The following is a 225,247-nucleotide window of genomic DNA, read 5'->3' on the forward strand; positions in this document are numbered from 1 at the left end:
ATGGTTGTTAGAACACAAAGAAGCTGGCAGAACAAATTTCCACTGTAGCTAAATCAAATGTATTCCTAACATTGTGATATAATTGTAAATAAGGCATTTGTGGTAAACATTAATTTATTGTGGAAATAATGTGATACATTCCCAATGTTACATATACGTAATAAGGGGCATTACAGGGTTCATTTAGTTTTAAAATAATAATAATAATAATAATAATAATAATTACTATTATTAATAATAATAATTATTATTATTATTATGACAATGTTGCAGAAACTAAGGAAACAGAAATAGGCCATACCCTCTAAATCTGCCACTATGGTAAAAGAGTTTTGGTGAACCCCTTGAAATATTTTGTGAATCCCTGAAGGTTCACAAACCGCAGGTCATGAAATGATGCTCTGTCAATATCCAGTGGCAAGAGAAGCAAAGAGGGGGGGGGGGGGGGGAATAACTAATGAGACTACATGAAAACTTTGCCAACTAATTAAAGTTTTGCTGAGCATTTTCTGTTGGTGACACAACTCACAGCCAAGATTTTACTAGTGTACTATGAAACATAAACAGTGGGTATTCTTTCACTCCATACAAATTGAAGCTTCACTTCACCGACACCTGTATTCCTACCCTACACAAATGATGAATGGCTCCCCTACAAAGTGTTGGCTTCTTATCTCTCTGTTCTCCACTCACTTTCACAGTCTCCCTTCATCCACTTTTATATTTACAATCTGCAGTCTACATTTCTCTCTGAGTTTTTCCCCTCTAATTTTTAACTGTCAGTTAATACAGTTCACTATAAAGAAGTAAGTAGTCTGGAATTCAGTTTCAGTTGTAAATCCAGTCCTCCAGATTTATTTCCAGCACAGTTCTGTTCCTGATTCAGAATTATGAATAACCTTATGTTAAAAATTCGCTTCCATTTCAGACACAGTTGTATATTATATTTTCAAACTTTCAAATGGAACTAAATTTGTTAACTGAAATTATTTTAAATTCCATTTAGTCTATGTATTCTGACATATACATTCTGATATTCCAGGCCTACATTAATACAAACCGTACAATGAGGACAAATTATCACACACAACAGAAAAGGAGGTAATACATAAATACGAAAGTACTGCTGTTATTTAAGTAACTAATATTTTTAACTACTGTGGGGAAAATAAAAGACGTGTCTAAGGCAAATATTACGGTGAAAACCATACTTCATATGCCAGTAGAGAACTTGGAACAATCATCTACTTGTCTGCACATAGCACAAATAAATAATCACTACATAATATTTTATATGAGAATACTATGCCATCCATTAGAGAGACAAACAATTATAGCACAGAGACGACATTTATATTTCAAAATGCCATCCTTACTGAACAGCTGTAAATACAGAAATGCATCACAGAGGAAAGTGGACAGCATTGTCGAAGAGTTTTCTTTCATAGGTGATACAAACATGAATGTGTTGCTATTGGAATGAAATAAAAAACTTTGGTTAAATATAAAACATGTTCTCTGTACTTCGCTGTGTTCCATACACCCTGTTGTAGATGAGAACCTTCTAGGGTGTGAAATTAGACAAATTATACATTAAGAGATATCAAACTTATTCTAATTAGGAACAGTTGTTTCATATTACGAATGTAAAAACTAAAGTATGCAATAGATCACATAAAGGTGAAACACTTTGGCAGAAGAATCACAAGAGGTTACCAAACAAACCAATTTGTCTTTACAACTAAACCTTTTAAATTTCAAGAACTTATAACAAAGGGCTAAATCAGTTCTTATGCGATGAAGCAGCTGTTAACAGTCCCTTTTAAGATGGCAACAATTAAATTTTGCCCACCTTCACAGAAGGCCATGTCAGGCAGAGGGGTAATTATGTTATGCAGCTAAGATTACAAACCACGTAAATGAGAACAGATAACAGTGCAAGAATATTTGCTGACTGTGGTGGACGATTTCTATCTATATACTTGTGCAAGCAGATCTGAAATTTGCATTAGAGCCTCATTTATGATACTGGTGGGTTTTCAAATCAAAAGTACCAGTAATTAACAGACTTTGATGTCCAGAATTTAGCTAAGACAAGAGATTAACTTTGATAGAATCTCAGTAAGACAGTTCTGAGTTCCAAAAATCTAACTAAGTCATTCACTGCACTGAAAATGAATAGCTCCAGATGTGTAATTTACAGTACACAGATATTTATGAACAGAAATATGACAGCAGTGAAAATCAAAATACTACAAAAACTACTGTGAGTTTACAAAGATCTAATTCACATAATGCAGAGATTGATAAATTTCTCAATGACTTCTAATGAATGGCAAAGAGTTTCTTCTCTGAACTACTAACTAAATATCAACAACAAATAACTGGAAGTTCTAAATCAATATCTTGAAGGAAAGGGAACTATCATGATGACTTCTTGTTAGATAACTACTTCATACATAATCACAAATAAAAATCTATAATATAAACAAACCATACACACACACACACACACACACACACACACACACACACACTATCTTGCAACAAAAGCTTATACATCTTTTTCATTCATGTATAATGGTCACAGAATTGTGCTATAAGAATGTTACACAAAGTAGATCTGTTACACAATTCTACATACTTGAATATAAAATTTTTCTTTTGTTACATATCAATACATATATATGTGGTGATTCGAACTACATCCATAAAAAGAAACTGTAGGTTTATTAAATGAAACACATGACATGCAAAGATTTGCTGTAAATGCTGTGAAAAATAATAAAAAATGTGTCTATGATAGAATAGTGTCCATACTGTGGTAGTTCAATATAATTACAACACACACTTAACATTTAGATAATAGTAACAGTTCATTAAATGCACCAATTATTTTATTTTGCATCACAGTTATTAAGTTGGCTTCTGATGAAAACTGATTCCATCACAAATATTTATTTAAAAAAATACCAGTCATCATCTTTATTGTGTACAGAAAGGATTTTTTTGTAAACTACAGGTGGCATAGCTTATATATTTTGAAATATTTTACTCACAAAATGTTTTAGTTAACTGTTAAAAATATAACACTTCACAAGATTTTAAAACAAACTGCCACCTATTGTACTTCTTTGGCTCAAAATTCATTATAGACAAGTTGGAAGGAAAATACAGACATCACTGCACAAAAAGAGATAGTAATTCAGTAGGGAATAGTTGCATCCCTGATGTAATCTGAACAATGTGTTCAGACAAAGAAGAAAGAAGGTGTGACAAAAAAATGCTGTGAAATACACACACCATCATGAAAATCTCAACTTAGCTTCATTCTAATATCAATGTAAAGGTAACATAGTCTTAAAAGTATGACATGGATATAAAGAACAAATAGCTATACACTGGCTTACAAAAATGTAATGTAAATAAAACATGACAGAATTTACATTCTGTTATGGAACTCAACAAATTTAAACATACACAATATGTGAACATATCCATATCCAGCTGATGCAGCTTCAAAAGTCATTTCCATCAGGAAAGTTTGATTACTGTGTAATGGCATTAAGAGTGCCACTCTTTTTTTGTCATATGACTTCCCAGTCCTCATCTGGTGCCACCTGAGAGTCCTGACTCTTTGATTCTTGTGGCTGTAATGACAGTTTTACAGTCTTTGGTCGATGCCTCAAAAGAGACCCCTTCTTCTCAATGGCCCACAGATCGTCATTCACAGAAGCTGCAAATTCAATTGTATTAACATATTTCTCTCACTAACAGTTCATGCACAACCTTATCACATATTTTTAAAGATAAATATCACTAAAACTCATCAATTTTCAGGATCAATGTAAATTCTAAAATTTGTTCTGACATAAATTGTCTTTTTGTTGTTGTTGTTTATGTCAGAGAATCCAAGAGACCCGTGATTGCTACAATAAATCAGACTGCCAAAAAAATTATACTCATTATACACAAAAAGAAATGTTTTATATGAACCTTGTGAACAGTTGTGTGATGAAATATGAAATAATAATGAAGCTGGAAATTGGTAAAAAACAGAGGAAATGTTGTGAAAGGATTGAGAGGTAATTGATGTTTGTTTGCTTTAGGGTCACTGAAAATAGATGAAATGGCTGAAACTAAGAGAAAAAAATAGACTAACATCTGTGATAAACTTCACGAATATTTCCCAAATTTCTTAATTTTTTTAACAATAACAAAATATATGTGACAATATGTTCTGATAAAAAGTTGTTTATAGACAAATTACATAAGGGCACCATCATCTTTCAGCTAGTTTCAAACACATATAATTTCTATGAGAATAAAGCTACATATTGCTGTATCCATTTTATAAATTAACAAGCCGTTTATCTTGCTGTAGTATAATATTTTCATTCCATAAATGTTTTGTGTTTATTTTACAGCTATTATTGATTTATTTATAATTCTGTCGCACCAATATCTGCATTTTCTCTCATCTGGTTGTAAGTACAAGGAGACACTTTCATTTCACTTACAAAAATGGGCACATATCCACATCAAAATCTTTTTGTTTTCACATTTTGTTTTTCATTACACTTCACTGCTTGATCTGGCAATTTGTCAGTTAATGAATCTTGGTAAGTTGAATGCTGTGTCAATATTAATTAAAGAGTGTTAAGCCAATAGTTAAGAATAGCTCTATTTCTAAAAGGTATGTGTGTCCTCTCTTATGTGTCGTCATTATTTTTTTTTTTAACATTTGGGAAAGAAATTGTATAAAATACCCTGCACAAGTTAAAGAAAAGAAAAGAAAAGAAAATTAAAGGCACTGTGGACAGTGCTAGTCAGCCACTTTAAGAAGTTACTGTCTGTTCCAGTGAGGGACAAGCAATACTCTAATAACCTTGAACATTCATAGCCAGTCTTTGCTAAGCATTTTCAAAGTTGGTTTCATCTCATTAGTCATTACTGAACAATTTGTATTAATACCACCCCTTGTAAAAATAAGTTAAGACTCCATGGAGTCTACACAGCTTCATGACATATTTTATGAAAAGTAATGGGCTATGTGAACTGCAAACTAAATCAATGAGTGTGTAGTTACAAAAATAAATATGCATTCATTGAAATTAAAATATCAGTAGCACTGTTTTGTTTATTCACAAATTTTACTAATATCTCTTTGCTCACCAAATTAACTACAGAGAAGACATGCAATAAACTTGACCAACAAAACATCTTCCCCAAAATGTGAGATACAACACCAGAAGAATTCTTTGACATGTTGATTGATTACTGAGATAACCAAAGAGATCCTAAAAGTCAACCCTAGAAATCAGAAACATGATCACAGTCAGCAGAGTTATCAGCTTTTAACAACATAATGGGTTTTATGATTTCTTATGAGATGTGCTTTTGAAACTAATGTCTGTCAAAAGGATAAACACCCTCTGTTTGAGTAAACCTAGTGCATCTTTATTTAGTTATTTACTAGAACATGCAATGTTTGTTGCCAAAGCCAGTAAGTAATACTGAAATTGGTGGCCAGTGATATAAATGTGTCATATCTTTTGCTGCAGCTATGTTACAGTAACCCAATTTTGCTTTCATCTCTGCATTTGTATGTTTGCTGCTTTGTAATGCCCTAGACAGTTTTTGGTTTATTGTTAGGGTATTTTATTTTTCATGTGTATTTCATATTTTGCTTTTATGATAACACCGTATGATACCGTATGATGGAAGGAGTATATGGAGGGTCTGTACAAGGGTGATGTACTCTAGGGCAATATTATGGAAATGGAATAGGATGTAGGTGAATATGAAATGGGAGATATGATACTGCATGAAGAATTTGTCACAGTACTGAAAGACCTAAGTCGAAACAAGGCTCCAGGAGTAGACAGCATTCCATTAGAACTACTGATAGCCTTGGGAGAGCCAGCCCTGACAAAGCTCTACCATCTGTTGAGCAAGATGTATGAGATGGGTGAAATACCCTCAGACTTCAAGAAGAATATAATAATTCCAATCCCAAAGAAAGCAGGTGTTGACAGGTGTGAAAATTACCGAGCTATCAGTTTAATAAGTCAGGGCTGCAAAATACTAACATGAATTCTTTACAGATGAATGGAAAAATGGGTAGACACCGACCTTGGTGTAGATCATTTTGGATTCTGTAGAAATGTTGAAACTGTGAGGCAATACTGGCCGTACAACTTACCTTAGATTCAGGAAACACAAACCCGCATTTCTAGCATTTGTAGACTTAGAGAAAGCTTTTGACAATTTTGACCAGAATACTCTCTTTCAAATTCTGAAGGTGGCTGTGGGTCAAATACAGGGAGTGAACGGCTATTTACAATTGGTATAGAAACCAGATGGCAGTTATAAGAGTCGAGGGGCATGAAAGGGAAGCAGTGGTTGGGAAGGGAGTGAGATAGGGTTGTAGCCTATCCCCGATGTTATTCAATCTATATTTTGAGCAAGCAGTAAAGGAAACAAAAGAAAAATTTGGAGTAGGAATTAAAATCCATGAAGAAGAAATAAAAACTTTGAGGTTTGCCAATGACATTGTAATTCTGTCAAAGACAGTAAAGCAGGTGATGCTGAGGGAATCAGATTATGAAATGAGGCACTTAAAGTAGTAGATGAGTTTTGCTATTTAGGGAGCAAAATAACTGATGATGGTTGAAGTAGAGAGGATATAAAATATAGACTAGCAATGGCAAGAAAAACATTTCTGAAGAAGAGAAATCTGTTAACATCGAGTATAGATTTAAGTGTCAGGAAGTCTTTTCTAAAAGTATTTGTATGGAGTGTAGCCATGTATGGATGTAAAACATGGATTATAAATAGTTTAGACAAGAGGAGAATAGTAGCTTTTGAAATGTGGTCCTACAGAAGAATGCTAAAGATTAGATGGGTAGATCAGGTAACTAATGAGGAGGTACTGAACAGAATTGATGAGAAGAGGAATGTGTACAATTTGACTAGAAGAAGGTATCAGTTGGTAGAACATGTTCTGAGACATCAAGGGATCACCAAGTTAGTTTTGGAGGGCAGCGTCGAGGAAAAAATCGTAGAGGGAGACCAAGAGATGAATACACTGGGCAGATCCAGAAGGATGTAGGGTGCAGCAGTTGCTTGGAGCTGAAGAAGCTTGCACAGGATAGAGTACCATGGAGAGCTACATCAAACCAGTCTCTGGACTGAAGACCACAACAGCAGCAGCAGCAGCAGCAACAACAAGTGTATGATTTTAGACTTCTAATAGATTTTTAACTCACGGTTACAACTTGTTTCCTGAATTATGTAGAGATTTCTCCTTTGGGCACAAAATACTTTCATCCCATGTATTTTCTACCCCTTGCTTCAATTTCTGTTTAATTTTAAGGGAAAATAGGATTCAAATTATGGCTTTCTGGATGATAACTAAACTGAAAAGACCATATATACATTTACTCACAATATGAAAGTCTTTTAATAACAAAATATCATCAACTGATATATTTATTCAAAGCATTTGACTGCATGCATCCGATACCCTTTTAGAAGATTAAAATTTATTGCACAATTTGACAGCCAGCTATGTGGAGATTCACAATGACGCCCCTTTCAAACTCTCTCAGTTGCTAATAACACTGTCTTAAGTGAGTATGCAGCAACTCTATATTCTCCACACTCATTACTTAACACCAGACACTGTTCACATCACTCAACACTAGACTCTGTTCACATCCCCCCACCCCAGGAGTTATTCCAAGTAAATAGGGCTTTGTGAGTGTAATGAAGTACTTGTGTAAATTAGTTTTACTTATTTAAAAAAAATGGGATGTTGGCCATTATAAATTAAATCCTCTCTTGGCCTAAGATATTATTTTATTTTTATGTAAACCACTGTAAATGTACCTGTACATGTTTCATAAATGTGAACTGACAAAGTGTGCATGAAATCCTTTGATTTTTCTGGAGTATCCAAGACAAACAAGATTTGTACCTCAGCTAAAGAAAGGTGACACAGAAAACCAGGTAATTACTGACAAAGTCTCGTTGCTTTCATCTTTCTGCAAAATAAGAGGATCTATTATGAAAGATGACACATCGGATTACTTGAATAAACATAACATCCTCAATGAAGTAGTTTTTTCCGAAGCAGCAGAAAGTCAGACTCAGCCATTGCACAGTTTACAACAGTATCCTTGTTGCACTTGGTTATGATGAATTTGCCACAGGCACATTTTCAGATATCTTCACAGCCTTTGATGATGTTGACCATAACATTCAACTATGAAAGCTAGAATCATTTGGAATAATGAAGGGTTCCAATAGTATTTGGAAAATTGTACAGAGGACAGAAAATCATTTCTCATATAAACTGATTTTTTTGTGAAATGTTTATAAGAAGCAAAATACATCAAAATAGCATTTCCTCAGCACACCATCTTAGGACCAATGCTGTCCTTGACATAGATCAATAACTTTCCCCATAATATTAGACTTTGGGGTGGGAATCTGTTTGCTGATTGTTATAAAGCTCAAGGATTTCTACAATTGTCAACTTGCAATAAACTAACATTGAAGACACGGTAAACAAACAGCAATAATTTCTGCTTAAAGTGGGAAAATAATATTGTAATATTAAATAACAAACACAAAATCTTTATGATAAAGACTGACTGCAAACTATAGTGGATAAACACACAAAGACACTAACAAAGAGAATGTTGCTACCATGTTATTTCCTTAACCATTTCGCGGGTGCATTTTTGTAGTAACTCAGCGAAGACAATTTTTTTGCTGCCCTATTGGAAATGTGATCAATTGACTATTTTTTGACAATTTTATTTTTGTGATTTAGGACCAAAAACTATTGTGGAACACGGATTTCCCACTTCCCTTTTGTGTGCTTTTAGGTGTTGCCATTACACGTAAAAAAAGGGCGGGGGGGGAGGGGGGGCAATCCTTGAAACGTTATCACACAATAAAGGTATTAGCTGATACAGGTCACAATAATGTATATTGCAGAAGCGAAGAAATGTGTTCTAACAAGAATGTGTTCTAACATACAGAAACTGATTGTTGCAGCAGTTTTAATACATCTGTGCAGTGTACTACCACAAGATGCCAGGCATAGATAGAGGGGGTAAAACGTATTCCCAAAAGCTTTGGGCTACCCCTAAATTGGTGGTAAGTGTGCTTCCCAAGGGCCACAAATGACAGATTTATTTTGTGGTAAGTATACTTCCCAAGCCCCTTCCAGATACCACATCGGTAGTAACCATACTTCCCAATAATCATTAAAACACTGTTGTTTCATGGGACACATACTTCCCACAGTCCTGAAGGCTATATTTCCCAACAAACAGAAACAACAGCTGGTGCAGTAGAAGGCCATGCAAAGGAGCCCGGGTTCAATTCCCAGCTAGATCAAGATATTTTCTCTGCTCAGGGACTGGGTGTAGTGTTGTATTCATCATCATCTCATCCCCCTTAACACGCAAGTCGCTGAAGTAGCGTCAACTCAAAAGACTTGCACCAGGCGACCAGTCTACCCGACAAGAGGCCCTAGCCACACTACATTTCATTTCATGGGCAAGTATATCCCCCACAGCACGCAGAAGGGTTAAAGAGTAGTGTCACCAATTTGTAACAGATATGGCCTTGTAACAACATAATATTCTTACATACATTCTGTCAATTCTTGGCTACAAATTTTATCTTTTCTAATTTTTTTTTTTTTTTTTTTTTTGTGATCCAATACCCAGAATGTAGATAAAATTTTCCCACTACAGAAAAAGACCATGAGAATTGGAACCTAAGATCATATGCAAGCACACTGTGAACAAACAAACAACTACTTCACGTTCTAACTGCACCATGTAAGTACATCAACTAATCTGGTATGGACATTAAGAGCAGCATCAGTACTTGTTACACCAACAGCAGCATTCATCATAATGGAACAAGTGTCAGGTTTAACTTACATTTACCAAAAAAGCTAAACAAAGCACAATTCTCTATTTGAGAATAAAATTGTGCAAGGGCGTGCTGAAAAGTAATACGTCCAAATTTTTTATGTTAGAATGCTTTTAGCTCATTAAAATAAAACACATATTATGAACATTTTACATTTTTATTCTTCATGTCTATGTATTTGCAGCCCTCTGCCGAACTGGTCTCCTAACTGTAGCATGCAACATGGTTGTGTGCGATGTAAATATGGCGATGCGTGAGAAGCAGTATGTTGTAAGCCACTTTCGAGTTCAAAAAGTTCCACACATGGAGCACCCTCTCTTTGAGCATGACAATGCCAGACCACATACCTGTGCTACAACACCTGCAACACTCCAATGCCTTGGGTTCATTGTCATCAATTATCCTCCATACAGTCCTGACTTGGCCCCATCTGATTTTCACATGTTTCCAAAACTTAAAGAACACCTTTGAAGACTTCACTTTGATACTCATGAAATGGTGGAAGGAGAGGTGAGGTTACGGTTCCATCAACAATGTCATACATTCTACAGTGATGGTAGGTACAGACTGGTATCTAATTGGTAAAAATGGGTTTGTCAACAAGGGAGACTATGTTGAGAAAGAAATATGTAGATATGAATAATAAAGATGTTGAATGTTAATGATGTTTGGTTTAATTGGAAAGCTTTATGAATGTTAAAAGCTTTATGAATGTTCACATAAAAAATCTGGAGGCATTACTGTTCAGCTTGCCCTCAAACAATAAATTAAAGTCAGTCAAACTTCAGGTATTTAAAAAGTCAAAAAGCATACCATTAAATATTTCACTATTGAGAATTATTTTAAAAAACACAGGAGTACACATTGATAAAAAATACTAACATATGCTACAGCTGGTTCAGTATAACAAAGTGATTGTTAGCTAGCTAGGGGAGTCAACCATTGCAACCATGAGTTTGATCACTACTCCTGTTCTGTTCAATGTTTCATACCACTGACGGCTCAGCTTGCTACCGGTTAAAGAAAGAAAAAATTAATCCTACGTTTAAGGTATTTTGTTTTTTTCTCTGGGAGGAACTTACAAATTTTGAAAGTCAGCATTAGTATTTTTCTTCTTTTAAGTACTTCTATTGATAGTATAGGAATCCTGTTCCTGGAGGTAAATATTAACCAAAAATTCTATCTCCATGTAATGTAAAATCAAATGGTATTACTATATGATATTCCACCAATCAATCAGATTCACATTTTAAGCACAAAAGCCTGATCACAATGTCAGTCTGACTACAGACTGTAACACAGTAATTTTAAATGCTGAAAATGGTATTCCATTGATTAAATGTTACCTTTTGTGAAAATCTTTACAGATAGTAAATGGCAGCATGTAAATCGGAGAATACAATGGAGATGCATCTAAAACACCTGTACGACATAATGCATTCATTAATTTAGACAGTAGTAAAAATATCTTACCTGTAAGAGCACTCACAGCTCCAGGTATCCTTTTCCAGTAATCACCAACATAATTGGAAGGTGATATGCCATACCGCCTGTACACACTGCCTCCTGGATCCAGTGCCCAAACAGCAGTCCCACTGTCACCAACATGGAAAAATTTGAGATAAATTGTGTGTAGGTGATTTTTACATAACTTCTGAAAGATAAAACTCAAATTTCTAGACTGAAGAATTTTAAAGTCAAATCTCTAAGACAAAGCATGCAAATATATTGGAAATGCCAAGCCACTAAGTTTGAGCAACAACAAGTGCCACCAACATTCTCTTTTCAAGTTAATTTGATTAGAAACATTCTCAGAAACGAATGGAGCATAGTGACAATAAAATTTTAAGAAAGTCCTGAAATGTTATTGCAATTAAATCATTTTATTACTGACACAGAAAATCCATTCCTAAAACGAATTTATCTCTAGACAGATTAAAATATACCACTGTGAAACAACTTTATGGAAAGAAGACAGGAAATATATAATCAAATTTTCACTCTGCAGCTGAGTGTGAGCTGATACGAAATTTCCTGGCAGATTCGAACTATATATTGGACAGAGACTCGAACTCAGGACCTCTGCCTTTCATGAGCAAGTGCTCTACCACCTGAGAGGATAGCTTCTGATGAAGTTTGGAAGGTAGGAGATGAGGATGTGGCAGGAGTAAAGCTACAGAGATGGGTTGTGAATTGTGCTTGTGCAGCTCAATTGGTAGAGCACTTGCCCACAAAAGACAGAAGGTCCCAAGTTTGAGTCTAATAATTATTGTTCAGTTTTCTATGGACTGTTTTTCCAAAGCATATGATAAAATAATGCACTCAATATCCATCAAGAAAGCAAGCCTTCAATGATGTGGATGAGTCGAAAGTATATTTTAACAAAGTGAAGCAGTTGTTAGAAACCGCATTAATAATGAACTATTCTTAAATTGCTATAAACTATTTGCAGTGAATCATTCTAAATTATGCTAGTAAGATTAATAGGAAATCTGCTAATTTGGAAAAGAAGTTGCTGCTTCCTCAGTTGTATTAAATAGCTGACATTTATCTCCTATCGTAAGACTAATATATACTTGATCACATGGGGCTTACAATAGAAAAAAAAAAAAAAGTCACGTGAATGAAGTAAGAGCAAAGGCATATCTGACATAATCATTGTTACTTATCATGCAGCTAACAGGCATTTTTAAAATCTTGAAGCTAATTAAGGAGAAAGTATGTTTTTTTTGTTGTTTTTTTTTTTAATTTATACGGATCCTCATATTCTTGCTTTATGTTTGCTAAGATTTTGTTAAATACCTTTGCAGCAGAATACAGACACCCATTATGGACATTAGACAGTGAGGCAAAGTGTACCTGAATATTTCTATCTACACCCAAAAACTGCACAAATTGTTGGTGGTGGTATATTTCTTGTGCAGGACTGAATGTATAGTGTTCATCTGAAATTATCTCCAATGTTACTGGCAGTTTCTTATGTAACTGTTTCTCAAATGGCATTAGTTATTGCACTCACAAAATCTGCTAAAATAGGGGCATCTTCAAACTAAATCTAATCCCCATATGCACCACGGGATGCTGAGTTTCAAGCAATTGCTTCCCAAGGTGAACCCTGCACTAATAAGTTGTTTATCGACCACACAATTGTGAATCAAAATGTCCACTTTCAGATGTACACTGGAGCTACTGTTTTCTTGGTGAACTGGCAAACATATGCTTCTCTGGGTTCCCCCAAGATCACCCTCCCATTTACACAGGTCGCGTATGGTGACAGTACATTCCCCTTCAGGTTCAATTCCGTCACCACCGTGTACAAAAATCTTTTCAGCTGGTGATGCTGTTTGTTGTCGATAGTCACTCAGCAGGAAACTTTTCTGTCTGGATGCCTTTTACTTGTTTGGATTCTCCATCGCCAGGTTTCCCTTCCAGAAACTCTAACACCTTTATGCTGCCTTATAACCCATCTGCGAACCTGGCTTGGGATGTGCCATCTATTTCCAGGCTCTTATCTCCTTGCATCTAGATGCAATGTCCCTTTTTTGCTCAGCCCATTTCAGTCTCTTTAAGGAGGGTTGTTAAGCAGAAATACGGACACCTCCATGAGGAAGCTATTAATTGCTGTTTAGACCACATTCCTGGTAATGGTCATAAAAACTAATGGCTCCCTCGAGCTGTGTGGAGATTTAAAATCAACAATCAATGCCTGGGCACAAGTGGAATCTACCCCATGCCACATCTAGAGGACCTCCTCACAAAGCTGGTCACAGGTGATTATTATTCTAAGACCTACCTTGCCGATGGGTATTTGCAGATCTTGATGGATGAGGAGTTGCCAAACATCATAGTTATCAATACTTCCTTTGGCCCTTTGTTATCTCTTCCACTCCAGCAACCCTCCAGAGGTACCTGGGACAATTACCCAAGTCCATACCTGCTTGCACTAACTACATCGATGACTTAACTGTCATGGTGACGATGCATCAGGACCACCCACTGTGCCCTATTTACTTCATTGTGTGACACAGGGGACTAGTGTCGCTTATACAAATGCCAGTTTGTAGAAGCAAGTGGAATACCTCGGACACTTGTTCAACAAACAAGGGATCTAGCCCACTGACCACAACTTCGCACTCTGAACCACTACTCTGCCCATAAAACTTACAGGAGCTGCAGACCTTTTTTGTTAAAGGTTATTTATTATTCGAAGTTCCTCTCACAAGTGGCTTACATTAAGCATCTGCTAAACCAGTTGTGGAAGAAGAGTATTCAGTACAGGTGGACGGCTGCCTGTGAACACACTTACAAGAGTTTAAGCATATGCTGCACTCGGTACCCAGCCTTGCACCCTTTTACCCATCATGTCCACTAGTTTTGGCCATGTTTGCCTCTTTGTATAACATTGGTGCAGTGCTGGTGCATGGGAATGATGATGACACTGAGCAACTATGAGTAGAGACGTTGACACCTGCTCAAAAGAATTACTCACAGATAGAAAAGGAAGCTTTAGCTATTACATTTTCAATTAAGAAGTTCTGAGTTTGTTTACTCTAGACTAAATTGACACTCATTATGGACCATAAAGCACTGGTTGTGCTATTTGGGCCATGGTCCCATCTTGCAGAGATGACAGCACAACATCTCCAATATTGGACACTTTTCCTCAGCTACAAGCCCACTGCACAACACGCAAATGCGGACACTTTATCTTGCCTCCCCACAGCAACAGATCTGGTCTTTGAACAGCGGGAAAGCTACTGTTTTCAAATAAATCTGGTGCAGCAGCACACCTTGGACAGGTTTCCTGTTACAGCCACTCAAATAGCTGCACACACACACACACACACACACACACACACACACACACACACACACACTAGGACCCTATCTTATAATATGTGGTCCATGGGTGCCACACACATTTTTCAAAGAGCACCAACACAGAGCTCCGGGTCCGGGATTGCCTCTCCTGCCATCTGTCAATCACCACCAATGTTCTCCTGCTTAATGCTGATATGATTACTCACTGTGTCATCATCCCGAATCTCCTGCCGAAAGTTTTACAACTCCTCACCAAGGGCATTGGGTATGTCATGAATGAAAGCCCTCATGAGGCAACATGTCTACCGGCCGGGACTGAACAACGACATGGAGGCCATAATGCATGGCTGTTCTGCATGCACCCGGCACCAGGCTGTTCTGCCCCAAACTTTTGCCCTCTGACCAGCCCGTCATCTCAGGTACCACATTCATTTGGACTGGCCCCTTTCTGGGTTCTAAGTCGCTAATTGTTACGAATGCTTACTGTAACAACCATTATGTAATCAGCATGAACTCCACCACAATTGACACTACAATTGACACACTCACCCAGATTCTTGGCACAAAGGGCTTCCCCAACTACTGCATTATACAATGGGCCCAAATTCACGGCAAACGCTTCTGAACAATTCTGCATCTCAAATAGCATCAAACACTTTACCCATCCTCCAAGAGCCAAGTACAATATATGGTGCAGATGTTAAAACAGAAAATGTTAAAAGGCGGTGAGAAACACCACCAACACAGTTGTTCCTGAGTACATACAGAGCCATTCCTGTCCACAACCATAACCCAGTGCAGCTTCACCATGGGCGGCAACTGTTTACTCTCTGTCATCTCAGCTGTTTGGGGCCAATGACACATGGATGCCGACTGCGTTGGTTATCATGCATGGGCAGTGCTTGATGATGGTTAACAGCCTGACGGGTTTGGAGTACCGTCATACTGACCAATTCCATCCACGCCTCCTGACTGAACCACCACTGCTTGCTCAATCGGACCTGCAAAGCCAACTTTTGATGGTCTCATGACTGCACATGTACATTTTGCACTACCAAGCACTAGCGGTGGTTCCAGTGGAAGCAGGCATGGTGTAAAAGTTTTACCACATCCTCTGCACCATCAGCCGACATCACCTGTGCCACCGCATCCCAGCTCATTGCCGAACACCCTCAGTTCCTCCCAGCAGCCAGTGGGCTTTAATGCCAGGACACCAGCTGTTCAACAAATTCACCTTCCAAAACATTTTTCATGTCGCTTCTGGTCCTATGCACACGTTCCTGTAGGAAGGGATCTGGTTGGCAGATAAAGAACTCAATGAAAACCTCTAGGTGGCACTGCTATATCTGCAAGTTATAGAATCATTGTTGCCGTGTTGGCTACAGAGCCACGTGCAGCTTGCCAGGCAATGAGTGCCCACTGCTGCCCCTTAAAGCTACCAGCACAGCAGCTCTGTCCTCAGCCATGATTGCGGTGCTCTCATGTATTATTCTCACTACAAATCACTGTTTGGTTTTGGAATTTGTTATGCCTTAGGTTGTCAATTTGTATTGTTCATTTGAACTTGATATTCCAGTGTCAGTCTTCCTCAGATGGTGGTGGTGGTGGTGGTGGTGGTGGTGGTGGTGGTTTGTTCGCACTCGACAGCTCACTGTTAATGGCCTTGGATGGTTTTCCAGTTCTGCAAGTTATTGAGTCATTCCAGGTCTTGTCAGATTCAAATTACATTACTATACCCACTTCATATCTGCATTTGCGATCCAAGAACAAGTAATGGATTCTTAGCAACATTTTGTGTCATCCTGCATCGCTGGTCGGAGACTAGCAGCAGTCATACTAGGGAATTACTAATCCAGTCACAGGCTGGTTTGTACCATATAAGAAAAGGTTGTTTTGGAGTAGTGCCATGACCAGGAAGCATGGACTGCTGACAGATGGTGCTACACTGTGTTCAGCAATGAATCACAGTTCTGCACTATCCTAGATGACCATCATTATCAGGTATGGCTGTGACCTGGGGAAAGGTCTCATTATTCCAATTTTTTGGAGAGGCACAGTAGTATTACTCCTGGTATCATGGTGGGGGTAGCCATCATGTATGACGTCAGGTCTTGGCTGGTAGTGACTGAGGGAATGGTACGCCACAGACACCATGTGTCTTCATGTGTGACCTCTAAACTGACACTATTGTGCTGCAATTTTTCAACAGGTCAATGAATGGTCACACACGGCACATGACTCCATGAGCCATCTGCAATGATGTTGAGATACTCCTGTGGCCAGCAGGATCCCTAGATCTGTCCCCAATAAAACATGAGATCAGCTAACACTTCAACTCCATCCTCAAGTTAGTAAAAAGGACCAGTTACAACAGTTCTGGGCCAGCTGGCCACAGAAGAAGATACAACAGCATTATGACGCCGTTCCCAACCAAATCAGTGCATGCATCCAGGCCAGAGGGGATGCTATGTCATACAAATAAGTGGTCTCATACTGTCAAGTTCTTAGTTAATTTTGATTTGATTGTGTAATCTCTGAAACAACAACAACACACTCCCTCTCACACCATGAAGTATTATTCTGTTTTCTTTTCCTCTTCTCTGTGCTTCACTTTTTTGTCAGGCAGTGTATTTGTAACCAGAAGGTCAATTATGGATGCTAAGTTATTAGCATCTCTTGATGTACATCTGACCAATAATGGCACATCAAAAGTGTAAAGGACATTTATGAGGTTGTTATTGATTTCATCTGTGTCATTTATGATTGTATTCATATCTTCACATAATATAATCTTATTTTTGGGAGCTCGTACTTTGTCAAGTACTTCGGATAATTTATTAAGAACTGGTGTCTACACTAGTATAGGTGACTATCGTAAACAAAGAATGGTTAATTTTTTTTTGTAAATGCCAATCCATGTAAGTTCAGTATCTGACATTTCAACGTGTTTTATTGCCAGTATCTGTGGCCCTTGTCATGTCTGACTTTAAACCCGCATTTAGTTTTTGTTAATGGCATACATGTATGACCCTTTGCCCTTTATACAAGTTCTTAAATAACAGCTTGTTCTTTCATACAATTAATAGTTCTATGTGTTGTATTTCTGTTGTCTACACCAGTGTTGTGATACGTACTATGGTATAACGTTTAAAACAGCAGACTTTGTATCAGTCCTAGAAATAGCAATGGAGCGCATTTAATACTAAGTATAGAACGCTGCATAAAGCTCAAAACTGATTGCAGTCACTTTTTTGGGGTAAATCTAACTATATACTTAAAGCAAAGGCTAATGGGAAATGGAGGCGGTGTATTTGTCACAGTAAACAAAAAACTCAAATCTACAGAGATAAAAACTTAGCCACATAAAAACTTAAGCCACTAGCAGAATCGTCTGGGAAAGACTCAGTATCAAAGATGGGCATAAGCCTGTAATTAGACCTTTCTATCGACAACCAGACTCACCCAAGATGTAGGGAAAAGTATGAAGTAGGGAAAAGTATGAAGTAGGGAAAAGTATGAAGTAGGGAAAAGTATGAAGTAGGGATACGTATGAAGTAGGGATACGTATGAAGTAGGGAAACGTATGAAGTAGGGAAACGTATGAAGTAGGGAAACGTATGAAGTAGGGAAACGTATGAAGTAGGGAAACGTATGAAGTAGGGAAACGTATGAAGTAGGGAAACGTATGAAGTAGGGAAACGTATGAAGTAGGGAAACGTATGAAGTAGGGAAACGTACGAAGTAGGGAAACGTATGAAGTAGGGAAACGTACGAATTAGGGAAACGTATGAAGTAGGGAAACGTATGAAGTAGGGAAACGTATGAAGTAGGGAAACTTATGAAGTAGAGAAAAGTATGAATGCTCCCCAATATTACTGTCACCAATTAAGGAGACTTTAATCATGCAGTAATCAAGTGGGATAGTTACAGCTTTGTAAGAGGCAGACATGACAAGGCACCCTCAAAACTTTATTAAATGTGTTCTAGAAAACTAGCTGAAACAGATAGTTTGAGAAACCATTCATGATGAAAATATGTTATACTTGGTAGCAACAAACAGATCAGACCTCTTTCAGGATGTCCATATTGAAACTGGTGTTCATGAACATTTAGCAGCTCTTGTAAAAAATGATTATTAAAGTACAAAGGGCAGTTAAAACAAATAGGAATAGTTACTATTTAGTAAGTTGGATAAAGAGGCAGTCATGATACATCTCAAAGAGGAAGTCAAAGCATTTTCCTTTGGGCAGGAGCATGTAGAGGAACTGTGGCTCAAGTTTAAATGACTAGTTGACCATACACTGGATATGATACGTACCTAATAGAACAGTTCATGGTGGGAGAGACCCTCCATGGGTCAATGTCAGGAAAGTTCTAAAGAAGCAGCAAATCTTCCTTGATAGGTGTAAAATGCAGCTTAGGGCTCTATACAGAGAATTACTGGATTAAATGCATATGGCTATCAAGAGGTCAATGCGAGAAGCCTTCAACAACTGCTACAACAGAATACTGTCAAAAGATCTCTCACAAAAACCAAAGAGATTCTTGTTATATGTAAAGGTTGTCTGTAGCATCAAAATTATAGTCTAAACACCCAGATGACACAACAATTATAAAATTAAACATGGCTTCAGGCCCCAGAATTTGAAGCTGAGTTAGCACACAATTTAACCATAATATATTATAGATGTTTCTGTCGAACAAATAGCTGTGCCCGATGGTCAGAAAAAAGACACAGGTCACACTTACCTAGAAGTTTGACATCCATTAGTTGCAGAATCCTAGAACATATTCTGAGCTCAAACATAAAGAATGAGCTACTCCATGCCAACCAACAAGGACTATGGAAATATCAAATGTGTGAAACCCAGCTTGCGCTTTTCTCACACAACATTCTGAAAGACTTCTGAAAAGCATTTAACTTAGAACACCACCTACTTTTATTCACAAAAGTATGGTTGTACGGAGTATCAAACAAAATTTGTGAGGAGAGCTCAGGCATTTCTTCTCAGTCGGAATACAGCATGTTATACTCAATGGAGAATCATTGATAGAATAAAAGTAATGTCAGATCTGCACCATCAGAGGTGTACTGGAGTCCTTGCCATTTGTGTTATATATTAACGACTTGCCAGACAATACTAATAGCACACTTAGTTTTTTTGCAGATGGTGTAGTTATAGATAATGAAGTACTGTTTGAAAAAAAAATCTGCAGAAATCTGCATAAATATTCAATCAGATCTTGACAAAATTTCAAAGTGATTCAAAAACTGGCAACTTGCTTTAGGTGTACAGAAACAAAAATTATGCACTTCATGAAATAATAAAAAAATGCACTAGCCTACGGCTACAGTGCCAGTGGTTCACAGTTAGAATCCGTCAACTCATGCAAATACGTGGCTTAATAATTTGCAGGGATGTGAAATACACTGAAGCGCCAAAGAAACTGGTACGGGCATGCGTATTCAAATACAGAGATATATAAATAGGAAAAATACAGTGCTGTGGTCAGCAATGCATGCATAAGCCAAACGTGTTTGGCACAGTCATTAGATCGGTTACTGCTGCTACACTGGCAGGTTATCAAGATTTAAGTGAGATTGAATGTGGTGTTTAGTTGGCACATGAGTGATGCGACACAGCATATCTGAGGTAGTAATGAAGTGGGGATTTTCCAGTACAACCATTTCACAAATGTACTGTGAATATCAGGAATCCGGTAAAACATCACATCTCCAACTCTGCGGCCGGAAAAAGATCCTGCAAGAATGGGACCAACGACGACTCACGAGAATCGTTCAATGTGAGAGAAGTACAACCCTTCCACAAATTACTGCAGATTTCAATGCTCGGCCACCAACACCTGTCAGCGTACAAACCATTCAACGAAACATCATCAATATGGGCTTTTGGAGCTGAAGGCCCACTGATGTACCCTTGATTACTGCATCATGCTTTACGCCTTGTCTAGGCCCGTCAACATCGACATTGGATTGTTGATGACTGGAAACATGTTGCCTGATCGGACGAGGTATCGTTTCAGATTGTATCGAGCAGACAGAGGTGTACGGGTATGGAGACAACCTCATGAATCCACGGACTTGCATGTCAGCAGGTGACTGTTCAAGCTCGTGGAGGCAATGTAATGGTGTGGAGCGTGTGCAGTTGGAGTGATACGAGACCCCTGATACGCCTAGATACTACTCTGACAGATGACACATATGTAAACATCCTGCCTGATCACCTGCATCCATTCATGTCCACTGTGCATTCCAACGGACTTGGGCAATTCCAGCAGGACAATGCGACACCCCATATGTCCAGAATTGCTAAAGAGTGGCTCCAGGAAAACCCTTCTGAGTTTAAAGACTTCCGCTGGCCACCAAATTCCCCAGACATGAACATTATTAAGAACACCTGGGATACCTTGCAACGTTTTGTTCAGAAGAGATCTCCACCCCTTCGTACTCTTACTGCTTTATGGACAGCCCTACAGGACTCATGGTGTCAATTCCCTTCAACACTACTTCAGACATTAGTTGAGTCCATGCCATGTTGTGTTGTGGGACTTCTGCGTGCTCAGGGGGGCCCTACACGATATTAGGCAGGTGTACCAGTTTCTTTGGCTCTTCAGTGTAGAATACCAACATCGGCATACTCATATAGCAGTGGCAAAATTTGTTGACAGGACACTGGAAAAATGCAGTCAGGACACGGTTTACGAATCACTCATGAGTCTCACTGTAGTATACTGCTCGAGTATTTGATACCTGTACTGAATAAGACTAGCAGGCAATATTGAACGTACACATAGAAGAGCGGCACAAATAGTGACATGTTTCTTTCACTCACAGAATTTGGAGTACTGATATTGTGCTTGTGCATGTTTTGTTTTGCATTTCACTATGACCAATATGTCAGTGGACAAAATTATTCAATCCCTTGTTGAACAGCAGCTAGCTATCACCCGCCAGCACCAGGCTCTCTCCATGGCACTAGACAGTTTGGCAGCATCATCGACATGCCAGTGTTCACCACTGTTGACGCAACCCCCCAGTGTTTCCTCCATACGATGATCCTGCAGAAGATTGGGATGCATATGAAAATCACCTCCATCAACATTTCCAAGCTTTTGGTGTCGCCGAACTCACTGTGTGTACAGTTTTCTTTCTGTCATGGATTTCTCTCCGTGTTTATCACCTTCTGTGTCACTTACATCCTCTTCAGGAACCTGGTACTCTCCCTTTTGATGAAATGTGTCAGTTGCTCTCTACTTATAACTTCAAGTGCACTCACGTTATTGCTGCTCACATTGATTCTACCGTTTTCAAAATCAGGCACAACAGTCATACAGAGCCTGGGGAGTGAACTTCATGGGCTGATCCATCATTGCAAGTTTGTTACTGAACTTCCCTGGGGCCTCATATGTTGATTTGATGGTATGTGATGCTATAATATGCTTGGCCCCCTATATAGCACATCGTGAACAGGCTTTACAATGTAAAAATCCCTCTCTTGCAGAGCTTTTGAATATTGCCCAGTCTTTTGAAGTATCTAGGGAGGAAAGAATTCAGACAGAAGCTTGGTGTGAAGTAGCCACTGTTGGCTCTCCTCCTCAGCCTCATGGGGAGGGCGGAGGGGGCAAGATGATGATGTGACCATGCAACTACCATCTCCATGAAGCATGAGGCAGCGTCACACTAAACAGCAACAGCAGTCAGCATCACAACAGCGGGCGCATGCCCCTCTCCTGGTGTGCCCTCCTTCATCAGACATGAACATGGTTGTGAACATTGTTCCCCAACTGATGGTAGCCCCAAATAAACTTTACATTGAAACACATGTCATGGGCAACATGTTAAAAATACACAAGTAGACAAGGGTGTGACAGTGATTTTGTTAAATTCTTAAACCTATGTGGATCTTTGATCACTGCCATGTTCCCTGTCTCTCACTGCTTGGTCAGTTGCAACAACTAAAAATATGGATCAAGTTCTGTACCAACAATCGGATGCGCCCCGCTCAGAATTTTCCTCACTGTTTTTGGAAAGTTTAGGGTGTGCTACCGATTTCAAAACTCACATCACAATGAAACCAATGGTGTGCCCCAGTTTGTTTGTTTGTTTGTTTGTTTTTTGTGCCCAGTCAATCCCAATAGCTTTATGAGAGCAATCAAATCAAAACTCGATTACCTTACACCCTTGGGTGTTGTCACACTTGCCTCATTTAGTGAATGTCTATTTGGGTGGTAATCGTCAATAAACCAAACAGTAACCTCTGGCTTTCTGGTGATTTTAAAAATTTTGTAATCTGACAGTATATTATTGATACATTTTCCTTATTCCATCAGGGTGAACTCTTAGCACAACTTTCTGGGACCAAATATTGTTTCAAGGTAGACTTGCCAGAAGTCTACTTGCAACTGCCCCTGGCTGATGATTCTAAACATATCCTTGTGGTGAGTACCCACTTTGAGTTATACCAATATCAGCATCTGCCATTCGATGTAGCTAGTGTGCCTATTTTCCAACAAGTTCTGTTGCAACTCATGGTCTCCTTGCTGGGATGCATTAGGTATCTGGATGATATTGCGGTTTCTGGTTTCTTAGCAGATGAACATTTATGGAACTTTTGTGCATTGCTTGTGGTGCTGCAGGCCTCTGGGTTGACATGTAACTTGAACAAATCACAAATTTTTCAGCCATCTATTGCCTATCTTGGTTTTTAAGTCTCGTAGCCTTTATACCAGCATGTCGATGCCATTGCAGCTTTGCCATGTCCAACCAGTGTCAAAGAGCTGCAGGCCTTTCTCAGGACGACTGCGTACTATCATAAATTTCCACCTGATGTGCCCTTCATGCTCTCTTATGTAAAAGTGTTTCTTTTCACTAGTCACCTGCCTGCGAGTAGGCTTTTGCTTCATGATGAAGTCAAAATTACATTTGGCACCTTGCTTGGTTACATTGCAACCATGTCAACATCTTGTTTTGGCCACAGATGCCTCCCAGTATTCTCATACACAAACACGCAGTTCCGAACATCCTATAGCATATGCCTCCAAAACCCCAAATCAGGTGCAATAGCACTACTCACAAAGAGAAAAAGAAGCCATTGCTATTGTGTATGTACTAAAAATTTCATGTTTCCCTATAGGGGATCTAAATTTCATTTTATTACAGATCACGAACCTCTGGTTTCTCTTTTACATCCTTCAGCATCTGTACCAGACAAATTGGTCCATTGCCTGCAATACTCAGCTCTAATTTTTGTTGCACTATAATTACCAGATTCATTTACGCCCTACAGCACAACATGCAAATGCAGATGCTCTTTCTCTGTTGTTGATTGACCATGATCCAGCATTTGATCAGGATGAACTGTTGTGTTTTAATTTAGACACCAAAGCCCAAAACACCATGGATCATTTTCCCATTAGTAGTACTATGATTTTGGTGGCTATTGCGGCTGATGCTGTCTTATGTCAGGTTGTTCCCTTTTTCCACCACAGCTGGCCAGATAAACCACCAGGCCAGGTGTCTGATCCCTTGCATACTTATTTTGCTCTCTGCTACCACCTCTCCATTCTTCATTGTGTGTTACTGTTGGCTACTGAAGAGCCAGCATCCAGTGTTGTGATCCCAAACGCACCTTCTCCATCTGGACAATTGGCATGTTTCTCATACCGTACAAAATTGCTGGTCTGCTGCCACGTGTTGTGGCCTGTTATTGACAGTGATATTATGCATGGCAGTGCGCCACTCATCAACTGGCAGCATGAGCCTCTCTTTGTCTGTGACTCGACCCAACCTAAACGGACCCGACCCGACCCCCACCCCCACTCCCCTCCCCAGTGCCCATGGGAGCAAATTCGTGCCGATTTTGTGGGTCCCTTCTGTAACTACTTTTGGCTTGTAGTAGCTGACTTTTTCTCAAAAAATTTCCTTACGTGCTTGGTTGCCCTTTGGCAATTACTGTCACAGCCCTCACAAAGATTTTTTCCTTGGAAGGATTGCCATATACACTTGCAAAGGTCAACAGCCAACAATTTGTGTCTCATGTTTTCGAAGATTTTTGTAAAATGAGTGGCAATCAGCACATTACAGCCACTCCATTTCATCCTCAGTCCAGTGGCTGGTCCGTACTTCCAAAACTCGGATGAAAAAACATATCACGCAATCTTCTCCTGAGGAAGCCTTCGATAGGTTCTTCCGCTTGTACAGGTTCACTCCAGTTGACAACTGCAGACTGGCAGAGCTGCTCCATGGCCACCAGCACATAAAACTACTTCATCTGCGCTGGCTGACAACCAGCCACCCACCAATGCCCACCTCGCAGTGGTTACCTCTGTGCTCCACCGTCTGGGCTCGTACCTTTGGCCAGTACCTTAAGTAGATACTAGCAGTCGTCCATCACTGCCCAGGCTGCCGCCTATGCATCATGTGTATTTCCGATGGCTTGGTGTCACAACACTACAACCAGCTTCATCTACCTGTAACCAACCACACGCTGGAGATCCTGCCAGCCCTGTTGCCACCTCTACCATCTGCACTGGTCACCGCCGTATGGTCCGTGTCCCCTCCGGCTCCTGTACTGCCTTCATTTCGAGTGCTGGGTGGAGTATTTAGTGCCATGCTGCCTGTGTCTACACTGCCGCTGCCTCTGTCTACACTGCCGCTGCCTCTGTCTACACTGCCACCTCCGTCACTGAATGCTTCTCTTGATGTGAACATGAATGCAGTGCCTCTATCACCAGAGCTCCCTTACAGTCTCTCGTGGGCACCTCATCTGTCCACACTCATGCAATTTCAGACTGTATTCTCCTGTTATGGAGCAACATCTGCTCCAGCAATCATCCCCTTCCAATGAAGACATGGACATCTTCACAGTGAACATTTATCCTCACGAAGGAGGGGGGTTGTAATTCTATGGAGGAGCACACATAATTAAACAGTGTGTGCCCACACAGTTGGCCTAAAGGGGCCATCTCGCATTGGCACAGACAGCACAGCAAACACTGCACCATGTGAGAAACAGCCTTATATAAGCCAGTGTGTCGAGCCCTCGGAAGACACTAATGTTTGTGTGGCAAATGTGTACTTCACTGTTAGACTGTGCCTTAATGTACTCCTTGGTTACATGTGTTTGTACCAATTAATACATCATTCAATATCTTAGTATATTCCTTAATGTGGAAGTGGAATAAAAGTTGGCGAGAATTCTGATATTGTGTTTGTGCAGCGTTACAAGAACAACCATTAATGTAAATCTTTATCTCTCAAAAATTCTACATCTACATCTATTCTCCACAAACTGCCATGAGGTGCATGGCAGAGTGTACATCCCATTGTGCCAGTTATTATGGTTTCATTCTGTTCTATTCACGTACAGAGTGTGGGAAGATTGATTGATTGAATGAATGTGTCTGTACATACAATAATTAATCTTATCCTCACAATCCCTATTTGAGCGATACATTGGGAGTTTGTAGTATATCCCTAGAGCAATCATTTAAAACTGGTTCTTGGAACTTTGTTAATACACTTTCCCAAGACAATTTAAGTCTGTATTCAAGAGTCTGCCAGTTCAGTTCCTCCATATCTCTGTGATACTCTCCCACAGATTAAAAAAACCTGCGAGCATTCGAGCTGTCCTCCTCTGTATATCCCCTGTTAGTCCTATCTGGTGTGAGTCCCACACACTTGAGCAATATTCTAGAACTTGTCACACAAATGATTTGCAGGCAATCTCTTTTGTAGACTGATTGCACTCCCCCAGTATTCTACCAATAAACTAAAGTCTACCACCTGCTTTACTCACAGCAGAACCCAAGTGGTCATTCCACATCATATCCCTGCGAAGTGTTACACCCAGGTATTTGTATGAGATGGCCGATTCCAACAGTGACTCCTTGATATTATAGTCATAGCATACTACATTTTTGTCAAATTTTACACTTCTGAACATTTAGAGCAAGTTGCCAATCTGTGCACCACGTTGCAATCTTATTAAGATCTCAATGAATATTTATGCAGCTTCTCTCAGATAGTACCTCATCATAGATAACTGCATCATCTGCAAAAAGCCTGATTTTACTATTAATATTGTCTGCAAGATCATTAATATACAGCATGAACAGCAAGGGTCTCAACTCACTTCTCTGGGTCACACCCGAAGTTACTTCTACATCTGATGATGACCCTCCATTCAAGATAACACAACATGTCCTCTATAACAAAAAGTCCTCAATCCAGTCAAAAATTTCACCTGTATCACATATGATCATACTTTTGACAATAAGAGTAGGTGTGGTACCGAGTCTAATGCTTTTAGGGAATCAAGATATATTGCATCTACCTGTTTGCCTTGATCCAAAGCTTTCAGTATGTCATGTGAGGAAAGTGCGAGCTGGGTTTAACATGATGAATGTTTTCAAAATTCATGCTGGTTGGCATTGGGGAGGTCATTCTGTTCAAGATACTTCATTATATTTGGGCTCAGAATATGTTCTAAGATTCTAAAAAAAACTGATGTCAAAGATATTAGATGGTAGTTTTGTGGATCACTTGTACTCTCCTTTTTGTAGATGAGTGTGACCTGTGCCTTCTTCCAAGAACTGGGCATGGTCTTTTAACTCTGTACAGTTTTAATCATTTCAGCTGTTTCTCAACACCACTGAAACTAATACGAGGATGGTCCCATCAGTACCTGGCCTGACCGAGACGTGGCAGTCGTCATTGAAAAATATCTCTGGATTAGAAAGTATACAATCTATGAAGTATGTGTTTCAAGTCTGAAGACGCCACATTGTTTAGTATTTGTTTGGCAGCCATCAATAGTGAACACTGTAAGTGAATATTTGTGAAAATGGAGAAAATTGGTCATCGGTATGTGATACTACTCCCCCTCCTCTGCCCCCCCCCCCCCCCCCTCCGGGCTCTGACTACTTATCAGAATGCTCAGAAATGAGAAACATCCTACTCGCAATCCTTCTAAAACCTGTCATCCACTCTATGCATGAGATGTCCTAGTCCACCGTTATGCCACACCTGCTCCCAACCTCTTGCCACATTTGTAATACCCCTATGCGAGACCCAGGTGCAACACCTGTCTGAAAGACCCACTTAGCACATCCTATTCCAGTCCCATCACAGACATATCCAAGTTTATCAAAGGCAGTCATATCATATACCAGCTCTGCAGTAATTTCTGCTCACCCTTTTATGTGAGCATGATTTTCATCCAACTGTCCACCTGAATGAATGACAACTACCAAAGTTCATGCAAGATCAAAGTTCACCAATCAATGGCAGAACACACTTCTGAGCACAACATGCTTTGTTTCACTGGCTGATCACATCCCTTGCCATCTGTCTTTCGCCTTGACACCAACTTCCCTAAATTAAATAGAGGGAAACTGACCTTTGTGACACATTTTTCAACCCTGTAATCCCTAATCTCTGTTAGCCTTTGCCCTGCACCCATCCCCACCACTGCCAGAGGACCCTAATTTCATTTAACCTGCACTCACAACCTCACATAGAGACCCCCTTTCTCTGTTTTATACTCCCCTCCTTTCCAGGTTTCCATGTCATTTTCCACTGTGGCCAGAACAAGAACACCTATACCACATTCCTATCCTATGGAGCCTGTTGCAACTTCATCCCAGCCATCTGCCACCCTTTCCCAACCCTCCCTCCTGCTCCCTCCTCATTTCTCCACTCTGTCACTCCACCCCACACAATGCTGCATCCAAATCGAGCTGCAGCGCAGATGGAATGTAGTGTGAGCTGTGACAATGTAGCCACATAGGTGTATGTGTGTGCCAAGTGACCCAAGGCACTGTAGTGAGTAGTTGCCTTTACTCCCGCCATTACTTATATTCCACCACGGACTTTCTTTCAATGAATGAGGCATCCCATGCATCTTCAAAACAATTATAATTTCCACAGCTCAATGTTAGAAGACATAATGAATACAAGTGCTCATCATTAAAGCTGTCTATAAGGCCAGACAGGTATTCAACATTTGGCCATAAAAGTCTTTGCTTTGCTCTCTGCCAGACTCTTGGGTAAATGATGAGAGTTTCGATCTAAACTGAAATAATGTCTTATTGGCAGCTCTTTTTATTCTATATATGGGTTTTTGACTACACACTGGTGTCTTACAGAAGACAAAGATGTTTACATTGGTGAATTTTGTTTTGTGGGCGTTAGACCTTGGTCCAAGATGTATTTCTGTGTCTAACATTTAGTCTCCTAATACTGAGCATGTTCTAAGTTAGGAACTTTTATCAGGATCTATAACTTCTGATGATGTTTCCAGCACCACAAGATGAAACCAGGGTTGCCACACGCCTTCCCAAGTGAAATTCCCTGATATTTCCCTGATTTCAGACAAGTTTTAGCATTTTTCCTTGACAAATTTTGAGATCTCAAGGGTAAGTAACGACATAAGCTGAGGAAAAAATTTGAGGACTTCTGTATTTCTCCCCCTGTGAGCAAAAATCCTAACTATTAACATCAACATCTTTTGTAATGAACTGTTTTTAGGTGGAGAAAGCAAGCCAAATGGTATATGTGTTTCATTAAGACCACTGTTGTTATTTTATTTCAATAAAACGAAACACATCTGGTGACAAAAGTACACATTTCCTTGGTGTCACAAGACAGATTTAAAATATCTTCACTGATTTCGGAAATAACCTCAGAAAAAGTAGGCCTCTTGAAAGAAGTGTATAAAGCAGGGAAGAGTTGTGTAAACCAGCACTGTAGGTGACTGCCAATAAAATATTGGTTCTACTATTTTCATTATTGTCGGTTATTACCCACTGTGTTATGTCTATTATTTTACAGGTATTGTGTGACTTTTCTTTTGAGAAGTATATGAATACATAGTGTACAAACTGCCAGTGACTGCCATAATTTTCTTCTAATATATAAACTACTTTCAAAGTGTCAAAATGTACAACAGTAAATAACATGTCTATAAAATGCTGCACTGTATAATGTACTTGCGGTGAGACAGTTGCAATTCCTAAAATCCAACACCCGTGGCCTCTGGCCTGCCGAGGAGCACCTCAACCCTGGGTCTATGGATAAACCATGAAAATCTGCCACATTATGTCACATACAAACAGACCTGGCCTGCAGGCAGATTGGTGAGGCTAGATCTGGTGGGCAGGGCTTGCATATTAGTGGGAAACAATGGGCTTCAGATCGGCAGAACCAATCCGTGAGAGATACCCGCAGAAATGGCTTGTGGTTTTGGCCCATCATGGGAATCCACTCATGTGGCCAGCAGTTTACTAGTCACAGACAGCAATTTCAGCAGTGATATATCCATGCAACATATAACTTGTGCAAATACTCTGAGAATCAATACTAATGAGGATAGGTAGCAACTCACTGTATATTTGATCGCTGAGCTGCAGACAGGCATATAGAAAAGACAATAACACTCTCACAACTAAATTTTCAGCCATAGATTTTGTCAGTAAGCGAGAGCGCACGCGCACGCACGCACGCACGCACACTCACACACACGCACGCGCACACACACACACACACACACACACACACACACACACACACACACACACACAACTTGTGCACACAACTGCCGTCTCCGGCAACTGCATCAACAATCTCAAAGAATCAGATCCAAACAAACCAATCTTCACGTCTTCCTGCCTCTCATCGGCAGGTGTTAGGCTAGCAGCAAGAAGTGGTTGCAGCACTGACTGTAAGCTTAGGGGAGTGGTAGAAGGGGAGAAGCAGAAAGAAAGAGGGAGTAGGGAAGAAGCGCACATTCTCAGCTGCACCCAGCCAGCAACGATGCATGACATCTCGGTAAACACACCATTTCATCTACTGAAACGAAAATGAGATTTTTCCAGTGTTTTTTCACATTTCCCTGATTTCCCTGACATGTTTGAAATTCCCTGATATCCCCTTATTTCCAGAACTTGTGGCAGCCCTGTGACATGTAATGGACAGAAATAGGCCTCACACCATGGGCTAATGCCCATAAAACAAACTTCACCAAGGACACATAAGACTAAGATGTTGATTTATGTTACAGTTAAGGCACAGTGCCACTGAGTAATCTATTAATTGCCAGAACATAGTCACAAACAAACACAAATTACGTTTGCCACACAGTGATTCTGTATTTATTAGCAAAAACATCTGACATTGTCAGAATAGGAGAAAGCAGTCATAAGCAGATAATCATACATAAAATTTAAAAAATTTAAAAACTTTTCAAAATTTTCTGTATATTTTCTTAACCACATTTAACTTCCCCCTCCCCCAAAGTGGTAACCAGTTTCGGTAGCAACTACCACCTCAGATCTGAAGATGATAGTTAAACTTGAGCATACTGCATTCCATGTATGAACATTATGATGTTCCTTGTAGTAAATAAGTTTCTTTCGGTGAGTCAATGAGGGTTCATGGGAAATACAGCTTTTTTCACACAAATTATTTTGGAGATAGAAAATGCTAGTGAACAGGTAGGGTTTAACTTTCAACGTTTTGGAAAGCTGCATAATAGTTGAAAGCCGTATAACAGTTCCAAATAGTCATCTGATAATGAAGATAACCCTTCAGGGGACATCCCGGCCAATAAATGCCATACAATTATTTCATTTCACCGAGATATGATCCTACAAAACATATTTACATACAAGTAATTTCATTAATTTTTTTGTGAGTACCACAGGTGTTGAATACATAGGTGATTTTTTTTAAACAAAATGGCACTATTTTCTATTCCTCCAATTTTTTTAACTCCTCTAACAAAACACAATTTTTCAAGTTCTGCAAAATATGAATTTGTTTCTGCTATAACACCTTTACTCAACATTAATTTCTTCCACCAGTAGCAGGCTGTATCATAATTCCACAAATTTTGCTATGGCAGTGACAGATGTATAGTTGAGTCCATAGTAGTCCTGGTGACAGAGAACCTTTCTCTTCACCAAATAGGTTCACATCTTATCCAAGTGTTTTGTGGAACTGATCCAGCGATGAAGCATAATATGTACCTATGATCATTTTACCCTTTAGTCGGCAGTCTATAAATACCATGCCCTGGGAATTCCAAAAGACAAATGCGATGATTTTTTCCACTGACAAAGTGGTTTTCACTTTCATCCACTTGTCAACAACCGTAGCATTCACAGCACTCTTCTTGCTGACATTTCTCATAGCTCAGTTCCCATGCAGAATATTATTTACCCCTTCACTTGAGATATTTGCAGTCTTGGCTTTCTTGCAGAGCCAATAGCTTTCTGGCCCAAGTTACAGGACTTGGGGGTCATGTGTGCATAAGGTGTGCTTGCTTGTGTGAATGAATGGTATGTTTTTCTCTTTTTCTGATGAAGGCTGGGGCCAAAAGCTTATGTGTAAGTGTCTTTTAATTGTGCCTGTCTATGCAACTTAATGTGTCATCTTTACGGTAAGTAGCAATCTACCTTATCCAACACTGTTGATATTCCTAGCTGGAATTTCCATTGTTTAAAATGTAATTGAGACACTCATGGAACTTTAATGGCAATCTTAATAAATAAGGCTACGTGTTTCACACAAAATATGTGAGTACCAAGAAACAATGTGCAATAATTCCACTGCCTCCACCATGTATCTCCAGCAGGGGACATGAGAATAAGATAAGAGAGGTGAGGTCTCAAAAACTAATGTATGTAAAGAGTCATTCTCCCTTCGGACCATAAGTGATTAAGATAGGGAGTGCCTAATACTGCTACAAATGATACTCAACCATGCATTGTTAAGTGGCTTGCATAGCATTACTGAAAAAAAGATGCAGATCACATTTGTGGATCTCACAATAACAGATCATGTGTCAATTGCTACATGCATATGATACATTTTTTCAGTGAAAATATGGCTACATGCTGGTTATTCATCTGATTTGTTTTCACGCTGATCGTAATCTAATTAAGTAGCACAACAAAACTCATGTTATCTATTCAGTAATTCTATTACAGCGTAGAAAAAATTATGAAGCTAAAATCATTTCAATTTTTTGAAAGCTGTTAGCGCCTTTGTTACATATGTAAAATGATAAAATATTTTCATAACTGCATATTTTATATGCAAAAGTAAGACAAAGTTGTGAATAACAAAAGCTATTTTTGTGTTGTTTTTATGATTACTAATACTATTTTCAAATTATAAGACATTCTTAGCAACACACTTCATGTACCACATAGCTGTAATTAGTATATTTGGTTTTTTAAACAATAGTTCAAGGATGTACACCCAATATTATACTTACAGCATATTGCTGTGCAATGACTACTTTGTGTTTCAATACAGAATTCCCTCAAAATATTACTTCATATAATATTAATGACTGGAAGTATGAGATGTAATCTAACTTTCTTATGCATTCGTCATCAAAATGTTGATCATAAACAAAGACAATGTTGTACTTCTTGAAGTTTTCTCAGCAGAGAGAATATTCCATCATATTTTGGATATGTATCCTAGATATTATAAAAAAAATACTATTCTGGATGTTAGCTTTCAAGAGATCTAATTATTTTCCTAATTTCCTCAGGAGAAGCTGGAGTAGCATCAAATTAATTTAATGCTTGTGTTACTGTTGTGCTGCTACTTCTAAACTGCCTGTACAGAGTTTCTAACTAATGTTTAAAAACAATATAACATTTAGGAAGTCATAATTTTATATAACATTGTTGGAGAAGAGTGATATTTATTGTCATAAAATTATTTAAAAAAACAGTCTCAATCGCTGTCGATGTTATCTCTGGCTGATTTTGGTCTTTTTATTACGGGCCATCATCAGACTTTGCACCAACTGGATGAATGGCACCATCGCTGCCATCTAGATGATGGAAACTCCAATGATGGTTTGTCATTAAAAGGCCAAAACTGGTCAGAAGTAAACATCGGCTGCGATCAAGGCTGTTTTTTAAATAATTTTCTGTTTAGGAAGTGATTAAGACACTGAATTACCAGAGATATGCAAAAAAAGTTATAAAGTCATATTTACTGATTTTAATTAGGTAACATGTATTATGAGCAAAATAATCTCAGTTCACATGATGCACCACAATGGAACAGCAAACAAGACAGGAGTACACAAATAGACAACGGACAAATGTATAAAACCTGATTCATGATTATGATACATTAAACATTCAATACTATGCAAAATATGTTAAAACCATGTAGAAGTGATATGCTACCTGATACTCAGTGCAACAGCATCAATTCCAGAGACCAGCACCCAACCACTGCCAAGAGGAAAATCTGGTAGTATGTCTTTTCTAATGTATACTTTCCTCCTGACATCAATTGCCCATACCATGTCTGCTACAGGTCCAACGTATACCTTATCGGAGAACAGAAATGTAGTTACAGATTAATGAGAAAGAAAAACCAAATACACTATGTTATCAAAAGTATCCGGACACCCCCAAAACTCGCGGACTTCGAAAGTGGTCAGGTGATTGGTTGTCACTTGTGTCATATGTCTGTACACAAGATTTCCACACTCCTAAACATCCCTAGGCCCACTGTTTCCAATGTGATAGTGAAGTGGAAACATGAAGGAACACATACAGCACAAAAGCATACAGGGCGATCTCATCTGTTGACTGACAGAGACCAAGCCACCATCAGGTGGCTTGCGGAGTATGGATGTAGATGTAGAATGTGTAATAGGCAGACATCTATTCAGACCATCACACAGGCATTCCAAACTGCGTCAGGATCCACTGCAAGTACTATGACAGTTAGGCGGAGGTGAGAAAACTTTGAATTCGTAGTCAAGCAGTTGCTCATAAGCCACACATCACACCGGTAAATGCCAAACGATGCCTCGCTTGGTGTAAGGAGAGTAAACATTGGACAATTGAACAGTGGAATGACGTTTTGTCGAGTAGCGAATCACGTACACAATGTGACAATCTGACGGCAGGGTGTGGATATGGCGAATGCCCGGTGAACATAATCTATCAGCACATGTAGTGCCAACAGTAAAATTCGGAGGCGGTGCTCTTATAGTGTGGTCATGTTTTTCATGGAGGAGGCTTGCACCCCTTGTTGTTTTGAGTGGCACTATCACAGCACAGGCCTACATTGATGTTTTAAGTGCCTTCTTGCTTCCAACTGTTGAAGAGTAATTTGGGGATGGTGACTGCAACTTCCAACACGATCAAGCACCTGTTCATAATGCACGGCCTGTGGCAGAGTGGTTACATGACAATAACAGCCCTGTAATGGACTGGCCTGCACAGAGTTCTGACATGAATCCTATAGAATACCTTTGGGATGTTTCGGAATGCCGACTTCACACCAGGCCTCACCGACAGACATCGATACCTCTTCTCAGTGCAGCACTTCGTCAAAAATGGGTACCATTCCCCAAGAAATCTTCCAGCACCTGATTGAATGTACGCTTGCAAGAGTGGAAGCTGTCATCAAGACTAAGGGTGGGCCAACACCATATTGAATTCCAGCATTACCAATAGAGGGTGCCACAAACTTGTAAGTCATTTTCAGCCAGGTATCCGGATACTTTTGATCACAAAGTGCATATGTTGATATTGCAACACTTGCCACAATACAGTACCACATGCCACAATTTGATAAATAAAAAGACCAATTTAAAGTTCTAACTCATTGGTATCATCACAGCAAAACTGTAGAATATATGGAACTTTTAGTTGTGGCACATAAGTACGGTATGCAACTGCTTTTCTACCTTCAGTATTCTCCTCCTTGGTCTGGGCTGAAATGGATCCTACTTTCCAAGCTACCACCAGTAATTGACCACATTTAGTATATACACACACTTGTACCATCACTCTCATTTTGTTTATAACAAACTTTGTATACAATATTTTCGACTGTAGTGCAAAATCTTGTCTGCAGCAAATTGCTTGTCCACTGCCACTGAACTGATTTATGCTGTTGAAATTTGTCACAAATTCCTTAACACGAACACTGTACAACAGGAAGGGATGTGACTGATACCTGTGATTGTTGGCATGGAATAGAAAGAAGGAAACAGAAAGCGTTATCTACATCAAGGGGTAGTGCTTGGTACCAGATATATATTACTGATTGGCTAACTCGGTTCATGGCACATGGTCCCAGCTGCAGGTTGCCTATCTAACAAAGAAAAATTTTCAATATTTCATATAATTACTGACAAAATTAAAATATTTAAAGTGCTGTCATAATCAACTCATTAAGAGGTATAAATTTATGTTAAAGGTTTAACACAGCAGCACCAGTATCACAGTTAGAAACTGTATATACAAAGAGTCAATAATTAAAGACCCAGTTTCAAAATGCCACTGTTTAAAATGATGTCAAATTTGAACAGCATATTTTTAATGCAGGAGGAAACATCATGGGAAAAAAAAGGAAAAAAATGAAGATTTGACCACATATGGCACTGAAAGTGCCAGAATATGCATACCAACAAATGTGCGGCACAAGTCTGTTCCTCAGTTTCCATCCGAGATGCCCATCATGACTGTCTCCATGAAAGATCATGCACTGCCGATACAGCTCTTTTACATGAATGGGGACTGTGCACCAGTAGCCCTGCAGAAGTTCCACACACTCAAGGGTATGGAAAAAGGCACTGATCCATCTGCTAATTGTCTAGGTAATTACAAAATTTGGAAAGACAGGTTCTTTCGAAGTGCAGTGTGACAGAGGGAGGATAGTATTTGATCCAATGTCAGCAATGAGTTGGCCACAGCACTGCAGGAGGGGTTGAGTGGTGGTATGCAGACATGCAGTGCAGGTGGAATTGCCTGAACTTTGGACATGCCTGCGAGCATGGTGCATAAAATCCAACGAAACATTCTGCATTACTATCCATACAAAACCACCCATCTTTAGTAACTGCTTCCTGCTGACCTGCCAGCAAGACAAATGATCACTTTGGAATTTCTTGGTCACATAGAAGTGGACAGTGAATGGCATGGAACATTCTGTGGACAGACGAAGCCTATTTCCATCTCTAAGGACATGTTGATACGCAGAATTGCAGAATATGGACAACAGAAAATACACACACACACACACACACACACACACACACACACACACCAACCAGAACCACTTCATTCTACAAAGGTGACTGTGTGGTGCAGGTTGACGGCATCACTTATCATAGTGCTGTATTTTTTCGAAGAGACGAGTCCTGCGGGTCCTCTTACCTGCACCATCACTGGTAAACGCTACGAGTGTCTTTTGCACGCCAACATCATTCCAACCATTCAACAACATGGATGTGTGGGCATGATCATTTTTGTGCAAGATGGTGCTCCTCCGCACACAGCCAGTGTAGTGGCTGCTTCAGAGGCATTTCAGAAATGCTAGAATTATCAGCTCTGTCATTACCCTACAGCCTGGCTGTTCGGATCACCTGAGCTTAATCCGTGTGACTTCCAGCTGTGGGATTATTTGAAAGATGTTGTGTTCAGTGCTCCAGTTATCAATTTAGCTGAATTAAAGGCAAGCGAGACACTCCGATCTGTTGCGGAACATGTTTCTTGATTTCAACTTTTAGCAGAAAATGGTGGACAGTATACTGAAAATGTTTTGCACTAGCCTGATGACAACTAGAAACCAACATTGTTTTGATTTTTTTAAGTGATTTTTGGCACCAGGACAATTAAAAACTGATGTCACTTGCTTTTCATGCAGTTTTGGGCCTGAGGACAATTAAAATCTGATTTTTCCCATCTGATGTAGCACTTTGTGGGATCTCATTGTGGTGGATGGACTTACCTAACTAATGCTGCCACAACTGTTGACTGCTAAACTTCAGCAGTCATGCACACTGAACAGTACAGATGGTGTAATGTGCTATTTACATTAAGGCACAGCACCATCTTTTGGTAAAATTTTCATTAAATTTTTTTGTTCCATGACGTCCCACCTCCCACACACACCTCCACTGCCCCATCTCCAACCCCACCCTCTGTGTCAATAATATGCTATTCAAATTTGACATCATTCTGAGCAGTGGTTCCCTTTCTACAGCATTTTAAAACTGGAACTTTCATAATGGACACCCTGTGTGTCTTGAGGCAGTGTAACTCACAGTGTGCAAATTACGAAGGCTATACTTATTCAGTATTTGAGAAAGAGCGTGCTTAGCAACTTCCAAGAAGAGTTACACATAATTTTAAACCGTTATGGAACATTTTCTTGCTGATACCTCCACAAAATGATGAACAAAAAATAGTTTATCACTTACCACATTTTCACTGTTCATGCAATAAAACTTCAGCAACAGGCATGACACTTTAAATTATTACTTTTAGTGCTATTTGCAACACATTTTGCTCACAGTATCCACACATGCCACTGAATGTACCTACGGAATTATAACACTGTACAAAACACAATTTAGTAGATATGATGTCATGAACACTGAGATGCATGAAAAATTAGCTTCTGCTTGAAACAGAGTGCAAATTACCAAGACTGTACTCATCCAGTGTTTGATAATCAGAGCAGATAGTCACTTCCAATTACCTGTAAACATGATATCTAACTAGTTCACTTTTTCTTAGTTATATGCTTAATGTCAAATATTTAACATGTTAACTCATCTGTAAAGTAATCAGGTGATTGGAGCTGTTTTATCATTTGTGGGAGTTTACTAATATTCATCTATCAAATCAACACCTTCTGTTTATCAGCATCTTCTATATTCTTTTAATTTTCATTCGCAGTAAGCTTACTGCTGTTTGTAGTTGACACTATCAAATGTTGTGGCAAGGCAAACATCAACACAAAAAAGTTTCATATTAGAGGTTGTGGCAGTCTTTCACTGCAGGCACACTTATCGTTAAGTTTGAGACACATCACTGCGGCGCCACCTCTGTGCAGTCGGCCATATAATTCCGTGTTTCACACCAAATCTTTGCAACTGCGCTCAGTGTTGTTATTTCTAACGCGCTACACCTTTCTCTAATGCTGCCACATTGGTGAGTGATTCTTTTCAGCATTTGTGAATTTTGAGACAGTTTCACATATTGTAGTAGTGCAGTCATTGAATAAATGTTTTTCTTGACCACATGTGGATATTGTTCCCTGTGCAGTGCCCACTACGCCTTGTTGCACTATTTCAAATGTGTAAGTTAGGTGAGGAAACATTCCTACACTGCTGACCAAAAAGTGATGTTCTATTTTGGCATTTTGTTGGCGACCTTGTACTGTTAGCACTCGTTTTGGCTCGGGCACACGTACAACCGACCAGCAAGTTCTGTTTTCTTGCTACAGGTAATACCATGCTTCGAATCACAAGCTGTTTCTCTTGCATATGTTCTGCCGTCTCTTGTGCAACCCAGCAACCACAGCTTCCACCAAAGGACCAACCGATGTGTTGCTACATGCAGCTGCTGCTCCAGCACCTCATGACTTCACTGCTGAGCTGATTGTGCACCTCACTGAACTGGAATGCTGCAAATGCCACCCTGTGCAAGTAACTCACAGTGATACAATCACCAGCAGCCCAACCCCCGGCACCAGACAACCTCACCGGCCCCTGCTTCTGCCACCACTGCTGCCATCTCTCCTGGTCTCGACATGCCGCTGCCGCCACTCCCCCTTATGCCGCCACTGTTCCATCTGGCTGTTCTGCGGCTCACATGCTGCCCTTCAATCTGCGGTACATGTACCTGTGGTTTTCCTCAGAAGCCGCCATCTTTTCCAGCTGCAGCACCACCCAGGCTACCGCCAAGTTCGCTATGGTGATCTGCCGGCACTAGCTGACATATGCGATGGAGGTCCATGACATCATCTCTCTGCCCATACCCACTGACGGCTACAAGACACTCTGGTGTTGTCTCACGACACAATTCATACCACCAAAAAGGTAGGGCATCCGGGCCCTGCTTTGCCTCGAGCACAATTCCTGTACCACCTCCGAAGCCTAACAGAGCCACATATGGTCTGCAACGGTTTACAACATCTGGCTGGTTGTGGTGTCGCACACTGATCTGTGCCTCACTGATGCTACTAGCCTCGCTCATAGGGTGCATGAGATGCTGGCCTCCCTGCCTGTTACCACAGCTGCCAAACGCCAGTCTCACCCCCAGCCAGCACAGGCGGCTGGCAGTCACTCTATCAGCCACCCCTCCACAAGTTCCACCTCCCCATTTAACTTGTCACTAATGATGTCAACGCCAATTCACCTCTCCACATCACAGAGCCCAGCAGCCGACTGTATATGACATGCTCGCCAGCTTTATCACTGACATGGCAAAGCAGGAGGCAACCAATTCCTACCACCACCCTCCATGCACCACTAGCCGCCAGTGCGACAGCTACAGCTGCTGCAACTCTTGCCACCCTGTCAACATTTCTCACAACACAACTGACCCCTCCTGGTACCACAAATTCTTCAGCCCCAGACGACGCAAACTGTAGGAAATCATGCTCTTGCACCTAACACCAACAGCTGCTGGGATAGGTACATCCAGCTGTTGCTCGATCTACCTACTCTTGTCTGTCTGTGACATTCACTCCACCACATCTTTCCTGACCGACAAAAGCTGCAAGTTGTCCATCTTCCCATGTTGGCTTGTATGGGACACCGGCACCACCTCAGCCATCCTACTGATGGAAGCAGATAACTCTAGCATTACAACCTACAGCATACAACATTGTGTCATCTTCAGCCTGAAACAGGGCCTCCCCTGGGCCTTCACTGTCAACAATGTCACTGAAGCGATTATCAGAGCGGACATCCCTGAGCACTACTGCCTGCTTCCTGACATAGCTAGCCGTTGACAGCAATACACGGAGATCAATGAAGTACACCACTCTTATCGCTGTTTTCTTTGATGAGAAGCAGCTGGCATATCCCGGCCCATATGCTGACCTTCTGGCACTATTTCCTGATCTCACACATGTCAAGTGCACCACAGGAGGTCCGCAATTCAACTGTCCATTACAACAACATTACCCCTAGACAAACTAAAAATTACCAAATCAAGAGTGATGCATGACCTGGTGCACCCAGGGGTGCGTGCCTCCTTACCCTCGTGATGCAGCATTTTATTTGGCCAGATATTCAAACAGATTGCAGAATGTGGGTCCACACTTGCCTCACCTGTCAGCGCACCAACATCGGCTCTCACGTGATGCCTGTGTGCTGTGCCCTTCAAAGAGACTGTGGTTGTCCACCCATCACCTTGCCAAGAAGAAGGATGGCTCCTAGCATTCATGCAATAAGTACCAGAAGCTAAATTCGTGTACCATCCCTGACTGGTACCTGGTGCCAGAATCTAAATGCATGTACCATTCCTGTGTGGTACCCGGTGTCACTCCTACAATGCACTGGCTGTGGCTACAATTTTCAACACAATTGACTGTGCCAAGGCTTTCACCCAGACACCTGAGAACATCCAGAAGAAGCCATCATCATGCCATTTTGGTTCTGTGAGAGCGCCTTCATGACGTTTGTCTTCCGAAATGGTGCCCAAACATGGCAGCATTTCTTGGACAGATATACTCATTTTTTTCCACGTTGCCCAAGGAACACAGCATCCACAGTATTGAATGCCTCCAGGATGCCACCATCATCATCAACACAGCACAATGCATTCTCGGTGCCAATGAGGTGGTATTCCTGAGAAGTGTCATCTCTGTCGCTGGGTCATATCACCTGCCCCATAAGGTGCAAGCTATTCTCGAATTCCTGCATCCAGACACATTCTAGAACCTCCAGCACTTCCTTAGCCAAAACAAATGGTAACAATCCAGTACTATGGATGCCACAAAATGGAAAACAGCTTCTTTGCCAGCAAGTGAGACTCGTCAGATGTTACCCTGCTTGCCCAATCCCACCCCACTGCCTGCCTGCCACCTTGGTTGACGCCAGCCAGTGAGCAACTGTCATTGACCTGCCGCAGCATGCAGAAAACATCTGGCAACCGCTGCCCTTTTCCCAGCAAGCTCTCTGCCACTCAGTGGTGCTGCAGCAATACAACAGAGAGCTCCTTGCCATCTACAAAGCAGTCAAATACTTTCAGCCACCAGCAGAGGCCCGTCACTTCACGGTCTTCACCGCCCACTAGCCTATAACATTTTCCCTAGCCAGAGACTTTGACAAGTGTTCGCCACATCAGTATGGCATCTGTCATTTGTCTCTGAACTTTCTACTGACATAAATCACATAGTTGAAATTGATAACATCATTGCTGACTGCCTCAGCCATACCTGTGCCATTGTTTCCTCCCTGGATTATGAGGCACTTAGCAGTAAACAGAAGTACAACCCAAAACTTTCCCACCTATGTCTTAAACATACAACAGCTCTAAGCTCAAACAGAAGTATCTTGTGTGACATTTCCACCAGCTCACTGCACCCGTTCCTGTCTGCTCACTGCACCCATTCCTGTCCGCTCACTGCCTCAAAGCCACATTCAACCAATTGCACGACCCGGTGCACCAAGGTATGTGTGCCTCCTTACCCTGGTGATGCAGCATTTGATTTGGCCAGGTATTCAAACAGACTGCAGATTGTGGGCCCACACTCGCCTCACCTGTCAGCGCACCAACATCGGCTCTCACGTATGTGACCCCGCCGCCATTTTCCCAGATGTCAGGCATTGTTTCATCCAAGTTCACATGGACATCACAGGTCCTCTACTGGCCTCTGACAGCTGTTGCTACCTCCACATCTTCGTGGACAGGTTCACCCGCTAGCCTGCGTCAATGCCAATATCGGATGTCACCGTCGCCATGGTAGCTGCCACCTTTCTCTTCAGTGGATTCCCCGTTTAAGCTGCCCAAGCCATGTCACTATGGACGCCAATTTACATCTTCCCTTTCTCATGCACTGAAGACCTCTGTAGGACTGACTTGCCCTGTCAGCAAGATACCATACCACCAACAGCAAGCTGGAAAGGCTCCGCTGTACCTTGAAGACTCCCTTCGCCTGCCACGACAACAAGCAGACTGCTATCCTGCCCACCCACACAATTCCGATCCCAGCCAGGTTCTAAATTGGGACACTAAGACATTTACTCTGCACCTCCAGGCACCCCTACCAGTGTTTTGATTGATAGGCTGAAACCTGCCTATACACTGCCCAACCTCACAACACCCAGCCCGACTACCATTCTCATCAAAGCCCACAGACACAGGCCGCTGCCACCGCCACAGTCATCAGTGGCTCAAACGGTGTCACCACAGATGAAGTTGCTGCAGACACAGCACCAAGCAGCTCTGTCACCGAAGCCACCAATACTCTGGCCTACCAAACTATGACAGAGGACAGCATAGGAAAACCATCATGCTGCATCAGTGCCAGCCTCCAACCCACCAGTTGTCAACAGCACAGGCTCAGCATCCCCGACTCACAGGATGCTCATGCCTCTGCCACTCTACCAATCCTGCAGCCAATGCCTGATGCAGGGATGTCACCTCTGTACCTGTCAACAGCCCAGTGCAGCTCTGACATCACATTGCAACCTCCACAGCTTCCACAACAGTGTTAGTTCTTGCATTCCAAGTTCCCAACACCAGAGCTGCCACCACCCATCCTCAGGCCGGAGGTGTTGGCAATTAACGCTCACAGTGTCTGCCATGTGCACTTTCAGCTGTCAAACGTGGCCACCAAGCCATCAACCCCTCTTCGCAGCCAGCAGGCAACATTGCTGTAGCCTTTCCTCCAGAGCTCTGCAATGGCAACCAAACCCAGCACATGCCCACTCTTGTGCTTGCATCACTGGACACAGGCTCAGGCCGACCTGACTCGGCACCCCTCACCTCTCGCACTGCTAGCTTATTCATTGCTTACACTCACTGTTAGTACCGTAACTGCCACTTGCTTTCATGCAGTGGACCAGCACTTCCATCAGCCGGCTGCTCCTTCCAGCTCACACTCTGTGTCCGCCTCAATCACTAAACTGGCAACCGCCGTGTCCAAGCCACTGCCCACATCGTCACTGCTGGTACAACATGTCCCTTCACGGGTTCCAGCCTTCACCATTGACACATTGAAAGGGAGGGGGCATTGTGTGAAGGCCTTTTGCTGCACAGCTTTCTTAGCAGTTCTGTACGTACCTAGCTCAATATGGCTGTATGCTAAGACAGTGGGTTTCTTCCATTGTGTGTTTACTTCCATCTAAAACTATTCACCCTACTGTAATCATCATCACCACCACCACCACCACCACCACCACCACCACCAACACCACCACCGTCTGCTTTGCATTGTGATGGATATGCCACCTGGCAATGCTTATCCCGAAGTTAGAGACAAACCCGCACCGCACTGTCTCTATATCTGCTATGCAGCCAGGTGTGTAAATTGATGTTTCACATGCCGTGTGTTCCGCCACATGTGATTAACCCCACTTCTCACATCGAAAATTACTTGTGTTGCGCTGGTGATACTCAGGGATGAGTTTTCGAGTTCACTCAGTGTTGTTATTTCTGCCGCATAGTGCTTTTGTCTGGTGCCACATTGGTGAGCAACTTTTTTCAGTGTCTGTAAATTTTGAGACAGTTTCAAGTTTTGCAGTAGTGTAGTCATTTAGTAAATGTGTTTATTAACACACCCACACCTTGTTTCACTATTTCAAACTTTCCTACAAGATATATCATTAGGAAGTGAAACCAAAAAAAGTTAACTTTCTAGAAAATTTAAAACATGCCAGAACAGAAAACACAAGAGGGAGACAATGAAAAATGAACTGTAGCAGTTATTTCCAAAGAAGTTTAATGTATCATCAGCACTATATTCTTTCTTATGAATTAAATAAGTATCATACTGCCTGTGAAACATGCTAAAATCATTACTGTATAGATCATATGTGACATGAACAGCTAGTGTTGAATTTTTGTATTAGACTAACGCTTGTCTAGAAATGTGAGAAATAATAAGGGGGAATATGAAAAATGAACAGAATTTACTGCTTCAATATCAACTGTGGAGTTAACCCAAATAAGGCATACATCTTTTTAATATCTGAGAATCATCAAGCCTAACATGAGCAGTTGACATCATGTGCAAAAAAGGAGAGAAGATACAATAACCAGTTGTTGTTAAGGTATCAGACTCTTCTCCTCAGTACAGTAACCAATAGAACTGGAGATGAAAGCAAAACTTGACATAGACCGTCATAGTACAGGGTGGGCACAGTAGTACATTTGTAGATTCTATTTTGTAATTATTTTTATGCTTCTCAAAAGATGACAATTAGTGATATTTTCAGTTCACTCCAAAATTCAAATGGAACATATGTAAGTCAAAATGGATGACATAAATGATATTGTTCAATAATAACTTCTTAAAACTTCAGAATTTTTGTGGTTCAGTCTTGGCTTCTTTTAAGTTAGCGAACATCAAGCATTTTACAACCTGAGTCTATTTGTGTGTGCTAAGTGGGTTCAGAACTAAACTACTGACTCCAATTTAAATGCATTATCTTGACACACAAATACCAAATGAGCACTACCATGGAACAACCACTCTAATATGCTATAAATGCATGAATTTACATGTTTACATTGCAGTGCTAGCTACAACTAAATTTTCTACTGTCTTAATATGGCACGTCTGCATAACTGGAATCACTGTAAATTGTTCACATTACGTGTAACTTAACTTTTTCAGTAAGGGTTGGAAATAAATGGCAATGGTACAATGCACCTTTCTCCTTTATGCAAGGATCATTTTGGACACCATATGCTTCAAATTTGGTGACTGGTTGCCACATTCTTTATAATTTTATATTTCACATTCACTGCACAGAAAGGGAACCTTATGATTCTCTAGTTCTCTAAGTACAAACTATTGGGCCCTGAGGAAAAATGAATAGCATCTTTTTTTGTATGTGATTTCATGTAGTTTAGTTTTGTACTGGGATATGTTTTTGCTAGAGACCAAAGTTTTCATGTTATTCAAGATAAAGTGTACAAAAGTGGCCCTCAAAGCACTCACTGCTCACCAGACAAGAATTTTAGTATGCTGTTCATAACACTAATTCTTATCTGTGTACAAAAAATTTGTGGCTATACGAATTATTTCCCTTATCTGATCTCTTTTGGTCTTCATTGGCTTGGTCATTACACTACTAGCTTTGTAGGCTATTTCATTAACATTATTAATTTCAACTTCCCTGTGACAGTATTGAAAGGAAAAAGAATTTTCTCAGTATTATGCATAAACTGATTACATGTATTAAGAAGGTCAGACAAATGAAATAGTTTAAGTGTTAATTTTATCTTGTTAATTTTATCTTGTTAAAAATGCACATATTTGTGAGGTAAATTTATAAATACATTAACTTTATAATTTTCAAGAGCATGACTAAAATAGTGGCATAACAGCCCAGCCAATGAAGACCCAAAATGGGCAAATGTGGGAAGTAATTTGTGTAGTTGCAAATTTTTGTGCAATGGTAGGACGGAGTGCCACGAACACACTAAAAATCTTGACCAGTGGGAGGCTGGCTATGGGGTCAGGGTGTATTGGAAGGCCACTTTTATATGTTTTTCTTGCATAACTCAAAAGTGGCAGCCTCTTGCAGAAAACATACCTCAGTACAAAATTAAACTATATTAAATTACATGCAAGAAAGGTCCTATTCACTTTTTCTCTACGACCAATAGTTTGTGTGCAGAGAGTGAAAGAACACAGAAAATCTTGCACATCATGCATGCACTGTAGCTTAAATAGTTTTTATAGAGCAATGTGTGGCAGTTTCCCCTGCAGGATGTTAATTTATATTTGCTCATTTTAAGTTTCAATTTGTAACTATTCATCAACCGAAACAAATCTCTCATACTATGAACAAAAGAGAAAATGTTCACACCATGGTTAGTAACATGAAAACTTGATATTACTCATCATGTATTCTTTTATAAAATGACCAATAAGGATTTTCTATTAAACCACAATGAAACTAACATCATAATATTTGACATCAATACTAAAGCTTTCAGTTCTGGAAACTGTTTAATACAAAATAAACCTTTGGTTAAATAAATCTGCACAAATACTGTTTTCCTCTCCCATGTTTTGTACTCACTTATAAACTTACCAAACTTTAAGCACATATTCTGAGGTTGTTCTGATTCTTATTGCCAAACATACATTAGCGAAAAAGGGAACCATTGTAGAAGTACATCATTTAAGAATCATTTGAAACTAGACAACACCCATATCTAAAGAGTGTCCTGTTGCCACCTCCACCTCCTTCTCCACCACCACCACCACCACTACCTCCTCCTCCTCACATTCCATGGAGTCACACCTGTGTAACTGAGTTACAACTCAAGGATTTATATTTACTTAAAGACATGGTTCCATTTCCAAAAAGCTGATGGAGAACCATAAGAAGAATATACACTGCTTCAATTTGTCGGAATAATTCCTCTTCTTCTTCTTCTTCTTCTACTACTACTACTACTACTACTACTACTACTACTGTTAGTTTGCAGGTGTGGTAGAGGATTTATTAGTATCATTGTTGTTGTTATTATCATGTTTCAGGGTTTGTAGCCACATTAACGTTGTTGTTTTCCCTCCAAGGTATTTTGACAACTTCTCTCATTATCTTCGTCAAATATCAAACATAGATTTCATTAGAAATCATTTCCAATAATAAATCAGTCTCACAGAAACTTAAGATGAACTAAAAGGCTGCACCAAACCATTTAAAAATTACAAGTACAGAAAATGGTATAAAATATTCATTGGAGTTCAAACAGCAAGCTCCAAAATCTGCACTAGACACCTGAAGACAATAACTAAGGTCATTGTGAAAATACTGCATAAATAAAATGACAACATTAACTCAACTGAAAAGCCAGGAACTTTTAAATCATCAATTTCACTAAGAAACCCTGAAAGATCTAATAAAAATAATAAATTGTGTTCTGCTTATCTGAAGTACAACATAAAAGAATCGATGTAAAGACTGACAAATAATCTCCATACCTTTAATGCTGCATACTTTATTACGTTATTTTAGATAACTAATGGCCCTTATAGTCTACAATACATAGCCATAGCTTCATAAACTATCCATTTTGCCCCTGCCTGTTTTTGAAGAGTACCACCCATACTTTTACTTCTTCACTTCAGTATTTATATGTATTATAAATTACATTATGAAAATGAAATGATTATTGGAAAGCAAAAGAAACCACTAAGCCCACAATCATCCATACAGGGTGTCCCAGGAGCAATGGTCAATATGAATGGATATGACAGGAATGATCATTCGAAACAAAGAAACTATCTGCCCGAGAGATGGTAGTATGGGCGGAAAAATCGTTCTGTAAACATGGACTCTGAACTGCATATCTCAAGAGCTATGATCACTTGTTCACCTTTGCTATTGTGAAACATCTCTCTTCTAATGAAGTAGTACTCATAGCTCTTAAGGTCTGCATTTTAGAGCCCGTTTTCACTAGAATTTTTCTTGTTGTGATCCATATTACCTTCTCCCAAAAATTGGAAAGCAAAGGACTTACAGTAGAAGAGTTTCACTTCACAGTTTCAAACCTTTAAAGTCCACATCTTATGTGTACTTTTTCATTTTCACTACTGTGAAACACATCCCTTCTACTGAAGAAGTGCCCACAGCTAGACTTTTTTGCTTCAAATGATCATTCCTGTCACATCCAAGAGTATTGACCATTCCTCCTGGGACATCCTGTACAGTACCTAAGCATTTGTGTTGTGATGTACCATATTATTTCTATGGCCTTACGTTAATTGTAAATGGCTTTTTACAATTTTTTTGCTATTTCTATTATTTTTAATGAAAATTCTAAATTTATATTTTTTTCAATATCTCAGACAGGAGAAAATAAAAAGTAATTTGAGTTCACATCCAAATGCTCACTTTGACAAAATGAATCTTGGTATGAGTTCTTTCATCCGTTGGTATCCACGCAGGAGAGAACGTGGAACTTGAAACAGATTGAGGAATTCCAAATGCCATATAAATATCTCCTTGTGCATCACACGCCCAGATGACATCTCGCCCACAAGACACATGAGTGAACCGAACATTATCTGGAACAGTCAAAGTCAGTGTTTTCAGGAAAAAAGAGATAGAGCAGTCTCACGTTCCAGGTAAAACAATAACTGAAATGAAAATCTAAAATAATAAAATGACAGATTTTTCCAAATGGACCCACATGTAACAGGAAACTACTATGGCTACAAGTTACTCTAGGATTGGAGAAATCAACTCGAAAGTGCAGGGAGATTTTTGATTGTAGTTCAAAATATATAAATTAAATCAATAATTTTATGTAGCTCAAGCTTTCAAAATCACTAACTAAATTTTACGTAATCATTAACTTTTTACCCACGGCTACACCCGCGTGTGTATATATCACATGTTGCACAAATTTTTGCTCCTCTCTCTCTCTCTCTCTCTCTCTCTCTCTCTCTCTCGCTCTCTCTGACCAACTCCTCCTCCCCATCTCTCTGTCCATCTCCTCTTCTCCCTCTATCTGTCCAACTCCTCCTCCTCCTCCTCCTCCCACCCCTCCCTCCAGTATTCGTATCCTACTGTATCTCTCCACGCGCTGTCTCCAGCCCCTCCCCTTGCTTCCTACTTCTTTCTCCCTCTACCCACCCAATCTGACACAACTCCTCACCCCACTGCAGCTGCCAACAACATTTTCATTCTATTTTGTGCACCTGTTTTAACTCCAAGCTTGGCTTTTTGGTAAATGGTTTTTTTACTACTAACGTATTTGCATTCTGCCAGAAACATCTTTAATATATTCATCAGAGCAAAATATATTCTGAAAAAATTATTGCACGAGTTAATGGTTCAGATATGGATAAATGTGATTAATTAAAAATCTGGTATTTTTGTTTCAACTGATTTGATTATACCAAGAGCTTTGCTACAAATTTCATTCATGAAAGGAAATGATTATTACATATAATAAAAGTGTAACAGTAATACGATAAATCAGATACACAAGTCATGTTGTGGTAAGCCCTTGGTGGAACAGAAATACTTCCTTGATCATACAGTAAGTTGTTACATTTACTCTTTCTGTTATTTACATACATCAGTAGATTATGTTACAAGCCATTTCCATAAACAAACAAAAATATAATAAACCTAATGAAAAATATTAATACTACAAAAATTGTTATTTTTTTTTTTACTAATTATTAAATCAAAAGGCAAATTCACTTCAGAAAACTATAAAATTATGAGGCAGGATTGTTGGCCACTAGTTACAATCAGGAGCCAAAAATTTTAGTACTGTCAACACATACACATGTGTTGTGGTCTTCAGTCCAGAGATTGGCTTGATGCAGCTCTCCATGCTACTCTATCCTGTGCATGCTTCTTCACCTCAGAGTACCTACTGCAACCTATATCCTTCTGAATCTGTTTAGTGTATTCATCTCTTGGTCTCCCTCTACGATTTTTACCCTCCACGCTGCCCTCCAGTACTAAATTGGTGATCCCTTGATGCTTCAGAATATTCCCTACCAACCAAACCCTTCTTCTAGTCAAGTTGTGCCACAAATTTCTCTTCTCCCCAATTCTATTCAGTACCTCCTCATTAGTTATGTGATCTACCCATCTAATCTTCAGCATTCTTCTGAAGCACCACATTTCAAAAGCTTCTATTCTCTTCTCATCTAAACTATTTACCGTCCAAATTCACTTCCATACATGGCTACACTCCATACGAATACTTTCAGAAACGACTTCCTGACACTATACTCGATGTTAACAAATATCTCTTCTTCAGCAATGCTTTCCTTGCCATTGCCAGTCTACATTTTATATCCTATCTACTTTGACCATCATCAGTTATTTTGCTCCCCAAATAGCAAAACTCCTTTACTACTTTAAAAAGAATCTCATTTCCTAATCTAATTTCCTCAGCATCACCCGATTTAATTCGACTGCATTCCATTATCCTCGTTTTACTTCTGTTGATGTTCACCTTATATCCCCCTTTCAAGACACTGCTCATTCCGTTCAGCTGTTCTTCCAGGTCCTTTGCTGTCTCCGACAGAATTACAATGTAATCGGTGAACCTCATAAAGTTTTTATTTCTTCTCCATGGATTTTAATACCTACTCCAAATTTTTCTTTTGTTTCCTTTACTGTTTGCTCACTATACAGATTGAATAACATCCGGGATAGACTACAACCCTGTCTCACTCCCTTACCAACCACTGTTTCCCTTTCATGCCCCTTGACTCTTACAACTGCCATCTGGTTTCTGTACAAATAGTAAATAGCCTTTCACTCCCTGTGTTTTACCACTGCCACTTTCAGAATTTGAAAGAGAGTACTCCAGTCGACATTGTCAAAAGCCTTCTCTAAGTCTACAAATGGTAGAAACATAGGTTTGCCTTTCTTTAAACTATTTTCTAAAATAAGTCGTAGGGTCAGTATTACCTCCCGTGTTACAACATTTCTACGGAATCCAAACTGATTTTCCCTGAGGTCAGCTTCTACCAGTTTTTCAATTCATTTGTAAAGAATTTGTGTTAGTATTTTGCAGCCGTGGCCTATTAAACTGATATTTCGGTAATTTTCACATCTGTCAACACCTGCTCTCTTTGGGATTGGAATAATTATATTCTTCTTGAACTCTGAGGGTATTTCGCCTGTCTAATACATCTTGCTCACCAGGTGGTAGAGTTTTGCCAGGGCTGGCTCTCCCAAGACTATCAGCAGTTCTAATGGAATTGATATACACATAGTAAGATAAAAAATCCTAGCTTTTGTACCTATTAGTTCCTTCATTGGGGAGAAGAGAGAGATGGGTTGGAGATGGCTAAAAAGAAAGGACAGATCATGCAGACCCAAGAATGAAAGGGACTCTCATATTATAAGAAATGCAGGGGACAAATATTCTCTGCTGGTTCTGTCATTGGAGCATAATAAAGTTATTTTACATTGAAATATACAAAGAAATTTTTTTAAAACACATTTCTTCACTTATTGGATACATAATGTTGTTTTAGTGATTATTCTGTTGATTGTCATGATGGAGGTGCCAATTTCCTCTTGACTGCAAGTCCGGTCTCTTGCATGGCACGGCATCACGTAGGCGACGATGGGCATCCCTGAAGTACTCTTTGGTGAGTGTTTGACCCTGTGGTTCATACTCAAGGTGTAATACACCACAGGAGTCACAGAAAGCAGTCAGCATCACTTTGACTTAGCTGTGCACCCTTGGCGAGCCTTCTTTAGTCTTGGTGACAAGGGATGCTTCCACTGTAATGAGCGGAATTTGGGTTCTGGGTCATACTTGTACATCCAGTACTCGTCACCAGTTATTATGGTGTTCATGAAGTCAGGATCACTGATTGTGGTATGCAGCATGTCCTGAGAGACTTCAATGCGAAGTTTCTTTTGCTCTGCCATCAGCAGTGTCAGCACAAATTTTGCTGACACTGTCTTCATGGCCAAATCTTGTCACATGGCCAAATCTTGTCACATTTTAATGTGCTGAAAAAGTGCTGATGCTAAACTCTTCTGCGATTTCTCTGATAGTTGTACGATGGTCCCGCATTACCACAGTGCTCACTTTGGCAGTGACCTAGTCATTTCGGCATGTTGACGGTCAATCGTAGAGTGGCTTGCTCTCCACCGATGTGTAGCCATCTCCAAACCAGTTGTAGCATTCTTTAATCAGTGTGATTCCTATAGCATTGTCACCAAAAGCCATCTTACTCTTCCAAATGGTTCCCACTTGGCTGTCTCCCAGTTTATGGCAAAATTTCATGCAGTAGCGCTGCTCCAGTCATTCTGTCATTTCCCTTGCAATGAAAAACTGATGCAAGCACTACACACTACCTCACTCAATTGCTACTTGCCTGCAACTAATGCTATTGCCCTCAACTTCTTCACTTTTGAAGCCCAGACATACCAACAATTAAAGGGAACAGCCATGGGTACCAGGATGGCCCCCTCGTACGCCAACCTATTCATGGGTCGCTTAGAGGAAGCCTTCTTGGTTACCCAGGCCTGCCAACCCAAAGTTCGGTACAGATTTATTGATGATACCTTCATGATCTGGACTCACAGTGAAGAAGAACTCCAGAATTTCCTCTCCAACCTCAACTCCTTTGGTTCCATCAGATTCACCTGGTCCTACTCCAAATCCCATGCCACTTTCCTTGACGTTGACCTCCACCTGTCCAATGGCCAGCTTCACACGTCCGTCCACATCAAACCCACCAACAAGCAACAGTACCTCCATTATGACAGCTGCCACCCATTCCACATCAAACGGTCCCTTCCCTACAGCCGAGGTCTTCGTGGCAAACGAATCTGCTTCAGTCCGGAATCCCTGAACCATTACACCAACAATCTGAAAACAGCTTTCGCATCCCACAACTACCCTCCCGACCTTGTACAGAAGCAAATAACCAGAGCCACTTCCTCATCCCCTCAAGCCCAGAACCTCCCACAGAAGAACCACAAAAGTGCCCCACTTGTGACAGGATACTTTCCGGGACTGGATCAGACTCTGAATGTGGCTCTCCAGCAGGGATACGACTTCCTCAAATCCTGCCCTGAAATGAGATCCACCCATCATGAAAACCTCCCCACTCCACCAAGAGTGTCTTTCCGCCGTCCATCTAACCATCGTAACCTCTTAGTTCATCCCTATGAAATCCCCAAACCACCTTCCCTACCCTCCGGCTCCTACCCTTGTAACCAACCCCGGTGTAAAACCTCCACAGCTTTGGCGAAGAAGGATGCTGCCACTGGCGTTACTAGTGCTTGGTCTCAAGTGTAAAGTGGTATGCTCAGGTTTCGTCACCCGTGACAATTGAGTCCAGAAAGTTGTCCTGTTCGGCTGCAAAGTGGTGAAGAAATGCACGGGAAGCATCAACTCGTTGCCACATGTGGTCCTCAGTCAGCATGTGTAGCACCCATCTTGCGCACACCTTCTGGTAGTTCAATGTTTCCATTAAAATTCTGTGAGTGGTGATTCGGGAAACCTCAAGAACCAACATGCAGAGATCATCCAGGGTGATCCACCAATCTTCACGCATGCTTTGCTCAACCTGCAACACTGTCTCCTCAGAAATTGATGGTCTCCCGCTCCTTTGTTCATCATGAATTTCAGTCCGATCAGCTGCAAACTCTCTACACCAATTACGAACATTTTTGACATCCATGCACGACTCACCATACACTTCCATCAATTGGCGATGGATTTCAATTGGCGCAGTGCCCTTTGCATTCAAAAGCCGAATAACTGCGCACAATTCACACTTGGCGGTAGCATCCAACGGACGCTCCATTCTCAACGGCTGCCAAGCCAAGACTGAGCACATCAGCAAGGCGTAGGCATGTTTACACACAGCGCGTGAAGCACTCTTCATAACAGTGTGACCAACTGCCACACAAGCAGAGTTCTGTACTTATAAAAATAATAGGAGACATTACTTTTGGGATTACCCTCGTATATGAAGAAATGTTTGCAACTTTCACAAATGTGTCAAACAAAATTCAGTTCCATTTTTACTGTGCACAAAATACACAAAAACATGCTGACAAAATATACTGTTATAAAACTACACAGAACTGATCATTCTACATCCCCTACAATGTACCCAATGACACATTTTGTAATGTAATCAATAAGTAAGACAACAGATAAAAAACTTATACAGGGTGTCCCACTCAAACCTCCCTGATTTCAAGGACCCGGGAGACAAAAACCACAGCAGATATGGCAATGAAAAATGCATCACATTGTAGAGCATCTAAACGAATTTATATTCCCATGTCAGAAGTGTCATCTTTGCATGAAGTGAAAATAGAGACTCCACAGCAGCATGTGCAAGACATGGTGTGGTTTGTAGAAACAAAATCGCCGATTACTGTGCAAAGAAATTATCATTGTGTGTATGAATGTGATTCACCTGATGTGAAAACAATTAAGGATGGTATAGGAAGTTTCTGGCAATAGGAAGTGTTCTGAAACATTCTGGCAGTGCACGTTACAGAGTTTCAGAAGAGACAATGGACGACATCAGACAAATGTTTCTCAGAAGTCCACATAAGTCAATTCGTCAAGCATCAAGGCAACTTGATGTACCTCGATCAACATTACATCATGTAGTTCACCAGCAACTTCGTATGTGTGCTTAGAAAGTGCAAATTCTGCAACATCTGATGCTGAACGACAAACCACGCCGACAACAATTTGTTGCAGATATGCTACAGCGTATTTATATGGATGCCAGCTTCCTGGAAAGATGTTCATTCTCAGACGAGGCAACCTTTCATCTATCAAGAAGGGTTAATAGGCATAATGTTCAGATTTGGGGATCGCAAAATCCGCATGTTGTCATTGAACATGTTCGTGATAGCCCTAAAGTGAACACCTGGTGTGGGCTGATGCACAACAGGATTGTTAGACCGTTCTTCTTTGCGGGACAAACAGTGAATGGGTCAGTGTATCTGGACATGTAGGAGCAGTTTGTGTACCCTCAGATACAAAACTTGCAAACCAACATCATTTTTCAACAAGATGGAGCTCTGCCGCATTGGTCAACGGCTGTTCGCAAGTTTCTGGATAGGAAATTTCCTAATCATTGGATTGGACGTGGAGGACCCATTGCCTGGCCAACACATTCACCCGACATTATGCCACTTGATTTCTTCATGCGGGGATTCGTGAAGGACCGCATGTATGTGACCAAAATGGACGATATTCCTGCATTGCAACATTGTATCACTAATGTGATTGCAACAATAACAGAGGAAATGTTATAAAGAACTTGGCAAGAAATTGAATATAGACTCCATATTCTTCATGCTACAAATGGTTCACATGTAAGGGTGTGTTGATGATAAATAAATAAATTCTTTGAGAAGCTCTACAATGTGGTCCATTTTTCATTGTCATATCTACTGTGTTTTTTTTTCCCCTGTGTCTTTGAAATCAGGGAGATTTGAGTGGGACACCCATATTTTGGTCTACTTTATTGGGCCAGAATCAAACAATGGAAAATGCAGGCTGGAATAGCAACAATATTATGAAAGGATAGATTGCTAACCACCACATACAGGGGTAACTGAGTTGTATAAAGACACAACTAAAAGGCTGTTATACATTCGAGCCTTCAGCCAAAAGGCCTTTTTCTAAAGCAGAAAACACACACACACACACACACACACACAAGATCACTGTCTTCAACTAGTGAGGCTGGACTGCATACAGCAACTGTGTCTGATGGGAGAAGCAATCTGTGCATGGTGGGAGTAAGGAGGAGGCTGCGGCAAGGGGGGAGAGGGACAGCAAGGTGGGAATGGGGGACGGTTTGGTTTAGCGCTGCCTGTGGGAGAATGTGGGGATGGGTGGGGACAGGATAGGGCTGTTGGATGCAATAAAGTTTGTGGAGGGGGACAGGAGGGGGAGGGGGCAAACACCAGCTTTTCTGACTTGCGCAGGCGAGAACTCTATCTGCAGCATATCTTACATTTTCGTAGCCATCCCCCTGGTCTTAACCTTCAGCAGTCCTTGTCCTTCACCCATCTGTTCCCTTCCCTGCTCCCACTCTAGCACTGAACAGCCTTCTATTCCAACCCAATAGCCTTTTCCTCCTCCCACAGTTCTCTTCTTTTCTGCTCCCCTTTCCCCAGTCAAACTTCACCACTGCACCTAGCAGCGCTATTCTGTCCCACCATGTCTCTGCATGCATGCTCCCACAAGTAGCACTACACATTTCCCCCACCCCTACCCTGCTATCCCTTCCCTGCCCCAGCCTCCTGCTTACCCCCACCACCCACAGATTGCTTCTCACATTAGACATTTCCTGTACGCAGTCCGGCCTCAGTGGAAAGAAACAGTGGTCATGTCTGGGTTAGTTGTGGTTGTGTGAAAATGCTTTAGAAGAAGGTCTTTTGGCTGAAAGCTCAAACATATAGCTCTTCCTGTGCCGGGCTCTGACTCACTATCTCTTCTATACAGTAAGTAGCAATCTACCCTTTTCATATTATTGCACTGGAATATTACACAGAATTAAGTAAAAATGTAATACAAGTTCAGGGTGTGTATGCGGACAAGAAAAAAAACATTCCGAGATTTTCCCCAGATTTTCTGTTCAAAAATACACTTTACCTAGGTGAAACTACACTTTAACCAGGTGAAAATAAATACAGACCAGGTGAAAGTACATTTTTCCTGTGTTAAGTGACAATATACTTTCCCTCTGAGCTGTAAAACTTCTCAATCCTTTGAACTGTAAAGGTTTTTATACACTAGCGTACAACTCCCAGGCACTTTGGGTAGGAGGGCATTACAGAAGTACAAATACTGACTCGTGCCACATGATCTAGTGAGCCAATGACAACAATATTCAGAGCACAGGATGCAATGCAGTGCAAACACATAAATATCAGATGCAAAGAAGCCAGTGAAACAGAGAGGAAAAAGCAGCAAATCGACCCATGGCACTTAATGTATAACCACCAAATAGCTTCAACTAGTCTTACGTCACGGAAGAGCTTTATCTAACGGACAGTACTGCTAGAAGGCTGACCTCAGACCCCACCGCCTATCTTCGTGGTTGGACACACTGTGAAATACAACCCTGCACCCCGAACAGGGAATCAAACAAAAGCAATTACTACTGTACAGTACATGGAGAGCATTTAATAGATTAAGAACATGAGTTGCAAAATCCAAAGTAAACATGGTCAAGTGGGGGCTACTCTGAAAATGACTAGTGTGAATGTGGAGAAACACAGGTGATTGAACATCTGCTCATGTACTGACAGATGAATTTTGTTTGTACAGCGGAAGGTTTATTTTTATGCAATTGCAAAGTCACTAAAGGAGCAGAGTTTTGGGAGAAGAGAATTTAGATAGTCTTGCCTGGACATGGAAAGTAAAGTAAGTTGACACACAAATAGGAAAAGTTAATGGTTTAAATTAATATAGATACAGTATAGTTACAACAACAACCTATGCTTTAATATATAATATTGGTAACCAAATTGTTTTGCTGTTTTTCCCGAGGGTTGGTTAGGCAGGTTCCTATGAGCACAGCTTAAATTGGAGCAGTTGAATATTTCTGATAACTGCGATCATAAATGTAACTGCTGCGCACCGTAAATTTCGTGGGTCACATGGCCGAATAAATGTTTCACTGAGCACTTCGACTTTTCCACAGGAAAGCCAATTACTTGTGAAACTGCTCAAGAACACACCTCACACTTTTTTCTGAAGGATACTTATACTTTTTGCCATTGTTATTGCACAATATGAAATCTAAGAAAGAACTAAAATAAATATGAAAAACTAATCTTGAAGCTTGGCCTTTTTAATGTATGTTGCCATTAACAATCCATCACATACAAATCCGCCAGTGAAATTTTTAACAATGGCATAAATAGTTGGTCTTCTGGGCCCAAAATTTTTCTAAGTGATTGTTCCTCAAATTGTCAAGTTTTGAATGAGATTTAATGTTCAGTGGTTTAAGAAATTTATTGCACATTTTCACAATTAACATAATTCACCTTGCGTAAAAGGAAATTTGCTTTGAAAATAATGCTTCTCAAATTATCATTTGCAATATTTTCCGACCATCTTTTAGAAATGTAAACTGTTGCGACATCAAAATCCAGTTTGTTGTTGCAAAGTATAGCACACTCTTCATCCTGAAGCCTTTGACACATTTTACTGTCAGCACACACTTGGGTCTGCACTGTGTTTAGCTGCTGTAAATGGCGCATTTTCTTTGCAACTAAAGTTTTATTTTGATGTTATATTCTCATTTGTGTTTTATTACTGCAGTGTTATTGTGCAGTGGCAGGCTGAAGTAAAATTCTTTGTCAGAGTCATTTAATTGAAAACTAAAACAATGAAAAATTCCTAGAATTTTAAAATATTCTTAGGTTTTCCCTGCATTTTTCCCAGATGAAAAAATTCCCGAAATTTTAAGGAAATTCCCAAGGATTTGCCTAAAATTTAGGGAAACATGGGACAATTACATATGGCTGATCAGATGGGGACCTCAAACCCATGTGTCTTAACAATGGCACCAATTACACATAAATTCCACTGTCTTAACCACAGCACCAACAGCTTAACAAGTTCATAAAAATATTGCAATAATATCATTTATAACCACAAACAACTTATTATCAATACATATTTTCCATAGCTGGAGTAACCTTTACATAATTTTCATCAAACTCAACTAGTCGCCCAAAAGATACACAAGAAAATAAAAATTTTAACGTGAAAGAAAGTTACCTATTTGTGATAAATCAAGTCGTTTCCAATTATATCCATTATGGCAAGTATCACTGAGCCCCTGTCGAATAAAGACTTCCCCTTGAGCAGTAAGTAGCCAGGCTGCCCGCAGTGTGGCAGCAAGGCACACCACTTGAGAAGTACTTGGCAACTCCACAGGCTACCAGTGTGGGAAAAAATTGCCAACATCAGATCTTTCTTACATTTGGAGCATGCAAACAAACACACAGAATTTTTGGCATTCACAAAGGAAAATTGTGATAACATGACAGCACTTAATTTACTGCTATTCACTGATGATTTCCACTTTGGTCAGTAGCCTCATACTGCTAAAAATGCAATGATCAACTTCAAAACAGGTGTTCTGTAACACAATAAAGAGTTCACCACATGGCAAACTGTTGTTATCAATACTTTACACATAAAAAATATAACAACTGAAATATGGTTAGCTTATTACAACTGATTATGGCATGAGCTCCAGTCATATCATAACAAGAAATTCTTAGGTAGGTTGAATTCACAATTACATGATGATAGACATCATGAAAGATTTTTGGAATACTAATTACAAACGACATTCTTCATTTATATAGACAGTTATATGAAACAGGGTGTCGGGACAACACTGTTAAGAAACTTTTGAGGGAAGTCAGTCTAAGTATAAAATAAAATGGCTGTCATACGTTAATATAATACAATGTAAAGAATCTCTGGACTCTGGGTGCTGAGGTCCCACTGGGTTGAGTAGCAATCTTGGCTGGGGTGAATGGTGGGAGTTCAGAAGAGGTGTAATGTAGGGCAGGCTAGGAGAAGGATAGCAGGTCATGCTGGGAGAAGATGCTGTAATACTGCCTTTGGAGTGTGCAGGGAAGTGGTAGGGATAGGGTGGTTGGCTGCTAGGTACATCATGCGGAAAGGGGGGGAGAGGAGAGAAAATGCAAGGGTCTCACTGAAGCCTTTGCAGACCAAAATTACTCTTACCACCTTGTCCAAAAATATACCTACCACACCTTAACTCCACAGACAACAACATAAAGTAACCGACTGAGACAATAATAGTATATAACACGATCCATACTTTTAGTGCATTACCCTATATCAATTGCTGAATACTTTACAGTCTTCTAACTTCTGTTTATATTTTGTCACTCATTGGTTAATGCAGTATGTGCTTACAAATGTTGCCAAAAGTATTTTGCAACCCAACTATATTGAATAAAATTAACAACAGGATAACATCACATCAGCTTAAAAGTAGTTACTATAAAGTGGTGGAAAAGATAGCTATACTAGATTATTTAGCCTTTGTACAAGATCATGTAAAAATGTTAAGAGCAAAAATAATTATGTAATTAAAATATAACTCAAAGTTTTCAGAAGTCATTGTTTACAGAATTAAAATTTCATATAGAAAATGCATCTCTCAAAATATGTTTATGTCAAACACATTTGTATATTTTGTAAAGCTAATGTTGCACCTGTTGTGAACTGATAATTTTCCATTATAAGTCAATTACTGTAAAGGTTTCTATAATCAATTTATACATTCCCAGTGTTAAGGTATTATTTACAGCACAGCAGATGTGTTCATGAAATTAGCGTCTGTTTACTTTACAGTTAGCACAGCAACTGTGTTCATGAAGTTAGCATCTGTTTAGTTTACTGTTAGTTTCAAGTTAGTAGCAGTTAATCAGGGTTGCAGTTTTTGTAAAAAGATATTTGGAGTTTATTAAATCAAAGTCATGACTAGGAAATTTAAGTATGTCAATTTGAATATTGACATTTTTCCCACATATAAAAATCTGGGAAACAATAGCAAGCAGGTACTGAAACACATTGTCAATGAGAACTGGACAGAACAAATACTCCCATATACCCACTGACTAGACACAAAGGAGCACCCCCATGTGACTCAGTACCTCCCAGCACTAGAGCGACTGAATCACATTCTCCACCAGGGTTTTGATTACCTCTTGCCATACAATGAAACAAGAAATATTCTCCCCCCTACTCTCACAGTGATATTCCTGTGCCCACCTTATCTATGTAATATCCTTATTCATCCATGTTCAAGCCCTGCTCCCAACACTGCACCCCAAGGCTCATATCCCTGAAAACAATTATATGCACCAAAAGAAAGGATAAGTTGTAGGAGTGATGCTTCCCACACATTATAAAGGTTCAGGTAAACTACCTTCATCAAGGTGAAGCATCATTGCACTAACACAAGAATGCTGCAAAATTTTCTATATTACTACGATTTAAGGTGCAGAGTGTGTGTCACAGTAGTTAGCATTGGTGGCTGTCACACTGCAGACAGTTGAAACCTGGCCACCAACAAATATTTGTTATTTATTATTTTTCCTTTTTTAAACATTCTTGTAATATCTTATTCTTGTCTTGTTTTTATATTCTGGAACATTCAATGTTTTATATAAATACTAGGAATATTCAATGTTTGTATAAGTAGCTGCACTCTCCATACTGGAAGACAGTTCTGCTCCAACTGTATATCGATGTCAGTAATAAAAGTGTTTTCAGTTCTAAATGTTGTGGTTCATTGACAAGCACCTTCAGATTTGGAATCAATTATGGTTTTGATGGTACACTATCTCAGTGTGGGGTAATTGAGATGACGTGAGACCTAGTGCTGCACTCTTGGCTGCTAAAACTTCCCAACACAACAGCCAGCAATCATTTTCTTGAAAAAGTGGATGGGTTATTTAAGAGAACAAGTTCTCATTCAGCTTTAACAATAGACTTTGATGAGCTGGCCACACTGAACATATGGAATATTGTTAAAGTAACTAAGACATACTTATAATAAATATTTAGTAATTTCTTGCATTGTTGCAAGTGTACTGAGTTAGAAATATAACTGCATTGTTGCAAATACTGAGATGTCTACATCAACTAAACTAAATTGTTTATTTAGTTCACTGATCACAGTTAGCAAGACAAACATGGCTCAGCAAAGTCAAAAACCCATGTGATCATATTTTAATATGACTAAGTGTCGAACAATAAATGACCTTTGTATTCCTTAAAACATAAGGCAGCATAGCAAAGTGTGACCTCATCCGTAGGAATAAGTTTCTGCAGGATTGAAGAACTGAATTTCATAAGAGATAAACAAAATGAAATATAAAGTGGGAATGTAGTACTCTCATGGAGAAATTACTGTACTGGTGTCCATACGAACTCAAAATATTTCATAGATTTTGTTCTAAACAATTCCTTTTGTTTTGTTTCAGGTGCTAATTAATTATCAGAAATGACTACAAATCCAGAGAGAGCCCAACACATAGTTTGGTATGCTGAAATGAAATCAACATTCGTGTCCAAAGATATTTCTGATATGAATTTGAAATTCAGCCAAAAGACATCAAGACAATTAAGGCTTCGTATGACAAGTTTGTAGCCAATGGAAGTGTAAATAGACAGGTCCAGCGTAAAACAAGTGTGGTACAGGAGAAAAGAAAGATTTCCAAAAGAAGCACTTGAAGGTCAGTTCGTCAACTATCAAGAGCACTAAGTATTTCTCAATCAACAGGTCACCAGCTACTGCGCAACAGTTCACCAGCTACTGTGTAGACTTCAGTTGCATTCTTACAAGTTCAAATTGTGCAAACACTGAAGTGAAATTGACATGCAGCTTCACCAACAAATTTGCTGTTGAGATGCTGGACCAGTCTGGGCAAATCATCAACTATCTAGGAAATGTTTTCCCTGAAAAAGCAAGTTTCCAACACGTGTGATGGTTAGTTGGCACAACATTCTCATCTGGGGTTCAGACACCCCGACCCCACCTCCAGTTTTTGGGAATATGACAGAGATGGAGGCCACAATATCTGACCTTCTGGCGTTACTCATTTTTGCACATGCCACAGCAATCCACTCATTAAATACAAAACCACTGCTAGCTGGATAACCAAGATTTCATGATTGTCAAATCACTGAGCCTACCAAATCATGAAAGCATCCAAATTTTGTTGAAATTACTCCCAAAAAGACCAATAAGTTTTTTTAACTCAATGAGAAGTAATGCACTTGGTGAAGAGGAACATTTGCACAAAATATTAGGAGATTTTTTCCTTAGTAATGTTGAATAAGTTTATGTACAATTATCTGTTATTAAACCTTAAATACACAAACATAACAAATAATTAAAAGCATTCTCATTGTACACCAGTTATAAGCTGCATCTACACCATTTAAATTTGAGACCAACTTCATTAGAAACTTTGCTGATATATGAATGGTACAGGCTTCCATACCAGTGAGAAGAATTAGATATCATAAATATAATGTCCCCTTAGGAGTCAAAACACAAGCACTCATTATTTTGATCTTTTGTGCTACACACTTCTTATATACAGAGTGAATGCTATTATTTTTGCCTCATTTTGTTTTTATTATTAGGACTTCTCTGTTGAGAGAAAATAGTCCAATATTAAATCATTATTTTGATATTTTGTGCTACACACCTCTTATATACAGAGTGAATGCTATTATTTTTGCTTCGTTTTGTTTTAATTATTATGACTTCTCTGTTGAGAGAAAGTAGCCCAATATTTAAAAAATACTCTTACTTCAGAGTAGATCATCATCACACAAATTTATCAGAGAATATTAATTTTGCTTTGCTCAAAATAATTTAAATGACTGTTTTTGTTTTTCATGCACACTTGCTACAAAACTGTAAATATTAGTAAAATTACTTTTTGTGCTCTATGCACAATGATCACAAAATTTTATAACACATAAACTTACCTGCAAGTTATGCAGATCTGGTGATGAGCAATAAAGATTGCCATCCCGTGAGAACAACCACAACTGGCCTTTATCCTCATGTATGCCTTCAGCACTCACCATCTGCCATTTAATAGCTGGGTACAATAACCTCACATTCACTCCATTCCACTGATGACCTATAAGAAAAATAGTGGTTAAATGTTGTTGACTCATTTAATACCAGCAGACACACCTGTCATGCTGTTCTTTACAGTTATCTAATGCTCTGCTTTTTACAACCACCACCACCACCACCACCACCACCACCACCATCATCATCCACATCTATATCCATACTTCACACGCTACCTAGCAATGTGTGGCGGATGGTACTTTGCACACCCTGTCACTTCCTCCCTTTCCTCCTCCAGACATAAATGGTTCGCAGGAAGAACAACTGACAGTAAGTCTCCATTTGTGCTCAAATCTGTCTAATTTTGCCTTCATGGTCTTTCATGAAATATATGTAGGAGGAAGCAATATATTTATTGACTCTTCTAGGAACATACACTCTCAGAACCTTAACAGTAAATCACACTTTGACGCAGATTGCCTCTCTTGCCTAGTCTGCCACGGGAATTAGTTGATCCTCTCCATGATGCTTTTCTGCTTTTTAAATGAACCTATAACAAAAGATGCTGCCCTTCTTCAGATATTCTCTACTTTCTCTGGCAACCCTATCTCATACAGATCCCATACTGACAAGGAATATTCAAGTATTGGTTGAACGAGGGTTTTGTAAGCTACCTTCTTTGTTGATGAACTAGATTTCTTGAGGATTTTTCCAATGAATCTAAGTTTGGCATCTGTTTTTCGTGTGATTAGTAGTATGTGGTGGTTCCTCATTAAATCACTCTGTACATATACTCCTAGGTATCTTATTCGAAGTAATTGCTTCCACTGATTGTTCTGCAATCATGTAATCATACTAGCCTCACTCCTCCACAGAATCAACACTTTCTCTCCTATCTGTTTCACCTGGTTTTCCTCAGTCCAGCATCCCACCTTCCTGTACCTGGGCCTGCATCTTTCAATAGCTCCACAAAACCTCTGTCCATATCTATCCTATTAACCATCAATTCCATAGCTGCCATACATTCCACATTAAAAAGCTGCTCTCTCCTTCAGTCTGGTCACCCACGGACACCGCATCTGCAGTGACCAGCAATGCCTCGCCCAGCTTGCTGAGCGTCTTTCTAAGTCCTTTACAGACAGTCATTGTTCTTCAAACCTAGCCCACAAACAGAACTCCCATGCTACACCCACACATGCCCTTAATCCTCTGAGCACACCACGAACTTGCTGCAACAGAGCATGACCCTAATTACTCAATATCACTGTGGACTGGGACAACTAGTTATTCTTCTCTAGGACTTCAACAACTTACTATTGTACCCAGGAGTGAAGAAGATCCCACCCACAATCCTTGCACTCCTCTCAAAATAGAATTCTGCCACCCACCTAACCTACAAATGATCTTGGTCCATCCTTATGCCACAACCACTTCCTACCCCTTGTCACGTGGCTCATACCCATGTGGAAGATGCAGGTATTCACCCACTCATATGTACAGTTCCATCAGAGGCACTCTCTACTGCAATTGCTGCACAGCCTTTTATATGGGTACAACCACCAACACGCTGTGCATCCAAATGAATGGCCATGATCAAACTTTGCCCAAAAATGGGATTGACCATCAACGGCAGAACATGTTGCTAAGCACAATATGCTTGACTTCAACAGATGCTGCATAACCCATGCCATCTGGATCCCTCTCATACCAGCTTCTCTGAACTACGCAGATGGAAACTGTTGTTCCAATCCTACAATCCCTCTGGCTTCAACAATGTCCACTAGACCCTGTCACACCCATCTCCATCTGTGTCCTCATTCTCTCTAGTTCACTCAGTCTACACTCACACCCAGCTCTGTAAAGTCTCCCTCACTCTCTATTCCATTCTTCCCACCAACGACCCCCCCCCCCCCTCCCCAGCCATCCCTCCTTTATTCTGTACTAGTTATGCCTGGAGGAGGACATTAACCAGTGGCTAACAATACTTTCTGTCTTGTTTATGTGTCTACCACTCTTGCAACATCTCATCTTTATGGGGAGACGTTGCCTTTACTCATTCCATTATTCACAAAACCATTACGAGTTGTGTTATTTGAGTTTGTGGACACCACTTTCTGCCATGGAGAAGCTAGGGAACTACTCATATGTGTTCTGACATACATGACAATGAGTTGTACCTGGTGCCTGTTATTCAGTGGTTCACCTCAAGACATCCAGTCATCAGCATGTAGCACAGCTTGAAATGAAGATTACGGCTTAACATCCCACTGACAATGAGGTCATTAGAGAAGAAGCACAACACGAGTGGTGAAGGAAATTGGCTGTGTCCTTTTCAAATGAAACATCTTGGCATCTGCTTACAGTATTCGGGGAAATCACAGAACACCTAGGTGTATATAGCCAGGTAGGGATTTCATCCACCATTCTTGTGAATGAGAGTCCACTGACTTTGTCACTGTGCCACCCTGTTTGGTAAAACATCTTGAGTATGAGGTTCTTCTTATGTAGCTTTCTGTCATCCTCGTGACACAGGAGTGTACAAGAGTCTCAGTTAGTGTACAACATACCATAGCAACTGAACTAAATGACTGATAATTCACAAGCTGCAAGTACTTTTATGTCATTCTACAAAACTTTCTAAGTGTAGCAGCAAAAATAGGATTAAATGGTTCAGTTGTGGAAGCAACAGGATATATGCAAAATGTCATTCTACAAAACTTTAAACAACCAAAAGAAGCACCAACAACCTTCAGTGAAATTAATTGAATTTTAAGAATTGTAAATGACAAAAGCTCTCTTGGTGTTGATGGAATTTCAAACTTCTTCCAAAATATTTAAAAAAGTACTATACTCAAGGGTAGTGGAAACAAGTTACTTAGCATATTACGAGTTTGGATTCCAGAAGTGTTGCTCGACTGAGATTACTGTTTATACATTCACTCCTCAAAATGTACAACCCTTAAATAATAAAATATTGCCCATTGGTCATTTTTGTGATTTTTCCAAGGCATTTGTTTGGTAGATCATGTTACTCTCATAGAAAAACTCAAGTTTTATGGAAATGATGGCTTTACACACAGCTAGTTTGAATCATATTTAACAAACATAATGCAAAAGGTCATACTGAATAAATCAACTATGTCAGAAGTATAGAAAATTTTAGTGACTGGGGATAAATCACAAAGGGGATCTCACAGATGTAAATTTGGGTCTACTCCTATTCCTTAAATATGTGAATGACCTTCCACTTAACATTCAACAAGCACAATTTGTACTTTTGCAGATGACACTAAAGTAATAATAAATCCCATTAAACAGCAAGCAACAGAAGAGACGGTAAATGATATTTTACAAAGAATTATAATGTGGTTCTCAGAAAATGGACTCTCCCTAAATTTTGAAGAAACACACTATATTCAGTTCTGTACAACAAATAGAGTCGTGCCTACAAATGTACACTGCTCCAAATTTTTGGATCTATATATTGGTGAAAATCTGAACTGGAAGAAGCATATTACTGAGCTTCTCCAATAATTAAGTTCAGCTACTTTTGCTCTTCGTGTAATTGCTAATATTGGAAACAAACAAATCAGCCTCCTGACACATTTTACACATTTCCACGCAATAGTGTCTTACGGAATAATTTTCTGGGGTAACCCATCACTTAAGAAGAAAGTATTGATTGCAAAAAAGCAAGCAGTAAGAATAACATGTGGTGTTCACTCACGAATGTGATGTAGGTACCTCTTCAAGAAGCTAGACATTTTAATTGTGTTGTCCCATCATATATATTTACTAATGGAGCTTGTCATAAATAATTCATCACAATTTGAGAAGAAAACTACAGAAGACAACACTAGAGAGGAAAATGACCTTTGTTACCCATTATTGAAGGTATCAGTGGCTCATAAATATGCAGCAACAAAAATCTTTGATCGTTCACCCAGTAACATAAAATGTCCGACAGGTAGCAAATCAAGTTTTAAATCTAACTTAAAATCATTTCTCCTGGACATCTCCTCCTGTTCCATTGATAAATTTCTACTTGAAAACCGGTAGCCAGTAAAAACAAATAAATTTGTTGTTTAATTGTAACTGCATGGGAGGGACTAAAATGATCATGTGTTCATTGATGTTAAACTAATCAAGTATACATTTTCCGTTAACTGACTGATTCTGCATCATTTAGATATAAGAATCATTCAAACAATGTAGGGAACATGTGACTAACTAAGAGGTTAAGCCAAGATCCACATTCTATTTAATATACCCTCACTGGAGCATGTACAAAGCACACTATTATAGACGACTGTTGTGGTGACCAGCTTAAAAAACCTTGATGTGCCAAACCTGAACCCAGTGATAGCAGAGAGAGTTTGATGGGATGCTTGTCATTTAGTACCATCCAGAAGGCATGGCTAGTTTATGAGTGCTGCAGATGCAGCAAGTGATATGATGGTCACCCTCCTCAGCTCTAATATTAACATACATCTCAATCAATGGTATATATTACATACACTTACTTAATGACCACATACAGTACAGGGAAAAAAATTAAAACACTGAAATCAAGACGTGTATCACAAAAAGGGCTCTGTGGTGCAGTGTGGCCTGCGAAGTTTAAAAATTTTCTGACAGGTATGGAGACAAGTGACATTCCTGCATAACTGTCAGGAGCAAAAACCAGTGCAAGGAATGACACTGAGTGTTGTGCTACAACCAACATGAAGGACAATGCCTGTCATTTTTGGTAATGCAGTAACTACCACTCCAAGTACAAAATATTTGAGTATAGGACACTGATCTTGAAGCTTAGCCATTTGGCAGTGATACTATGTGTAGAATGGAGAGCAGAGAAGTTTATCAAGTCAAAACATTCACAAGACAATGCAAGTCTTACATCTTCAGCCTACATATCTCCAATATTTTATTACTTTGGAGAATGGATAAAAGCAAAATGACGACCACTGGTCAGAGGTGGTCTAACAACACAGGACATAAAGTGAAAGCTATGGTTAGAAACAAAAGGATGGAAAAAACAAAAGGTGTTTCTAAGTACTGGTTTTTGGGAGTAATTAAGAGCTGTTAATTAACTCTCTGCGTGTTGGTTACCAGGTAAATAATTGACACCCATACATAGGCAGCATCATTTGCAATGGTGTCAAGAGCACAGGCACTGGACCTATAAGGAGTGGGGGGTCACATGCTCTTCTCGGATGAGATCAGATTCAGCCTGAGTAGTGATTCTTAACACACACTCTCAAATGGTGAGAGGTTGGAACACATGACGCACCAAGGAACATTGTCAAACATGATTGTTTTTGGTTGTCCATGTGTTTTGGTGTCAGAAGGCATAATACTGCAAGTGTACTGACCTCCAAATCTTTGAAGATGGCACACTCACCAGTTGATATCATAGGGACTCAGTACTCCTTGCCCCTTGTGCATCCTTTCATTTTTACAGATGACAATGCATGACCTCATCAAACAGAGCACGTGGAAAAACTCTTGGAATGAGAAGATGTTTTGAGAATGGACTGGCTTGTCTGTTCCCCCAACCCTCGACTTAAATCCAATAAAGCATGTGTGGGATGCATGGGACATGTAATGCAGCATGTTCACATGCACCAAAGACTGTCCAGCAGTTGTCAGCTGCACTGGTGGAAGAATGAAATGCCTTACCACATGAACTCCATGCCAACCTTGTGGCCAGAATGGGAGAACATTGCAGAATATGCATTGCTGTCCTTGGTGATCACATGTCCTGCCTTTTTGCAATATCCAGAGGACTGTCATAAACAGCAGTGACTTCAGTGTAATTATTGTCTCTAAATTAAAGTATCATTTCTGTTCATCTCATTGTGTATTCATATCAGTTACTTTCTGTACTACAATGTAGCAGTTATTGCTATGTACAGGCCAAATTTCATTGAACTATGTTACTTGGCAGTGGCTTTGTGCAAAAGTTAACTTCATCTTTAAGTTTTGTAACTCAATTTATATTACAGCTGAAAAGTCTTTTACTAAAAGAATATCACGGCTGCTCAGGAAATGCTGTTAATTTTGTGGAACATTCATATAAAATTTCTTCCCTCAAAACATAATAAGCTTCATTAATAAAAAGGATGCACTTCTAATAAAAAATATAAACGTGAAACTGCAAATAAAATGACAGCAGATATGTTGCATTAATAGTAAATCACTTTTACATCATTGGAATTCAGTACAGACAGCTAGATGGGCACACATTAATATCATACTACTCTGGGATCGATAACAGGAGAGGAATAGCCACACATGTATGTAAAATTCAAAGTTAAGTCCCTGTTCATGCTGTTTGTAAATGAAAACACACAAGCTGGTAGTACTGGCAGTTTACAAGTTATCAGGGGGCTTCACCAAACTATTAGAAAGAGTATAAATAAGATTATGCAGAATTAAATGCAAACTCATTGTTAGTGGAGACTTAAATATAAATTCATTGTGGGGCTCTTAATGTTGATTTTCTACCGAAAGTACTTACCTAAGACACATAAAATTGTTGATGTACAGCTTTTGATTATTTTTCAGTGCAAAATTCTCATGAGAAATGAAGGTCACCGAGTAACAACCACTGGCAGATTGATTTTACAGCTAACTACCTCTAGTGACTTAAACAAAAAAAGGGACTGGTAATGACGCTTCTAGGCATTACAGACAACTATTGACAACAAAAGAAGAAGATGAATTACATTCAGATTATAAAAGAAATTGTTTTTTTATAAAACAATCATAACCAATGACTTGATCATTATGGTTCTCTAATTTATTAGATACTGGGAATAGATTAACAATGGAGAGAGAAAGGATGAAAGACTTTATTAAACATTTTCCAACAACATTTTGACTCCTTTTTCCATCTAAATCAAATGAGAGTAAAATTAAACAGAAGTAGTGCCAGGGATGGTAGATGTATGGGATTAAAGTAGTCTGTGCTAAGAAGAGAGAGTACTATTTAAACCACAAGGCAAGCAGTAGTCAAGAGTTCCAACTCCATTACCAAGAGTATTGTGAAATCATACAGTCTGTTACCAAAGAAGTGAAACTAACAAAAAATTAAGTCTTTTCATCTACACAGTAGAGATAATCTGGACTACTATGAAATTAAAAATAAAAAAGTAAATAATACACAAATTTAAAAAAATACAAATGGTGACACAATTTACATTCATTCTCAGTTAACATCTGTGACAGAAATAATGACAAACAGAAATCATTGGGCACCAATTTAAATCACTGATAGTGGCTGCAAACATTACAGCCAAGCACATACACACCAGAGACTCATTTCAAAAATACAACCCCTAAAGAGATAACAAGAATGATTAGGACACTACAAACTGTTAAAAGTTTAAGCACAGTTTAAACAGAGTTTGAAAGACTTTTTGATAGGCAACTTCTCCTACTACTGAGACTAATATCTTAACAGGGACTGTTAAACCAGCTTAAGTAAAAATGTCTATTAGATTTCAGTTCTGACAGCACTTGGCCACAATATTCAAGATTAGATATTTTGTGTATGATAAATTTATTAATAGTGCATAACAATGTTTCATTCCCACAGCGTGTTAACCCTTTTAGTGCCAAATACGATCTGATCGTGAACCAGATTTTCAGAGAAAAATGCCAGTAATGATCTGATCGTGATGCCCTTCTCGTTCATTTTTTCTGTGCTTGAAGGCAAAGATGTTAGTATTTTCTAGCCAAGATGCAGAAGAAAGGTTGAACGCACTGTATATTGATCTTCTTTTCGATTGTCAGTGCAATTTGTCTATTAACATAAATTTCTCTGATGTTGTTTATTTACCAAATATTTTGCGGCAGCAGTGTGTTGTCAAGTAAGAAGTTGCCGTTCGATACGAGTAATATGGAAAGTAGTGAAAGTGAAGATGAATTTGCAGAAAGTGAATCGGATTATGAGATGTTTGGTGGAGAAGAGGACTCGTCGTTTTCTTCTTCAAGTGACGATTGTGCATCAGCAAATGATGATGATGACGACGACGACCAAACACAACTGAATTGTAGTGCAAATACTTTTCTTGAAATAATGGATGAGGCATCTGACAATCCGCCCCTCCACACTTTGTTTATGCAGAATTAAAAGGCCCTAAACATATACTAGCAAACACCACACCAATTTTTTTTTCCCAATTTGTTCTTTTCGCAACAGCTTCTTACGATTATGGTGACTGAGGCTAACAGATACACTCACCAGGTGATTCAGTCAAAGCATTTATCACCAAATTCATGAATCAAACAGTGGTAACCAACAACTGTAGCAGAAATGAGGGCTTTCGTAGCAGTGATTTTGAATATGGGACTGATAAAAAAGCCGACGATTTTTAGTTATTGTTCAACTGATGCAAACCAGTTGACACCGCGGTTTTCGCAAATGTTTTCATGCAACAGGTTTCAGTTGTTGCTGCGGTTCTTACATTTTGTAGACAATTCGAAATTTCACCCTCCTGGTCACCCATTATATGCTCCAACAGCCAAATTTCAAGTGTTGGTGGATATTGCCAACAGTGCTTTGTGTCGCCACTACACTCCACACCAGCAACTGAGTGTTGATAAAAGTCTTGTTCGGACTCGCAGCTAATCCAGTACCTCCCCAATAAACATCATCACAGGTGGGGAGTCAAATTTTGGATGCTGTGTGATCCAGTAGTAAATTACTGCCTAGGGTTTTATGTCTACCATGGTGCAAAAAGTGATGATGATAAAAACAAAATAAAAAAGAATGGCATGGGATATGTAGTCGTCATGAAACTACTCGCTCTTGGGAGCTATGTGCAAAAAGGTTACCATGTGTTTTGTGATAACTTTTTTACATCTATTCCTCTGGCAGAAAAGCTGTATTCAGTTGGCACTTATCTAACGGGAACAATTAGAAGAAACAGAAAATTCCTGCCATGTGGTCTTCTGTCAAATTATGCCGTAGGTCAGCTAAAGTTTTTCAGTAAATCTTTTATACTTCTCTGTGGCTTCAGACAGAAGAAATCACAGAGAAACCCAGTCCTCCTTGTTATTACATCATCCTCTGCTACATCATCAGAAAAAAACAATTTGCAATAGGCAGTCGGTCAAGAAACCAGATGTAATTTTTGCATATACCGTATTTACTCGAATCTAAGCCGCACTTTTTTTCCGGTTTTTGTAATCCAAAAAACTGCCTGCGGCTTAGAATCGAGTGCAAAGCAAGCGGAAGTTCTTAAAAATGTCGGTGGGTGCCGCCACAACTTAATTCTGCCGCCGAATATATGTAGCGCTACAGAGGCATGCTTTGTAGGCACAAAGATAAATACTGGCGCCAAAACCTCTGTGTCAGTAAATAAATAAAAAAAAAAAAAGGTGGAAGACAAGCTTTTTTTCTCCGCGCCGAGTTTCAACCACTGCAGTTTCATACATTATCCAACGAAGTAAATACAAATTCCGTATTGTTCATCTTCGAATGTAGTAGCATTTCAATGTACTACGAAAACCCGACTGGCAAGAATGTTTAGGATGTTTGTCAATATGGCCAACTCTACGTTCTGAATTTTTTCCTATCTGTGAGAAGAGACGGTTGCTAATAGGAACTTTTATAAATTGTGAATCACATGCAGTATTCTCGTCACCATAAGAATAATACGAACATAAACATTTTGCCTTGTTCTGTTTCGTGTTTGCTGCTATCTCATTTAAATCCTGTCTGCGTAATAAACCACAAAACTAGAGTGAGACAACAGCAAACGCGGAAGAATATACATATCATGTCATGTTTATATTCGTATTATTCTTATGCTAAACAGTGATACAGTCAGAAATGAAGCGAGCAATTGACTAGATTTTTAAATCTAAGATGACTCTAATTTCTGTGCAGAATGTAATGTACTAAAGAGGCGCCTGCAAAGATTTTCAAACGGAGAAAAATTTTCGCTAAACTCTCGTTCAGAATATCTTCTATCGTACGCAGTCTATTATTTGGTTCTTGTTGATCATCATCAAAGAAAGCAGCAGTGTAAGTAACAACAAGTAGCAGTCTCTTGCCATTGTTTCGCTAATGAGACGATTCCTCTCTCTCTTTTTTTTTTATTTGTAAAAGCGGCGGTAGCGCGCACAAAAGCAAGCCATGGCGCGATCGGCGACAGGCCGTAAACACGCAGTATCGGAGTACGACAAACAAAGCATGACACAGTACAGTAATGCATATTCAGCGTAGAGTGACGTAAACACCTATAACAAAGAAAACTGCGCTTATCAGATCAAAGAAAAATAAGCAATCAATTCAAAACAGACGAAGCACGTGAAAAAGGAAGGGTACTCGTATAAATATGGACGGAGCGCCTGACGCATAGCAATGGCTACCTGGTAAAGCTTAACTGCTAAGCTTACGACTCGAACCAAACTACTGTAGCTGTATCGTCATTCATTCGACCTAAATTGTCTCATATTACAGTGGACCAACTCTGTTTCGATTTGGAGATGCGGCCTAAAACTTTTCTCTCCCCTTGAATTTCGAGTCTCAAATTTCAGGTGCGGCTTAGATTCGGGAAATTTTTTTTCCCTTGATTTCGAGTCTCATTTTTCAGGTGCGGCTTAGACTCGAGTGCGGCTTAGACTCGAGTAAATACGGTAGTAAGTACATGGGTGGCATTGACTCATCTGATATGATGACATACTGCTATTTAGATGAGAGGAGGACTGTCAAGATGCGGAAGAAGGTAGTGTTCAGCATAATTGCTAGGATGTTGCTGAATGCATATGTTTAGTATAAGGAAACCCTAAACCCCAATGACAAACCATGGACACGACTGAAGTTTAACACCATGGTCATTTGCAAACTTTCTCAACAGTGGTTTCAGGCAAGGGCTGCAACCACAAATACAATTGATATAAATGTACCTGCTCCAACAGCATATGGTGTAAAGACTCTTACAGGGAGAAAGGAATGCTACTGCAGTGTTTGTTCTATGAAGGGTAAGAAGCAGCGTTCACAAACAGTATGCATTTGTTGCAAGAAAGGACTGCATCCTTCATGTTTTGGTCAGTAGGTGTGCAAGTAGTTGTCATAACTGCAACCTCACATTTGTCAGTGATTTGTGACTGAAGAACTGAGAACATGTTCAGAACAAAACAATTTTTTTGTTATGTTATTTTTGATTTTTTCATTGGTGTAATAAACAATTTTATATTCCTTTATGATGTTTTTGTTAAGAAAACTACAGAGATTCCACATATACCTGAAATTTTTGAGTATATCATCATTTGATGGGTCTCAAGAGTGAAGTGAAATCAGTTTTAATTTTTTCCGATAAACCCCATTATGAAAATAATTTTTTTCTCTGAAAATATGTTCTTTGACAATGTGTATTGCACATATTACTGTAGCCAGCAGCATTCCCTAACAATAAAAAAATTACATTCCTTTATGCAACAGTTTCAATTTTATTGCAAGTATGGCAGAGGTTTGCATTTTACTGTACAATCGCATCATCTTTTGAGAAAACATCTGGCACTAAAAGGGTTAATTTTGTAAATATTAGCTGTTCCAGTTTACCACATTGTATGCACCATTTCAATAATCTCCTGACAAATGATCAGGGTAGTAATATTATATTCAAATGTTTTATGTTATACTTTTTGACTTGTTCCACACCCATGAGAACCATCTCATTTTCTTGGATCTATGGAACGAAAACTGAATAAATATGGCAGAAAGCAAACATCCATAAGAAGATAGATAAAAAATCAACTCACCAAGTGGTGGCTGGAGAACACACATATAAAAAGCTATTACAGTTTACCAGCTTTTGGAGCCAGTGGCTCCTTCTTCTGGCAGAAGGAAGAAAGTGGAAGTAAGAGGGATGAAGGAAAAGGACTGGTGAGGTTTAGGAAAAGGGAATGAGTTCAGAAAAGTCGCTCAGAATCCCAAGTCAGGGGAGACTTACCTTCACAACCCTTCTGCCAGAAGAAGGAGCCACTGGTTCCAAAAGCTTTCAAACTAAAATACCTTTTTATATGTGTGTTCTCCTGTCACTGCTTGGCGAGTAGATTTTTTTGTCTATCCAATTATTTACATTTTCTAAAACAGATTTTTTCATTGATACATCTATAACAGGAGATAAACGATCACATCTGTGAGATAATTCATTCCTATCAATACTTCCAACATATTTTGTAAATGTGATGTAATAGAAATATTGAACATATTCCTTAGAAAAGCTAATCAGCTGCTTCAGTTTCGCTTTCATGATTAACCACAGACACAGCCAAAGTCTAACAAAAGATTTTGTGCTAAAGCCGAACAAATAAAATTATTCTGTTGGTGTATTTTGTTACCCTCACAATGTCTTTTTGACTGTGTGAACAATAAAATTTTACTTCTTAAACTAAAATATGACATTTTCAGCAGCTCTTTTACATGGGTGTAATATTATCTTCATAATAGAAAGCAGAGGGGCACAATGACAAACTGCACCACAGGATTAACAATAAACTCAGAAAGCAGTAGGACAAAGTATGGTGTCCTACAGGGTTTGGTAGCTGTCCAACTTTTGTTCTTAACCTACATAAATGAATGGCCAATAACTTTAAAACAGTGTCCACGTGCTGCAATGTCTGTTGGTGACACAAGGATATCAACCAAGGACCAAATCGTGACCAAATTCCAGACAGCATAAATGATAACTGAAAATGCCTACCACTGGTTCAAAGTAAACAGCATAAATGTTCATATTCTGAAATTTAAAACATATAAATTGCATATAGAAATTTAAATTAATGACTATATTATGAATATGTGTAAAAATCCTTGTGGTTCAGCTAAAAAGAAATAGTTTATATACTTGTACTCCCTGTTGTCTTCTGAAATTCTCTTTTGGGGCAGTTGAGATTAATTAAATGACTTATTCAGCAAAAGTAAGCAGTAAAAAGATTGTTTAAAGCAAATAACCACAAATTGTGGAGAGTCATTTCCAGAAATCCTCAAATTTTAACACTCATTTCTCAATACATTTAGTCCTAAATAGAATTTATTGCCAATAAAAATATCAGTTTTGGGTGAATATTAGTTTATCCAACCAACATACAAGACAAAAATAATTTCCATGTACAGTGAATTTTTCTCTAGGGTTTAGAGCAGGGTTGCGTAATTTGATGCAAAGGCAAGCTCCACCAAATAGAAAATTCAGAGCAGATCTTACTAACATTTTAGGTTAAGCTTTACCATGACTGTTAAGGACATTAAATGAAATAACAAGTTTACTGTTACCAGTCACTGTTTATTTATATCCACAATCTTAGTGCTATACCTCCAAAAATTTTCTGATTCTTTAGATTCACAGATAGCATTCTTGTTAACTGTTTGACACACAACAGCGTTAGATGATAACACATCTCCACCGCTACAGATGGAGGTAATATTCTTTGATAAATATCAAATCATCATCATCATTAAACTACCATGAACATCCATTTGATATGCACTGCTGGATAAAAGCCTCTTTTAGAGATTTTCCAAGCATTTAAGACTTTAATGATACACATTCATTCTGCTCCTGCATGTTTCCTGTAATCTATCCAACTTCTGTTAGGACATCATATTGGGTTTTCCTTATGTCTTGGAATAAAGCAAAGAACTTTGTTGTACATCTATCATCCATTCACTTTGCTGCATTTTACACCAACCTCCTTTTCAATTCCATTACAATCACAATAACAGCTTCCATGCCAGCTTGTTCCCTGATTTTTTTTTTAATTCCTGTTACTCCTAGCTATTCCCAACACTGTTCTCTAAACAAATCTCAGTTTTTGAATGGTTTTTGCAACAGAAGTTCACACATCACTCTTGTGAGACAAACCTAGTAATACACACAAACTGTAAACTTTCTATTTCAGGTACGTTGGAAGATCAGTTTTGAAAATTCTATTTAGTTTACCAAAGCATTGGCTTGAGGGGAAAAAAAGGACAGGTATACACAGCACACCTGTCCTTTTTCCCCCCTAAGGTAAGTCTTTCCGCTCCCGGGATTGAAATGACTCCTTACCCTCTCCCTTAAAACACACATCCTTTCGTCTTTTCCTCTCCTTCCCTCTTCCCTGACGAAGCAACCTTGGGTTGTGAAAGCTTGAAATTTGCTTTCGTTTGGTAAGTTACAGCTCCTTTGTTGATATATATATATATATATATGGTTGTGCCTATCTGCGCCTCAGCATCTCAGCTATATGGTGAGTAGCAACTTTCCTTCTCATGATATTGTTACATTCCATCCTGGATTTTCCATTGTTCAATGAAGAAGAAAACTTGTTAGCTTTCAGAATAAATTGTTTTTTGATCTAAAATACACACAGTCAGCACAATGTAAGGACGGGTGTGTGTGTGTGTGGGGGGGGGGGGGGGGGGGGGGGGGGGGTGTAACAAGTTTTCTCTTTCATGTATGCCTGGCAACAACTAAACGCTTCTGCTGTTCAGTGAGATGTCTTCTTAACTCTTATATTATCTTCATTTTTTTGCAAACTGGTAGATAACTTATGCTGAAAATCTTATCTTTTTCTGACAATTTCATCAAATTTACATAAATTGAAGTTGATGTGTCAGGGTTGATTCTCAGTAAATTCTTAGTGATTATACTCCAATATGTCTTACTTCATCTTTTGGTATGATCCAGAGACCATTTGCTGGATTTTAACCATTCTCATTTTCTCTTAATATTACAGTTCATAAATTATCATTAAACTACAAAATTGCGACATGTAATCAGTGCACTGATGAGCAGATTGTTAGTGTGTAAAAATAATGGAAGAATTATAAAGTAATAACAGTTAAAAAGAATATATATTGCATTATACACTGAAGAACCAAAGAAACTGGTACACCTACATAATATCGTGTAGGGGCCCCGCAAGCATGCAGAAGTGCTGCAACATAATGTGGCATGGACTTGACTAATGGTTGGTTGGTTTGTGGGATTAAAGGGACCAGACTGCTACAGTCATCGGTCCCTTGACTAATGTCTGAAGTAGTGTTGGAGAGAATTGACACCATGAATCCTGCAGGGCTGTCCATAAATCCGTAAGAGTACGAGGGGGTGGAGATCTCTTCTGAATGTAACATATCTCTTCTGAACAGCACATGCAAGGCATCCCAGATATGCTCAATAATGTTTGTGTCTGGGGACTTGTTGGCCACCAGAAGTTTTGGAACTCAGAAGTGTGATCCTGGAGTCACTCTGTAGCAATTCTGGATGTGTGGGGTGTCACATTGTCCCCACTTCATTGCTACCTTGGATAGGCTGTGTCCCTTCGTTCGTGTGCCGACTGTAACACCATGTTCAATCTCACATAAATCTTGATAACTTGCCATTATAACAGCAGTAACCAAACTAACAACTGTGCCACAGACTTGTTGTCTTATATAGGCACTTCCGACTGTAGTGTCATATTCTGCCTGTTCACGTATCTCTGTCTATACCAGTTTCTTTGGCACTTCAGTGTAATACAGACAAGGCAAAAGAAATGCATCTTTTTAGATGTGCATCACACTGAAAAAAGAAGTGTGATGGGGTTGCCATTTTTAGCCAAAGATCACAGTGTAAAATCAATGATCAGTGATGAAGTACAATTCTACCTGAATGTTACAGTGTACAATGAGTACTGTAGGCGAAACTCAACAAATAGTTCACAAAAGTTGTTCCATTGGCTTCGCCACAGCTCCAGTATCACAGGTAAAGATCAACAGCAGGTATTATTTTTACTTTTAAAGAGGAGAATGCCAGTCACATCTGTGTATTACAATGAAGTGTTAAATGACTCCATTGATCCTGAGCAAATAAAGAAGGAACTTATCACAAAATCAGGTTTTTCAGAGAGTGATGCAATAATCCACATGATTAGACCATGAATGACCATAGTAAAACACATCCTCCTCCAAAAGACAATCTTTCAACCCTACGATATTGCATGGGTCACACAACCATTTGTGATTTATTCTTGTGGAAGAACTTGATAGCCAATTTGTATACAAAAAAAAATGACACTCAGTAGATGATTTAAAAATGTCACTCGTCGAAGAACTATAGCTAAGCTACATAAATGTTAGGGGGACAATTTTATCTAGGACATGAACGAAATCACACAAATTGAAGGACAAAGTGTTTCCATTGCCCATTCGTGCTTTTGTTCTAGTTGAGACAACAACAATTTTCAAAGAATCTGTAATTTACAGTGCCAAATTTCAAAGCAGTTTCAGTTTAACCAGGTAAACAGAAAGAGGAGCAATATACCTGTGAATTCTGTCTTGTTCATATACACATAAGTAGCCATTTTTTCCGATATCCATAATGTGTCTTCACCACATGCCACAATTACAGTACACTGAGGCCGAAGATTGCAAAGATAATTATCAGTCAATTTGTTTCGGAACTGTTCCAGTGGTGTCGTCTCTTGGAAAACATAGTCACTCACTAAAACCTATTAACCAGAAGACACACCATCAGTGTAAGTTATCATCATGTGACACTGAAAAATTTCATTATCAAGACAGCTACCACTAACCTGCCACCATGAAGGTTTTGGTTCAGTGAAGTCATCTGAAAATAGTATTGTATTTTTTGAGTCTATGAGCCAACCAGTCTCATGGCACCCAAGAGCTATGTCTACAACATTATGTACTTCAACTTTATTCCATTTTCTTCCCTCAGGGGTTTTCTCACAAATATGAGATCTCCAGAGAACTTCTCCTGTTGTGGTAAGAATCCATACTCTCTCTCTGAAGCAACATATACGAGTTGCCATGTACACACAAGGAACCTGCTCTGGTGTACTGAAAGGCCTTTCTCTTGTTACATATTTATGGATGTACACTCTGCCATCAAGAGAGACAGTCCATGCTGCTGACTCACTCACAGCTATACACTGCACATCTTTAGCAGCTTCTAACCACTGAGTACCAAAGGGACCTTTATAAGATGGCTGTTGGAGAGCATAAGCTGTATTTTTGTACAGTTTCCACACCAAGTCTCCATTCTGTGACATGACAACCTGTCTAGCTTTATTATCAAGCTTCTGCCACTTCAATCCCAAACGACTAAAATTGCTGAAGAATACAAAATCTCTTGAATCAATACAACAAACATAATGAGAACAGACGGACAGTGAGGTGATGGGGCAGGGAGTTTTGAACTGAACCCACTTGTCCCCACGTTCAATTGGTGATATTTCAGTTACTACAGTATCACTTTGTTGGCCAGGTGAATAAGTATCCAGTGAAGTGTGGACACTAGGTGGTGCACTGCTGCCTGAAGGTGGTCCATAACTGAGTACACTATTGTAAGATGAAAGTTTCTCATCAGAAACTTCTACTGAATTTGAATATTCACAGTCTTTAGTGGAATTACTAGTGTAATCTGTAGGGCACTTATAATCTGCAATCACATCATGGCAAGCATCTTCTTGTGGCTTAGGACTTTCTAAATCCTTGCTTGAGTTTTCATTTGTCACACACTCAGAAAGCTCACCATTTGCTACAGGACCTTCTGGATCAGCTGAAGCATCTTTGTATAAAGTATCTAAGTTAAGAAATTTTGCAAGACGCTTTTCTTTATCTGCAACATCTCGTTCTATTGAACCAGGACTTCTCAAGTCAGGCTTAATGTGGGGTATTATGCAGTCTTTCTCTTCTGAATTACAGCTTAAAGTGATTTCCCCAAGTTTCCTGCTACTCTCAGAGATCAAACCATTTACATTCACAACTTCTGTCTTTTCACTTACAACACAATCACTGAGTCTCACAAGAGTATCTTCCGAGGAACTAGGGTCAATACACCTGGTTGGTGTACTGGCGCAGTCAGTACTGCCACTAACTTGTTCACTACTACCAGCCTCTTCACTGTCAGAATTAACTGAACGGATGCTGTTAGTACTTGTGCTCATAGAGTCAGATCCAGATTCCAGTCCTAAAATGAAAGTGTTGATTATAAATTATGCACCCTATAATTTTGTGTAATTGTATAAAAAATAAAAGCACTGAAAATTATCAGTTTTAATGAATACATAAATTTAAGATTACAGAATGATTTCATTAATTAGAAAATTAAGTTAGAAATTATACTACAATCAGATAGCTAAGAAAACAATGGAGAAAAACTATGCAGAAGAACTTTCTCACTAACAAGAAAGCCATTTGGTGTTCATAAATGCAAACAAGACATTTCTGTAACAACAAATGAACTGTATTTGAAAAAGAAATTGTTCAGTGGAAGATGGTGTACTGCCAGGGAAGGTTGTATTTTTAGTTATCAATACATGTATTATAATTAAATGCAGTGATGACAATGACGGAGTACTACTAATGTGTGTGTCTCTGTAGACAGTTCCCACACTCCATCTGTTTTACTGTATGGGCTTTTGTTGGCTTCCAATCCACAGAAACCAAAACACTTTAGACTGCAATGAATATATGAACACTGCCACTGACAACATAAGCAGCAAACTGTAGCATTTTTGTGTAGGTCCCTCTTCAACCTGCTATAAACTGACGGTTGCCTATATATGTTACATACTATCAAGGCTATCACTACATGGTCACATGCCTTGAATCAGCACAGGAGACAAGTAACAACTATGATGATTTGTGGTGCTACTGGATACAACATGGAGCCTTGATTTCATATATTGGTGGTAATCTGAAACACACACATTCCGTCAGAGAGGTTGCAGCACCCAGAGTGCAACCTCTCCTTCATGCATTTTCACATGCCATATTTCATCTGGACATGTCTGTCAGCTAGAGAAAGTGCACAAGTTTTTCACGTGTATCATTCTTGGTAATTCTTGCACTTTTCAATTTTTGCAAACATCTGTGTACATAGTAATGAAGTCTGGCAGGTAGGTAGGTGTGTGTGTGTGTGTGTGTGTGTGTGTGTGTGTGTGTGTGTGTGTGTGAGAGAGAGAGAGAGAGAGAGAGAGAGAGAGAGAGAGAGAGAGAGACATTACATGAAATCGACATAAATTAAAAGAACAGAAAGTGACCTGTTAGGTGTTTATTTTTGGCCACTTTTCTTGATTTGTTCTTTCCATGTTTCGGTTTGAAAAGGATGTCTTCAAACTGTTGTTCCCCAATTTTTTCAAGTATCTCAGCTCTTGAGCTGTCTAACGAAACATTTGATCCTCTGTGATTGTTCAGACTTCCTCTCTGAGCCCTGTTGAAATATTCCTTGTAAATTTTGTTCTCGTCAATTTTTGAACTTTCTGAATGTAAAGGTTTTCTCTCCACATTAAGTTCCACCTGAAAAATGAAAGGCTCAGAATAACAGTTGAAATATGAAAGTTTTTTGCAATTCAAACCACAAGATGTCAAATATGTTGTGGGAAAAAAAACTCTCTGCTCCCATCTTCTGCAGACTGACACTGATAGAATCCCAAACAGATTTAACTGCACTGACATGCTGCTAAAACCTTCATCTGCACTATTTCTAACTGAAAACATAACAGGAAGTTTCTGTATTGTACAAAATTTTCTCTTAATGTAAAATGAAGTTGCTAATAGTTTCAATAATGAACTTTAACTCTGCAACAGAGTGTGCACTGATCTGAAACTTCCTGGTAGCAAGAACTGTCTCGGACTGGGCTCAGTTTGAGTCCCTGTCCAGCACACAGTTTTAACCCGTCAGAAAGTTTTAAAGTTGCTAATAATTACCCCAATTTCATCACAAGTGTATAGCTAAGATTTCAGATCAATATCATAGTGAGGCATATAATACCATGTTATTAGTATTAATACTTGTCGTGTTCATGTAACCAGCCATGGTATATTTGTGAAGAAATTCAGATGGAAAAAGAGCATTACAAAATATAACCACAAATTTTAAGCCATATGGATTGCATAATTCATTATGAATTATTTTTCAGCCAGCACTTCTTTAATTAGATGACGGAAAGAATTGCCCAGAAGTCACCTGCAGCTGTTAGCAGAAAAAACAATGACATTAAATAATGACTTCACATCTACATTTTTAAATGCAGAAATCTCACAGTAATGTCATTTTAAATGATAATATATGATACGCCTGGATGCTAAACTAATTGTTAAGAAAATCTATCAGGCCTACTTGATAATCCATAGCTTCCATGCCAGGATCGTCAAATAAAATGAGTTTCGATTAGTCTGGTGGCTTCAGATATTTTTACTCAATGCCTTATTTGTCCATGGGCGGTGAAAGTGGAAATTTTTATAGCTTGCAGATCACTGTCTGAGTTATATGTGTGTGTTGGTATGGAATTAGTGACACATTCTGAACTGCATATGTCTCTAAGATTCACAGTATGCCAAGACAAAGCAGGTTTTGAACCATGCACACTTCTGCAACTGAACTTGTTAGCAGAGTTGTTTTATTATGAGTTAGATAATATGCTCTATGCATTATACTAATGGACTAACCAGAAATTTTCCTTGTTAACTTTCAACTCGAAGTATGTTCTTACCAAGTCATCAGTTGGCATAGCAATGATGGGAGGAAGTTCCATGGCCTCGTCTGCTGTAATAATAGGGTTAATGTCTTCATGCTCAATGGGCTCATTACTTCCATCAAATCTGTTGAATAATCCAAATTTATTGAATGGTATAGCCGGAACAATTGTGCTTCCTTTGAATTTTGAAGTGAATCCACGCAATGTCAGTGTTACAGTGTTGTCTGTCAGTGATACAGGTATAGACATAAATGTGGGATCCTGCTGATTTTCCTGTCTGTATCCTATCACACAAAGAAAACATAAAATTTACAAAATTTTCAGCATAAACAGGACTTTACATATTATACAAATACCCAACAATCACATCTACACCAGAAGAAACTACACAATATAAACATGATAATACATGTAATATAAGAATTAAGAGACACACACATTCAGATGAACAGCAGTAAACCCTGTGCCATAAGAACAGAAAAAAACACATTTCATGTTATAAATGAAATTTTTGTAACTCCAGAAGCCACTGATATATAAGAAATAGTGCTTAGAATCAATGGGGTGCAGAAATTGATACAATATGCAAATGTAAAACTTTAAATCAGCATTGAAAGTAATGTAAAAGTGATCATACATTTTTGTCAACTGATTGAATTTGTTCAAATTACGCGTACAGTTGGAGTAACTCTTGTTGTATGTAGGTGTTACTTTTTTCACATAAATAATTGATTGAAACTGAAGTGGTTTTTTGAGTCCTCAGCAAAGGAAGGGTACAAGCAAACAGACATCCACCAAATGACACAGGTTGTGTAAGGAGAGAACACTGACAAGAGTAATATTTACAGGTGTTTGAAGAAGATTAAAAATGGGGAAACCACCATTAAAGACAAACAGTGCAGTAAACCTCAAACTGTAAAACAGTAAAAACTCAAACTGTGACCACTGACATGAATCATCAGAAGGTGAACGAGTTGGTTCACATGACTCAATGATAGCATAACACATTGTTTTTGATGGAATCTATGTTGATGGTGAAATGCTGTTTAAAATAATAAGACAGAGAGAATACAATCTTCTGAAATTGTTTCACTGTGAAAGTTCATAATGCAGTTCATCCTTTCTATCACCGTATGAATATCAAAATGGTAGATATTGTGATAAGTGACAGCATAAAAGGAAATCAACTAAAATTGCCCAGCAATGGAAGCTGCCTGGACATGATGAGATAGCTGTAAGATTATGTGAAATAACTTGCTCCTCTTCTTGTAGGATTTTATCGTAAGGTGCTGGAGCAATGAAGGGTACCATGCAATTGGTAAAAACCTCAAGTCAATCCCATTTTTAAGAAAGGAAAATAAATGTCCTTTATAGAAATCTATGTGGGTTCTGTAAAGAGTGAGCTTATGAAATTCAGCTTGCTCTTTCTAGCCATGAGATCCAGAGCACCTTCGAGAACAGCAGCCCCAGTGATACGGTTTTTCTTGACTTTCAGAAAGCATCAACACAATTCTGATCAGTTGCTTAGTGAACAAAATATGAGTGTACATACTATTTGTGACTGGACTCAGGACTTCCTAGCAGATGGAACTCAGTATGGGGCACTTTTTTCTTTTCTTTTTTCGAGTTCTTAATTATTTTCAAGTTTTATTCAGACAGCAATGTTCTTTTTGACACCCAATTTCCCTTACTAGTGTCCTCTGTTGTCAACATGTCATGAATTCAATACTTCATTTTTTATGAACAGTACAGCTATACCTTGAAGAGATGAAGTTCTACACACTTCAGTTATACAGCTAGCTGCAGCTACCCTGAAATATTTCAGTTTTCCATCAAATCACGAATTAAGTTTCCGTTAATTACTCTCTTTACTTGAAAGCAATTCCAGAAATTTTTGTAAAACCATACCTCAAGCTGGTCAATTTGGTACCTCATTTGTCCATTTCTCGCACAACATTTGGCTATGAAAATTTGAACAAAAACCATTGTGTAACACACACACACACACACACACACACACACACACACACACACACACACACACACCTACCCAATATACTCATCCATCCCTACACAAACCCTGCTCCCAACACCTTACCTCATGGTTCATATCCCTGTAATAGACCGAGATGCAAGACCTGTCCCGTACATCCTCCCACTACCACCTACTCCATTCTAGTCACAAACATCACCTATCCTATCAAAGGCAGGGCTACCTGTGATACCAGTCATGTGAGCTACAAGCTAAGCTGCAACGTCTGTGCTGCATTCTATGTGGGCATGACAACCAACAAGCTGTTTCAATTACTGCTTCACAGCTGTGCCATACAGATCCTTTCCATCAACACCAGCTTTTCTGAATTGCGCAGGTGGGAAGCTTCCCTGCGATACCTCTTACATTCCTGTAGCCCTCCTGGCCTCAACATTCATTAGTTACTGTCCTCACCCATCCAGCCCCTCTCTGTTCCCATTCCAGCACTAAACAGCCCTCATTCCACCATCACAGCGTCTTTTTACTTCTCTCCTTTTCTGCTACCTCCCCTCCCCACCTCTCCTCTGTCTTCTGTCTAATCTGCAGCACTTTACTGTCTGCCACTCTTACTCCTCCCCACCCCAACCTCCTCCTTACTCCAGACCCAGTCGCCACTCCCATCATGAACTGGTGTTGCTGCTCGCAGTGTGGCTAAAGTTGTGCCTGAGACTGCAGTCGTGTGTGAGTTGCATTTGCGCGTGTGCACGCGCGCCCTTTGTGTGTGTGTGTGGGGGGGGGGGGGTCTATTTTTGATGGAGGCTTTACTGGCTGAAAGCTTTATTTGTGACAGTTTTTTTTGTTGTGCCTATCTGCGACTCAGTATCTCCATTATATGGTGAGTAGCATAATATTGTTACATTCCATCTTGGATTTTCTGTTGTTGATTATAGTGTGTGTAGTTTTTGCTCCACTCAAAACACATGACTAAAAAGAGCAAAGTGAAAACATACTCATGTTGTTCAACATTACTTGAATAGGCTGGAAGTGTAGTAATAGTGTTAAACAGCTGCAGTACTTTTGGTTCAAGTGTGGCTATTAAGCAGATAATTTTCATCCATAATTATACATGGGCTTTGTGAAAAGTAATGCACAATGGATATGCAGAAATGGCTAGAGGACAAACATAAGGATTTTGAAGCATATTTCGAAAAGGGAAAGATGGATGCCACCTGCAGTAAAATTGAGGAGGGCTTTGGAGAGAAGAGAAGCAGCTATCTGAATATCAAGACCTCAAATGGAAAACCAGTACTAAGCAAAGAAGGGAAAGGTGGAAGGAGTATATAGAGGGACTGTACAAAGGAGATGAACTTGAAGGCAATATTATAGAAAGGGAAGAAGACTTAGATGAGGATGGTATGGGAGATATGACACTGAGAGAATAATTAGACAAAGCACTGAAAGACCTAAGTTGAAACAAGGCTCCTGGAGTAGATGACATTCTGTCAGAGCTACTGATATCCTTGGTATAGCCAGTCAAGACAAAACTATCCCATCTGGTGTGCAAGAGGCATGAGACAGGTGAAAACCCTCAAACTTCATGAAGAATTTAGTGTTTCTACTTCCAAAGAAAGAAGGTGCTGACAGATATGGATGTGAATATTACCGAATTACAGTTGAATAAGTCATAATTGTAGATACTAACACAAATTCTGTATGTAAGAAAGGAAAAACTGGTAGAACTTGACCTCTGGGAAGATCAGTTTGGATTCCAGAGGAATGTAGGAACACATGAGGCAGTACTGGCCGTATGACTTTTCCTAGAGGATCAATTAAGGAAAGGCAAACTTAACCTTTATAGCATTTGTAGACTTAGCAAAAGCTTTTGACAATGACGACAGGAATTCTGTTGTTGGATATCTGAAGATAACACGGTGACGTACAGAGCATAAGGATATTTACAACTTTTGCAGTAACTAGTTGGCTGGTATGAGTCAGTGGGCATGAAAGGGAAACAGTGGTTGAGAAGGGAGTGACACAGGGTTGTAGTTTATCCCCAGTGTTATTGAATCTGTACACTGAGCAAGCATGAAAGGAAACAAAAAAAAAATATGAAGTAGGAATTAATGTTCATGGTGAAGAAATAACTACTTTGAAGTTTGCCGGTGACACTGTAATTCTGTCAGAGGGGGGAAAGGACTTGGAAGAGCAGCTGAACAGAATGGATAGGTCTTAAAAGGAGGATTAAGATAAACACCAACAAAAGAAAAACAAGAGTAATGGATGTACTTGAATTAAATCAGGTGATGTGGAGGGAATTAGATTAGGAAATGAGACACACAAAGTAGTAGATGAGTTTTGTTATTTCGGCAGCAAAATAACTGATGATGGCCAAAGAAGAGAAGATATAAAATGTAGACTGGAAATGGCAAGAAGAGCATTTTTGAAGAAGAGAAATTTGCTAACATCGAAAATGGATTTATTTGTTAGGAAGTCTTTTTCAAAGGAATTTGTATGAAGTGTAGTCTTGTATGGAACTGAAACATGAAATTCTGAACGATTTAGACAAGAAGATAGATGCTTTTGAAATGTGGCAATACAGAACAATGCTGAATATTAGATGGGTAGATCGCGTAACTAATGAGGAGAATCAGGAGGTACTGAATTGAATTGGGAGACAAGAAATCTGACCAAAAGAAGGTGCAATTGATAGGACACATTCTAAGACATCGATGGATCACCAACCCTGGTATTGGAGGGATGGATGTGTGTGTTTGGGAGGGGGGGGGGGGGGGGGGAGTAAAAATCATAGAGGAAGACCAAGAGATGAATACAATAAACAAGTTCAGAAGGGTGTAGGTTGCAGTAATTATTTGGAGATGAAGAAACTTGCATAGGATAGAGTAGCTTGGAGAGCTACATTAAACCAGTCTTCAGACTGAAAACCAAGACCACCACCACCACCACCACCACCACCACCAACAACAACAACAACAACAACAACACAGAAATAGTCAAAGATTGCTCAAATTACAGATGTAGAAAGGAATGCCTTTTCTTCATCTACATCTACATCCACATCTGTATCTGTACTCTGCAACCCATATTATGGTATGTAGCAAAGGGTACTACTGGTACAACTGTTATCCCCCCCCCCCCTTTCCTTCCTTTTTTTTCATATGGTGTGGGGAAGAACAACCCATTTGTAATGCTCAGCGAACTCTTGGTTTCTCTGATTTGTCTCATCGTGTTCTTTTTGTGAGACATACATGAATGAAATAATATGGTGCTTGAATCTTCTTGAAACTTAATGCACTAAGCATTTTAACAGTAAATTTCTCTTTGGGACACGTTACCTTTCTTGTAGAATATGCCACAGGAATTAATTTTTTGAACAGTTTAGTTTAACATTCTTGTACTTATTAAATAGACATGCGACAAAATACTCATTCATTGGAAGCCGCCCCCCCCCCCCCCCCCCCTCTCCCCCAATATCTCTCTCTTCCTTGAAACCAACCTGGTGAGACTCCCAGGCTAATGAGCAACACTCAAGAATTGGTCAGCAGAGTATTTTGTAAGCCACTTCTCTTTGTATGAATTACAATTTTTAAGGTTTTTCCAGTGAACCTCAGTCTGGCATCTGCTTTTCCTACTGTTTGTTTTATGTGGTGGTTCCAATTTAGATCACTCCAGACGATATTGTTGAGTATTTTAGAGCTGTTACTGTTTCCAGTGATTTGTTGTTGGCAGTAGTGTAATTAAACAGTAATTGACCTCTTCACATTTTTATTCACAGTATGTTAGATTTATTTATGTCGAGACCAAGCAGTCCATTACTGCACCAATCACTGATCCTCTGCTGTTCTTCCTTTATTTCGATAGTCTCCTGTTTTTGTAAACTTTCTACAGACATCAACATTTTCCAAGAACAGATTTACAGAACTTCCAATGTAATCCAAAAGATCATATGTTGTAAACAGTAACGGCCTCATAACAGTCCATTGTCCATTGTGGTACTCCTAAAGTTACTTTTAAATGTCTTGTTTTGCCCCATCTAGCTGAAGACATACATGACAGCCCAAAATAATAAAACATAGCTTGGTTTAAAAAGTATTCGTGGCTAGTTGCATTCTCCTTCAAGAATTAAACAGTAATCACTGATCCTTACAGGCTTCCATTTTAGGTTCTTCGGCTGATGTTCGTGTAACGATTTTTCTGACATTTCATCAGCATGAATACCTGGCATTGTCAAAGATTCACCCCTTCATTGCTGGTAGCACACTAGTGTCAAGCCTGAGGCCAGAGGCTATATGTATTTGCTGCACTAATGTTGAGGGCCTTTCCCTAATCGTTATCACTGTGGTTCATTGTTCCCCACAATGGTCATTTGCTACAGCACAGGAATTCAGGATCATTTTATCTTGAGACTTTCTGCTTTCTTAAAACTACTGTCATGCTTATGACTTTCAAAGACATCCCTGAACAAACAGGTGTAATAGCACTTCTCCGCAGATAGAACCTGCCTGTCAGCAAATTTTATTCTGTGGTCGGTCTCAAACAGTATGTGCTCTGTCATGGTTAATTTCTCCACCTCTACCAATCTGCAACATTGATGTGTTACATGATTCTGGTATTCCTGTATTGTCTGATCAATTCAACATGGACTTTTCTATATATATATATACACAGTTAGTGGTACACTCCTCACACCACAAATGGGTCCCTTTTGTTATATGCCAATCTGAGACAATTTCCTATTATTCCAGATGTACCCATGTAAGTGGACAAGGTAAGTCAGAACTCCCTATCTTTGAGAACTATCATTCAGTCTGTGATGGAACCCGTCTAGGTTAGTTATGAACTGTTCCAGGAGATTGTGTCGAAATTTTACTTGACATTCCTTTGTGGAAGCAGAACAGTTTTCATGGGTTGCATAGTTCTGCTCCTTCTGCACATAACATTTTTCCTCAATATATCTCTTCAGAGTTTGTTTAGTCATTCAGGAGTACAAAAATTGCAGACTGAAAAATCTCCATTTTTTATCACAAATTTTTCCTTGCTTTAATGGAAAACTGATTCCCTAACACTAGAAAGAGAAAAACTAGAACTGAGCTCAAAGAGTTCGGTCAAGCCATAAAGGTAAGTAATAAGTTTTTTCTGTATCCTAATGAGATGATTCATGAAACAATATGACTGACACTAATAGAATCTTGGTGAAGTTCATACTAGTAGGTATAATTTTTATTTTTGTTTTGACTGTCAACTATCATCATCATCATCATCATCATCATCATTTAAGACTGATTATGCCTTTCAGCGTTCAGTCTGGAGCATAGCCCCCCTTATACAGTTCCTCCGTGATCCCCTATTCAGTGCTAACATTGGTGCCTCTTCTGATATTAAACCTATTACTTCAAAATCATTCTTAACCGAATCCAGGTACCTTCTCCTCGGTCTGCTCCGACTCCTCCTATCCTCTACTGCTGAATCCATGAGTCTCTTGGGTAACCTTGCTTCTCCCATGCGTGTAACATGACCCCACCATCTAAGCCTGTTCGCCCTGACTGCTACATCTATAGAGTTCATTCCCAGTTTTTCTTTGATTTCCTCATTGTGGACACCCTCCTGCCATTGTTCCCATCTACTAGTACCTGCAATCATCCTAGCTACTTTCATATCCGTAACCTCAACCTTGTTGATAAGGTAACCTGAATCCACCCAGCTTTCGCTCCCATACAACAAAGTTGGTCAAAAGATTGAACGGTGCACAGATAACTTAGTCTTGGTACTGACTTCCTTCTTGCAGAAGAGAGTAGATCGTAGCTGAGCGCTCACTGCATTAGCTTTGCTACACCTCGCTTCCAGTTCTTTCACTATGTTGCCATCCTGTGAGAATATGCATCCTAAGTACTTGAAAGCGTCCACCTGTTCCAACTTTGTTCCTCCTATTTGGCACTCAATCCGTTTATATTTCTTTCCCACTGACATTACTTTCGTTTTGGAGATGCTAATCTTCATACCATAGTCCTTACATTTCTGATCTAGCTCTGAAATATTACTTTGCAAACTTTCAATCGAATCTGCCATCACAACTAAGTCATCCGCATACGCAAGACTGCTTATTTTGTGTTCACATATCTTAATCTCACCCAGCCAGTCTATTGTTTTCAACATATGATCCATAAATAATATGAACAACAGTGGAGACAGGTTGCAGCCTTGTCTTACCCCTGAAACTACTCTGAACCATGAACTCAATTTACTGTCAACTCTAACTGCTGCCTGACTATCCATGTAAAGACCTTTAATTGCTTGCAAAAGTTTGCCTCCTATTCCATAATCTTGTAGAACAGACAATAACTTCCTCCTACGAACCCGGTCATATGCCTTTTCTAGATCTATAAAGCATAGATACAATTCCCTGTTCCACTCATAACACTTCTCCATTATTTGCCGTAAGCTAAAGATCTGGTCCTGACAACCTCTAAGAGGCCTAAACCCACACTGATTTTCATCCAATTGGTCCTCAACTAATACTCGCACTTTCCTTTCAACAATACCTGAGAAGATTTTACCCACAACGCTGATTAAAGAGATACCTCTGTAGTTGTTACAATCTTTTCTGTTTCCATGTTTAAAGATTGGTGTGATTACTGCTTTTGTCCAGTCTGATGGAACCTGTCCCAACTCCCAGGCCATTTCAATTATCCTGTGTAGCCATTTAAGACCTGACATTCCACTGTATTTGATGAGTTCCGACTTAATTTCATCCACCCCAGCCGCTTTATTGCACTGCAATCTATTGACCATTTTTTCCACTTCCTCAAATGTGATCCTATTTCCATCATCATTCCTATACCATTCTACCTCGATATCTGAAACATTACTGATCGCATTTTCACCTACATTGAGCAACTCTTCAAAATATTCCCTCCATCTGCCCAAGGCATCCACAGGATTCACCAGCAGTTTTCCTGACCTGTCCAAAATACTTGTCATTTCCTTCTTACCTCCCTTTCGAAGACTGCTAATTACACTCCAGAATGGTTTTCCAGCAGCTTGACCCATAGTCTCCAACCTGTTTCCAAAGTCTTCCCACGATTTCTTCTTGGATGCTGCAATTATCTGTTTGGCTTTGTTTCTTTCTTCAACATAACTTTCTCTGTCTACCTGGGTTGTGGTATGTAGCCATTTTTGATACGCCTTCTTTTTCCTTTCACAGGCTGCCTTGACTGTATCATTCCACCAAGCTGTTTGCTTCATCCTACTTTTACACACTACTGTTCCAAGACATTCTTTAGCCACTTCTAGTACTGTGTCCCTGTACCTTGTCCATTCCTTTTCCAATGATTGTAATTGACTACATTCAACTAACTGGTACCTTTCTGAGATCGCTGTTATGTACTTGTGCCTGATTTCCTTATCCTGAAGTTTCTCCACTCTTATCCTCCTACATATGGACCTGACCTCGTGCACTTTCGGCCTCACAATCCCAATTTCACTGCAGATTAAATTATGATCAGTGTCATCAAAGAATCCCCTGAATACACGTGTGTCCCTCACAGCCTTCCTGAATTCCTGATCTGTTATTATATAGTCAATGACAGATCTGGTTCCCCTGCCTTCCCAAGTATACCGGTGAATGTTCTTATGTTTAAAAAAGGAGTTTGTGATTACTAAGCCCATACTGGCACAGAAATCCAAGAGTTGTTTCCCGTTCCTGTTGGCCTCCATATCCTCTCCAAATTTACCCATAACCTTTTCATACCCTTCTGTTCGATTTCCAATCCTGGCGTTAAAATCACCCATGAGCAGAACACTGTCCTTGTCCTTTACTCTAACAACTACATCACTGAGTGCCTCATAAAAACTATCCATCTTATCTTGATCTGTCCCTTCACAATGCGAATATACTGACACAATCCTAATTTTCTTGCTAGACACTGTCAAATCTATTCACATCAGTCATTCGTTTACATACCTTATTGCAACTACGCTGGGTTCCATGTCTTTCCTGATGTAAAGCCCTACACGCCATTGTGCTATTCCTGCTTTGACTCCTGACAGGTAGACCTTGTATTCTCCCACTTCCTCTTCTTTCTCACCCCTTACCCGAATGTCACTAACAGCTAAAACGTCCAGCCCCATCTTACTTGCAGCCTCTGCCAGCTCTACTTTCTTCCCAGAGTAGCCCCCATTGATATTAATAGCTCCCCATCTCATTACCATTTGTTTGCCAAGTCGTATCTTAGGAGTCCCTGGTTTGACAGTTAGAGGTGGGACTCCGTCACCTCCAAAGGTCCGAGGCATTTTGCTCTGATTGTTGCCAGCACCATATTTAAAGTACCAGGGAAGCAGGTTGCTAGCCTTACTTGCCCCGAGTCCCATTGGGTATTACCCTTAACGGCTGAGGGACTAACCGGTGGATTTGGTAGTCTTTGCCGTATGAGCACAAAGGTGACCACGACTCAGAATATGTCCGAGATGCCCAGCCTTATTCCAAAGTAACTGGTATCCCGACTGTCGGGACCACTTACTTGGCCACTCGTACGTTGCCCGTGGTTCATGAACTAGGACATGACTACAGGAACCCACACCATGAACCACGACTGTCAACTGTCAACTATAGCATCCCAAAATCCCTGAGAAGGAAACAAATATTAATTTTGCTCACAAACTGGATGCTAGTCTCATAAGAGTTATGATCTGCCAAAAGATATCACTGCTTGGCTGTGGTCACTTTTTTCTGTCTAAGAATTATTGGTAGTGGAACTCAGGGTTGCAAAGAAGGCATACAGGTGGACTGATGTGACAACTTGTAAATTGTTGTAGTAGCACCTATCAGAAGAATACAAACATTCAGTTTAAACAAGTTTTAAAAATTTTATTTTAATAAGAGAGGAGAATATTGTACATATTTAGTTTGGCAATTTTAAGTAGATGGACAATGATGAAAAGTCACACAAAAATATAGCAAAACTTGGAAAATACAAATTCAGAAAATGACACATTATAATTTGAACTTTCAAAATAGATTGGAAATTAATATCAACTTGTAAAATTTGGCAGTTATGAAATTTCCACAGCAACCTACAAATAAAGTTATATTTTAAAGGCAGCACACAAGTGGAATCATATTTAAGATTTGCACAAAGTCTTTAGCCTGAATAAAATGCCTGCAAATAGTGGATAAAATCAACTGCCTATTAGGAACCAATTTTTAAGTGACAACTTTGATATCCTTCATTTAATATATTTATCTACAACCTAAGAAAACATGACAAAGACTATTCTACTACAGCAGATTTACAGAGAAAGTCACCTTAAGTTTAACAGCAAAGGGCCAACTAGATTTGAAGAAGTATAAAAATTTCAAAACAACTACATCAGAACACAGTTTTCTTCAAACAATAGAATAATGGGGTGTGTCAAGCTTTTTGTTGTTCTGTATGGGATGGGTTAACTTCAGTTAAAAAGTTATGAACATCTTTTATAATAGCAGTCAGAAGAGATTGGTTTGCACAAAACAGTTTAAAAGGTTTTTGTTAATTTAACTGAGAACATACTTTCACTAAAGCTTTGCTATATTTGTGAATCTGATGGTTTCTGATTGACTGACTGATCGGGCCGAGTGGGTAAGGATCAAATGACAAGGTCCTCAGTCCCTCAAGATAACAGTGGTGCATTCGGAAGCAGGAAGCAGAGATGTCGACTGAGAATGAGTCTAATCAGGAGATTCATAATAATAAAAGCGAGAAGACTAAAAATTTTATGGATGTCTTCTGTGCCATCAATAATAAAAGCAAGGTAAAGGAAATAGGGAAACCACCAGATGGGCGTCCCTGGGGCTCTGCATGCGACAGGGCACATCCCACTCGCACCTGTCCCACCCCTCGTCACTAGTCAACAACACCCACTACTCAACAAAGTGCAACACATAGAATTGAAATTTGGGTACAGCAGAAAGAAGACAAATAAAATCTAATAATGATTAAAACAGGGAAAAGAGGGATGAAAGAACAGCCTGGTCAAGTAGGTAGGGTCCAGGAACCCCAGACCTAGCATACAGCAGGAGATGCCCCATCCCCAACCAACATGCACCTGGTCCAGAGGTAGGTTAAAACCTTACTCATAACTGAGAATAAAAATCACCTTCACAGAGAAAACTGACAACCATTTCAACCACATGTCATTGTACCAATATTAGTGGCAGTAAGTCCAGAAGTCCATGCTTGGCATAGAGGGCCAACAGGAGGGGGCATTCCACCAAGATATGCACTCCACAACCACAATGTGGGGGTGGCTCGTTGAGTGTGGCATGTAGTAAGCCAACATGTGCCCGTATGTAGTCAGTAGTAATAATGAAGTTCGATTATTATGGGTGAGCTCTGTCCACTGCTGGTGCAAAGCTCTTTAATCCGAATGATTCACAACAAAACAACATTTTAAAGAGCTGACCCCTACCTTAGTTGTTCTGGTTGAGTCGTGTTGGTACAAGTTGTTAGATAATGTGCCTTTACTCACTGCTGCCACACTTTAACGATGTAAGCATATAACAGTCTGTGGCACAGAATGAATACACCACTGTAGTTTGCGAGTGTATGTTGGCAGCATTGCATGAAATTTAAACTGTTTTTATGTCCCTGCCCTCGTTCAACCTGGGGTGAGCACTTCAAAAAGTTATTGCACTCAATATAAAAATGTTTCTAAGAATTTTATCTTCCATTTATCTATAGAAGAGTGATGGTACCCATGTAACTGTTTATTATTTGAACCAATATCAATCACATTGCATTTACTCAGTAGAATGTTAATTTATTTATTGCATTTTATTCTCAAAATTGTATATCAGGTGTCAGTAACTTCTTCACCATCATCAGTTCTAAAATAAACACTAATGATGGTAAACAACTTAGCGAAACCTAGTATGCAATATGAAGAATAAAATCCTATATTTATAAATTAATTCCCAAGTGAGAAACTGCAGCATGACTTATAAACTGGTTCAGAAACATTTCTTTTACAATTGTTGCTTTAGCTGGGCATGCTCTACTTAGCCACTAAGCATTTTATTTTTGTATTACTTTTTACGTATTTAATTTCTTGAGGTATTTTACTATTTTTACTGTGTTGTCATCATAGTTTTTTTTTACATCAGCCAAAGATGCTGAAGAACAACTTACATTGCAGTAAAGTCTGCAAGTAAATGATAATTGGGATTTCTCACACCTAAAGTCTCAACAAATTGATCGTGTGATCAGTGAAATGATTGCCCTCAAAAACTTATCATTTTATTTTGTTGAGGGTACCGGCTGCTTTTCCAAAGAATAAGCTGAAAGGTTGTGATATTTTTACTTTGTATTTGTGTGATAACTTGCACAATAAGCTGGCAAGAAAAATCAAAAATTTACTTGAAGAATTTGAAAAATGTCTTTCACAAATGACATATGGTCTGACCTACATTCTGGAACTTCATTATTTAGTTTGCTCCTCACAGTATTTCTAAGGATTTTCACAAGATATCTATAATTTTGAAATGTGGAGTCATGACTGGGCATCATACAGGTGATGTAATACCGACAAGATTTGAAACGATATTGCAAAAATGAGACATAAATCACCAAGCAGTGCATTGTATTGTTGGTGATCGTCATGGATGTAAAATGATTAAAACATTGCAGTTTTCTGGCTCTGATGCTGTGAATTGTTCAATACATCAGACACAACTTTGTTTTCAAGTTGCTGTGGAATCACAGGAGTGGCTCCTACAACTTACTGCTAAACTGGAAAATCCAATCACGATGATGTCCACTGAAGACTGGATAAATGTTCAAAAATTTGTAGAAGCAATGAAACCATTCAAAGAAATTACCAGAAACTTAAGTAGTTCCCAAGCGAGCATTCTGTAAGTCATACTGCTAATTCAATTTCTTGTGACCACTTTACAGCAAGAAGGAACAAAACCTGATACTTCAGGACAACTCCAAAATTTTACAAGAAAGTTATGTGATTAAGTGAATTCAAGCACGGGATTTGGAGAACTCACGAAAAATGAAAAGTACACAACTGCGATGTATTTAGATCTGTGATACAAGTCAAATTTTCAGTGGCATCATCACAGAGCTAGTTGAGCACCAAATACTTAATTTGATGGTGATGAAAGCCAGAGATCCAAACTCATCTCAGACGACTGGGTACCTACTAGCTCTAAAAGGTGCAGCCTTCAACAAGTTGTGGCTTAATCACAACATCTCAATTTGAAACATTGTTACAAACATTAAAATTCATGTTAAATATGAATGAAGATAAGCAATACCTGACTATAAGTAAGGAAAATGACAATCATCTTTTGATGCTACAATCAAACCTACTGGAGTACATAAAAGAAAACAAGACTTCTTCTAAAAGATGATCAGCTAATGTAATGAAAATCAAATGGACGTAATTAACGCTGTCTATTGCCGCTATCTCACCAGTATTTCTCAGCTCCTCCCAGTAGCGTAGTCATGAACAATTATTCACTGGAGCTGGTCTGATATATGAAGAACATCGAAAAAGGTTGCAAGGTGAAAAAGTGACAGAATTACTTTTTGTTAAATATAATCTGACATTGATAAATTTTGAGTATTAGAATAACAACAAAATAGCTCATCGTTCAATACTTCGCACGATATTTCAACTGGGCACCTACCAGTCATCTTCAGGTGAGCCGTTGCAGACTGGCGAAAACGTCATCCGTTCCGCAATATATAGCATACTGTAACTATTCTGCGCATGTGTCGAAAACTTGATAGTTGAACCACACTGCCCGTCGGCAGTGCCCTCGCTGGTGGAATAGCGGAACTCATTTGCCCTCTGCATTGCTGTTTGCCATGGCGGTTGACGCAATCTGTCGTCTTCTATTTGAGCAAATCGTGAAGATGATGGGATTCCATGCACTGTCCAGCTGGTAGCCACTGTCACAGTTTAACAGATTTTCCACCAGTCGTATTTCTACGGATTCTTTAATAATGGAGTCCCAGAAAGACGTTGCTGTGGACAAAATCATTGTTTTCTCATACTCCATTGAATGTCCAGTAGAAATACAATGTTCAGCAATAGCGGACTTGCTTGGCTGCAAAAGGCGGGTGTAACGTTGATGTTCAGTGCAGCGTTCTTTCACGGTGCGTGTGGTTTGACCTATGTAAGCCATACCACATTGGCATGGTATCTTGTAAATTCCGGCCTTTCATAGTAACAGATTGTCCTTAACTGATCCCACAAGGTCCACAATCTTCGATGGTGGGCGGAAAACCACTTTTACCTGAAATTTTCGGAGGATTCTTGCTATTTTAAACGGAAGTGTTGCCAACGAAAGGAAGAAAAGCTAAAGATTGTTCCGGCATGTTCTCCTCTTTATTCACTTCCTGCTTCCTAGTTTTAACTGTTAGTGCCCTGTTAATCTGCCGGATGGAATACCCATTTTCGCTGAATACTGTCTTTAGATGGGCGAGTTCTTGAGGTAAGCTATCTAGATCTGAGACAGTATGAGCTCTATGAAAAAGTGTTTTAAGCAAACTCATGGTTTTGCGATGGGTGATGGCAACTCGATGCTTGCAGGTACAAATCAGTATGAGTGGGTTTCTGGTAAACTGAATGCCCTAGAGAACCATCATTCTTCCTTCGAACCAGGACATCCAAGAAAGGCAAACAACCATCTTTCTCTACTTCCATGGTGAACAGGATGTTGCTATGAATGGAGTTGAGGTGATGTAGAAACTCCATTAATTTATCTTTTCCATGAGGCCACACTATGAAAGTGTCATCCACATACCGCCAAACAACTGTTGGCTTCAGGGCAGCTGATTCAAGTGCTCTCTCTTCAAAATCCTCCATAAAAAGGTTGGCCACCAAAGGAGACAGGGGACTACCCATGGCGACACCATCAGTCTGTTCAAAATATTCTTGATTAAACATAAAATAAGTTGAGGAAAGAGCGTGCCTGAACAAAGCAGTGATATCAACAGGAAACATGTTACCAATCAGTGTCAAAGAATCTGCAAGAGGAACTTTTGTAAAAAGTGAGACCATATCAAAACTTACTAGAAGGTCTACACTGCTAAGACGAAGAGCCCCCAGTCGATTGATAAAATGAGCTGAGTTTCGTATGTGATGTGAGCACTTGTCTACGAAAGGTCTCAGTAAGGAAGTGAGATGTTTAGCTAAATCATATGTAGGAGCTCCAATGTTGCTCACTACTGGACGCAGAGGAAGACCCTCTTTATGAATCTTTCGAAGGCCATACAGTCTTGGAGGTACACAACCATGTGGTCTTAATCTCTTGATGGTCTCTTGCGGTAAGGAGGAGGAATTTAATAGTGCTGAAGTTTTTCGTTGCACACGTCCTGTAGGATCGTAATCAATCTTCCTATAGGTAGAGTCACTTAGCAGACCATACATCTTATCTTTATACACACCACGAGGTACCAAAACAGTTACATTACCTTTGTCAGCTTTCAATACCACTACGTCAGGGTCCTCACTCAGATTTCGTAATGCAGCCCTTTCTGCAGATGTTAATTTGCTGTGTTGAGTAGGAGCCTTCAACAGAGCACGGCAAGTTTCCCGTCTTATTTCGTCTGCAGCATCCAAAGGAAGACGTCGTACAGCTTCTTCAACACCACTCAAAATACTTATTAATGGCGGTGCAGTAGGTGTAGGTGCAAAATTGAGTTCCTTGCTTAATACAGACAGCGCAGCGTCGTCCAAATTCTTCTCCGTGAGATTGACAACGGAACATCGTACCATTAACCCTTCTGGCGAACAGTCAATTCGCCGGGAAAAATTTTAAAATTCACAACAAAATAGTGTTTGATAAAGGCTTGTTGCTTTTTTCTTAATATGTACACTTCTGCTAAAATTGTCTTTTGACATCTGTTTCCATTTCTGCTTCTGTTATCACACTTCCGTCGAACACCAGTTGTAGGGGGGTAAGTAAAGTGTGATGACATCAAGAAGTATTGTACACCTTATTCAGGTCACAAAAGACTGCAATAATATGTTGGCATTTACAAGCTTTTGGATTGCTGCTTTCAACCTAAACAGATGGTCGGTTGTGGATTGTTCCTGCCAAAAACCAAAATGATAGGGGAACAAAAGGCACTGAGATTCGAGAAGCAAGCATAATCTGTGGGCAACCATCCTTTCAAGAAGCTTATGGAGTATATTGGTCACGCTAATCAGCCGGTAGCTGCTTAGAGATGTTGGGTTCTTGCCTGGTTTAGAATAGGAGTGACTATGCTATCTCACCACCTTGGAGCCAAGTACAACTGAAGACCCTGAGGGGATGTTGCCTTTGGGGAACATTCAGATGTTGCATTTTCTGACTGTGAACTAAATCAAAGCCTGCATCTCTACTGTGGGATGAGGCAAAGCCTGAATTAGTTCCCAATCAGTGGAGGTTTCATTATAAGATTCAGCTTGGCGGGGAGCGAAATATAGGGGGACATCTTCATTTTAACGATTCTGCAGTATAAAGATAGCTGGATAGGAAAAGGATATTGATGCTGTCACAAAGTGGGTTGCAAGGTGTTCTGCAAAAACTGATGAATCACCATGTAAAATGAGACCTGGAACAGTTGTTGAACTTTAGCAGCACATGAGACACACAACTTGGTCCACACTTGAGATGAAGACGCATATGTACCCAGGGAAGAGACACAGCACTCTCAGGGTTCCTTCTTACTGCTTTTGATTAGACAGCAAGTCTTAGTATGAAGTTGCTTGAAAGTGATAAGATTGGTCTGTAAAGGATGTCATTTAAATCATTGCAGGGCTCATTAGCAATCCTGAATAGCTTTTGCAATGTCTTCAGTCCACTATGGTACCGGCTGATTGGAGGGGGGGGGGGGAGGGGGGGGGGGACTGTAGAAAGGGGAATAGCAGTTCCAGCGGTGTGGATGTTCGCATCTGAGACAACTTGCACAATGTCATCAATTCAACCTGGCAGCGAGGCAGCAAATGTGAGAGCGGAAGCATACAAAGTCCAGTTGGGTCTATGGTAGTATGGCCTACCTAGCGATGGCAAGGAAATGACAGGATCAGCATAAAGTGGTCAGTGTAACTAAGGTCATCATGTAGTGACCAATGTATCAAGGTCACAAGATTAGGAGAAAAGATAATTAGATTGATAGTAGAGAAGGTGACATGGGCAGCACTGAAATGGCTAGGAGAACTATTATTGAGGAGGCACAAATTGTGGTCTGTGAGAAGTTGGTCAATTAGAAGGCCCCTACCAAACAAAGTGGTACTCCCCCCACAAGGGGTGATGTGCACTGAAGTCCCCAAGTAAGAGGGAAAGTGTCGAAGGTTGTTGGATTTATGTGGTCAGTTCAACATGAGTGACCTGCATGGAGATACGTAAATGTTGCAAATGGTAATTGCCAAGGTTGTTTGCACCTGCACAGCTATTGCCTACAATGAGGTATGAAGCGGAATCCATTCACCGACAACATTTGTGCAAACCACAGTACAGATCTCTCCAGATGTCATCTCAGGACCAGCACACGGTTCCAACAGAATGCACAATACCCATGATACTGTGTCCAGACTAAGCGCCTGCAACTCTCGCTTCCTGCGAAGCAGACCGGTACAGCGGGCCCCGGACCGAGAAGGGGTCAGCCTAGCCGGTTGTCCCGGAAACACGGACGCTTCCCAGAGACCACCAGGAGGCGTCCACGGCACCGCAAGAGGTCACTACAGCCGCGGACCTCTTTCCTTCCACTCGACACATGACTGCAAATAGAGCCAGCCATATCCATGAGCCTAGCAGTATTTAGGCTGGCGCAGGAGCCTGGAGAGGCAGTTCACGCCGAGCGAGCCCACTGGTGTCATCGTAGCCGCCGCATCATCGTCCACTGCCGCCAGTGTACCAGAGTCATCCTCGCAGGGCCTCTACTCGTCCTCGGACTCAGGTGACGGTAACATGGACTCCGCACTGCTCTTCACAGGATGCCCGGGGCTCGGTTTGGTGAAGTTGTATGGCTACCTCAGACAGTTTATGTTTGGAAGAATCTCTGATTTAGTTATTGGTAGACTTGGAGCATCAGTCCTACCTCACGAATATTTTTCCATGAATTTTGAAAAAAGACTTTAGTTTAAATAAAAACGCTATAACTCACACTATGAGATTTTCCTATCCGCAGACGGCGGATATATTTCATGGAGTGTTGGAAAGTGGTCATCAGTGAAGTGAGTTTCTTTGAGAGTGATGCGAACTGCAGAAGAAGAGGAAATAAGGTGCTGCAGTTCTGGCAGATGACAGCAGTACCCATTACAATACCATTGAATGATCACATTCTAGGAGGCCAGGTTATGCGTGAAGGGTCCATGAGGACCGGTCACACCACTGGATCACCACTTATCACCAGTGGGGGTAGAGTCACACAACAAACATTGGCAGATAATCTGACTGCGTGGAAAGGGGGGGGGGGGGGGGGGGGGGAGATCTGGCACCTCCAGGGACACAAGAGGAATCTTGTTCAGATTCTTATCCTCCTCATCCTTTTCCTTCATAACCTATGGTGGGCAAGGTACATTCACGGGGCTATCCACATTGAGCACAGGGACAGATAAAAAGCGGACAGCCCTGGGACCTGCAGGCTCTGGCTCCTTCAGCCATTATTTGGTGTTGGCCTCTAGTCCAGGGGTTGCTGGGCAGAGGGATCCCAAGAGAGACCCCTGTCACTGGTAGACACTGAAGGAGAATTCTTCTCTGGCCAGATGTGGGAAGTGTTAGCCAAAGAAGGTACTGCACAAACCACAAGAGAGGAGGGTGGTGAGAGATCTTCTTTGGGAAAGGTTGGGAGTGGGGGGGGGGGGGGATGCAATGGTCATAATATTAGCATAATTGATGATCACAGGATGTAGGCATTCATATTTCTTCCATGCCTTGGTGTACGACAGGTGGACACCAGATTTGTATTCCTGGATCTTCTGTTCTTTCTTGAAAACTGTACAAACTTGTGAGTTGAGGTGGACGTTCACAAGTACTACATTCGTGGAGTGATCACCCACAGATGCAGAATTTTGGGTCAACCATGCAGCAGGATGACATAGACCCATAGCGTAAGCATCTGAAGGACCTCATAGATGGAGGGACATATGGTTTTACATCACACCTGCAGACCATGGCCTTAACTTCCTCCAGGAAGACGTTCCCTTCAAAAGCTAAGATGCAAGTCTGATAACATATACGCCTCACTGCTGGAGATTAGTCCAGAGCCATTTATCTGTTTGAAGCATAAGATCTCTGTGAAAGATGATTCCTGGGACCATGTTCAAAGTTTTGTGTGGGGCAATGGTCACAAGTATGTCACCTCCCACCACACACCTTAACAGCTGTAGATTGGGCAGCAGAGAAAGTTTTAATTAATACGGAATAATTTCATATTTTTCGCAGAGACTCAACTTCTCCAAATTTGTCTACATTGTTTTTGACAACAAAAATAATGATTTCATTGCAGTAAAAGTATCCACATCAGTCTTGGTACATACCAAGTATTTGGTGAACTGTTTTGCACACAGATGTCTGGGTTGGCGCTCTCCGCATAGCATAACCAAGAATCGTGGGATCATATCTACCTGCATTATAATAATCTTCCTCATCTGAAGAGACTGCTGGGGCCTTGCAGTCACCAGCAGAAGAAAGTTTAATTCACTTCACGTGCGAATCTCCCACTGTGGTACCACCTACACCGAACGGAGATCTTCCCACAGGCACCACCCAGCCACACCACAGTTATCTGGCCAGAAAACCATTGCCCAGGGTCCATGTGCCCCAGCTATTACGGGCACATACTATTTGACTTCCATGGAGAGTTTCCATATGAGACATCAACAGTGTGGTCCCCGTGTGGTCAGGGGGCTATCATTGTGCTGGTACTTTACAACCGCCCACTACAACGAAATGACTTAACTATGCAGGATGTTTTGGTGTAGTGCATTTACAAGAAAGGAAGTCAAACCCAACAAGGGGACCATATAGATAAGTATGAAAAGTTATGGAATGCCAGAAGGAAAAAAAATGAGTGTCCAAAATCACAAACCAGATCCAAGCACAAGGAAGACTATACAGTGGAAATGCAGAGAGGAAAGAAGAACAGTAGAAGATAGACTTGCAATATGGAAGAAGTGTTGCAAGGGCTGGGGTTCTACAGTGGTCAAGCATGTACTCACAAGAGAAATGTGAACCCTCCAGGGAGCCGATGGTTTTTGAACTCCAAAATGGACAAATTAGAAAAATCCTGGGGCCAGACATAAGAACTCTTAATGTAGCCACTGAGTGAATTCATATGCAGCCAGTATACCACAACTGGTTCTCTCTAATGTAGTGATGGAAGAGAGAGAAAAATGAAGCCCTTTTGTAATACTGTAATATTTAACTCCCATCATTTTGTAGTCAATGTAGTACACTCATTGCCTTGAGTCACAAAATAATAGTACTATTTTATAGACATATTTGGTATTCCAAAAGGAAATAATACAGAAGAGTTTGTTAAAAAAAAGTGGAATGCTATATTTAAATACTCCAAAGAGGACACACTTTCCCAGGAAGTAAGAGATACAAATTGTAATAATTTCAGCAGGGCAAGGAAACACTTTAACAATCTTTCAGCAAGCAGAATCAAATGCAATTAATATGTACTTAAAGATAATTATTTATTCTGTACAGCTGCAAGACGATGAATCTATATGGCAGCAGAAAACTCCAGCCCCTCCTCCCCCTTTCAATTCATCATTTAAAATTAGTTTAATTCCCATAAAACCATTTATTAATGTGACTCTACTTTCAGTTTTTAAAATATGATCTCCTCCAAGAACACAAACAAAGGCCTTATAAAGATCAATTCCAGTGAGTTAACTGTTCTTTGTTTACCCCCACCAGAATTGAGTACATGAGATCATACACTATATAAGAAAAAGTATCCAGACACCCCTACATAATGCAGAACTGACCTGTAGATGTCACAAAAGGCAGATCTGCCAATACAAAAGGTGTCAAGAGAATTGTGTTGTCAGTAAGAAGCAGTAACAGCAGAATGAGTCAGTCAGAAGAGTTCAGTGACTTTTGTAAGACGTCATGGTCTCCTGACCTTCATTGCTTACATATTCCGCCCTCACAATCATATTCCCCACATCAAGACGCTTCATTCGAACCCAAACTCGATAAGATAAAGTCAATGTTGTATGAATTCATGTAAACGATATGCAAATAACAAGTAAGCGCACTGTGGTTGAAATACTCGAGGCTGGCATACACACATACATTCCAGACACGATGGTCACATGAACTTTTAGTTCAAGAGAGGCAGACCGCAGGCCGGGAGGCTGGTCCCTTCAGAGGACGGGTCAACCTTGGCCGCCCGTGAAGCGGACAGCGTTTGCCCGAGTGAAAGGAAGAACGACCCCGTGTTAGGCTTAAAAGCAAATTCTGCTACATTGTGTGGGAGCACCCAGCCTACGCATTCTTTACAAAATTGGCACGCAGATTCAGAGATTTTCACAGGAAGACAGCAAACGACAAACGCTGATGCTACAGATTTCTGGATTGGTCACCTTAAACGAAACGTCATTCTCCCGTTTTAGAAGAGCAATGCTGATTGGCAGACGATATTCCTGACGCCTTGAGCTGAAGGAGTAAGCATTGTTCACTGTGTTGGCTGCCACGCTTATTGTGCGGTGTGAACTGACAGAGTTATAGTTAAATGCCTGCGAGAGAATTTTTGAGTGGCATCACGGTGGACTCATTATCTGAACAGTGTACCACACCAATAGTTAGACTAGGGGCGAACAGGAGTCCTTGACTTCATCAAGGCGTAGGGAGAGTTTGATTGGCGAAGGTCAATCCAGATAGAACGAGAGTTATCTTATTTGTCAGCAGTGAGCGGCGCAGACAGCAGTCGTCGTAGCTTACAATATTGTGCGCTACAGCTCTTGCGAGCCCCATATTTCCTCCACAACAGTACACTTCACTGCATTTCACACACGACAGCCTCGACCGTACCTAGCAACATTCTAATGGATAATTATTCAAGTTGAGTTGGCGCAGCTCTCAGCCATTCTGCCAAGTCAATAACTATCTTAAACTTTGTATAGAAATTTCATTAGCAAATCCTATCCTTGAGAGGTAACTTCACATTCAAAAAAGAACACAGAAATAACTTGTTCAGTTCATAACTAAAGGTGCCATTGTGATTTCTCAGAATTTTAGCAAAATAAACAATAATTTTTGTTATGAAGTTTTTCTTACACTAACTAGCACTACTTCAGTACCCAAGTATCCCACTAGTTACGTAAGAAATTTTGTGAATTTTTGTGTCATTTCCTTACAGCAGATGACTTCAGAAGATATTTATTGCTGAAAGTTTTTCAGGCATTCCTCTTTAGAACGTCAGGAGCGTCTGTCTGACTTCTGTAGTAGTGTGGGGGGTGGAAATTGCATCTTGCAGGAGCCACAGGGTAAAGGGTACATCTCAGATTAATCCATTGTGCAGAATGACAAAGTAGCACCCACAGTACACCACAGACTTTGAATGTGGACCAGTCACTGGAAGTCACCTGAGTAACAAATCCATCAGGGTCATTTATGTCCTTTGAAAGCTACCCATGTCAACTTTTAGTAATGTGACTGAAATGGAAACATGAAGGAACAACTTCAGCTAAACCAACACCAGTCGGACCTGGTGAAGTGACAGGCAAGGACAGTCAAGCATTGAGGAGGATAGTTATAAAAAATCGCATGAAATTAGTAGACAGAATCACTCGTGCATTCCAAAGCACTACCAACAGTCGAGCTAACACAATGACTACCGTATTTACTCGAATCTAAGCCGCACTTTTTTTCAATCCAAAAAACTGCCTGCGGCTTAGAATCGAGTGCAAAGTAAGCGGAAGTTCTGAAAAATGTTGGTAGGTGCCGCCACAACTAACTTCTGCCGTCGAATAAATGTAGTGCTACACAGGCATGCTTTGCAGGCACAAAGATAAATACTGGCGCCAAAACCTCTGCATCAGTAAATAAATTTAAAACAAAAGGTGGAAGACAGGCTTTTTTTTCTCCACCCCAAGTTTCGACCACAGAATTTTCCTACATTATCCAACGAAGTAAAAACAAATTCCGTATTGTTCATCTTCGAATGTAGCAGCATTTCAATGTACTACGAAAATCCGACTGGCAAGACTGTTTGGGATGTTTGTCAATATGGCCAACTCTACGTTCTGAATTTTTTCCTACCTGTGAAAAGAGATGGTTGCTAATAGGAACTTTTATGAATTGTGAATCACGTGCAGTATTCTCATCACCATAAAAATAATACGAATATAAACATTTTGCCATGTATTCTTTCGTGTTTGCTGCTATCTCATTTAAATCCCGTCTGCATAATAAACTACGAAACTAGAGTGAGACAATAGCAAATGCGGAAGAATATACATATCATGTCATGTTTATATTCATATTATTCTTATGCCTAATAGTGATACAGTCAGAAATGAAGCATGGCAATTGACTAGATTTTTAAATCTAAGATGACTCTAATTTCTGTGCAGAATGTAATGTACTAAACAGGCGTCTGCAAATATTTTCAAACGGAGAAAAATGTTTGCTAAACTCTCATTCAGAACGTCTTCTATCATACGCAGTCTATTATTTGGTTCTTGTTGATCATTATCAAAGAAAGCAGCAGTGTAAGTAACAACAAATAGCAGTCTCTTGCCATTGTTTCGCTAATGAGACGATTCCTCTCTTTTTTTTTAAATTGTAAGCGGCGGTAGCGTGCACAAAAGCAAGCCACGCCATGAGCGACGAGAGGCCGTAAACCCTCATTATCAGAATGACACAAACAATGCATGACACAGTACAATAATTCATTTTCAACTTAGAGTGACTAAACACCTATAACAAAGAGAACGGCACTTATGAGATCAAAGAAATATAACCAATCAATTCAAACTAGACGAAGCACGTGAAACAGGAAGGGTACCCGTATAAATACGGACGGAGCGCCTGACGCATAGCAATGGCTACCTGGTAAAGCTTAACTGCTAAGCTTACAACTCAAATCAAACTACTATAGCTGTATCGTCATTCATTCAACCTGAATTGTGTCTCATATTACAATGGACCAACTTTGTTTCAATTTGGAGGTGCGGCCTAAAACTTTTCTCTACCCTTGAATTTCGAGTCTCATATTTCAGGGGGGGCTTGGATTCGGGAAAATTTTTTTTTCGCTTGATTTCGAGTCTCATTTTTTAGGTGCGGCTTAGATTCGAGTAAATACGGTATGTCTAGGGAGTTAAAAAGAATGTGCTTCAACTGTCAAGCAGCTCCCCATAAGCCACACATTTCTGTAGTCAATGCCAAGCGAAGCTTGAGGCTGCTGAAACATTACTGTTAGAAAAAAGGTGGGATCTATATATAGATGTGATTTACTTATCTCCACTTTCATAAAAGGCTATTATTACTTTCTTGGAAATACAGCTTGACTCATCAACTGATTAAAAGGTAAATCAAGGGCAGCCCTATTAAGTCAGTACAAGATCTCAGTATTTTGACTGAAATACCGCATTAGCAAGAAAAGTTACTGCTTTTCAGTGACCTAATGATATTTATGATCTCTGTAGTAGTTCAATTGGCAATCTTGACATGGCCTAGTGGATTATGCAATGTTTGTTTAAATAAATCTAATGAATTTGTTTTTGAGTGTCTATTTTTTGTCACTTATATGTAAAATAAGTTATTTTACTTATGTATTACACAAGCCAATTTTGTTAGCCTTCTGTTAATACTTTCCAAAATGGTACTGCTCTTACAGTGGGATATCCATTTGAAGACTGCCTTAAATAAGCTACTTTTTAATGTGAAACATATTATATTTTTGTGTTACCTGAATTTTCCTTCTGAGACAGTATATACATTGTATGTTAAACAATACACATGACATCGTAAGTAGCTTAATTCGTCACTCATACACAGACTTGTATAAACCTTGAAGTTTATCAGTACTAAGAACAATATCAGAACTGACTTTGAAATAGTCCCTGAACATATATGAGAATTATTGTTGACTTCAGGCATTGCTGCCAGTGTAAACAAGCACATAAGACAGCCACACAGCAAATGCTGCACTGTAGTTGTATCCCAGCATTTGTTTGTGGTATGTAGATAATAATGAAAGAAGGAGTTTAGAGTATGGAATGAAAGTAGATACAGCTTAGTTGTAAATTAAATGTTAGTATGCCACTCATAAAAAAAGAAGTAAATAAAATGTTGCAGATTTTAAAATTCAGGTGATGTACCGTATTTTCCCCAAACTCGTCATTCGAAAAATACAGGGTCGTCTTATATTCACAGATTAAACAATGGCTGTTGAGGTAAACATTTTTACATTGTTCAGTAGAGTATACAGGGGTAAGAAACATTTATAGGAGTCACATGACATTTGAAAATGAAGTTTTAGCTACTGAGGTCACATGCAGATTTATTTTGAAGAATTCAGAAGGGCAAGGCTTGACAAATGATTTTCGTGTTCCAACAGGCTTGAGATTTCCTGATACACTGAAGCACTTGACACAGTATCGACACTGTTTGAACAATCATGAGACACTGACTCACGAGATGCTAGGTGCAAGAGATTACACGAGAGACTATGAACTAGCTGCTACAACACATTATTGTTCTGATGAAAATTTGACAATTTTGTGAAACACAGGAGGAAATAGTATTAAATTCTATCATCTTACAGACTTTTGTTGTGTTTGAACAGGTTTGCAATAAAAGTCCTCTTACATGTATGGATACCATATAAAAACATCAACCCCACTTTTTAAGTAAAGGTAACATTGAAAAACAGAAATGTTGTCCTTCAGAAAACATCAGTTAATTCAGAACCTACACCAACATTTTATTTATTGTGAGGGACTGTAAAGATTTGCTAAGTGGACTGCATGAGAGGAATTCGGTCACTGTTCTACATCTACAAGGATACTCTGCAAATTACACTTAAGTGCCTGGTAGAGGGTTCACTGAGTCACCTTCACAATAATTCTCTATTATTCCACTATCGAACTTTGTGCAGAAAAAACGAACACCTATATCTGTGAGAGCTCTGATTTCCCTTATTTTATTACAGTGATCATTTCTCCCTGTGTAGGTTGGCGTCAACAAAATATTTTCGCATTCAGATAAGAAAGTAGAGGACTGAAATTTTGTGAGAAGAATCCACCACAACAAAAACACCTTTGTTTTAATGGCGTCCATCCCAAATCCTATATCTTGTCTGTGACACTCTCTCCCCTATTTTGCAGTGACACAAAATGTGCTGCTCTTCATTGAACTTCCTCAATGTACTCCTTCAATCCTATGTGGTAAGGATCTGCAGCAGAAGAATTCCAAAAGAGGATGGACAAGCACAGAGTAGGCAGTCTCTTTAGTAGATCTGTTACATTTTCTAAATGTTCCGCCAATGAAAGGCAGTCTTTGGTTTGCTTTTCCCCACAACATTTTCTACGTGTTTTACAATTTAAAGTGTTCATAACTGTAATTCATAGATATTTAGTTGAATTTACGGCCTGTAGATTAGACTGATTTATCACGTAACTGCAGTTTAACGGATTCCTTTTAGCAGTCATGTGGAAGACCTCACACTTTTCATTATTTAGAGTCAATTGCCACTTTTCGCACAATTGAAATATCTTTTCTAAATTGTTTTGCAAATTGTTTTGATCTTCTGATGATTCACGTACTGGAATACCAGGTAGAAACATTACCAGCTTTTAATCAGCTTTAGAACACAATGGTGACACTCGGATGAAACAAAAAGGAAAATTAATCCAGAATGAAATGTCTAAGAAAGAAAATAAATCATATTAAACTGGCTGTAATTGTCATTGCGAGAATAAATTGCAGTGACAAGACTTGTCATGGAGATAGTACTAACAGACATCACTAGATCATGGAATATGCGAAAGTTCAAGAATGGGACTTAATTGTAACTGGGATCTTTTATTTATATATTAGTTGGTGTTGTTACATATGACCTGCATATTACAAGATATTACTGTCTGTGTTTCACTGATGCCCAAGTGCAGGACTATGGAAGGTTTGGAGGGGGAGTAGTGACACCAACTTGGCTGACAGCTAGGATGATTGCGAGGAGGAGACATTCTCTACTTGCGTATTACTGTCCAGTATTCTTCCAACAAGCAATTGTAAAATTCTGTACACTATTGGCTTTCTTTCAAATACTTCCTCTGATTGAGCATTAATGAACAGCCACATGGAGATTTCACTTTAACAACAGCCATATGATATGTACTCAAAGACAAGCAACCACAAAACTCCTTGTTGAGTGTAGAGAGATCCTTGCCCATGCATTGACACATGTAAGAAATATTATATTTGTTCTTGTATCGACTGAGACGCAGCAACAGTGAACCACACAAACTGCAACCACAGACACTTAATACTGTTCTAGTTAGGTGAATATGCAATTTGGAACTTTTTAAAATTATGCTCAGGTAGATTTAATAATATTCATTGGGACACTGCCATCTTTTGTTAAGGAAAAACATCTGCATCCTAAGACATACGTTGTCATCTAACTTAAAACATATCAAGTAGGGATAGCTTCACTTGTTGCAATTCTATCCTTATATACATTCATTTTCTCTTTTTTCCACTATAGATGTATTGTATATTCCATAGTTACATAAAAAGACCAAACTCTTGTCTGTCACATATTTCATAAAACTGTGTAATTTCCTGATTACGGATTACTATAATATAAAAAGGATAACTGGAAATATTTAGTTTTAAGAAATATTTCATGATTTACCTTACATGCAAACCGTGTGAACATTAATTTTCAATGTCACTACAACAATATTATGAAAAGGATAGTTGCAACTCGCCATATAGAGGAGACACTGAGCTGCAGACAGGCACAACAAAAAGACTGTCAGAAAGTTAGCTTTCGGCCAACAAGGTCTTCATTGGAAATAGACAAAAACACTCACAATAGCATGCACACATAAATGCAACTTACACACACTTGACCACAGTCTCTGGCTGCTGATGCCAGACTGCGAGCAATAGCGCATGATGGGAGAAGCAACTAAGCAACTAGATGGTGGGGGTAAGGAGGAGGCTGAGGCAGGAAGGGACAGTAGGGCAGGGATGGGAGATGCTAAACTGCTACTTGTGTGAGCGTACAGGGTCAAGGTGGAGAGAGCTAGATGCAGGCAGGGGGTTAAACAGTGGTCCGGAGGAGGGGGGGGGGGGGGGGGGAAGTAGCAGTAAAGGAGAGAATTAAAAGGACTGTGGGTGCCGAGCTGTGTCAGCTCATTCTATGTACATCTTTGTCTACTAGCGCAATCCGTCTCTGTCTAGTCACCATGTGGCACCACCTGTTAGTTGATTCTTTGGTTGTAGTTTCTTTGGAGTTGGTTGTTGACCACACGGGCAGGAGTCACTCGCAGTCAGTTTTGTGTGTGTGTGTGTGTGTGTGTGTGTGTGTGTGTGTGTGTGTGTGTGTGTGTGTGTGTGTGAGGGGGAGAGGGAGGGGGAGAGGGGGGCACATGTGATGTATGGTGAGCTGTTCAAGGAGCTTACGGGCACAAGATTGTCTACGCGGCCAGAGGTAGATACAGTTGTGTTGGTCAGCAATATTTGGGCCTAATGTCGATGCAGCTGGTTCATCCTGGATTAAGGAGGCATAGTTGCTGATGTAGGAGTTGCGAGTGCTATTTGTATTGTACTGAAAGTTGTTGCTTCCCTAGCTAAGGTAACAACTACAAAATTGCCTAAGGCCATGGTAAGCAAACACTAGTGACCCAGTGAATCTTGGTTTATTTGGGTAATTAAGTTCTGTAGCTCTGATGAAATTTTGACACCTTCAAAAAAAAAAAAAATGTTCTAAATACAATTACTATTGTCATTGTTTGAGTTGCCTGTTACCTTTTATCACACTTAAGTAAATGTGTTTGAGTAGCCCTGTGGTTTCTTGGTTATTACATTATCTTCTTGTTATATTTTATTGTAAGATTAATTGGTTAATTCTTATTGTAATATTCTTATTGTAATATGTACGGTTTGATTGGGGCTCGGGGCCACGCTCTCGAGTTTCTTGCCTTAGTTTGAGATTTTTCATATGTCCTATGATTATTATACACAAATTATATGTCTGTCTGTTTGTTCTCAGCTTTTCAAGCTATTTGCAGCATTTGGAGATGCTGCCCCAGGGCGTTATCTGTTACTCATCAGTTCATTGTGCACAGCCTGACCGCATCCGCTGAATACATGCGTGCGGGCGACGCGCTGCTTCACATCTCACAATAGCCTCTGAGATGTTGGAGCCCCCTGGCTTGCTACAGCATTCCTCATAAGTTGAGTTTCTATCTCACAGCAGTTGGGCATTAATTAACCTGGAGTGCCCATTATTCTAAACCAGTGTTCTCAGACCTGGCCAGCAGTACCTGCCCCTTCCATGGTTTGCCTGTCGAAGTTTGGTTTGAACGTAATATTTTTTATATTGATGTAATGCTCAATTTGTTAAATGGTATTTTATTATTTTTCCACATCAGTATCTTGATAATGCCCAAGGGGCTTCTCTGACTGATCAAATATTGAATAGCTGCATTCAGAATCGTTCCTGTGCTTGTTGCATATAATATTAGTACTTATCAGGGCTTCAGCTCATCAGACACCAGACTCGTGAAATTTCATGGTTTGACCAGCTAAATGTTGGAATTGTAATCTTTATCATCATTGCTTCCATTGTTTGCCCAGCAATAAGTGTGCTTTTGAGTTATATTTCATTGTGCTACTTGCTTGCTAGCCCTTCCTAAATTGATGCATTTCATTTATTTAAACTGACTAATTACTTATCAACTGGTTTAACTGAAGAAATTTTGAAGTAACTGTTTGAATGCCTTTCCTTAATTATTTTATCTAATTTTCTTCTGAAATTTGAGTGGCTGTTAACATTTTAAATCTGTTGCTTGCACTAATTATTGTCACTCATTAGTCATACTTTCTTAATTACATTCGCTGCAAGCAGCTATTATCATTTGTATTTTATTGGTGTTTTTGGTATCTGTGCAATAAAAGATTGTTGGACTCTTGTGAAGTAATAAATGGCTTGTGATAAATGGTCTGCACCTTTCCGATGCCCATTTTTTTTATCCTGGGGCATCCACTGACATTTTAGATGAGCTAGTGGAACAGAGGGCTATGTAGTGCTCGAATGGGAATTGGGAAGGGGCTGATGAATAAGGACAATGACTAATGAAGTTTAAGGCCAGAAGGGTTACAGGAATGTAGGATATATTACAGGAGGAGTTCCCACCTGGATGAGGATATTGTGAAGGTTTGGTGGGTGGCAGAATACCACTTTCAGAGGGGTGTGAAGGATAGTGGGTACGGAACTCCTCACTTCAGGGCACAATGAGAGGTAATCGAAATCCTGGCGAAGATTGCCATACAGTTGCTCCAGTCATGGGTGGTACTGAGTCACAAGAGAAATGCTCCTCTATGGGCAGACAGTGGGACTTTGAGAGGTGGTGGGTGACTGTAGCATATAAAAACCAATCTCCAGTCCCTTATCTCTTCAGGCACCCATCACCTCTCAAAGACCCACCATCTGTCCATAGAGAAGCATTTCCCTTGTGACTCAGTACCAACAGGAACTGGAGCAACTGAATCACATTCTTCGCTAGGATTTCGACTACCTCTCACTGTGCCCTGAAATGAGGAATGTCCTACCCACTGTCCTTCCCATTGGTATTATGCCACCCACCAAACCTAAACAATGTCCTTATCCATCCCTATGACCCCACCTGCAAACCCTTTGCCTCATGTCTCATATTTGTTATAGCTCTAGATGAAAGACCTGCCTCATACATCATCCCACCACCACCTACTCCAGCACGGTCACAAGCATCACCTGTCCCATCCAAGACAAGGCTACCTGTGAAACCAGTCATGTGATCTACAAGCTCATCATCCCACCACCACCTACTCCAGCACGGTCACAAGCATCACCTGTCCCATCCAAGACAAGGCTACCTGTGAAACCAGTCATGTGATCTACAAGCTAAGCTGCATTATATGTGGGTATGACAACCAAAAAGCTGTCTGTCTGCATGAACGCCCACCAACAAACTGTGGCAAGAAACGGCTGGACCAACCTGTTGTTGAGCGTGGCACATATCATGACATTCTTCATTTCAATGACTGCTTCACAGTGTGTGTCATCTGTCTCCTTCCCAACAACACCAGTATTTCTGCATTGCAGAGATGGGGACTCTCCCTGCAATACATCCTACAGTTTCATAACCCTTCTGCCCTCAATGTTCGTAAGCCATTTTCCTTATCCATCAGCCTCTTCTCTGTTCTATTCCAGCACTACACAGTCCTCTATTCCTCTCATGCACGAACAGTCTTTTTACTTCTCTCCTTGTCCACTATCCCCACCACCCTCCTCTTATTCCTCCTCCTCCTCCTCCTCCTCCTCCTCCCAGCCCTCTATCTATCCTTCCGACTGCACCCACCTAGCTGCCCTAACCTCTCTCCACCTCATCCCTGTATTCTCACACAAGCAGCACTTAACCATCCCCCACCCCTACCCTGCTGTCCCTTCCTGCCCCAGCCTCCTCCTCCTCCTCTTCCTTACCCCCACCAACAGGTTGCTTCACCCACCATGCACTACTGTTCGCACTCTGGCCTCAGCAGCTAGAGACTGCGATCGTGTGTTTGTGAATAGTGTTTGTGCGAGAGTGTGTGTTCATGTTGTCTATTTCTGACAAAGGCCTTGTTGGCTGAAAGCTAGCTTTCTGAGAGTCTTTTTCTCCTGCCTATCTGCGACTCAGCATCTCCACCATACGGTGAGTTGTAACTGTCCTTTTCATGATACTGTTACATTCCATCCTGGATTTTCCAATGTCACTAAAAGTTGTTTGTTTTAAGACAGACATATCATATCCGAAAGTACTTTACAGCAAACTTTTATTTTTTCCTAAATCATATTTCGAAAACTATTTCTATTCAAAATTTTCATGTTCCAGAATGTTCAAATCATAAAAAATATTTCTCTCCAAAATCTAGTGACAGTTTTGTAGCCCAGATTTTTCTATTTCCAGAAATATATATAACTTAAATAACCTGTTAGTTTGCTAATTACTGCAATTAGAAAATTTCACTTTCTGCCAACTTTTTAGTGAACTTTAGGAATCCCCGTACACATTAAATTGCTTTTCCATAATATAGTACCTACAATTTTTCCATTTGAAAATTATTCAACTCCAAGTTAAAAAAATTCCTTCTTTGTCTATTGTATTTTTGTATTCTTTAATTTTGCTGTCTCTTCTGTTTACATTAATTTTATAATTTTCTGTATTACACACGTCTATAAACAGGCACTGTGTACTAAGCCATAGTCAGTTCACACTGTATAGTCCAAACGTAACCATCATGTAATTTTTAGTGAGTGCTTAGTAGTTATAGTGTACAGTTAATATCTAACCACATTACTAAATTCTGTCATAACACTATTAGTTTAGATGAAGTGCTGGTGTGTGGTACATTAAATGTACAAATTCCTGAATACAAGCTGAACCTATGAGCCCTAATTTCTCATATCTTATCTTCATGGTGCTTACGTGCACTGTTGAGTTGGAGGCAACAGAATCGTTCAGCAGTCAGCTTCAAATGCTGTGTTCCTCAAACATAACATCGCCTTTCCTCAAGGGATTCCCCTTGAATTGTCGATGCATCGCTGTGACACTTGCATGTTGTCCAAACCTACTAGTAACAAATCTAGCAGGCTGCCTCTGAATTGCTTCAATGTCTTCCTTTAATTAGACCTGGTATAGATCCCAAACACTCGGGCAATACTCTAGAATAGGTTGCACCAGTGTGCTATATGTGGTCTCCTTTACAGATGAACCACTCTTTCCTATAACTCTCCCAATAAACCAGAGTCGAGCATTTGCCTTTCCTACCACAATCCTCACATGTCGTTGAACGTCATATCGCTCTGCAGTGTTATACTCAGATTTTTAATCAATGTGGCTGTGTCAAACAGGACACTAATAATACTGTATCTGAACATTATAGGTTTGTTTTTCTACTCGTCCACATTTTTATACCTTTAGATCTAGCTGCCATTCATCACACCAACTAGATATTTTGTCTAAGTCATCTTGTATCTTCCTACAGTCATTCAACTTACACATCTTACTGTACACTACAGCATCATTAGCAAACAACCACACATTGCTTCTCACCATGTCCGTCAAATCACTTACGTATATAGAGAATAATAGCAGCCCTATCACACTTCCCTGGGGCACTCCTGACAATACCCTTGTCTCTGATGAACACTCACCATCGAGAGCAACATACTGGGGTGTATAGCTTCACAAGTCTTCAAGCCAGTCACAAATCTTTGAACCCATTCCATATGCTCTTACCTTCTTTTAATTGCTTGCAATGGGGCACCGTGTCAAATGCTTTCTGTAAATATAGAAATATGGAATCTGGCTGTGCCCTCCACCCATAGTTCACAATATATCATGTGAGAAAAGGGCAAGCTGAGTTTCGCGTGAGTGATGATTTCTAAAACCATGATGATTTGTGGACATAAGCTTCTTGGTCTTAAGAAAATTTATTACATTCAAACTGAGAATATGTTCACGGATTCAAATCAATATTATGGATATTGATCGGTAATTTTGTGGGTCTGTTCTTTTGATCTTCGTATACAGACTGTTTCAGAAGTGATGGTCAATATTCAGGAACATGACAGGAATGATAATTTGAAACAAAAATGTCTAGTAAACATGGGCTTTAAAATGCATATCTTAAGAGTTATGAGCAATTCTTGATCTTCAATACTGTGAAACAAATCTCTCCTAATGCAAGCTCTTTGCTTTCCATATTTTGGGAAATGGTAGTATGGACCAAGACAAGAAAAAATGTCCAATAAACATGTGCTCAAAAATGCATATCTTAAGAAGAACTATGAGCACTTGTTCATCTTTGCTACTTTTAAACACAACTCTTCTAATGAACAAGTGCTCGTAACTTTTAAGGTATGCATTTTAGAGCACATGTTTACTGGACATTTTTTTCTTGTTTCGGCCCATACCACCACTTCCCAAAATATGGAAGGCAAAGAGTTTGGAGTAAAAGAGATTTGTTCCACAGTATCAAAGATCAAGAATTGCTCATAGCTCTTAAAGCATGCATTTTAGAGCCCATGTTTACTAGACATTTTTGTTTCAAATGATCATTTCTGTTATATCCCTGCATATTGACTATCACTTCTGAAACACCCTGTATACAGGAGTCACCTATGACTTTTTCCAGTCACTCAGGGCTTTGTGCTGAGCTAGAGATTCACGATAAATGCGAGCTAAGTAAGGGGCCAAGTGTGCTGTAGAGTACTCTGAAAAACCTAATGGGATTCCATTCTGACCTGGTTACTCCTTCAGTTGTTTCCCTACGCCAGGGATGCTTATTACCATGTCATCCACCAGGAGTCTGTTTGATGGTCAGATGTTGGTATGTTTGTATGATTCTCCTGCGTGATGATTTCTTTAATGTGAAATTTTAAACTTCGACTTTTGTTTTGCTGTCTTCAACTGCCATACCAGACTGGTTAACAAGTGACTGGATGGATGCCATAGGCCCACTCAGCGATTTTACATGGGACCAGGATTTTCTCTGTTTCTCTACCAGATCTTTTGGTAAGGTATGAGGGTGGTAAAAGTTCTATGCTTTGCGCACAGATCTTTTCACAGACATCCATTATTAAACCATGGTGAGTCTTTTCCATCCTTAATCCACTTACTAGGTACATAATTCTCCAGACCATGATTTACAATTAGCTTACAATCTGCCCATAATTCCTTTAAGTCCTTCATACTTGTACTAAGTGATGTCAATTCACTCTCCAAGTTAGATGCTAGAATCTGCTTATCTGCTCTTTCTAGCAGAAACACTCTCCTAACCATCGTAATTGATTTATTATATTTTGTAACCATAGTTGCTATAATGACATCATGATTGCAAATATTCATTTCTATACTGATGTTGTCGGTAAGGTCCAGCCTATTTGTAGCTACAAGGTCTAAGATATTTCCGTAGCATGCGGGCTGCTGATCTAGGTGCTATAGACAGTTTTCTGAAAATAAACACATGACTGTCTGTCTATACCACCTGCATGAATCTGTAGACATCCTAGTCGATACTCTGTAGGTTAAAGTTGTGTCCACCTAGTAATGCATGATCTGGGTATTTATATGCTGCTGACCACAGACATTCTTTGAATGACTCTAGAACTGTCACTGCAGAGTTGGGTGGGCAGTAAAAAATGCAATAATTAAGTTGGTTTCACCTAGACCCATTATACGTGACCAGATAACTTCACCGTCACACTCTATTTCAACTCCAATAGAGAGAATATTTTTGTCAACTGCAATGAAAACTCCCCCTCCTACGCCCTCTAATCTGTCTTTCTGATACACATTTCATGACTCACTAAATATCTCCAAGCTTTCCATTTCATGTTTTAGCCAGCTCTTGGTCCCGAGAAAAATTTGGGAGCAAGAACTTTCCTGGGGGGGGGGGGGGGGGGGTAAATTCGGGAACTTGCCTAACGACTAATTCGACAACTCACTGATAAAATTTTGATAGTCAAAGTGTCTTTACTCTGAATGCAGTCTTGACTTCCCTTGCTGCAGATCAACTGGCCAGTATTCAGAGTATCTGAAACAACCACTTAGCCTAAAAAAATCCTCATGTGCACTCCACAAGTACTCTGCTACCCAAGTAGCTGCTTGCTTTGTGTAATGGACCACTGACCTATCAAAGGAAGCCCTACAAATCCTCAACTGATAATGCAGGTCTAGAAATCTGCAGCCAAGACTGTCACAGAGTCAATGAATCCTCTGCTCGGCTCCAAACCGCAAGACTCTGATGAACTCTGGGAACAGTGCTGTAAATTGCACACCACACGTGAGGCCAACAGCCTTCACCACTTCTGCCAACCACCTGTATAAATTGAGGATGGCCTTAGAACCCATGTGACAAGTGTTGGCAATACCAACACAAGCCACAAGTTGCGGACAACTGCACCCTGCATGCTCAATAGCTGCAGGCAAGGCCAGCTCCACATCCCGGATGAGGCCCCTTGGCTGACATACTGAGTGCACACTGGCTTTCTTTCCAGCCCCAAACGCTATATGCCTAAGGGGCTTCACAACGCACCTAACATTAGAGCTCCTGCTAACTACGAAACCCCTCACCCCATAAGCCTGATCAAACCCACCTGAAGGAACGGCCACCTGTCCACTCACAGGGTGAATGGGAAAATCCAGACAACCAATTCCCACGTTGGCCCTCCGCCTCGAGTGACGCAAATGTGTTACCTCCTGCCACTCATTCTACTGTCACGGCAGATCCCCTGATCTATTGCATTAGGAGGTTTCTTGGTAGCAGAGCCCATGTGCGAAACAATCAACACTTGAGGTGTCCCACGAGACACGCAGATTCTCCACCAGCGTTACGCATTGAGGCAGTAGCCTGAAGGTGACTGACCGTAGCCAAAAGTGCATGCAACTGTTCCTATACTGGGGCTAGCTCCTCCTACATCCACACACAGCATGCACACTGCCTGCCCATGCTAGCAAGACTAACTGAAGAAGTAAACTACAAAAGCAGACAGAATCCTAGATATGCAACTTGCTCCTCTCATGATGTGTCCCTAATGGACGTTGATGCCTCAGTGAGCTATGTAGCTGGCTATTCAAAAGAAATGAAAACTGCGGTACAGACTGCCCGAATTTACACTTCAGTATTGTGAATTCCATCAGGAACCAATCAACAAAGAAGGCATTATAAAATACGAAGATCGGTAAACTGTGAACAAGATAATTAGTATCCTTTAGCAAAGATAAATTTACTGTGTTTGTTTATTCCTGTGTAAGAAGATGATGATTATAAAAGAGGAAAGTATTGACGACAGTATCACCAACGCTAGTACCGATGTAAATTTATCATATGAAAGTGAATGCAACAGGAATAGTCTTGATCCTGTAGAGAAATTTGAAACTCGTATGGAAAGACCAGAGGAAGTTAATGACATGTTATCAACAATAATGAACAATATGGAGGGAAAATTTAAGGCAGTTGATGACACTAACAGACAAAATGGTGAGTGGTTAGGAAATATTAAAGACAGACTCTGTGCTAATGAGATTTGTTTGGAACAAAAGGAGAAAAATAATGAGATTCATTTGGAATATATGAGGAAAAAAATGAGATTCGTTTGGAACAAATGGAGAAAAATAATGAGATTCATTTTTAATCAAATGGAGAAAAACAATGCAGCTCAGTTAGTTCAGAATCTTAAAGACATCAGTGATAGATTTGAAAAACAGTTCAAAGAATATGAAAAGAAAAATTATGATCACTTTCAAAAAGTAGAAGTAAAAATTTCCAGTTTATGTCGTAATATGGTTAAGATCACAGGTAAGGTCAATTATGTCGGGAGAAAGGTTAAAAATGTAGATGCAAAAGTAGAAAACCTGAAAACTGAAATTAGCATAGGTAGAGAGAAAATCCATAATGCGTTTAAAAGTTGTACATGCAGATATCAAACATGTAGAAGATACAGTAATACAGTATCCGATCGTATTTCTATTGTAGACGATAAAATTGTTAAAGTAGAAGGCAAATTTGAACAAAAGATAGGAATCATTAGTAAAAAAAATATAAGTAAATAAGCAATGAAGAAGTCAAGAGTTTAGAAAATAGTATTAGTGACATCACTAAGAAACTTGAAAGTGTTAGTAGCAATATGGTCACCAATAGTTTGGCGAACAATATTGGTACTATGTGGGGCAACATTCCAATAAAAACTTTTTAGATGAGAGCAGTATGCATCCGGTACATTTCCTGCAGCACTACAAAGATAACTTTTTTCCAAATATGTATGATAATTTGAAAATTAAATTTGTGAAAAGATTTCTAGAAGGTGAAGCATTGTCATGGACTAATCATTATTGTATTGAGGGAATGGCTTTTGCAGAGTTTGAGGAGGGGTTCTTAAGTAAATTCTGGTCAAGGACAGAACAAGCTAGAATAAAACGCGAATTCTTGAATGGACCTGTTTATGAAGATGAGTTTGGTAGCACGAAGCAATTTCGCAAAAAAAACTCACTCACCGATGCAAACCTTTTGATGAACTCGCTCAAACTGATGCATTAAAAACAAGGCTACCGTATGAATTACAGTGGGAGTTAGCTTATGAACCTGATGACACAATAGATAAGTTTTTGAAGTATGTAGACAAACTAGTCAGTATTATTGAGAAAACGGGTAAACCAGCACACCATAGTCAAAACCATTTTTAAAAGACAGGACACACGAATTGGGGAAACACACAACATGATAAAAAGCAACCACACAATTTTGGAAGTAATGATTCTCATCAGAAAAATCACCAGTACAACTTCAAGGGATCACAAGGAAACAGTTTCCATCACAAGGGTCAATATGGAAGTAATCATAATCAATTTGGTAACAAACACTTTGGAAGTAAACCAAATGAGTGGCATAGTCCTAATGGTATGGGGAGAACTGAACAGTTAAAATACAGATCAGGGCTCCATTGGTGGTCTGCAAGGCAGGAGCTACTTATACACAAATGGAAAGGAAAGTGTTTAGTGGACAAAGGAAGTCAAGTATCTGGGATATCAGAATCATTAAGTAAAAAACTGAAAACTAATAAGGATTATGTTGAGTTACCTGTAGTAGGAATTAATTTAAGAGGTGCTACTGGGAGGCACAGTAAATCAGTAAGGAGTCAGGCTTTTATTACTTTTGAAATTGAAGGAGTATCATGGGTACATGGGTATCTTGTTATTCCTTATCTCACAGAGGATTTTATCTTAGGCATGTCTTGGATAACAAAAGTAAGTGCAGCATTTGATTGGGTAGGACAGGAATTAATGATGACTCTACCAAGTGGTTAAGTCATTGCTATGAAACTTCTTACGTCAAATGTGTCGTGTATGAATAAGACTGTGAACAGTATTAAATTTACAAAATAAGGTAAGTACATTGAAAGTTACGTCGCAGATTTTGATACAGACGAGATAGAGTTTGAAAACTTGGTAAATGAAAAAGTAGCCGAAGCTAGAAAACTAACTGAGAACCAAAAACAAGATTTGAAATTATTTTTCAGGTAATATAGTGATGTATTTAGCAAAATACCAGGTAAAGTAATTGGATACCAATGTACTTTGCAGATGAAGCCACATAAACCTTTCTTTACAAAACCAAACGGTATTCCAATCTCGAAAAGGAAGCAGTGGAGAAACAATTACAAAAGATGGAAGTGTGTGAAATCATTGAGAGAAGTATAATCCCTTATAATAATTCCTTGGTCATTGTAAATTAATCTAATGGACAAGTCAGATTAGTACTAGATTCCAGACAGTTAAACAAATTATAAAGAGAAACTGACCACCCAGAGAACATCGATGAGTTGTTATATAAATTTAAAAATATCCAAATTATGTCAAGCCTTGACCTGACATTTGGTTTTCATCAAGTACTCTTGCAATTAGTTCTACGAAGTTCACTGCTTTCTTATACAATGGGAGATGTTACCAATATTGTGTAGTGCGTTTCAGATTAAACTCATCAGTCGCAGAATTTATAATAGCACTAGACTATGTACTTGGCCAAGAAGTTGTGTCAGAATTAACCATTTATGTAGATGATATATTAGAGTCAAATCAAAGTTGGGAGGATCATTTGAAGTTGTTGAAAAAGGTGTGTGAGAAACTCAGAAGAGGAGGAATGATGTTAAAACTAGAAAAATGTAAATTTGGTGTGCCATAACTATAATTTTTAGGTCATGTCATTACTAAGGAAGGGAAAAGTGCAGACCCTGAGAAAATAAAATCTGTCGTAAACTTTCCATCGCCTGGAAACCAAAAACAACTGAAATCTTCCTATTGAATCGGTGAATTCTATTGAAAATATATAAATGGACAATGCCTTAATGTAAAATGTTTAAGCAACTTATTTAGAAAAAATACTATGTGGAATTGGTCTGAAGAGTATCGAAGGTATTAGAGAAAATTAAGAATGAACTTTGTAAGAACAATCTTTAACACAGACCAGATTTTAGTTTACCATTTTGTTTTCAAACTGACAGTAGTGATTATGGGTTAGGAGCAGAACTATTTCAGGAGAAAGTTGTGAATGGAAAAAATCTTCACTGCACTATTGCATTTGCCAGTAGAATGTTACTTAAACATGAGAGAACTTGCACAGTTACAGAAAAAGAATTACTCGTGGTACACTGGGCATTTACAAAATTTAAAACATACCTGTTAGAACACAAGATAAAAGTGTATTCAGACCACAAAGCTTTAAGTTATTTGCAAGAGTGTAGACTATATCATAACAGATTAACCAGGTGGGCAATGTTTATGCAACAGTTTGATTATGAAACTGAGTATATTAAGGGGTCAGAAAATGCAGTAGCTGATGTTTTATCCAGGTTACCAGTATGAGGAGATGAGGAAATCTTTGATCAAGAGTAAGAAAAAGAATTTAAAATAAGATACATGAAGGGAATCCAAGATGAAAAGCTCATAAGGATGCTTTGCAATAACATCAGGAGGGGACAAAATAAACATCCTAATAGAAAGTGGTTAAGGATTGTTTAGGCAAAAGAGGGTATCATAAACTTGACAAATACTATACGCTATTTAAGGGAACACTCTTTAGAAGAACAGATGTGGACTCTCAAAATTGAAAGCCACGTTGGCCAGAATGTGAGGCAGACAAGTTAATAAAGTACACCCATGAAAGTTATGGTCGCTGTTGAATACAGAAATGCATACAAAAGTTACAAGAAATTATCCACTTTTATAAAATAGTAAAGAAAGCAAGGAATGAAATATCAACTTGCGACAAATGTCAAAGAGTAAAAGTAAGTAACAGAACACGTCAAGGAAAATGCAGAACATTATTCCAGATAAGCCATTAGATTTAGTAGCTGTAGACTTTTATGGTTCTTTACCTAAAAGCAAAGGTGGTCATTGTTTTATATTTGTCATGGTTGATGTACTTTCCAAATTAATTAAACTTTACCCTGTTTGAAAAGCTACGAGTAAAGAGATCATTACAAAGATTGAAAGAGATTACTTCAAGAGCATAGGAAAACCAAAAGCCATACTATCTGATAATGGTTCACAATTTGTTTCAAAAAACTGGAAAGCATTCATGGAAAAAACTAACACAAAACATATCTTGATATCCAAGTACAACACATCTTCAGACCCAGCAGAGAGGTACATGAGAGAACTAGGGAGACTTTTCAGGACCTATTGTAGTCACAAACACCCTAGTTGGTCCAACCATGTAAACAACTTTGAGGACATCATTCACCATATGAAATTATGTTTCATCTCAGACCAGCGAATCTTATTTCTGAATTAATAGACTTTCCACAATGTGCCTTAATATCTAAGAATTTTTAACATTATGCAGCCCTGTCAGCAACTGTGATAATTGAACATGTAACACGTCAGCATCAGTTGCAAATAGAAACCACATTTTACCCGGGTTTCAGCCAAAAGAGTTTAGTGTCACTCGCTTCTGAAGAAGGCCAAATTATTTTGGATGAAACCTGGGTAAAGTTTTGTTTCTATTTGCAACTGAGGCTGACGTGTTATATGTGCCTTAATAGCAATGAAAGAATGTGAAGAGATTGTAAAGAAAGAGATTGTGAAGAAACTAGGTGAAGCTAGAAAAAACAGACATAATAGGAAAATAAAGGCTACCACATTCAGAATAGGCGACCATGTCTTAGTGAAATCCCATGAACGATCGAAATTATTAACAGCAGAACTCAAGAAGTTTTTTGATATTAACATTGGGCCATTTGAGATTATTGAGAACCCTCACCCAAATGCATACCAATTAGTATATCCTGAGTCGAGAAAGCTGTTTGGTCTTGGGAATGTTGTTTCTTTGAAGCCGTATATGAGGAAAGGACAAATTGAGCCTACACACATGCCTTTATCTGGAAAGACGAAATATTGTGAGATACGGTCACAGAAACAAATTACAATCACCATACTATGTATTGCCATGTAACATATCTCATGCAAAATTATTTTGCATCTAGACTGATTGTCACTTAATTCTTGTATACCATTAGTTTTCATGATTCCAATGTGCTTGTTTAAGTAATTGTACAGTATGTAACGAACTGCAAAATATGTAAACTTGATAAATGAGGGATGTTATTTTAATGATGATGCTAGGAGACAATATATGTCACCCAACATGACAGTTTCAGGATAGCAGAGTGCTGTCCTACCACACTATACTACATAAGGATGTATAAACAATTCTTCAGCTATTTAAGAAACCAGTAAGATAACAACCAGTACAACAGTTACTTGAAGGTGGTGGAGAGATCTTCACACAGGGTTTTGGTAAAACACGGATATGTCTGCAGCCATGCTGACAGCCAGACTACACAAGGTGATGCCTTCAACATCGGCAAGACCTGTTGAGTATCATTATTGTGAAGATTAAATATGAGAAATATGTATTATGTTATTCAAGTTTTGTATCAGTTCTGAATTAGCCATTCTTGCTTATGCATGTATATTGCACAGTTGAATATAGTGGCAGTACTTTGCATTACACAAGAAAAATGTATAAAATTTTGAAGAGAACATAAACATTAATTTGTGATGAATTATTTTCTAAACATTTGGTTAAGATTTCTCATTCAGAGAGTGATTAAAGTGATATCAAACATGAAAACAATACTACACATCTAACTGAAAGTGATCAGTCGGCGAGTCAGAGACTATTGCACTCAACAAAGCAGCAGCTCTTTGCTATCTTTGTTAGTTATAGCAAACCAGAATCAATGGTGCTATAATGTACAGAACATTTAAATTCAATTTGCACTTCTGCAATACAAAAAGAAATCATTTGGCAGCTGTGTACGATCTTAAGTGGACTAGCAATAAGTCATACTGTGAGGCAGCTGTATGTAAGATACATATGTAATGGATAACACTACTCTATCTACATAACGGTCATATCTCTGCACTGTATGTTATTTCACAACTGTCCACCAAATCCAACGTTCACAGGATGACGATCAAAGAAGAAAGACCAGGAGGTTTCCAACATATAAAAACCAAGTCAGCAATGCAGCAAACTGTTCAGAGAATCATGGTGCCATAAGCGGTACTTGAAGGGTAACAACAGTTTAACACAATGAGAGCGCACATCAAACCACAACAAAGCATATTTGTTTAAATGAGTGGAAAATGCATAAATCTGATCTTTTTTAGACACAAGAGAAGGAACACTCATTGGACAAAAGTGATCTCTTCCAGTCATCATTGGTCTAAGCTGTTTAGTATCAAAACCATTTATGTCATGCTGATAAGTTCTTGGCAGTGATCAGTTGCTAAGGTTGGATGTAGAGATGGCAATACTTTCTGCAATATCAATATATTGATTTTCTGATAAATTATCTGAGCCATATCAATGCTGCTGATGTGTTGGCAGTAAAATGTTGATATTTTACATGTATCAGAGTTTTTAATCAATAAAAAAAGAGTGAAGAAAATTGACAGATGTGAAACGGGAAAATGTTAGTATTGAAATTTGTCATATGAAATGTTTATCATCATTGATTTCAAAAAAGTTTTGCCAGTATGATTTTACTGAAGCTGGTTCCATCACTTTCAATGATACGCCACTAAACTCACTTAACAAGTTAAGAAGGAGCCTACAATTTGACATACAATCAGTCTAAAAGTGCAACTTTGCATTTCTGAGATACACAAATACTGCAGATGTTGAAAGCTACACCACATACCAGAAACAAATAAAAAAAATGCCATTACAAACTAGGGGTTTAACCTTGACACGCTAAATTATTAGGCTGTGACTATGCAGCTGAATTACTGAGAAATGCAATGGAATTGAACTACTTTCACTCAATCTAATATCAAGAGGAGCATTCAATAAGCAATGCAACACATTTTGTTTCTGAAATCAGGTTGGCTTTATTCAAGATTACAATACACCATACAATTCCCCCCTTTTCTGGCTACAAAACCAATGTTGGAGCCATCATTTTGTTGTCTCAATAACCTCACCATTATCCACGTACCATTTCCTGTGTAGTTCATCCTTCATTGGGCCAAACAGGTGGAAGCCTTCTGTTAGTGAGGAACCCAGCAGGCATACACCAATGAGTACCCCAAATGTTGGTCAAGTGTATCAGCACTACCAACAAAGATGTAAAGTTGTGCAGCAAGGTGTTTGTTTCTGAACTATCAATCATCTCAAATGACAGTGTCCGGACATTCCAACACTGCAGGAGTCACAGCTGTGTGTGGCTGTCTGGCACACACATGGCTGGACAAGTTTGTGCAATCTTGTTGCGATGATGACACACCTGCACCCAACAACTTATTATGCTTTTGTTAACTGCCAGCTCTCTGTAGACATTCTCCAAGCACCTACGAATATCTGTGATGCTCTGGTTTTCCACTAAAAGAAACTCAATGGCAACTCTCTTCATGGAACACACATCTGTTACAGATGTCATTCTGAAGGCTATGTATAGCACCGCCATCCATCGGAACTCCATGAAACTACATTGACTAAAGTGGAAATATTCCACGATGTTCCACAACGAATTCTGTATTTTTTCAATCAAATTTAGCCAAGAAAAAAACTGTGTTACCTTACTTATTGAAAGCCCCTCGTCGTCTTCGTCCCCCCCCCCCCCCCTCCCACACATGATGACAGGAAATAGTAGCTATTACCTGTTGTAGTTATGTAATATATTAACGTATTCTATAAAAAAAGGTATTAACATATTTGTTGCTTTTAAATGTAAGCATTAATACATTTAGTTAAAAAACTTGTTAACAGTTTTGTTACTTCTGAATGCACAAAACTGATAGAGCTAGTTAATCAAATTAATCATATATCAATACAGATGTCAGAGACAACAGGTTCCATAAGATAAAAATCATATCTGGAAGTCAGCCACATTAACATTATTTTGAGTTCTACGTAGTATTTTACTTCAATGTTGACTTAAAGGAATTCAATAGTGGTGTTCATTTAAATACCAACAGCAAGTTGTCATTTCTATAACAGGCTCAGTCTTAGAAAATTTGAAGATGTGTCAATGAACCATTTGCTTTGCAGCACAAATGGAGGGTGTTACACTACTTTTGGCTGAAGTCAAATGACACTTGATGGCCAGCCAATCAATGTACTCAGAAGAGGTAATGAAGAACTAGTAGAAATACTCAAAAATTTTGAAAGTATTTGTCATTTGAACTTCTTGATGTTTATGCAGGCTCAGAATGCATGTCTTGTGAAGGCATACCACCTGTCACTAATTAGTAGATATCCTTCACACTTTATTTGGTTGCTCAATTTATGTTTTACATCAACCACTTTATATATTAACCCTTTTGCTGCTCTGGGCATGTATACACATCCTGTTACACTATTTCAGGTGTTGCGGACACATGTATGTGTGCCGCATGGATTTTCCTACACCGCTATGGATGTCTGAATGTGTCCTGAGCTGCTGACCTCTCACTGCTTCAAATGAATTACTTCTATATCTCAATAAATAAGAAAGTTTTGAGTATTTCTCATTCAACATATGTGCGTCATTGGGTGCTATCATTTGCAGAAAGCCTCATTTCAATATTTTGAATCATTTATGATATACGACTGTTATGGTCACAAGATGCGTGATGCGCAAGGACATGAATGGGAGTGTCATGTGCTACCGACCTTCAGACCTAAAAATCAATAACTTGAGAATGAAATGAGTTATCTTCTTCTCTCAATTTTTGTTAAATTTTGATATCTTGTCCACATTTCATTCACTGTAATATATAAACTAGGATCGACCACACGCAAAGTTCACACAATGCATTTTTACCTTTGCGAACACTTCAGAATTTCATGCAATGTTTTACTTAAGTAGATGCAGTGCAATAAGTATGACAGACAACAAAAAGAAATTCAATTCTTTATCGAGTGAAGATATCAGACTGTGCGATGCACAAAAATCAAAGTTTATCACCTAAAAGTTTACAAAAAATCTGATAAGTATTTCTTATCAGCCAGAATGCTGTCTCTCAGCACAGGCACCAGCATTTGGCACCCAGTACGGGCATAACAAAAGTAGTTTCAGCACAGAATGGAAAGAGCACATATGTAGCATCAAAAGGGTTAATTTGCAAATATTCAAGAAAATTTTCAAAATTTTTGTCACAAATGTTACAACAAGCATCAGTTCTACCATTTTTTTGTAAAGTGTCTCCACTCACAACTTTTAGTATCCACACTCACTACACTAGCTCAATAACTTAAACACCAATCAGTAAAAATCAAAAGTGCAATATATTACTTCTTCAACTGAAAGCCAACAGTTTACACCACACGGACTTGAGTGAGAACTGACCAGACAAGTAGTCTTTGGTTTGATGGGTTCAGACAGGCAGGGGGGTCACATTGCCTCCATGTTTCAAACACATAAGGAAATCAGGAAGTTGTTCAAAAGTTGTACAGAATGAGACACACAAACTCATGCAAAATAATTAAATACTTGCCTAATACATGAGTTGAGGTGTGTTATCAATTTAGTATTAGAGATGCTTAAATTGTTTTGACTATCAACATTTAGTAGGCACTAAAAACATGTAAAAAATAGAAATATGAAACTCCAATATATCAGATGAATGTTTTGAGTACGGGTATAAAAATATAAGACATTGTCTCCACAAAACATCAATATTTATTAATTATCACTGCCTGATACAATTTGTGTGTTATTACCTTCATGCTCCTCTCTCACAATCATTATTAACTCTCAGCAACCCCAAACAAGACAATTGGATTTTATTTATTGTTACTACTATGTGATGCTTTGGGTAGAGTTGAGTTTCATCACATGATCTTTGGCAGTTTTACTCACAATATATATTAAGTTTGGACTACCAATAAAGTAAAAAAATAAAATACAATAAAATAAAGATTATGCTCCAAGCCACTGTAAATGTTAGTGTTTCTGCACTTTGCCTCTCACGCATTCTGGCCATCAGCAGGGGAGAATTTGTAACAAATGATTAGACTACTCCAAATTAACTACCTTATTGCAATAGCAGACAGCAGCAGCAGCACATAAATGGTGAGTGATACCACTGCACAAATATTCAATGCTTCACAACATAGCCCTTAGCAGACTGACTCAGAATGTTATGCAATATGCAATGAAATGTACATCAATGTGTCTATGTACAAAAGAAATTCAGGAGTTACTCAATTGATCAGCAACAGGTAAAAATATATTTTTAATGTCTCCATGCTGAATTTTTTTAATTAAACTGCTTTGTATAACATTAAGATATTGCAAGTTCATATTTCAAAACAGAACCAATGTGCTATACTTTCTGTACTTTATACCAACCTTGCAATTCTGATGGCGCTGGAGGTGCTTCAGGTCCATATGCCAAACGAATCAAACTTCGACCACCTTCTAGCACAAAAATCTCATCTCTTGAAACAGACACATCAAGTACACCCCGAAGGCCCGACACAGTTCCGACAACAGAGATATTAGATGGATCGAGAATGTATATAGAGTCAGGACTATATGTAACAAGCAGATTCCCATGAAACTGCCTGACAGGCCCAAACTGAGGATCTCCACGAACAGTCCTCAAACGTTCTGGTAGAGGGTTAATAAGTGGCACTTCTGGGTGATGGTCAGAAAGTGCATCCTACAACAAAGGAAATATAAATCAGTCATGCAGAAAAGCATTTGACACACATTTTATGTAGATTTAGGAAAATAAAAATGAAAATATGTATTAGTGAAGTTAACACTAAAGCAGTGGGGTAACTACACTGACAGAAAAAGGAACTGCAGCACAATGAAGGAGTTTTGTGACATAAATGAAATCTGGTAGGCATGTTTCTACATCTGAAAGATAATGGCTATTCAAATTTCACACTAGTCACATAAGAGTGGCACTAGTAGCACCACTATGAGGATGCAAATTAAGTTTCTTTAAATACACACTGTAATGATCATGGGCATTCTTTAATTTTAAGATTGGACGTGGTGAGCTGATGTTAGCCAAGAATGCCTTTCAGGTAACAATACACCATTACCAAATCTGTAACGAGTTTGAATGAGGTCGTGTAATAGGGCTATGAGAAGATGGATGTTCCTCCTGCAATACTAAAGACTTGATGGGAATGTAGCCTCTGCACATGACTGCTGGCAGTGATGGTCATTAGAATGTAAAGTCTCAAGAAGATCGGGCTCCGGACAGCTACATGGCACCATCGACAGGGAGCACCATTGTGTTTAGTGTACAGCTCTCACATACTATACTGCATCCAAAGGAGCAATTGCAGCAGTAGTTGGCATCACCATGATACAATGAACTGTTACAAATCACTTACTTCAGGGACAGCTTTGAGCCAGGCACCCTTAGTGTGCATTCCACTAACCCCAAATCACCGCCATTTGTGACTTCAGTAGCATCAAGTGAGAGCTCATTGGAGAGCAAGGTGGAGGTCTGTTGTGCTTTCTGATGAAAGCTGGTTCTGCCTCAGTGTTAGTGATGGCTGTGTGTTAGGAGGAGGCCAGTTGACACACTGCAACCAACCTGTCTGCAGGCTAGACACCGGGACCTACACGTGGAGTTATGGTCTGGGGTGCAATTTCATATGACAAGAGTAACACTCTCTTTGTTATCCCATACATCACGAATGCATATTTGTATGACAGTCCGGTAATTCAACTGGTTGTGCTGCTATTCATGAACAGCATTCCAGGGCATGTTTTCCAACAGGATAAGACTTGCCCACAAACTACTGTTGAAACCCACCATGCTCACACCCTGTGTTGACGTGTTGCCTTGGCCTGCTCAATCACCAGATCTGTCTCCAATCAAGCACATATGGGGACATTATCAGACAACAATCCCAGCATCATCCATGACCAGCATTAACCATTCCCTCTATTGACTGACCAAGTGCCACAGGCGTGGAACTACATCCCGCAAACTGACATCCGGCCCTGTACAACACTGCATGTATGTTTGCATGCGTACATTAAAACGTCTTGCAGTTTCACTGGTTATTAGTCTACCAAGATTTCACATTTGCCTTGGTGAATTTAACATTTAAATTAACCTGTGATCTTGCTATGTTAATCACTTAAATATGTTGTGAAGACAAATGTATTCCTTAAATTTCATTACAGTACATTAATTATTTTTTGGTGTTGTGTTTTTTCAGTCTGTGTATATCTCTTATAAATATTTACAAGGCTGAGTATTAAAAGGAGAAGGGGAGAGGGAGAGGGGGAGGGGAAGAGGGAGATAGTACAATGGCTAAAAAGAGCAAAAGTTAGCTCATACAGTGATTTCCTGATCTTTAAGGATGCCTCTACACTGTCTATCACTCACTGGCATGTGGCTAGTTTTCTGGGCTAATTTTTATTCGCACATCTTGATATTTCAATATCTGACTAGAGGTGACATGCTAATCACTTTTCACAACGCAATGCCTGCCCCAATTAAAGTCTCCGCTTCGAACAATTAGTCAGGTATAATGAATAATGGAGAAAAAGGCATGGAAAAACACTCTTTTGATGCATAAGATTGTGGACCACAAAACAGTGCATTGGACTGCCAGTATTAAACTGATCTAGAGTTTCACATTGGAAAATGGTGTCAATTACCACAAATAACATTTACTGGTTAGCTGGATGCTACCAACGTTTTGCAAATGAAATGCCTGTGCACACATTTCGAGAGGTGCATTCAGATTTGCCTGTGTTTACACAAAGTGAACTACTGTACTGATACTGCTTGAATATGTTGCATATGATGAGAATAAACAATTAACAGAGCAGAGAGATTGTAGTTCTTATTAGGAAGCGTTGTGGCCTGAAAATGACACAGCACCAGGTATCTTCACAACTTAACATCGTGTCTAAAGTCATGTAACTCTGATGATGATTATGATGATGATGAAGTCCCAGTGCTTCAGAATTTCTACTATTCAGAAAATTGTAACATTCACTCCTAAATTATACACATTCTGCCAGAATTTTCCACACCTTATTAGGTTCTATTTCCAATTTTTTAAAGTCTCAGCTACTTCTGGCAATTCCTTATGAATTTCCACTTTGTTTTGTCCTGTTATCTTTGACTACACACAAGATAAGTCTTAAAATCGGAATATGGCCACCACTTCCTTTAACATTTCCACTATAAAGACCAATAAACACATTTCCTGCATCTGTGAATAGAAGTTTTTATAGATACGATACTTTCATCTAATTGTAGTATATTGTTTTGGTCTTCAGTCCTGAGACTGGTTTGATGCAGCTCTCCATGCTACTCTATCCTGTGCAAGCTTCTTCATCTCTGAGTAACTACATCCTTTTGAACCTGCTTAGTGTACTCATCTCTTGGTCTCCCTCTATGATTTTTACCCTCCACGCTGCCCTCCAATACTAGATTGGTGATCCCTTGATGCCTCAGAACATGTCCTACCAACCGATCCCTTCTTCTTGTCAAGTTGTGCCACAAACTCCTCTTCTCCCCAATTCTATTCAATACCTCCTCATTAGCTATGTGATTTACCCACCTAATCTTCAGCATTCTTCTGTAGCACCACATTTTGAAACCTTCTATTCTCTTCTTGTCCAAACTATTTATCGTCCATGTTTCACTTCCATACATGGCTACACTCAGTACAAATACTTTCAAATATGACTTCCTGACTCTTAAATCTATACTCAATGTTAAAAGATTTCTCTTCTTCAGAAACGCTTCCTTGCCATTGTCAGACAACATTTTATATCCTCTCTAGTTTGACCATCATCAGTTATTTTGCTCCCCAAATAGCAAAACTCCTTTACTACTTTAAGTGTCTCATTTCCTAATCTAATTCCCTCAGCATCACCCGAGTTAACTCAACTACATTCCATTATCCTCGTTTTGCTTTTGTTGATGTTCATCTTACGTTCTCCTTTCAAGACACTGTCCATTCCATTTAACTGCTGTTCCAAGTCCTTTGCTGTGTGTGACAGAATTACAATGTCACCGGTGAACCTCAAAGTTTTTATTTCTTCCCCATGGATTTTAATACCTACTCCAAATTTTTCTTTTGTTTCCTTTACTGCTTGCTCAATATACAGAATGAATAACATCGAGGAGAGGATACAACCCTGTCTCACTCCCTTCCCAACCACTGCTTCCCTTTCGTGCCCCTCGACTCTTATAACTGCCATCTGGTTTCTGTACAAATTGTAAATAGCCTTTCGCTCCCTGTGTTTTACCCCTACCAACTTTAGAATTTGAAAGAGAGTATTCCAGTCAACATTGTCAAAAGCTTTCTCTAAGTCTACAAATGCTAGGAATGTAGGTTTGCCTTTCCTTAATCTTTCTTCTAAGATAAGTTGTAAGGTCAGTATTGCCTCACGTGTTCCAACATTTCTACAGAATTCAAACTGATCTTCCCCGAGGTTGGCTTCTACCAGTTTTCCATTCGTCTGTAAAGAATTCGCTTTAGTATTTTGCAGCTGTGACTTATTAAACTGATTGTTCGGTAATTTTCACATCTGTCAACACCTGCTTTCTTTGGGATTGGAATTATTACATTCTTCTTGAAATCTGATGGTATTTCGTCTGTCTCATACATCTTGCTGACCAGGTGGTAGAGTTTTGTCAGGACTGGCTCTCCCAAGGCTGTCAGTAGTTCTAATGGAATGTTGTCTACTCCCAAAGCCTTGTTTCGACTCAGATCTTTCAGTGCTCTGTCAAACTCTTCGCACAGTATTATATCTCCCATTTCATCTTCATCTACATTCTCTTCAATTTCCATAATATTGTCCTCAAATACATCGTCCTTTTATAGATCCTCTTTATACTCCTTCCACCTTTCTGTTTTCCCTTCTTTGCTTAGAACTGGGTTTCCATCTGAGCTCTTGATATTCATACAAGTGGGTCTCTTTTCTCCAAAGGTCTCTTCAATTTTCCTGTAGGCAGTATCTATCTTACCCCTAGTGAGGTAAGCCTATACATCCTTACATTTGTCCTCTAGCCATGCCTGCTTAGCCATTTTGCACTTCCTGTCGATCTCATTTTTGAGATGTTTGTATTCCTTTTTGCCTGCTTCATTTACTGCATTTTTATATTTTCTCCTTTCATCAATTAAATTCAATATTTCTTCTGTCCCCCAAGGATTTCTACTAGCCCTCGTCTTTTTACCTACTTGATCCTCTGCTGCCTTCACTACATCATCCCTCAGCACTACCCATTCTTCTTCTACTGTATTTCTTTCCCCTATTCCTGTCAATTGTTTCCTTATGCGCTCCCTGAAACTCTGTACAATCTCTGGTTCTTTCAGTTTATCCAGGTCCCATCTCCTTAAATTCCCACCTTTTTGCAGTTTCTTCAGTTTTAATCTACAGTTCATAACCAATAGATTGTGGTCCGAGTCCACATCTGCCCCTGGAAATGTCTTACAATTTAAAACCTGGTTCCTAAATCTCTGTCTTACCATTATATAATCTATCTGATACCTTCTAGTATATTCTGGATTTTTCCATGTATACAACCTTCTTGTATGATTCTTGAACCAAGTGTTAGCTATGATTAAGTTATGCTCTGTGCAAAATTCTACCAGGCGGTTTCCTCTTTCATTTCTTAGCCCCAATCCGTATTCACCTACTATGTTTCCTTCTCTCCCTTTTCCTACTATCGAATTCCAGTCACCCATGACTATTAAATTTTCATCTCCTTTCACTACCTGAATAATTTCTTTTATCTCATCATACATTTTATCAATTTCATCATCATTTGCAGAGCCAGTTGGCATATAAACTTGTACTACTGTAGTAGGCATGGGCTTTGTGTCTATCTTGGTCACAATAATTCATTCACTATGCTGTTTGTAGTAGCTTACCCGCACTCCTATTTATTTATTTATTTATTTTTATTATTATTATTCATTATTAAACCTACTGCTGCATTACCCCTATTTGATTTTGTATTTATAACCCTGTATTCACCTGACCAAAAGTCTTGTTCCTCCTGCCACCAAACTTCACTAATTCCCACTATATCCAATTTTAACCTATCCATTTCCCTTTTTAAATTTTCTAACCTACCTGCCTGATTAAGGGATCTGACATTCCATGCTCCCATCTGTAGAATGCCAGTTTTCTTTCTCCTGATAACGACGTCCTCCAGAGTAGTCCCTGCCATACCTCCGTAATATTTTACCCAAGAGGACGCCATCATCATTTAATCATACAGTAAAGCTGCATGCCCTGGGGAAAAATTACGGCTGTAGATTCCCCTGCTTTCAGCCATTCGCAGTATCACCACAGCAAGGCTATTTTGGTTAGTGTTACAAGGCCAGATCAGTCAATCATCCAGACTGTTGCCCCTGCAACTACTGAAAAGGCTGCTGCCCCTTTTCAGGAACCACACGTTTGTCTGGCCTCTCAACAGATACCCCTCCACTGTGGTTGCACCTACGGTATGGCCATCTGTATCGCTGAGGCACGCAAGCCTCCCCACCAATGGCAAGGTCCATGGTTCATGGGGGGGAGGAATTGTTGTATCATCATCATCATCATCATCAGTTATCTGCTATATTAGCAGGTCCTTTGCCTCTCCATTTTCTGCTATCCATTGCTTCCTTCTTAAGGCTGCTGTATGTTGTACCGTCCATCATGTCATCCAGTATCTGGAATCTCTTCCTTCCTCGCTTCCTTTTCCCTTCTACATAACCTTCTAAAACTGTTTTTATCAGTCCATCATTCTTTCTTAATATATGCCCAATGCAATTTCTTTTTCTTCTCTTTATTACATCTAGTAACTGTCTTTTCTCTCCCACTCTTCTCAGTACCTCTTCCTTTTTTACTCTGTCCATCCAACTTATTCTTTCCATCTTCCGCCATGTCCAGATCTCAAAAGCCTCCAGCCTTCCTCTGTCTTTTTTCCTCATAGTCCATGTTTCAGTGCCATATAGAAGAACACTCCATACAAGACATTTTATGAGTCTCTTTCTGAGTTCTCTGTCCAGACCACTGCAGAAAATTCTCCTTTTCTTATAAAACGCCTCTTTTGCCATTGCTATCCTTGTTTAAATTTCTGTGGTGCACTTCCAGTCGGTGTCTATCCTGCTTCCAAAATACTTAAAATTTTGCACCTGTTCTAGTATTTCTCCATTCAGCATAATTTTTATTTCCTTATTTCCCCCTAGTGCCAATACTTTTGTTTTATTTGTGTTAATTTTCATTCCATATTTTTTTCCGTTAGTTGCAATGGTGTCCACCAAATCCTGTAATTCTTTTTCCCCTGTGGCTAGAAGGACCATGTCATCAGCAAATCTCAAACACCCTACTATTCTTCCTCCAATTTCTACTCCTTTGTCATCCAATGAGCATTGGTCAATCATATTTTCCAAGTAGAGGTTGAAAAGAGTAGGTGATAAAACAGCATCCTTGTCTTACTCCTTTTCCTAGTCTGATCCAGTTAGTACTTTCTCCTCTCACTTTAACTGAAACTTTTTGATTAAGATATAATGAGTTTATAAGTCTTCTGGTTTTCCAGTCCACTCTCCTTTCCCTCATTATAGTCGCAGCTTGTCCCAAACCACATTGTCAAATGCCTTTTCTAGATCGATGAAGCACATATATAAGTCTCTTCCTTTTTCAATAAACCTTTCTCCCAAGATTCTTAGGAGCCCTAAAGCCAAACTGCTCGTCACCAAGATTCTCCTCCATTATTTTTTCAAGTCTTTTATTAATTATTCATATGTCTGCTTGTGTCTGTATATGTGTGGATGGATATGTGTGTGTGTGCGCGAGTGTATACCTGTCCTTTTTTCTCCCCTAAGGTAAGTCTTTCCGCTCCCGGGATTGGAATGACTCCTTACCCTCTCCCTTAAAACCCTCATCCTTTCGTCTTTCCCTCTCCTTCCCTCTTTCCTGATGAAGCAACCATGGGTTGCGAAAGCTTGAATTTTGTGTGTGTGTGTGTGTGTGTGTGTGTGTGTGTGTGTGTGTGTGTGTGTGTGTGTGTGTGTGTGTCTATCAACATAACAATGCTTTCGTTTGGTAAGTTACATCATCTTTGTTTTTAGATATATTTTTCCCACGTGGAATGTTTCCCTCTATTATATTCAGATCATTAATTATTCTTAACATCACTTTGGCTGCATGTGAAATGAGGCTGATTGTCCTGTGCTCGCTGCATTTCTCAGTTCCTTGTTTTTTCGGTAATGCAATCATTACTGTTGTCAGAAAGTCCTCAGGCCATTCACCACTGTCATATATTTTATTACATAACCTGAATATATCTCTTATTCCATCGTGGTTCAAGCATTTTAGTATTTCTCCCGGTATTGTATCTGTACCTACCGCTTTGCCATTTTTCATTGCAGGTATGGCAGACTTTACTTCTTCCATTATGATGGTTGGTATATAAAAACAAGTTACAATACTCACGAAAAAATATGAGAATCAGTAAATGATACTTGTAACAAGAAAGGTTGAGACCTACCTTGTATATGAGTGTCTGCTGGACTACACCATTTCTGTCTGCAAGCCAAATACGAAGACCAGGCCGGCTGGCATAAATGATCAGATCCTGAGGTCTGCCGGTACCTGGAGATAATGTTGCACCTAGATGACCAAGCCTAAAATAATAAAACCTTGAATAGAAGTTTGTTGTCTAGTTCTTAGAATCAGTCTATAATAATGGTAACATTATTGGAAAATCTACCAAAGTGTAATTCTTTATTTCTCCTTGCACTTCTTGATCATTACCAAAAACAAGAAAAGAGTCTGATGAATATTTTTTTGTCTGCTCCATAAACACATCACCAAAAAGAGTTTTGTGTGCAGCCCCAACTGTCGAATAAGTTTACATCACTATATGCCAGTAGTGCAAAGGCGCAAGGTTTGGGCATTTCATTATTTAACATTTAGAAAACGCTGCTGTTTGAGGTTTTCAGTTTCTGAAACAACTAGAAAAAAGCTTAATTTTGAATATGAAATAAGACTGAAAACAAATCAACAATGTAACTGGAAACAAATCATTTTTAATTACCTTTTGAGTCAATAAGCATGTAAAAACTAGTTCCAAGGCAAATGCAGCGTTCTGTATGAACAGAAATTGTTTGCACAGACATAAAAGAAATTATTAGCTATCAATAAACCTATCTTATAGAAACAACTACAGTAACTGTAACCAATTAAACCATCTAGATTCACAGCTGAATGGATTAAGAGACAGTTGCATAAGAAACTTGTTTGAATACTGGGTGAAGACATGGATTTAGCTGCACCAATTTTCTGCATGTGCCTCCCCCAATTTAATCAGAATATCACCAAAATAAAGACTGAAAGTTATCAGATGGGTTCAAGGGAAGGAAAGTATATAGTATTAAGGTTTAACAAAGCTCTGATGAGAAGACCACTAGTGGACATGCTTGGATTGAACAAATAATGGGAGGCAATAAGTCATTTCTTTTCCAAAGGAACTACAAGGATTTAAACTCCAATCCCAAATGCAAGTCTAGTACATTAACGTTCCCTTTTTTTTTTTTTTTTCCTGTGCTAACCTCTTCATCTCAGAGTAGCACTTGCAACCTACGTCCTCAATTATTTGCTTGACATTCCGATCTCTGTCTTCCTCTACAGTTTTTGCCCTCTACAGCTCCCTCTAGTACCATGGAAGTCATTCCCTCATGTCTTAGCAGATGTCCTATCATCCTGTCCCTTCTCCTTATCAGTGTTTTCCACATATTCCTTTCCTCTCCGATTCTGCGTAGAGCCTCCTCATTCCTTACCTTATCAGTCCACCAAATTTTCAACATTCGTCTATAGCAACACATCTCAAATGCTTCGATTCTCTTCTGTTCCGGTTTTCCCGCAGCCCATGTTTCACTACCATACAATGCTGTACTCCAGACGTACATCCTCAGAAATTTCTTCCTCAAATTAAGGCCAGTATTTGATATTAGTAGACTTCTCTTGGCCAGAAATGCCTTTTTTGTCATAGCGAGTCTGCTTTTGATGTCCTCCTTGCTCCGTCCGTCATTGGTTATTTTACTGCCTAGGTAGCAGAATTCCTTAACTTCATTGACTTCGTGACCATCAATCCTGATGTTAAGTTTCTCACTGTTCTCATTTCTACTACTTCTCATTACCTTCGTCTTTCTCCGATTTACTCTCAAATCATACTGTGTACTCATTAGATTGCTCATTTCGTTCAGTAGATCATTTAATTCTTCTTCACTTTCACTCAGGATAGCAATGTCATCAGTGAATCGTATCATTGATATCCTTTCACCTTGTATTTTAATTCCACTCCCGAACCTTTCTTTTATTTCCATCATTGCTTCCTCGATGTACAGATTGAAGAGTAGGGGCGAAAGGCTACAGCCTTGTCTTACACCCTTCTTAATACGAGCACTTCGTTCTTGATCATCCACTCTTATTATTCCCTCTTGGTTGTTGTACATATTGTATATGACCCATCTCTCCCTATAGCTTATCCCTACTTTTTTCTGCATCTCGAACAGCTTGGACCATTTTATATTGTCAAACGCATTTTCCAGGTCGACAAATCCTATGAAAGTGCCTTGATTTTTCTTTAGCCTTGCTTCCATTATTAGCCGTAACGTCAGAATTGCCTCTCTCGTCCCTTTACTTTTCCTAAAGCCAAACTGATCGTCACCTAGCGCATTCTCAATTTTCTTTTCCATTCTTCTGTATATTATTCTTGTAAGCAGCTTCGATGCATGAGCTGTTGAGCTGATTGTGCGATAATTCGCACACTTGTCAGCTCTTGCCGTCTTCGGAATTGTGTGGATGATGCTTTTCCGAAAGTCAGATGGTATATCGCCAGATTCATATATTCTACACACCAACGTGAATAGTCATTTTGTTGCCAGTTCCCCCAAAGATTTTAGAAATTCTGATGGAATGTTATCTATCCCTCCTGCCTTATTTGACCGTAAGTCCTCCAAAGCTCTTTTAAATTCCGATTATCATACTGGATCCCCTATCTCTTCTAAATCGACTCCTGTTTCTTCTTCTATCACATCAGACAAATCTTCACCCTCATAGAGGCTTTCAAGGTATTCTTTCCACCTATCTGCTCTCTCCTCTGCATTTAACAGTGGAATTCCTGTTGCACTCTTAATGTTACCACCATTGCTTTTAATGTCACCAAAGGTTGTTTTGACTTTCCTGTATGCTCAGTCTGTCCTTCCGACAATCATATCTTTTTTGATGTCTTCACATTTTTCCTGCAGCCATTTCGTCTTAGCTTCCCTGCACTTCCTATTTATTTCATTCCTCAGTGACTTGTATTTCTGTATTCCTGATTTTCCCGGAATATGTTTGTACTTCCTCCTTTCATCAATCAACTGAAGTATTTCTTCTGTTACCCATGGTTTCTTCGCAGCTACCTTCTTTGTACCTATGTTTTCCTTCCCAACTTCTGTGATGGCCCTTTTTAGAGATGTCCATTCCTCTTCAACTGTACTGCCTACTGCGCTATTCCTTATTGCTGTATCTATGGCGTTAGAGAACTTCAAACGTATCTCGTCATTCCTTAGTACTTCCGTATCCCACTTCTTTGCGTATTGATTCTTCCTGACTAATGTCAGGAACTTCAGCCTACTCTTCATCACTACTATATTCCTTAATTGTGTTAAATGGAATTGAAATCACTGACATTAAGATAAGACAATGTTCTAATTCCCTTTTCTCAGGAAGAGTTATATATCTAAAAAATAGATTTAAATATTTTTTAGAAAAGTAAATTTGTTAACAAACTGGAAGACTGTCTAAATTACACAGTTTATCTCCTAAAGTAGGATTTTACTGAAGCTGATTCCATCACTTTCTTTGATACAACATTCAACTCACTTAAAATCAAGAAGCAGCATACCAATTTACAAGCAATCTGTCTAAAAGTGCAGCTTCATAATTTTGACATACACATGTTACTGTAGACAGTGAATGTCACATCACACACCAGAAATGAATTTCAAAGTGCTACTACTACCTAGGTATTTCACATTGACTCTTTTAAATTATTAGACTGTCACTTACCCAGCTGAACTACTGAAAGATGTTGCTCTTTACGTTCATTAAGGACTCAGTTTAACTAGAACTTTCACTTTATTTTATTTTCTTATTGTGCATACTAAGAAGCTTTAATTACAGCCACCATGGAATAACAAACTTCTTTTCTGTTTAATCCCAAACAATAAAGATATTATTATGCCAACATTATCATGTTAAACACTTTTAAACACATTAAAAATACAAATAGTAATTTGTCATGTTCGCACATCACCACCTTCTTAGCAGCATAGTCAGTTTAGGACTTCAACTAATCTTGCTGGAAATCAAATTTCACAACCAGGTCTTGTTGCTGTTCTTGGTTTTTCACTTTCTGTAGCAGAGTCTGGTTGCTGGTGTTGTGCTCACTGTTCAATTGGAGTGTCTTCGCGGTATTTTATTATTCTCCTTCATCAGATAGGCAGATTTTAATTGATCAGTGGAAATATTCTTTACCTGGTCTTTTACTTTAAGTCCGAAACATTTTGTGTTCCTTTCAATTATTTCATAAGGGCCTCCATTTGGAGACACTAATGCCTTCTTCGCTCGCTCAAACCTTACAAACACATGTGTTGAGTTGCTAAGGTCCTTACGCAGGAATGGTGTTTCTTTTGCTTTGTAGGGATATTGCACAAGTTTCACACAATTCATATACTGCTTCAGCTGTGACACAGATTGAGATAAGTCTGTACCCCTTTCTGTACCATACTCTTTAAACCCCCCACCCCCAACACACACGCACGCGCACACACACACACACACACACACACACACACACACACACACACACACATGGTATCCTGATGTGTGTGACATAAAATGTTTCTGCAATTGTAGCATTAGTGTTTTCTCTAATTAAGTATAGAAGACCAAGAAGAATCACTGGTATTACTTTAGCCCATTTGGCAGTTGCATGGGCAAGGATGGCTGCTTCAAGTTTCCCTGAGAATGATATGCTGTAGTTTGGGTTGGATTACAGCCACATATTTTTATAGTGCTTGGAATAGCTCTGAGTTAAACTGTCTTCCACGGTCAGTCACTATTTTGTAGGGTGTTCCAAAGCTAGTGATACAACAACTGAAAAATGCTTATGCTAATGCTTCTGCTTGTATGTCTCTAAGAGGTACTGCTACAATCCAATTTGTGATCTATGCATGTTAAAGAATAGGTATATTCATCCAAATGAGGCACTGGTTCACCAGGTTAAGATGAATTATTTTGAAGTATTCATCATTATAGAGAAACTTTCCTAATGGCACTTGAACATGTCATGATACTTTGTTTTTCTGACATGCAGTACATGTTTTAGCCCAATTTCTGACATCCTTTTTGTAATGAGATCCCAGATATCTTCAACAAATTTTGGTCCAGCTGAGCGAGCAGTTAGTTAAATTTAGTCGCCTCAGTAGCTATACCGGCAATTGTGAATTGCGCTTCGTCCTGACAAAACCAGATTTCTGCCTTTTCTGTCCAAAACAGCAGTAGCTTAACGCTTACCTTACCAATTTCCAGCTTGCATTCAGGATTATTACCTTCAGGTCCTCTACTGTTGACATTTTGCGAATTTTTTAAACAAAGTATGCGAATACTTCAAGTTAAAAAATTACATAAAAATTTCACTGAAATTACTTTGTAAATGTCATTATCTTGCTGATCACATTGGGGTCGCCAATTTGTTGCTCTTTACGTTCATTGAGGACGCAATTTAACTAGACTTTTCAATTTATTTTCTTTTCTTTTTGCACACACCAATATACTTTAACTACAATCACCATGGAATAACAAACTTCTTTTTCTGTTTTATTCCAAAGAACAATAATATTATTATGCCAATATTATCACAGTAAACTCTTTTCAAACATCTTAAAAATACAAACAATAAATTTTCATGTTCCCACAGAAGTATTAGGTTGGTGCATAAGTTTGTAGTGTTTTTGTTTTGCATGTTGATATTCCGGTTGCTATGGGTTTAATTATTGACTGTCATTTTTTATTTGTAGTTCCCTACTGCTGTTCGAGTTTACATATTGTCATTTTATCATATGGAGATAGTGTGTGGAGCTGTGGATACTAGAAAGTGGAGTACCAATTGGAGAAATCCAAACATTTCCGACATATTCTTCTGTTTGTGTTCAAGAAGGAGGTGACAGCAGCAGAGGCAGCCAGAAACATGTGCTGTGCATGGGACTAATACCATTGGACACAGTACAGCAAGAAAATGGTTTTCTGTTAAGTGTTGATTATTTTCTGTGTATTTTAATATGTTATGCAAGATGTTTTTATATATGTTCCATGTAATAATGCTGAAATAGTTACTCTGTGTCAGTCAGTTGTTTTCCTACACAAGCATGCTGTAGTGCTGTACATAAGTGAATTATATATTTGTGTTCTCCTTTATATACCACAAAATAGTTACTTATCTTTAAAACAAGTACTTATCAAGAGGTTATGGGCCCAGAACAATCTATAGGCTTGTCCAGATAAACACAAGTACAAAACTGGATATGTAACTATTTGTCTGTTATTTTTAAAGGAGCGCACAAACAGTTCAGTGAGGCATTGCATATCAGTAAATAGTCAGAAGTAGTGTAAATTGGAAAATTAGTGTCACAAAAATTAAAGTCACAAAAACTTTATTAATCGTCAATGTATAGTCAGAAAAGTCAGTTACGTGTATTAACTTCACAGATAGTAGAGTTTTTACCCATTACCAATGGATTCTATTAAGTTACAATTGGAAATTTTGTCAGAGGATCATCAAGGAAATGTTAACTACATTTCTTGGCAATTTAAACTAGATTTAACATTAAAGTCAAAGAAATTGTGTTCAGTAGCAACCGAACAGGAAATTAAACCGACAGGAGGAGAAACTGATCAACATGTAAAAGTTTGGATTGAGAAAGATCTTGAGACACAATTTTTATAGGTTTAAACGTCAGTAGCAACACAGCCAGGAAAATAGCAAATTACAAGTCTGCTAGTCAAATGCTTAAAAAATTAGAAACGTTATATGGCAAGAAATCAGATGTGACAACTGAAGGTCTGCAGAGAAATTTCTTCAGTTACAAATACGATACAAGTAAGTGGGCTATTCAAAACTGTATGCATATTCAAGAATATGTGGAAGATTTAACAACGGAAGGTGAAGCCATGAAAGAGAGCTGGATTATGTAGCAAATCCTTGGGATGTTACCGCCGAAAACTTCACCACTTCTGTACTACATGGGATAACTTAACGGCAGCTGACAAAAATCTTGACACATTGTTTGAACGTTTGTGTATGGAAGAATATAGGTTAAATGAGACAGAACCGTTAAGCACATCCCACACTAATGCTTTTATCTTAAAACAACGTAAACAATTTGTCAAAGCAGGTCAGCAGGAAACGTCTACAGTTCAATGTTTCAAATGCGACAAAAACGTGCATGTAAAGAAACACTGCAGAAATAAACCATGTGCCAAATATTTAGTATACTGTAGAGAGAATTATTCATGTAACAACTGCAAACAAAAGAGTCATTTTGCCAGGGGATGTAAAAGTCCAAAGTTAGACAGAAACAAGACAAGCGATAAACTTGACAGTAAAGAATCAAAAGGTTACAAACATAAAGCACTGGTTGCTGTTGGATTATCTATTGCCAATATAAATGAAATAAATTTGCAATCGGGTCAAGAAAACATTTGGTACCAAGACTGTGCTGCCACACAACATATGACATTTAGAAGGGACTGGTTAATAAATTATGTATAATTAAATCACTGTACAAAAGAGTTAATTGGTGATGCAACCAAATTAGAAGGAATTGGAGTGGGAGATGTCGAATTTGAGGTTTTTGAAGGAGAACAGTGGTATGATGTAGTTCTGGAGAATGTTCTATATGTGCCAAACATAAACTTTAATTTAATTTCTGTTACTCAAGTCTTACACAAAGGTTCTGTTCAGACTGCAAATGCAGATCTCTCAGTTTTCAAAACCGATGACAATCCGAAATCTGTAGCAATAGGTTGATGCGAATGACAGCTGTACAAAATGTTGTTTCGTACAAAAGAATTTAACAAATGTATGACAGCAATCTCAATTAAAATGGCATGAAAAGTTAGCACATCAAAATGTCGCATATGTCAGGGACGTACTAAAAATAAATGGTATTGATTATATTGATGACTGGAATGAATATGTATGTGTTGTTTGTATCTATGGCAAGCAACATCACCAATCTCATCCGACAAATATGAAAGTTGCTGAAAATACTTTGGATGTAATTAATGTTGACTTGTGTGAAATGAATCTCATGTTGTTATGAGGAGAAAGATATTTATTGTTGTTTAAAGATGATTTTTCTCATTTCTCAACTGTTTATTTTCTCAAGGCAAAAGATGAAGCTGTTTCCAAATTAAAAACTTTCATGAAAATGGTGGAAATTAGTTTGGGAAGAAAGTAAAATGTTTTAAGTCAGACAACGAGACCAAAATCAAGAATGCACTCACTAAAAGGCTTGTAGATTAACTTGGTGTTTTTCACATCAAGATGAACATGTACACACCTCAGCAAAATGGCAGAATTGAAAGAGAAATGCGCACAGCTGTCGAGTCAGCATGATCGGCAATACACGCACGAACCCTGAATGAGAATCTTTGGGCTGAAGCAATAAATTATGCCGTCTTTACACTAAATCAAAGTAGTAGAAGTTCAGTAAAAGGAAAAAGTCCTGCTGAATTGTGGTTTGAACAAAAAATAGATGTTGATTAGTTGAGAAGTTTTGGATGTGACTGCTATGTTCTGACAGAAGATCACAAACAAAGAAAGACTGCAAAGAAATCAAAGAAAGGAACCTTTGTCGGGTATGATTTGGATTTACCCTACTACAGAATCAATCTACCTGATGAAAAGGACTTAGTTACTTCTGATAATGTCATATTTGATTAATGAATAGAAGACAGAGAAGGTGCTAGTGTAATTAAATCTTTCACAGGAGAACAGAATGAATTAAAATATCCAGAAGAAACACAGATATCTGGTGATTGTTTCTCTGATGTCTCTGAAGATTGTAGTATGTCATCTAATAACATAAAACAAAATAAAGTCTCACCACCGAAATTACATGACCGACGAAACCTTAGGAAACCTGTCAGATTTAGAGACTATGAAATGGATCTCATGCAACACAATAATAATGCAAACTTTGCCATGATTGGTGAAGTTAAAGACATTTCTGTTTCAAATGCCTTAAAAGATAAGAACTGGTATAAAGCAATGTCTGAAGAATACAAATCACTAACAAAATTAAAAACTTGGAGTCTTGTAGAACTTTCAAACAATGCAAAGCCTTTGACCTGTTGCTGGACATTATAAAGCCAGACTAGTTGCTAGAGGTTTTGAGCAAGAAGAAGGACTGGATTATTCAGAAACTTTTAGTCCTGTAGCACAATATGAATCAACAAGACTATTGCTTAGTATTGCGGCTACAAATAAAATGAAAATAGAAACATTTGATGTGAAGACAGCATTTCTATACAGTGATCTGCAAGAGGAAATCTACATGAATCAACCTGATGCATTCAACTATAATACAAATAGAGTTTGTAAGTTAAAGAAGAGTTTATATGGCCTAAAACAAGCTCCAAAGAACTGGAACGAGAAATTCTTAAATTATCAGATGACATTAAGATTTGAAAATACGGACGATGATCCTTGTAACTATTACAATGAAGACAGAAGCATCATTATAGCATTGTTTGTTGATGATGGACTAGTTATTGGGAGAATGACAGACAACATCACTGAAGTTTTGAACAAACTTAATCACATGTTTGAAATAACTGTTGAGACTCGCCGATCATTCAAACCGCCGCTGCGCAATTACGCGCGTCCTCTACGTGCAGCGCTGTCTGCCAGCCATGCAGCAGCTGCACCACCTAAGCAGCCAGCTGAGCAACGGCCGCTAGACTGGGACTCAGTGCTCATTCGAATGCTAACATGTACACATCTTGCTTGTCAACTTACTCTGTGACTTATATGTGTTGTGTCGTTCTGAAATATATGTGTTAAACTTGACGTTATAACAATTGGCGACAACGATGGGATTTTTCCTTTTCACCGTTGACCCACAGGTTTCCATGGCTACTGTCAAGCAACTATTGCAAAATCTCCTTGAACAGCAAATGCTTCTAACAGCGGCGATTCGCGATTTCGTCACGGCGTCAAATGCGGGGTGTTTCTTGACACTGGCTATTCCTCCTTACGACGAGACAGCGGAAGACTGGTCTGATTATGAAAAACATCTTCGACAGCACTTCTTGGCATTTCATGTCACGGACGAACAACCATGTAAGTCTCTGTTCCTTTCCTCGATTTCACCTCAAATGCATTGGTTGTTGTCGCAATTGGCTCCTTTGAAGGATCCTGCATCTTTGTCCTTTGCTGAAATGTGCTCACTTCTGTCTGTCTATTTTCGAAAGCAAATGCATGTGGTAGCCTCTCGTGTTGCCTTTTATCGTTGTCAAAAACAGCCACATCAATCCTATCGCGCTTGGGCTGCTGAACTTCATGGCCTCAGTCGAAAGTGTCAATTTGTTACTGACATTCACAAAGAATCCTATGCTGATTCCATGGTACGGGATGCTATTATCGAGTCGGCGCCCGACAAAGAAGTTCGGCAACGTGCCCTTCAGTTGGCAAATCCGACTCTAGATGAAGTTCTCTCCATTGCACAGTCTTTTGAAATTTCTCACGCCGCTGGGGCGCAAATAGAGGCGTGGGGTGATGTCGTGGAAATACAACCTCTGTGCACTGTTGACAACGCGTGCGGCGCGTCCCCGCCGGCCGACGTGGCCGCAGTGCGCTCCCACAGGCAGCCTCGGCCTAACTGTAAACAACCCGCTAAGAAACTGCAGCAAAACCCCCGGCAACTTCCTTCATGTCCGCGGTGTTTTACGAAACATTCACGCGAGGATTGTCCCCAACATTGGGCTGTGTGTCACAATTGCAAAAAGAAAGGTCATGTATCTTCCGTTTGCAAATCCGACCGCATACATGATGTTCATGAACATGACGCTGATTCTGATTCTGTGTTGTCTGTCAATTGCACTTCTTCCCTTTCAGGGAAGTTATTCCTCACTGTCCAAATCCTTGGTCAAGATGTTCGCATGCAGGTGGATACCGGTTTTGCTGCCACTATAATTAATTCTCAGACCTATCTTCAGTTGGGTTCTCCACTCCTGTCACCTGTCACTCAGCAATTACAGACGTACAATAAACAGAAGATTTCTCTCTTAGGACAGTTTAATGCTGAGGTATCTTACAAATCTGTCGTTCGCACTGTTCCCATATTCGTGGTCGACCAGAGTAACGCAGAGAATCTTTTTGGTTTCGATGCCTTTCGTGTTTTTGGGTTCTCCATAGATGACTCTGTCAATATCGTCTCTGATGCTATTCCTTATGCCCAATTGGATTCCTTGTCGACGACATTTTCATCCCTTTTTTCTCCTGGGTTAGGCCGTGCAAACGACTTTGAAGCTCATATCACGCTCAAACCCACTGCTCGGCCTAAGTTTTTTCGGGCTCAGCCCATTCCTGTGGCCCTTCGTGATCGGGTAAAACGGGAGCTGGATCGTCTCACTACTTCAGGGCTCTTGCTTCCTGTCACTTCCAGTGAGTAGTCCTCTCCTGTCATTGTCGTTGCTAAGCCAAATGGTGATATTCGTCTCTGTGGCGATTTCAAAGCCACTGTAAATGCTCAATGCCTCATCAACACTTACCCTATGCCCCATCCTGAAGAACTGTTCACTAAACTTGCTGGAGGCCAGTATTTCTCTAAAATTGACCTGTTAGAAGCTTATCATCAACTTCCCCTCGATGCTGCTTCCCGGCAGTTTCTGGTCCTTAACACGCCTTTCGGCCTCTATCAATACCAACGACTGCCATTCGGGGTTGCTAGCGCCCCTGCTCTCTTTCACGATTCTTGGAACAATTATTGCTCCCTGTCCCTGGGTGTATCAATTACATGGACGACATTGTTATCACTGGCTCCAACACTGAAGAACATCTTCAAAATCTCTGCACACTTTTTCATGTCTTACAGACTGCCGGTCGTAAGTGTAATCTTCAGAAATCACAATTTTTTCAGGCATCTATCACGTACTTGCGGTTTCAACTCTCTCGGGAGGGTATTCGGCCGCTTCAGCAAACTGTCGCTGCAATCGATGCCCTTCCTCGCCCTACATCTGTTAAGGAACTGCAGGCCTTCTTGGGGAAAATAGCATACTATCACAAGTTTTTACCATCTGCGGCTTCGGTGGCTCAGCCGTTGCATAGCCTGTTCCATAAAAATGTGCCTTTTCACTGATCCGCGTCATGCGATGTGGCTTTCCAGAAACTGAAGACTATGCTGAAACAGGCCCCGTGCCTGGCTACTTATCGACCTGGCCAACATCTTGTTCTTGCCACAGACGCCTCTCAATACGGGGTCGGTGCAGTCCTTGTGCACCGTTTTTCTGACTGTTTGGAACAACCCATTGCTTATGCCTCCAAAACGCTCACAGATGCCCAACAAAAGTATTCTCAAATTGAAAAAGAAGCTTTAGCCATTATTTATGCTCTTCATAAGTTTGGCGTTTTTCTCTATGGCTCAAAATTTCATCTAGTTACGGATCACAAACCACTTGTTTCCTTGTTTCATCCATCAATGTCACTTCCCGACAAGGCTGCACACCGCCTCCAGCGTTGGGCTCTTTACTTGTCTCGTTTCAATTATGAGATTCATTTCCGGCCAACAGCTCAACATGCAAATGCTGATGCTTTGTCTCGCCTTCCCATGGGTGCTGATCTGGCATTCGATAGGGACAAACTGTTGTGTTTCCACCTGGATGTTGCCGAGCAGCGGGATGTGGATGGGTTCCCCATCACTGGGGACAGGCTGGCGGCTGCTACGGGTTCTGACCCTACCCTCTCCCGGGTTTTACGCTGTATTCAGAAGGGTTGGCCAGATCGCCTGTCCGCTAAGACTTCTGATCCATTGCGGAACTACTACGCTTTGCGCTACTGCCTCACGGCTAAGGATGGTGTTATCCTCCTTTCCACCGACAATGCTGCACCGCGTGTTGTGGTACCTGCGTCTTTGCGTGCTTCGGTCTTGCGCCTCCTTCACCAAGGGCACTGGGGTGTGTCTTGCACAAAATCTCTGGCACGCCAGGACTGGCATCGACTCTGAAATTGCACACATGGTCGCTGCCTGCGGCCCTAAAGAACCACCACTCTTACACCATACATATACAGATTCAGAACTTTCTATTTTACGACAAACACGAGTTCTTAAAACTAGAGGTTCATCACTTGAAAGAAAACTTCCTCAATAATCCTTATTAGACTGACAAATTACATTAAATGTCTTCCACGCAATCACATCACGTGTAGGAAAAGAATCCAAAGAACTCTTCTTAGCGTCACTAGCACGAACAAAGGCAAAAATTATCCATCCGTTACCAGTTCCTTGAACTGACATTGCCAAACTAAATCTTGCAACAAAACCCATCCACCTATGGGCAGCTGAAAAAATGGATGCGTCGTCGGTTGCCTTCGGTGAGAGATTAATACTCTTACATACTTTAAAAACTGAAGCCCTAAAACGCCTTCTTACATAATGACGATGCGGCATCGTGCGGCTGCAGGAAGAGTGACGTCATCCGCCGGGCGGGTGCTATTTATAGCCAAGACTCAAGGTCGAATGACGTCATGTTTGATTTTCCAGCGGCTGGCGACTTGTTAAAACTAGAGTCGCCAGCCTTCCCCCACCACCTTCCCCTCCTGCCCCTCCCGCCTGGCAGACTGCCAACAGAGGCAACCCAGATGTGCCTCACAATGAGTGCATCCCAGAGTGCCCCTGAGAGCACCAAGAAGAATCGCTTCTCGGCTTTTGACAAGATCAATTTGTAGGTTTTGTTATAGAAATAAACAAAATAGTAAGTTAAAAAATATGTTTATTAATATTAAACATTACAATAATAGAACATAATCTCTCACCGAAGGCAACCGACGACGCATCCATTTTTTCAGCTGCCCATAGGTGGATGGGTTTTGTTGCAAGATTTAGTTTGGCAATGTCAGTTCAAGGAACTGGTAATGGATGGATAATTTTTGCCTTTGTTCGTGCTAGTGACGCTAAGAAGAGTTCTTTGGATTCTTTTCCTACACGTGATGTGATTGCGTGGAAGACATTTAATGTAATTCATCAGTCTAATAAGGCCGCTGCCCCGAAGTCATCTTTGTCACTGTGGCCTTCGCCTGAGATGCCCTGGGAGCACATTCATGCTGACTTTGCGGGACCCTTTTTAGGTACTTATTGGCTCCTCGTAATTGACACCTACTCTAACTTTCCTTTCATTGTCCGTTGCACGCCGCCTACCACCGCGGCAACCACCAGTGCTCTTGCCCGCATTTTTTCTTTGGAAGGCCTCCCCTCTACTCTTGTTACTGATAATGGTCCGCAATTTGCCTCTTCCGAATTTGCGGATTTTTGTGCTCGTCACGGCATTATGCATGTCAAAGCCCCGCCGTTCCATCCACAATGAAACGATGAGGCTGAACGACTGGTCCGCACATTTAAGGCTCAGATGCGGAAACTTCTGACTTCTGCTGCTGCTGCTGCTGATGATGATGATGATGATGATGATGCGCTTCTCCAGTTTCTGGCGTCTTACTGTTTCACCCCCATGGGTGACCACAGCCCGGCTGAGCTCTTACATGGCCGACAGCCCCGCACGCTACTTCATCTTCTGCGGCCTTCCACCTCACGGCCGCAGGTGCCTTCACTTGGCTGGTTCGCCGACGACGACCTTGTCTGGGTACGGGGATATGGCAGGCGGCCAAAATGGAGTCCGGGCCACATCTTACGACACCGTGTCCGATGCCTGTATGAAATCCAGATGGACACAGGTGTTGCAGTGCGTCATTCGGACCAGCTTCGGCCTTGTGTGCCAGCAACGCCTGTTCCGAATGCCGCTACACCACCTTCGGCTCCACCTGACGCTCGGGATCTTGGTATCTCTCAATACTCACAACGCAGCCCTCTCACCGTCATTGCAATGCCAGCACAAGAACGGACACCACCAGGAGATGTGCCCATGCAGGAACCGGAAGACCATCCTCTGTCAGAACCAATCTACTCACCTCCTCCTCCAACGGATGCCGACACATCACCCATGTCTCCTGTTATATCAACTGGACTTTCCACAACGGGCAGATTGGTGCATGGGGCCCCAGCAGATTCGGCCCCTACGTCTCCTGTCATCTCGACCCATTATCATCGGCGACACTTCCGTCCGTACGGGAAACCTCCTCCTCAAGACTTTACGGCGAGTCAAACAACACCTATGGACGTTAGCCATCTCCAGGACACCTCCATCTGGACCAGTGCAACAATTTCAAAGGGGGGAAAAGTGTTGTGACTCGCCGATCATTCAAAGCGCCGCCGAGCAATTACGCGCGTCCTCTACGTGCGGCGCTGTCTGCCAGCCATGCAGCAGCTGCGCCACCTAAGCGGCCAGCCGAGCAGCGGCCGCTAGACTGGGACTCAGTGCTCATTCGAATGCTAACGTGTACACATGTCTTGCTTGTCAACTTACTCTGTGACTTATATGTGTTGTGTCGTTCTGAAATATATGTGTTAAACTTGACATTATAACAATAACATTTGACAGGAAAATGCAAAATCAAATAACATATCTTGGAATGGAAATTTAAATAACTTCACAAGGAACCTTTGTACATCCATCTACATATACAAAGAAAATCTTAAGACAATTTAAGTTCAATGACAAAGTCAGTTGCCACAGCTATGATGACAGATGAAGTAAATCTTGTCAACGATGAACCTCTGGAAAGGACTGAACCTTATAGAGAAGCTATAGGCTGTCTACTGTATCTTGCAACAATATCACATCCGGATATTAGTTTTGCTGTTAATTACTTAAGCAGATTCAGTAATAAACCAATGGTTAGTCACTGGAAAATAGTGAAACGAATTTTTCAGCACCTGAAACGAATATGAAGTATGGCATATTATTTGATCGAGGCTCAACATTGCTTGCTTATAATGATTCTGATTATGGTGGTGATATTGCAACCAGATGCTCCACCAGTGGAGTTCTTATTATGCAAGGAGGGTCCACTGTCTGGTATGCTCGAAAGCAACATTCTGTGGCAACTTCAACTGATGGAGCAGAATACCAAGCTGCCATCTCCTCAATCGATGAAATATGTTGGATACAACGCCTTGGACAAGAGCTTAGAATTTCAGGATGGAATAAACCAACAGAACTCTGTGTTGATAATCAAGCTGCAATACAAGTGTTGAAGAATACTTATGAAGGAAAAATAAGAAGAGGCAAGAAACACATTGAAATTTCACCAACATTTATTCAACAACACATGGGAACGACTGTCAAACTGAAATCTGTGGACAGTTCAAGTCAACTTGCTGACATACTCACTAAGCCACAGACTGTAAAAGTGTTTTAAGAATTAAGAAGAAAAATAATTAAGTAGGAGAGATTATACAGAAAACAGGGCTGAATTCAACAGCCAATGAAGAAAGGGTTACAAAACTACAAAAAGCATACAGACTTACATGGAACCATTACAATAAAAGAAATATTTCTGTCAATGCCAAATTAAGACATTACAAAACAGTAGTCTTACCTGAGGCCTTGTATGCCTCAGAAACAACAGTAATCAGAGGAAGAACTAAAATCAAGGAAATGGAAATGCAAGAGAGGAAAATTCTGAGAAAGATCTATGGGCCAGTTCAGAGACAGGGGATCTGGATAAAGAGACCAACAAAGGAATTGTACAAACAGGCAGAGACAATTACAGACAATATCAGAAAAAGAAGGGCAAAATTCTATGGGCACATTCATAGGATGAATGAAAATAGGCTGACCAAGAAGATTTTTTAACATAGTGGTGACGAATAAGACGAAAACTATCTGGGTAAAGGAAACCATGGAAGACCTCAAAAATCTAAACATCTCCACAGAAGAAATATCAAACAGAGGAAAATACAGAGAAAAAATCAACAAACAGAAATTCGAAGAAACACTAAAAGAGAAGAAACCAGGAAAGAAGTGGACAGAAGAGAGGAAGAAGAAACACAGTGATTTTATGAAAGGTTTTTGGGAAGAGAAAAGAAAGAGACAGAAAAAAGTGCCATGAATTTGAAATGTACCAATTTATGTACCATATTGTCATTGTGAATATTGATTGTGTTTTAACGCTCTCCTTAATGGGGAATTAACGATAATAATAATAATAATAATAATAATAATAATAATAATAATAATAATTTAGTAGGAGTGTTAAGTGTTAATTATTTTCTGTGTCTTGTAATATGTTATGCAAGGTGTTTTTATATATGGTCCAGGCAATAATGTTGAAATAATTACTCTGTGTCAGTCAGTTGTTTTCTTATCCAAGCATGCTGTAGTGCTGTACATAAGTAAAGTGTTCTCCTTTATACACCACAAAATAGTTACTTATCTTTAAAACACAAATTTATCAAGGTTTTCTCATTTTAAGGAGGATTGTTTTGACATTTAGTGACACATTCAGGAAGACTTTCAGGGTTTGAGATGATCATTTAAAGACATTAATCCACAATGATACAAGTCAGTGTACTTGAGAACTGGCAAATGTGACGAAATGTGATCATTCCACCATTGTACAAAATTTGCGTGCAATGGGGAAGATTCAAAAACCTGGTATATGGGTACCATATGCTCTCACCCAAACCCATGAAACTCAGAAGGTGGCCATATGTGCATATCTGCTTGTTCATCATCAATTGGCTTGTGAATAACATTGACCATTCCCATCTTGTGTCATTACTGATGATGAGGAATGGTGCCTTTAAGCTAACATAAGGGGGAAAAAAGAGGAAGAGCTGAGCCCAAACACAGCAGCAAATCCCTGTACGAAGACCTGTGTGCAACCTCAAAACATAATGTTATGCTTCTGGTGGAACAGCGATGGTGTGCTGTACTACAGTTAGCTTCCCCAAGGAGTAACTATCATTGCTGACATTTATTGTCAACAACTGAGACGTCTTGTGGATGCAATCCAAGAACAATGGCCAGGAAGACTACGTGAAGTGATGCTACTCCATGATAACACCTGCTGACATTCTGCTAGACTGACAAAAAATACTATATAGGAGTTGGGTTGGGAAGTCACTCCACACCTACCTTATTCACCTGATAACCATCCTCAGATTTTCACCTTTTCTGCTCTCTACTGAACAACATTTCAGGAACTTCCTTTCTGGATCAAAATGCGCTCCAAACATGGCTAGACGCGTTATTTGCCTCAAAACCATGTGATTACACCACATCTTCGCTGTTCCACCAGAAGCATAACATTATGTTTTGAGGTTGCACACAGGTCTTCGTACAGGGATTTGCTGCTTTGTTAACCCAGATTTGGCAATGTTGAAGAAAACTTACAGAGAATATTTTACTGATGAGTAAAATCTCTATTACATATATATGTTGTGCTTATTAAACTTGTGGAAAAATGCTATGAACTTATCCACCAACCAAATACATCGGAATTTAACTGTTTCCACTTATTCTTATTGTATGTTCTGTATACACCAAGACAGAGAATGGTAGTTGCAGCTACATGATACATTAACATATTACACAAGAAACTTCCTGGCAGATTAAAACTGTATGTAAGACAGACTCCAACTCAGGACCTTTGCCTTTCATGGTTAAATGCTCTGCCAACTGTGCTACCCAACCACAACTCACAACCTGTCCTCACAGCTTTACTTCCATCAGTACCTCATCTCCTACCTTCCAAACTTTGTAGATGTTCTCTTGCAAAGCTTAAAGGACTAAGAGTTTGGAATGTAAAAGATAACGGATGATGTAAAGCTGTAAGGATGGTTCATGGGCCACATCTGGGTAGCTCAGTTGGTACAGCACTTACTCGCAGCAGGCAGAAGTCCCAAGTTTGAGTCTCAGTCCAGCACACAGTTTTAATCTGCCAGGAAGTTTCACATCAGTGCACACTTCACTGCAGAGTGAAAAATTCATTCTGGAAACGTCCCCCTTGCTGTGGCTAGCCCATGTCTTCACAATTACTTTTCTTTGAGGAATGCTAGTCCTGCAAGTTTTGCAGAAGAATTTCTGTGAAGTTTGGAATGTAGGTGTTGAGATGCTGGTGGAAGTAAAGCTGTGAGGACGAACCGTAAGTTACACTTGAGTAGCTCAGTTCATAGAGCACTTGCCCCTGAAAGGCAAAGATCCCCGCATTCAAGTCTCTGTCCAACACATTGTTTTAATCTGCCAGGAAGTTTCATATCAGCACACACTCCACTGCAGAGTGAAAAAATTCTTTCATACTACGTAAGATTTATTTTACTTTTTGTAAAATGGCTATAAATTGAAAAACCTCCAAAACTGAAGGAACCACTATGTTTCAGAACTCTTCCAAACAGGTAAGGGAATATGAGAGTTTAACATCCTATCAAAGACAAGGACATTAGTCATGAAGTATGAACTCAGATTGGCAAGGGGCGAAGAGGGAAATCGGCAATGTCTTTTTCACAGAAATTTTTCCACTGTTTTCCTTAAGTAATTTTCAGAGATCAAGGAAAACCTAAATGAGTATGGCCTTATAAGGATTTGAATATAATCTTCCTAAAAGCAAGTACAGTGTCTTACTGCTCCGTAACCTTGCTTGGTACCCAAAAGTGAGGAAAGGTTGGAAGAAATAAAACTATCCAACCAATACACAGGAAAATCATTCAGGACCCTAGGTCATCTGAGCCACAACAGAAAAGACTGAGTGAGAAATCAAGAATGAAAATTATTTATTTTATTCTGATATCAATCGGTAAGTTAAAGACCACCCCCTCCCCCCCTCCTCCCTCCCTCCCTCTCTCTCTCTCTCTCTCTCTCTCTCTCTCTCTCTCTCTCTCTCTCTCTCCCCTCCCCCCTCCCCCCCCCCCCCCCGCCTCTCTCTCTCTCTCTCTCTCTTTGCTTCCTATCTTCATAATTTTGACAGCTGTAATCTAACTAGCTGATAAAAAGAAAAAGCTTTCAACCACTTTTAATTTACTGTGAGTCTGTACTCCCTGCCATATTTATGTGGACAACTTTCTAAATTAAAGCAAGTCAAAGATGAAATAAGTTTCTTAATCACAAGATAGATTTATTGATCCCACATTAATCTGTTATGCATTTTCACACAAAGGAATATTGTAACATTTGTCTCATTTAGTGGCTGACTTTTATATCTGCAAGCAGGGACTTCCAAGCAGCATTTCAAAAGTCCTGGTTAAAAATAAACATAATTCCAGCATTGAGCACTCTGAAAGGATTGCAAATGGCTATTACTCATTTCTTCTGAAGAAAACTAATCCTAACTACATATTTGACCCCCTATTTGTCACATCACTTTGGTGTATTATATTGAACAATAATAAGCTGTGATTGAGCAAACAAATATCATGACAATTCAGTATACTACTTCACATCTTCTACGGAGCTCCACAAAAAGTTTTTTCCAGCAAAGCACTCGGCATCCCCCTCCCTCAACCTTCCTGGAGTCCCTCTGAACTCCCTTACTTTTCCAGTAAGTTCAATTTCCCTGGGAATTCTCAATTTCATAAGTTTTCTAACAAGTTGCTGCCCTGGACAACTAATTAAGATGGATTGAACTGAATTGGCAAGAAGAAAAATTCATGACACAACTTGAAGTCTCAGTTGACAGCACACAACCTGAGGCAATATGGAACAGTCAGTGACATTATGCAGGTTAGTAGAGGGATAAACAATGTACAGAAAGATAAAGGCTTGACTACTGTAAGCAGATTCAAGTGGATTTAGGTTGCATTAGTTATGCAACAATGAAGGTTGCATGGGATAGACTAACATGGAGAGCTGCATAAAACCAGTCTTCAGACTGAAGATGACAACTACAACCACCACCACCACGCCGCCGCCGCCGCCGCCGCCGCCGCCGCCGCCACCACCACCACCACCACCACCACCCCATTCCAACAACAACAACATGGTATTGGCAAATTCAGTGTTAAAAATGAAACATTACACAGTTCTTAATACAAAAAATTAAAAATAGTATACAAAACAGAAATAAAATTGGACTATTTGACAGACTGAAGGAAAGTAATAACTGATCTAAGCAAAAGAATTATTGATGGAAACTAAGTATAAGTTGCTATTACTGACTTCACAAGACCAATACATTACTTAAGCCAGAATGTTAAAGATGTAGGTTCAAACCTGCTGTTGCCTTTAATATAAAAGTGTGAAGCACTAAATTAGATAATTCTGTTATATTTTTTATCTGCAGATCAGATAAATGAAGCATCTCAAAAAATCAAAGTAATGAGTACAATTACATTTTTCTTTCTTTTTGTCCAACTTGTACCACCTTCCAGCGGTCATCACGGTGGCAGAGGATGCTGCGATACAATGTTGAAACGAGTAATAGCTGCTGACTGTAGCTAAGCTGCACGATTTCATACTTCTCATTCAGTAGTTCAACTGATTTGCTTAAATGCTGTAATAATTACAAAAAAGTTAGAAACTTATAAACTGAAAATGTGTGTATAAAGAAAAGTTAGTAGTTAATGAAAGGTTTTATGCAAGTTATCATCAATGGAAACTAAATATGAAACTTTTTTCCTGTACTTATACTTTACAGTTGACTTCTCTCATTAAATAAAATTATTTGCTTAATGTTATTACATTGACATTATATTGTGTGGTATGACAATCTGTCAGAATTCAGCATTTGAAGACTCTCAAATGGTTACACCATAATCTAAGACAAGACGAATTTTCATCACCAGTGATGAAATGAACCAGTTACAAAACTACTGTTGGCAGCAAGGAGGCACTAACAATGGATGTTAACTTACTGTAGTCCAATTGCTCTGTTTTATGCCACTAAATATGACCAATGGCATCATGATTTAGTCGGGAAATATATGGAAATATTATGGCATTTATAACTATTAAATTTAATTAACATGCATGCTTCAAATATTACGCATCAACTTTGGTGTCCATTATCAAAATTCACAACAAATATTAAAAAGGAATTTTTCAGTGTAATAAAATTCAACAAAATAGTGAATCTCCAGTCAGAAAAAGGCCACATGCCAACTTTCAGGTTACAAAGCCAGAACATCCTAAATAAACAAAGATATGGTACAGTTCAGTTCCAGTGAAACCACCAACATAAAAACTATTTCGTGTCTTATAATTGCATACACTTTCACAGCCACAGTCAATTTGGATAATATCATTTTGGTCACTAGGTATCATTTTGTAAGGCTAAATATTAACACAAGATCAAAGTCTCTATGTGGTGGGAATACTTTTGGCTACCCTGTATATAGCATCATATTTTGTTGTAATGTAACAATCAGAATCACTCTTCTAGAATACACCCTTTAACAAGGGTCAGTGTTCCTTGTTAGATGACTCGTCACAACTTGACTATTCCTTTCTGTCCATGGAATCTTTTGTGGAGTGAAAAGATCAAAGATCTTGAAGCCACTAGACACATGGACTTCATACCGCCACAGCTACCACACATTCACTGAAATCTGCTACTTCTTTACTTACATTGTCTTCAGTTTACCTTATAGCTTTATGTATATATTTACTGTGACATCCATTAGTGTAAAACCTAATTTGTAGCACATTTACCTCATTTTTGAGATTGTCAGCACAGCTTGTCCAATGAAATCAGAATGATCTCACATGGGGCACAGAGTATTTATGTGCTGAATGATAGACTAATGTAATGGGTTCGTTGACTCACTTCAAATAGCTACAGGTTTTTCTCCTACAATAATAAATTTTGTTAACTGAACTTAACATCTGGTGTTTCCATGTCTTTAGGGTTTTCTGCATAAAGTATTAAGCAAAACCTGAATAATTAAGTTCATATATTCAGCCCCTCATGCTCACTATATAGCTAATTTTCAAAAATTCTCTGTTTACTAACTTTTTCCACTCTCAACCTAATATATTCCTGCCTTTATCTGTGTTTTTGTTTCTGTTCTGAACAGATATTTTGGCACAGTTTTGCTTTTCCTACAACTGCTGTAGAGTTTCTAACTTTTTTAATGTTTCCCATTCTATGTGTTAACTGGTGTCAGTTGTACTGTATAACTTCTTGATTTTGAACATGTTATTATTGTGTTTTCACGTATTGTCAATGTATTCCGTGTCTGTGTGTAGTTTACAATGTGTTGGTATTAAAAATGGAGATGGTCTTAGTGTTTTGATGTATTAAGTTTCTTTTTTCACTGCACTTCAATTTTATTGTGTGTTCTGTGTACTATACGCACATCACAACCATTGTTCTCCATTGTGTTATTATTATCGTTCTTGTTTCTATTTTCTCCTGGTAAGGCAGAATGACAAGTGGAATTCTTTGTTTTAATGAATAATATTTTCAGATATTTGAGCAAATTCAATTTGCACCTAAGAATAAATTCATTGCTGTGGCCTTTCCATATGTTGTGAAAATGTGCTTCTTGCTTTATCTTTTGTGGTCGTACCTAGAAATTTTCTCTGTGTGCACATTTACTCTAATTTTCACATCTACCATTGTTTTCTAAGTGTTTCAAGATTATGTTTGCTATTATTCTTGATACTGGGGCACAATAGGTGACTTCTGCCTTTATAGGGAGAACTCATTGTAAAAATATACAGGGTGTTTCAAAAATGACCGGTATATTTGAAACGGCAATAAAAACTAAACGAGCAGCGATAGAAATACACCGTTTGTTGCAATATGCTTGGGACAACAGTATATTTTCAGGCAGACAAACTTTCGAAATTACAGTAGTTACAATTTTCAACAACAGATGGCGCTGCGGTCTGGGAAACTCTATAGTACGATATTTTCCACATATCCACCATGTGTAGCAATAATATGGCGTAGTCTCTGAATGAAATTACCCGAAACCTTTGACAACGTGTCTGGCGGAATGGCTTCACATGCAGATGAGATGTACTGCTTCAGCTGTTCAATTGTTTCTGGATTCTGGCGGTACACCTGGTCTTTCAAGTGTCCCCACAGAAAGAAGTCACAGGGGTTCATGTCTGGCGAATAGGGAGGCCAATCCACGCCGCCTCCTGTATGTTTCGGATAGCCCAAAGCAATCACACAATCATCGAAATATTCATTCAGGAAATTAAAGACGTCGGCCGTGCGATGTGGCCGGGCACCATCTTGCATAAACCACGAGGTGTTCGCAGTGTCGTCTAAGGCAGTTTGTACCGCCACAAATTCACGAAGAATGTCCAGATAGCGTGATGCAGTAATCGTTTCGGATCTGAAAAATGGGCCAATGATTCCTTTGGAAGAAATGGCGGCCCAGACCAGTACTTTTTGAGGATGCAGGGACGATGGGACTGCAACATGGGGCTTTTCGGTTCCCCATATGCGCCACTTCTGTTTATTGACGAAGCCATCCAGGTAAAAATAAGCTTCGTCAGTAAACCAAATGCTGCCCACATGCATATCGCCGTCATCAATCCTGTGCACTATATCGTTAGCGAATGTCTCTCGTGCAGCAATGGTAGCGGCGCTGAGGGGTTGCCACGTTTGAATTTTGTATGGATAGAGGTGTAAACTCTGCCGCATGAGACGATACGTGGACGTTGGCGTCATTTGGACCGCAGCTGCAACACGGCGAACGGAAACCTGAGGCCGCTGTTGGATCACCTGCTGCACTAGCTGCGCGTTGCCCTCTGTGGTTGCCGTACGCGGTCGCCCTACCTTTCCAGCACGTTCATCCGTCACGTTCCCAGTCCGTTGAAATTTTTCAAACAGATCCTTTATTGTATCGCTTTTCGGTCCTTTGGTTACATTAAACCTCCATTGAAAACTTCGTCTTGTTGCAACAACACTGTGTTCTAGGCGGTGGAATTCCAACACCAGAAAAATCCTCTGTTCTAAGGAATAAACCATGTTGTCTACAGCACACTTGCACGTTGTGAACAGCACACGCTTACAGCAGAAAGACGACATACAGAATGGCGCACCCACAGACTGCGTTGTCTTCTATATCTTTCACATCACTTGCAGCGCCATCTGTTGTTGAAAATTGTAACTACTGTAATGTCGAAAGTTTGTCCGCCTGAAAATGTACTGTTGTCCCAAGCATATTGCAACAAACGGTGTATTTCTATCACTGCTCGTTTAGTTTTTATTGTCGTTTCAAATATACCGGTCATTTTTGATGCACCCTGTATAATAGTCATGTTCCTGTACAGAGTTTCCATATGCACTTGTCATGAACATTTTTAGAACCAAAATTACTAATGTTGTTTAGGTTGACAATGCACCATTTTTAAATTACGGAAACTTGGGGCCAGGTGCTCCGACTGGACGTGGGATTGGTCTGTTGCCGTTCGTCAGTTGACGGGCAGTGCTATGGTTTTCGCGGTGTTATGGTTGTCGCGGCCAATCTGAGCACATGGTGCATTGTGGTTGTAATTGCTCTGTGTCAAATAACCAAGCGTTTACAGCAATTCTTGCATGCTGCGCAGTCGAGACGAAGTAGCACTGCAGAAGCTACAAGATAACTGTTATTACATGGCCCATTTGAATTTTAATACTTTTCTTTACATTTACGCAACTGCTTGCACAGCCTGTATAACATTTATAATGCAAAGGAGCCTGCTGACCAGGAGGAGATTTAATTTACATTAAAACAAGTAGCTGTACAATAAATGATTGATTTTTCAGCTGACGTAGCTATGAACCAACAAAGACACAATTTCACGCCACTATTGCACTGTTAAACCATTATAGTAAGAAATATTTACAATTACAGTCATTTACAGCAGCATTGTTGATCCTGTGGTATGAAAATAGGTACTGTACGTATACATAGTTATGGATGCTTATTGCCAAGAGATTGTTTTTCCTTGGTCACTGCTTATAATATCATTTATGCCACATAATCACAATAATTAGATGCAAGGCTCAATTCATGATTATTAAAGTATATGTGGCTAAGAACTGTCCTGCACTTTACATTACAAATGGATGTGCTAGGCTCAGAACCCATGCAATATTTTACAAGCTAATCTCCAAACAGTACTTGGATTTATTCAAAGGAAACCATAAAAACATTTAACTACAAATAAACATAACCAGAGGAATGTTGGGGAAAACAGCCAGTGTTATAATGAGGGTGGAGGGAGGGAGGGAGAGGAGAGGATGTCAGTGAGGAGCTATCATGCTGAATTGGTATACAGAGCTTCCCATCTTCACTGGTAGCAAGGGGAATACACTCACTACCAACAAGTACAGAGATGAAATACTGCACCCACATGTACAGCTTTTCTGAGATGCAGTTGATTCCAATTATGGTGAGGTCTCTACATCTCATTCTTAAAATTGATGTCTTAGATGACTTGAGGAAACAAATTACAGCCTAAAGCTGCCACCAAGCAATCTTCTAAATCTCTATCTAGCCCTACCTCAGTAATGGGAGAAACTGTCATAGGTGCTACTTAACCACCTTACAGACAGCCTATTCAATCAGTGCCAAGCACATCAGTAGTTATGGAGTAAGTTTATCCGCTAGAAACTGTTTTGTTATTATGGAACACATGTTTCAGTTTTCAAACTTTTTTGTAATGTGTACCTTTGATTTCAGTTCTCCAATTATGTTTTGCATACAGTTGCAAGCCAAAAGTCTTGCAATTAAAGTTTACTTTGATATGCAAGCCTTTCTACATCTTATTCATGAAAATGTCTCCCGTTTCTGGATTTTTTCTAACTTTGAGGCTCTAATGTAGGTGTCCTTCTGAGGTTTTTTAATGTTGGGACTGTATTTTAGCTCTTTGAAGCTGTAATTTACTACTGCCCTTATTTGTCTTTGTTACTGCACTAATAAAGGCCTTAAGTTTTTCTTTGAGATATCAGTGTGTGTTATTGGTATCTTCTGTTCTGGCTGGTTTTGATTTAGTCTTTATCATCATCTTTCTCATTCCTTTCTACATTGGTTCTATTGCTCAGTTTATATCAAATTCACAATAGTTTTGTCATTCTTCTTAAGCTTCTACAATTGCTATCAAGAAAAGCTCTTGTTACATGATCACTTACCATGTAAAAATCTATTTCTGTTAGAACAACTAGACCATTTTTGTCTCCACTAAAAAGCTTCATTCCATTCATGCTCCACTCAATGGCAGTAACAGCTGATGTATGGAGACCACTAATGGTGTACCTCTCAACCTGGAAGAGAATGTCAAATCATCTGAAACTGAAGGTCACAAACCCACTAGTCAACTGTTTACCTTAAATCACAAATATACTCTCTGTTCTTACTTGTTTGTTTCTTTTAGGTTTCATACTTTCAGGTAAATTATCTGGAGGGCTCTTTGGAATCTGGAATACTGTTACACTTCCCTGGTCATTACCTGCTGCCACCATATAATCAACTGTTGATATTACTTTCACACATGTGACAGAAGCAGCTGTGTTCTGCAAACAATAGGATGTTGTACATACATTTATATCACAACCACATCACACAGCAGACTGTTTTGTGGTCAGTCATGATAAACACCTAAATTATAAAATAATGAAAAACAAGATAAGGTGTGCACAGGAAAATCCAAATTATAAATATTATTTCATAAACATTTATATGTTGTCATATATAATGTAGTGATATTTTTTATTACACTCTTAATTTGAAATATCATGTTTAGAATTTAGATTCAGGAAGAATATTTCTCATCTAGTGTTCTTTTAATGATTGTGCACTTTGAGCAGTCAAATATACACAATAAATATGCATGAAATATTTGTGGATTTTGCCCAGAGATGATGCACTATTTCATCATGAAAATTAACAAGCACACATATTTTCACTGTATAAACAAAGGTCTTGTCCAACATTCCCCAATCAATTCCTCTTTCCTCCCTCAAGAAGACTTTTTTATGTATGTTTCAATACAAGTTGTGACTACTGAAGTTAAATACTGATCAGCTCAATTGTCTCTTTGTCAACTGACCACAGACAACTTTTACCTGTAATACTGATTCCATGTCGAACCGGGAGGTTTCAGTAACACAAAACTCTTGTGCAGATTATGTGATCTCAAATGTAGTACTGGATAAAATACAGTGTCAGACATAAGAAATACATTGTGAATTACAAGTAGCTACAGGTGAGTATTATAGCTGCAGCTTACTGCATTGGGAAGCAAAACTACAGTCAATCTTGGTTTGGTCAGCTACCTGACTGAACTCCCTAGAGTCATTATATCAGTTTAGTTACAAAACATTGCTTAAAAAAAAGACCAGTAACCCTGCTGTACTGGGGCAAGCCCAGGGTATCACTGACAAAGTGATGAGGAAGGAAGAGGGGGAGAAATCACAACAACCTCATTATAAAACTAGTTCACCTGGACTGGGTGATAGTGGCTGCTAAACTAAGTTTGCAGCATCCAAAAGAGAACCAAATTCTCATGCCATTTGACTTGTACAAATTTTGTGATGATAATTTGAGAAATATCAAATTTGTATTTGTTGAAAATCAGAAACTGAACATACTCAACCTGTTCACGGAGAATGTTCAGTTCCTGGCTCCACTGTTACTGGGATAAAGTAAAATCATCAGTTCATCCTGTTGATTTACTCAGGATTCAGGTCAGTTAGAAAATTAGGATACTCTAATTTATTTCTAGTGATCTTCTGTGATGCCAGTTCTGAGGTAGCACATTATGTAATTGTGAATGTAAATGTACAGCCAGGGGAGTACACCGCTTGCCTCTGTAATGACAAATGGTGGTTGAAAATGTGTGACTGATCTCAGCTGAGCAGCATGATGCACTGACAAATATTATGCATCCTTGCCTACCATCACATTCTTTCCACTAGATACCGATGAAAAATTCATCCTGAGCTGCAGAGCTGCACCTATTGGCAACAATCCCCGTGGCTGCTACCGCCTTCACAGGCTTTCAGTACATTTTACCAAGTTTGTTGTTTCAACCGTGGAATGTAAGTGTAATTTGTTGTAATAATCAATTCGTTTTTTAAATTGTAGTCAGACAGGCTGGGGATCCAGTAAGATACAAATTCAGAATTTCACACATTGTGTTTGGACCATCTTCATTTCAATGTGTGCAACATATAAATCATATAAAAAGTTAAAAGACTGTGGAATAACGTTTGGTAAGTGTTCAAATCTACATAACAAACTTCAACAAAACCTGTGATGCTACAGTGGGGATGCTCGACCATTTGACCAGAATGATCTGATAGTTATTCATGGCAATAAATGATCACATGAAAACAATATACTGGAATCGCATAACTCAAAGAATGGCAGTACTGCTCCAGAAGAACACCAATAGCATAATGCCTAATCTGTTCTTACCTCACAGCGTAACCTCTGCAAATCACGGTTACGCCGACCATACCAGTATACTAAGCCAAGATTAGTTCCAACTGCTATGTATTCAGGCAAAATATCCACACAGGTTAAGCTTAGCTCATGTGTGAACAAACCACGTTGTGCCTTCAAGGGTATCTGCTGTAGCAAATCTTCTAATGGTGCCCATTCTCTCAAGACACCATCATCTTCACTTGAAGGGTCAGTCATGTCTACAGCTACTGGAAAAAGAACACAGTATATTGCATTAAGTATGACAATCCTTTGACACTTACAAGCACAATACAATGAAAAAAAATTATTTCTCTAAGCACCACTGTTCAACACAGTCTTCAACGATTACCCATATGAGGTTTACTAGTCCCCCATAGGGCACTGCCTCAGTGGGTTGATAGGAGACTGCTCACTAGATACAAAGGTTATCAGGGAAATAAAATACTCTGGGAGGATCAAAACTATCATGGCAGGAGAGGCTCACCAAGCTATGGTGTAGGAGGCTCTCGTAAGAATACAGCTCCCCAGAATCAAGACGCCTGGTCTTCCAGGCATGGGAATTGTGCAAAGGATAGTCAACGTATGCCTCAGAAATAGGACAGAATTTACTGAAACAAAAGGTGGCACAGCTACAAGGATAAGTATTTTGGTTCTTGGAATATTAGAAGGCTATACCACCCGAGAAATGCCCAAACAGTACTTTCAAGTAGTGCTCCAAGAAATAAGTTGGCAAGGAACGAGGTCACTAAAAATACGAGACAAGACAATAATGTATGAAGATTGTGGTCAACAACATGAATTTAAAACTGGATTCTATATTCATAAACCAATAAATGACTTGATACAAGGATTCAAACATATCAGTAACTGAATGTCATACATCACAATTCAGATCAGCTGTTAGACATAACATTTCTGAATCCAAATGCGCCCACAGAAGATAAGGATGACAACAAGAAAGAAGAGTTCTACAACTATTAGGAATTTCAGCTTACACAAGGAAAGTTCTGATAATGGAGTTCAACTTATACACTTTGCAATTACAAGTGATCCGATGCTAAGCAGCACAAAAATCAGCACAAATGTATTCATTTACGGTCAAGGATATCACCAGATGGAGAAGTAGTGAATCAGATTGACCCTGTAGCTGTCCAAAAAAGATTTCACAACAGTATTAAAGATGTTAGAACCTTTAGGAATGCAGAGTGTGACACAGACTTTATAGTAAGCACACGAAAAAGTGAAAATAAAACTCGAAAGGAAACTACATAGAAAAAGAGTGGAAATGACTAGACACTACATAGAAAATCTGGCATAAGAAAGTATAACAGAAAACTTTACAAAACAAATGGAAAGTACTGTAACAAAAACAAGCCTGGCTCATAGGAAACAACAAAGTGTGGAAAGCAGATGGAGACATCTGATGAATAGTATTCAAGAAGTAACTTTTTATGTTATAGGGGAAAGAAAAAGACTTAAGAAAATACAGTTTAACACTAAGTGCCAAGAAAAAGTGCTGGAGACAAGAAATGGGAGGAAAGCACCTTGTTCAAGAAAGGAATAATATGCCTCTGAAGGAAAGATACTATAAAATCTGCCAGGAAACACAACATATATGTGTTTGCCCACCCTTAGCCTTGATGACAGCTTCCACTCTCCCAGGCATACATTCAATCAGATGCTGGAAGGTTTCTTGGGGAATGGTACCCATTCTCCATGGAGTGCTGCACTGAGAAGAGGTATTGATGTCGGTCAGTGACGCCTGGTACGAAGTCTGCATTCCAAAACATCCCAATAGGTGTTCTATAGGATTCAGAACAGTACTCTGTGCAGGCTAGTCCATTACAGGGATGTTATTGTCATGTAACTACTCTGCAACAGACGGTGCATAATCAACATTTGCTCAATCGTGTTGAAAGATGCAATCGCCATCCCCAAATTGCTCTTCAATAGTGGGAAGCAAAAAGGTGCTTCAAACATCAATGTAGGCCTGTTCTGTGATAGTGCCATGCAAAACAACAAGGGGTGCAAGCCCCCTCCATGAAAAACACAATCACACCATAACATCACTGCCTCCAAATTTTACTGTTGGCACTACACACACCGGTAGATGATGTTCACCAGGCATTCGCCATACCCACACCCTGCTATCAGACCGCCACATTGTGTACCGTGATTCGTCACTCCACACAACATTTTTCCACTGTTCAGTCATCCAATGTTTACGATCATTTATACCAAACGAGGCATCATTTGGCATTTACCAGCGTGATGTGTGGCTATGAGCAGCCACTTGACCATGAAATCCAAGTTTTCTCACCTCCCACCTGTCATAGTACTTTCAGTGAATCCTGGTGCATTTTGGAATTCCTGTGTGATGGTCTGGATAGATGTCTGCCTATTACACATTACGACCCTCTTCAACCATCAGTGATCTCTGTCAGTAAACAGATGAGGTCGGCCAATACACTTTCGTGCTATACGTGTCCCTTCACGTTTCCACTTCACTATCACATCGGAAACAGTGGACCTAGAGATGTTTAGGAGTGTGGAAATCTCACATACAGACATATGACACAAGTGACACCCAATCACCTGACCGCGTTCAAAGTCCGTGAGTTCTGCGGAGTCCCCCATTCTGCTCTCTTATGATGTCTAATGACTACTGAGGTCACTGATATGAAGTACCTGGCAGCACAATGCACCTAATATGAAAAACGTATGTTTTTGGGGGTGTCCAGATACTTTTGATCAATAGTGTATGAAAGGTTGGAAAATACTAAGTAATGATGAAATTTATTGAAACACACAAAACATATAAGAAGTAATGAGAAAAATAAGAGTGGTACTTTTCTGACATTTATATCACATGCAGGACCATGGATTAACCAAAAAGAACTTCAATTATTTGCAGGATAAGAAGTCAATAAGTTGGATCCATGAGGTAGAAAAAAGGATTTAGAAAAAATATATATATAAAAGCTGAAGAAATGACTGATGTGTTTATGGAAAGAGTGCTCAATGTGGCAGTTGGGAGAGTGAAAATGCTATAATGAAATGGTCAAAAGACAGGGAAGGACAGCACAGTGAACAGATGAAAGAGTACTTGAAGAACAGAAGAGAATAATGGATAGGGAACTGAAATTGTCATGTGGAGCTAACCTAGCCCACTCAAGAAGAAGAGGAAAATGGAGGAGGAGGAGGAGGTGGAGGAAAAATCTTTTGGTAAATCCATTGAAAGGAACAGTTCATAAAGGATCAGCATGAGAAAATACTGAGGAACTAGAGTGTCATACAAAAAAGGTGGAAGACATACGTTTCATAACTACTCAACTGCAATGATCTACATTCTTATTTAAACTTGAGGAACCTGGTACATTTGATGTGCAATTCGCCACCCCGTCAGTAAATGAAATGCAGTAAGCAACAAATAAAAGAATAACAAGGCTTCTGGGGAATCTACATGTATGCCAAGTTATTAAAATATGGAGGACCACAACAGGAATTTGAACTATAGCTTTTAATAGAAACAATTTTGAAGACAGAGAACATATCTGGAGACTAGTAAAAAGAGTAGTTATATTTGACATACTTTTAAAAAAAAATTACCCCCTTGTGTGTGATAACAACAGGTGAATAGCTTTACTGGAGGTATATCTTATAAATCCTATTGATTTGCTATTACACAGGGTGATCTCCATAACTGAAGAACTAATTTGGAACTACCAATGCAGTTTCTACAGAAACAGATCCACATTAGATCATTTATTCACTCCAGGAAAAATTACCGAGAAGGCAATGGCAATTCTAGATAGATGTCCACATAATTTCTAGATTTCAAAAACGCCTTTGGTAGTGTACAAACAGAGAGACACTCCTAAATACAGGGTGTCCCACTCAAACCTCCCTGATTTCAAGGACCCGGGAGAGAAAAACCACAGTATATTCGCCAATGAAAAATGCAAAACATTGATTGTAGAGCATCTCAAAGAATTTATATTCCCACTTAAGATGTGCCAAGTATCATCACCAGAGTGCAGCATAGTCGCATGAAGTGAAAACGGTGACTCCACAGCAGCGTGCGCAAGCAGTAGTGTGGTTTGCAGGAACAAAATCGCCGATTACTAAATTATCGCCGTGTGTATGGATGTGATCCACCTGATGTAAAAACAATTAAGGAATTGTATAGGAAATTTATGGCAACAGAAAGTGTTCTGAAATATTCTGGTGGTGCACGTTATGGAATTTCAGAAGGGACAGAGGAGGACATCAGACAAATGTTTCTCATAACCCCATGTAAGTCAATTTGTCAAGCATCTAAGCAACTTGATGTACCTTGATCATCACTATATCGTTTAGTTCACCAGCGTCTTCGTATGTGTGTGCCAAGTGCAAATTCATCAACATCTGATGCCAAATGACAAACCACACCGACAACAATTTGATGCGGATATGCTGCAGCATATTGATATGGATGCCAGCTTCCTGGAAAGATGTTTATTCTCAGATGAGGCAACCTTTCATCTATCAAGAAGGGTTAATAGGCATAATATTTGAATTTGGGGTTCACGAAATCCGCATGTTGTCATTGGCCATGTTCGTGATAGCCCTAAACTAAACATCTGGTGCGGTCTAATGCACAACAGGATTGTTAGACCGTTCTTCTTTGTGGAACAAACAGTGAATGGGTCAGTGTATCTGGACATGTAGGAGCAGTTTGTGTACCCTCAGATACAAGACTCGCAAACCAACATCATTTTTCAACAAGATGGAGCTCTGCTGCATTGGTCAACGGTTGTTCACAAGCTTCTGGATAGGAAATTTCCTAATCATTGGATTGGACGTGGAGGACCCATTGCCTGGCCACCACATTCACCCGACATTATGACACAGACACATCTGTACAAGAAACTGAAAATTTTACGGTGTACACCTTACTGAAAGAGGGGAACACCTATCTTATTTAACCTCGCCTTAGATAAGAGCAATAGAGATTTTGCTAAAATTAATCCAGAAGTAATCCAACTGCAGATGGGTTAACATTACTAGACATGCATACACAGATGATGTAGCACTGATAAGTAGCTCCAAAATAGAATTAATCAGATTTTGTTGCAGGTGGATTCACTTTCAAGACAGTCAACTGTTTCGAGTACCTAGGGAGTCTTTTGAGTAACAACAACAAAACATATATTAAAATACATGCCAAACTAGCACCACAAAACAAAACAATTTTTAGTTTTAGTAATATTTTAAGGGAAAAACAATTAAAACTAACTTTAAAATTTTCTTGTTTCAGTCACCTATTATACCAGTAACATTACACAGATGTGAAGTATTAATATTTAGAGAAAAAGTGATTAAAAGCTGTTAATATTTGAAAGTAAAATACAAAGGAAAAATTTCTGGAACTATATGTGGTGCAAAGAACACAGAATGGAGTATAAGAAAAAAATGAGGAATTGCAAGAGCTGTACAACACAGTAACATCGTTGAAGTGCTAAGAAGTGAAAGCTGAACTCGCATAGCTATATAGCAAGAGTGACAGAACAGACTATATGTAGAATAGCTTTTTGCAGGAGTATAGATGGAATGAAAGGAAGAGAAAAACCCAGAATTAGACCCAAGAGGACACAGCTAGAACAAACATCAATACCAAACAGGCAGACAGTGCACTCAACAGAAAGAAATGGAAGAGGCTCAAAGAGCAGGAGTACAGTTGATAGGTTATTTTCCACATGAAAAGTAAAAGTAATAGTCTTCAAAAAATGTCCTGTGAGAAACTAATAGAAATGGAAAAGATACCACACTGGATTACATGGGATAACATAGATGTTATCAAACGAAGATTATGTCACATCCCTTGCAGCACCAGAAGCTGAGATGGGGCACACAGCAAGTGCCTTAGTCCACACTGCAAGCATAACCGTTCATTGGTTCACTGTATTCTATTAAGGAGGAGAGCCTTCACAGATCATCGTTTCATTTCCTTTATCATTCACAGATCACCTTACATGAGTAAGTCAACATATACATTAACAAAAGAGACTAAACTCCTAGAAATATTAACTGTACATTATACCAAAAATGAAATACCACAACATTACCTAACATAATTTGTTTCTACACCAACTAAATGGGACCTAGTAAATTGGGAGGAAAGTTGCAACTTTATAAAGTTTTGTAAGTCATAAAAATAGTTGCAGTTTGTCTCCTATTAGTAACTTAAAATTTACAAGAAAAAAAGACAAATTTTGTAAAGGATACAGTTAGGCCTGTTTGCAACACACTACTAAATACTATACAGTTCTGCAATAAATATTACTTGCCATGCAGTTAATATGAATTTCCGAATTCTTCAGTCTATATAATCAGATATTTGTAGAATCACTACCTAAAAAGGCACAATCATAATTTTATTTTGAATTGGTAATAATTGTCAATTTCTTGATCTATATTAGACACACCCTTTTTACACACATTTGTGCTAGAGTACATAACTCGTATTCTGACCCTTACACACAGAGAGAAAGTATACCGTACACGATAATTATTTTTTGCCTTTTGTTGATACTGTGTAGGTCACAGTTCAGCTGAAACTTATATTCATTATTGTCAATAAATACCACTAGGGAGAAATTTTTCCTGACCAAATTTACTTTAGGGGAAAACAAAACTCTTAGTGTTGTAGGAGTATGTTTAAGAAATTTAAAATTTCAATTTTAACTTTCTGTTCTCTAAATCCCCTCCAGCATTATTAACATAATGTTTTTCTAAACATCACAGTTGAGCCTTTTTTTTATGATGCCTTGATACAATACATTCCTCCTACGACCTGTACCTTATTAGTGAGTATATTTTACTGATAACGTTTTGACTACTATAATCAGATAAACCATTCACTATTGGCTTTACAGCTTGCATCTAAAAGCAAACTGACAATACCTGTTGTACTGTGTCCTTCAATCCTCATAGGGAATTCTACTGTGGCAAATAATCCAGAGCTGAACACCAACTGCTCTAAGTGTCCTTGATGAGTACTATCTGACCGAAATCTGTCAAGGGCTACACAACAATAATCATGCAGTTCAGTCTGTATAACCTTTCTAATATGGTCTGTTTTATGATGTGTAAAATATTTACTGCTGTTGGCCTGTTAACTTTCAGTCTTAATAACTTGCACACCTGGCACAATATTCAAAAAGCTTTTCAACACAACATCCATAAACTTAAAGGGCTTTGACTCAATTTTGTGTACACAATACTTGTAAAATTTAAAATGGAAAACTAGATGTGCATGCAATAGTTAACAATAAGGACTGTAGGCAGTAACTGTTATTGAGGAAAATCACTTAGTAGTATATCATTTGCTGTGCAATAAAACTGTTTGTGAACTATTTATGCATGAATTATATACTGGATTAGCTCCACATAAACTTTACAAGTACTGTCATAGATATTAAAAATTCACAACCACAAATTTTTAGGACTATGTGTATGGATCTAAGAGAAATTGTTTTATACTTTTTAGTACAATTTAAAACTACATTATATTAGAAAGTCTTATTTAAATAATTATTATTTAAGAGTCTTCTGTTTTATTGATATACAATATAAAATGAATCCACAGCTTTGTCCAAGTTGCAGTATTTTTTATTTTGTTAATAGCTGTTTCATTGTAATTATATTTATTCTCTCAAAGTCAGCCTGAAAATCAATGCAGAGAGAGTAATATAGCCGATGATGCTATACAGAGAAGCTGTACAGATTGTCCTCCCTGCAAGTTGGGCAGCTGAACTAAGATACTTTAGCACATTATTCAATAATCACAGCTTAACGGTGGAGATAAAACATGGGCTTATGAATACCCCTAAAGATTTTAGTTTCAAAAAGATTATAGCTTCAGGTACTAGCACCAATAAAACTAAAATCAAGACACAGAACACAAAAACAGTTCCAATGGTGCTAATAAACTAGGTCCGTGAGTGTCACAAATGCAAATGCTCTTACTATAATATCTGGAGATGAGTCTTGCTAAATACCTAAAAATAAAACTGCTGATGCTGTCTCTTTTGAATATTCATATCCAAAGTTAAGATACAAAAATGACTCCACATGGTCTAATATTTAATGCTGAGATATAACCAAGTCATCAACACAAAAGATACAATGATAGATAAAAAATGTGCCTGTTTGAAGATTTACAAAAATGGAAAAGCTAATCATGAAAAGATGAAAAAAAAGGACCAAATTCTCCAGTCTAACAAGCTAGGTGACACTGTGAAGTAATTATTTTAACTAGTCGTAATATTATGAAAAGGAAAGTTGCTACTAACCATATAGCGGAGACACTGAGTCACAAATAGGCACAACAAAAAGACTGTCACAAACCCAAATCCACCTGGCCTCAACCTTCGTTGGTCACTGTCCTTACCCATCCAGCCCCTGTTCCCATTCCAGCATTACGCAGCTGTCATTCCACCATCACATTCTGTCTTTTTACTTCTCTCCTTTTCTGCTACTACCCCTCCCCCCCCCCCCCCACCCTGTCCTCCATCTAACCCGCAGCATTTCACTGTCCGCCACCCCCACCATACTATCCCTCCCCCTCCCCACCCCAGCCTCCTCCTTACCCCTACCCAGTCGCCTCTCCCATCATGCTGAAAGCTTTATTTGCAACAGTCTTTTTTGTTGTGTCCTTTTGTGGTGCCTATCTGCGACTCAGCATTTCCACTACATGGTGAGTAGCAACTTTCCTTTTCATAATATTGTTAATTCCATCCTGGATTTTCTATTGTAACTAGTCACTTTTATTAGTCACTTTTTTGGAGGATTGGACCCCCACAATTAGTTGAATTTATTTAAATTATTAAAACAAACAATTTGCACATACAACTTTTGTCGCCAACATGTGGCACTGTCTGGCAGCAGAGTTCCTTCTAAATATTGAATTACTTAGTCGCCAACATGTGGCACTGTCTGGCAGCAGAGTTCCTTCTAAATATTGAATACTTAAGTAATGTTAGTGGATCTTGGTTCTGAGGATTCTCCTGTGGGGATGTATATAGTAGTAGTGCTAAGTTAGTGTCTTGAATATTAGTGAGTAGTTATATTAAAGTGAAACATATACTACTCAGTGACACAGCCATCGTAGCCATTAAATGGCTGAAGTGAAACATGTTTTATACCTACAAAAAGAAGAAAAAAAATGCTTGCTCGCATACACTTACACTGATACACATCACAAACCTGTTGGTGTGTAGACAAATCTGTCAAGTTTAATGAGTAGATCTAGACAGATGAAGAAGAGAAGGGTGTGTGTGTGTGTGTGTGTGTGTGTGTGTGTGTGTGTGTGTGTGTGTGTGTGTGTGTGTCCATACAGCCTAGCTACCCATAGTCATCGCATCTGCAGTGACGAGCGGTCCCTCTCGAAATACACTAAAGGTCTCATTGAGGCCTTCAGTAATTATCCTCCCAACCTTGTACAAAAACAAATCTCCTGTGCCTCACCTTTCCAGTCTCGTACAACCTCCCAAAGTCTCACTGTCTGGCCACGGAGGAGCATTACCCTCGTAACTTAGTACCACCCAGGACTGGAGGAAATTAATTACATTCTCTGTCAGGGTTTTAACTGCCTCCTGTTGTGGCCTGAAATGAGAAATGTCCTGCCCACTATCCTTCCCGCCCCTCCCACAGAGGTTTCCGCCATCCACTGAACCAACACAATCCTGCTCCCAACCCCTTACCTCATGACTCATACCCCTGTAATAGACCTACATGCAAGACCTGTCCCATACATCCTCTCACCACCACCTACTCCAGTCCAGTCACAAATATCTTATCCCATCAAAGGCAGGGCTACCTGTGAAACCATTCACATAACCTTCAAGCTAAGCTGCAACCACTGCATTGCATTCTATGTGGGCATGACAACCAGCAAGCTGTCTGCATGAATGGCCACCAACAAACTGAGGCCAAGAAACAAGAAGACTACCCTGATGCTGCTCAACACAACATCCTTCATTTCAAAGACTGCTTTACAGCCTGTGCCATATGGATCATGTCCGCAAACACCAGCTTTTCTGAATTGTGCAGATGGAAACTCTCCCTACAGTACATCCTATGTTCCCGTAGATCTCCTGGCCTCAACCTTTGTTAACCATTTTTCTATCAAGCCCCTTTCCTGTTTGTTCCCATTCAAGCACTACACAGCCCTCATTCCACCAACACACCCAGTCTTTTTACTTCTCTCCTTTTCCGCAACCATCCTCCACCCCCCCCCCCCCCCCCAAATATCCTGCCCTAGCTCTGTCTAACCTCCTGACTGCACCTAGGTGCCCTACCCTCTCTCCACATCGCCGTTGTGCACTCCCCAGCAGCACTTCACTGTCCTTGCTGCCCTCCCCCACCCCACCCCAGCCTCCTCCTTAACCCTCACCTAGTTACCACTCCCATCATGCACTGCTGCTGCTGCTGCTTGCAGTGTGGCTTCAGTTACCAGAGACTGCAGGCACGTGTGTGTGATTTGCATTTGCATATGTGTTTGTGTGTGTGTCTGTCATCTATTTTTCACAAAGGCCTTGATGGCCGAAAGCTTATATTGTGACAGTTTTTTCTTTGTTGTGACTCAGCATCTCCGCTATATGGTGAGTAGCAACTTTCCTTCTAACAATATTTTGTAAGAGTTTAGGCTGTTGTTAAAAATACATATTGTACTGTTGTACATGTTCTCATTTTTGTCTCCCACAACAGACTCTAGTAATTTTTTTCAAATTTATTCATTTGGCATGTTTTTGGCTTTATGTTGGGTATGCAGAATACTGACATTTGTATTATCAACATAATGTTTTGTTTAATGCCTGTGGGAGATTAGTGCTCATACGTTGTAGCCCCCCTAGAGCTGAAATGATTTTCTGGAATCTGAAGTCAAACAACCTGCCTCTTTGACTACTGTAAAAGCAGTCACGGCTTAAAAATTTAATTTTGTAAATGTGCATAAGATATAGTAGCTTTGCAGCATTGTTACTATGAAGTAATTTCTGCCCAAGCTTTTCTCAATGGTAAAAGATACGTTAGTGCCTTTGAATGTCACTTTACTCTTTCATATTTACCTGATGGATTCCCAACTACATGTCTGGCGAGTCTTACTCTCAAAACCCATCGCTCCACCTCAAGCCTAAAGAAGCAAAACCACATTTCTTCACAGCGAGTGAACAAGGTTGCAAGGAAGAGTAAGCATATGGATACGAGCTGAGAAATTACGAACTCATAAACTCTTACTGTAGAAAGACACATAAAGGTAGCGGCATAGACATTTATAGCAGAAATGATATAGCATGTGGAGAAGTCAAAAGGATTGATGATCTGAGTAAAGAAATGGTACTTGACATTGCAACAATAAATTTAAAACTAGGTAACAACAGTCTGATTACAGCAGCTCTGTTTAGGTCAGCTGGAAGCAGTATTAAAGAATTTGTCAGTTGTCTGGAGGACCCACTAGGGAAGACATTGGCATATAAAAAACATAAGTGTTGTTTCTTGGAGACATCAACATAGACTCTTTAAATAATAATTATTATTATTTCCATTATGTTGACTTACTTCAGTGTTATAACTATTATCAAATAAACTCAGAACCCACAAGAATAACTGTAGAAACACAGACATGCATGGGTCATATTCTCACAAACACAATAACGGAGAACATAAACATAGCCATCCTAGAAAACTACATACCCGACAACAGAGCCTTGCAATGGAAATTGATGTAGTGAATGTAGATATAATTAAAGTGGCATATTTATGTATAAAAGAAAATTTAATTATAATAAACTTAAGAGGGCACTAGGCAATGAAAAATGGGAACCAGTTTACAATGCAAAAAATGTGAATGGTAAATGGGAAAATTTCTATACACTATTCCATAAAACTTTGAATGAAACATCCTTTAGTAAAACAAGTAAACAGAGCTATTAATCACAAACCTGAGAATTTCTCTTCTGAAATCATTGAACTGAGAGAGAAAATGAAAGACTGTTAGATACTCTTTAGAGATGCTAAATTACAATACTATTTAACAAAATACAAACTGCTCAGGAAAAAAACACAGATTATTTGAGTAACCTTAAAGCTCATAAATATGTCTATCATATAAGCAACTCAACCTGTGTTAGTAAAACAGCCTGGAAAATAATGTACAAAGAATGTGGGAAACTGCAACCTCATGAACACACCAGCATAATGTTAAAAGGAACTGAAGATATAACAAATGACCCAAAATAAGTCTGTGAGAAATTCATAGAGATGTATAGTACAATTGGCACAAATGAAACACATGACTGGGCACCCACTTTAAATGTTACAAATACAAGCCGATCTTTTTTCATCCATGGCATTACTGGGAGGGACCTCTTAGTAGTCATTTCAAAACTTCAAGCTAAAATATCTTGTGACTGGGATGACATTTCACCTAAGCTGCTAAAGAAATGCAGAGGAGAATTAGTGAAGCCTCTGACACATCTAATAAGTATCTCCCTCTGTCATGGAGAATACCCTGATCATCTGAAAATCACTCAAATTCTAATGGTGCATAGTAAGGGAATAAAAATTGACATGATAACCTATAGGCCAATATCATTAACTTCAGAGTGTGAGAATTTAGTAGAGAAGGTAATATTGAATCAATTTGAGGTATATTTCATCAAACAATCTATTCAACAATCCACAAATGGTCTTAGAAAAGTGAGTTCTAGTATAACTGCAGTAGCAAATTATAACTTGAAATATAAAAAAAGTTAGATGAAGTACAAAAGGTAAGAGACACCTTCCTGGATATGAGTATAGCTCTTGACACTCTGAAGCTAATTTACAGAAGGAATGAATAGTCGGCAACAATCAAATCAGGCCACAAGGTACTTCAGTGTGGTTTGTCCCAAGAAAGTATACTGGGGCCTTTTCCATTTCTTGTGTACATTAACAATTTAACTGAACCCAAAAACCGTCAGATTGTAAGCTACGCTGATGATACATGTTTTGTCACTTGGGGTCAATATATGCAAACTACTACAAACAGTAGTGAAACCAATTATAATTTTCTGTCATGTTGTTGTACTGCAAACAATATAATTTTCTGTCTTGTTATCATATTGAAAATAAGATATTTGTAAATAAAGAGAAGGCAATGACACTGAAATTTATGCTTAGCAATAATCGGAACACAAATAGTACTCAATTTACACCTCCACTGCCCTTAGGTACACAAACCAACACACATTTTTGGGTATAGTTGCTGATAAACACCCTTCATTGAAAGAATATATAGACCCTATTTGTAAGAAAATCAGCGTAAATGTGTATCTACTGAAATGGGTCTCAACCTCCTAGACCATTATCACTTGAGACAAATGTACTTCAGAGTTAAACATCCACATCTAACATAACATACTGAGATTTGGGGTGGGCCATCAGCTGTCTATACTGACAGGCTCTTCAGACTATGAAAAAAGGCAGTAAAAGTGGTAGCAAAGGTGAACAGGAGAGACCATTGAAGAGAAATGTTCAGAAAATATAAAACACTTACCATATACTCTATGTACATCCTGCAGGCAATAATATTTGTGAAACAAAATCCCAAATATAACCTAACAAACAGTAATGTACTTGGGTACAATACATGGGGAAGGGAAAATTTTCACAGAATTGTATGTAAAAAAAAAGGTTGCAGACCACAGTCCGCTTACAATGGGAACTCTTTTATAACAGACTACCACCTGACCTCGAGAAAGTTATTTTACACACCTTAAAGAATAAACATAAGAGAAAAAAGCTGTTATTCAATAGAAGATTACAAGTTGTAATATCTCTTTCTAAAGCAGTATATATAGCCTTTTTTCTCGTTTGCAAAAACAAAATGATAATTTCTGATCACCATGCATTTTATAATTGTATGTATTTATCTTTCGAGCTGTAATGTCTCTCTGTAAAATGTATATAGCATATTTGTTTCTGCAACAACAACAAAATCATAATTTCTGACCTTCACTATTTGTATCAACGTGTGCACTTATATATGTTAACTAAACCTTTGCATATGTGAACTAAAATGACAATGTCTGAAAATTGATTGTTGTATGGACAGCAAACAAACAAACAAATAAATCCCTTAGCATCATAAAAATGATAATGATGATGAATGAAGTTTCCAAGGTAATCAACAGCATAGTTTTAAGTCCCTTTATCCTCATAACAATGAGTCAAAAGAAGAGTTTTGTGACGAATATAGACTCACGTCAATAGCTGTGATTTGTTCACAAGAAATTAATTACTCAGGATAGCGAATAGAGAGTATCAATAAAAGACGATATAGGTCATGCACTGGTGAAGGCAGAGAAGCAGGAGAAAGTGCACAGGTATAGGTTTCCTCAGGTAAGGGCTGGGGCACAAGATGTACATTGCATCTTCCTTTCTTTCTCTATCCTTTGCACAGATACCAGGAGAAGATAACGTGGAATCAAAAAATGATAAGGACAAGTAACACACAGATAGATTTCAAGTACATGGAGGTAAGATTTGGAGTTTACATCTGGGCCAAGGTGGAGCTGGGTGGGGACCTCCTCCACGGCAAAACAAGTGGCACAAGATGAATCTTCACCAACTCCATCCCACAAGTCAACTACTACAATGGGTACTTTAAACCAAGTGGTAATATATGCTTTCTCATAATGGGTTCATATGCAGCCTGCTTTCATTGCTTCATCAGCTAGTATCCTCTGTAATGACTTCTCAAGACCTAATCTACATGACAGGTTAAGTGAGCCTGGGCATGCCTCAAGGATGTGGCAGGTGCACAGAGTAGGTTTCTTTTACTTCAGTGTGTAGCCATGTGTGAGGAAGGTATGACTATTACAAAAGTGACAAGACTACAGTTTCCATTCGAGACAGGTGAAGTGACATTCTTCAGTTCTTGGTGGGGGTATTACCATTATAAGTTTGTTGGGTAGCTCGGTGGCCATTCATTCTTCTTCCCATTTTTTACAATACAGTGTCTGATGTGGCATCACAATTCATATTGGCAGCAGGTCCCATGCTGAGGCTTCCTTAACAAAAGTACTACCACGATAATTGTCTGAGATGTCTAACTGGCTTGGGATTCAGTAGAATATCTTGGAGATTCTTATATCGTTAATGTTGTATAAAATGTGTGAATGGTGGTCACCAACGTATGAGTCAGAGAGTAGGTGCCAGTTAAGCCCACCCGGTTAGCCGTGCGGTCTAACACACTGCTTTCCAGGTGGGAAGGCGTGCTGGTCCCTAGTGCGAATCTGTCCAGTGGATTAGTGTTGAGGTCCAGTGTGCCGGCCAGTCTGTGGGTGGTTTTTAAGGCAGTTTTCCATCTGCCTCGGCAAATGTGGGCTGGTTCCCCTTATTCCACCTCAATTACACCCATTGGGGTTACACTTGTCTGGTGTGAGATATTAACGGAGGAGGAGGGGGTGGGGGGGGGGGGGCTCTACTGGCGACCAAACTGCACAATAACCCTAGGTTTGGAGTGGGGTGGCGTGAGTGGACTGCTGTAGCCTATTGTGGGGTTGTGTACCACTGCAGGTGACGGCGGGGACGAAGGACAAAGCCACTCCATTGTTTCTAGGTCCCCAGTTCCACACGACATAATACATTACAATACAAAGAGCCAGTTATCTTCAAGCTACTGAGAGAGCCACAGCACAGGCGAATATTTCTGCAGGTTGGGTTTTACATGTTTATGATCTCTATGTACTGCTAATAAGCTTATGATTCTGGAGTGCAGATACTGCATACATCAGACACAAATTGTATAGTTAATGGGGACCAAATAGAACCTAGAACAATAAATGTTAGAGTCTGTGCGATTCTTGATGTCGCAATATCGGAGATCTATTCAACTACTGGTCTGCACCCTGTGCAGTGGTGGGCAACTTATCAAGTTATCTTAGGAAAAAAAGGAGCTCCAGAAACATGTCTTCCAGTCCTGCTGCTGCTGCTATTCTCCACGTCTTTGAATAATTCATAAGGAGACAGATTTTCAGATTCTGGAAAAGTGTCACGTAATGAGGATGCTCTGGTCTAAACCAAATCTTAATCGCATAATTAATTATGAACTGTTGGTGAGATACCTTTAAAGATGGAGTTCTGCTTCTATATGCAAACAATTGAAAGGTCTCATGGGGAAAGCTCCAGTGAAGGTAGACTCCTCTGTGGTGCACAGGGTCTAGTAGGCATAAAACAAAGTGCTGCTGACCTGTAAGTGGCACATTTATGCTCTAATTGCATTAATATAAGTGACTGGTAAAATTTTTCTATAACCTGTCAATCTGCTCCGCAAGTAGTAGTTAAGAGAAAGTGTAGATAATTTATTTTCTGCATACAGGTTGTCTTGAGCGACTTTTACATGGTCACTATGACAGTTTGTGATCAAACAGCACTCCTAACAAGAAATGTCATCTACCACTTTCAGCTGTCAGTTATCCAGATATAATATAGGGTGTGAGTGGGTGTGTTGGGATTGATTTAGTGGAGGAGACCAACCAGCGAGGTCATCGATCTGATCGGATTAGGGAAGGAAGTCTGCCGTGCCCTTTCAAAGGAACCATCCTGCCATTTGCCGGAACCAATTTAGGGAAATCACGGAAAACCTAAATCAGGATGGCCGGACACAGGATTTAACCATCGTCCTCCCGAATGCGAGTCCAGGTTGCTAACCACTGTGCCACCTCACTCAGTGCTGAGTGGATGGATCGAATTCCACAGAAGAAGATGATGGCGAAGTTTTTAGACAAAACATTATACCCATGTTTTAAGCCCATATTCATATCTCCTGAATGAGTATTTAAGTATGACATCCCACTGAGCCTAGTGATCTAGAACTAAAGCACAGACAGAAGTCTTTGACATATGAGGCCAATGATATATTTGCTCCAGCAACAGCAGCAATTCCGTTTATGGCAATTACAGAGACCGTAGTGCTCACGACTGAACCCTGCAGAACCCCATTCACCAGGACATGTTTACTGTTGAGAGTCATATCAACTAACTCAAAATGATGATGGGATAGTTTTTTTCCTTCTTCTTGCAAAAGTTAGTAGATTGCCTCAGGAGCCCCACATGCACAATATAGCTAACATGTGGTGCCATGATGATGCATTGTATCCCTTTTGGAAGTCAAGGAGGACCACTACCAAGTCTCAACAAGGATGAAGGCCTCCCTACTGGCATAGTTCACATAAAAAAATGCGGTTTCTTGTGGATCTTGACTTTAGAAACTCACTATAAATTAATGGACACAAATTTCTTGTTTCCAGACACCAACAAAGCCTGTCACTGAGCATCTGTTCCAGGAAATTGCATAGGTTCCATTAAACTTATCGGCCTGTAGCTGTCTATATTTTTATCATGTTTCTATATCTGTACAATGCTAGTTTCTGCCCAAAGGGTGGAATAAAATTCCTTCTTGTCAAATTCTGCTGAACATCAGAGTTATTTAATTGCTATATGCACTATGGTGGCAAAGTATGTGATTGTGTATGGTATGTGGGCTCAAGGAGGTATCTTCGCACTGTGCTAGCATATTGTTTATTCCCAGTCTGTAAAAGAGGTGTTTTAGATCTCTCTCTGTTGGTTGTTAAAGACAAATACTATGTTCTGTTAAATTTCAATGTAGATTAAAATCGAAGTGAAAACTGTTAGAAGCTGACATTCTGGCATATGATATGATGTGTGTATATATATATATATATATATATATATATATATATATATATATTTTTTTTTTTTTTTTTTTTTTTTTGCACCGACTTGTCAATATCATTTTTGTGGGATATGGTGACATAGGCTTCAGTGTACTATGCACAATAAAAAGATTCACACAATCATAGCTTTTGGCCATTAAGGCCTTTGTCAGCAGTACACACACACACACACACACACACACACACACACACACAAGCGCAACTTGCACACACATCTGCAGTGTAGTTTCAGCTCTCTGAGACTGCAGATGTGTGTGCAAGTTGCGCTTGCATGTGTGTGTGTGTGTGTGTGTGTGTGTGTGTGTGTGTGTGTGTGTGTGTGTGTGTGTGTGTGTGTACTGCTGACAAAGGCCTCAAAGCTATGATTGTATGAATCTTTTTTTATTGTGCCTATCGCGGCTCAGCATCTCTGTTATATGGTGAGTAGCAACTTTCCTTCTCTCCAATTGTAATTGACAATGTCATTGCATCAACATGGGAATATGTAGGGGTCATCTGCTGTGAAGTCTCACAATCAATGAAATTTTCATTCTGCAGCAGAGTGTGCACTGATATGAAACTTCCTGGCAGATTAAAACTGTGTGCTGGACTGAGACTCGAGCTCAGGACCTTTGCCTTACACGGGCAAGTCTCTACCATCTGAGGTACCCAAGCATGATTCACGCCCCGTACCTCATCTCCTACCTTCCAAACTTCACAGAAACTCTCCTGCGAAACTTGCAGAACTAGGACTCCTTTCTTCCAGTAAGAGGGATATCACCTAGGTCAATACAGACTCAGAGTGCTTGAGATTGCGTTTCAGTTGCTTCTTTAGTCAATAAGATCCCAGTCTTCATTTTCTCCGGCATGGCAACTTTTCCAAACTTCTCTTTTAATATTCTCCTCAAAAAATGTAGGTTTCATTGTTGTGCTAGTCCTTGTATACATGAGGTATTGAGTAAATTGTTTGATTTCTTATTTCCTAGCCTGGTCCTTTTCCCAAGGCATGGTTAGCAAAGAGGTGGCAGAGGGTCCACACTAAAATTTCTTATTCCAGTCACTAAGACAGTGAGTTCCACATGGTCATTCTCTGGTCTAAGTTTAACTCACACCATCTACAGCAGTCAATGGCTCTCCTCAGGGGTGTCATCCAGCCATAGCAACATCAACCTGACTTGATGTTCATTGCTCACATTTAGATTAAAACTGAAGAAACTGCAAAAAGGTGGGAATTTAAGGAGATGAGACCTGGATAAACTGAAAGAACCAGAGGTTGTACAGAGTATCAGGGAGAGCATAAGGGAACAATTGACAGGAATGGGGGAAAGAAATACAGTAGAAGATGAATGGGTAGCTTTGAGAGATGAAGTACTGAACGCAGCAGAGGATCAAGTAGGTAAAAAGACGAGGGCTAGTAGAAATCCTTGGGTAACAGAAAAAATACTGAATTTAATTGATGAAATGAGAATATATAAAAATGCAGTAAATGAAGCAGGCAAAAAGGAATACAAACATCTCAAAAATGAGATCGACAGGAAGTGCAAAATGGCTAAGCAGGGATGGCTAGAGGACAAATGTAAGGATGTAGAGGCTTATCTCACTAGGAGTAAGATAGACACTGCCTACAGGAAAATTAAAGAGACCTTTGGAGAAAAGAGAACCACTTGTATGAATATCAAGAACTCAGATGGAAACCCAGTTCTAAGCAAAGAAGGGAAAGCAGAAAGGTGGAAGGAGTATAAAGAGGATCTATAAAAGGACGATGTATTTGAGGACAACATTACGGAAATGGAAGAGGATGTAGATGAAGATGAAATGCGAGATACAATACTGCGTGAAGGGTTTGACAGAGCACTGAAATACCTGAGTCGAAACAAGGCTCCGGGAGTAGACAACATTCCATTAGAACTACTGACGGCCTTGGGAGAGCCAGTCCTGACAAAACTCTACCATCTGGTGAGCAAGATGTATGAGACAGGTGAAATACCCTCAGACTTCAAGAAGAATATAATAATACCAATCCCAAAGAAAGCAGGTGCTGACAGATGTGAAAATTACCGAACAATCAGTTTAATACGTCACGGATGCAAAATACTAACGCAAATTGACGAATGGAAAAACTGATAGAAGCCGACCTCGGGGAAGATCAGTTTGGATTCCGTAGAAATATTGGAACACGTGAGGCAATACTGACCCTACCACTTATCTTAGAAGCTAGATTAAGAAAAGGCAAACCTACGTTCCTAGCATTTGTAGACTTAGAGAAAGCTTTTGACAATGTTGACTGGAATAATCTCTTTCAAATTCTGAAGGTGGCAGGGGTAAAATACAGGGAGCGAAAGGCTATTTACAATTTGTACAGAAACCAGATGGCAGTTATACGAGTCAAGGGACATAAAAGGGAAGCAATGGTTGGGAAGGGAGTGAGACAGGGTTGTAGCCTCTCCCCGATGTTATTCAATCTGTATATTGAGCAAGCAGTGAATGAAACAAAACAAACATTCGGAGTAGCTATTAAAATCCATGGAGAAGAAATAAAAACTTTGAGGTTCGCCGATGACATTGTAATTCTGTCAGAGACAGTAAAGGACTTGGAAGATCAGTTGAATGGAATGGATAGTGTCTTGAAGGGAGGATATAAGATGAACATCAACAAAAGCAAAACGAGGATAATGGAATGTAGTCGAATTAAGTCCGGTGATGCTGAGGGAATTAGATTAGCCGGCCGAAGTGGCCGTGCGGTTAAAGGCGCTGCAGTCTGGAACCGCAAGACCGCTCCGGTCGCAGGTTCGAATCCTGCCTCGGGCATGGCTGTTTGTGATGTCCTTAGGTTAGTTAGGTTTAACTAGTTCTAAGTTCTAGGGGACTAATGACCTCAGAAGTTGAGTCCCATAGTGCTCAGAGCCATTTGAACCATTTTTGAATTAGATTAGGAAATGAGACACTTAAAGTAGTAAAGGAGTTTTGCTATTTGGGGAGCAAAATAACTGATGATGGTCGAAGTAGACAGGATATAAAATGTAGACTGGCAATGGCAAGCAAAGTGTTTCTGAAGAAAACTTTTTTAACATCGAGTATAGATTTAAATGTCAGGAAGTCATTTCTGAAAGTATTTGTGTGGAGTGAAACATGGACTATAACTAGTTTGGACAAGAAGAGAATAGAAGCTTTTGAAATGTGGTGCTACAGAAGAATGCTGAAGATCAGATGGGTAGATCATATAACTAATGAGGAGGTACTGAATAGAATTGGGGAGAAGAGGAGTTTGTGGCACAACTTGACTAGAAAAAGGAATCGGTTGGTAGGACATGTTCTGAGGCATCAAGGGATCACCAATTTAGTATTGGAGGGAAGCGTGGAGGGTAAAAATCATAGAGGGAGACCAAGAGATAAATACACTAAACAGATTCAGAAAGATGTAGGTTGCAGTAAGTACTGGGAGATTAAGAAGCTCACACAGGATAGAGTAGTATGGAGAGCTGCATCAAACCAATCTCAGGACTGAAGACAACAACAACAACAACAACAACAGTAAGGCAACAGGTCAGGCAGCAGAAATTTGAGTCCTACGTTTCAGTGGGCTAAATATGAGAGAGTACACAACTCTATGCCAGATTGGTTACTGTATTGATTTTCTTAAAGGAGTACTTATACCATTTGCTGAGAATGCATAGGTAATCACCATACACCATGGATAGATGGGTGGAGGGTGTGGAAGCAGTAGGTTACCATATGTTGTGGGTGGGATAATTTCAGAAGAGGAGAATGTCTTGTAAGAATAACTCCTATCTGACAGTTTAGAAAAGTAGTGGTGGAAGGGAGGACCCAGGTGGTGTGGGTTATGAATCAGTCATTGAAATCAAGCATGCAAGATTAGCAATCTATCGTTTTCAATATTGCTGCTATTCCAATTGGGATTTTTCACTGACTGACACTGTACAGGTAATATTTGTTACTGCCACTTTGTAAATTAATACTGTAATCTACCTCATCACTGAAATTTTTTATGTTCAGTTTAATCAACTACTTTAATTTTAGCAATTTTTAATTTATACTGTAGAATAATTGTAATGCATGGTTTTATTTTTTTATACTTCAGTTCCAGTATAGTAAACACTTAAGTCTGTAATTATTAGCATATTTTGTTACAGCACACTTTATGTTACTAATTGTAATTTTTTTGGTGGTGGTGATGGTGGTGGGGAGAGGGGGGGGGGTTGTGATAAACATGGCTTGTTATATATCCATACAGTTCTTTTGTTTGCTGGATCAACAGAGCATGAATGAATGAATGAATGAATGAATGAATGTACAATCAACACATCCATATACTTAAGTATGCTTCAACAGCCAGAGTCAGTTGACTTAACATTTTCTGAGTATGTACTACGTCATAATGTAAAAAACTATACTGGAGATGCCAACATTTTGGCCACTGTTACAATGGCCTTCTTTAAGATCTTCTCAAAGAAGGCCACTTTCACTGTGGCCGAAACATTTGTTTCATCAGTATAATTTTTTACACTGCCATCTCCACTCAATCCCACACTCACTGACAGCCCTGTTCCCAGGCCTGCTCCCCTCCCCATTTCACTCCATCATTCTTCACTCTCACTCTCTCCACTCTACTGCAGTCTCCTTCCTCTGGCCTATCTTACCATACCTACCTATTCCTCCATTTCACACAAAACTTCCCAGTGCCTGCAGCAGAGCCTTCTGATCAGTACCACATTCCTATCCCATATCACTCAGTTCACCTGACATAGCACCTCAAACCTGTCAAGCTGAAATACCAAGGCAACTGTGGTAAATACCTATGCAATAAAGCGAAGTGGGACCTGTAAGTGTCAAGAGACACAAAAAGGAGGCAAAGCCTTCTAGGTGATGCAATGACACAGATAAGATTTTAATATCAAAGTATTAGGGATCTTTGACTTTTATTTACTTGATAGAACAAGTTAAAACAGATCTTTGCACATAAATGTAAAGTTCAACAGTTCACTTGCTACTTGCAGCTAAGGCTATGGTTGTCTGTTCTCAATAGCATCCATTGTCTTTTTTGTATACAGATGGACCATTTTGCTAGTTGTGTTTGTCACTTTACCATGAATTCAATGTAGCAGACTTCACTCTTGTATGAGAGCAGTTGCACCGTAAAGTAGTTGTGAGTCTGTAACTTACCAAACGAAAGCGTTGGTATGTTGATAGGAGACAATAAAACACACACACACACACACACACACACCAAAAAATCACTATATGTGTGCATGTGCGAGTGTATACCTGTCCTTTTTTCCCCCTAAGGTAAATCTTTCCACTCCCGGGATTGGAATGACTCCTTACCCTCTCCCTTAAAACCCACATCCTTTTGTCTTTCCCTCTCCTTCCCTCTTTCCTATTACAGATCACAGTTAATTGTTTTTCGAAATATCTCATCAGTTGTTTTACATGCTCTCTGTTTTCATTTGGGTCGGCTTACACTGTATTTTTTATGTATTACTTAATGAATGTACTTCAATGGTTACAATCCCAAATCCTAACTTACAATTAAAAATAGTGCATGTTTTGTTTTAGCATGATCTAGGCGCCACACTGCACTGAGGAGAATGAAGGAGCTGTGCATTTAGCATTTGAGCTAGGAATCTGACTAATCATCTCAGAGTATTTGAACAAAAGTACAATGTCATTTTGTCCCAAATCACTTTTTCCATATCCGTAACCTATTTTTTTGAAATCTGTCTGGTGTCCACTGCAGGAATACTGTGGCTGTATTGAAATCATTATTATACTAATAGATTTGTACTTCAAGACCATTTAATTAGGCAGATATCATACTTTAGACTTGGGACTCACCCTTCAAACTTTAAAATAGATCTTCTTGGATGGAATTCATAGCCCATTTCATTTACCTGAGGTTAACTGTGGAACCTATAAAAGAGTTGAACTTTTTTGTAAGAGACCAATGATAGCCTTGAAAGAATACCACAATGGAATGATACTTGTTAGAAGTTTAACAGGGATAATGTAAAACTGTTTGTGTACTAACAGTCTGCTGAACAGCATCAATTAAGGCTATATCAATGACCATACGAACACCAATGATCTGCATTTCATTAGAAACATGGATGCAGTTACTTTTCCTCTCAGAACTAAGGCGAATAAAATTGTAAGATAAGATTACAATAGAGCCTTGCATGTTTTCATTGTCTATTCAGTCTTTAGCGAAGTACCTTTTTCCCTCTGATAGAAACAGGACAGTATACGTACCAGAAAAGATGGGCCAAATCTGTCCATAAACACTATTGGTGAGACCAGTTTACATCTGCATAGCATTTATATGGTGAAGTACTTGATACTGAAAGCAAAATATTGTGTTCTAATATTTCATCTTATATCTCACTCTATGTATTCAGTTATCTTGTGGGCAAAACTTGCAAATAAATAAATAAATAAGACTAACACAGATCACACTCTTATTCAAACTAGTAAATTCTTTTACACAGTCTAGACACATTGATGTGACCACTGCCTGTGTTCGACGTAAACATGAAATAACAACTCACAGACGGCAGGTGGCAGCCCAGCTGTGGTCAGAGTGTAACACGCATGGCAAAATGGTGCTATCCAAAACTAGCACTGAAGCAACTGTGGTGCACCATGGGCCACAGTTTACAGGGGTGAATGACAGCTGCTGAGGTGTCTATGGACAAACAGATGTGCAAATGTTGAGTATCTGACCACCCAGACAAACGACGAAGCTACCAACAGTGTCTTCTCAATTAACATACAGCGAACGTTTACATGTATGGGTCTCCACAGCAGGGTGCCTAGTTCAGGCACCTGTGCTGTTCATTGGCAACAAAGGCTGGAATTTGCATACCAATATTCCAATTGGACAGTCAGCGAATAGCGACAGGTGGCCTTTTCAGATGAATCAAGTTTTAAGCTCCGAAATGTCTTAAAGTAAACACCTTACACCAATTATCAGAAGGATCCAGGCAGAGGAGGGAGCATAATGGTGTAGGGAATGTTTTTGTGACATTCGCTGGATGATTCCGTCATTCTGAAAGGCACAATGGATCAACCCACGTATGCATCTATCCTTGGAGCCATGTCCATTACTGCATGCAGATCATTTTTTCCTCAGCACAATAGCATCTATCAGGAGGACAATGCAACACGTCACGCAGCTCACAGTGTATATGCATGATCCGAAGAGCACCAGGATGAGTTTACTGCACTCCCCTGACCATTTAACTCCACAGATTTAAATCCAATCCAAAACACGTGGTACCATCTCAATCACATTGTTTGCTTCGCGGGTCCTCAGCCAAGAAACCTGGTGCGGCTAGCCACAGCATTTACATCAGCATCTCTATTAGTACCTTACAGAACTTCACTGACACACTGTGCATCTTGCAGCAGTGTGCACTGCAAAAGGTGGTTATTTGGAATTTTGACAAGTGGCCACAATGTGACTGAACAGAATAGTTTTCTTAAACTATTTGATTTCTTTAAACATGCACTTATCATGCATTTTTGTGTCTATATCTAAGATACGAATTCACTGTAGAACTACCTTACTAAATGTCAGGAAAATGTGTAAATTGCATGGCACAGCTCCTAAACTTATTCAAGGCAAAAAATAATACTGTCAAAAATGCCAGTGAAACAACCAGATAACAGCCTTCCCTCAATTCCTTTGCAGATTTTATTCCATAGTTTATGGACAGCAACAGCAGCAGGAGTAGAAGTAGTAGTTGTTGTTGTTATTGGCGGTGGTAGTCACAGTTGTGCGGTGGTCACAGCTGTTGTGCTCATAATACAGTAAAAAAATTTTCCCTAGCACATCATTTGATCCAGCACAAAAAAAATGTCATGGTGGCTACAGGAGAAGAGTGCACATGGGATCCAAAGTTACTTGGAGCATGTTCGGAGTGTGAGAGTGATAGAAAACATAAAAATCAGCAAAAGAAGAAATGAAGTTTGAGAACTGGCAGAAATGCAAAAGAGGGACTGAGGGGTAATTACACTGATAAATGGGCAGAAGATTCCTCGGATACGCACAGGAGGTAGGTATGTCAATGTTTACAAGAAACACTCAAACATTATTTAGAAAACATGAGAATTGTATGTTTAATCTACATCCATACTCCGCAAACCAGTGAAGTGCTGGCAGCGATTATTTACCATTGTATCAGTTATTACGGTTTCTTTCGATTGCAGTCAAGTAAGGAGTGCAGGAGGAAAAGTGATTTAAATGTTTCTGTGTGCATGCTGCAATTAATCTCACCTTGCCCTCATGATCCCTAAGGGAGCAACATGTAGTGAGTTGTAGAATATTCCTTGTGTCATCATTACAAGCTAATTCTTGGAACTTTGTAAGTAGGCTTTCTCAGAATAGTTTGCATTTACCTTCAGCACTCTGCCAGATCATTGCTTCCACCATCTCCATGACACTTTTCCACAGATCAAACAAATGTGTGACCATTTGCACTGTCCTTCTTCGTATATATTCAATATCCTCTGTTAGTCCTGTCTGGCACAGGTTCCACACACTTAAGTGGTATTCTAGGGTGGGTTGCACAAATTATTTGTAAGCATTCTCTTTTATAGGCTCATAGCATTTCACTGGTACTCTATGAACAAACTGAATCTGCCACTTGCTTTACCTACGAATGAACCTGTGCGATCGTTCCAGTACATATCCCTCCAAAGTGTTACCCCATGTTTTTTGTGTGAATTAACTGATACAGTCATGACTCATTAATATTTTAGACAAAAGAAACTTTGGTTTTGCATTTTGTGAAGAGCACAATTTTACATTTCTGAATATTTAAAGCATGCTGCTAATCTTTGCACCACTCTGAAATCTTGTCATGATATGACTGAATATCCGTGCAGCATTTTTCAGGCAATACTTTATTATAGTTACATGCATCATCTGTGATAAGCCTAATGTTACTATGATGTTAACAAAGTCATTAATAAGCAACATGAACACTAGTACACATTCATAGGTAACTCCACATCTGTTGATGACTGTCCACGAAAGCCTCACTCCAGTCATAAAATTCACTTGATATCTCATATGATTGTACTTTTGATAGTAAGTGTAGTTGTAGTACTGAGTAAAATGCTTATAGGAAATCAGGAAATACTGCATATACCTGTCTTGATTCATGCCTTTCGGTATGTGAGAGTTGGATTTCATACGATCAATTTCTTCAGAATAAATTATTGTTGATGTGGAGGAGGTCATTCTGTTCAAGATTCCTCATCATTTTTTTAGCTCAGAATGTGTTGTAAGATTGTACAACAAATAGCTGTCAAGGGTATTGGTTGGTAGTTTCATGGATCACTACTGCCACTCTTCTTGTAGAGTGGTGTGACCTGTGCTTTCTTCCCACCACTGAGCAGGCATTTTTGTTGAGGGACCTATGGTACATTATGACTAACAGAGGTGCTAACTCAATCACAAATCCTGTACAGGATCCAACAGGGATTCCATTGGGCCATGGAGTTTTGATAAATTTTAAGTGATTTCAGCTGTTTCTCAACACCACTTACACTAATATCTACACCACTCATTTTTGCAGTGATGTCAGAATGAAATTGGGGGAACACTCCTGGATTTCTTTTTGTAAAGGAACATTTGAAAACTGAGTTCAGCATATCTGCTTTGCTATCCTCAATTAAAGTTTCTAATTCATCCTTGAGTGTCTCGAGTGGTACCACTAACAGCCTTTACATACAAATAGAATTTGGGTTTTATTGGAGTTCTTATTGTAATATTCTGATATTGTAGTCATTGATGTCTTCACAAGTTTCTTTAAAATGACTGTATACCACAGGAGGTCCCTCAAATCCTGAACTCTTCTACTGGGTACATATCAACACAGTGAATAGTCAACTATTCTTTTAAACTTGAGCCATATTTCCTCTACATGCTCTGGTCCAAGCTGAAAGTTTCAGGTTCCTCACTGAGATATGACACTACTGCCTATCTAGTTTACTGAACAAAAAGATAATTCTATTTGTTTTAGCTGTCCTCCGTATTGGTAATAAGTGTTGCTACAACTTCCTCGCTGTCACCAATACCAGTTACTATGCAGCCATCCTCAAACAGGTCCGATGTATTTGTTGCTGTTTGTATAATACTGTACACAGTCCTACCCCAATTAGCAACACCCAGGTCACTGCACTCCTTTTGTTTTATTAAGAAAGAGGTGGCAAGTGATAGGAAGGCATCCCTTCAAGTAGTATATTGACCTTCGTCTTGTAATAATTATGAACAAAACTTTACATGTACTGGTATCACAAACAGTCTTCAGTTTAAAGAAGGCTTCCCTCCTTGAGCTTCATTACAGTAGGGGAGAGTGGTGAGACTTGATCCCTTTTTTACATTTTATTTTTTAAAGCGGTAGGTATAAACATCAGAAAAGAACTAAAATGTGTAATAAATAGCCAGTTTTTAACTCTTTCTGCCCCTATTTTTAATTCAATCCTTTGCCATTTACTATCATCATAAAAAATTAAAAACTAAAGCCATGCAGAATGGATCAAGTCTCACCATATGTGGGACACTTGATCCCATTTATGGGGAGACTTGATCCGCCACTTCGTTGTGGTAAATGAAACAATTTATTCATTATTCAAACTAAATTTTGTTTTGTTTGTAAGATTTATAAGATGAACTGAGGTTTACTAACAAAAGAAATTCACATAATAACTTTAGAAACAAATTCATTGATGATCTCTAAAGGCATTGCTTGAAGTGCGATCTGTAGCCTACAAAACATGTGACGAGATCATAAAAAAGTCACTTAGTTTTCAAATATGTATTTTAAATAGTTGAATTTACTTTAAAAAAATTAGAATTAGCATGTTTAGTGTATCCAAGATCATATATGAGATAAAGCACATTCATACAAAGAAAAAACAAGTATACTTCTTGAGAAAATCAATAACGGCTGCCTGTGTTTGAAGTATTTAACATGATGAAATTATAGACAAACATACAAATTATTGAATATTAAAGCCCTCAAATTTGACACTGTTAAAAATGAAACTGGTAACTCAGTCATTCTTTGAAGAAAATGCTGGAGATGGAATGACTCGTACAATTTGGTTCCGTTCAATGTCACATATGTCTTCAGCTTCTGGCCACTTGAACCGTTGACCCTCTATCTTCCTCGCACATTTTATGGTGAAATTCTCTTCATCAGGAACATTGACAATCTCTCCCACATAATGTTTTTCAGATTTCTTTGTTTGGAAGGTAGCAATGATCCATTTTCCAGTGCCTGGTTCATCATTCAAAATTTCACCAGAATCACTGTTACTCAAACTCTCATTATCAAACTCACATGGAGACAGTTCTTCACTTTCTGAAGTTTCTACTTTTGGCTTATACGTTTGTTTCTTGTTTTCAAAGTTCAGCCTCTTAGGTCTTCCCACATGTTTCAATCTTTGTGCTTTTCTTGCTCTGAGTTCTTCCTCAAGTTTATCTTTTACCGGTGTGTTTGTTAGGATTGCGGTACATGCTCGTTTCCTTCCTCGTCTAGTTGTAGTGTGAGCTGCTGCCTTAGGATGTGGTCTGATATCTTCAAAGGATCTGTATCCAATAGTGCTAGGTCTAATTCCAGAAGATGAAGGTGTTGATAATGAAACAAACTCTTTTGGAGAATCACAGACTTCCACAGATTGTAAGTGGTCTGTTGTATATACAGACAAAAATTCATCATCTGTAAATATATCAGAGTTAAATGGCCATATGCCTGAAACCCGAAAACCACTAATCACATTGCTAGGTGTAAAAGCTTTAGGGAAAGCTCTACCAAAAATCTCGGAGATATCATAGATAGAGATAGTTTTCCCTGGATGCGCTGTCATCCAGTCTCCTGCAGCAGAATTGTAATATGCCTTCAGTGGACCATACACTGACCTATCAAGGGGCTGCATTTTGTGGGATGTATGGGGAGGAATTGTCAAAAGAGTAATTCCATTTTCTTTTGCAAAATGTAAGGATTCCAAACTAATATGACTATCATGATTGTCCATGATGATAAGTGCTTTGTGTTGAGCACTGCATTTTACATACTTATGAAAATGTTTTAAAAACAAAACAAAATTATCAGCTGTCATCCAACCGCTGGAATGAGTGGAACCACTGGTTCCAGGAGGAGCTCCATGCAGCATCCTATCCTGCCAGTTCACACGTGGAAAGATCATGAAAGGTGGGATGTGGCCTCCTATAGCATTTATTGCACAACATGCTGTCACAAGTTCACCTCTCTCGGCAGAAGTCACTTTTCCTACCTGTTTCTCTCCTCTTACAGCCACTATTTTTCCTGGTTTGTGGACTGTAGTAAGACCCGTTTCGTCTATGTTCCAAATAGATTTTGGACCAAGAACTTCCCTAGTGATAATCTGGCGAAGATTATCAAAAAACTGCCTAACATTGTGTTTATTAAAGCTGCTTCCTCTGCTTATACTGGTTCCTTCTGGTGTACGAAGAGAGAGTTCAGGATGCCTTCTCATGAAACCTCTGAACCAGTCATTTCCAGCTTTGCCCTCTTTCTTTCAATTTTCAGGAATTTTCTTTTTATTTTCAGAAGAAAATTGATATGCAAATGCACACACACTTTTTGCACTCAGGCCATGGTGTAATTTGCTTGCTGTTTTCAAGTATTCACATAAAGAATTTTCTTCCTCAGTTGAAAACACCTGAGACTTGTTGTATGTAGAAGAATAAGAAATTTCAGTATCTTGACTTAACTGTTTCCTAACATAGCGTTTTAAGGTCATTAGTGGGACTTGAAATTCCTTTGATGCTCCTCGGAAACTTTTTCCCCCAAGGCACGCCATTACTGGAAGTTCCATACTTCTAGAGTCAATTTTTTTCCTAGCTTTGACTCCCTCTTTCCTTTTATATGTAAGACCCATAGTTCTGCAATATAAAGCAAAATTACGATACTTTTTGTTTTAATTTATTAGACCTAAGTTTCATTTTCACCCATATTGTATAATTCAATGCATTATATTACAATAAAATGCCTATATATTATCATTTGTTGGGTGTTGTATGTCTTACAATAGTGTGATACCAGGAGAACAATTAAATCTTTGGGAAACATTAGAACAGGGACACTTGATCCCTGGATCAAGTCTCACCAAGTTCTTGAGGATCAAGTCTCCCCATAAGACACAAGTACACAAAATTGCTTCTGAATGCCCCCTAACCTACAATTAGCATTTATTTTCAGTTATACTTTATGCCTTAAAGTATGAACTTTTATAGGAAACAGTTACCAGCATTATTTCTTACTGAATTAATATGTAAAAATAATTGGATTCGCTTACCAAAATAAAAGTTAATTCGGTGAAAAATCTTTCTTTCCCTCTAACTGGACAGCAACAACAGTTAAACTCACAGATGCAAATTACAACAATGGAAAGTGGATGGCAAGAAACACTGATGCCAACAAAAAAAAATTTAATTCCCCAAAATGGCCAAAATAATGGGAGGAACAAGTCTCCCCACTGATAAAGTCTCACCACTCTCCCCTATGGTTAGAGCTCTCAAAACTAACAGCAAGAGGAATACTGTGAATGGTATTTTGGCCTGGCAACAAAGGAAGAGTGAATCCATTAATAATCACTTGCTGTAGTCCCAGTCATCACACCTAAGACCTTCGCTTGCTACACCAGAGAAAGATGGCTCAGTGTCATCTAAACAGTGTGAAAAAAATATTGGAACACGGGCTTGGGATAAGTACCGGGAAATGTACACAGTAACAATTATGGTACACTGAGGAAGTTTTAAGAGTAATGAATTTCAGTTCTATTTATATTTCATTTACCACTCTTGGTTCATATTACTCTCTAGTTGTTGTGGGAGCTGTAACTACAGACTAAGAATAAGTAAGCAGCTGTAGACTGTCTTATTGCTAACAATTTTCACACACATTATATGAGAGTGAGAAATTTATGGATAGGAAATAACAAAGCACTGTTCAGAACTTGCCAACACAGGAAATGTTATTGCCACCGCCAGTTGTCAAATTTTTATCCTTATGAACACCAGAAAACCTGTTGTACAAATTGCTATTGTAAGAACTGATTTCTAATTTGAAAACTAAACAGGAATGAAGAACTGTCTGTACAATAAATTACGGTGTAAATCCAATGAAAACACTGACACTAAAATTTACATCACTTTCGAGAAGTCAATTAACAATCTGTCAGATTTCTCTCTCTTGCTTGACGATTGCACCGGTACATCACTCCACAAAGCATGCATTCCTGCAGTAGTGCGGTCAAGAAACCGTGTGTAGGCTTATAGAAACAGTTTATTAACCAATTAACGAAGTAAGCAAGCGCATGTTATGCATTTATACACCAGCATACACACAATCCCTACAAACTGCACAGTAGTAAATTTTAATAAACCTGTTTAGCACATAGAGGGGTCACTAAAACAATTCGAAAACATATCCAAGTCGAACATAGTATCCTACTGATGTTTTTAGTCAAACAGGCAGAAGCCAAGGGGATTTACTGACAACTGTGAAAAATCACATAAGAACGAAAAACATAACAGGTATTTCGAAAAATGACTTTTTTTTAATGATCATGTTCAACCAGTGACAACCGACAAACCGAAATGTTTTCGTCAGAACTGGTAACTCACTGCACAATTTGAAATAAAGGCTCCCTTTTTCAAGAGTACCCTTGTATCTTATGTACAGTGGAACGAAAACAATCCTTAATCTCCATATCAACAAACTACCTTTAAGTTTTCAATAAATGGTGATTCTGAATCGCAAATACATACTATTATTTGACTGACAACGATGTTGTTTTATTCATATCCCAATGTTGACATGTTTCAATCGCAAGCACTTCAGACCTTATTTACATCACAAAAACATTTCCCCTGTCATGTACATCTCTGACTCTTTTATGGCTCTGGTGATGTCAGCCCAGTGCGGCCAACGTAAAGAAGTTCTAAAACGCAGATGAACAATATAGCAAATAAGGATGTGGTCATAATGAAATGACCATAATGAAACCCAAAACAAAATTACGAACAAGAACGTCTCACAATCTATAAAGGGACCATATTATCAAGGATAGAAGTCCTGAAGAGATAGCTCTTCTTGTACCTACGCAACACACTTTTTTTCTTTTTTTAAATCGGCAAACCGAACAATTTGGTGGAAGCCTACACACAGACCGACTAACAGCACACTGCTCTTGTTGCTTGCTGCTTGTTCTTTATGTTGGATCTGTTGACGTTATGCTGCTCGAGATGATGCTTGGTCTCACAAAAAACTGGTAACGATAGTCTCAGAAAATATCATATTACACAAACATAAGATTTTAATTTCAGATAAACAGTAGCTTTTCTTTAAGTATTTTAAAAGCAATACTTTGGACATGTTTAGTTAGTAGTCAGCAAATTGTTCTTGATATTAATGGTGTTGTACGTTGAATCAGCATTGATTCAGTTCTTCACTGAAAAAATGCTGTTTCACGTCAGTATGCTTGCTTCTTCTTAATACTTACCATATCAACACAAAATGTAACTGTATGTTTTTATTCAGCAATTCTTCTACGAAACTCTTAAACCTTCATCTCTTGAGACCATTGAGCTGCAAAAATATATTAGAAATACTGAATAGAATAGTGAAAGTGAGTGGAGTTGAGGTTTATTTAAGGAACCAGTGATATTTACAATATCTTCACAATACATTTGATATTAATGTTGTCGTTGTTGTGGCCTCCAGTCCAGAGATTTGTTTGATTCTGCTCTCCATGCTACTCTATCCTGTGCAAGCTTCTCCCAGTACCTACTGCAACCTACATCCTTTTGGCTCTGCTTACCATATTCATCTCTTGGTTTCCTTCTACGATTTTTACCCTCCACACTGACCTCCAATACTAAATTGGTGATCCCTTGATGCCTCAGAACATTTCCTACCAACTGATCTTTCTTCTAGGCAAGTTGTGCCACAAATTTCTCTTCTCCCCAATTCTATTCAGTACCTCCTCATTAGTTATGTGATCTACCCATCTAATCTCCAGTATTCTTCTGTATCACCACATTTCGAAATCTTCTATTCTCTTCTTGTCTAAACTATTTATCGTCCACGTTTCACTTCCATACATGGCTAAACTCCATACAAATACTTTCAGAAACGACTTCCTGAGGCTTAAATCTATACTCAGTGTTAACAAATTTTTCTTTTTCAGAAACACTTCCTTGCCATTGCCAGTCAACAGTTTATATCCTCTCTACTTCGACCATCATCATTTATTTTGATCGTCAAATACCATAACTCCTATGGTTCATGGTGTGGGTTCCTGTTGTCCTAGTTCATGAACCACGGCAACATATGAGTGGCCAAGTAAGTGGTCCTGACAGTCGGGATACCAGTTACTGTGAAGTAAGGTTGGGCATCTCGGACATATTCTGAGTCGTGGTCACAGTCGTGCTCAGACGGCAAAGACTACCAAATCCACCGGTTAGTCCCTCAACCGTTAGGGGTAAAACGCAATGGGACTCAGGGCAAGTAAGGCTATCAACCTGCTTGATACTGGCAACAATCAGAGAAAAACGCCTCAGACCTTCGGACGTGACGGAGTCCCATCTCTAATTGATAAACCAGGGACTCCTAAGATACGACTCGGCAAACGAATGGTATCGAGATCAGGAGCTATTAATGTCAATGGGGGCTACTCTGGGAAAAAGGTAGAGCTGGCAGAGGTTGCAAGTAAGATGGGGTTGGACGTTTTAGCTGTTAGTGACATTCGGGTAAGGGGTGAGAAAGAAGAGGAAGTGGGAGAATACAAGGTCTACCTGTCAGGAGACAAAGCAGGAGTAGCACAATGGGGTGTAGGGCTTTACATCAGGAAAGAAATGGAACCCAGCGTAGTTGCAATAAGGTATGTAAACGAACGACTGATGTGGATAGATTTGACAGTGTCTAGCAAGAAAATTAGGATTGTGTAAGTATATTCGCATTGTGAAGGAGCAGATCAAGATAAGATAGATAGTTTTTTATGACGCACTCAGTGATATAGTTGTTAGAGTAAATGACAAATACAGTGTTCTGCTCATGGGTGATTTTAATGCCAGGATTGGAAATCGAACAGAAGGGTATGAAAATGTTATGGGTAAATTTGGAGAGGATATGGAGGCCAACAGGGACAGGAAACAACTCTTGGATTTCTGTGCCAGTATGGGCTTAGTAATCACAAACTCCGTTTTTAAACATAAGAACATTCACTGGTATACTTGGGAAGGCAGGGGAACCAGATCTCTCATTGACTATATAATAACAGATCAGGAATTCAGGAAGGCTGTGAGGGACACACGTGTATTCAGGGGATTTTTTGATGACGCTGATCACTATTTTATCTGCAGTGAAATTGATTTTGTGAGGCCAAAAGTGCAGGAGGTCAGGTCCATATGTAGGAGGATAAGAGCGGAGAAACTTCTGGATAAGGAAATCAGGCACAAGTACATAACAGTGATCTCAGAAAGGTACCAGTTAGTTGAATGTAGTCAATTACAGTCATTGGAAAAGGAATGGACAAGGTACAGGGACACAGTACTAGGAGTGACTAAATAATGTCTTGGTACAGTAGTGTGTAAAGGTAGGATGAAGCAAACAGCTTGGTGGAATGACACAGTCAAGGCAGCCTGTAAAAGGAAAAAGAAGGCATATCAAAAATGGTTACATACTAGAACTCAGGTAGACAGAGAAAGTTATGTTGAAGAAAGAAACAAAACCAAACACATAATTGCAGAAGAAATGTTGGGGAAACTTTGGAAACAGGTTGGAGACTTTGGGTCAAGCTGCTGGAAAACCATTCTGGAGTGTAATTAGCAGTCTTCGAAAGGGAGGTAAGAAGGAAATGACAAGTATTTTGGACAGGTCAGGGAAACTGCTGGTGAATCCTGTTGATGCCTTGGGCAGATGGAGGGAATATTTTGAAGAGTTGCTCAATGTAGGTGAAAATACGATCAGTAATATTTCAGATTTCGATGTACAATGGTATAGGAATGATGATGGAAATAGGATCACATTTGAGGAAGTGGAGAAAATGTTCAATAGAGTGCAGTGGAATAAAGCAGCTGGGGTGGATGAAATTAAGTCGGAACTCATGAAATACAGTGGCATGTCAGGTCTTAAAAGGGTACACAGGATAATTGAAATGGTGTGGGAGTCGGATCAGGTTCCATTAGACTGGACGAAAGAAGTAGTCACACCAATCTTTAAACATGGAAACAGAAAACATTGTAACAACTACAGAGGTATCTCTTTTATCAGCACTGTGGCTAAAACCTTCTCAGGTACTGTTGAAAGGAAAGTGCGAGTAGCAGTTGAGGACAAATTGGATGAAAATCAGTGTGGGTTTAGGCCTCTTAGAGGTTGTCAGGACCAGATCTTTAGCTTACGGTAAATAATGGAGAAGTGTTACGAGTGGAACAGGGAATTGTATCTATGCTTTATAGATCTAGGCAAGGCATATGACCGGGTTCCTAGGAGGAAGTTATTGTCTGTTCTACGAGATTATGGAATAGGAAGCAAACTTTTACAAGCAATTAAAGGTCTTTACATAGATAGTCAGGCAGCAGTTAGAGTTGACAGTAAATTGAGTTCATGGTTCAGACTAGTTTCAGGGATAAGACAAGGCTGCAACCTGTCTCCACTGTTGTTCATATTATTTATGGATCATATGTTGAAAACAATAGACTGGCTGGGTGAGATTAAGATATGTGAACACAATTGGCAGATTTGATTGAAAATTTGCAAAGTAATATTTCAGAGCTAGATCATAAATGTAAGGACTATGGTATGAAGATTATCATCTCCAAAACGAAAGAATGTCGGTGGGAAAGAGATATAAACGAATGAGTGCCAAATAGGAGGAACAAAGTTAGAACAGGTAGATGGTTTTACGTACTTAGGATGCATATTCTCACAGGATGGCAACATAGTGAAAGAACTGAAAAGGAGGTGTAGCAAAGCTAAGGCATTGGGCGCTCAGCTACGATCTACTCTCTTCTGCAAGAATGAAGTCAGTACGAAGACTAAGTTATCTGTGCACTGTTCAATCTTTCGACCAACTTTGTTGTATGGGAGCGAAAGCTGGGTGGATTCAGGTTACCTTATCAATAAGGTTGATGTTACGGATATGAAAGTAGCTATTATGATTGCAGGTACTAGTAGATGGGAACAATGGCAGGAGGGTGTCCACAATGAGGAAATCAAAGAAAAACTGGGAATGAACTCTATAGATGTAGCAGTCAGGGCGAACAGGCCTAGATGGTGGTGTCATGTTACACACATGGGAGAAGCAAGGTTACCCAAGAGACTCATAGGTTCAGCCATAGAGGGTAGGAGGAGTCGGGGTAGACCAAGGAGAAGGTACCTGGATTCGGTTAAGAATGATTTTGAAGTAATAAGATTAACATCAGAAGAAGCACCAATGTTAGCACTGAATAGCGGATCATGGAGGAATTTTATAAGGGGGACTATGCTCCAGACTGAACGCTGAAAGGCATAATCAGTCTTAAATGATGATGATGAATACCATAACTCCTTTACTACTTTAAATGTCTCATTTCCTAAACTAATTCCCTCAGCATCACCTGATTTAATTCGACTGCATTCCATTATCCTCATTTTGCTTTTGTTGTTTTCATCTTATATCCTTCTCTGAAGGCACTGTCCATTCCGTGCAGCTGCTCTTCCAGGTCTTTTGCTGTCTCTGACGGAATCACAATGTCATCGGCAAATCTCAAAGTTTTTATTTCTTCTCCATGGATTTTAATTCCCACCTCAAATTTTTCTTTTGCTTCCTTTACTGCTTGCTCAATATACAGATTGAATAATATTGGGGACAGGCTACAAACCTGTCTCACTCCCCCCCCCCCCCATCCATTGCTTCCCTTTCATGCCCCTCGACTCTTATAATTACCATCTGGTTACTGTACAAATTGAGAATAGCTTTTCATTCCCTTTATTTTACCCCTGCCACCTTCAGAATTTGAAAGAGAGTACTCCAGTCAACATTGTCAAAAGCTTTCTGTAAGTTTAGAAATGATAGAAACGTAGGTTTGCCTTTCCTTAATCTATTTTCTAAGATAAGTCGTAGGGTCAGTATTGCCTCATGTGTTCCAACATTTGTACAGAATCCTAACTGATCCTCCCCAAGGTCGTTTCTACCAATTTTTCCATTCTCCTATAAATAATTCATGTTAGTATTTTGCAGCCATGGCTTATTAAACTGATAGTTCGATAATTTTCACATCTGTCAACACCTGCTTTCTTTGGAATTGGAATTATTATATTCTTCTTGAAGTCTAAGGGTATTTCGCCTGTCTCATACATCTTGCTCGCCAGATGGCAGAGTTTTGTCATAGATGGCTATCCCAAGGCTATCAGTAGTTCTAATGGAATGTTGTCTACTCCAGGGGCCTTGTTTCGACTTAGGTCTTTCAGTGCTCTGTCAAACTCTTCATGCAGTATCATACCTCCCATATCATCTCCATCTACGTCCTCTTGCATTGCCATCATATTGTCCTCAAGTACATTGCCCTTGTATAGACCTTTTATATACTCCTTCCAACTCTCTGCTTTCTCTTCTTTGCTTAGAACTGGGTTTCCATCTGAGCTCTTGATATTCATACAAGTGGTTCTCTTTTCTCCAAAGGTCTCTTTAATTTTCCTGTAGGCAGTATCCGTCTTACGCCTAGCGATATATGCCTCTACAGAAAGGGATACATGACGCTGCCACAAAAGTCTCTGGTCATTAACCAATAGCATTAAAAGTCTGACAGATAGGCAACCAGCATTTAAAAACGAATTTGAAAAATTCTAAATGACAGCTCCTTGTATTCAATAGATGAATTTTTGAATACAGGGTGGTCCATTGATAGTGACCTGGCCAAATATCTCACGAAATAAGCATCAAACGAAAAAACTACAGAGAACGAAACTCGTCTATCTTGAAGGGACAAACCAGATGGTGCTGTGGTTGGCCCGCTAGATGGCACTGCCATAGGTCAAACGGATATCAACTGCGTTTTTTTAAAAATAGGAACCCCCATTTTTTATTACATATTCAAGTAGTACATAAAGAAATATGAATGTTTCAGTTGGACAACTTTTTTCGCTTTGTGATAGATGGCGCTGTAATAGTCACAAACGTATAAGTACGTGGTACCACGTAACATTCCGCCAGTGCGGACGGTATTTGCTTCATGATACATTACCCGTGTTAAAATGGACCGTTTACCAATTGCGGAAAAGGTCGATATCGTGTTGATGTATGACTATTGTGATTAAAATGCCCAACGGGCGTGTGCTATGTATGCTGCTCGGTATCCTGGACGACATCAGCCAAGTGTCCGGACCGTTCGCCAGATAGTTACGTTATTTAAGGAAACAGGAAGTGTTCAGCCACATGTGAAATGTCAACCACGACCTGCAACAAATGATGTTGCCCAAGTAGGTGTTTTAGCTGCTGTCGTGGCTAGTCTGAACATCAGTAGCAGACAAACTGGGGAAGCATTTTTGACAGTGGAAAAGCACAGTAACATTGCAGAGGAGCGAATAGTTTGTGGATGCGAGCCCCATTGTGTCCCTGCTAGTTTGGGAATTAGGTTGTTTTGAGTGAAGATTTTCATTTTGGTGTTCTTGCAGTGAGTTTTGCATGTCAGAGTTCTGTAGATAGTGACTCCCCAGTATTTAAGTGCGTGATAATGCTGGAGTTGGATGCCTGACCAGTCAGTATGTATCTCACGATTATTTTCCATGTTCCTTAAATGAAAGGCACACGCTTGTGTCTTTGAAGGGGTTGATCTGAGTTGGTTCCTATTTTAGTAGCTTGACAGTGTTCTAAGTGCAGTTGTCAGGTTTCTTTCCACTGTTTCAAAGCATGAGCTCTGCGTAGCTAGGGCCAGGTCATCTGCAAATAAGTATCTCCTTGCCGACCGCGGTGGCCACGCTGTTCTAGGCGCTGCAGTCCGGAACCGCGCTGCTGCTACGGTCGCAGGTTCGAATCCTGCCTCGGGCATGGATGTGTGTGATGTCCTTAGGTTAGTTAGGTTTAAGTAGTTCTAAGTTCTAGGGGACTGATGACCTCATATGTTAAGTCCCATAGTGCACAGAGCCATTTGAACCATTTTGAAGTATCTCCTTGTGCCCGGGGTCAATGGCTGGTCGTTGGTATAAATGTTGAAGAGAAGTGGAGCCAAGTCGCTTCCCTGAGGCAGACCATTTTTCTGCGCTCTCCAGTAACTGCATTGTTCATGAAATTCAACAAAAAACCTTCAGTTTTGGAGGAGGGTGCTGATTAGTCACTTATGCCCTCAGCTTACAATTTTACTAACTGAGAGTAAATTTACAGCTGAGTTTGGGATATGAATGACGTCAGGTGCTTCTATTTTTACTGTTTTATCACCAATATAGAAGGTCAGATCAACACTTCCAGTAATCTCCGCTATTAAGCCATCACCTCTCACGCTTCTCACTGAACTATTACATGGCTTGACACTATGAAGCTCCTTTCCATCATTAGTAATGTACATTGAGGCACAGGAATTTAAATTCCATATATCCTTTCCATGAGACGGTTTAGCATCAGCAGCAAGAAAAGCTTCTTTTGTTGTGTCTGTTTCCTATGTACATATATGTCATTACTCTTTTTTACGAGCTTCTTCCTGTTTCGTCCTTGGTAAAACAATATTTAACAATATGATTCGGTCTATTGCACTTGTAGCATTTAATAATACGTTTTGTAAGATCTTCTTATTTGTATCTAGAGCAGATTCTCCATTTCCATTTGCATCTTCAGCCTTGACATCTTGCAGCAGTTTGACTTTAATAGAATCTCGCATGATACTTGTGCCACTGTTTTCAAGTGCCATGATCAAAGGCTTATAATGATCTGGCAATCTAGCCAGGAGCAAAATTCCTATCCTGTCTTCACTCACCACAACCTTCATTTCAATTAACTTAAATGCAGTCGTTATTATTTGATCGCAGTAGTTGTCTATCGACTTGTATTTTTCTAATGTGGTTGTGATTAATGACCTAAGCAAGCCTACTCTATGTGTGAGTCATGAGTCTTCAAATGCTTTTCCAAGACTGTCTAGGCATGTGTTGACGTATTTGTGTACCTTATGTGGGAATAATTCATCTTTTTCTCCACAAAAAATATAAACCAGGAATGCTCCTTTTTGTCTCTCTTCGTCCAATTTCGTCAGATCCGAAGACGGGTTTTCAACAACATCCCACAGTTCGTCATGGACCAAATACGATTTTATGGCAAATTTCTGCATAGAGTAATTTTCACGCCCAATCAACTTTTCAATCAGTGGAAGTCCAGTTGAGGCTATACCACTCATTTATAGCTTTGAGTGAGAGAAAAAATATAGGCAGTCTTTATGAAACAATAATCAGTCGGCAAATATGAATGATCGGCACACTCGTAACTTCCGAACCGGCTCTGGATTTCCGCGCACGACTTCGATTTTAACGTTTATAATACCTCACTTTCAAACTTGTGTCTGGGTCCATAACGTTTTGTTGAGCATTTTTTACTATAAACGTAAAAACTTCCTGAAACAACGTTTTATTAATCAATCAGTACTTGCATAAAAACTACTACACCTCAGAGCACTTAATAATCATCGAATAATTACAACATAACGGAGAAAAAAAAGATGTTGATATCAGTTTACATATCTTATCACAACAGGGTGTAGCTTTACTGTATGCAAACTGTAAGTAATCAAATAACTAATGCAAAAGATTTTAATTCACTCTCAACTTGTGATCTATGCTATTTTCCGGAAATGTGAATTTAATAATGAATGGATGCACTCAAATTAAATTGTTGGAAAGAAAAACAGAGAAATTAAACGGGATTCTCGAAGTTAACTTGCCTAAACGTAAACAAATATACGACTGTGACTCTACTTTACGATCTTTTCACGTTTCCGAGACTAATAGGTAAGGGAAAGACGTTACTTTAATAGTAAACTTAAAAAAAACGCTCCAAAACACTTATTTTAATGAGTAATTTTACCAAATTATATGTTATTCCAATAGAAATAACTTATCTTTATAAGAACACAAAAACTCGGTCGTATTTAGCAGAACTTGGCTTGTACAATGAACTATGAAAGCAAATCAATGAGTAATTCATATCACCCAGATGCCCAAAATCTGGTGATAATTTTAAGATGCCTGAATTCAGTGTCATTCTATATTCTATTTATCGAAGAAGCAAGAAATAGTGGCTTGCTGTGATGAGTTTTTGCAGGTTGCAGGAAATATAAAAAATGTAAAATTACATTAATACTAGTTCCATAGATCATGAATACGACATTTAGTAATGATACGAAACATGTCAGTTCAACACGAGCTCTTTTTACACGATATATATACAGGCTGGTCCATTGATCGTTACCGATCCAAATTCCTCACGAAATAAGCGAAAAACGAAAAAGCTACAAAGAACGAAACTTGTCTAGCTTGAAGGGGGAAACCAGATGGCGCGATGGTTGGCCCACTAGATGGCGCTGCCATAGGTCAAACGAATATCAACTGTGTTTTTTAATAGGAACCCCCATTTTTTATAACATATTTGTGTAGTACATAAAGAAATATGACTGTTTTAGTTGGACCACTTTTTTCACTTTGTGATAGATGGCGCTCTAATAGTCACAAACATATCGCTCACAATTTTAGATGAACAGTTGGTAACAGGTAGGTTTTTTACATTAAAATACAGAACGTAGGTATGTTTGGACATTTTATTTCGATTGTTCCAGTGCGAAACATGTACCTTCGTGAACTTATCATTTCTGAGAATGCATGCTATTACAGCGTGATTAATGCAATAAATGCTCAAAATGATGTCCGTCAACCTCAATGCATTTGGCAATACATATAACTACATTCCTCTCAACAGCGAGTAGTTCGCCTTCCGTAATGTTCGCACATGCATTTACAATGCGCTGACGCATGTTGTCAGGCGTTGTCGGTGGATCACAATAGCAAATATCCTTCAACTTTCCCCAAAGAAAGAAATCCGGGGATGTCAGATACGGTGAACGTGCGGGCCATGGTATGGTGCTTCGATGACCAATCCACCTGTCATGAAATATGCTATTCAATACCGCTTCAAGCGCATGCAAGCTATGTAACGGACGTCCATCATGTTGGAAGTACATCGCCATTCTGTCTTGCAGTGAAACATCTTGTAGTAACATCGGTAGAACATTACTTAAGAAATCAGCATACATTGCACCATTTAGATTGCCATCGATAAAATGGGGGCCAATTATCCTTCCTCCCATAATGCCGCACCATACATTAACCTGCCAAGGTCGCTGATGTTCCACTTGTCGCAGCCATCGTGGATTTTCCGTTACCCAGTAGTGAATATTATGCCGGTTTACGTTACCGCTGTTGGTGAATGACGCTTCGTCGCTAAATAGAACGCGTGCGAAAAATCTGTCATCGTCCTGTAATTTCTCTTGTTCCCAGTGGCAGAACTGTACACGACGTTCAAAGTCGTCGCCATGCAATTCCTGGTGTCTAGAAATATGGTATGGGTGCAATAGATGTTGATGTAGCATTCTCAACACCGACGTTTTTGAGATTCCCGATTCTGCGCAATTTGTCTGCTACTGATGTGTGGATTAGCCACGACAGCAGCTAAAACACCTACTTGGACATGATCATTTGTTGCAGGTCGTGGTTGACGTCTCACATGTGGCTGAACACTTCCTGTTTCCTTAAATAACATAACTATCCGGCGAACGGTCCCGACACTTGGATGATGTCGTCCAGGATACCGAGCAGCATACATAGCACACGCCTGTTGGCCATTTTGATCACAATAGCCATACATCAACATGATATCGACCTTTTCCGCAATTGGTAAACGGTCCATTTTAACACGGGTAAAGTATCACGAAGCAAATACCGTCCGTACTGGCAGAATGTTACGTGATACCACGTAATTTACAATTATTTATAAGTCGGGTAACTGTTGTCCCATTACGAGGCGGCCAGCATGATGACAGTGTCCCAATCACACAGGCTTGATATATACTATCGCCCATGGCAACGGCGTCCCTACCACAAAAGATAGAGGGCCCTGCTCTATCCACAAATGATGTGGTAAATGAATAGGACAACAGTTACCTGAATTTAAATAATTGTAAATTTCTCAAGGTTTAATTAGTTACATTTATTACTATTATTTATTATGTTTTATATTACAATGGGAACAAACTATAAAATTTACGATTTCTTGCTTAAGCATGTAACTACCGTTGGTCACCATGGAGGGCTTTACCGTTGTTGGTGGCCGTTATTTAAGCTCATGCAGAGAGCCAACCATGCATAGTTACCAACTGTGCACAGGCAGGGTGACGACTCCAGTGAGCGACCAAATGGGTATAAAAATCTGTTTATTTATGTAACTTTGACTAATTGCTTGTAGATTACGTACATGATTACTTACTAATAATATAACTTTACAGTGTAAATTACCCTGAAGATGACGCCATCATGAGTTGAAACTTGTTGGCGGCAAAATAAATAATGCTATTGTGACTGTCATTTTGAATAATTGATTATAAGTAAATTAATCGCTGTTTTTCTCCATACAACCATGTTATCTAAAAATCCTGATGGGAGATATGATCTGGTAAAAGTTTCTGGATCCCTCAATTTGATCTCAGTAAATAACTTTCTGACAAGAGTGGATAAAGACAGTAGGACTCTAACTGATAATGTTTTCTTTGGTGAAGCTTAAAGCACGAAAATAACTGTTTACCCAGTAACAAATTATCTTTATGATCATGACATGCAGCTATTTAGGATAAATAACACAATGCCTCACAGTATGGATAACCCTCATTAGAAAACACGTCGACTAATTAATGACTCCAGGACAAATGTTTTTGAGATTAGTTTACAGGAAATGAGCTGGGATGAAATTTATTATAGAAACAAACGCTAACATCAAGCTTAACCATATAATTATTTGAAAATAACTTTCCATGTAAGCTAGTCAGTAAGGGCACTATACATCTGATGAAAAATATTATTTAAAGGCAAGAAAACATTTTATTAGCTTTGTAATTACACCCTGGATACGAAAAAAAACACATTTAATGTAAGAAAAAACACAGAAGTTACACACAAGCCAAGAATAAAGATATTGACAGCAGAGTCATGGAGCAGCACATAAATATAGACGTCAAGGAATTTTTTCTTTTTTTTAACACTTCCTCCAAAAGAAAAAATCATGAAATTATTGCTTTGTCTCTTGCATGCCAATTTCTGAACATAGAAAATTAAATCGAACTCGTTCAAGAGGTTTCGTCAAAATATCTGCCAACTGGTTGTGTCCATCAATGTGTTCCAAGAAAATCTCACCGTTCAGATATCTTTCACGAACATAGAAATGTCGGACCTCTATATGTTTAGAACGTCGATGATATTCTGGATTTTTTGCCAACTTCAATGCACTAGCATTGTCAATGTAAAGAACTGGAGGCTGCCCCGACATTTCCACTAATTCTGATAGCAGACGATGTAACCAAACTAACTCTTTTGCTCCTTCAGTAGCTGCAATTATTTCCGCCTCGGTTGTGGATGTGGCCACTACTTTCTGCAACTGACTTGTCCATGACACTGCACCACCTGAGTACTTTGCAAGAATTCCAGTTGTTGAGCGCCTTGTCCGATTATCACCTGCGAAATCTGCATCAGCGTAAATCTTTAACTCTTCTTTTTTCTTATATACAATTCCAAAATTTAAGGTCCCTTTCAAATACCGGAAAATGCGCTTTACTTTATTCCAGTCTTCAGTGGTTGGTTTCTCCATAGCTCGAGCAGCTTTATTGACTGCAAAAGTGATGTCTGGACGAGTTACTGTTGAAAGGTACATGAGACAACCAATTGCTTCACGGTAGGGTACAGATGACGAAACTTCTTCGTTTTGATTATTGTCCTCACGTCCAATAGGAGTTGAGATTGTATTGCATTCTGCCATTCGAAATCTTTGCAGAATTTCTTCTGTGTATTTCTCTTGACTTATCATTATTGCTCCATCTTCATATTGCTTTATTTTTATGCCAAGAAAATTGTTAAGACTGCCAGTTGTTATTTCGAATTCATGTTGTAAAACATCCATAAAAACAGCAATTTCTTTCTTGTTACTGCCGACAATCAGGCCATCATCAACGTAGATTGCCACATAAAGGCTATTTCCATTTTGTCTACGATAAAATAGGCATGGGTCTGCATCACTGTTTGAAAAACCAGCTTTCTTCATGAACTCAACAAAACGTTTGTTCCAGCAACGTGGCGCTTGCTTCAACCCATAAAGACCTTTTTTTAAGAAACATACTCGGCCTGTACCATCTTCGAAACCTTCTGGTTGTTCCATATATACTTCATCTTCAACTATTCCATTCAAAAAAGCTGTCTTTACATCGAATTGTTCTAGCAGCATTTTCTTTGAAGCAGCTACAGCCAACAGAGTTCGTATGGTGTCATAACGTGCCACAGGGCTAAAGGCGTCGTCATAATCAATTCCTGCTTTCTGAATAAAGCCTTTTGCAACCAATCTGGCTTTAAAGCGAGTACCTCCATTGACTGCGACCTTTCGCCGTAGAACCCAGCGGTTTTGCAATACTTTGGCATTCTTCGGACGGTCAACCAGCACCCAGGTATTGTTTTACTTAAGTGATTGAAGTTCTTCACTAATAGCTTGCATCCATTCTTCCTTCTCGTTTGACTGCAATATTTCTGAAAAACAGTTTGGATCTTTGTATCCAAGTGCATCAACTTTTGTTGCCATACAAAATTCACCACTTTCCATCCAGGTTGGTTTTCTTCGTTGTCTTTTATTCTTCTGTTTCTCTTCATTAGAAGATTCAGCAGCTTCTGCTTTTAGAAATTCTGTTAATTCTTTATTTTCTTCAGATTCACTCGACTCTTGACTTTCTCTAGAATCGAGAGTGCCAATTTTTTCTTGAGTTTGGCTTCCTCCAGAAGTGTACAGCCTAGGAGATTTACATTGGTCATCTTTAGATGAATTCGGATCATTAAATTCTTCCCGAGGAAATTCAACATGATCACTATGTAAATCACAAAAAATTTCTGGCTTAAATTTTACATCGTGACTCAACACCACTTTTCTTTTAGATGGAATCCAAACTCTGAACCCATCTTTGTCATTAACATATCCAACAAGTCGTCCAAAAACTGTCTTATCATCAAACTTGGAACGGAATTGTTTGTTAATGTGAACATAGCAGCCTGTGCCAAAAATTCTGAGATGATCAAGTCGTCCTACTGGTCGATTAAACCATAGTTCACAAGGGGTTTTATTTTCAACTGAAGATTTTCCAGTACGATTTATTAGGTAGACTGCTGTGCTACATGCCTCTGCCCACAACCCTTTAGGTAATTTACTCGGATTTAGCATTGACCGGGCAGCTTCAACAATGGTCCTATTTTCCCGTTCAGCCACACCATTTTGTTCAGGAGTGTAAGGAGGAAGAATCAGTAGCTCTGTTCCCCTGTCTGCAAGCAGTTCACTGACATTCTTATTGTTAAATTCTTTGCCACCATCACATCTAAATTGTTTGACAACATGTCCATTAGTTCGTGCTTCATTTAAAAACTGCTTAAGCACAGTACACACTTCACTTTTGTGTCTTAAAAAGAAAATTCGACGAAATTTACTAAAATCGTCTTTGAAACATACATAATAATGCTTGCCTCAAAAAGATTTCGTGCTCATTGGTCCATTTACATCCGCGTGGATTAATTCACCAGTACTGGTGGCGCGTATTGTTCGTGTTTTGAATGGCAGCCTATGCATCTTTCCAACCGCACAGCCGTCACAAAATTCACTCTTGGCATCTTCCACATTAATGTTCATTCCTTTTAAAATATTCTTCACATGTTGTTTATTCTGATGACCAAACCTTTCATGGTACACTTGCAATGTTTCGGATGAAGTCATCAAGCTCATACGATTCATGTTTCATTTCTAACAACATGCATGTTCAACACATAAAGTCCATTTTTCACATAACCTGTCATAACAATATTGCCACTGACGTGTTTTCGAACACAGACATTATTATAACTAATATTAGTACTGTAGCCTCTGCAGGCAATGGCTCTCACAGAGAACAGATTAGCACTTGCATCAGGGACGTACAAAACATTGTCCATTCTAGCATTGTACCATTTATTGTTTCGTCGGATTTGGATGTGAACTGTTCCTTGACCGTACGCACACATTTTGACCTCTTGTTTTCCCATTGAAATTACTTGAGGAACATCAAATTCACTATACGAAACAAAATACTGTTTGTTGGGAGTGATATGATTTGTAGTGCCACTGTCGCAATACCATTTATTTGGGTCACTGTGATTACTGGTACACACACCCATAGCGTATGAAGTAAATGCAGCGTGTTCACTGTCTGCTTCTTCTCTTTTCTTTTATTGCTGTCACGAGTGTTCTGTGGACACTCTGCTACCCAGTGACCTAATTGTTTGCATCTATTACACGGAAACTTCTGTTTTAATTGTGACTTCGTCATCTTTACTTGCTGATTACTTGTTTGCCGTTTTATTGTTTTAGAAACGACAAAAGCTGCACTTCCATTAACGTCTTGTTCACGCAGTTCAATAGTACAGAGTTTTTCAATCAATAAATTCAAGCTTTGCTTTTCTGTCGGTATCGTATCCCAGAGATCCTTAAAATTGTCGTAGTCTTTTCCCAGTGTAGACAAAATTCGACCATTTAAGTTTCTTTCAGATAGCGTATTTTCTTCATGTTTTGCTAATTCATCGTTCAGGTCCACAAATAACTTTTGCAGTTTGGCCACATGTGCACTAATATCTTCCGATTCATCACGTTTAACACGGAAAAATGTTTCAATCAACATATTCAAACACTGAGTACTGCTACGTTCAAATCGGGTGCGTAATTTGTCCCAGATTTCTTTAGCTTCTTGCACGTTAAGACGAGTTCTGCAACAGGTTTACTTAGCGCACTTGCTATAAGACTTGCTGCCTTTGCGTCGTCCTTGAGCCATTCCACATACGCTTCTTTTTGTTCACTTGTCACATCTTGCGGCAACTCTACACGTTCACGTGTACCGTTAATAATATCTTCTAGTCCATATGAACGTAGCACCATAGAAATATGCCATTTCCATTTGGCCCAGTCGTCAGGTCCTTCAAGCTTATCAATGCTGACCTTATAATCGCCGCTAGCAGTCATGTTTCTTTACAGACATACGCTCATTTCAAATATTGTTTTAATTAAACTGTGTTGTTTGCCTTTACACGTGTACTGGGCCCATAACCTGATGAAAAATATTATTTAAACGCAAGAAAACATTTTATTAGCTTTGCGATTACACCCTGGATACGAAAAAAAAAACACATTGACTGTAAGAAAAAACACAGAAGTTACACACAAGCCAAGAATAAAGATATTGACAGCAGAGTCATGGAGCAGCACATAAATATAAACGTCAAGGAATTTTTTCTTTTCTTTTAACAACATCCATGTAAAAAAAATCATAGATCACTAGAGGGATTAAAGAATCTAGTGAAAGGAAAACGTAAATATATATTTTGGTGTGAAAAAGTAGTGATCCTGCAGTAATTGCACACTGCAAAAACTACCCAAGTTACTCAGGAGGGTTATCTAAAAATCATTGAACATGCACATGATGTTAGAAATCAGTAATTCTGACAAAAGATATAACTATATATGGAATGTAGTGAAATGAGACATAGGACAACCAGCCACAGAACAAGATAACATCACTATTGAACTGACTGGAAGTGTTATAAGTGACAAATACCAGGTAGCAAATGTATTTAATAATCATTTCTAAAGTAGAGTAAGGGAACAAGTAGTTCAAGAGAAAAATCACAGAGGTATGTTGAAAAAGCAATTCCTACGAAATTCAATCATTTGAATGTATCACCAACTTCCCCATCTACAATTGAGAACCTTGTACATTCAATAATTTCAGTCTTAGCCAAAATACGTAACGCATCACTAATTCAGAGAGACTGAAATATGCCATTGCTGAACCCCTTTTCAAGAAAGATGATAAGAGAGTGGTCAAAACTACAGACCTGTTTCACTGGCGTTAACATTTTCTAGAATAGTATTTCACCTTAGCAATAATAATGCCCTTAGAAATCACAGTTTCGATTTTAAAACGGTTACTCTACTGAGACTGCCATTTATATGTTCACTCACCAGATTGTACAAGCATTAATTAATAAAATAGTGTCAGTTGGCATTTTCTGCGACCTATCTAAAACATTTGATTTGGTGAATCACAGTATTCTCCAAGATAACTTGAAGTTTTGTGGGACTGGTGGAACAGACAACCAATGGATAACATCATTCTAACAAAAAGAATGCAGTCATTAGTAATCCAACCAATTAAGTCTAGGAACATAGTTCTTACTGGGGAGAAACCACATATGTGTTTCCCCTGGTCACAGTATTTCGTCCACAATTGTTTCTCATATATGGTAACGATTTAGATTCAGTATACAACAAGCAGAATTGATTGTTTTTTTTTCAGACAACACTAGTATTTTAATAAATCCAAGCATAGATTCAGAAACAGAAGAAATGGCAAACAAAGTTATGTAAAGTATCATTGACTGATTTTCTGTGAATGGTCTCAACCTCAACCTTAAAAAGACACCACATATTCAGTTCTGCACATCTAGGGGTACTAAATCTATAAGTTTAGCACATCGTGAGGAAATTATAAATAGGGTGGAAATTACCAAATTCTTAGGTGTCCATACTGATCAGAATTTAAATTGGAAAATTCACATTCTGGAAGTCCTAAAACAATGTAGTTCAGCCACATTTGGTCTTCGAATCATTGCAGATATTGGGGAGAAACAAATGAATAGTCTTACATAAGTCGCATATATTCATTCAATAATGTCATATGGAATGATGGTCTCAGGTAACTCATCTTTAAGAAAGAAAGTCTTCATTGTGTGATAACGTGCTGTAAGAATAATACGTTGGATCTCACCTTCGATCATTTTCTACATATCTGTTAGAGGAACTGGGCATTCTGACTACTGCTTGACAGTATATTTTTTCCCTAACAAAGTTTGTTATAAATAATCAGCTGCAGTTCAAAAGGAATCATGATGTACATATTACAATACCAGAATGAAAAATGACATTCATTACTCCACATTAAGTTTGTGTTTAGCACAAAAGGGGTGCACAATGCTGCAATTAGTACTTGTGTTCACCTACCCAGTGTCATAAAAAAAAGTCTGGCAAATGGCAAAGTACAATCAGAAAACATACTGAGAAAATTTCTCCTTCACAACTCCTTTTATACCCTAGTGTATAAAAGACATTAGGTAGGAATTACTAACTCACATCAGTATGTTAGATTAATTTGCGATGTGAATGTAAAATGGCTGATTCCATATCATTAAAATTTATTGTCCAAAATGATCCACGGAATACGTAAGCACTTGATAAAAGCCGTTATCCCACAAATTACGTCTCCTGCTAGCTTATGAAGAATTTTGCGCTTACCGCCAACATCAGCGATGACAACAAGCAACAAATGGAATAAAAATTAACTAAATAAGTCGCTACGATCACGTTTTATGGCCACACCACCTGTGACATTCATAGTATACCGGTCAGAATACTGCTAAACGCTGATTGGCTGTTGGAAAACATGTGACATAGATGTGCAGAACAAGCCTAAACACTACTGCAATTGGTTGTGACCCCAACTATAACTAACTAATTACAATAAGCTGTATAACTTTGTTGCATTTTCTCCTTATAGTGAAAATGGATTTGTTTTTGAATTTTCCATTCTGTACCTGATCAAGTCCAAGAAACATTTTTGGTTTTTCATTAATTGTAATCTAAAAAATTTTCTTCAGTTTTTGCAGGAGATTTTCGTTTCACTGGTGTTGCCTCCAAATTAAGTACCATCATCAACACATGCAGCAAGATACATTTTCTATTCAGTATCTGATTTGTAACAGCAATGGTCAGATTTCAGTTGGATGACCTCTGCATTCTTAAGAATCACTTTCAGTGTCTTATTACACTCCAAAGGAGCTTTTTAGTTGGTTTTAATCAGTACAGTGCCTTTTCGAGCAGGTAATTTCTCCCAAGTGCTTTGTATCCCTCTGGAACTTCCACGAATACTTGATCCTTCAGATCACCATCACGAAAGGCAGTTTTGAAATTAATGGCCATAATTCTAAAATATTATGCTATCGCAAGTGCAAATAGTAATCCCAGGGACTAATTTCTTCAAGCGCACTAAAAATCTCTTTAAAATCTATTATCCATTGATCATGTTGACACTCTCTCGCAACTAACATACCTTTCTACTTTCCACAACCCCTAATTGTAGATACTCCATTTTCCTTCAATTATATCTTTCCCATGAGCAGTTTTTTTCATGAGTGTAAATGTTCCATTTTTCTTCAGTGAATCTTTCTTAATATTTATAGCCTTATCCAATTTTACTTATCTTCCACTACAGTGCATATTCCTTGTATTTGAGCGTGACACAGTCATAAAAATCTATTCGATTTCTTGGTTTCATAAATATATGTTGATCCTCTTGTGGATCTCTTTTTTCTGTTTCTAGATCTTCTCTTCTTTCCTCGTCTTCAAAATTTTCCCTCCACTTTTCTTCAGAAATTTGATGTTCTACATTTAGATTATGTCCTTCAAATTGATGAGTAAACTCAGCATCTCTTGTTCCAGAAAATTTTCTAATTTCCAACTTCGTATGTCATTGCCATTGTTGTATACAGGGTGAGTCACCTAACGTTACCGCTGGATATATTTCGTAAACCACATCAAATACTGATGAACTGATTCCACAGACCGAATGTGAGGAGAGGGGCTAGTATAATTGTTTAATACAAACCATGCATGGAAGTATGTTTTTTAACACACGTTTTTTTAAATGGAACCACGATAGTTTTGTTAGCACATCTGAATATATAAACAAATACGTAATCAGTGCCGTTTGTTGCATTGTAAAATGTTAATTACATCCGGAGAAATTGTAACCTACAGTTGACGCTTGAAACCTCCGACGTTCAGTTGCGTGATGTAACAAACACGGGCCACGGTCGGCGAGCAGCATCTGCAGGGACATGTTTACGATGACGACCGTGTTTACGAGTGTGGCTGTAGTGCACTGTTGTGGTTTGGTCTAGCTGTCGCAGTGTCCGCATGTAGGACTTGCTGCTATTGTTATTCTGCACTCGTCTCCGCACGCAGACCAACTGTAGTACACCGTGTTACCAGACGTCTGTGATAGTGTAGTGAGGTAGGAACTGTGACCATGGTGTATTCGAACTCTGAAAAGGCGGAGATGATACTCATCTATGGCGAGTGTCGACGAAATGCAGCTGAAGCCTGCAGGGTGTATGCAGAACGGTACCCGGACAGAGAGCATCCAACGTGCCGCACATTGCAAAACATCTACCGCCAACTGTATGCAACAGGTATGGTCGTAGCACGCAAACGGGTCCGTAACAGGCCCGTCACAGGAGAAGGGGGTGCAGTTGGTGTGTTAGCTGCTGTTGCCATGAACCCAGTCATGAGTACACGGGACATTGCGAGAGCCAGTGGACTGAGTCAAAGTAGTGTCATGCGCATACTGCATCATCACCGCTTTCACCCGTTTCATGTGTCGCTACATCAGCAATTACATGGTGATGACTTTAATCATCGAGTGCAATTCTGTCAATGGGCATTAATAGAGAATGCGTTGCAGTTCTAACTGTTTACCGATGAAGCGGGTTTCACAAACCACAGGGCAGTGAATCTACGGAACATGCATTACTGGTCCGTGGACACTCCTCGCTGGCTCAGACAGATAGAGCGACAGCGACCGTGGACTGTAAATGTATGGTGCGGAATCATTGGCGACCACCTCATTGATCCTCACTTCATTGCAGGGTCCCAAACAGCTGCAATATACATCGCGTTTCTACAGAATGATCTGCCAACGTTGCTCGAAAATGTCTCACTGGAAACGCGTCGACGTATGTGGTATCAGCATGATGGTGCACCTGCACATTCCGCAATTAACACTAGGCTGACCCTTGACAGGATGTTCGACGGGCGTTTCATAGGACGTGGAGGACGCATAAATTGGCCAGCCCGTTCTCCTGATCTTACACGTCTGGACTTCTTTCTGTGGGGTACGTTAAAGGAGAATGTGTACCGTGATGTGCCTACAACCCCAGAGGATATGAAACAACGCATTGTGGCAGCCTGCGGCGACTTTACACCAGATGTACTGCGGTGTGTACGACATTCATTACGCCAGAGATTGCAATTGTGTGCAGCAAATGATGGCCACCACATTGAACATCTATTAGCCTGACATGTCGGGACACACTCTATTCCATATAATATTGAAAACGGAAACCACATGTGTACGTGTACCTCACCCCTCATGGTAATGTACATGTGCGTCAGTGAAAAAGACCAATAAAAAGGTGTTAGCATGTGGACGTAAGTGCTGTTCCAGTCTCTTCTGTACCTAAAGTCCATCACCGTTCCCTTTGGATCCCTACGTAATTCGGTGCTCTCCGATATACATGATTGAACAGCGGAGCAGTGGTACTCAAGCGTCAATTTTAGGTTACAATATCTCCGGATGTAATTAACATTTTACAATGCAACAAACGGCACTGATTACGTATTTGTTTATATGTTCAGATGTGCTAACAAAACTAACGGGGTTCCATTTAAAAAAAAATGTAGGTTTGTGTTAAAAACATACTTCCGTGCATTTTTTATGGCTTTTATTAACCAATTAAACTAGCCCCTCTCCTCACGTTCGGTCTGTGGAATCGATTCGTCAGTATTTGATGTGGTTTACGAAATATATCCAGCGGTAATGTTAGGTGACTCACGCTGTATACTCTTTCACCTCTTACATCCAGTTTTTTCTTTAAATAATCAAATTGCTTTGTGAACACCACAGATCGAAAATAGCCAACTTTCCTTTTTTTTTTTCTTCAGGTTGGATGTTTGCGGGTGGAACTTTTGTAGCTTATATAGACGGGGAATGTAAGAGAAAATCGTCGTGTGTCATAGATATAAAATGCACTCCTGGCACAAACTTCATGTTGATTTGCAGAATATAGATTTTGCAAGCG

The 225,247-nt window shown here is 39.2% G+C and overlaps 1 protein-coding gene across 2 annotated transcripts; it reads right to left on the reverse strand.

Moving 5' to 3' along the window:
• Positions 1 to 435: 435 nt before the first annotated feature.
• On the reverse strand, positions 436 to 202,904 carry LOC126162034 (uncharacterized). Of its 2 annotated transcripts, none has more exons than XM_049918260.1 (17): positions 202,774 to 202,904; positions 170,164 to 170,399; positions 168,102 to 168,257; positions 167,877 to 168,008; positions 162,133 to 162,293; positions 141,132 to 141,267; positions 132,998 to 133,310; positions 84,434 to 84,702; positions 82,982 to 83,237; positions 80,507 to 81,906; positions 80,236 to 80,422; positions 63,841 to 63,998; positions 59,065 to 59,224; positions 48,681 to 48,853; positions 34,021 to 34,166; positions 11,434 to 11,555; positions 436 to 3,736 (listed from the first exon to the last, which is right to left on the reverse strand). In XM_049918260.1, exons 2-17 carry the CDS (start codon positions 170,386 to 170,388, stop codon positions 3,588 to 3,590), a joined length of 4,143 nt encoding a protein of 1,380 aa, XP_049774217.1. In that variant the 5' UTR covers positions 170,389 to 170,399; positions 202,774 to 202,904; the 3' UTR covers positions 436 to 3,587. The 2 variants fall into 2 exon arrangements, with proteins under 2 accessions (XP_049774217.1, XP_049774218.1); XM_049918261.1 differs by having other exon boundaries at positions 170,164 to 170,396; positions 202,774 to 202,893.
• Between the last annotated feature and the right edge of the window lie 22,343 nt (positions 202,905 to 225,247).

This window comes from Schistocerca cancellata, chromosome 2 (assembly GCF_023864275.1).
Source record: "Schistocerca cancellata isolate TAMUIC-IGC-003103 chromosome 2, iqSchCanc2.1, whole genome shotgun sequence".
Lineage (NCBI taxonomy): Eukaryota > Metazoa > Arthropoda > Insecta > Orthoptera > Acrididae > Schistocerca > Schistocerca cancellata.

Coding starts and splice junctions, on each gene's coding strand:
- LOC126162034 (XM_049918260.1), bottom strand. CDS start 170,388: ATGACTGACCCTTCAAGTGAAGATGATGGTGTCTTGAGAGAATGGGCA. Junction 80,423..80,506: donor CAAAACCTTCATGGTGGCAG/GTTAGTGGTAGC, acceptor TCTGGTTAATAG/GTTTTAGTGAGTGACTATGT. Junction 3,737..11,433: donor AGCTGTGAGTGCTCTTACAG/GTAAGATATTTT, acceptor TTGAATTTGCAG/CTTCTGTGAATGACGATCTG.